Source organism: Miniopterus schreibersii, assembly GCF_964146895.1.
Source record: "Miniopterus schreibersii genome assembly, chromosome: 20".
Taxonomy (NCBI): Eukaryota; Metazoa; Chordata; class Mammalia; order Chiroptera; family Miniopteridae; genus Miniopterus; species Miniopterus schreibersii.
The window spans coordinates 18,875,110-19,159,116 of record NC_138122.1 but is presented as its reverse complement, the minus strand read 5'-3'; the positions used below and the strand labels follow the sequence as shown (position 1 = coordinate 19,159,116).

The 284,007-nt window shown below is 51.9% G+C and overlaps 4 protein-coding genes across 7 annotated transcripts; 3 read left to right on the top strand and 1 right to left on the bottom strand.

Moving 5' to 3' along the window:
• The first annotated feature begins 54,584 nt into the window (after window positions 1–54,584).
• SGSM1 (small G protein signaling modulator 1) lies at window positions 54,585–106,092 on the top strand. 2 transcript variants are annotated; one of them, XM_081123489.1, is made up of 26 exons: window positions 54,585–54,673; window positions 54,787–54,830; window positions 71,841–71,916; window positions 73,154–73,316; window positions 74,144–74,296; window positions 75,032–75,099; window positions 75,371–75,516; window positions 75,632–75,763; window positions 77,964–78,088; window positions 79,406–79,473; window positions 80,576–80,739; window positions 80,910–81,042; window positions 81,986–82,150; window positions 84,031–84,169; window positions 86,142–86,206; window positions 88,016–88,161; window positions 91,017–91,145; window positions 91,543–91,725; window positions 92,980–93,048; window positions 94,649–95,239; window positions 96,163–96,287; window positions 97,574–97,656; window positions 99,663–99,772; window positions 101,087–101,183; window positions 102,205–102,372; window positions 104,002–106,092. In XM_081123489.1, exons 1-26 carry the CDS (start codon window positions 54,655–54,657, stop codon window positions 104,088–104,090), a joined length of 3,450 nt encoding a protein of 1,149 aa, XP_080979615.1. In that variant the 5' UTR covers window positions 54,585–54,654; the 3' UTR covers window positions 104,091–106,092. The 2 variants fall into 2 exon arrangements, with proteins under 2 accessions (XP_080979615.1, XP_080979614.1); XM_081123488.1 differs by lacking the exon at window positions 81,986–82,150.
• Window positions 106,093–106,347: 255 nt separating this feature from the next.
• Window positions 106,348–107,666, bottom strand: LHFPL7 (LHFPL tetraspan subfamily member 7). Its single transcript, XM_081123490.1, is given in 3 exon segments — window positions 106,348–106,563; window positions 106,566–106,577; window positions 107,385–107,666. Coding segments are annotated over 3 exon segments (372 nt in total). The 5' UTR covers window positions 107,590–107,666; the 3' UTR covers window positions 106,348–106,408.
• Window positions 107,667–116,576: 8,910 nt separating this feature from the next.
• On the top strand, window positions 116,577–243,934 carry KIAA1671. Of its 3 annotated transcripts, XM_081122670.1 has the most exons (12): window positions 116,577–116,621; window positions 156,481–158,124; window positions 160,003–160,090; window positions 161,569–164,118; window positions 169,742–169,876; window positions 230,665–230,783; window positions 232,326–232,581; window positions 233,743–233,917; window positions 235,644–235,762; window positions 236,040–236,173; window positions 237,623–237,705; window positions 238,932–243,934. In XM_081122670.1, the coding sequence occupies exons 2-11, from the start codon at window positions 156,536–156,538 to the stop codon at window positions 237,699–237,701; spliced, it is 5,244 nt and encodes a 1,747-aa protein (XP_080978796.1). In that variant the 5' UTR covers window positions 116,577–116,621; window positions 156,481–156,535; the 3' UTR covers window positions 237,702–237,705; window positions 238,932–243,934. The 3 variants fall into 3 exon arrangements, with proteins under 3 accessions (XP_080978796.1, XP_080978798.1, XP_080978797.1); XM_081122672.1 differs by lacking the exons at window positions 116,577–116,621; window positions 156,481–158,124; window positions 160,003–160,090; window positions 161,569–164,118; window positions 169,742–169,876 and adding an exon at window positions 179,195–179,428; XM_081122671.1 differs by lacking the exons at window positions 116,577–116,621; window positions 156,481–158,124; window positions 160,003–160,090; window positions 161,569–164,118; window positions 169,742–169,876 and adding an exon at window positions 203,225–203,591.
• On the top strand, window positions 238,194–257,430 carry LOC308549785 (beta-crystallin B2-like; the record flags this gene model as incomplete). The annotated part of the gene is given in 7 exon segments (XM_081122780.1): window positions 238,194–238,296; window positions 238,932–239,042; window positions 245,155–245,241; window positions 245,244–245,289; window positions 254,251–254,383; window positions 255,349–255,491; window positions 257,173–257,430. Coding segments are annotated over 7 exon segments (792 nt in total). The 3' UTR covers window positions 257,342–257,430.
• Window positions 257,431–284,007: the final 26,577 nt, after the last annotated feature.

Genomic DNA, 284,007 nt, shown 5'->3' with positions numbered 1-284,007 from the left:
CCAACAGCAGACAAAGCCAAAAGCCTCATTGGTAATTCACCCGGGCCCAGAGAGAGGACCACACCACAGTCAAAACAGCAGGGGTCATGGTTAACAAGGTGCCTTGTCATTGGAGGTACCAGGAAAGGACAAGAGGATGCTGGGCATCTGTCAAAGGGTGAAGGGTGGAGAACCAGTAACTATCCTGAAGTTTATCTGCTCCCTTTTTATGGTATAAAAATTAACTTGACTTCTTGATGGCAGTTCAGTGCCCAACACACCAAACTATCTTTAGCATAGAGCTTGACCCATAGTAGCTGTGAGCTAAATTATTGCTATAAGACACTAGATGTTAGCGTTGGTTTGTTTGTTTTTTCACAGCAAAAGCTGATATACAAGCAACTAACTGTGTTACACACATAATATCATTTGACCCTTACAATGACCCTCCAAAGTAGGTGTGATGGATACAGTTATCTGCCTTCCAAAATGTGTTCTTTCTTTACCCCAAAGCAAGAGTTTTAACTGGGGTAGAGCCGCCTAGCTATGGAATAACTCCTCAGCTCCCTTTGCAGTTATGCATGGCAATGGCAACGAGTTCTTGCCCAGAATCAGAGGAGTGGAAACGATGCTGCAACTTCTGTCTCAATTGCTTAAGACAAAATCCCTAGCCTTGGGATCCTGCTGTGTTCCCCTTCCTGCCGACTAAGCTGGGACGACTGGATTGTCTTTGTGTTGGAGGTCGCAGAGCCCTTCATCCTGAATGTTCCTGGGAAGAGACATGCGGTAGACTCCTAAGTAGGCAAGAAATAAACTTCTGACTTGGTGTCATTGTGCGGTGGGGCCTGTTTGTTATAGCAGCTAGTGTTGACCCAATACAATAGAGAATATTCTGTTTTACAGGGGAGGAAGTAGCGGCTCAGAGAGGTGACATGACTGGCCTCTACAATTACACCACCCAGGACAGCAGCCACTAGCCCCATCTCACTATTGTAGATTTAAATTAATTAAATTTAATTAAAAATCTAGTTCCTCAGTTACACTAACCACATTTCAAATGCTTAATAGCCACGTGTGGCTGGTGGCTGCCATACTGGAATGCACAGAGATGGACCCTTCCCATCGTGACAGAATGCTCTAGCAGAAGGCAATGGCCTAGAGCAATGATTTTTTTAAAAGATGCAAGGATTTTTTAAAAGATGCAATACTTGACTCTTTAGTCAGGGCTACTAACCTCTTTTCCCTTAGATTGTAAAAAAAAAAAAAAAAAAAATTTAAAAATGACAACAGCCATCCAGTATAAAAGAATCAAAATTATACCTATTTTTTTGTCAGATTGGCAAAAAATATATATGTATATTTTGGTGTGCCGCAGAGTTTTCGTTATTCGTTTCCGTGAGCCGTGAGATGCAGAAGGCGGGAGGCGCTGGCCTGGGAAGCGCGGAGCCACGATTCTAACGGGGGTCGGAGCGACCGCACTGCTTTGCCCGCCTGCCAGCCTCCTGCCGGGCACCGTTCTCCAGCGCTGCTCCCCCAGTGCCCGTATGTGTCTGTTTACGGATCATTATTATCTATTTGTCAGAGAGGCTGGGAGCGGGGAGGGAAGTGGGGACTTATAATTAAAGTATGACAGAGGCTGGCAAGAGGATCAATGAAAACGAGAAAAGGAAGTCGTCTCTGAAGTGTTCACACAAAGTCATTAAGAAAATATCACTTGCTTTGCCAACGCGCGACACAAAACAATACAGATGTCCTCGCCTCCACCCTAACCTTTAAAGCAGGGTCACCCGTCCTGAACAAGATGAACTGCTCCTTTCCTTGCAGCTGCTGAGAAAGGCCGCATTGATCCGTGCAGGCCGAGTGGGGCTGCGGGAAGCCTGGCGGCTCCCAGCGGCGGGGTTGGCAGGCACTGCTGGAGAGGTGCCCCGCACTGGTCTGGTGGGTGAGACAGTCGGATGAGGCGGGCAGGGTGACCAGCCAAAGAGAGGGGAACCTACGGGCGATGTACCGAAGGGGAGACATGCTGGGTGGCGCGGGCATGCACCAACATCCCTCCCTCTCCGGCTGCAGGCCAGCCTCGAGCTGGGTATAAAAGTGGGTTGGTCTTTTCCCCCCTCATTTCATCCTAAGGATGGCCAGGATGGCAAATACATTCACGTGCTTTATAAAGATTTGTCAAGTCCTATTTGTGTAGCAGGCAGTGTCCTAAGCACTGTGGGGATACAGCAGTGAAAACCACCCGATTCCCGCACCCACAGGCAGACAGCCTGGGCAGGGGAAAGAGAAGTTACACAGGCCCCACGGGAGAGAGTGATCATTTCTGAGTTAGAGGAAGGTGTGGGATAAAAGGGCTGTGAGAGCAAAGAGAAAGGCAACCGTTGTGGGCTAAACTGTGTCCCCCTCAAAATTCATACAGTGAATTCCTACAGAATGTGACTGCATTTGGAGATAGGCCTTTAAAGGGGTGATTAAGTAGATGGCCACGGGACAGGATGATGTTGTCCAGAGGGAAGCCACAGCATGAAAATATCTGAGACTCCAGGATGGAGCCCTGAAGAGCACCCACCCCGTGTCCCCAAATGCTAGCCGCTGGTCCCATGCAGCTGGCTGCTGAGGCCATCCATTAAATGAGCCGCAGATAAATTCTCAGGGCAGCACCAGGGAAAGTGATTACTAAGAAGAAGTATCTGAATTAAAGAAATAATTCTCTAGCATTTTTTAATTAAAACCTCCAACCCGAGGAGCTTGTTAATTTTAGCTTCGGCAAGTGGTTCTGCGCCGCTCGGCACTCCCGCTGCTGCGCACTGACTGGAGAGGCCGCCTCTGATGTCCCTCATTTGCGAGGTGCTCGGGCTCTGGGTGGCAGGCGGGTGATGACAGCCAGATGGGAAGCCAGCCCCTCCGCAAGCAGGTTCCTGTTGGATTTTTGCAGCCAGCTGCAGGCTGGAGGGAATCCTGGGGACTTTCTCATCTCCTCCCTCCACTCCTCAGATCAGATGCATTTGAAGAGCAAAGGGGAGAAATCCCGATTGCTGGGTGGGTGACAAAGAAACTATCAAGACCAGCTGGGTGAGCACTCCCCACTGTGTGAACAAAAGATGCCAATTCCTGATTAGTTCCATGGACAGAAAATAAGAGTAGCTAAATATTTATTGAGTTCTTTCCATGTGCCAAGCATTGGGCTCTTTGCCTGTACTATCTCATGTAATCCTTACGATAAGTCTGTAAATGAGATAGCATCCCCATTTTACAGATAACAAAACTGAGGCTCAGAGAGCTGTAGTGACTTTCTTAAGGTCACACAGCTGGCGAGTGGCAAAGCTAGCAACCCAGGTTCCATCCAGGTAGTGGATCAAAGAAGCATGACCGCTGAAAACAAGCAAAAGCGTGGGATCTGGAGAGAGAAGCTAGTTTGGCATCACTTGACTGCCTCTGACATGCTCACGTTAGCTGTTACTATTATGATGATGATCCCCTATTTTAAATGGGACTGAGAAGACTACCATCCCACACATGCAGATGTGGGCCAAGATTCACGTTCAGTGGTATTTATCCAGCATTATTCATATAACTGTGAAAAGTTGGAACCAATGCAGATGTCTGAAGATGGTGGGTCCATACAGTGTGATAGTTTGTATGTGTTAAAAGTCACATGTAGGTAAATGGTAAGTGACATGGAAAGACATTCAGAATATATCGTTAGGTTTGGCAGTTCTTTCAAAGCAAGTTACCAACAGTATAATACCTTTTGTATAAAAATTATTTGAGAAATAGTGTATGTAATAATATGTATATATTCACACATATATACACATATACTTAAAAACTGAAAAGAAAAACACTAAAGTGAAAATTCCCAAATCACCCAGACCTAGCTAGGTTCAAATCCTGAGTCTACCACTTACCAGCCGAGAGCTCAGGATGCCTGGTAGGAGCCCTAAACCATTAACTATTAGCTTGTTCATTCATTAAATAAGCAAATATGTACTGACCCTCTATTAGATGTCAGTCAGCGTTCTAGGCGCAGGGGACATATTCGAGAACAAAAGAGAAAAGTCCTTGTTCTCTGCAGCTTCGATTCTGGAGGAGAGACTGACACAAAACAAATAAACAAGAAATAGCAGCCAGGGAGAACTGCTCTGAGAAGAATTAATACAGGACAGTGTGAAAAAAGCTGAGAATTGGCAACTATCAGTGAGGGTCAGAGAGGGCTGCTCTGAGGAGAGGCCTTAGGGCTGGAAGGGAAAGAAGGAGCCAACAAAGAGGAAGTCAGGAGAGCATCCCAGGCAGGGGGAAAGGCTATGCAAAGGCCCTGGGGTACAAACTGTAGAGGGACTGGGGACCATGGGGCTGTCGTAGCTGGAGCAGAGTGGGTGACAGAAAAAGTAGGCTTCGGTGAGGTCCAAGAGAGGTGGGTGGGGCCCGATCTCAGGTTTTACGAGCCTTGGTCAGGAGATCAAATTTTATTCTAAGGCATCAGGAAGCCTTTGTAGGATTCCCAGAGGGAGCTGATGTGATGTGACCTCCCCCCAGGTTTCATCACAGTATCAGGAATTCTGTTTACTGGTCAACTGTCCACGGCCTCCCGTGTCCTGTAAACTGAGCGGAGGACCCACCCCCGATTCACCTCCACAGTCCCCTTCCTCCGGGTCCTAGGAAGCTGCCCGGGGCCCCAGCAAATATTTGTTGAATGACTAAAGAAACAAAGGAAAGATGGATGGACCTGTTTTCTTCGCATTTGTCTTAAACCTCCAGCTTCTGCCAATTGTCTCCTGGGGGAAGTGGTGTCAGCTCGGCACTTGTTCTCTGATCTTTGCGGGAGAAGGCCCCGGGCCCGTGCGGGGAGCGTGTTCCCTCCATGGGCGGGAGATGGATGAGCTGGCTCCAAACACTCCCGTGCGTAACCCTCGGCGACCCGGGGCTGAGCGAGAGCAATGATCGGGAAACTGGGCGCTTGGCGGAATGGCCGGCCATTCATTACCAGCTGGCGGCTCCCCACAAGACAGATGGGGCCCCTGGAGCTCTAAATGAGCCTGCCTCCCTGGCTGAAATGGCCGGGGTTCAACCCGGCACAGGCACAGCTGGGGGGCATTCCAGAGAGACTGCGGCTTCCCAGGCTCCAGCAAGCGCAGGGTTCAGGGGGGGCTGTGCAGGCTCATTCGCCAGGTTTCCAAGACTAAAGAGACACCCAGAGAGGAGAAGTCCCATCTCTGATCTGTCACTTTATACCCCGCTAAAACCACTTCTTGCTCTTGTGCTCTGTTTCTCTGTCTGTCTCTTTTCTGTCATTTGTAGTAGGAGTTCTGACCCTACTGGGGCTCTGACATCTGCCTTCCATCGCGTGGTGCTAAGGATCTGGGGACGGATGGCGCATGGGTTTCCTCTGCTTGTCGGTTCAGACTGATGGGAGGTGACTGCCTGTGTTGACAAGGCTCCTGAGGTTTCACCGGGGCTCGGATGATCAGAAGCTGTGATTGATTAACGGCATCTGTCAGAACATGTGATGGCGGATAAGGGTCTAGGACCACAAAGTCTCCACCCTTGTTCTACCGCCCCGTGGGGACCAGCCCAATGGCCTGGGGACAGCTCACCCAGCCTGGATGTCCATCATATCCAGGGAGCCAGCCTTGCCCTCTGCTGCCCACTGCCCACTAGGGTGGCCGTCCCAGGGAAGCCGCAGGAGCGTTCAGGTCTCGGGCCTCAGCCTCTTCCCCCTGCCCTGGTGCTGGGTCCCGCCTTCTCCATCTTTAAGCTCATACTCAAAATTCTTTTATGCCACAATATTGAATGGCATAGCAGAAAGCATTGCAAAGGGACCCATGCCTTTAGCAAGCTGTGACATGCCAGGGAGGGCCCAGCGACTGGAACACGAAAGCCCTGCCCTGAAGGGGAGGAGTATTTTTTTTCCACCTGGAAGGTCACCCTCCACCCAAGGATTAGCTAAAAGCCTGATTCTAATGCCTTCTAATGGGTGAATGGGTTGGTGCTGATGGGTTACTTGTTTCTTACAACACTCCAACCTTTAATTATAAGGTGGCCCAACATGCAGGGACCACCCAGGGCCGCTATCCTGGTTACCCACATGCATCTCTTCTAGAAGACTGTGTGCCCCCGGAGGGTAGAGATCTGCGTTTACCCAACACTGAGTTTCATTCATGGCATAGTCACGGGAATCTTCTGCACTGGACTAGGGCTAGATTTCGACGATCTCAAACCAGAATAGAACATTCTTTCCTACCCCTCCACCTCTCCATGTCCAACCCCCTTCGCCATTTAAGCCAATATCCTTGCAACACGAAGTTATAATATATTACCTCCGCATCACTAGAGGACTGAATATACGTAGTGTATTTAGTGTAAGCCCTGAGAGTTGTTTTTTTCCCCTTTTTGTGATGCAAGTGCCTGATTTAAGCTTCGATTGCCAAGGCATCTAATTCAGTCTCTAGCCACACGCTAGATACAGAGCCCGTTGCCTCCCCGCAGTGAGGCTCCTCTGTCTTAGGGTCTTGGTTGATTCCAACAACTGACCACATGGGCACTTGTTTTTTCTTTCCTCACGCTTTAAATTCCCACTCTTGTGTTTTAAACTAATAAAGAGTGATTATTGCTGATGGGCTTCTTAACAATCATAAGAACCTCACGAGCCGGTCCAACTACACTAGTTATTGATAGACTGAGACGGGCACAAGCCAGTATGTCAAATCCAGAAATTCAGACAGGCCCAGAGGAGAAGTGGCAATTTGTTACTAACAATTACTGAGCCCTTGCATGGGCTAGGGACTGGGCTAGATGTTTCACGTGGGTTCTGTCACTTGTTCTTCACAATGTTCCAAGGTGGTGATGATTATAATCCCCGTTTTACAGTTAGGTAAAACTGAGGGTCAGAAAGGTTAGATACATGGTCCAGAGTCACACAGGTAGCTAATGCCAGAGCGAGGGTTCAATCCCAGGGAGCCTGACTCCAGAGCCTGCCCAGTCAACCTGTACTCCACACTGGGCAGGGCCGAGCAACTGCCCCCTTGGGGAGTGTGGCCTGGGGGTCACTGCGAGCTAAGCTGAGGAAGGCGGGAGTTTCTTTCTCTTGGAAAACTACATTATGCACTATGTTTCTTGGCTGAGCCTCCAAGAGAGAATTCTGCTGCAACTAAAAATGATGCTGGTTTCCTTCAGGGGAAGCCGATATTTTTGATCCCATCAGAAAAGATGCTCAGCGTGATTCTCTGTTCTATTCTGAACTCCTTCTATTCTGGTCCTGTCCTTACTAAACACACAGAATCTGCTCTCCCCCCCTTGGCTATTTACTCCCAGGCCGAACTCCTTTCAGCCACACCTACCATCCTGTCCCATCCATCCACTCACAGATCATAACTGAGGACCGATGGCAAGTCAGGGGCTGTGCCAGGCACCGTGTCAGGCACCAGCAACACCCCAGCCAAGGTCAGGGCTACAGTTCCCCCCTCTGGAGTTGACAATGTAGGGGTGGCTGCTCTACTTTCAGCTCCCTTCACAAAGCAGCCCTTTTTAAAAATCACCTTGGGGGCTGTGCTGAGGGAGGAGACATAGGGGTGGGGAGGAATAACCTGGGTGTAACCCTCAGAGTGGGGGTGGGTTAAATGCAACGGACAGAGAGCTGCAGGGGTCAGCCAGTCCTGCAGCCAGAGCTGCCCTCCTACCTCCCCTGGCGGTGGCTGACACAGCTGATTGGACAGGGACTGGCACGTGATCTCAGGGCAACCAATCCCGAAGCTGCTGGGGAACAACCTGTGGGGCTTTGAAAGGATGAGTGAGTCTAGCGCCTCCTGCTGGATGGGATGACCACAGCTGGCCCTACGGGAAATGGCCTTAGTTGACACACATGATTTTTAAAAATTTTTTAAATTCTTAATGCTTTTACTTTAATGTATATGAGGAAAATGCTAGGTCCCCATTTATGGTACTGATAAAAAGTTCCCTTTATGATATGTACTATTAAAATTTGTGAGTGTTTTTTTGTTTTTTTTTTAATGATAGAAGTCTATGGCAAATACTACAAGAATGGAAGGGGAGTGATTGACACATGGCAAGTCCCAAGGCCACCTTCCTCCCTCAGGAATTGGAAATGAGGGAAATGGATGGCTGGGGGGCTGAAAGTGATGGGCTTGGGTGGGGTTGAGTTGGAACCATGGCAAACTAAAGCCATGTGTGGGCTGCAGCTGTGAGGGAGAGGAAGGAATTGAGAGGGTGGGAAAACTGGTTGGTGGTGGATAAGACTGGAAAAAATATACATAACGGAGGAGAGAAAGAAAGAATGGAGACCAAGGTAGAGGTGGGGAGACAGAAAGGAAAGACAGCAAGACAGAGGGAAACCGAGACAGGCAGGAATGGCTTGAGTTACCTACCGCCATGGACTCCCTGGTCTACCTCCACCCCACGTGTGTCCTTACAGTGAATCCTGCTTGTTTCCTGTTCAGAATACCCTGAGTAGGTCTCTGTTCACCTCAGAAAGCCTAACAGAAATGGGCGGATAGGAAGTTGTATTTTGAGGATTTGGGGTCACCAACCAGCACATTTAAACCTACAATAGCAAGCAATGGGGAGCCACTGAGGGTTCTTGACAAAGAAACAGGGAGAGACTAAGCTGAGGAAGGTAAGGAGCATAGGGGAAAATTTGAGGAGATACTTGCAAGCTCAGATATCAAACACCAGCAGATGGCTGATTTCTACAGCTCTTCTTGAAACATCATGAATTTATTGATCATAAAGAGCAAGTTCTGTGAGTCCCTTCTCTACTCAAACCCTGGGTGCCCCTCTCTAGAACTTTGCCTCTATGAAAGCAAATAGAAAGAACCAGTTGGCATATAACTTAAATTCTACTAATGTGTATTTACTATCTGCACCCAATTATCACCAATCAATATAACTGTTATTGCTTAATGGGCAAAAATTGCAATCCCAGTGCCCCGGATCGTCAAGGGGCGTTGCAGCTAATTGGGACAGAACTTATTTAGGAGCGTAATGAAAATGTAAATTTCCACACATTAATCAGACAATTATTTCTATAACTGCAAGACAGCTGATCCTAAACCCAATTAGGAAATAAACCAAGTTAATCAGTGAGAAGACAACATTTACTAATCACATATGTGTCACAAGAAAAGAAATATTAGTCAATGATTCATCAAAACACCCCAAACGTCAACTATTCCACAATCCCTAATAATACAGCCTCGCAGCTTTGCGAAAGCAATATGAGAATTTTTATTAAAGCCTATTTTTTCCCCTGTTTTAGGGTCTAGGAGGCAATAAAGAACAAAGACATACAGTGCCGTGTACTGTGAGTAATTGCACCGCTTTAAAGAACAGAACCTGGAACTGGAAATGCACTCATGTGGCGTGGTGGACACCGCCTGGCTCACTTGGAGCTTAATTATCAGAGTTTAGTCCTGTTCAAGTGACAGAGAGGGAGGAAAGAAGCTGATTCCAGCGCAGGCATAAAAATTGTAAGGCAACATAGGCCAAAGCCAACTGTGTTTCTCTCTACAACGAGCATCCTTGTGTTCTTGTCAAAACTGCTGCCTGGTAACATTTTCAGGCCGAACACGGATTCTTCTCAACTTGCCGCATCTTCTGATTGGTCCCCGAGGCTTTTACTGTCCTTGATGGCTCTGTGAGGCTCTGTCTGACTGTCATGCAGACCTGAGGATGGTGCTTTCTCCCCCTGGATGCGGCAAATGCACCGAGTGAAGGCGTCTGGGAGGCCGAAGGGAGAGGACTCCCTGCTACAAAAAATTTTCCTAAAAGGAACCTGGATTTGGGCAAGATGCAACTGCATGGCTGGATGCAGCGAGAGCTGACGCGTGCAGAGCATCGCCGGTGAGTTATACCAATGCTTGCTTTACACATTGCCAATGGCCGAATGCTTGCGTCTCCCCAAAGCTTCATATTTTGATTTTTTAATTCCCAGAGGTGATGGTATTAGGAGGTGGGTCCCTTGGGAGGTGATTAGGTTATGCGGGTGGGACCTTCAAGCATAGAATTATTATTAGTGCTCTTATAACAGAGACTCCAGAGAGATCTCTAGCCCTTCCCACCCCTCGAGGACACATCAAGAAATCTGCAGTCCTTCCTTTCTCAAGGCTTTGCATCTTGTGCTTCCAAGGGCGCAGCCGGCTGAGGGGCTGGATGGAGTTTGGCTTCCTCCCTGCTCGCCCTGAACAGATCGCCTTAGGCTGTCTGTGTGGATCTCCTGGGATCTCTGCCAGGCCAGCAGACCCGTGGGAGTCGAGTCCCACGCCCAGAGCCAAAGCGGCTCCATTGCTAGGACAGCAAGCGAAACCACATTCACTTTTCCAGTGTAAGTCTATAACCTATATTTCTTATGGCAAGTTCAGAAAATACCAAGAAACAAATAGGAGAAAGTCAGAGTCACCCAGGCCCTCATACAGGGATGACCGTCCTTAACACTTCGGTCAATAATATCGTCTTTTTTTCTATCCAGAGAGTCTTTTCTCATCACAAAAACGGCACCCTATTGTGCAAACTTTTGTGACCCGCTCTTTTCCCGGCTTGATGTCTTATGAGAGTCATTGTCTATCTTTAGAAGAGCCTTCCATTATTTTTAATCATGTTTCCCTCTCACGTCGATGTTTCCTTCTCTCTCTCTCATCCTTCCTCTCTCTAAAAAAAATCAATAAACATCGATCCTCGGGTGAGTATTAAAAAAAAAAAAAATTAAGAGGAGCTTGGCCTAACCATCTGCATTCAGGACAAAGCTAATTCACAGCTTTCCCGGAACAACTGGCATCTACTTGCTTTGCTAAAGGGCCAATTCAGGTGTTGTTGGGTTTTTTTGTGTTTATTTTTTCAAAACAAAAGAACAGCTTACCCCAAAGGGCATTTCAATTCCCCACCACTTACCAGGCTGAAGGCTTCTTCCAGTTATGAAATGAGAGTTTTTCCAGCCTCTGCTAGTCTCCGTGAGGTTTTTATACCTTTGTAAGTATCAGACAGGGCCCCTGCTATATCCATTAAATAGAGTGCTGCAAGCCACCACTTTTTGATCAATAGATCTTCCTAGTGCATTTAAAATAAGGTTTTAAATGGTCTACAAAAAGCAAAAGTTTTATCTAATATGGTATGATAAACTCCAGGAGACCAGGAGATAGATTTATTCATCTCTCGTTCACATGAAATATTTTCCCAGTACCTTAATAATAATAGATACCCAATGAATATGTTTGGATTGAGTGAATGAAGGCAAATTCTCAAGAGTGTTACAAGTTAAGATAAACATTTGGAGACCAGGTACTCAAGAATCCATGCTGTGAGCATGTATTTGTGGAAGGAGAGAGGATGAGAGGGAGAGAGAGGGAGGTAGAAGGATAGATGGGTGGATGGATAGATCTTTAAAGTAAACCCTGATCTAGTTAATCCACAAGCTGAATGTTCAGAGAGAGTAGACTAAAGAGAGATCAATTCAGGCATGAGAACAGAGAGAAGGGTGGGGGCCTTTCCATTGCTGTGTGTCCTTAGACAAGTGAGTTCACCTTTCTGATCTTGGTTTTCTCATCAGCACAGTGAGAATCACTTCATAGAGTCTTTCTGATGAGCTCATCCAGGTAAAGCACTAATCACAGAACTTAGCACAGAGTAAATCTATATAAATATGAGCTGTATTATAAAAGATTATATTTCACCAAATCTAGGATGCTGTGGGTTGTAAGGTACATATTATTTCATGAACCGCTGGACGTGAGAAAACGGCGCCTTATGACACAACCCTTTCATGTTAGTTGATGGTAAGGGACATCCTGGCTTCAGCGATGTTAAAATGCGGTGGGATATGTGCGTCTTTGAATCAATGAGCTATAGTATAAAGATAAAATTCATCTTTTTCTCAATGACTCCCTCTGGAAAGAGAGAACCTCATAATCTGCTCACTTTAGAGAAGGTCAAGGTCACCTGGGCCAGGTGAGTGGGGAGCAGTGGAATAGATGCGCCTCCACCAGCAGTGGGATAGATGCGCCTCCACCAGCGGTGGAATAGATGCGCCTCCACCAGCAGTGGGATAGATGCGCCTCCACCAGCGGTGGGATAGATGCGCCTCCACCAGCGGTGGGATAGATGCGCCTCCACCAGCAGTGGGATAGATGCGCCTCCACCAGCGGTGGAATAGATGCGCCTCTCCTCTGGCCCAGGCTGATGTTATCCTCTAGCTACCCGGTGTGTGTGTTTACAACCAGGCTGGCTGGCTGGGCTTTTGAGATTCATCCTTACAGGGTTCAGACTTGTCACAGTAAAGAAAGAATCCAGCTTTACAAGGCACTCAGAACCCGATCCCCTTTTCTGGGATCTTTGACAACTGCCCAGGGTGTGGGTTTGAACCTCCCAGGAAAGCCATAATTCATGCCCTCCTTCTCAGTGCTTGACATCAACCTCCCAGAACATGCTGAGGCCTCTCCAACGGGAAATCAGAGCGTGTGGGCATTTCAGAACTGTGCCCTCCTGCTGTCCAGAAGCAGGGCTGAAGGTGCAGGCCAGGCTCACCAGCAAGGAGACATGAATTGAGACATCCTAGCCCCCAAGTCTGAATGAATCCTGAGTAAAACCCAACAGGAATGGGCCTAGAGTAATAAGTTCCAACCACACACAAAAATTATCAACTACTACTTGTTGAAAATGTATTATGTGCCAGCTAATGTTCAACTTATTACCTTAAAAAAATTTTTTTATTGATTGATTTGAGAGAGAGAGAGAGAGAAACATTGATGTGTTTTTCCACTTATTTATGCATTCGCTGGTTGATTCTTGTATGTACCTTGCAACCTTGGCCTATTGGGATGACTCGCTAACCAATTGAACTATCCGACTGGGGCCTGTTCAACTTATTACTTAAATGTTCAACTGAATATTTTTCAAGCATTACCTCATTTAAAACTCATACCTCTTTGAGATAATCATAAGTACCATTTTATAGATGAGGAAACTGAGGCTCAAAGTCACAAAGCTAGAAAGAGTTGAAATGAGGATTTTTAAGTCAGGCAGCACTGATTCTTAACCAAGACCCCTGGGGAGAGGGAAGTGATGTGAGATGGAGATGGAGAGATGTCTCCTAGAGCCCAGTGTGGCTGTCTGGGGGACGCTCTTCATGCTTAGCAACCAGAATGGGCTTTGAGGGGGTTCCAAGCATTTGCGGCTTGAAGATGGTGACACTCTCCGTCTGCCACCTAAGCATCCGTTTCTCACTCACACGTCTGTGAGTCAGCTGGGGTTTGGCTGATCTCGGCGGGGCCCTGCTGGGTCTGGCTCAGGTCAAGTTGGATCCACATCTGCTCCACGTGTCCCTTGTCCTCTTTGGACTGGAGGGGGGGATCTGACTCGAGAAATATGTTCTACTCACACCAAAGGCAGGATCAGGAGAGGGCAAACCCAACTGCACAAATGCATTTCAAGTTCTTTTCCTGCCGTGTCCTCTAATATCCTGTTGGCCAAAGCAAGTCACATGGCCACACCCAGGCCTGGGGGCAGGATGTGTGGCTGGCCTGCAGGCGGGGAAGGGGTGATTATCTGCTGAATGGTGAGCTAACACTCTACACCCTCTTTGTGAGAGTTCCTCCTTGGGATCCCCTGGCCATTTATAAGGCAGAAACCTTTTCCCTGGCACGGACTGGGTCAGGGCGCCCAAATTATTGCTGCATGGTTTCATTTTCACTCATAAACTTTGATCTGTCGCCTCTAACCATACACGAAGTTCCTCCTCTGAATCCTACACCCCTAGCCCCCCACATCTGAGTGGGAAACCCCTTTCCTTAAGGAGTCCCCATTCCTGGGGAAGCAGTGCTCCCTCCAGGCGGCTCACCAGGTGGAGTCACCTGAGAGCCAGGTACCAGCCACTGTCCCTGACACGTAAGCAATAGCCTCTCACGCCTGGAGCCCATTCACCAGTGACCCCTTTGGGCCGGTCTCTCTCTCATTGTGGGACGTCCCCCAGGAGGGCCATCGATTCCTCGCCGGGCCTCAACTTGCGGGCTTCAGCAAATCCCCCGTAACTGGCCGCTCCCTGCAGGTGAGCGTTGTCTCCTTGGCCTCTCTCCCGCCCTTTCATGTGCTTCTCTCCGGCTACCCCTGTGGTCCCAGGACTTTGAGCGACCCGCCCTGTCCCCTGATCTGCAAGACATGCTTTCTTTTCAAAGAGCTGCTTCATCTTTCTTTCTTCTGCACCCCTGGGCTTAGTTCAAACAGCCAGGCCACTGGGCCTTCACAGAGCCCCTCTCAGCAATGGAGGGTGACTGTGTGGGATACCAGGACCCCCGTTTCCCTTCAGGCATGGCACTTTCCCACGTGGCTCCGCCGGGCAGAGGGGAGACCAGGCACGAGTTCCCTCTTCCACCTCCTCTCTCGCTGCCCCACCAGGAGCCACTACAGGGGCCGAGCTTCCCTGTGCCCACATTCACTGCCCCGCGGGCCGGGATGAAGGGTGTCCCCCGTATCAGAAGGGCTGCTGCTTGGGCATCGGCTCCTTCTCTGGAAGCTGCTCCTTTGCTCCTTCCTCTATGGCCCGTGAATCTAGATCACAGGCTTGGGGATGAATTTGAGCAGAAGTCGCAACGCCATAATCTTCCCACTCAGAGTCCTCACCCCCATGAAAACTCAGCCTTGGCTGTTAGAAGAGTGTCGTTGTGCCAGGTCACCTCTTCCCGTGGGGTGACTTCTTTCCCTGGGGGTCCCCTGAGTGACAGCAGGGGTCACATTCTAGGCTCAAGACCAATCCGTACTTGTCAATCAAATGAAGATCCACCTTTTCATGAAGTCATTTTGTTTACAGGAAAATACGTTACAAATCCATCCAAAGCATGATCACGGGGCGGGGAGGTCAGGGAACTGCACCTGGAAAGAGAAACACTTTTGCCCAAGCCAGACCCCTAGCGCATCCCCAAAGGCGCCGAAAAGCCAATCTTTCGACGTCTCCTGATTAGATTCCCATTGGGTGTGAACATCTTTCCAACCGCTGAGCTCTAAAAAGGCCTCCGGCCCAGGCAGCAGGAGGACAAGGGAGCAATCAGCACCATTATTAGTATCCTGTATGTCGCCTCAAGAGAAAATGGTCAGAAATTGGGGGTGAGGAAGGGGGGACCACACAAACCATCCATTCCAAGTGGCTGTGGTCGGTTGAGTTATGACCCTGCTTTGAAAGTGGCCTGAGCGCACCCCTCTCTAGTGCGACCAATAGCCTTCCGGCCTGCAGGAGCCCAGGGGGCACATTAACAGGAAACCGAGGTGATTAGCACAAAATTGAAATATCCCTTCTGGGACAAGAGCAAAAATTGCAATTCAGCCACACTTGACTGAGTCCGGCCTGAGCACCATTGACTTTTCAGTCACCACTACGTCCCATTATAGATTGTCCCAGCCCCATCTGATTGCTGAGCCATAAATACTCATCTCTAGCACCTGACCAGACACCCTGGGGAATGCACAGAGGTCCAGATGGAGAGCTCGGATGATGGACAGACTGTGTCCTTTCCAGGGCCCTGGGAATTAGCCATGTACAAGGGAGCCACTTGCAAAAGTGCAGAGCTCACAGCTAGGGGGCTCAGGAGCGGGACAGAGCCAGTGTCAATCAGCACCAGCAACGGAGGCAAGGAAGCTGAAGGAAGAGAGCAAGAGGGGCCGAGGCCCGCAGATGTGGGCTGGCGGCCTTCAGAGCCTATCGAGGACATATGGATAGTGACACCAATGATGGCAATGACAGTAACAGCAAGAGCTATGGCTCTATAGTTCTCCCAGCATGCCAGGCTCCGTCTGCAGTGGGTCAGGTACCTTTTCTCATTTAGTCCTGGGAGGTAGGTAGTATGAGACCCATCCTGCAGAGAAGGAAAACAGCTCAGAGAGGTGGGGTGGCTTTCCTGAGGACACAGAGCTCTCCAATTGAGAAGACAGGATTTCCACTCAAGGCTATAGCTGTAAGTCCTCTAATATACCAGGGGAATTTCTCGGACCTTCAGACCCTATCCCTCCACTCCAGTTGGCCTGACTCAATGCTCTCACAAGTCATTGCACCGGGTGAGAGAGGCACAGGCACTCCCTTAGAAGCCCCCTCCCCCACCTCCACCCCTGGCTGTGGTGATCCAGCAGGACCATGTATACTGGGTCCATAGCTCTCCCCCCATCTCTCAGTGCAGCCAAGAAGAGCATCTGTTGAATGAATGGGTGAATGCACGTGCCCAGCTTTGCACTAGGCACCCTAGGGAATGAAAACTTGGTGTGACATCCTTTGCCTGCCTTCAAGGACGTTACATTGAGTGCCAAGCTCTAGGGTGGTAAAAATACTAGAATTGGGGTTGGAAGGTTAAGTCGTGAATCCTGCTTCCAATGCCTACAGCTCTGAGGCTCTACCAATGCTGTGAGCTGCAGCAGGCCAGTGACCATGTCAACCTCCGTGTCGCCATCTGTAAAAGGGAAATGGTGCTTCTTGGCTCGGTTCTTGTGGGGCCCAATAAGATTGCATATGGAAGCATTTAATACAAGTTGAGGAATGAATGAATGTGTGAGTGAATGAATGAACATATCCAGCACCACCTATATGCCAGCCATTGGGAAGGGGCTGCAGTCAGGGGCTAAGGCCTTGAGCCTTGGAGTCAGACTGTCTGGTCTGAATCCTAGCTCTGCTGCTCACTTGCTACATGAGCCTCCCCAGGTCTCAGTTTCCTCATCTGTTAATGGAAACAATAAGGGCATTGTCTGGCCAGCTCGCAGTGTGCGAGACCAGAAAGTTCTGCACGGGGCAGTGGGGACACAGCCCTGAGCCCGTTTTCCTGCCTCCCAGGATGCTGGCCTCCAGACGCTGTGAACTCCAGCTGTCTTGGCAGCTACTAATTCTGGACAGTCTCCGAGTGACACTCAGACCCAGCAGAGGGAATCTGCAAATGAGGCCTCCCGAAAATCACAGCTGACCGCTCTTAATCAGTTGCCCTGTGCCATTTTCAGTTCCAATAAAGCCAGGCCTCGTCGCCTGACGCATTACTCCATCCCCTCACTATGATCAGCGAGCCTGGAAGGGAGATGGCTCCAGGGCTAATGTTCGGAGACCTGTGTCCCCGCCGTCTCCGTCTCCATAAATGGGTTGTGAAGAACTCACAGGTCTCCACGTGCTGTGGTTCTACCCTCCACCTCCCCAGTCCATTTAGGCCTTTTGACCCATCTCTCCGATTTAATAGAAACAGCCTCCTCCCGGGCTCCCGCCAAGGCCAGAGACAGGCAGGAGCCCTCCAAAGTTTAAAGCAGGCCAGCCCTTACTTAATTAGTCGGCAACATCAATATCACTTTCCCCCCGATTAGCATTTCAAAGTAAGTTCCACATCCTGGGCCGTCAGCATCCAGGAGCCTGGCAGGAATTGATTGCGTGCGGCACAAAAAATCACAGCGTGGGCGCCTGGGGTTTCAGTAACTCAGCAACTTTGCCGAGGCCTCTTCCTCCCAACTGCTGACTTCATGCCAAGGCCCCTGACTGGCTCCATTTCCCCCATTCTGTCTGTGGTGCTGATCTTCACACTCTGAGGCCTGGGTCAACAGTGGGTAGGGGAGACCACTACAAGCTAAAACCTGAGGGTCAACTCCCCCAGCAGATGTGTAAATAGGAAACTGGATACAAAAATCTCCATTTCTGGCTTCCCCTAAAAAATGCAAGGCTGACCACCTCAAACTCACCCTTTCTCCTGTAGCTGCCCCTTTTAGACAGGCGTGGACTCTCCAGTTTGCCACAGCCCCCACCATTCTCTACTGTGCTGCACCAGGCTCTCTCATTTGTTATGGTCCCACTGCACTTAGAAATAAGAACATTTATCACGATGTTCAGCGACTGTTTCATCTCCTTAAGAGGAAGGGTGGGCATCTCTTCTTCCCTTGCATGACCTAGATCAGCATGGATTCTCTTGAGTTGCAAGTGATACAGACCCACTCCAAACTAGCTTTAGAAAACATGAAGTATCCTGGCTCATGAAATACAAAATCACACAGTGAGTTTGGGATTCAGACATAGGTGGATCCAGGAGTTCAAATGGAACTCTGTCAGGGAATCCTCTTTACCTCTCTTCTGTTTGACTCTCGTAATGTGATGGGGAAACACAGCCATTAGCAGCCGTGGACTCCCATTGTCCTGCTGAGGTGTCTCAGCAAGCAAACTATCTTTCCCAAGAAAAATCCTAGGGAGGCTCTGGTTGGTGAGCTTGGTTCATGAGCCCACCATCGAACCAGCTGCTGGGACCGGAAGGAAGAGATATTCTGATGAACTGCATGTGGCCAGGTGGCCATAGTTTTGACCGGCCAAAGTGGGGGTGGGCCCAACCAAGCTGCACGAAATGGACCCCTGGGGAAAGAGGGGTTTGGACTCTACGAGGAAAGGGCTGGGACATTTCCGGCAGAAACGTAACTCAAAACTTCATTTTTCAAACCTTCCCCAGACAGATGTGGGTGACACTCCCTTTTTCAGCAACCGCTTGAAATATAAATTCCACCTCTCCTAGAGCTTGCCGGGTCCATCTGTCTTTGGCCACGTCCCTCTGTCCAGGAATGTCAATACCGGGTCAGATTGTCTCTGAACAGGGACAAGATTATGGAGCCCCTCTCTCCGGAAGCAGGTGCCAAAGGAAAATGATTTATTTTCATTCATCTAGAGGCCAAACCAGGAAAGTACTTCTAGTCCAATTCTTCAGAGGTGGGAGCAGCAGCCAGGGGCATGGCTCTCTCTGGCCTCTCTGGATTGAGGATGCTTTGGCGACCTCAGCAATGGCCGGGCTGCTACTGGAGGTGACATTTTCTTCCCTCCTTTCAGGCTCCAGGCACTTTGTTGAGAACATTGGCTTTGGCGTGCGCAGGAAGCTGCCATGTGGGAGCGGGTCAGGAGGCTGCGGGAGCAAGATCGACAGGCAGCTGCCTTCCAAGCGAGCCCAGCTCCTTGCTGCCAGCCCAGAGCCTCCCGAGGGGGCTCCTCTCGCTCTCTCCCCGGGTCTCCCCACCCTGCCCCTCCTCCCTCATCTCTGACCTCTCACCTCCCTGCTCTCCCTCTCCTGTTCCCTTTCATCCTTCCATCTCGCTCTCACCTCACATCCTCTCAGGTGGCACCCTGGGACTAACAGTCCGAGAGGCCTCCAGATGGGGGAGCCCCCACCCTAGCATGCTGGGGAAGCCCCGTGGCTGAAGGGTACAGTGTCGGTGCACTGTGTCCTTGGAGAATCATGAGTGGATTTAGGGATCTGTGGATCCCACCCCCCCACTGTCTGTGCATTTTCCCGGGGAAACGTCCATTACATCTGTCAAATGATCGAAGGGGACTGTGTGAGAGTCCTGGAGTTGGTCAGCCTCAGTTTCCTCTTCCATAAAATGGACATGAATGACTTTCAAGCTATACTCTTTGGAGCCCCCAGGTTCTTGGGGATCTGCTCAGATGAGAAGGTGGTTCTGGGGTCAAGGGCCTAGATGCCCACCTCCAGTTCCACCTCGGGGCCCTGCGTCCACCTGAGCCACGCCCATGGGGCTGCCACCACAGGTTTCAGTGGCACCAATGACTCTGAAGCTTTATAAACATGAAGGATTTAGTACTAATGTCTGCAGTTTACTTCGAAATACAGCCTAGGTGAGAGACGTGATCACTCAAGTGCCGTAAAATACCCATGGTAGATCCTAAGCGGTGGGTTTGCAGTCAGTTGTCCATTGATTCCTCCTCTCCTTAGACTTCTGATTGGAAGAGAGGCAATGACCAGACGGGAATGAATGGACGTGTCTGGCTCCTGACGCACTGAGGGGGCCAGTGTGGCCGGAATGAAAACAAACAAGATAACTGAGATGGTTGCAGAAAAACCAGCGTCTCCACCAACTCACTTTTTAAGATCAAGAGACAGTGTCTGATGTTCACTCCCTGGGACGTCAGCCCGTATCCGGACCAGGGTGGACAGTTCTGGGGTCTACAATATGCACTGACTCGCATTCTTCCACCTGGATAGCAGTGCTGTCCCGTGCTCCCGGGCTCCCACGTCACCTCCACGGATGACAACCACATAAGAATGACAGTAACAATAGTAGCTGCTTATAACAACAGTAAGTGGTGCATGGACTAGATAACAGCCACGCTAAACTCTCTAGAGCCCTCAGCTGATTCATCCTCTGAACAGTCCAGCAACCAGGTATTACTGTTCTAGCCAATTCATGGCACTTACTCGCTGGGTGATCTGGCCTATTTAGTTACCCTCTCCCAGCCTCAGTTTCCCCACCTGTAAAATGAAAATAACGACACCTGCCTCGTGGAGCTATCGGAATTTTTCTGCACCTGCAAAGCCTGGCTCATAGAGGTGGAAACGGAACTCTTCAGAGAGGTTAGGTGATGTGTCCAGGGACACACAGCCAGCCCTGGGGCCCGGCTTTCCCTGCCCCTAAAACAAGTGCTCTCAGCCGGCAAGCTCTGCTGAAACACTAGAGCTTTCTGCAGCTGAGAGCGCCAGGGGGAAAGCTCTGCCTCCCCTTAATTAGATTAAATGATCCATCATGAGCCTGTAAGCCAGCAAGCCCTAATCCACAGCCGCCACTGCATGTTAAGCAGAAACCCAGAGCGAGCGGCGCGGCCCGGACTGAGCAGCTGGTGGCTGCCGATGGCACGCACCGGGCCGGTCCCCGGGAAGTCATTCCTCCCTTTGAGGGTGGGCTGGAGGCCTTGGAGGGCTGCCTTCCAAGCAGGCGGCCCCTATGGAGATGTGTGCGCCCCATGTCTCCATGCTCACTCTGCCTTTGAAGGCAGGAAAGAAACCGTGACTGTCGTGGCGTCTGGCTGCCCAAAGCTGCCTGGGCATCCCAGCACCTGGGAAACAGACCAAAATACACATTGTTTGACCCCATCATTCGACCTGGTGATTCAGACTCCTCAGCATGGGGCCTGAAGGTCTGCATTTCAATGGCATCGTCACAATTTTTAAAAATCCTCACCTGAGGATATGTTTATTGATTTTAGAGAGAGAGAGAGGCATCGATGTAAGAGAAAAACATCAATCGGTTGTCCCACACATGCCCCGACTGGGGTTCGAACCCACAACCTGGGGACTGCTCCATCCAACTGAGCCACCCAGCCAGGGCCCAAAATGTTTTTGAGGCAGCAGAAAAGCTCTACACTGTCCCTTTAAATCCTCACAACATTTCTGAGGGGTTGGCATTTTTTTAACTTATTTTGTGAATGAGGTTAAGGAGGCTCAGAGAGATGAAAAAAATTTGCTCAAGGCCACAAATTAATTAATATATAATTAATATACGATTTAATTCTACTCTGAGGAGAAAACTCAAAATTTAAAGATGGCTTAAACAAGATGGTCATTTATTTCTCTCTCACCGAATCAAAACCTACAGTTAAGGAATTCGGGGGCCCAGGCTCCCTCAAGCTTGTTGCTTTGCCACCTCAATACAAGTGCTTCTCCTCATGGTTCAAAATGGGTGCTCCAGCTCCGGCCATCACGCCCACCTTCTGGCTTCCAGGAAGTAGGAAAAAGAAGGTGCTTCCTGGATGGTTTAGACACCGCTCCCTTTGCATCCGATGGGCCATGACATGCTGACATGGCCAGGCCCAGCTGCAAGGGAGCTTATACCTTATGCCTAATTTCAAAATCGAGAGCAGGAATTTAAACTACCAAGTGGCTCATGTTTCCTATTTCTCACTTTCATCTTAACACCCAAGAAGACAGGGCCATTATTATAAATAGCAGAGCACTCTGCAGCGGAGAGCACCAGGGGAAATCTTCGCCTTCCCTTAATTAGATTAAGGGGATGCAAACATGAGGGCAGAAGTCTGCTGCTGTTATGATCCCTGCATTGCAGATGAAACTGAGACTCGGAACTGAGTTCAGCAGCTTGCTCAGATCAGCCGGTTAGTCCATGGCAGAGACAGGATTTAAACCCAGGTGGGCTTACCCAGAATTGTAGGATTTTCCCTTCCCTGCGCGGTGCTGGAATGCCAGCAGAAGGCAGGAGGGAGAACCCCCTGTTCAGCAAGGCTTCCCCGTGGCAAAGATGCCTTCCAGCCAGTTTTGAATTGGTGCATTTTGGGGAAAACATAACAGCTTTCCTCCCACCCAGACTCAGGGAGTAGAAGAGGTGGGCCGGCCTGTAACGTGAACCAACCCCTGACAGTAATTGGGGAAATGCCACAAAGCCATGTGTGGCCTGCACACTGCTGCGACACACAGGCCTGGTTGCTGTGGATGAAGACACCCTCTGGCTTTCTCAAGCCACGTGCTGTTTATCAGCTGGTGTGATCTAAAGTGGCTGTCCCTGTATTATCTGTGACAGAGATAATCCCAGCGGCTGAAGAATCGAATGCTTCTCCCTGGATGTCAATACCTTCTGCCCCCTTGAAAAGATGCTCCTTCCCTCAAACAGCCATCTGTTCACCTCTGAAAGAAGTTTTCAGAGATTTTTTTTTCTTCTGGGATCCACACAATGGGTTAGATGACACATTTCCCAGGGGCCCTGTGATGGTCATCTGCTCCCACAAAGGCCACGGAGAGAGAAGACAGATGCCCTTGACCAGTGTAGGGTGGTGTAAATTACCTGTAAAAGGTCAGATAGAAAATATTTTAGGTTTTCCAGACCATGAGATTCTTATAAAGACTACTCACCTCTGCCAATGTAGCAGGAAGCCATAGCCAACAAGTCAACAAATGTCTGTGTTCTGATAAAACTTTATTTACAAAAACAGGGAAAGGCCTTGTTTGACCCACAGTTTGCTACCCTCTGGCCTAGTGGTTACATGTAGGGACTGGCATCCAACAACACTTCCTACAAATCCCATCTTCTAGGGTATATGGGAATCACCTACCTAATGTCCTTGGGCCTCAGTTTTCTCACCTCTTAAGTGGGCATAAATATACCTACCCCACCATGGTTAGGTTAATAAAGTCTCTGTTCCCTAAACAGGTCAAGCTGGCTCAGACCTCAGTACCTTTGCACATGTCTTGCGACCCTTTCTATGAGTAAACGCTTTTCCCTTCGGCTCCAGCACGCTGGCTGCATCTCAGTGTTCAGTCTCTTAAGTCACCTCAGAGGCTCCCCTGGCACCCTTGCCCAAGGCAGTAAACCCCCCAGACCGGCACGGAGCAGATATAGAAGCCGACTTGTTTTCAAAGGAGACTGATCCTTTTCCAGATGAGGAGAGAGATGATTTCTGTGGCCCAGGGACTCCCCACCCTGGGAATGCTGCCGTCTCCATTTGGCCAGAAGTTTCAGAGCAGGTCACGTGTGGGATCTAAAACTCAAGGCTAATCACACATTTTCTGGCCTGTGCTCTTCAATCTGGGTACCTCCCTCAATCTGAGCAACTTTCTGGGCTGGCAGATAAAGGAAAACAAAGGAGAGGAGACGTTGAAGGCCCTTCAACCAAACCAAGAGGGTAGAGCTTCACTGTCCGGTGACCCATCCCCACGCTGCTGCTGACGGGCCTTCCATGAGTCACCCAGAATTTCCCACCTAGATTTATGAAATCCATTTTCCCTGAGACAGACTAAGCAGTTTATAGAGAACCAATATCATTAGGTTAATGATTCCCCATAAATTATTACCCGCATGGACCAGTTAATCCCACAAATGGAGCATTTAATGGTAGAAAGTCGATTGCTGGCTGTCCACAGTTCCCTGGAATGACCTTGGCTCAGGCAGACGGTGCCCCCTATTAAGCGCTTGCATATCGGGGTTGCACCCCCACTCCACAGTAATCCCCCTTCAGCCAGTTGGGGGCTCCTGCTGCAGCGTGGGTGTAATGCCCCAGACGATCATCGCGGCTGGGAATGATTTTCTGTCTCATTTCATTCTTGGCTGTGACTTTTCATTTCCCATTGACGCCTGATTTATTTATCTGTTTATGAAGCGACCCATTTGGCTTGAAGCGTCTGCGATAGGCATTTGATCAAATAGAGCCACAAACCTCATCTTCCGCCATCCTGAATTTGTATTCCATCATTACTTAACAAAATAGAATTAAGCGGGGGAGACAGCAGGCCCTTGCATTATGCATGGGCCTCATTTCACTGGTCTCGATGCTTTCTCGTGAGGTGGCAGGTTTCCCAAGGTCCCGGGTGTCCCCAGAGGAAAGCAGTCCCGTCTCGAACACCCGAAGAATTTTGCTCTTCGCTCGGATTTGCCTGGGTTTAGAAAATTGGCAGAACTGTCCAAGGGACATGGATTTCACGAGCATCGTATTGTCTTTAGCCAAGCCGATTCCCCTGGGGCAACATTCTAGAAGGGTTTCCCACAGAGTGGCAGAGCTCCCCAAATGCTCACCTCCTTAGAACCAGACCTGGGTGTTCAGTTCATCCTGTAAGTCCTGCTGTTTCTCACCCAAGCAGGCGAGGAGTGGCAGAGAGCGGACGGTGTTAGTAGCACCAGTTAGACAAGGGGAAGGCAGAAGTGAATGAATCATTGATTGACTGAGTGAAGGAATGACACTGTAAGAAAAAACATCCTAATAAGAGGCAGTGCCAGCTTTGTGAGGTCCCACCCAGTAAGGCCTTTGAGACCGTCGAGAGGACCCTGTGGGTTGTAGTGCCTGTTATACGTGCGCTACTGACTGTGTGACTTCGGAGTAATTGCAGGGAGAGAAAGTCCAGGGAATCGCCTTCAGCAGGGGCAATAAGTCGGAAACCCCTGACAGACACGGGCCTTTCTGGGTGCGAACTATCTCAGGAAATCTGAGAATCGGGCAGGATGGAGGCTGCCTCTGAGAGTGGTGGAAAGATGAACCTTCCCTCCAGTCTTGGGTCTTTCCAAAACGTTAACTCTTTGGCGGCCAGTCCTCTCCCTGGCTACGGGGGAGATTTGGGAGCTCTGATAAAGCAAATGGGAGCTAGAGGAGAGAGGTGGCCAGTCCCCTCGGGGAGCATCCCCGGTGCCATGCCTCCCTGGGAACCTGGAAATGCATCGCCACGGTGGCCTGACTGGGAGCCCTTCTCGCCTGAAATATTCTGTTACCTTTTTTTTTCTGAAAATGATAAGCGACTGTCTTCGATGATTAAAACACAGGCTCACCTGGAGGCAAAGGGATGGACAGTTTGGCCTCTTAAACCCTTCAGTCTGCTTTATATTGCAGGAGACGTCACGGCAGAGGGAATGTGAGATAATAAAGAATCTATGTCGCCCCAGGTTCCTGAGGGTACTTCAAAAACCCTTGGCGTTTCCTGAGCGAGGGAGTGTCTTCGGTTGTTCATAATGAGCCCCTTTGGGGTGGGGGGTGGGTAGAAGCGAGAGAAGGCCAGATAGCTTCGGGATGGGGCGTTGCTTGCCAGCAGAGCAATGATTAAAGGGTTGGACCCTGCAGCCCCACGCCCCACCTCTGCGGGGTGAAGGGGGCTGAAGATTGAGTTCAACCACATGCTTTGCATTAAATCAATAGCTGAGTCAATCGTGCCTACATTACGAAACCTCAGTGAGAACTCTTGGACAGCAAGGCCTGGGGGAGCTCCCGGGTCGGTGCTCAATGGTGTGTGCCGGGGAGGTGAGCGCCCTGACCGAGCCACCCTGACTCCACAGGGACATCCAGCCAGGGTTAGGGAATTGTTGGAATTGTCAGGATGATCGTGGCTGATATTTATTGAGCACTTATTATGTGCCATGGGCATACAAAATATTTCCTGTGCATTTGCTCACATAAGACCCCAGATCCCGCCCTGCTCCCAGCATCGATGGCTGCAGATGTGCCTCTCTTGACATCATGCGTAGATTCCTCCATATGTGCGGTTTTAAATCACATCACACATTCCTTAGTGTGGCCTTCAACCGGCTTTTGTTTTAAGTTTCCCTCCGCATCTGCAGCCCTCCCAGCGAGCAGCTACGGAGCTGTAAACACTCCAAGGATGCTATTTAAAGACAGCCCTTTGTAAATCAAAGCGTGCTTCTTAAACACAAATGGATGTAATCACCCCTAATTTGGTTTGTGGGTTTGGATTAGGCTTGCTCGCTTTACTTAGCCGGTTGTGCATCCTGCTGTAGGCCGAGCGTGAACAGACTCACCCGTAAGTGCGCGGCTTCTATTATTTTGTTTTGTTCTGTGGCATCGCCGGGTGTGATGCTGAATGAATGATGTTATCCCCCCCATGCTGTAAGTTATACATCAAAGTGAGTGCTGTCCTTCAGATTCTCACCTTTCAAGGTAAATGCTTTTTCGACCTCTCTGCCTTGAGTGTCTGGAGCACCCTGCAGCACCCTTCCTCCCATTCCCTTCCCTGAGAGCCTGAGGGTTCTTCCAGGTCAGGGATTGTGCTTTTTGATTTTATATGTAAATGTAGCACATGAGTTGGCCCTACCCATGCTATGAGTCCCCCATGTCAGCTGATGGGTAAGAACAGAAACAGAAGAGGCTTGCAGGGTGTGAGGTGACCGGGCTTGGACTAGGGTGGTGGCCGTGGGACTCTGGAGAGGTGCTGTTTTGGAGTCTACCATCCATTGGATATGTGGAATGTGACAGTGAAAAAAAAACAGGTCCCTTCTTAAAATTTGTCACCAAAACTCTTCGTGACCCTTCAGAGCTCTTGTCAGACTGTGTAATTGGAGTTACTTGTGATTGTTCTTCCATTGTCTAACCTCCTAGACTGCGAACTCCAAGAGGACAGTGGGTGGCAGAGGGCCTAGCACGCGGGAGGACTCAATAAATATTTGTGGGATGAATAAACGGACATGTCCCCCTGGTAGAAGCCACACACGAACACAGACTTGCTGCATCCGGTGGCTGACCCCCTAATTTGGCTCTTAAGTTTGAAAGATGGAAGCACTGAGCAGTCCAGGCGCAGAAACGTAACTCTTCAGACTCACAGAGACACCGCGGCCTGATTTAAAACTGCACCGAGATCCAGCAGCTGTCTCATCCAGGGGTTTCCAGCTTTGGGGGGTCATGGACGCTTTTGAGAATCCGATGGAAGTTATGAAGCCTCCCCCTTCCCCAAATGCACATACGAACCGAATTTTGCACAGTGTTGTAGAATACGCTCTCCGCCTCTTGGTCGCCTGACAGCCCCCCGGGTTATCAGGTGGACTGACTGCCTTGGCATTGCAGCGTCCATGGTCAACTAACCCTTACTGTATTTCATAAGGGCCCCAAAGCCTTTCACGTAGCTTTGAATTCCGTGTGTTGTTATAATTTTCTATTTTATTGTTAGTTTTGGTTGTTCATCTCTTACTGTGCCTAATTTATACATGAAACTTTATCATGGGCATGTATGGATAGGAAAGAACAGAGTATACATCGGGTTTGGTGCTATCCACTGTTTCATCTCTACTCCAAGGCTCTGGTTTTACAAATGTGCCCAGAAAAAGGAAGTGACTTTCCCAAGATCACACACCTGGACCGAAAGAAGGGGAAAGAAATCCTTCTTTGAGCGGTGGGTGGTCAGGATAATCTCATTTTTCCAGATCCCATTCTGGGCAGAGACGGCCAGCACATTCATCCAGAGCTGGCCTCCTCCGCTTAAAATTCTTGGTTTGCAAAGTCATCTCTAGACATTTCTTTTGGACCCAAATCTCCCCAGATTGGATTTGAGGCTGCACACTGCTGTGTGTGCTGGGAGACTGTGGGGCGAGCGCTTCTCTTGTTAGTTGGGAGAAGTGTTTTTCTTTTTATAAAATTCTCTTTTTACGGTGTTCCCGAGGGTTTTCGGGCTCGGAGGTGAACCGTAGCTCCTCTCCGCTCCGCTCCGTAGGCTTAGTTAACAACCTTCGACAGGGCTGCCTTCTCAGTGGGAGCCGGAACTCCTGCAAAACACTGAATTATTCACACCAAACAGGTTGCGTTTGCCGATGGAGAAAGGAGAATTTTGTGTGTCAAGAAAAGACGCGTTAAACTGAGCGCTGCCTAATGCAGGCGCCGCTGGGGCTGATCGATGGGAGCTGCCTGCCATCTGCCCCTCAGAGGGCTGGGGGCCACCTCTGCGACAGTCGGGCTGGTCACTCGCAGAGAGCGGGCCCACTTCCGGCTGTGGCCAAGACACCCGTGTCATGGGGCCTGCCCCAGGCTCTGTCCTTCATCCGTGCTAGCGGCAGTTAGGTCTCGGAGGCTGCCGTGCCCAAAGCTTGTGGGGGGCAGAACCACAGGGCTGGTCACTTTTTGGATGAGGGCCCTTCCTCCAACGGTGTCGACTTTATTAGGAATCGCTTGGTGGCGATGAACTGAAACCTTTTTAGAGGGACTCGGGTAAAAGGAGGTTGGTTGAATGGCTAACGGGGAATCTTGTAGGTCTCAGTGGTGGGGAAAGCCACTGTCCCCTTTGAGAATCGGAAGCCATCAGGTCACTGTTTCCCATCCTTCCCTCTCTCTATCTGGAGCCATGTGAGAGAACGAACGAGTAAATGAATGAATGCAGTGAGCGGGTGTATGTATGTAGGGTACATGCAGCACCTCACTTATGGCAGGTGGCCCCCAAACCTCTGCTTTAATGTGGCCCCTGACAACCTGGACTGCGCCTGACCTCAGGTGCCTGGAAGATGTGCATGCACGTTGCTGTCCGTGGTCCTGAACTACCATGGAGCACTTTTTTTTTAGCACACTTTTCCCCCTCACTAGCATTGGGAAACCCTGGTGACTTCATCCAAACTGGCCCAAGACATCTTACTCCGATTTAGAAAGAGCTGTGAGGGTAGAGAATTTTTTAAAAGAAAGAGAAAGAAGAAGGCCATGCGAGGCGGGCTTGCAGGGCCTCAGGCCACTGGAGATGACAGGACGTGAGCATGACCGTAGGACAGGTGATACCAAGGCGCCTGTAGGCTGTTTTGTTGTTATGGTTGTTTCCCTTCTATATTGATGAGTATTGATGAGCAATTTGGTATTCTTTCCGTAGCTGGAGGACAGATAGAATCACCAGTCCTGTTCCATTCTGATGCCATTCTTAGCAGGGTCAGGGGCTCACCACTTTACAATATCATCTAATCCCATCAGCATAAGAATCTTGGGTTTTTAAAATGTTTCTTGTGTCAGACTCAATCTGCTCTCCTGTAACCAGCACCCTCTACTCTCAGTTTTGCTGCCTCTTGAACATGACAGCCCTTCAGACTATTAAAGGCCCCCCCCCCCGAGCCACCCCTCCTGCAGCAGCTCGCTCAGCCACTCCTCACTTGACCGTGGGACTCCCCCTACGCTGCACCAGCACATTCTGATGGCCCATGGATGAAACTGCTGAGGTGGGATCCTGGGCTAACGACAGCAGCTGGATGTTCAGTTCCAAGCGGTTCCAAGTCCTGCCCAGTTAGAGTCTGCAAGCAGGTGCCCTGAACAGGCCCGAGGGATCCAATAACCCGATGAACCTGCTTTCATCCGGGTGCAATTTGCTGGTTTTTATGACCGCGCACGTGCGTGCACTCAGCGCCTGGGTGTTCCGAGGGCAGCCTGCTGCTCCTGTCGGCTTGTCTGCAGGCAGAATGCTCCCGCTTTCTGCGGGGACTGCAACCCAAGTTACAAAGAAAAAACTGACAATATTTGAAATCCAGTGTGTGCATCTCCCTTCACAAGCCTCCCTGCTGTGACCAGAATCCTGTGGCCCTGGTTAGCCCCTCAGCTGGGTTTAAGAAGGGTCGTGTCCAGTTGCACCATTGCTATTCTAGAATGGATGCTGCAATATCCAGGGTGAAGCCTTGCTTTTCCCGATAAACTATAGTAAATACTTAGCGAGCATTTCCCCCACCTATCTCCAGCCCCTCTTCTGAGAACTGCAGCCGTTGTTTGTCCTGTAATTCTGCACCAAGCTCCTCCCTCTGCCGCTGGCGATTGGGCCGGGCCTATAAATCTGATATCAGATGAACCAATAAGACTGTCCTTCCCAGAAGGTTGCAGTTGGGATTGAGAGCTGCCGGCCAGTCTGTGCTGTGGGTTGGCAATGGTGTAAGCTGGGCAGCCAAGGCTGCAGTGGAGAAAAGGCGTGTCTTCCTCCGGAAAGCCAGTCTGCAGACAGATGGAGAGAGAGAATGAAACAGAAAACATGTGGCAGAGATAGAGATAAAGACACAGAGGACCTCCCCCTGCCCTTAGACCTTGGGTAGCAGGGCCCCTGCCCACGCTCCACACCTCAGGAGAGTTTGCACTTTGGAATGCCTTCTTGCTTTCCTGGAAACTGTCCCCTCTCTAGAGCCTGGAACCTGGCAGTGCCACATGGGCAAGACACCCTAAGCCCAGGCCAGGGCCCATATGAGCTCCAGTCTCTGTTCCTCCCCTGCAGGGATCCTTCATCCCATGTGTCAGGTCAACCAGATGCCCCAAAGATTGGGGTGGTGCTGGGCCCTGGGGCCCCATGAGCTCATGGTTCCCACTAGCCAATGTGGTATTTCTTTAATGATGTTGCAGGCAACTGGTGTTGACACACTGATTTAGATCAAATCACATTCTTGACATAGACGGGAAATCCCTAGGAAACATTTGCCCTGGCACCACACACCCTGGCAACAGCTGTGCCCTGCAGGTCCTGATAGCCTTCCCTTTCCTTCTGCTGGCCCTTCTGGAGGCCCTGGGCTCCATCAGATATGCAGTGCCTGAGAATTAAGCTGTTTGCTTCAGCCATCTGGAAGAACTGTCTTCTACGGTCCTGCAGCCCAGTATCCTCTTGACGGACACAGCACCATCCTGATGGAACAGGCAGGAGGGGCAGCTTCAGAACAGGGAGATGGGGTTTGGGTGTGGGAGCGAGAGAGTGGCCTATGGGGTCTGAATCTGAAACAGGATTCTAGCTGCAACGTGAACAGGGTGGACAGGCAAGACGGGGGCAGGGGGCCCAGTGTAGGCCACCACTGCGGTCCTTTTATGAGCAATAATGGTGCCCTGGATGGTGGTGGCAGTGGGGATGGAGAGAAGAGCATGAATGTAAGAACTCTTGGGGGATTCATTTTGGCAAGCGTGGTGACCTGCTGGGACTGGGCAGAGAGGGCTGCTAGGATGACACCTGTGTCTGACTTAAGTGAGAGAATGCTGGTGGCATGTAGACCTGGGTTGTGAAGTCACATAGGCAGTGGCCAGCCAGAAGTCTCAGAATTGTCCCCAAATTTCACTGAAGAGAGAAAAAAAATCTCAAGTCAGGAGGGCACAGCCTGTAGCTGGCAGAAAAATGCCCCAAATCGGCTACTTCATGCATTACACTGTGCAAAGCCCCTGCCGCAGACACTTCTTAGAATGTCCTCTCCGGGGACATTACGACCCAGCTACAAATGAGTTCCATCATTCCCTTAAAACCTAATAAGGTTCTCTCTTTACAAGCCATGATTTCTTTGGCTCTTCTGACATAAGGGACTAAATTGACTTGGTTGAACAGTTTTACTGAACTAAGGAGCTATCTGGCTGACCAGTACAATTGACAAATATGTGCTATGTGCTTGGGGGCTTATCAATTCCATTTTCATTGCCCTTCCTTAACTGAGGCCTGTGTTGAGTCTCAGAAGGCTCCAGTCATTCTGCCCTTCAATCCGTCCAGCCCACGGCAGGCGGATTACCCAATATTCTAAGCCCAGAGGGTCATTGTGAGGATTAAATGCCATGATGGGTATAAAAGATTTAGCACAGTTTTGGGTACCAAGGAAGAGCTCCCTATTATGGCACCAGTGTCACTGATGTCAGTAATATAATCACTGTTATTATAAATGTAGTAGGGGGCTGGTCATACCACTCCCCTGCTCAAAAGCCTTCCATGGCTCCCCAGTGCACATAGGAGAGAGTCCACACTCAGCCTGGCCATCGGTACATGGCATCGTCACGCCTGTGCAGGTTTAATTGCTTCAGCTCTCTCATGTGTGCCCTATATTTTAACCATACGATCATAGGTATTTACAGCATGTTGCCAACGAATAGGGAAGGGAATTAGACATGCATTAGACATTCTCTGCTTTCGTGAAACTAATGCTCTATTTGTAGATCGAGACAACCCTAGTGAGAGTTGAGAGAGAGTTAAATGCTGGGCAAGGGACTACTTTATAACTAACTAGGGGTTTGATTTCTCACCGAGATGGTTCCTGTAAGCAGGAGAGAAGTCTGTAGGAAAAAACCTCCTTTCCTAGACCCAGGGCAGGGCATTCTACTGGGCATTTTACAGCAGCATCAGTCAGTTTGGGGGCGAGGCACTGTTCTAGGCATTTGGCGTCTATTATCTAATTTAATGAACCCCAACGCTATGAGGTGTGTACTTTTGTACTTATTTTATAGAACAGAAACCCAAGGCTCAGGGAAGCTCAGTAACTAGCCTAACGTTACCCAGGGAATAAATGTCAACGGATCCCATACAGTGGAATCTCCCACAGGGGTCAGAAGTGCAGGGATTCCCCAGATCCTGACCTGCCCCCATGGGCCCCCCTTTGGGTGGGAACACTCATTCCCCCCCCAACGCACCCTGGGAAATGGTGCCACCGCCTTCTCATCTGCACGAGCCTCCTGGTCCCTCTCCTCCCAGATTTGGAGCTTTTTTTGGGGGGGGGCTCCCATCAGTCTGCTCCCAGCTTCCCAGAGCCCCATCTGCAACACAGCAGACACCAGTAGTGCACTTTCCCAGGGGACAGGGCCATGGACCTCACTTTGCATTACGTAGGCCGGGCCTGGCTGCTGTTGAGCACATCAGCCCGAAGAAGTGATTTGCAAAGGATACGAGCACAAAAGAAATGCAAGTACCCCCCCCCATAAACGTTCTTGGGTTTCATCTATCAAGAAGCCTTTGAACAGATACCATAAACATTAAAAAAATGTTTACGACGGTGAACAGTGCACTTCAGCATCTCCCGAATAATTTGTGTCGTCGGGAGCACCCATTGCGATATTTTCTCATTTTGGGCCTCATTGCTGGCTGCTGACCACTCCGAAAGAAATGAGCTTCCAAGAGCATTAATAGCTTTTTCATCTCCCTGCCACTGCTCCCTCGAAATAGCCGGCCGTCCTCTATTTGTGAAATAAATAGCTGCTGCCTTTCCCGCCTCCCAAGCCCTTCTTGTGCCTGGCGGGACGCGAGAAACCCAATCTCTCCGAGGGGCTCTCCAAATTCCCGCGTTGCAGAGAAACTCGGAAAGCCTGGCCCTGTGGGAAGCGAATGGACACCAGGGAAGCCTGGACAGCTTTTTGCCGCAGGGGAGCTTCCACAGGGCCTCAGTGGAAGGTGCTTCAGTTTGCAGGCTTTCCGAGGCTGGGCGAAGCCTTCGCTGGGTTTGTAATCCTTTCTGCCAATTCCCCGGGAGCTTTATAACCACCCTCTCTGTGGGAAGCCATGGCACATGGCCGGGAACCGAGAGTCTAATAGATGTGGGTTTGAATCCAGCTCTGCCATCTACTAGCTGTGTGACCGCAGGCAAGTCTCTTTGCCTCTCTGAGCCTCGGTCTCTTCCCAAACATTTTTGTTATTGAACAGTAATTTCATTTTCCCCGCTTCACATTTGAGCAGATGGATCCGGAGAAGTTCAGGAGTTTGTTCATATTTACTCCTGAGTGTGAGTGGCAAGGGCAGGAGTTTAATCCAGGTTTGTCTGAGGCGAAAATTTGCGCTCATGCCAGCTAGATGGTCAGCACCAGGAGGGCCAGGCCCTGTCTGTCCATGTCTGCTGTGTCCCTGACGACCAGAAGAGCACAGGGGTGCCCAAGTCTAAGTCTCAATGAGCTTTCACAGCGTGGCAGTCACTGCTTTAATTTATTTAATCTTTACAAGAACCACATAAGCTGGGTACTGGGGTTATCTTCATTTTAAAGATGAGGGGATGGATGGATGGATGGATGGATGGATGGATGGATGGATGGATGGATAAATCCCATTACTCGGTGTCCCAGATTAGCCTGATCATAGAAATCACCTGGGTTCTTATCAGAAATTCGGTACCTGAATTCCCCACAACTTCCTCCAACCCTGAGGTTCCTCTTTCGGTAGGTTTTGGTGGGCTCCAACCCCGGAATATGTATGCAGTAGGGCCCAGTCAAGAGATCTGATGAGTTTTTTGAGTTAAGCAAGGGTCTGGTTCTCAAAAATGTGGGTCCTAGGCTGATGACCATGCAGAGCTGCTGAGAATGAAGCCAGGCCTTGTCATCTGAGACGCGCTGGGGGAGGAGAGCAGGCCTCGGAGGGCAGCTGACCTAGATAGGGGTCCCCTTCGCAGCCGCCTGATGGGCTCAAGGGACACAACCTTGCTGAGTGTGGGTTCCCTCAACTGCAAAGCCTGGGTGATCAACCATCCTTTCCATGGTAGGCTGTGGTCGAGTTGAGCATCACTATATTTATGATGCCTCCACGATGCGTAGAACATGGTAGGCGTTTAACAAACGACAGCTCTGATTATAAAACATTTAGGGCACAGTATGGTACAGAAAAGAAACTTTAGGGCAAGGTAGACTTCATGCGTTCCTTCAGCAAACATTTCCTGAGCGCTTACTATTTCTTGTGCTCAGGCCAGTGAAGGCAGTAGCTAACAAATAAAATACTTGTAGACAAGTAAGAGCGAGGCAAGCAACAAACTATATGCAGAGTAAATCAATAAATTATATAGTAAGGTAGTGTGTTAGAAAGCAAAAGGTGCTTTGGAGAGAAGAGCAAAGCAGGGTAAGGGGCACAGACACTAAGGGAGAGGTTGAAATTTTAAAAGGACGGTCATGCTACATCTCAGTGAGACAGAGATATCTAAGGAAGGCTTTAAGGAAGCGAGGGCCTGTGCCTTCCACGTGTGGCATTTGAATTGTAGCTTTTCTATTTATTTTCTAGACGATGCTGGGAAAGCCATCCTTTTTTTTTTTTTTTAAATTCTCACCCAAGGGTATTTTTTCCATTGCTTTTCAGAGAGAGTGGAAGGGATAGAGAGAGAGAAACATCGATGTGCGAGACACATTGAATGGTCGCCTCCAGCACACGCCTCGACCAGGGGTCGAGCCTGCAGCCGAGGTGCGTGCCCTCGGCTGGATTTGAACCCAGGACCCTTCAGTCCGCAAGCCAATGTTCTAACCACTGAGCCAAACAGGCTAGGGCCTGAGTTGATTTTTAAAAATTGTATCTCAGAGTTTACCTTGCTTTAAGAAGCCAGTAGCAGCAGCAGGGTGGAAGGAAACCAAACTGTGGTGAACTCTTTGCCGCCTGATATGCCACATGCGCGGGGCTGAGAATGGCCTAACCATCGGCCCCTCTCCCTCCCTCAAACATCCCATTTTCCCCTCTGCTCCCAAAGCAACCGAGATTACTCAAAAGGTTTCTAAAATGTACATGTCTCTTTCTCGGTGCTCTGAAGTTCAAATCCTAAGAAAAAGCAAAGCTCCTATATCAGCATTAATTAACCTGCCAGCCAGCAACAGTCCCATTACTCCACCAAATAAATCTAATTCCTATCTGTTCGGCAGGAATCCCTGAGCCACATAAACCCAGGCTGGAGTTTTATGGAACCTTAAAGGACTGTTGATAGCTTCTGGAGTCTTCCCTCTCCCCACCCATCTTGCAATATCACGAAGGTCCTCTCTGCGAGTTAATGGGAGAAATAGCTTCCCTCAGCGCTTTCCCCCATCTGTCTTAATTTTTAAAATTATACTTTTATTAAACCCTTAAGGGAAATGGACTTGCAGAGTCCTCATTAAGCAGGGAACTATGCACTGCATAAAACAGAGAGATGAAATTTTTTTTTAAGCAACCCTCCCAATTTGCCTTAATGAATTCTCCCTCCGCTGCCGTATTACAGAGCGTGCGAGTCAATAGAGCACTTTGTGAGCGGTGGCGGGGCAAATGGGTGTTTAAGCAGCTGGTAATAGTCCCTGCAGCCTCCAGTTGGGACCTTCCTTCCTAGCAGCTCGAAGTACTTGGTGCATTAGGGCCCAGTGCTTTCTCCCTGGGGACTGGCTGAAGGCCGGGCGGGAAGTCAGCTCGGCCCGGGAACCCAGACACTGAGGGCCAGTGGCTCCCCCACAACCGCCTCCGAGGGAGCCTGCTCTCCGGGGGACTACGCGGTGTTTATTGAGCACCTACTCTTACCAGGCATTTTCTAAGCTTTTCCCCCATTGTATCAGTGGCTATCAGCTGCGGTACATTGGACTCTTGTTCCCATTCTCCGTCATCTCTCCGCAGAATTACAGATCCGTGCTCTTTGGCTCGTGGGTGGGGCCCGCTTCCCTTGCCCCGTTGGCGCCCAGCTTGGTCGCGTCACTTGGCTTTGGCCAATGCCATGTGGAAGTGACAGTGACGCACAGTTAAGCGTAGGAGGCATCCCATTGTTCTGATCGCTTCGAAATGGGCCAAGCCTTTGCCCATCTGCAGACACAGAAGTGAGAAAGAGAACTGTGTTATTGTAAATCACTGAGGTTTGGAAGTTGTTTCGCAGCATTATTACCGCAGTAGCTGCGGGTTCGATGCCCGGTCAGGCCACGTACCTCAGTTGCGGGTTCAGTCCCCGGTCGGGGCGAGTATGGGATGCAGCCAGTCGATGTTTCTCTCTCTCTCTCTCCCCGCCTTCCCTTTTCTCTTAAATCAGTAAGCATAGCCTCGGGTGAAGATTTACAAAAAAACAAAAACACAAAAAAATATCCTCCAGTGAAGATTAAAAAAAGAAAAAAAACACCAAACCACCCACTTATCACCTACTAGAATGGCTATAATTTTTTATGTAAAACAGAAAATAACAAGAGTTGGTGAGATGTAGAGAAACCGGAACCTCTGTGCGCTGCTGATGGGACCCTTCGGTCCCCAGGCCAACCTTCTAACCGCTGAGCCAAACCACCTAGGGCGGCAGCTCTTATTTTGCAAACCCAGGTGATGGCTTTGTTATAAGGCATTTAGGGTGGATAATAATAGAAAGCCAAGATTAAGGCCAAAGGATCGATCCCATGACCCTGGAGCTGAGTTATGCCAACAGGCTTAACCCAGGGCTTAAACCTGCAACCTTGGATTTTGGGGGCAGACAGACCCCCCCCTGCCGCCCACAGGCCACCAAGCCTGTTTCCCTCTGCAGAGCCCTGGCAGCCACAGGCACCAGTCCTCAATTCATTCCCGTATCATTCCCCCTAATATCTCCCTGGGGGCTGATTGATAGCGACAGGCGACAACCTATAGCTGTGTGACAGAATGTTTACTACCAGCCCTCTAGGAAATGATTACTTTGAGGTAATTTTGAACCTCCAGACTATGATGCAGTGTCTCATATATTAAACTGCAGCAAACAGTGTATAACAGTCTTACAAGGAGACCTTGTATTTCACAGCTTACCGGGGAAGGAGCACATAGGGCCAAATTGGTTTCAGGGGAAGGCAACCATGGAGGATTCGAACTCTTTGCATCCGGTCTTATGGAATGAACAGATAATTAAGCTTTGAGTCTATATGACCAAGGGCGATGCCCATTTTATGCCCCTGGACTTCCCTGGGGGGGACCCTACAGCCAATGCCAAGGAGACTCCAGACGCTATAATTCATACGACCAAGGCTCCATCCAGGACTCAGGCACAGCTGCCTCCAGAAACTGGATGAATTTCTTCTTTTCTGTCCTACAATTATTGCCAAAACTTCTTTACCAATCTCTTTCATATGAAAGTTTCCTAAAGGTTAGACATATAGACCAATTGAATAAAATAAAGAGCCTAGAAATAGACTTAACACACATATAATCACCTGACTTATAGCAAAGGTTCACTGGGAGCAGAGGGGAAAAGATTTGTTTTCAAATACTGGTGCTCGGCCAATTTGATATCCATATGGGGCAAAAATTCATCTTGAACCCTACCTCACACCATACACAAAAATCAATTCCAGATAGATTGTACGCCTGAATGGGAAAGGTAAACCAATAAAATATTTAGGCAGAATATGGGAGACTGTCATCATGACCTTGGGATAGGCAAAGATTTCTTAAATAGGTCAAAAAAGTCAGGTCACCTTTGACTCATCAATTCTACTCAAAAACAAATACGTACGTATGTTCACCAATAAACATGTACGAGAATATTCACAGCAGCCCTACTTGCATTAGCTAAAAACTGGAAACAGCCCAATGTTCATCAACGGTTGAATGCATAAAGTAACTATGGTATAGTCACACGCTGGGATACTTCACTAAAATGAGAATGAATGAACCACAACTACCTGCAGCAACATGGATGCACCTCACAAAATGTTGCATAAAAGAAGCCAGATGCAAAAGAATACATACTTTATACATTCTTTATGTAATTCCATTTCATTCTATTTGTGTTCCATTTATATTTGCATTAATTCTATTAATGGAATATATATATATATATATATATATATATATATATAACTTTATATAATTGTATTTATATAAAAGTTTAAAAATTAGCAAACCCAGCCTGTGCTTTAGAAGTCAAGATACCTGGGAAATGGTGACGGGAAGGGGCTCAATGGGATCTTCCGGGGAGCTCCAATGCTCTGTCATGTTTTGGGTACAGTTACAAGAGTGTGTTCAGTTTGTAAACATTTAACAAGCGGTTAAATGCCTTGTGTGATTTTCTATATTATGTCAATCTTTAACAAAAGGCTTTCCAAAAAAATTCCAAGTCTTCCAGGATTGGGTCCCAGGATTGGGCAACATGCTCACAAGTCAATTTTTTGGGGCTTTTTCTGGGGTTGGGGGGATTCTGAACAAGAAAAAATCCACCCAATGAGGTAGAACATTATAGTGATGCTGGATGGCCTAAAGAACAAAAAAATAGCCACTAGAGCAGGGGGAGGGGGAGAGGAAAAGAGCTGCCTTTCGTAAGTGCTGAGCCCTGGGCTGGGCACCTTTGCACACCCCCTTCTTTGAAGCCTCAACTCAATGCTGAACCATCCCATGAGGTAAGCACCGCTGAGGCAACTGAGGCACAGATAGGGGCCAGAACACATGCCCAGGTCCCAATGGCTCTCAGCCCACGTTCCCAGGCTCCAGCGGTGGCCCACAGCATGTGGAAGCTGCCCCCCTGCGTGGGAGCAGCTGTGGTTCTAGGGCCGTCGATCTTGGTGGCCTCCCAGAGAAAGGTGGGGGCCACAGCTGGCGGGAGAAGCTGGGCTTCCCCAGCGGTGCCCACGGTGCCCTCCTGCTCAGCATCTGCGCCTGTAGCTCGGCCGGCCTGCCTCCCAGCAAGGGAAACGCTCGCAGTGTTAACAAGGCAGGCTGTTAATTAAGACAGCCGTGCCTTCAGGGGGTTTTAATTGGGGTGGGCACCAATCGGGATAAAGAAGACATTCGAGCCATTGAGACGGTGCTGTTTCCACCATGCAGAATTTAATAACAATGACTCCTGCTTTGTAATTCTGACCTCCAAATGCCGGCACACAAGGCCTTCGCGGCCTCAGAAGGGGCCAGAGCCTGTACTTTGGATGCTAATAGCAAGAAAGGGAGGATACATGCGGCGAGGAAGGGGGTGGGGAAGAGGTAAGCCTCCCTGGTTCAAATCCTGGCTCCACCACTTACTCACCGTGATGTTACCCAGCCTTTCTGAGTCTTAATTTCTTCAGCTAAAAAATAAAGACAATGGGTTTTTTGAGATTATTAAATTAGAATAGAATAATAATTATTTAAATTATTAAATTAGAGGCTGGGTCCCAACTGTACTTTTACGATTATTTTTGTTTTAATTATTGAATCTTTTCAGCAACTCTATTACTGCTTTTTGGTGGTTGTTTTTGTTGTTGTTGTTTTTTTAGGGGATAAAACTGAGGCCCTGGGACTTTAAGTTCATCATTCAAGGTCACACTGCTCATAAATGATAGAGCAGGATCCAAACCCAAGGCCTAGTCTAAGTCCAAGGCCTGTGTCCTTAGCTCAGAGATTAATAATAATTTGATGCGTGTAAATCACAGAGCCTGGTTCAGGGCATGCAGTCTGTGCTCACTCGATTCCAGAAGTTTCTCCGAGCCAGGCTTGGACATCTGCCTCTTTCCTGTAGGTAACAGGGATTTTCTTTTTTTTCCCCAGAGGGATTGGATCAGAGGTCTACACGGTCACTTGTGTGATTCAGGGAGATAATCCTATTGCCAATGCAGGGCCAGAACCAGGCTGAGAGGCACCCACCTCGGGCACACAATTTGGAAGCAAAAAGCTCATCAATCAAGACAAATAAAAACAGGTCGGTATTACTGATATTTCCCTTTCCTTAGGCTTCAATGCAGCTCAGCAAAAGCCCTGTTAAATACAGCAAATCCTGTATTTATTTAAAATTTTGCAAGCTTGTTCACAGGTTTTTTGCAGCGATTAAAAAATACATATGGCATTAAAATATGATTGCTCTCGATTGCTGAGCTTTTTGGTGCCCCCTTAACTTTGGGCCCAGGTGTCGGCCCTTCTGCAGGGACTTACTTATTCATACGTCTTCAGGGCAGAGCTTGTGCAAGCCTCAGGCTGCGGGGACTTACTTATTCATACGTCTTCAGGGCAGAGCTTGTGCAAGCCTCAGGCTTTGCATTTGTGAAATGGAAATTACTGCCTGCCTCTCAGGGCTGCAGCGAGCCAGCAGAGACCCTGCAGGTGAAAGCCTGGCTTTGGGATTGATGCCTCATGTGACTCACAGGACGCCGACTGTTCTCACGCAACAAGGTCACCCGCGATGCCCTTGGTGGATCTAGGGCTCATTCAGGATTTGCCTTCTAAACCTGAATCGTTGTCCATCCTGTTCTCTCCTCCACTACCTTCTGACCCCACTGCCTACCCGTAAAGACAATCATAGGGGGGCTTATTCCTAAAGAAGTCTCAGGGCCATAAAATCCTCCAAGAATTCACTATAAAAACGGTCTTTTGGCCCGGCCAGTGTGGCTCAGTGGTTGAGTGTCGACCTAGGATCCAGAAGATCAAGGTTCGATTCCCTGTCAGGGCACAGGCCCAGGTTTCAGGCTCCATCCCCAGCAGGGGGCCTGCAGGAGGCAGCTGATCAATGACTCATCATTGCTGTTTCTCTTTCTCTCTCCCTCTCCCTTCCTCTCTCTGAAATCAATAAAGACATATTTAAAAATAAAAATAAAAATGTTTTGGCAAAATCCATTCTGAACCGGATACTCGAAAACAAACACTGCTTCTCCCTCTGGTGTTGGAAAACCGTGCCTTGTGTCTGGAGGCCTCCTGGAGAGGCCTGAAATATTTTTTTTCTCGGGGGAAATGAAACCCAGCCTCATCCACAGCCATTGGGACTGTTTCCAACCCTAAAGTCAGGACATTTGCTATTCTGATTGTATAAGCCCGAGTCAGGCACACACGCTGGGGCTTCTGAATATATTTACAAGGAAATCAGCATAATGCACAGTTAATATTCAGAATGTGATTAATCTAGAAGCCCCACTCCGTATTCCAATTACATCCACTGCCCCCCTCCGTGGGCTGGGTTTTGCTTAAATGCATGTGGAGTCAATTGGAGCACCAGATTTATGGAGGCTGCCAAAAGTCTGGGCTCCAACGGTAATAAGTTGTATTCCTATTATGTAGTCAGCAATAAAAAATCTGATATTTATTCTGCTGGATTTTGAGAAACTCTTGGAAACATTCTAGGCTGCTGGAACACAGAGACATTTCACAAACAAATGTCCCCAGTTCGGTTGGACTATATAGAGGAGCTGAAGCTGCCTTAGAAAGCCTGTACCCAGGTACTTAAGGTCAACCAGTGTCTTATCATGGCTGGTGGTTTCTTGTTACCCTAAGCTGGGTACCTGGTCCTGTCCTTCTGAAAAGACATAGGCTGTGTGACTTTGGGCAAGACCCTGAGATCTCTTTGAGTTTCTTTTTCTCCATCTGGAAAATGGAAAGAGCAATAGCAACCGCAGAGGTTTGTTGCAAAAATTAAATGAGCCCTGGCAGGTGTGGCTCAGTTGGTTGGGTGTCGTCCTGTGCACCGAAGAGTTGCCAGTTTGATTCCCGGTCGGGGCACATGCCCAGGTTGATGCCCAGTGGGGAGCATGCAAAAGGCAGCCGATCGATGTTATAGCCTCACATTGATGTTTCTCTCTCTCTTCCTCTCCCTGCCTCTCTTTAAAAATCACTAGAAAAAAAAAAAATCTTTTAAGAAAAGATAAAAAAGAATTAAATGAAATAATGAGCATGCATGTGCCCAGGCCAGTGTCTGGCACATAGTAGGCATGTAACAGATGATTTGAAAAGAGGAAATAGAATTTAAAATGAACAATTCATCAAAGTTCATTTTTTCAGCTCCTAACAGCATTATTAGAATGGTGTGTTCTCAAGACATGGTAATGATACCACTGAGGGGGTGTCAGGAATGATTTTTGATGTTACATGGACAGTGTTCTTTATTTTTAAAGTTGTGAACTTGCTTTAATGTGTCTTGAGGGGAAATAACAAACACATCAGCCCCTTGATTTCATGAATAATATTGCCTGGGCCACAGCTATAGAGGCTGGCTATTAGAACAAATCTTTTTAAAAAATAATGTTATAGGGTAAACATTTTGAAAGTGATATTAAAATAACTGGGGTTTGGGAAACATTGTTCTAGAAAGAGAAAAATGGGGACATAAAAAATCTCAGGGTTAGCCAAGGCCTTTCTAAACATTAAAAAAAATAAAAAAATTCAGGAGCCATGAAGGCTAAGGTTGAGTCATCCAGGGTTATTCGGAATTTTCTGCAGCTTCCCACTGAGGACATCCGTACACAAGGCATTGAAAACAGCATCATTATAGAGAGAAATGTGAGGGTTCTCGAATTTATTTCTTAAGCAAATAATTTGTCTCACCAAGAGTTCTAATTCTTTTCCGGCGTCCCTGCTGGCTGAGGGCCATCGGGCATTAACACTGCAGTGGTGGGGACCTGCGGGCCTCCAGAACCATGAAATGTGGTTGAATGAAAGCATCCTGGGTATTGGGGACCTGAACCCAGAGTCAAAAAACACCACACAGGAGAGTTGGCTCCAGCTCTTTCCAGCAGCATCCAACAGCTACAGAGCTGCGAAGGCCACTGTCATCTGCTGTCTTAACTCCAGAGGCCCCCGCGCCCTGGAAGAGAGCCATTGCAGGCTGGAAACTGCAGAAAGACTAGCTTCCGAAGCAGCAGGCCTGGGGTTCGGTTGGTCGGGGTGCATCTACTTTTACGTAAATTTCTGAAGTTTTCTCATGCACATGGAAAGAGGAGGAGCTCTTTTTTTTTTTTTGGCGGGTGCTGAGGAACTGAAGGCTTTTTCAGATTGCCGGTGGCTGGGGTTCTCGCTCGGAGACTGCTAGTGAGAGTCAAGAGGCCTGTGGGCAACCTGAAATGATAGGCGGAGCGGTGACACCAGTGTGTGTGTGTGTGTGTGTGTGTGTGTGTGTGTGTGTGTGTGTGTGTTTGCACGCACATGCACTCGAACGTTTCTCTGGGAGAAAGGCCATGGCTTTTAGTAGATGGTCGAAGGGGCTGGTTTGGGTTTTGCCAGCTGTTTGGAGCTTCAGGGATGTGGAATCTTAATGCAAAAGTCAAGAGGAGGCGGGAAAGAGGTGCACTAGCTAAGAGTGGAGAAGGTGGTTGGGGTTGGGGTTGGGGTTGGGGTTGGGGTTGGGATAGAAAGAGAGGTTTAAGAAATATTTGTGTGGCCCTGGCTGGTGTGGCTCTGTTGGTTGGGCGTTGTCTCATGTGCTGAAAGGTGGCCAGTTCGATCCCGGTCAGGGCACATACCCAGATTGTGGCTTGATCCCTGGCAGGGAGCTTGCAGGATGTTTTGCTCTTGCATCAATGTTTCTTTCTCTCTCTCTCTCCCCTTCTCCATTCCTCTCTCTCAAAAAATCAATTAAAAATATATTTTTAGAAAAGGAATATTTGTGTGGACTATGAGTCCCCTTCACAGTGTTGGTAAATCCCAGTAAGTGAATGTGCATTGGACGGTGTTCTTTCGATCGCAACAGTTTTCCAGGCTGAGCCACATGGATCCCCGCATAATAGCATTACCTAGACCCTTCTCTCCAGATCTCATCTCTTCTACCAGATGCTGATCCCCTAGAAGGGAGGGACTCTGGCTAATGACATATCACACCCTCCTCCACCTCCCAGGCTGACGTTTGGTAAATCCTTGCTGAAGATAACTGTTCCTCTGTTTTCAGAAGTCACTGGTCACAACAGCATGAGTTGCAACAAGGTGATTGGGGACGTGAATTGGCCTCTCATCACATAGTCATAAGGTTTTCTTGGGCAACTTACTTAACCACCCCCATCCTCAGTTTACCAACTGAAAAATGGGGGCGAACATTCCTTGTTTATCTGGTTGTTGGATCATCAGATGAGTTGGGGATTTCAGAGGCTTGACAATTCCTAGCACATACAGGGCATGCGGCCAATCAAGGTCATTGCTCCAAAACCCATTTGTTTGAAAGACTGACCCTACTTAATTGTTTAAAAATCATTTAGTGTTAGCAACATAAATATCAGACGCCAATAACTTTAATATCATTTCGTCAAATAAAGGTTTGATGAGAGTCTTCCACATGCATTCTGTGCTGGCTGCGGTGGTGCATTTCTTGCCTTCATAGGTCTCGTGGAGGTGAAGGGAAGGGTCAGGGGACTTTACAAGCTCAGTGGGTTTGCTAAGAGGAAGAGGTAGGTGCCGTGAGCGCTCGCCTGGACAGAGAAGGCTTCCAGATGAAAAGACAGGGGAGGAGAGGGCCTAAAAAAGAGCTGGAGAGGTAGCTAGAGAAAGGCTGAAAGGGGGTTGTAGGGGAGGGAATGGCATGTGAGAAACCCCAGGCCCTAACCTGAGCAGCTATTGTTATTTCGGTGGTGGTGGTAGCTATTTAATTGGTAGACCGCCCCCCCCCCCCACCAACGAGTCAATCTCTTTCTTTGTTTTTTTAAAAATATATTTTATTGATTCCAGAGAGAGGAAGGGAGAGGGAGAGAGAGAGAGAAACATCAATGATGAGAGTCCTTGATCGGCTGCCTCCTGCACGCCCCAGACTGGGGATGGAGCCCCCAACCCGGGCCTGTGCCCTGACCGGGAATCGAACCGCAATCTCCTGGATCCTAGGTCGATGTTCAGCAGCTGACCCACGCAGGCCAGGCGCAATCTCTTTCTTTAAAAGGAATAGATCATACATCCAGAGATGTAATTTTTCAGCGCATGGGGCCCAGTGGGGAGAAATAGAGCAGAGGCATAAATCAGGGGCTGCTGTTCAATGAGCCGATGTCGTCCCTTCTCACAGTGGAGGCGCCTGGCTGCCTGGATCGGACCTGCTCCTAACACGCTGAGTCGACTCCTTTCCCCACCTCTACAGTCACTGAGTTTCTCCAGCAGCATCAGGCATCCACGGTATTTGCCCCGATTGCCATGGAAAACTTGATTTCAAATCCAGAAAATCCCTGACTAATCATAAGGCCCAGGAATTAGAGGTTCTGATTAATTGAATTTTCCAGGCAATTGAGTGCTAATCAGAAAATCACTTGCATTTTAACCCCTCTGGCCGGCTATTTCTCAACAAGTTCGCTCTTCTCCTGAACCCTGGCTCTGTCAATGAGGAGCTTTGGAGCCTTGGGCTAGGTACTTAATATCTTAGTTCCCTGTTACCATATCACAAATCACCTCAAATTTAGAGGCTTAAAATAACACCCAGTATCTCCCAGTTTCTATGGGTTCAGTAGTCTGGGCACAGCTTAGCTGGGTCTTCTCAATGCTGCGTCAGGGTGTCGGCAGGCTCTTTTCTGGAGCTCTGAGGATCCTTCCAAGTTCAAATCGTTGGCAGAATTCAGTTCCTCGCACTTTCGGCTGAGGTTCCCATCGTCTTGGTGGTTGTCAGCTGGGGCTGCTCTCAGTCCCTAGAGGACGTCTGCTGTCTTCGCTATGTGACCCTCTCACGACATGTTAACTTAATTAACATTAACTCGTTTAGTGCTCACCATGACCCTCTGAAGTACATGCAATTATCGTTCCTGCCGGACAGATGAAGAAACAGAGGCTTAATGAAGTGTTGTGGTTGGTACAAAGACACCCATCTAGCAAGTGGCAGAGCCCAGATCAAAGTCAAGTTGGTCTGGCTTCAAAGCCTGTGCGTATAACCCCTACAAAATGCGGCCTTCTGTCGTCCACATCTTATTAAAATTTAGTTGAGGTTTATTTTGTCATTTCTATTTTGGAGTACATCTCTTGCACACTTAACAGAACTTGACAGCTTCGCATTGTAGAAAAACACGTGTTTTGCAAATATAGACTCATTCCGTCCTCCTCTGAGCAATAGGTTCAGTTGATTGCTCATTTTACAGATGAAAAAAACCAAGTATCAGGGAATGGAGTCCGATTCCCCATCGGTAGGAAATTGCACAGTGGAAATACAAATCCAATCCTACCCATCTCCAAAACCCCTTCTCTCTCTAATACTCCTCACTGCCAATCACAGCTCCTCTCTCAACAGGCCTCTGTCCTGAGCTGGTCCCAGTGGGAACTCTGGCCAGCTCTGACCACAGCCCACTGAACAGAGGTCGGCCTCTTGCACTTTCTACTTCGTCTCTCCCCTAATAACCTGGCCCCTCTCCAGGCCCCTGCAAATTTTCCACTCCCATGTCAACTGCTTTTCGGGGCCGTCTGTCACCCACGCTTTACAGCCCACTCGATGAAGAGGAAATCTGTATTGATTTCAGAGTAACTCAGCTGTAAATTACAGGTCACAATCGGCGTGGTCACCCCGAGATGAAAATCCATTGACTGTTCCAGGGTCTAAACCTAATTATCATCTCAGGGAACCCAAAGGCAGGGTGGCCCGATGCTTATGTAAAAATACATGCCACATAATTTCGAGCTGGCCCTGGGCTTTGTCTGACAGGTCAAAGCCTACTGGCTTACTTTGACCTCCAAATTAAGTACGAGAACTGACCTTGCATACATGTGTTCATTGTAATAAAAGCAATGACACAATAGCTAATATTCACTGACCACTTTGGATGCATGATTTCATTCTAAAGCCTCACAATAGCCCTGCCACTTACTAGCTGTGGGATTCTGGGCAAGTTACTTTGCTCCTCTGTACCTCTGTTTTCTCATCTGATAAATGACAGATACTAGTAACACCTCCCTTGTCATGTTGAGGGGAAGGTTAAACGAAGTAATTTATAGAAATTGCTAAGGTCAGGAGCTAGGTGTATCCTTACCCTCATTATCCATGAAGAAACAGAAGCCCGGAGATGTTAAGAGTTTGCCCAAGGTCACACAGCTAACACAGGGTTTTGTCTGGACCATGAGGCATTGTTTTTAAAATGTTTAATTGCCAGCATTGGAAAATGGAGCCGATTGCTTGTTTCTCTTGAACCTTTGAAAAAACTGGCAGCATTGGGCCTGCAGTTCTTTCTGCCACACTTCGCTGCTAGCCAAATATATCCTCTCAGGTCAGCTAAGCCCAGCAGTGCCAAAGGCCAGTCAGAGACTCTTGAACACCCCAGCCCCCAAATTCTGAGATTTTGAGGTTGTCTGTAATGCCCCGGATCAAGTGCCTGAGTGCCCTGGATGAGATGATGCTGACCAGCAGCTGTCCCTGTTATTTGAGATCTCTGCTCCTGGTTAACCACAGTCCCCACCACTCCCTGTTGCCCTGCACTTGACCCATTTCTCTCATTCACCATGCCTGTCTGGCCTCTGTAGGTACCTGAGATTGTGAGGTAGATTAGCACACTCAAGTCTCAAATCAAATCCCTGAGGGTTATACTATTATCATTCCCAGTTTGCAGACACAAAAACAAGTTCAAGGAGACAGTGACTAGCCCAAGGTCACACAATCAGCAAGTGTCAGAACAAGGTTTCAAACACAAGCTTCCCTACTCCCAGAGCCACCTTCTTTGTCCTTTGCTGAGATTCCTTCCCAGGCTCACAGGCTAAATGGAAATGTGCAAGCAGAGACAAGAAAGGAAAATCAGTGTCAGTCTCTCGCACTGGGGAAGAAATATAAAAAGAGAGAGTGCTCGAGTCGGCTTTCAGATCTCAGACTTTCCTTTTCTGAGGACAAAGGGCTGTTTCCAGCGGCTGAAGGCTCCGACAGTGCAAGACCCTTATCGATGAGAGCACAGAACTGAACATTTGTCCCTGTTTTGTGAACGTAAAGCGGCGTCTACATTCAGTGTGCTGGTTCCTTTTCACACTTCAGACCTCACAGGAAAGCAAGAGGCAGGAGGGCCGCGGCTGATGGTGACCCCACACCCAGTGGGTGACAGTGCCAAGGCCCACTGTCCTGTCAGCCCCGGTGAAGAGACAGCTCCCCTTACCCCAAATAAAGTAGCTCCCATTGTTGGGGGGACCAGGGGGAGAGAGTTCATTTTCTCTCCTCTTGTGGAGCTGACAGCTTGGACAGTAGCTTCCAAGGAACAAAGTTTATTCTCAGGAAGACAGGCCCGAGCCTTGAATGATTTATGAATATTTATGGCTTTTCTCCCTGCTTGGGCCTGAGCCTGGCTGCCTGTGGAGGCCTCCCGGTCGCTCTGCAGAAGCTGCTCGTCTGTGCTCTGGGACAAAGAGCCACCAGGTGGCGCTGCTGTCCAGTGAGTGACGCAGATGCCACCTCTCCACCAGCCTACGCAGTGCATGGAGCCTGCTAAGGCTTCCTGTAGGTTAAACCATCTAAGCCTCACTACGACCCCAAGAAGGAGGCGCTGAGGAACAGAGAGGCGAAGCTGCTTACCCAAGGTCACACAGCTAGGGAGCCCTGGAGACCAGATGCAAATCCAGACGCCGGTGGCAGTTTTCTGTAGCAAAATGTCAGTGGAAAGACACTGGGAAGGGCTATGATTATCTTCTGAAGTTAAGGCCTTCCTCTCATTTAGGTGTTAAGATGCTCTTTCTTTTATGAAATGATAGGGCAATGGATATGTAGTATGTTGTTGTTGTTTGCCTTTCGTCAAAATTTTAAAATTTCGCTATCTCATGCCTTTCTTTCCTCCCCACCTCCCACCAATCTCCAGCCCCCCCAAATTCCAAGATCTAGGACCATGTCTTCTGAAGACCAAGCTATTGTGCTGAGCTAGGAGGAAATCTGAGCTGCTCCTGGTTCAAGAAGAATTATGTTGGTAACGTTACAGACCTAGCAATGTTTTGCCCCATTCCAAAAAAAAAAAAATCTCAAATATATATTGAACATTTACTATTCATCATTTATTCAATAACAAGTACTTATTGAACACCTACTAGGGCCGGCGGTAGTGCTGGAAATACAATGGCAATTGAAAGAGGCATAGTCGCTCCCTTAAGGAGCTGATGGAGGAGATGAGAGTGGATTAGATACGAGCAACCATGCACGTGTGAATTTGTGAGCCATGAAGGAGGGGTACTCGGGTCCTGCGAGGGAGGGGGCTGTTATGTGGACTGTGAGGTCAGGGAAAGCTTCCCAAGGAAGCCAATCATGAGCAGAGATCTCAAGGATGAACAAGCACCAGTTGGTAGGGTAGAGGCCTGGAGAATATTCCAGGCAGAGGGAAGAGCATGAGCAAAGGCCCTGTGGCCCAGGAGAGAATGATGGCATGAGGCCAGGAGGCCAGCGAGTGAGGCTGGAGCAGAATGAGTGGAGAGAACATGGCGTAAGATTTGGGCAGGAAGTAGTCAGAGGCCAAGCCTTGTCTTGAGCGTCTTCCCAGGGATCTTCTCTCTATCCCAAAGCTTTATTCCTGATACTTTATGTAAGAACCGATTCTTTTCCATTCCATATGATCTTTCTCTTGCCAGGACCTTGAACAATTTGGCTCACGGTTCAAATATTGGTCCTAGTCGATGCGACTGTCTAGTTGGTACCATTCCATGGACAGTTAAAATGGGACACTGGGGAATTGTGGCAGGATTTCCAGCTCCAGACACTGGAGGAGACGGTCTTGACATCATTTTTTATTTGAAAGATCCCTTGGCCATCGTGTGGGTAAGAGGCCAGAGGGGCTTGAGTGAGTCGGGGGAGGCAGATGAGTCCATGGGACGGCGCCAAGCAGACGATCACATCAACCAGGACCAACATTTGCACCAAGGGTGAGTGACACAGGGTCCCGACAAGAGGAAGATGGCCCGGAACAGAGAAGAATCAGTGCTCACGTGCAGGGTCAGGGGAGCCGGTGGGCAGGCTCTACCCATTGGCAAGGGCCTGACCAGCCTGTACCATTTTAAGGAGGAAGATCGCAGTCTGCCTAGGACTTTAGCACTGAGAGTCTCAAGTCAGGGGGCTCCTCCGTCACAGGCAGGCTGAGGACTCGGCGAGTCGTAGCTGCTGGAGTTAATGTCACCATGACGTCAGGGAAGCCTGGGAAGCGCTGGGGTCTCCATCCGCCTTCCGAACAAGGAGTACTGAGGGCATCACCCGCGTGTCTCCCCCACACTGCGACCCAGGAATCAGGGACCGTGGTTGTCTTAGGCGGGTGTAGAGCAGCATCTAGTGGAGGAGAAGTGACAGTGTCATGAGGACATTTGGAAGAGATTAGCTTCAAAGGCTGGGACAAAAGTTGGCAGACAAGCCAGGAAGGGGACTCACATGTACTGGTGTCCCCAGCAGGGGACAACACCCCCTTGCTCTGAAGTCTACCAAATATTGACGGTGGAAATAACGTCAGCCTTGAACACATATCTGCAGAGAACAGATACAGAGGGACACACCCACCCTGCTTTCACTGGATCAGGGGACTCCTGACACCACCCCAGCAGCAGGCAGGGGACTCGCAGGTCAGCTCTTCTGAATGTTAGCGGCAAAAAACCTGGTGCCAATTTTTAGCAACCTAGACTCGGAGGGCGTAGAGAGAAAGGATTTCCTGGACGGATTTCCATGGGCTGATGTGGACAGGATCGCCGGTGGGAAGGGACAGTGCCACCGGGTAGGTGGAATGGACATTTGGTGACAGAGGTTGGGAGGGTCTGGTGATCCTCAGGAAGCATCCTGGGGTGGGGTCTCCAGGCTACGGGTGATATTCTTGTAGAGCGGGTATGGAGAGGCCCCTCTGTGAGGACGCGAGTGTCTGTTCCCTGCCACTGAGGAATCTGCAGGGACTGGATTTGGGTGAGGAGGGAAGGCGCACCCGCAGAGCCGGCGTAGCCGCTGCCGGCTCGCACCCAGGCCTTCGCCCAGGCCGCTCAGACGGTTGCTCACGTCAACAGTGAGTGAGACATCGAGGGTCACCGAAGCCCCAGCCCAAATTCCCTAGTTTCGCTCCCCGCTCCCATTCAGAACCCACCACCTCCTACTTTCTCATCTCAACTCGGATCTCCTATGTACCCCCCTACTTTCCTCCCAGCAGCCAGCTCAGCCAAGGGTCTCGTTTCACACGTCACCGAGGCGTCTGAAAAGCCAGGCGGGAATCCAGCGACACCGCAGCAGGCCGCGTGTCCCCTGCGTCCCTGAAGTTGGGGTGAGAATCCACAGCTCATGTAGACGGGCTGACCTTCCTCCCCAGCAGGACATGCTCCCTTTCTCTCACGTTCTGTTTTTTCAGTTTCTCCCTCTATTGGATGATTTCCACCGACATAAAAGCATACTATTGTCTAAGTTTAAAAAATCTTCCTCCATCTACTATACCATTTTCTTTTCTCTTTTTTTTTTGGTAGCAAATATTGCTACATTTTCTTCAGTCCCTCCCACTTGGACTTTAATTCCCAACATTATTCCCAACAATTTGCTCTTGGGGATAAATTCCACACTATGAAACCCAACAGGCTCTTTACTGTGTGTCTCTCCCACCCACCCCAGCTTTGCTGAGGTACAGCTGGTGTACAAAACTCTGCGTGTAACTAATGAATACAACTTGGTGAGCCTGGACACGTATACACTCTCACCTAACCTCTTCTTAACATCTCCTTCCTCCCCCCCCCCCTTTTTTTTTTACCTGGAGACCGAGATGTTCTTTCTGCTCCACTTGGTTGTTCAGACTCAGCCACTTGGCTTTCCACTTGCGGTGCCTGGAGTTCAGGCTGGATCTGACCAGGTGGCTGAGTCCGCAGGTTTTTAAGAGACAGAAATAAAGGGTAGTGTTATCTTATGTTCATTCATCATCCAAAAATTATCGTATGCCTGCCACGTGCCAGATGCTATCGGGGCATAAAGCAAAGGGCCTCCCCTTGAAAAGCTCACATTGCAGTGACATAAAATAAAAATAACAAATAATGTATATAGCCATAGTACGGTAATTGCTAGGGAAACGCAGAAAAATAGCAAAGGAAAATTGGGAGTTACTGGGAAGGTGGGATGTGAAGGGGCTGGCTGCGTTAATTAATAGGGGACACAGCAGAGTCTCGGTGAGAATCAAAGACTTGAAGGAAGGGAAGTGGGTGAGTTAATCAGGTTAGAGGAGCTCATAGGTGGAGGCAAGAGAGAGCAAAGTTCCTCAGGTAGAAATGTCCAAGGAAACCCAAGGTGGCCAGTGCAGCTGGGGCAAAGCAGACCAGGGGGAGACAAGCAGAGAGGTAGTGTGTGTGTGTGTGTGTGTGGGGGCATCTGAAGGAATTTGCTCTGAGAAAATGGAAACTCACATGGGGTGGTGGGAAAAGGAGCCGCATGGACCCATTTACCTGGTTCTGTGTTGAGAACAGACAGAGGGGAAGACCCTGGCAAAAGCAAGACGGGCTAGGCGGCCACTCGCGGTGCCCAGCAGGGGGCGCTGGCGGTTTGGACCAGAGGTGGTAAGAAGGTGACAAACCCTCAGGGGCTGGCTGGCCTTGGGAGTCGGAGGCCACATTTCCTGGCTGGCTCTGCGAGGGGTTTGAGGTAAGAGGAGGCTGGGTTGAATCTAAAGGCTTTGGCCTGGGCAGCTGGAACAACGGGACCTCTTCAAATGAGGTGGGACGTGTCTAGGAGGGCAAAGCAGGAATGTGAGACGTCTGTACGTTTTCAAGTATTTGAGGTCATTTTTGAAAAAGGGTGTTTTTGGTGTTAGTCTTTTTGTTGACTGCTTCCAGGTTTCTTTGGCTTTGCACTTAATTTTTTTTTTTTTTAAATCACAAGTTCTTTCTCTTAATATTTGTATAATTGCCTTGTTTGGCATTTAAATCTCTGCTCCACACCCTGAATACCCATTTTAATTAAGAGGGAGAGAGTTATCTGACACATTTTTTTGAGTAATCCTAACCTTACCCGCCGCTTTGAAATTCCACTGTTATCTCATAGAAACCTGCGTGCACCCTCAGCTCTGATTTTAAATTCAATTCTGCACTGTCCATGGTGCTCTGGTAACGTAATGTTCAGTTTGCTATATCTAGAAAAAAACTATAAGGACTAAAAAAAAAAACCTAAATCTGCTAAGCCCTGGAAAATTCCTGGCGAGTCTTTCAAATGAACTTTAGAGTCATTGCATTAGGTTCCAGAATATAATAAATTCTGACTTATGGGCAAAGACCCCAGACACTGACAAATGGAAAAGAGGAGGCTCTGGATTCACCTCTGCAAGGAGAGGGCACTCTCTGAGCTGTTCTCAGTCCTTCTGAAAGGAGCACTGAAGACAGGGGGCGAGGAGGGGTTCTGGGGGCAGGATGGCAAATCCTTAAAGTGGACTTGCTCATGCCACTCCGGCCACACTGGCCTCCTTGCTGTTTGGCACATTCAGTGGGCACCTCCCACCCCAGGGCCTTTGCACTTGCTGCTCCCTTTGCCTGGACTGCTCTTCCTCCCAAAACCTCCACAGCCTACTCCTATTTCTCTTTGCTCAAATGTCACTTTCTCAGCGGGGCCTGGTCTCAGCCACCCTACCTCAAAATACAAACCCCACCCATCTGGGCCTGCCCTGTCTCCCCTGCCTAGTTTGTTTTCCTCCAGAATCTTCCAACCTACTATATCACTCATTTATTTCGCTGTCTGCCTCCTAAGCTCCACAGGGCAGGGTTTTTTTTTGTCTGTCTTGCTCACTTCAGTATCCCTGGCACAGTAGCCTGGCACATAGTAGGTTCTCAGTAAATACTTGTTGTCCTGAATTGCATTGTGGATGGGTGCAGTCAGAAACTTGGTGGAACAAGCCTGGGTCCCAGAGAGCCCATAGCCTGCACAGCCCTGGAGATCCTGGTTGACAGCTGCGCCCCACTGGGGACAGGCTCCTGGGAGGACTCCACTCTTTGAAAGACATGCATGTGGTGGGGGAAGGGGCCACTTCAGGCCTGTCCTGTCCTGGATGCAGAGCCAGCACACCCGTCACCGTCTCAGCCATAATGGTGTTAACAGTTGGGAATGGTAAGGAGAGCAGCTGCAGTGGCCTTTGTAGGTGCAGCCCCCCCCCCCCCGGGTGTGTGTAAAGCGTTTTTTACATTCACTGTCTCACCGAAGTCTCACGCCATTCCCACGACGTAATCCCGTTGTACCCGTTTCAGAGATGAGAACACTGAGGTCGGGGCGAGGGCCCAGCTTCTCCCGCCGCGGCCCCGCCCGGCGCGCAGCTGCCGCCCGTCCCTGCCCCGCCCGGGGGTAAGGGGGGCGCGCAGGGAGGTCGGGGCGACGGAGGCGCAAAGGCTGCCGCCCGTCCCTGCCCCGCCCGCAAGGGGGGGCACGGGGGGCGCAGGGAGATCGGGGCGACAGAGGCGCAAAGGCTGCCGCCCGTCCCTGCCCCGCCCGGGGGGGGCACGGGGGGCACAGGGAGGTCGGGGCGACAGAGGCGCAAAGGCTGCCGCCCGTCCCTGCCCCGCCCGGGGGGGGGGGCGCGCAGGGAGGTCGGGGCGACGAAGGCGCAGGGGGGGCGGGTGCATCTGGCCGGGGCAGCGGGCGGCCCGCGCTGTTTCCGGGGGGCGGGGCCACGTGTGTGACGGCTCCTGACGTCACGCGGCGCCCGCCCCGCCCCTCCGCGGGCGCAGCCTCGGAGCCCAGCGACCCGGAGCCGCCGCCGCCCGGGACTCGGGACGTCGCGCAGCCATGGCTTCGGGGCCCGCGGGTGAGGGGCGCGGGGGCGGCGCGCGGGGGGCGCGTGGACGGAGGGGGCGCGGGGGGCGCGGGGGTGCAGCCCTGGCCCCGGCTGACCCGCCGCCCTCCCGTCTGGTCCCACAGGGGCGGAGACCCGGCAGAGGCTGCTGCGCACCGTCAAGAAGGAGGTGGGTGGTGGTGGTGCTGGCGGGGGGGGGGGGGGGGCCGCAGCCCCTGGGGGACGGGGCGGTCGTAGCCCCTCCCCCCAGGAAAGTCTCAAAGGTGGGGTGGCCGCTGGCGGAAGGGGGCGGCCACCCCGGTTGTGGGCTCCCCTGGGTGGGTATTTCACCTCCCGTAGGAGGGAGGCAGGCGAGTTTGGGGGTGGGGGCTTCAGGTATGGGGGAGCTCTGGATGTTTTTCTCTGCGGTGTCCTGGGGTGGGTGCAGTGGGAGGGCTCTCCAGCCTTGGGGGCACCCCTGCATTTGCCTGGGGAGGACCCACTCGAGTGGAGAAGCTGGTGGGTGGGTCTCACCCCAAGGAGACAAGCACCTGGGGGCGCCTAGGGTGTGTGGGGGGGTCTGGATGGGGCTGCAGAAGGAGGGCCAGACTTCAGGAAAAGGGAAAGATAACCCTTTGGGAAAATAAAACCTGCCCCCACACGTCCCGATGCCCCCCTTTCTGAATTCTCAGTCCTTGGAGCCACCCCCAGGAGCCAGGGGGCTCCCTCCCTGAGTGCCCCTGGGCAGTGGGCTGCTCCCTTTGTGAGCATGTGCCCGCTCTCTCCTGGCAGCAGGGGCCTCTCACCCCCACGCACCAAGGAGGGTGAGAATCAGACAGGGTTCAGCTGCCCCTCTGCCCCTCTGCCCCTCTGCCCCCTCTCCCCCCTCTCCCTCTCCCTGGGGCCAGCAGGGTGCCCAGCCTAGCCTTTAGAGTTGGTAGCCCATGACCCCCTGCAGAGAGGGGAGATTCTGTAGTGATGGGTGTCTGGGGGAACACTGAGACGCCTGGATTCTGTGTGCATGCATGTATGTGCACGTATGTATACCCCTGTGTGGGTATGGACGTGCAGCTGTGAGTGTGCATCTGAATATGTCTGTGCACCTGTCTGGAGATATCTCAGTGTGATCTCTGTGCATTGTGTGTACATGTATCTGAGTGTCTATCTGTATTTTTTAGTATGATGTATATATGTGTGATGTAAGAATCTGTGTGAATGAGTGAGGCTGTGACTGTTTACGTATATCCGTGTGTGTGTATCCATGTGTGTGTGATGTGTGATGCGTGAGTCTGTGTGTGACTGAGTGAGGTGGTGACTGTGTATGCATATCCATGTGTGTGTATCCATGTGACGTGTGATGGCGAGCCTGCATGTGAACGAGTGAGGCTGTGAGTGGGTGTGTATTGCCCTCCTTAGGTCACCCACACCCCTCAGCCGGGGACCTCATTGCTGCTGAGCCGGTGTCACTGGCGCATCTGGAATCCTTAGCCTGCAGACCTTGGGGGCTGGCCTGAGCCCTGTGCCTCTGTGTGTGTTTGGGGTGTCACATCTGGTGTCCTCGCTGAGCAGCAAGAAGCCCCTCCCGCTTGGTGGCAGACATCGACCTGTTGCTGCCCCTCCCTCCTCAGGGAGTGTGTGTGTGTGTGTGTGTGTGTGTGTGTGTGGCATGCCCATGTTCTTTCAAGAATCAGCTCCAGGGCTGGTTGCACATTCTGGCCGTTCTGAACAAGTAGACAGACAGGATACGTGGAATCCTCCAGAAAGGCCAGAGCTTTTCAGCTCAGCCCTCGTAGAGACCCCTGTGGGGACCTGAAGAAAGCTCCGTCTAGACCCTCTTTCCAACAAAACCTACAGGCCCACACATTCTCATGGCTGTTTTCGGGGAGAGTGTAAAAAACCTGAGGTCTTTTTGTTCACTCTTTAGCCAAACCTAGATGTAATAGGTGCTCTCCAGATGTTTTCACCTGGAATGGCTGTGTTTGTAAGGAAATGGTGGGCTGGTTCCATGGGGGGGGGGGGGGGAGCACAGGCAGAAGGCATCTGGGGAAGGCAGTGCTTTCTGCATCTGGGTAGGGCTCCAGTTGAGGCCCTGGTCCCAGCTCTGCCACCAGCTCCCTTGGTGCCATGGACAAGTCCCCTTCCCTCTCAAGGACTCGGTTTCCCCATCTGGAGAAGGGAGCATTGGTCCTGTGCCCTTGGAGGTCCCATCATATCAGTCTAGTTTGGGTTATTGGCCAGGCTGGGGGGAGCACTTTGTCCCTGGTGGTCAGTGTCCTGGACCTGCGTCCTCTCTCCTGGGAGGGGCTGGGTTTGGGACACGAAATGAGCTTTCTGCCTGGTTCTGGGGGGAGATCATCTGATCAGAGGGACCTCCTGGCATCCTGCTTGGTACCTGAGAGGGGCAGGGGCAGAACCCTGCAAGTTTAGACAAAGGGACTCAAGTACCTGTTGACTCCGGATCTGTACTCAGAAGGCAGAAACTAACAGTCACAAATTGGTGGCTGTTTCTAAATTCTGCATTTCTTGGGGCACTTGGTTTTAGTAATCAGAGCTTCCACTTACCCTGAGTGCACAGTAACTTTGTGAGATGAGTGAGGTTGTCCCCACTTTATAGACAAGGAAACAGGCTCGGAGAGGTAGAGTGAGGTGCTCGAGAGCACATAGCTAAGAAGGGACAGAGTTGAGGACCCCCAGGTCTGCCTGAGCCAGGCTCTCCCTCCTTAATCATAGTTTCGGCATGTGTGGGTGGCAAGATGTCCATTGTACAGATGAGAAAACAGTAACTGATGCTTCAAGGGACAGCCGAGTGAAGAGGGACAAGTTGAAGTCTTCTGTCTGTGAGCCCCCGTTCAGCATGGGTGCCCCTAATGGCATGGTGACAGGTTTGTTCCCCCCAAAGCAGACCTCTCTCCTTTCCTTCCTCTTTGGGGAACACGTCCCCCTAATATCAGAGAGTCAGTGGAATGCGTAAAAATCTGAGAGTCAAGTCAGATGTTCCTTCTCACCGTGGGGTTCAAGCAGCCACATCCCTGCTTGTCACAGTCTCCCCAGGGCTCCTCATCTCCTTCGTTCTGGAAGGGGCAGCTTCACAGTCAGTTTCTGTGGCTAAGCCAGGCAGGCCATCAGCTTTGCCTGAGCCGCTGAAGCCACGAAGGCCAGCAGGGGTTGCAGGGCTGGGAGCTCTGTCCAGTGCTGACTCCGGGAGCCACTGTGCCCCAGCCCCAGGAAGGGGTCAAGAAGGACCTCTGGGATGAGCCTGAGCTGGGTTCAAATGCCGGTGCATTTATTGCCAGGGGGGCATCTGTGTGCCAGAGGCTGGGCTGGATTCTGTGGGTGTAGCAGTGAACTCGATAAGCCCTGCCCTTTTGGGGCTGGCATTCCAGGACAGTGGACAGACCCCAGCAGACATTCCAAGTGTAATTAAGGAGATCATTAGAGGCTGTGCACCAGGGTCTGAAGAAGAGGTGTTTTGTGCCACAAGAACACATAACGGAGAAGTAACCCCGTGCAGTTACAGATCTTAAACCTATCTTATGTTTAAGAAGATATGTGAAGGCTATGCAAATTTATTTCTTTATTGTTTTTTTTTTAGAGAAGAGAGAGTGGTTGCTTCTTTTATGTGCCATGACCGGAGATCGAACCTGTAACCCTGGTGTATGGGGCCAGCACTCTAACCAACTGAGCTCCCCGACCAGAGCAATAAGTAGGTCTCCAGGTGTAAGGTGGGAAGAGACAGAGGAAAGCCATTCCTGGCACAGGGAACCGCATCTGTAAAAACTTTGTGGCTGGAGGGAGCACTGTGAACATGAGGAATCCCGAGGTCTCGGAGTAGGGGGAGTTCCAGGAGAAAGAACAGTGCTACAGTGTGGACAGAGCACCTGGTCCTATCATAAAAGCAAGAGGGAAGGAGTGGGGAGGAGCCGAGGAAGAGGAAAGGGGACAGAGGAGCTGAAATTGATTGCTCGTAGATTGTAGATTGCAGTCTTGGATGAGGTCCCTCTTTACATTCACAAGTGTCTGGGGTTCAGTTTATTCTCAGTGGGGATGAAAATTACTCAACTGTCAGGATAAACAGTGTGAAAACACCCACCACCGTAGCCTGAGCCTCACCAGGGCAGGCATATTCTTTTTTTCTGTCTCCCCAGTGCCACCAAGGGAAGGCCAGAGACAGGGTGGCCCCAGCGGCCTGATTTCCTCCAGTTAAATCCAACCAGCTCTATGCTGGCTCCTTCCTGGCTCCCTTCACCATCCCCTCCTTACCCCTCCCCATCTCCACCACTTAATTTTGTTTTGGTTCCCAGAGAGAACAGGCACAGGGCTTCCCGTCGCCATGACGACTGCCATTAAAGGAGCCAGCCATGTGACTCAGAGTTGATAACGGAAGCAAAGTGACTAACTGCCTTGTTTTCCTGCCTCCAGGCTTGGCCTGGGAGGCCACTTAGTTGGAGGAAGAAGCAGGGGCTTGCTGGCAGGAGGGCAGACCCCAGGAAGGGTGCTGGGGGTGAAGGGGATGCTGGAGAGGAAGCTACTTTAGGTCTGCAGACTAGAGCTGATGGAAGGGCTGCCATCGGGAGCCATCAACGCAGGGCTGAGCTGGGCTTGTGTGGGGAGCTGAGCCACCCGTCCTCTGGGTGGTAAGCGATGAGCTGGGGGAGGTGGGGTGGACATTCTAAGAAGGTTGGAGGAAGGTGAGAGAAGCAACTGATGTTACTACCGGGACCTCATGGTGGTTCCACTTCAACCCAGCGATTCTTAACGAAGGTTCTTAATTTTGCCCCCAGGTAGGGTCACCAAAATGGCACGCAGGCCACACAATTAAATTTTGAATTTCAGATAAGGAGTAGTTTTTAGTATAAGTAAATATTGCTAAATCTGGCAGCCCTACCTAGAGGACATTTGGCAACGTCTAGAAACATTTTTGGTGGTCACAACTGTGGTTGCTACTGGCATCTAGTAGGTAGAGGCCAGGGATGCTGCTCGGCTTCCTGCAGTGACAAGATGCCCCCCCCCCCCCCCCGACCGAGAAGTGTCCAGCCCGTAGGACACTGCTGTTGAGACTGAGAAGCCTCTGTGCTGGGCCCTGTTCAAATGCTCCCCTGGGCATCTCCTCCTGCGTTCTCAAGACAGCCCTGAGAGGGAGCCTAATTGTCCGGAGACCTTAAACAGCTTGCTCTGAGGTCACACAGGCAGTCCGCGGAGACACCAGGAAACTAAAGCTGGAAAGGGCTGGGGAGGAGGGTGGGAAGGGCTCTCCAGAGGAGGGTCAGGGTCGCCCCTCTGATGGGGTGACATTTGAGCAGAGCCCTGAAGGAAAGGAGGGAGCCTTGCCGACGGCCGCAGGAAGGGTGTTCCGGCCAGAGGGAACAGCATGTACAAAGCCTTGAGCCGGGAGCGGTGAAGGGTGAGGAGGCCAGTGGGGCTGGAGGGACCTGAGCGAACGGAGGAGGGGATGTCGTCAGAGAAGGAGCAGGAGGCTGGTCGTCCCTTGGAAGCTTTGGCTTTTACTCTGAGTGACGTGGGGGCCGTGAGAGGGTTTTGAACAAGGGGGAAACATGAACACACCTATGCTGTAACTGCTCGGGCCGCAGGGAGAGCAATAAATGCGGGTGGCAGATGGAGGGGCACAAAGTCATTAGGCAAGACAGGAAACTATATTGTCCTCTGAGCCTTCAGTTCTCAGGCTGGAAATGACAGCTCCCCCTTTACTCCCCTGCTGGGCCAAGCGGGGGTTCCAAAAATGCTTGCAGAAGGAATCTTGACATCTGGGTGGGATATTTTGGGGCTCTTGGATGCCGGCAGGGTTGACTCAAACCATTTCTGTGTGTCACGCTTTTGGGCTTAAGACGCAGAACTTCTCTCTCTGAATAATGCAGCCGTATCTGTCGGTGCGTGTTTGTGCCTTTTTCCAGGTCTCTGACAATGCCGCTTCCGGAGCTTCTGATAGCGGTGGCTTGGGCTTCAGAGCACCCGCTCGATGTGACAGCAGGGGCCCTGCTTAGTCCCGTCTCCCGTGCGCTCTGGCTGGGTCTCCGCTGCAGTGACCTCGGGAGGGGCTCCGGGAGAGGGTGGGAGCATTTGTTGCTGGTTGGCAGGTAGGAAGGGTACTTTTGTCATCATCGTGGGAAACAAGGTCACCCAAGGCCTTGTGCTAGCTGTGCCCCTACCTCCCTGTGGCCTCCTAGCAGGTCCCCTCTTCCTGTCTCATTCCTCTGCTTTCTAAGTGGACGAGATTGGACAAGCTCCAGGATTCTAAGAACCTCGAGTCATCTAATTTGGTTGACGTCACTCTCTGAGAGCCAAGTCTTGCTGATATTTTCTGTCTTCTGAATTTGCCAAGTCCGTATTTAAGACTTATTAAAACTCAACAGCTGATAAGACTTTTTGGGAGCCTTTAAACCAAGGGCTCAACTAAAGCCATTCTAATGGGATACAGGTTTTTTTGAAGACAGCATGTACTGAACATTTTATCTGGATGGCCTCATTTAATTGTTTCAACACCCCTTGAGGTGACAACCACTCTCCTAGATAAGGAGATGGCAAGTAACTTACCTAAAGGCACGGAGATTGTCAGTGCTACAGCCTGGGAGTCTGGCTCTGGAACCCTGCTTTGCATTACTCTGGAGCCCAAATCAGTGACCCGCGTGTGGTTATGAGCTTTGCCGAGAGTGTGGAGTCGGGGAAAGGGTCCCCCTTTGGAACTGGACAGCCCCGAGGTTAGGTCGAGGCCCTGCCATTCAGGCTGGCTTCAGTTTCCTCGTGTATCTGACGGCGGGGGCATCACCTGCCGCGCAGCAGTGCTGTGTGCCATCCCTGCCCGCCAGGCATCCAACGGTATTTGTGGGTGAGCCAGGTACTGTGCTTGGCTCACCCAGTTAGGAGTCAGATTGGCTGAGTTCCATAAGGACATTTTGCTGCTCCTTCTGGTCCCATCTGAAGTTGCAGCATCAGGTACAGCTGAATCCAGGGGTTCTGGTGGTGCCATTAGGACCCCCCCGACCCCGTCTCTCTCAGTGTGGGATCTCATCCTCTCTGACTAAACCCTGGGCTGGGGGTGCTGTGGCCACAGGAGCAGTGCTGTAGACTGGGAAGGGGTATTTATGAGCTCCAAAGGGACAAGCCCTTGAGTGGGAATCAGGAGGACTGGGCCTTGACTGGCTGTATGGCCATCTGGGGGGGCAGCTGGAGCTTCCCTCTGAGTTCCGTGGCTCTGGGCCCCTTGGAGGTAACCCCTCAGCCCGAGGAGGTTGGAACCCCTCATGAGCCTTAGCTGCCGGGAGCCCCTGGGCGAGGCGGCTGAGAGTGCTGAACTTCAGTGGGAAGACGGTATTGTCTCTTTTGGTAGTCCCAGAACACAGGAGATGGATAGATTTTTGTGCCTCTTCTTTGCAACATCTTGAAGGAACTCAGATCGTGGGTGTTTATAAAGGACAGGAACAGGTCCTTTTACAGTAAGGCCCCATTTAAAAATCAGATAACTGAAGTCCTAAGACTTCAAGAGATGGTGATACTTGGGCACTGAGTGAATTCTTTAATTATTATTATTTAGTAAATTATGTTTAGTTGTTAAGCTAGGATTATAGCTGCTGCCATTTATTAAACACTGCTGTAAATGCTTTACGTTATCTCATTTAATCCACAAAGCAGCCTTCCTGTAGAGTAGGCACAGCCAGCAACTCCTCTTTACTGATGAGGAAAGTGAAGCTCAGAGAGGTTAAGAAACTGGACCAAGGTCACATAGCTGAGAAGCAGCAGAACAGGACCATCCATTTCAAGTTGGATAATAACTTGCTCATAAAACCAGCTAGAATAAGTAAGTAGATCAACAAAGTGAAAAGGAAAAGAGTCTAAAAAAATGGATTTATTGGCTTAGGGGTTTGGGGAGTTTGGAGTGAGTCCAGCTTCAGGTACAGCTGTATCCAGGCTTTCCAATGATGTCATTAGGACCCCCGTCTCTCTCTGTGCTGCCTTTCTCTGTGGTGCTTTATGCTCTGCTTCTCTCTGTGGGGAGGTAGAATGTTGCCCAGCAGCTCTCAGGGCACAATCTGCCAGGTTGGCATCACAACAGAAACAGAGCTGCCCCTTCCCATGGTTCAAGCAGAAGTCTTCAGTCTCCTTGCACCAGCCTGGGTCATGTGCTGCTTTTGTGCCAATCACTGTGGGACAGAGCGCTCTGATTCGTCCAGCGTGAGAGTCAAAGTGCCCAGTCGGCTCTCTGAGAGCAAGGGAGGGGTCCCAGAGGAGAGTCAAGGTGAAAGGACCAGACAGGGAGATGGAAACCAGGCAGAGAAGCCACAAAAGTCCATCTCAGAGGCGTGAGGGTGCCTGCCTTTGGAGCTCAGCCTCCAGCAGTGGAAGTGTCCACCCTGTGTTCTGTGCCTGGCTGTGAGCCCAGGTGCTGCCCGGGTATCTATTGGGTGCCAGGTGTCTGCCGGATGAGAGACTTCTGCTTGGGGGAGGGGTGTAAAAGCCCTGAAATTGTACCAGCACTTTGTACTTATGTGGAGAGGGTGTCCTCAGCTATCATCAGTATCTCTAAGTGGTCCACAACCCAAATACCCAAATACGGTTCAGAACCACCCTGCGAGATGCCAGGACGCACAGGTCAGTGCAGTATAGGGCCATGCTCAGAAATGACATGGCGCCTCCTGATTTCTAACCCAGTGAGCCCCCTAATGATAACAACCCCTCATAATGCTCATAACTACCATTTATTGGGCACCTGCTATATCCCAGACCTGCACTGTCTAATATGAGCCACGAGCCACATGTGCCTACTTATATTTAAATTACATATAATTAAATAAAAAATGTCTAGCACACCAAAAAGGTTGCAGGTTCGATTCCTGGTCAGGGCACATACCTAAGTTGTGGGTTCAATCCCTGGTCAGAGTGTGTACGAAAGGCAGCCCATCAATGTTTCTCACATCGATGTTTCTCTCTCTCCCCCTTCTTCTCTCTCTAAAAATCAATAAAAACATATCTTCCAGTGAGGGAGGGGTAAAAAAAAACCTTTCTCAGTCGCACTAGCCGTGTTTTCAAGTACTCAGTAGCCATGTGTGGTTAGTGATACTGTTGGACAACACAGGGTTAGAGCATTTCCAGAAGGTCCTATCATGTTCTAGACATTGTGCTAAGTGCTTTACATCCATTAACATATTTAATCTTTAAAAAAACAACCTCGGGGGGTAGATTGTGTTTATTATCTCGTTTTACAGGTGAGTAAAGCAAAGCACAGGGCAGTGAAGTCGGGTTACACGGCCCGTAAGAGGCAGAGCCGGGATGCTGATCCAGCCTTCAGACGACATTCAGCTGCTTCCCCTCCCAGGCTCGGGTGGGCTGTTTTCTGGTTCACGCTGTGTGTGTTTTAAGTAACCATCTGCGAATTTTCATTTCTTGCCTTCCTGCAGCTGCCCGACCCCCACGGTCTGGGCAGCCTTCCAGAGAACCTGGGTGCGCTTGGGAGTCCGCACGAGGCCCGTGGGTCTGGGAGTGGGGCGCGTTGCCAGGGGAGCTGCCACCCGCAGTGGGCAGAGCCCCCGGAGGAAGCTGGCTGGTGGCCAGGGTGTGGGCTGGGAACGTGAAGCACACAGGCCGTTTCCCCTGGGCGCAGGGGCGGCCAGGGCATTGTCTTCAGGGCCTGTCACCTCCAGCCATGACCGTGCGCAGGAGGTTGGCCAGAAGGACCTTTGCCAAGGTGGCCCCAGGTGAATGCTCCAGAATCAGGCCCGGGGGGAGCCTCCTTGTCAAGGGGTGTCCGAGGCACCTCTGCAGGGTGGCAGTGGGAGGCCCAGAACACCCTTCCATCCAGGTCGTGGCAGGTTGGCCAATTCATGCACTGCTAGGGCACAGTGCCTGGCGCCTGTTTACAGCGTGCCAGTGAATGATTAACTGGGGCCAGGCTGGCAGCAGCTGAGTGAGAGATTCCTGCCTCCTGCCAGCCCGCAGCCACGTTGAGGACAGGTTAGGAGGAAGAGCTGGAGGGAGGGGCTTTCTAACACCGAAGAGCCACAGGCCACTGCTTTATGGTTGCTGTCCCCTCCCCTCCTGCTCACTCCCATCATGGGGATACAACTGCTGGACACTCATGTGGCTTTGCTTTCAGTGTCTAGGATGTCAGGGTAGGATGGACATGTGTGGGCCAGAGGGGTGAAACAAGGCTGTCCTGGAACTGAGTGAGAGAGCCCAGAAAAGGGAGCTGTGCACCAGGTACCTCAGGCACCCCTCTGTGAAGGCCCCAATGGCCCTGGCAGGCTGGCAGACTGAGGACATGGAGGTGGCCATCTGGAAGGAGGCCCTTAGCCTGTCTAAGGACATATATTTTTTTAGAGCAGTTTTAGGTTCACATTAAAAAGAGTGGTAAGTACAGAGATTTCTCATACACCCCCTGTCTCCGCACCCACAGCCTCCCCCACCATCAACATCTGGCACCAGAGTAGGTCCTTTGTTACAATGATGAACCTCCACCGACGCCTCATTGTCACCCAAAGTCCACGGTGGCACCTGGGTTCACTCTCAGTGGTGGCCATTCTGTGGGTTTGGACAAATGCATAATCACATGTCCCCCACTGTAATACCTTAGGGGACAGTCTTACTGCCCCCAGGTCCTCTCTGCTCTGCCAGTTCATCTCTCCTTCCCCACCAGCCCCTGGCAGCCGCTGATCTTTCAGCTGTCTCCATAGTCTTGCCTTTTCTAGAATGTCGTACTTGGAACCACACAGTATATAGCCTTTTCAGAGGGGCCTCTTTCCCTTTGTAATAAGCACTTCAGGTTGGACGTTTCTTTTTGTTACCGCAGTTCTCTTTTAGGAACTGACGTGTGACAGAGAGAGGGAGCTGGGAGGCGCTGGGTGTCCTGGGAGAGATGATGAAAGATGCAGAAAGAGGGTGGCTGGGGCAGAGGTGGAGCTGGCAGGTGCTGCTGGACCTGGCTCTGCGAGCAGGGAGTTGACTGAGACTGTGACAGTCGCCTGAATTGGCCTAAGGGAGCAGGTGCATTGGCCACCTGGCTGCTTGGGTCCCCACCTTGACATGGGACGGTGGAGCAGGAGACCTAGATTCGAACCCCAGCCCCTTCACAGCCAGGTGATCTTTGCCCCTCCCTCCCAGATCAGCTGCCTCATTGGGAAAATGGGAATCATGGCAAGGACACCCATGCGGCACGGTGGTTTTGATTCTTTGGGCTCGTGTATGGAAAGCTCCCACTCAGCTTGTGAGAAGCACCTGTTGGTATCGGTTGAGTGGATGAGTGAACCTGCTATGTGCCAGGCTCCGTGCAGGGCAGACAGTCTGGGTTGAATCTCCACCCTGCCATTTGCAAGCTGTGTGCTCTTGGGCAAGTCATTTAACCTCACCAAGACTCCATTTCCTTGTCTGTAAAATGGGGAGGGTAATTACCCATCTTACCTAATTACCTCGAGGATTAGGTGAAATAATGCCCCTAAGCGTGGTGCCAGCACACAGCGAACACTTTATAAATCAATGCTGGTTGTCATGACCTAAAACAAATGTGTAAAGCACTTACTACGGGGCTGCTATTGAGTTTAATGCTTTTGATATATTACCTTATGGCTGGGAGGCAACTACTAATGTCACCCATTTTACTGATGGGAATGCTGAGGCCCAGAGAAGGGATATGATTTGCCCAAGATCATGAGCACAAGAGCTGGGATTTGAATTTTGGAAGTTAGACTCCAGAATCCAATGTTCATAGCTATACAGTGGGTGTTACTCTAGGAGCTCTGAAGAGGGGGGATCATGTCAACTTTGGAGATTTAAGGAGGGAATGAAAAGAAGAGCACCAGGTCCAAGAGGATTGAGTGGTTTTTCCAGAGCTGGAGATGGAAGTAGGAATGGGCGAGAATATCAGGTGGAGGGGACTGTGGGGGAATCATGTGGCTCACACAGACGGAATGGCACCTTCGACCGGAGCTTGGGATGTGGGAAGGGGAAGGGACAGGATTTGGCAGGAAAGGAAGATTGGGCCACACCGTGGAAACAGTCACAGCTTGCCAGGTGGCACCATCTTCCCCCGTCCCTCCCACCATGTCTGTTTGTGTCTAGGCTTTGGAGCTTCCTAAAATATTCCCGTTTCCCCCACCCACCACCAGCCCTGTTCCATCCCCTATCATCTCTCACCTCCTGTATGCCTCGCCCATATCAAATTAAAAAATAAAAAACCGCCAGCTATTTCCACGCAGTGCTTTTCCCTGCCACGTGGTCCATACATCTGTTCTTCCTCTGAGCTCCAAGGCGGCCTGTGGGGGCAGTTGCAGGAGAGAGTTTTTTCCCTCTGCTTTAGAGTTGAGGCCAACAGAGTTCATTTCTACTTGTACTTCAGATCTGGAGCCTCACCTCCTCCAGGAAGCCCTCCATGACCTCCCTACCTACCCAGTTTCAGTTATTTGTTTAATAGAACCAAGTTCTTTTGCTGCGGAAAACTGGTCTCACTTTGTAAATATTACCCATTTGCATGATTTACTTAATGACTACATTTTGCTGGATTGTCATTTCCATGAGGACAGGGACTCTGATTGCCATGTCGCCCCAGACACATAGGAGGCACTGATAAATGTTGAGTTAATGAGCAACAGTTGCGGTTCATGTGATAAATGCTGGGAAGGCAAGTGTTAGTGGAATGTGGAAGAAGCACACTTATTCCCACTTGGGGTATGGAAAGTCCAGGAAGGCTCTTAGGAAGAGGTGACACCCAGGCTGTAGCCTGAGCTGCAGTTTGCCAGCTGGAGCACACATGGAGGGGCACCCGGCAGAAGGCACTACGTGAGCAAAGGCAGGGAGATGAGCCCGTGGCACTGCCTTCAGGGACCTGTGTTCAAGGGTCAGTGCTTTGAACCAGGGCCGGAGGTGCTGGCCTGCTAAGGTATGTGCATTTTTAAATATATATATTGATTTGAGAGAAAGAAAGAGAAACATTCTTTAGTTATTCCACTTAGTTATGCATTCATTGGTTGATTCTTATATGTCCTAACCAGGGATCGAACCCGCAGCCTTGTTGTATCGGGACGATGCTGTAACCAACTGAACTACCTGCCAGGGCTAGGTGGGTGCATTTTGTTCCGAGCAGCTGGGGTGCCTGCAGAGCAGCACAGCCCCGGTGGTTGGTGGCTGTCGAGGGGCCTTTGAGTCATCCCCTTCTTTTCCCCACATGCTGAGAGTTATTTTTAAAGCCTCCCCAAGGCCCCCCAGGCATCCTACTTAACTGTTCTCTCCACCTGCCAGTTTCTTACAAATGTAAGAGTCAGGGTGCCTGCCTGCGGGCCTCCCTCTCATAGGCCAGCGCTGGCTCAGCATTACTCACCCCCCTGCAGGGCCAGCCACCCACCACCTGAGTCAGGACCGAGGCAGCAGGCCTCTGAGGAGCAGGTGACACTTGGTGATGTTTATTTAGGTCTGTTGTGCGCCACAGGCACTGTGCTGGGTGCTTTCAACGGGGCCCTGTGGGCCAACCCAGCCTGTTTGTGTACTGCTCCTGAGCCAAAAACAGTTTTTACGTTCTCAAAGGGTTGTAAAAATGAGACTATTCGACATAGACTATTGTGGCCTGAAGATAGGTTTGCCAGATTCAGCAAATAAAATTTCAGAATGACTTGAATTTCAGAACAACAAGTTATCTATTCCTGTGTGTTCCATGCAATATTCGGTACATACACTAAAAAAAATTCCTTTTTTATCTGAAATTCAAGTTTCACTGGGCATCCTGTGGTTTATCTGGCAGCCGTAGCTTAAAGCCTGAAATAGCTGTTGTCTGTCTCTTTCCAGAAAAAGTTTGCCAACCCCAGCCTTACACACATAACAAACAAGTGAGTGGGTGTCCAAGGGGCTTAGGTCACTGCGAGGAACGGAACTCAGTAAGCATTGGCTGCTGGTACTAGTGTGATTAATATAATCAGAGTGATTACCAGACAGATACTGAGCACCTTCCACGTGCCCTGGCACCGTCCTAGGGGCTCCAGATCTATGCACGAGAGACAGACACGAAATGGATAAACCCACAGGTATATAGTGAAAGTCAGGCTGTGGCAAGTTCTAAGGACAGGCATAAAGCAAGGTGCTCTGTTTTAGACAGGGTGGTCTGAGCTCGTGCCTCTTGGTGAGCTCTGCGCATGTTTTGTTTTTTTTGTTTTTTTAAGTTTTTAGAGCCAGAATTTATTTATATTTTAAAATGCTCAAGAGATTTGAGGCGTCCAGGTTTAATATAAGATCACACTGAGGTGGTGTCTTTCGGTTTCTCCATTACTAAGGCTTCAATTTGATTCTTGTTAATGAAACACCCCGATAATTCTTCTAGTTGGGTCATGCTGATTTCCTCGGCCTCCCGGTATCTTTCATAAATGGCCATCAGCTCAGGAATGATGAAAAATGTAATACTGGAAATAATCACGAAATGTCTGCAGATTCTTCCTGAATTCCGTTCCGCATTGTTCTTTGAAACCAGGTCCAGAGATTATCAGTTTGAGTAGTGGAGACCGTGATGAGTGTCATCTGCAAAGACTGGTATCAAATGCAGCTCTTTTAGGACAGAAAGCAGCAAACACCCTTTGGGACAGAACACCAAGAGCTCTGCGCGTGTTTTTATGGGATTCTCACATAGCAGCCCTGGGAGGTGGTGCGGGTATCGTGCCCATTTCACAGATGAGGAAACTGAGGCCTGAAGTCACTCAGCTAATGGCAGAGCTGGAGTTTGACCTGGGTCTGGTGGCTCTCAGGCTCATGTTCTTAGTGCTCTGTGCCTCCCTTTATATGGTGCCAGCTGTGCTCTGGGTCCTGTTTGAGGCCCTCTGCCTGCGTTTTCCGTAATCCTTACGATAGCTCTGGACACGGGGCCGTGCTGTTTCCTTTTGGAGTTTCGAGAGTGTGAACACGGCAGTGTGGGGAGGTAGAGAGGAGTAGCAAGTGCATTTGGAACGTGGCAGGGTTCAAGGTGGGCAGCGTGAGGGAACCTGGGTGTGGGCGGGTGGCAGATGTCAGGAGGGGAGTAGACAGGGCAGGCCTGGGAGCCCCAGGAGCTCCCCTTCCTGCTTTGCAGATTGGCCAGGGTTTCTCTGCCTGCCTGCCTCCCTCCTGAGATAAAGCCTCCTTTTATGCTGTTTAAATATTTGCAGGTGGAGGGAGGGATGGCTGGAGGGCCGGGCTGGTTTCACAGGGTTTGCAGGGTGGGGCCAGAGATGGGCAGGTGCTCGGAGGTCTGACGTGGAGGGGCGGGGCCAGGCCAGGCCCAGAGGCCAGTGTGGCCCTGGTTTGGAACATCCGCTGCGGGCCAGTGAGCCCCAGCGTCACAAAACTCCAACTATTTACTGGCCCAGCCTGCCTTTTCACACTTAACAGCACGTCTCATCTTCATCACAGCCCCGCAGGGCGATAGGTTCCTCTTTGCAGAAGAGGGAGCTGAGGCACCAGCAGGGTGCACAACTTGGCTGAGCTCACCTGGGACACGGTGGCCGAGCTGGGATGTAAGTGTGGGTCCGTGTGACTCCGAAGTCACACCAACCACACCACTGCCTCTGTGCTTCCTTGGTGAGGCAGGTTTCTGGGCCAAAGCTTAGAAAATCGCACAGATTGCCAGGAGCCAGGCTGCCACATTGCTGCTGCCCTGCTCCCAGACGAGCCCGAGGTCCCTTCAAAGTGGACCAAGTTCAAGTCCATGTCTGGGAGGCTGAGGGTGGGGAGGTGGTTGGGCTGAATTTCAGAGGCCTTTAGTGGCTGCCCGGCCCTCTCCCCTTCCCACAGTTCTGGGGTGTCCCCCGGGCAGCAGCTTCTTTCTTCCTACAGTGAGACGATGCCGTCTTCTGGAAAGCTCTCCATGACCTTCTGGGGGAGGCTCCCATCCACATTGCCTTCTTAATTTCTTCTCCTGGCCTGGGAATGTCAGCCTGTTATTAACTTCGAGGGAGAGGTTCTAGCCCACATCTGGGAACCAGGGGAGGTGGGGGGAGGTCCTCACTTGCAGTCCCACCTCCACCACCCATCCATCCCCAGGACAAGAGGCCTGGAGCCAGACAGCCACGGTCCCCTTCCTGCAGTCACTTTCCTGGCTGTGTGTCCTGAGAGAGGGGTCACCCTTTCTGAGTTTCAGGATCCACAACTGTAAACGGAGCCATCACTGCTCTGCATTGTGGACTTGAGACAGTGTGTGTACAGTCAGGGTGCCAATAGGAAACAGATGGCTCCCCAAACTGAGTATATTAGGGCGAATTTAATAAAGCGGCTGTTGACTGAGGCGGGGGATGCTGGGAGACAAGGGAGGGTGCAGCACCCTGTGACTGGGGTGAGGAGGGCCAGGACCCGTCACTTCCCCCAGCCTGATGGGGCCGGGAGGGAGGCCAGGAGAAGGGCCTGCCTGTCCCTGGACAGGAGCCGGGACTGCTTGGGCTCTTCCTTAAGGATTGTGGGGCTTCACTTAGACCCTCCCCTCTCCTGCTCCTTCCCCTCCAGTTCTCTAGTGCGGTCTGAGTGTGCTTGAGAATCACCTGGAAGGCTTGATAAACACCCCCGAGTCCCATTCAGTAGGTCAGGTACTGGAAAAATTCAGCCCTGGGCTAGCTCCACCGCTCCGGGCGAGTTGCTTCGCTTCCCTGAACCTCTGTTTCCCCAAAATGGGATCACAAATCCAGCTGGTAAGTGCAGAGCAGGGATTTGAACCCAGGTCTGCCCAATTCCAGGGCTGAATTTTTACATGGCGCCTTCCTGGTTCTTTTATAAGCCTGCTTCACTCATTCGTTCGTTCATTCATTCATCCGCTCACTTAGAAAACATTTATTGAGCGCTTACTATGCACCAGGCACTGCTCTTACTAAGCACTAGGCTCCATGGATATAGCAGTGTGTTCTAGGCAGACACTAAACACACACGGGACAGGAATAGTGTAAGTATTCCAGAACAAGGTCCCTGTAAGAGGGATGGGTGGAGGCAGGGGAGGGCTGCCTTAGATAACATGGCCAGGGAAGGAGATGACATTCTGTGTGACCCCGAGAAGCCCGCCGTGCAAAGAGCCTGAACGAATAATGCAGTAAAATGTGGAGTGTGCAGCTGTCCCGGGCCACAGGCCGTGGACCTACAGGAAACCTGGCGAATGGGGCGTAGGGGGAAAGCAGTCATCGCAGTGTCCCAGACAGCCTGGGAAGGCCGGGGGGTCTGCACCCCAAATCGCGTCGGGGGCTCCCCTCCAGCTGCCTCTGCCTTCCAGGTGAAGCAGATCATGGAGGAGGCCGTCACACGGAAGTTCGTCCACGAGGACAGCAGCCACATCATTTCCTTCTGTGGTGAGTCCGTGGCCCGTGGCCTTGAACAGTGGCTTCTTCCCGTGCGGGCTGCCCCGGGGAGGTGGCGTGTTCGAGCGGGGGTTCTCACGTCATTTTCTGCTTTGTAACTCTGAGGTTATTTTTGGATTCCAAAGGGGCTCGGTTAGGGAACTGGGAAGTACAGAAAAGCCTAGAGAAGAAATTGAGCTTGACTCTGAACCCCACGCAGGCATTTGAGGCACAGGCTCCATGTCCCTTCCTCGCTCTGCCTGAGGCTGTTGCCAACCAAAGGGAGAGGATGGATGGGGCCTTAAAAAAAATAGGGAATTAAGAGCCGTTCACACATCCTGAGGGATGGTGTCTAGCGTGCTCAGCAGAGGAGGAAGGACCAGAGCTCGGAGTGTGACCCAGACCTCTCTCCATGTGCCAGCTACGCTCACAAGGCTCCAGAAATAACCGCTGCCAGGTCCTTACTGTACATTCCTAAGGGCTAGAGAGACGCGTTTCGCGTGTCCCTGAAGTCAGGATTCAGCTCATAATCAGTGTGTCCATACAGGTGGACGCGTGTCATTTTTTCCCCCCAAGAGGCTATTTATTTCACAATCAGAGTGTCTCGTCATGCAGGACAGGCTATAGTTTCCCTCTTGTGATCTTGGCCCCATGGAGAAGCCCGTAAGCTTCTGTTCAGATGACTGGGGACACCACCCAGGAGCCTGTTATAGTGTCAGATGTTCCTGGAGTCACAATAGTGATGATGATGTGACTTTTTAACTTAGATGACTCTCAACAGTCCCGTAGTCCAGTCTGCCCTCCCCCATCAAGGGGAGGGATAGGTAACAGTGGGAAAGCGCTCACGAAGCCCCCGGCTCTGTGCTAAGTGTTTTCCATGCATTTTTTCCACCTCATTCTAACTGCAACCTAAGGAGGTTAATGTTCATCCCGTCCCCATTTTACAGATGAGGAAATGGGCTCAGGGAGGGGAAGTCATTGCCCCAGTCACACCGCTGGAGGGGCTGGGAGAAGTTGCAGCCAGGTGGTGTCACCTTGGGCCGAGTGTGGGTGAGCCACTGCCCTCTCTCCCCCTCTAGGGGGCTGGGAGGTGGAGAGGCCTACATGCTTTTCCCTGTGATGTTGTCACAGATCTGTGATTCTGGGGGCCCCCAGCTCTCCAAGAGGCCCGTGTGGCTGAAACTCCAGCCGAGCCGGGGGCTGGGGAGCATGGGCAGGGCAGGGCCTGCTGACCATTGTGTCCCCGCAGCGGCCGTGGAGGCCTGCGTCCTGCATGGACTGCGGCGGCGGGCGGCCGGCTTCCTGCGCAGCAACAAGATCGCGGCTCTCTTCATGAAGGTGGGCAAGAGCTTCCCACCAGCTGACGAGCTGAGCCGCAAGGTCCAGGACCTGGAGCAGCTGATCGAGAACGCGTGAGTGCCGAGCATGGGGCGCAGGCTGGAGCAGTCCCCCAGTCCGACAGGCCATGCTCCCCCAGGGCTCTGTGAGAGCTCCTGCCTCCCAGCACTCTCTCCGCTCCCCTTTCTGCTCCTCAGACCTGCCGGACTCTTTTCCACCCCAGGGCCTTTGCTTATGCTGTGTCGTGCACCCCGGTCACATCCCTCATCTTCCGTGGCTGGTTCCTCATCTTCACTCAGGCCTCCCCCTAGCTAAGGGTAAACCCCATCCCTCACTCCATTTCTCTTTCGTACCACTTTGTGTATTTTCTTCCCAGTGGTTATCACCACCTGAAATTACTCATTTAGTTGTTTATTTACTATTTACTCGATTGATGTCTGTCTCCCCTTTTCCCTGAAGTCATGAGGACAGGTGACTCCACCTGTGTTGTTCCCATTATGTCCCCAGCCTCTGGGAAAGTCTAGCACCTGGTAAATGCCCAAGAAACAAGCTCTTGTCATGTTAAGCTTGCTTCTCAAGGGCAGTCAGGAGCCACTGAAGAATCTATAATCCAGGACTCTCCTTTCCAGCAGAGATAGACAGATAGATTGATAGATAGATGTTGAGAGAGATACCAGTTTGGGATTCTCGCTTACCCATCAGCAGTGTATGAAATTGCCTGTTTTAGGACATCTTCACGCTCACTGGGTATTATTATTATTTTTCAACTCTCTACCCATTTACCAGGAGCAATATGGTTTTAGCTGCCATTTCCTCATTTCCTAGAGAGGTGGAACCTGTTCCCATTTGCATGCTGGTCTCTCTGTGAATATCTTTTTCCCCTTTCTTACTGGCCTCCAAGGCGAAACCAGATGCAGGGCCTCCAGGAGAATGTGCGGAAGCTGCCGAAGCTGCCCAACCTGTCCCCGCTTGCCATCAAGCACCTGTGGATCCGCACGGCCTTGTTTGAGAAGGTCCTGGACAAAATCGTGCATTACCTTGTGGAAAACAGCAGGTGAGCGGGCGGGACCCAGCCGCCTGGGCGCGCTCGGCCCCCGCCTGCTGGCAGCCTTGGGAACTGTCCCCTCCTGCGCAAAGCTTTCTCTCTTTCCCCTCCGTCTGCATTGACTGGATGTTTGAATCCGAGCCAGCCTCGCTTAGGACCTTGGGGAGAGGCGGGTCTTCAGTAGCAATGCAGGGTCTTCGCATTTGGGGTGGGGCATAAGGATCCTGAGATCTTGGTGATCTTTCTTCTCTGGTGGATTAAGCCCATAGTCTGCTCCCAATCATGTGGCCACGGGGGGAATCGCTTAGTGTCTCTGAGAAGCATTTTATCGCCTCTATAATATCAGAAGCGTAGGTATTGTCCGTGCCTCTAAATGACTTCCTGTCTGAAGTGGGAGATGCGGTAGAAGCAGACAGAGCCAGCCAGGCCTCAGCAGCCCTCTAACTGTTATTCCCTTTGCCTCATCAAGGGTTTTATTTCAGCCGTGTATTAAGCACTTACATGCCCGCGCCGTGCTAAAATCAGCGCCTTACATCTGTTTTCTCTCTCGAAAGTCCTTCCAGCATCCCCATGAGATACGTTATTGTCTTCATTTCGCAGATGGGGCGGCTGCTTGCAGACGTAACCACGTGACAAGAGGGGGATTGAACCCAGTCTCTCTGCCCTTAACCACCAGACCATGGTGGATTGTGCACCCCCTGCTGGTCACCACCCAAACCTGCATGTTCTTTCCTCTCTTGCTAGTAAATACTACGAAAAGGAAGCGCTCCTGATGGACCCTGTAGATGGCCCCATCCTTGCGTCTTTGTTGGGTAAGTGGTCTGGTGCACAGAGCTTCATCTGACTGTCTCGGCTCACAGGGCACCTCCTAAGGGCCTCTCTCACCTTCCCCGAGCCTCCCCCATCAAAACTTACCCGTACCCTGTCTCTCGCTCCCAGGGTCTTGTGCATTGCTTTAGCAGGACCCTGGGGCATCCCAGCTGGCTGGAGGAGAGGGGCAGTGCAATGGGTGGCCTAGCTGGTGGTAGACGGGAGGGCGGAGTTTTCAGAGCCAAGGGTTGCCAGCTCCCATCTGCTCGGCAGTGGGGCCCTGTGCGCTCGAATACACCAAGATGAAGACTGCGGATCACTTCTGGACCGACCCCTCTGCCGACGAGCTCGTCCAGAGGCACCGCATCCACAGTTCGCATCTGCGACAGGACTCGCCCACCAAGCGCCCAGCCCTCTGCGTGAGTGGGATGGGCAGTGGGAGCCTGTGGGGGAGTTAGGCTGAGTTCCTGACTCGGCGTGAGGGCCTTGAAGGTCACTCCTGGCCTCTTCCTCTACCTCCGCTCGCACCACCAGATCCAGAAGAGGCATTCGAGTGGCAGCATGGATGACCGCCCATCCCTCTCCGCCCGAGACTATGTGGAGTCCCTGCACCAGAACTCCCGGGCCACCCTGCTCTACGGCAAAAACAACGTTCTCGTTCAGCCGGTGAGAGCTCATCTTGGGCCCAGATCTTCCACGGGGGCTCTCGCTCCATGTTATAGAGAAACTCCCTTTGGCTCCAGGTTGCTCATTCATTCATCCACCCATCTACCTCTCACCCATCTATTTATTCGTTTGCTAATACTTCTTCTCTCCATTCATTCATCCATATGCTAATATTTCCTTCATTCATTCATCTACATGCCCCAATATTTCCTTCTATCGAATCCATCCATGCATCCATCCATCAATCCGTATCTCCAGCCAGCCAGCCAGCTCGTCACTTCTCTTCCAGTCTCTGAATCTACCATCCCTCTGTTCTTGCATTTCCCACCATTCCTTCACCCATCTGCCCGTATTTATATTCTTCCACCCATCTATCCGTTTGTCCATTTATTTTCCAGTCCCTCTGTCCATCTACCCGTGCACTCAGCCATCTATCTATTCATTCCCTCTTGTTATTACTCAACAAACATTTATATGGAACCTGCAAAGCGTTAGATGCTTAGGATATCAAGGTCAACATCTTGTATGTGTCAGGCACTGTGCTAAGTGCTTTTAATTGTATCAACTCCTTTCAGCCTCACAACAACTGATTTGAAGCAGGGGCTGTTATAAGGCCCATATGGACGGAGTAAGGGACAGTTCTTATTTGAATTCAGGCTGACTGGTGCCAGAGTCTGCCACTTACCAGTGACCTTCTGTATCCCTGCACTGGGACAGGCCCAGTAAGGTGTATGAAGCCCCTGTGCTCATTGGACATCTCCTTTGCTGTCCCCTCCTCGGGAGCATTAGGGTCAGTGTGGTATTTGGGCTCAGCTGAGAGAAGCAGAGGGAGAGCCATTGGCCACTCCAGCTCTGTGGTCACAGTTACGATCACGGGGTGACCCTGAGCAAGTCACTTCTGCATCTGAGCCTCAGTATCTCCATCATAATAGGTACAACACCCTATTTCCTGAGACCAAAGAAGCCGTGCATTTAAGATGCACCATTTTTAAAACATAACCATCAGGACATTAAAAATGCTATTATATACAGTGTTTTCCTCTCTACTTGAAAATTTTATATTTTTTGAAAGAGCTTTTTGAGATTTATTTGGATATAATTTAAAAAAAATAATATATTACTCTCTTAAGAATACATAAGAGAAAATAAAATTGAAATACATAGTCCTAAAATGGACTTACATTTCAGGGTCTAATTTTCTGTGTCACTTTTGGACTTTAGAGTCATCTGATCTCCTTATTTTTCCACCAAGTATCATTTTCTGTTCCATCAAGAGAAAGGATCAACAAACTATATAGCCCGTGGGTCAAATTCAGCCCTCCACCTGTTTTTATACAGTTTTATTGGAGCACAGCCACATCCACTAGTTTACTTACTGTGTATGGCTGCTTTCGTGCTACAGTGGCAGGATTGAGTGGCTGCACCTGAGCCTGTATAGCTCAAAGCCAAAAATATTCCCTATGTGGCCCTTTACAGAAAAAGTTTGCTGACCTCTGATCCAGAGCACGGGAGGTGCAGCATTTCTTGCAAGCATTGCACTTGGTTGTTGATTTGCAAAAAGGTCTCAAACTGTGGGCATTCCCAGGCTTTCTACATACACAGTAGCTTTTCGATTCAAAGCTGAATGGCAGTGTAATCTTTTGGAAGACATTGAAAATAGCACCTGTGCTCCACACGTGCAGTAACCACCATGCACAAAACTTAATTGAAGTGACAATATGAGCAGCTGTGACCGAGGTTGCGTGAGATCAGGCAATGACAGCCACATCCCAGTGGTGAAATGCTGTTGACTCTAAGATGCAGCCTCATTTCAGGTATGTTAAAATGTGAAAGACAGATGCGCACCTTAGAGTGATGGAAGCCTGCAACCATGCTCCCTGGTGGGGTTGCAGGCTTGGGTGGTTAAGTCGAGACAGTGTGCGTGACCCTGGGCCATGCTCAGTGCATTCCAGATGCTCAGTAAATGTTAGTGGTCAGTCTCCAAATGTTGTTAAGGTGAATTCGGTGGAGGGGCTGTCGCCTCTATGGGTGAGGCTTGGAGACAGCCCTCTCTACCCCCCTAGCTGCAACTTGAGATACAGTAGAGCAGGTGGGAAGCTCTGCAGGCATATGGGGAAGACCAAGGCTCTTGAGTTAAATGGACCATGTTCACTGTTGACTTTGGCACTACGAGCAGGCCTGAGTCCTTCTTTATCCGCAGAGAGATGACATGGAAGCTGTCCCGGGGTACTTGTCCCTGCACCAGACGGCTGACATCATGACCTTGAAGTGGACGCCCAACCAGCTAATGAACGGGTCCGTGGGAGACCTGGACTATGAGAAGAGGTAGGGCTCCAGGTCCTGCCCCTCCCCTTGGCACAGGGAAGATTGTGCCCTGACCCTACCCATTGCTCCATCTGGCTGTTATAGCTGCTTGGCCCAACCTCCCTGCAGCGGTGGCCTCATGGGTAACTCAAGGACTTGAGAGGATCTGGGAACTGACTGGAAGAATCTTAGGGTGTGGGAGTTAGGCAGAGCCCTGGCCAAAACACCACCCAGAAGTATCTTAACAAAGATGTCATAAGCCTACAAATGGCAACTATTCCCCCGCCTGCTGCCAACTTTCCCATCACTCAATGAAAAAGGAAGCAGAAAGCGTCAGTGGGTGGGCATCTGGTCCACGGCTGTGTCTCCTCTGATATCCTGGCATTTATAAGACTCAGCAAAAGCTTTGGCGTCATGCTGTAAAGAAACACGGGACTGGGGATTCCCTGCTGCAATGCCCTGTGTTCCCACACAACCAGGGACAATTTTAGGGAGAACCAAACTGTGCAAGGTGCGGGGGCCTGATCAGCTTGGGGGGTCTTGGCAGCTGGTGAGGAGGAGAAGCCATAGTCTTTGCTACTCTGAGTCCACGTCTGATCCTTACTGTGCTCTTACATCGTCTTGCTTTCTTAAAAACATTTGATTGTGAGAATTTCCAACATAATAATAGGTAGGACTTGCCCAGCTGGCGTAGCTCAGCGGTTGAGCATGGACCTAGGATCTAGGAGATCGCGGTTTGATTCCCAGTCAGGGCACATGCCCGGGTTGCGGGCTCGATCCCCAGTAGGGGGCGTGCAGGAGGCAGCTGATCAGTGACTCTCTCTCATCATTGTTGTTTCTATCTCTCTCTCCCTCTCCCTTCCTCTCTCTGAAATCAATACAAATAATAAATAAATAAATAAAAAGATAGGACTTGAGTACCCAGCCCTAATAGCCATCCACCCATCCCCTCTTTCCAGGTAATTCTAAAATAAATCCAGTAATTGAATCTCATTGGTTCTGCTTGTGTCACGGGGTCATCCGTGGCCAATCACTGTGGCCAGAACAGTGAAATATGCTGATTGGTCCCGCCTCCATCAGGAATGGGTGGCCATTCCTGGAGTTCTGGGGTGGAGTGTGGGTGAGGTCAGCCTCAGCCACATGGACTTGGGGCAAAGGAGGAGGGGTCCTTAGGAAATTGGACCCCGAGAGGAGGAAATAGAGTCTGGGAAGACTGATACAGATGCTAGGGATAGGTGGGTCCTGGAGCCCATGGGTGTGGTCTTCTGGCCTCCTGGTCCCTTCCCCACGATGAGGGGGGTAGATATCCTGCAAGTCTAACCTTCCCTCCTCTTCCAGCGTCTACTGGGACTATGCCATGACCATCCGCCTGGAGGAGATTGTCTACCTGCACTGCCATCAGCAAGGTAGGGACTGCAATGGGGAGCACAGGACTGGGGTACTCCACTTGGATGCCCCCCATCCTCACCCTCTTCTTGCCTGTGCAACCTCAGACAAGTGACTTCATCTCTCTGAGCCTCAGTTTCCCCTCATTGGGGGGTCATACCAGCACCTACTCATGGGGTTATTGTGAGGATTAGTGACATATGTTAAGGGCTCAGCATCAAACCCATGGTGTTAGTTGCCAGTACTTACTGAGTGCTTGTGATGTGCCAGGCATGGTCCTGAGTATCCACATGCCTGTTATTTAATCATCACAGCCACCCAGTGATAGGTACTGTGCCATTCCAAGTTCACAGGTGAGGAAGCAGGTGGCACAAAGACATGCTCCAGAGCCTTTGCCACTCCAAAGTCAGTGCTCCACAGATCTGGGATTGATAACTAGAGTTCCTCTCTAAAGCTCAAAGAAGGTATATTCATAATAAGCAGAGAGTTATCTGCTTTGGAAAGCAAGGGATCTGTGGCCCTCCAAGGTGCAGAAACATTTAAGCTTATTTAATGACGTAGACCTGGGTTCAAATCCAGGCCCTGCCACTTACTAGCTGTGTGACCTTTGACAAGTTACATAACCTCTCTGAGCCTCAGTTTTATATTTGTAAAATAGTTAATAATAGACATGTCTTCTGTTTTGAGTACTACAACTAGATGACTCTAACGTAATGTGCTTACATACAGTTAGTGCTCAATCCATGCTAGCAACAGTTAAGTACTGCCCTGAGAGGGGTGGACCTGAAAGCCTCCATACAAAAATAGGTCAGGGGATTTGTAGGGTGCTCGAGGGGCATGGGGTGTTTGGGGCTACCTTTTCCTTTGGTGGGTGGCTGAAGGGAGGCCGCCCACACTCTTCTTGACCACGTCCTACAATTTCCAGTCAATGACCATGGTAGGTAGGATGAAAGGGACTTAGGGGAGGTAAAACTGCCCCTGACCTTCTGTCCAGGCCTGTCCCAGAGCCTCAGAGCGGGTCCGTGTGTCTGGGCCTGGGAGGATGTGTTGTCCGGGAGGGCCCCGTCACCATGCCTCTTAGTGACTTCCTGCTGGGTCTTCTGTGGCCGGGTCACATGGCAGTGGACAGCGGCGGGACGGTGGTGCTGGTGAGCCAGGACGGGATCCAGAGGCCGCCCTTCCACTTCCCCAAGGGAGGGCACCTCCTGCAGTTCCTCTCGTGCCTGGAGAACGGGCTGCTCCCACACGGGCAGCTGGACCCACCACTCTGGTCTCAGCGGGGGAAGGTGAGTGATGTGGGGGCCCGGGGAGGCTGGGGATGGGGTCAGCCATGGGGCGTGGCCCTTCTTGCCCATGTGGCTTTGCGGGCTCATACGCACCCCGTCAAGACCCACAGGCCATGCAGTTCGGGGGCAGGTGTGTCCCAGGGACTGTGCACTGGAACATGTCCTTTCAGGGCAAAGTATTTCCCAAACTGCGCAAGCGAAGCCCCCAGGGTTCCGCCGAGTCCACGTCCTCAGACAAAGAAGAAGACGAAGCCACGGACTACGTCTTCAGGATTGTCTACCCCCGCCTGCAGTCCGAGTTCGGTAAGCTGTCCTGCCCCGGGCCCGGGCTGCCACCCGTAGCAGATCCTGAAAATGGCCTAGGCGTTTGGAAAGAGAGAACAAGAGGTCTGATCCTGGGACCAACAAAGGGACCTGGAATCAGGAAGTTTATATCTTGGTGGCCTCGGTTTGGCACCCCCCAAATGAGAATAATTAAGATGCCACTGGCCGGCAGGTGGCATGGGGTAGTGTCAGTGACAAGGGCTCTACAATCCTGGTTGAACTCAGGCAAGCCATTTTAACACTCTGTGCCTTAGTTTCATCATCTGTAAAATGGGGATGTTGACAGCACATATTTCATAGGGCTTTGGGAAGGATTAAATGAGATAAGGCACTTGACACAGAGAGAGCACTCAAACATTACCTGCTATTATGCTGTTGTTATACTTCAACATGATGTAAGGATTCAATGAAACCATGTGGTGATCAATGTAAAGCCCATAGAATAAAGCCTTGCACACAGTAGGCCCTCAATAAATGGTAGTCAAAGCAGCAGAGAGAAAGCGAAGTGCTTGGCGCCAGCACAGGAGATGATAACATATGTGCCAGCGTTTTGCCTGGTTGACTGCGGCAGGACAGATGCTTAGTGAATGAGGACCGTTGCTGCTCAGATCATCATTACCATGGGCTGTTGGGATTAAGTGAATTACTATTTGAAAAGTTCTTGGAAGGAGGCCTGGCATTTATTAAGCACTATATGGATGTCTGTTTAACAAATCAGTATTAAGTTACAGGTTCTTTCTGTTAGCATCCGCACCACTGCCAGCTCCCAGACTCAGGGTCTGTCTGCCCTGAGGGGTTTCTCTGGCCACTTGAGGGCGGGGGGAAGGTTCAAGCCTCGAGGAACTGGCTCTTCTGGTTGGTTCAGTGTGCTGCCCACCTCAGACCTTCCATTTCACCGGCGCTTTTTGTTTTGTGTCTCAAGTTGTTCCCGACCCCTTGGGCGGCACGTCCCCCGTCTCCGTGGGCCCTGCCTGGACGGTGGTTCCTGCAGGCCGCTCCGTGCTGGTGGTGGCCAGGGGCAGTCACTGGGCACAAGCCAGATGGGATGCCACCCTCCCCACGCCCGGCTCGAAGCAGCAGCCCCCCAGTAATGTCTGGGTCCCCACACCCCTGGGACTGGGTGCCAGCCGCCTCTGCCATGTTGTCATTTGAGTCTTGGTCCCAGTGGAGATGGAGGCGAAAGGCAAAGCGATGCCCTGATGCTGTCCAGCCTGTACCCTGCAGGCTGCAGCTCGGAGTGCTGTAGGTTCAGGAGCAAAGGGATCCATTGGTGACGTCTACAGGGTGGGAGGAGCTGGGGACAGAGGCAGGTTTGCCACACCTGGACACTACCGATCAACGCTTCCCTGAGACTAAGACTGGGACCATTTTTCTAGGACATCTTATAGGGGCTTACTGGTCACTCTTGGCCAGCTCATTGGTGAGTCTGCTTGGGAAGGAGTAGTGTAACTTTTGGTGGCCCCCCAAACCTCATTCTGGAGGCAGGTTTCTCCTGAGTCATTGGGTAGGGTCCGACCCTGTCAGCCACTGAGCTCTGATGACAAGTGGGGCTACATCCACAACTCCCCCTGCCTTGGAGCCCAAGGGAAGAGGCCAGGTATTAGCAGTCATCCTTAAAGACACATGACACAGGGGCAGAGATGCACCCCTCTTAATTTCCTAGGATAGGCCTTGGCAAACCATGGCCTGCAGGCCAAATCAGCCTCATTCTGCACAGCCCAGGGGCTGAGAATGGTCTTTACATTTTTTGAATAACTGAAAATAAAATCAAAAGCAGAATAATATTTTGTGACAGGTGGAAATGATATGAAACTCACACTTCAGTGCCCATAAAGTTTTATTAGAACACGCCCATGCTCACTTGTTTGCATTTTGTTTATGGCTACTTTTGCACCACACAGCAGAGTTGAGTGGTTACCATAGCACCCAAATGGCTCACACATCCAAAAATATTTTCTACGTGGCTCTTTACAGAAAATATTTATTGAGCCCTGTCCTAGAGAACATAATTTTTCTTGCACCTGTCTCAAACTGCCAAGAGGCCAGGAAGTTAACTGTAGAAGTTGTGATTTTTAGGTCACTGGTATGTTGCTCTGCAGCATTATAGATACTGTGGTTTCCATGACGCTGGGAAGGAAAGCAATAAGGGAAACTTAAATGCTGTGTCTTGGGAGCAGTTGTTCAGGAATCACCAGTGTCCAGGAGTTAGGAGATCAGTCATGCCTTCTTGGCTCTCAAACATGGCTACTATGTCAAAACTGTTTTTGAAATATAGACTGAAGGGCTGTATGACCAGAAGGTTTTAATTCCTTAGGTCAGGGGTGGGATACAGGCTTACGACTTTTTAACAGGCCCCCACATGATTGTGGGGGTCGCCAGCTTGTTCGAGACCCGGTTGGTGGGGCTGCTGTATGACTCAGCACCATGGACAGTGCGGTGCCCTCATGTTCATCAGTGGGCGCTCGCTGGGCTCCTGCCCTTGTGTGCCCTGCCGCGTCAGATGAGTCAGGCTCCCTCTGCCTCACCACCCAGAGAGTCTGTCCCTCAAGACTGGAGACCATCTGCCTTCCCCAGAAGACCCCCAGCAGGCTCCCCTTCCTTTCACGTCAGCCCCGTGAGGACAGCTGAATGACAACATGGTGTGAGGCTTGGCCTCCTGCTCTGGGATTGGGCCTGTTTTCTTGGCTCTAGTCTCTCTCTCTGTTCTTTTTCTCTCTCTCCTCATTGGCATCAGCTCTACCCATTTGCTGGGGGGCCCCAAATCTTGGTTGTGGCTTTCATTGGATCACATGGGCTCAAGGACTTGGGTCAGACAGTGATTGGGGTTGCTGTTTCCTACTGTGACATTGAGGGGCTTTTCCTATCCCTGTGCTGGCCCTCGGAGTGAGCTGCTTGTTTTGGGTGAGGTTTCTGTAACCCACATAGACTCAACCAGGGCTCTTCCTCTGCCCCTTCTGCCCGCCACAGTGCCCCAGGACCTGATGGATGTCTCCATGAGCAACCTGCCGTCCCTGTGGCAACCCAGTACCCACAAATCTTCTTGCTCATCCTGTTTGCAGAGTGACTCGGTTGATGGTGGCTCAACCAATGGCTGCAAACATGAGAGGTATGAGGGGCTTGAGCTGTGGATGGAAGGAACTGGAAGGATTTACCAGAGATTTGGACACACCTGTTACTTGCCTTGCATTGACTTCAGAGGCTCTGGAATAATCCTAGTCTAGGTTAAATCCTACCCTTGTGAAGTCCTAGCTGTTGGAGCTTCCTTACATGTATAAGTCAGGATAAGCAAGGTATGTTGCAGTAACAAACAGCCCCAAGAACTCGCTGTTACAACAAAGGTTTACTTGTCATGCATGTCATGGGTCTACTATGGGTCAGTTGGAGACTCTGCTTTCTCCACATCAAAGGCCCTGCTGATGGAGCCACCACCATCTTGAATATTGCCAATCACAGTGACCTAGGGAAAGGTGGCGTGGGTGGACTTGAACTAGCAATTAAATGCTCCATCCTGAACGAGGCACCTGTTTCTACTCATTCCTCATTGGCCCTGTCCACAAGGAGCCAGAAAGTGCAGTCCTCCCATGCCCCTGGAAGGCAGAAACCAGAAGCATGCCTCAGAATGCTCCTTTACCAAATGGGGACACTAATGCTTACTTTATAAAGCTCTTGTAAGGACAAAGCAAATAATGGTTTAAAGTGGCTGACATGTGGTACCTGGTGCATGGCAATGTTCAATAAATGACACTATTTTATTGTATAAAATTAAATCCCAAGACCGAGTCTTTCCTTGCACGTAGAGCTTTGGCCTCTTTGGAAGAACCATTCAGCCCATTCATGGGAATGGTCTTGTTTCCCACTGACCTGGCCTGGCCTGGCCTGGGAGGATGGTATCCTTTTTTCCTGCTGGGGCTCTGTCCCAATGGGTGGTCAGTCTTTAGCAGTAGGAATATAAAGGGTGGGGCTGGATTCAGTTTTTTTAAGTCTCCTAAGCTCTGTGGACCAGAAACATCATCACCTGAGCAGATTCTCAGTTCCTCATCCCAGATCAACTGACAGCTGTCAGTGAGATGCTGTTCTCATGTAATCTGAGCAAGTCTGAGCCTCACCAACCTGAGGGCACAGAAGGGTGACTTTAAAATTTAATACCTCCATGTACAGCTGGAGGACTTCAGCCATGCCTCCACCTCGGTCTCCCTGGATTTTCCTGGGTGTCCCCTGGAATGATTTTCCTCTACGCTGTTTTTTGCAAGAATGCACAACATTCCCTTCAGCAATCCTTGTTTTCTCCAACAATGCTGGGGCCTTATTCCTCTCTCCTCTTTCATCCAAAAAAGCCTCCCCAAATTCCCATGCCAGGAGAATCTCTGAGGCATCATCTACTTTGCAATCAGCCCGACTCTGTGTCCTGGTTGGGCTCAGTTTGGCTCAGCTAGGTCACTTAAGAAGTCAGAACTCTTTCTGAAAGTGTCAGAAACCCACTTCAAGCTGCTTCAAGTAAAAAGGAAAATCTGCTTATAGAATTGAAAAGTCCACAGGTGCAGTGGCTTCAGGTATGGCTGGATCCAGATGCTCAAAACAGGAATCTCTCTGTTTCTTTGGCGCTTGCCTCTGTTTGCCACTGTGATGGTTTCATTCTCAGGCAGGCCCTTCTCTGCAGTAGTAAAAACGGATCCCCAGCTGCCACTGCCCCTGCCCTGCCCCATATCCCTTTGGCTCAGGAACTTAATCAGGGGAAAGTGCCTGTTTCCCAGTTGTTCCAATGGAAACCCCAGGGCTGATTCTCATAGACCCAGGTTGGATCACATGACCACCTCTGACCCAATCACTGTGACTCTGGCCTAAGTCACGTACTGATTAGAATCAGCTCCGCCCAAACCACAGGGACATAGCTGGGGAGTGACTCCCACTCTGACAGCAGAAGGGGCAGTGATGCTGTATTAGGAGAAATAATACCCCCAACAGCCCCCTTGACTGGCTGACTTTAATCTTCTCCTAGAGATAATCAGTTGTCTCCTCTCCAGGAAACCTGGGCTGTGTGTGGACCTGCTCTAAGTGTCTCCTTTTTCCTCCACCTGCAGGGCTCCCCTGAAGCTTCTCTGTGACAATATGAAGTACCAGATCCTTTCCAGAGCCTTCTATGGATGTGCGTATTGACCTTCTTTCCATTGTAATCTCCAGGGAGCATTCATTGTATGCCTACTGCATGCCATGAATTTCAGGGGGAGGAGCCTGGCTCTGGAGTTTAGACCTGTGCTCCTGCTTCCTAGATGCCTGGTTTTGGTGAAGTTACATTAACTTCTCTGGGCCTCAATTTCCTCATCTACAGATTGGGTATAAATATTATACTTTGGTCCAAGAGAGGGCAGTGAACAGTGAGGTTTCCTTGGTGGCCAGGGTTTGGTTTAATCACCGTTGCATTCCTAGTGCCCACCTTAGAGTGTTCGTCTTCAAGATTGAATGAAAAGCATATATAAGGACCCTAGAACCTAGCATCACACGTCATAGGTGCTCAGTAACTGTCAGTACCCTTCTCCTATGGGCAGAAACAGAAGAGAAAGGTGGCCTGATCCCTTCCCAAGAACTTAAAGATTAAATTCATAAGTACTCTGAGTATTTCATTTTAACAGATGAGGAAACTAAGGCACAGAGAAGCAAAGTGACTTGCCCAGGGTCATACAGCTAATAAGCAGCAAGGCTGGGACTCAAACCCAGGCCTGCCTGACTGCAGAGGCACTGTTTTTTCCACTCTGCTATATCGATTTTTAGCAGGTTTTAGTCCTCCCGCCTCTCAGCCCAGGTGGGGGAGAGAAAAACGTATATATTTTCACAATGCTAGAAAAGTGTTAACACATCCTGCATGGGCCTGCGAAATAGCAGTGCAGGCCATATCCCTGAGTGCCTGGAGAGGCAGCGAGAGCGTGAGCTCTCCAGGATCAAGGTTTTTGCCTGTTCTGTTATGACCTATCCTCAGTGCCCAGTGCAGGGCCTGGCACAGAGAGCTTCCTGGATGGAGGGGAGGGGGTTTAGCGGGGTTTTGAATGACGTCGTCACACAATGTGGCTCAATGATGGCAGTTGAGAGCCCAGGTTCTGGAACCAGGCAGTTTGGGTTTAAATCCCAACTCCACACTTCTAGCCGTGTGACCTGGGCAAGTGGTGAAACCGGTCTGTGCTTCAGTTTCTCCGTCTATATCATGGTGAGAATTAAATGAGTTAAGTTATGTAAACTCAGGGGACCGCTCCCTGGCACATAGTGTGTGCTGGGTAAGTGTTAGCTATTACGTCATCATCACCGTAGGCAGAGGCGAGTCCTCGGGCTCTGGAAGGTTCAGGGTCCTCGCTGGGAGTTCAGGATGAGATGGTGGGGAAGAGCCAGAAGAAAGGTGCACAGTCAAAGCAAACACAAGCCAGTATTTGCTGAGTGCCTCTCGTGTGCCGGGCACCGTGCCCTCCAGGTGCCCAGGATGGATTGGGAGAAGGTTGGCAGGCATTCTTTGAAGAGAACCGGTGCCCTCAGTATCTTCTCGGCTATGCCTTGCCAGGCCCGTGTTTGTCCAGCTCCACCTCTCCCATCGTCTTCCTCTCTCGGTGTGGATGGGGGGCACCCAGAGGCGCAGGGAGCCTGCAGAGTCACTAGGCCCTTCCTGCCTGCTCCTTCCCTGCCTCCAGCCTGTGAATTAAAAACCTTGGATTCCAGCAGAGGAGGTGGCGGCACCCTGACCAAGGTTGAGAAAGGTGGTAGGACCTCCCCAGGGTCACAGAGCTACTAGCAATCGAGCCAGCATGTGCCTTCCCCCTCTGAGCCTAACCTTCCTTACCTGGAAAAAGGGGGTGACGAGAACACGTTGGGTCACGAGGGCTCAGGAGGATTGTGGACAGCACTTGGGAGACTCTGAAACTAGGCAAGGAGGATTGGATGGTGGATGGTGACCCTTCCCCTCTCCCCCCCACAGGGCTTGCCTACTGCAGACACCTGTCCACCGTGAGGACCCACCTGTCAGCCCTGGTCAATCACATGATTGTGTCTCCAGACGTGCCCTGCGATGCTGGACACGGGCTGACGGCCGGGATCTGGGAGCAGTACCTTCAGGACAGCACAGTAAGGCTCGGCCTGGCTCTGCCTGCGGTGGGACAGAGACTGCAGGGGGTGGGGGGCATCTTGTCATCTAAGGAACAGACCCGTCTGCTTGTGGGGACTCGCATAGCCAAACTGAAGGCCCCCCCTCTTCTGAGAGTTCCAGGAGCCATCGCCTGCTTCTGCCCCTTGGGGTGAGAGTCAGGGAGGCTGAGAAAAACAGAGCGGCCCTCAAATCCAGACAAGCAGAGGGGTTGTTTGACATGCTTGCCAAAAACGATTGTTTTTCTGAATTACAGGAGGAATGCCCACTTACCGTAGCAGTTCAACGATGGAAAAATGCAAATTTTATATATAGAATACAAATTTTAAAATTTTATCTTCATTTTGACATTTTGGCTGTGAAGGCAGATTTTATTCAGTACTATTGCAAAAGAGGCATCAGAATAGAACTTAGCTCCATTCCAGATGCAGCGGAGACAGCTGTTGATTTATGGCCAGTGAGCAGAGTGAGGGGCCACTGGATGGAAAGTTACTAAGAGGAGCCATCAAGGGTAGGGGAGTCTTGCTAAAGACAGGCCAGAGATCTGTACGTCAAGGGTGGGGGATGAGGGATTTGATCAGATGTCAAGGTGGAGATTTTCACTAAACTAATAGGATTTTTGCTACAACTGGGCTAAGCAGGTGGAGGGCAGGACGCAGAGATGAAGCCTCGTCAGAAAGGGCTCAGAGGAGCTGGTCTGAAGTTTGACTTTGAAGGAGAGACGCTTTTACAATACCATTTTTTAAAAATACCATCTTTCTGCTACATTCCTCTAGTTCTGATCCCCTGAATTAGTTGAGTAGGATTAGTTTGGTGTGACCCTATCATACATTTTCTATGCTGATACATCCATAGATGTATCTATAAAAATGTATCTGTAACTCGTATTTTTTTTAAATGACATGACATTATATTTGTATTTTAAGTGACCAACTTTTATATTCAGGATGTATTTTAATATCTCAAGGTGAAATATTGAATGTTAGAACCATAATACCGCCTATATGGGTGGGCCATAATTAATTCAAATCTTTCCCTAATGATATAGATATCTGGCCTCTTTTTTAAAAAAAATACTTCAAATAGTGCTATAGTTGACATCTTTATAAGCACATTTATTTCTGTACTGGTGCTTTCATTTTGAGAGCAGATTCCTAGAAATAAGATAGATTGATGTGCATTTAAAATTTAAATAGATATGCCAGTTACTTTCTCAAAAGGTCCTGGTGTTCAGAATCCCGGCAGCCTATGGAGTGCACATTTCCTGAGGAGTTTAAAAGATTTATGGGCTTCTGGGCTCCACTCCAGCTTTACTGACTTAGCATCTCTGGGAGTGGAGCCCAAGAATTTATATTTTTTCAAAGTTCCCCAAATGCTTCTAGTGATCTCCTGAATTTGGGAGGCACTAGTCTGGGGATAGGTTGGTTGAAACATTAGTTGAAAACAAATATTTTTCATATAACATTTTTGCAAACCTTTCACAACCTGTTGGCTATGTTTTCACCATTCTTGGTTGCACTTTGCGTTAGGGATTAGGGTAGACCGAACTGTATTAATAAATAGTCCCAGCTATTCCAGTTGATCGCCACTACAGGGGTATATTTCTTGCTCACTTAACAGTCCTGAGTGGGCATTCCTGCTGAGTGGGCATCTCGCTGCCCTCCAGGGGGTTCTGTCAGTCTTGTGGCCCCACCATCCTTCAGGGACTCGTGGTCACCTGCCTCCAGGCAGCAGAGGGGAAGTGGAGCGTGTGAAGGGAATACACCTGTTTCTTCAAAGCCCTGGCCTGGAAAGGCCTTATGTCACTTCCTCTCTCACATCCCATTGATCAGAAGTCTGTCACTTGGCCACACCTAACTGCAAGGGAGGCTGGGGAATGGAGTCCAGCTGTGGACTCTGGGAGTAAAGCACGTGGATTTTTGAGGCAGGGTTCACAGCCTCAGCCACAAGTTAGTTCTCTGGTTTTTAAACAGCTTTGACAAGGCCGTCCTACGAAATACGAACCAAAATTCCCAACAGGGACAAAAGAATGGCGGGTTTTGCTGTTGTGGCTGGATACATCTAAGACTAGCATTAAGATGAGAAATAAGCTTTTAATTTTGGAATGTGAAATAAAGAGGTGAGAGGAAACAGGATCCCAGTGCCCTACAGAGCCATTGGCACTCTCCACACACGAGCACACACACACAGGACATGCTGGTCCCCCAGCTTGACTCACTATAACTGCAGAGCCTCTGCCTAAAAGTGAATTTTGAAAGAGAAAAAATCTACTCCCCAATAGACCAAACTGTTGTTAAAGTCATCCTGGCGTGCCTCAAAATTATCAGTGTATGCAGAACCAGCGGCAAGTGTTCACTGTGGATTCATTTGCTTTAAAACAATTTTCTTAGCACTTGGTCAAGATAAAAAACCCCTAGGTAATATTCCCAAATAAGCACAGCATGCAAAATTGACTGGAAATTAAGTAGAAGTTCATTATACACTCACCTTTCCTTTTTAACAAAAATGGGCTCACGCTAGACATGATCTGCATCTTGGTTTTTCCCCACTTATCAACACACAGTGAACATCTTTTTGTGTAGGTTCTCCTAGGTGCACACCCTGCCCTTGCTGCTCGCGTGTGGTGCTCCCACACCACGCGTAATGTTCTCCTGTTGGTGGGCAGGTGAGGGCTTCCCAGGGTTTTGCTCTTGCAGTGGTATTGGGTCCTTACGGCTTTGCCCAGTCATGCCAGGATCTCTAAGGGGAGGCCTGGGGAGCAGAGCTGCTGGGCCCGAGGCTGCCCCTGGATTTCTGTTGACCGAACCCTTTGCTCTCCCTCCTCTCCCCCCCACAGAGCTATGAGGAGCAGGAGCTGCTGCGCCTCATCTACTACGGGGGCATCCAGCCTGAGATCCGCAAGGCCGTGTGGCCCTTCCTGCTGGGCCACTACCAGTTCGGGATGACAGAAACGGAAAGGAAGGAGGTTGGTTACTCCGATGGGCAGTGGGGTCCTTGGCAACAAAAGGAGCCTGCTACTGTGGGGCTGGGGGAGCCCTGGTCCCATTTGGGCCCAAGCTGGGGCAGGGAGCTGGGGGGCAGCCGGGAAGCTCCAGGGCAGCGCTGTCCAATAGAAACACAGCACAAGCCACAGATGTCATTGTTTTTAAACAAACTTTATTTTGAGATAATTGTAGATTCGCACCTTCTTTATTACCTTCCTTCCCTCTTCCTGGCACATAGTTGGTGCTCAGTTAATGTTGGTTGGATGTTATGCCATGAATGTTGGATGGGTGTTTCCAGAGCCCAGGATCCCAGGTCAGAGCCACCTGGTCTTCCCAGGGCTCCCAGCACTTGGGGTGACCTTGCATCTGCCCTGGCAGGTGGACGAGCAGATTCATGCCTGCTACGCACAGACCATGTCCGAATGGCTGGGCTGTGAGGCAATCGTGCGGCAGAGAGAGCGGGAGTCCCACGCGGCTGCCCTGGCCAAGTGCTCCTCAGGGGCCAGCCTGGATGGTCACCTGCACCGGATGATGCACCGGGACTCCACCATCAGCAATGAGGTGATGGCGGGGCACCTCAGGGAGTGGAGGGTGGGGTGTGAAGGCCAGGATCCGCTCTGTCAGGCTGTGGTAGGCCTGGGTGTCTGGGGCCTAGACTCTGTCCCACCCCTAGTTTTTGGGTGGAAGGCGACTTTGGAGTCTGACAGACCTGAGTTTGAACTCCAGCCCCAGCATTTCCTAGCTCAGGGACCTCAGGCAAGCACCCGTACTTCTGGGCCTCAGTTTCCTCATCTGTCAAATGGGAATAATCATTTAGAGGGGAGGTTTGTGTGTAGCTTAAATAAAATAGTGTCTGTAAAGCAGCTGCCACAGTGCTAGATGTTCATTTATTCAACAAATGCTGACTGAGTACCTGCCATATGCCAGGTACCATCAGGAATGTCCTGGAAGATCAGGAATACTTCAGTGACCAAGTCAGACATAGCTGGTCTCACAGAATCTCTAGTTTAGGGGCCCAAAGCAGGAGCTGAGAAGAAAGTTAATTCTCTAGTGATGTATCAGCCATTCATCGCCACACTAATACTGCATAACAAACAACCTCCAAATGTCAGTGGCTTCCGACAACACGCATTTTCTTTTACTCGTGAGTCTGTGGGCCAGCAGAGCAGTTCTGAGCTCTGATGTTCAACTGAAAGTTTTGTTGACCTTCAGGGGCTCTCTCACATACCCCGATGACTCAACTCTGCTCCACATCTCATCCACCAGCAGGTTAACCTGGGTATGTTATCACAGTGAATGCAGATCGTAAAGAGAGACACACACAAGCTCTCTATCCAGGCTCTGTCCTGGCCACTTTGCTAATATCCCACTGGCTAAAGCAGGGCACGTGGCCAAGCGTAGCATCAGAGCAGGCAGGAGGTAGAAGTTACAGGGCAAAAAGCACATATACAGAGAGGGAGTAAAAAATCAGGCCATTCATACAACAGGTCACTCTGTGTCTAACTAAAATGTTAGCCAGAGTCAAGCACAGAGCAGTAAAGATGGGGCTTCCTGCTTGCAGGGGTGGGAGGTGGAGGCCCGGAGGGTGGTGTGGCCTCTGGGGAGGCTCCAGGGAGCAGAAAGTGAGACTCCCACCCCTTCGATTTTACAGATGGGAACCTGAGGCCTTGAGAGGGGACTTGCTCAAGTCAGGAGTAGAGATAAAACTAGGCTGCCTCACTCCCAGCCCAGCAGCCCCTCCTGAGCTCAGGGCAGGGACCCTGAGCCGGGAAGATGCAGCCTCACGATGCTCCCTCCTGCCTCTTTTTCTCTTAGTCTTCCCAGAGCTGCAGTTCTGGCCACCAGAACATCCGCCTGCAGAGCGACTCCAGCAGCAGCACACAGGTGACCTTCCCAAGGCCCCGCGTCCTCCCTGCCCACCACCCTCCCTGCAGCCTGGAGTAATGGACTTGGATGCCCATCCTCTCCGGGTCACATGGTTTATTTGTTTTAACTTTTATATTAGCATTAAAGATTGTGTTTTTAATTACGTAAGTAATATATGAATCTATTTTCCCTATAAAAAACATGTAAATACTGCAAAGAAAGCTAAATTTGGCTTGGGCCATCCTTAACCCCCACTTGCCCTCCCTAGAAATAGCACTGCCACCCGTTGGCTGTGTATCCTTCCAGACCCTCTGTGAGACTTCACACACGCGGAAATATGTAGACACCATGTTGCAATGTCTAGTAGTCTTAAAATTTCTACATCAACACCATTATATGTATTTACTGTTCAACAACTTTCCATTTCACTCAATGAAAAAGAATATTAATTCAGTCTTACTCAAAATTAAAAAAAAAAGCCGAGCACGAAAAGTATGCATGAGACTTGTTGTATAAAAAGAAAAAATATTAATATGTGCATGTATTTGCACCTGTTTTCAAAAACAGTGGAAAGACAAACCAGAAAATAATCCAATGGGAGGTGGAGGCAGGGAAAGAAGCTACCTTTCCCTGAATATACCATGTTTTCTAGTTTTAACTTTGGAGTTAGGTAAATTTTTTTTTTTTACATAATTTAAAGTAATTTAATCAAAAGAAATTAAAAAACGGATACATTTGAAATTAACAGTGAACCAACTTGGTGACATAACCACACAGAGAAGAAATATTTGAAGTGACAGGGTCTTGTACGGTCTATCCTTGACAGGATATAGCCTAAGGACACCAAGAACCACAACTAAATCTTTGAGATGTATTCTGGAGATTTTTCCATAGTATTTGATGTGTAGTTGACCCTTGAACAGCACGGGTTTGAATTGTGCAGGTCCAGTTATATGCAGATTTTTTTTTATAAATATGTACAATACCATAAATATATATATTTTTTCTAGCTTACTTTATTGTAAGAACACAGTATCTAATACATATAAAAATATGTTAACTTTATGTTATCGGTCAGGCTTCAGGTCAACAGCAGGCTATTAGTAATGAAGTTTGGGGGGAGTCAAATGTTATATGTGGATGTTTGACTATGTGGGTGGTCGGTGCCCCTAACCCCAACATTGGTCAAGGGTCATCTGTGCATCTAACTACTTTTGAAAATGGATCCATAATAGTCAGCCACATGGATAGAATATGCTTTGTTTAGCCTGTTCCTTATGTTGTTAACTAATATTTTACTTAAATTATGTGCACATAAGTTTGTATGATGAAACCTATTCTCCTTCCATTTAAATTCCTAAGTGATCCCTCTGCAGTGCTTCCGTGTTGCTTTCTGGATTGTTCTGTGCATGTTCATGCACGCAGGTCGCCTTTTTATTCTTCACAAATGGGAGCATGTATTACATCCTGTTCTCTCTCTTTTTACTGACTGTGTAGTATTCCACCGATGCATGTTCCGTGGCTGAACCAATCCCCTGTTGATGGATATTCAGGTTACTGCTGGAAGCAGCACCAGTGTCCATCCTAGTCCCTCTGTCTTTGTGCACCTCGTCTTCAGGTGTTCGAGTCTGTGGACGAAGTGGAGCAGGTGGAGGCGGAAGGCAGGCTGGAGGAGAAACAGCCCAAGATCCCCAACGGGAACCTGGCGAATGGCCCGTGTTCCCCTGATTCCGGCCATCCTTCCTCCCACAACTTCTCCTCCGGCCTCTCGGAGCACTCGGAGCCCAGCCTGAGCACGGAGGACAGTGTCATGGACGCCCAGCGCAGCGCCTCCCTGAGGCTCCGACCCGGCGACAGCAGCGTGGATGAAGGGCAGAGCAGCGAGGCCACCACCTCCAGGGACGAGGCTCCCCGGGAGGAGCTGGCCGTGCAGGACAGCCTGGAGAGTGACCTCCTCGCCAATGAGAGCCTGGACGAGTTCATGTCCATCCCGGGCAGCATGGACGTGGCTCTGCCCGAGAAGGAGGCGGCCCCGCTGGAGGGCTGGGGGCGCAGCGAGGGGGAGAAGTGTAGCCGGGGGGACAGTGAGGACAACCTCTCAGAGGAGCCGGAGATGGAGAGTCTCTTCCCTGCCTTGGTGTCTCTGGCCGTGAGCACTTCTGCCAACAATGAGGCGTCCCCTGTGTCATCCAGCGGCGTCACCTACTCCGTGAGTGTCTAGAATCGTCCCCTCGGTTTTCTACAGCCCCAGGAGGGAGGGAGTGGAGCCCAGACCTCAGTTACCGAGACGACTCTGGCTCATTGCATTTTCCCCATCGCGGGGGAGGCGATGATAAAATACTTAAAGAACACAGGCTGTGCTGCCAAACAGTCCTGGGTTCAAAGTGACCAGCTTAGACGGGTCGCTCAGTTTCCCTGTCTTCCTGAGTTGTTTTCAAAGTGACTGAGTCAGGCCCTCTGTGCCTGGCAGACAGTGAGCGCTCGGTCCATAGCAGCCTTGATGGCAACTATCTCGACTTACACTCAGGTCCAGCATCGTGTGAATATTTTAGTTTGGCTCTTTGGGGTCCTGCCTTAATGCGAAAGCCTCACTAGATTCCTTACCACCGTTAAATCCAAGCTTAAATCCTCCCCGTTGGCAGCTTCCCTCAAGGCAAAAGCCAGCTTTGGTACTTTCTTGCCTTTTTGGATTAATGTTGGCCTTTAGATGTTCTTTTTTCCCCTTGTCACATCATTGAGCTGTTTCATCAGGACTGTTGGGTCAAGGCCTCAGGTCCAGCGTAATTCAGAACTGGACTTCCGTTCAGTTCTTCCGTTATTATCACCCGGTTTTCAGCAGAGAAGGACCTATTTCCAGCTACAGTTATAACTCTCTTAGTTTCATCTGTGAAATGGGAGCAGTAAGTCCATGCCCCTCATAGGATTGTTTTGTTTTATCAAAGAAAAATTTTTTTAAAATATCCCTCATACAAAGTGACAGGTTTTCTTAGAAAAGGACAACAGAAACCAAATGACATACCCGCCTGGTCCAGGTAGAGGGTGCTCTTCCAGCAGGACAGGAGGGGGCGGGAGCGGGACCCTCTAGAAGGGGAGCTGGGCTGTGACTGTCCTGTGCTTCCCTCCTGCGGGCAGCCGGAGCTGCTGGACCTGTACACAGTGAACCTGCACCGCATCGAGAAGGACGTGCAGAGGTGCGACCGCAACTACTGGTACTTCACGCCCGCCAACCTGGAGAAGCTGCGCAACATCATGTGCAGGTGGCTGGAGCGGGGGCAGGGCCGCGCCTGCAGGGGATCGGACGCAGTGATGATGATAATAGAGGACACTTATTAGGCACTTCCTGTATACCAGGCTCGATCCCGAGCCCTTGACTGACATCGTCTCGCTTAATCCTCACAGCAGGCCTAGGAGATAAGCATTATGTCCCTTTGTAGGAGAGGAAGCGGGGGCTCAGCGGGTACCGCATTGCTGCAGGTGCCCCGGCTGGCAGCCACTTGGCTGGAGCTCATCCACACACCTCTCGGGCTCTGGAACCTGTGCTTTATTTCATTAAGCCAAGATCTGGGGCTACTTACTACTTTCCATTAAAAATTACTTTTATTTCTAAAAGTATGGAAGTAATCCATGCTTATTAAAATCCTAAATCAACCAAGGAAAGGAGAAGCTCATAGGTGTAAAGAGAAATTCTTTCCATCAATACTACTCACCCAGAAGAAGCAACTGCTGCTCATATATCTGGAATTATTCCTCCAAAGATATATATATATATATAATATGGCATAATAGTATATGATATATAATAGCATACATATTTTAAAGTTTAAAAAACTTCTTACCTACATGGGATTATACTATAAACTCTTTTTCTACAACTTGCTTTTTATGCTCAGTAATACACTCTGGACTTCTTTCCCTGCTACTCTAACTTGGGTTTGCAAACTACTATTATAGCCCACGGGCCAATTCCAGCCCATCACTTGTTTCTGTAAAGAAGCTATTAGAACCCAGCCATGCCCATTTGTTTGCATCGTGTCTGTGATTGTTCCTGTAGAGCTGAGTGGTTGAGACAGAAGATACGGCCCACAGAGCTGAAAATAGTTGTTACCTGGACCTCTCAGAAAAGGTTTCCTAAGCCCTGCTCTGACTCATTAATAAGCACCCCCTCTTAACTATTCCACCTCCGTGTGGCCAGAGAGGAGGAAGTATTGAGACGTGATGGGTGAGGCTGTGAACCTGGGTTGGGAGGAGACTATAGATGCATTGTCCCCCAGTTAAGGAGTTTGGACACTGTGCTGTCACACAGTGGAAGCCTGCGGAGGTTTTTGAGAATGTAGTGACCTCCTTGAGCTGGACTTTAGGAAGGCCATCCTGTGGCTGAGCCTGCAGTGTTTGAAGAGCGTGACACTGGGGATGGAGATGCAGGCAGGAGGTTGAGGGCATGGTCCGGGTGAGGGATGGGGTCCGAACCACAGAGGAGGAGAGGAAGCGTGGGTGGGAGAGGCAGGCTGTGGGTGTCTGCGCTGAGCCCCTGTGTCTTTCTCAGCTACATCTGGCAGCACATTGAGATTGGCTATGTCCAGGGCATGTGTGACCTCCTGGCCCCACTGCTGGTCATTCTGGACGATGGTGAGTGTTCTTCCCGCCCAAGGGCTGGGGGCAGTTTCCTTCCTATGGCAGAGGACGGGGCTGAACTTCACTTTGTGTCAGCGCAGGTGCTCAGAACACCTGTCTGCTGAATGCATCAAGGTCCCCATAGAATAGAAAGACCTCTTGTTCTGTGATGGCCAGGACTTATTGCCACCCAGCCAGGCCTTTGCTAGCCACTGCTTGTACAGACATGAATGAGATACAAAGGAAGACCCAGGCCCTGCTGGCTTCCCTGGTGAATTCTACCAAACACCTGAAGAAGAATTAATAACAGTTCTGCACAAACTCATCCCCCAAATGGAATAGGGGGGATACTTCTCAACTCATTCTCAGGCCAGTTCTCACATGAGGACCCATTGGTGCCCTGGTGCCAATACCAGATAAAGACGTCACAAGAAAAGATAAGTACAGGCTAATGTCCTTTATGTATATAAAAGCAAAAATCTTCAACAAAGTACTGGCAGACAGTCCAGATTCCAGGAGAGAGACATTCTGTAGCATACCAGACAAGTCTCTTCAAAACCGTCAAGGCCATCAAAAACAGGGAAAGCCCGAGAAACTCCCATTGCGGAGTGGAACCCAAGGAGACGTGGCAACTGTGTGTCATGTGTTACCCTAGATGGCTTCTTGGAACAGAAAAAAGGGCATCAGATTAAAAAAACAACAAAAAAACCCCACACAACTATGGACTTCAGTTAATATATTATCAGTGGGCCATCAGTTATAACAAATGCACCATACTTTCGTAAGATGTTCGTGACGGGAAACTGGGGTGTGGGGTATATGGAAATTCTCTCTACTCTCTTCTCAATTGTTCTGTAAATCTAAACTGTTCTAAAAAATAGTCTTTTAAAAGATGAGTGAGATCCTGCTGTGCCTTGGGAAACCTCATAACTTACTCCAACATTACTAGGTGTTAAGAAGAAGAAAAATACCCTTTTCCAATAAATTTTTTAAACACTGGGTTAAACTGTATGAAACAGATTTCTTTATTGCGGGACTTCTCAGAGCTGTTTCTTAATGTATGTAGAGACTCTCACAGCAGCTTTTCTCGATGTTACTTTACCATTTCTTTGCATAACGTCCTTCCAATACTGACGTTTGCTGTTTTAATCCAAAAGTTTCCCAGACTTGAGAATCTCATGAACCCTGTACAATTTCAAAGAAGAAAAAAAAATGTTTGGGATCAACAAAACATCATTAAGTTTTTATTACAGCAAATAGAGATCTTTAAAACAGAGCACTTTGTTGTCGCCATCATTTTCTAAAAGAAAAAAATGTTTCATTACTTCCAAGGTAGGGGGTAGGTAATCAAGATTGGAGAGCAGCTCTCTCTCTGACTCGGACCGCTGCAGCGAGGAGCTGCCACCATGTCTGCCCACCTGCAATGGATGGTGGCACAGAGCTGCCGAGCTTCTTGGTCACGAGGGACAAGCAGACATACAGCACTGAGTCCAATAATTTGAAAGCCCTCAGATCCTTCTGCTACAATAGGCTGGTTCAGCACAAGGCGGTAGGCATGGAGCTGGCGACCGATAGCACAGGTGTAGGGGTCATCATGAAGTGGAGATCCAGCCAGCCGAAGCCGGCCACCTCCTACATGCAGACCACCATCAACAAGAACACTCGGACCACCCTGAGCAGCATCCAGCGGAGGATCTGCAAGAACAAGTACCACCCAGACCTGCGCCTGGCCGCCATCCGCAGGGCCAGCCCCATCCTGCGCAGCCAGACACCTGAGGAGGTGGAGAGGAGGTGGCCGCCTCACCCAGAGTGCCTCAGCAGCACCTCCACCCGAAGCAGTAAAGGTGTCAGCTGGCTTTCCTCCAAAAAAAGATTGGAGAGCATGCCTTGAAATGGAATAACTAGTTTCTCACTGTCTCTGGGCCCTGTGACCCAGCTCAGGGCCCGAGACCATCGCTTTGGGACCTCCTGTTCCTTGGGCCGTGGCAAAGCTGACGGTTTCTCCTGTGCTCTTTCCCTAGAGGCCCTCGCCTTCAGCTGCTTCACGGAGCTCATGAAGAGAATGAACCAGAACTTCCCCCATGGAGGCGCCATGGACACACACTTTGCCAACATGAGGTCACTAATCCAGGTACGAGTCAGTTCTCTTCAATAATATAACTTGCTCCAGCTCAACCCAGGGGACCTGAGGTCAACTTAATAGCCACACCTAGTTTAACTCAACTCAGTAACTCGGTCCTACCTGACTCACTTCAGTTCAACTCAGCCCAGCCCAGCCGAGTTGAACTCAGAAACTCAGTTCAACTTAACCTCTTATTTGAACTAAAAACCTCAGTTCAGCTCAGTCTTCCACAACTCAAATCAGTTCTACCAGATTCATTCTCACCGAACATTGACTCAGTCCAGGCACCGCGAACACGCAATGAACAAGTCATGGCCCAGCCTTAAAAGGATGTGTGACTGTACTGGCCCTTTTCCTTGGGTCTGTTTTGTGCATGCATGTGAGCACACACGCGTGTGCACACACAGCTTTATTGAGATGTACAGCACATACCATAAAATGTACCGTTTTACAATGTACAATTCAGTGGTTTTTAGAATAGTCACACTTCCGAAAGTCATCATCACTGTCTAATTTCTGAACACTTTCATCGCCCCCAAAAGAAACTCCATACCCAGGAGCCTCAGCCCCTCCCTGCAGCCCCCCGCAACTACAAGTCCGCTCTCTGTCTCACAGGCCTATCTATTCTGGACGCTTCTTATAAATGGAATCGTGCGATATGTTGCTTCTGTGTCTGCTGCTTTCACTTAGTGTTTTCATGGTCCCTCCACGTTGTAGCATGTAGCGGTACCTCACTCACTTTTATTGCCAGATACTAGCCCAGCGAGCGGATATACCGTGTTTTGTTTATCCATTCATCTGTCGTTGGACGTCTGGGTGGTTCCCACTTTTGGGCTGTTATGGATAATGTTGTGCATTCGTGTTCAGGTTTGTCTGTGGGCATATTTTTTCCTTTCTCTTGGGGATGCATCTAGGAGTAGAATTGCAGCCACACCATTTTACATTCCTACCGGGAGCATACGAGGGTTCCAGGTTCTCTACGTCCTTGCCAGCGCTTTGCTGTCTGTCGTTTTTATTACAGCCACCCCAGTGGATGTGAATGGCATCTCCTTATGATTTTGATTTGCGTTTTCCTAATGGCTTAGGACACTGAGAATTTCTCACGTGCTCGTTGGCCGTTTGCATATCTGTTTTGGAGAAACAGCTGGGTTAGGTTGAGCTAGGTTAATGTCCACTTTAAATCCTTTGCCCGTTTTTAACTCCACTTGGTTGTTAAGGGCTGTCAGGTGTCTGGTAGGGGGATGAACCGTCATTTATTCAGCTGTCCCCTCTGGTCTGGCCTTGTCCCAGGAGACCGATGCCCACCTTTCCTTACTTTGACAGATCCTGGACTCAGAGCTCTTTGAGCTGATGCATCAGAATGGGGACTACACTCACTTCTACTTCTGCTACCGCTGGTTCCTGCTGGATTTCAAGCGAGGTACAGACTTCAGACTGGGGCCCTGTTCCCAGGCTCTTTGTGGCAGAGCCTCAGGGGAAAAGAGACCACAGGGCAAAAGCTAGTGGAGGAGAGTAGCAGCCATTTACTGAGTTTTAATGATCGGTTCACCTCCCTTATCTTATAGTGACACCATGCAGTAGGTATTGGTATAGTCCCCATTGTACAGATGAGGAAACTGAGTCTGAGAAAAACTGAATTCAGAGCTAGGAGGAAAAGAGCCAGGATCTGAGCCCCACTCTGTCGACCTTCTAAGGCCAGTCCCCTTCCATTCTGTTATGCTGCTTATCAGAGACCAAGAATTGGAAGCCCTTGGAGCATGTTTCACATGGGACTTAGAAATGATGTATAACACAGTGCATTGCTATGGCGCAAATTTGGGGTGATGCTAAGAATAATATCTAATACGTATGGAGGTGTTCACTAAGTGCCAGGCACTGTGCTGAGCCATTTCTACGTATTATCCTGTTAGCCTTTTACTACTGTGAGCATCACCCCAGGTAGAGATGAGGAGAGAGAGTAGCCCAGGGTCACCTTGCTAGTAAGCGATGGAGCTAGGATGCAGACTGAGTTTATTGGACACAGAAAGCCTATCTCTTCACTAGACCCAGATGCTGCAGCCAGCTCTGTATGCAGGGGGAAGGGGAGATACCCCCATGGGTGCAAAAGGAGATGGAGAGAGGGGGACACTGGTCAAGGGGCAGAACAGGGACATGTCAGTGTCAGTCAAACCTGCACATGCTCAGTTCCTCCACTTGCAGAAGGTCAGAACTGGAAACTTAGACAACCCACCTTATTTGCTTGGCCTATTCTACAGATGGGGAAAACTGAGGCTTCTGATAGTCAAACGACAGAGTTCAGGTCTCCTAGCGCCTGGCCGGAGCTCTGTCCGCTGCACCAGGACAGAAGCTCAGCGCAGCTGGCCTGGGATTTTCCCAGAGGGCGGGCAGGACCGTGAGCTCTGTGGCTGACTCTGTCCGCGTTGGGGTTGGTGTCTCGGCAGAGCTCATCTATGATGACGTCTTCTCCGTCTGGGAGACCATCTGGGCAGCCAAACACGTCTCGTCCACCCACTACGTCCTGTTCATCGCGCTGGCTCTCGTGGAGGTCTACCGCGACATCATCTTGGAGAACAACATGGATTTCACAGACATCATCAAATTCTTTAACGGTACCCACGTGGCCAGGGGCTCATCTGGGGGCTGGGGGCTTCTAGAGGGCCCCTTCCTGGGGCTCGGGAGGGGTGGAGAGTTACTGAGATTGGCACAGTGAAGGGGATGGAGGGGGCTTCTGCCCATTTCCTTTGTCTCTTCCCTGTGGACGAGCTGACGTCTTGTAATGCTGAGGATATGTTTTCTCCGGGATCTGGCAGGAGCATGGGTGTTGATATCAAGCTCGGGGCAAACCCTGGCTCTGCCACTAGCCATCTGCGCCCATGGACAAGCCATTTAGTCTCTCTCTAAACATCAGCTTTCTCATCTGTGAAATGGGGTAACAGGGTCTGCTTCGGAGGGTGGATGTGTGTAAGAAAGGCAGGGAAAGAAAGGCGGTGGAGGTGACATGAAAAAGGCATGGCCTTGGAAGTCAGATAAGATGTGGATTCCGATCCCAGCTCTGCCGCTCAGGGACCTTGGGCGAGTCACTTCATGTCTCTGGGATGCAGGTCCCAGGGGATAATATTGGTGCTAAGACCTCAATCACAGAGCTGCCAGGAGAATTAAACGGGATGTAAATAAAGCCCGTCACGTGACACCTGGCCCTTATGAGGGGACCCATAGCAGGACGCTGTTGTTACTATTATTACTATTTATAATGTTTGTGGGGTTTTTTTAACTAAAGGAGGTTTTGGAAAAGGCAAAACAAGAAAAACGCCATCCGTGACCTTCCCCTGGAAACGTTATTTTTTAAAATAAGATTTTATTTTAGACTAATTGCAGACTTAAAGAGAAGTTGCAGAGATAGTACAGAGTGCCCCTGGTCCCCCTCACCAGCTACCCCGATGTCAGTAAGTCCAGTTACTAATGGGAGGTGTGCACCGCTGGACTCTGCCCAGCTTCTCGAGCCTTGGAATGAGGGGGGACACCCCCACCTCCACTTCCTGTCCACGCGATTTTCACGTGGCACTTGCTTTCTGTCGCAGCAAGCGCTTGCTGAAAACCTAGCTGCGCAAGGCTATGAAGTGATTGGCAGGAGTGAAATGTAGTTTGTGAACTCACGCACGCCGGTGTTCAACAGAGGTGGAGCATCGCACTGTCCCCCCTCCCAGTTTTCCTGAGTGCACAGGGCACTCGGAGGTACCTCGGCACCCAGTTTGGGAACCGTGGTCTTACTGCGTTTTTCCCTCCGGTAAATGACTTCTCCGTGATTTTGGTCTAAGTTTAGGATTTTTCTGCCTTTGATCATTTTGTGAGGCTCTCAATAGAATGATTATTTTTGCTTTCTTTCCTCCCCTTCTGTCGTTTCCCTCCCTTCGTGCTCTAAGCACCTACTGTGTGCCTGGCGTTGCTTTCTTAGAAAGTTCCGGGACATTGTATTTGTAGGAAGGGACTGAGAAGACCTAACATTTTTTAAGCATACACTGAACCGACATCATCACAGTAACCTTGTGAAGTAGGTACTGTTACAATCCCCACTTTACAGATGAAGAAACTGAGGTCCAGAGGTGCCGGCCTTCCCCGAGGTCTCTGCTTCGAGAGCCCCTCTGGGGATGAAGCCACCCGACAATGATGGGGACTCCCCAGAGACCCCTCTAGGTGCTGGAAGTGTGTCCCGAGGGTGAAAGAGTCTTCTGCTCTTTCAGAAATGGCCGAGCGACACAACACCAAGCAGATCCTGAAGCTGGCCCGGGACCTCGTGTACAAGGTGCAGACTCTGATCGAGAACAAGTGAGGGCCGCCTCACCCAGGCAGCCAGCCGAGCCGCCACCCGCCTGTCCTGCCCACTTTCCTCCCGGCCGCCCGGGAGCGGGGCCCCGGTGTCTGTGTGAGCATGGACTTCTGAGCAAAGAGAAACTGCCCGACTCTGGCAGTGGGGTCGAGGGGTTGCCCCTTGCGTTCAGCCTTACGTTTTCCTGTTTGACCAAAGATCGCCCGTGCCTGGGATTTCTCCTCTGCGGGAGTTGGCGGTGGATGGAGGGAACATCTTTGTTCGAGGCCTCCGGACGGTCTCCTCTCTCTTCTTCCCTCCCCCATCCCTCCGGACTGTCTTGTCGGATGAGACTTGGGAAGGGTCTTGTTTTGGAAATGGGTGTAGGAGAGTCTGTGGGGCTCCCTCTGCACTCTGAAAGGGGCCTTTGGAGATGTGGCAGACAGGCTGGGAGACGCTTGGCGCAGGGTTTCTGCACTGGGCACTGTTGACATTTGGGGTCATTCTTTTTGGGGGTGGCGTCCTGTGCATTGTAGGATGTCGAGCAGCTCGCTGGCCTCTACCCGTCAGATGCCAGCAGTACCCTCCTCCCCACCCCGGTTGTGACTACCCAGAATGTCCCCAGATATTGCCAAATGCCCCCATTTGAGACCCACTGGCTTAGAGGAGAGGCTACCAATGTCTCTCCCACCCCGCTGCCTGTCTCCCTAAGCCGCCTGCGTCCCGGGGCTCCCTCCCATTTAGACAAGGCACACGGGAGGCCTGCACTCCCCTCCCCTTGACGTCTGGGGTCCCATGTGTTGTATTCTCTCATCTCCCTCCTCTACGTGACTCCGGGAGAGATGTCTTCTCAAGAAGGGCGTCTTCCTGCAGGGCAGTGGGATCCGAGACGTGTCTGCAGGCTCGCGACAGTCCCAGGCTCTTCTGAGTTTCGCCCTCGAGCCCCCCGGGCAGGGCAGAGTCCTGTCCCCTTCCCCTCCCCCTAGGAAAGACTTTGCCTCTCCGCCCGCACATTGGGCCTGGTGCTCCGGCAGCTTGGCGCGTGTGTGGGTGCAGCCGCGTGGCCGGGGAGGCCAGCTTTGCCCCAAGTGCCCTTGCTCACTCAGGACGAAGGAAGAGGAAGACGGAGGTCAGCCAGGGTAGGTGCGTGTGCTCTCCACGGCGGCTCGGTCCGGAAACGGTCCCCGCCGTGTCTTTTCCCAAAGGGTCGCCAGTCCACCAACAGATCCTGGGCTAGGTGGTTCAGCTGCCCCCCTGTCCTCCAGGAAAGCAGTCCTGCCAACTGGGCTCTGAGAGTGCACCAGGATTGGGGACACAGAGAGTGGCAGGTAGGGTTTGGGAGACGGGAGGAGACACATCAAGCACATTGAAGCGTTCGCACAGGGGATGCGTGAGTCCTCCCGCCCTGAGCAAACCAGGACCGGAGAAGTCCCTGTCTTGCGTGCTGGGGAAGGCTCCTCCCTCGGTCACAGCTCCTTCAGCTGCATCTGGACCCCCACCTTCCCCGTGCAGGGCCTTTGGGGCAGGATGGACAAGGCCCAGGTGGCCCTTGCTTCCCAGGAGCATACATCTCCTCGCCCTGATCCCCCAGCTTCCCAAGATGGGAAAAAAATGTGCGAAAGGCCCATCCAGAGAAAAGTGCGTTCTGCCGCATAGCTGCTCATCACAGGGGACGCTGTGTTAGCAAGACCCAGGTCCCAGGCCCTCTGATCCGTATTTATTTTATGACAGACTAGTCACACAGCACAGCACAAGATTTCCTCTCTGCCTTCTCTCGCGGTGTTCCGGAGACATGTCCGTGGCCGTGGTTTGGAATAACCGCCTATTTATTCAGCTCTCTGTGCTGCTCCAGGTCTCTCTGTATGTCGTGTGTGTCCTCGTGTCCTGGCATCGAGTGCGTGGGAGTCGTTCTGTCTGTGGAGTGCTCTCCTTTTCTCAGTGTTACCAGCATCTCTTGTAACTGTTTACTGAAGAGTTGTGTCTATATAGAGAGAAAATATATATACGCGGAGAAATGTGTGAATCTGGGTTATTTTCGCTTTTGTGTTTGGGGGATTTTTTTTTTAATTAGAAAGAAAAAAAGGTTTCTGAAGGACCTGTCCTCCCACCGCAGTGACTCACACGCAGATGGGGACAGATTCTCACAACAGCTGCCTGGTCTCTCCCCAGAAAGTTCAAGGCAGGTGGATCACTTCACATCCCCTGTATCTTTGCGGTTCCCAGGAGTAACACTGCAGAACAAACCACCCCACATCTTAGTGGCTTAAAAGAGACACTTATTTAGCTTGGGATTCAGTGGGTCAGCAATATGGGCTGTGTTCAGCTGGGAGGTTCTTCTGGTCTCAGCTGGATTTCTTCATGTGTCTGACAGTGGGTTTCCCTGCAGCTGCTTGCACCCCTGGCGTTTGCCCACTGTCCCTCTTTGGACGCAGCTCTTGGGGGGCCAGGACCCAGGACAGGAGGAGAATTGCATTAAAGGCCAACTGGAGCCAGCCTCAAGGAGAAGCGCAGCTGAGACATGCCGGGAAGAGAGAGGAGAGAGGGTGTTGACCGGGCTGGGGGCAGGAGGATCCTCCCTTTGCTTGTTGACCAGCTGCTGAGGCTGGAAACCCCATGAGGTCTGTGCTGTTATTTTCCCCATTTCACATGTAAACAAACTGAGGCCCAAGGAGGTAGAGTCATTTGCCTCAGGGTATCCTGCTAATTAAGTGTTAGAGCCAGGATTAAGATCTAGATCTGCAACCACCATACCCTGCCTGTATCGACTCCCTGCATGGAGGGTCCCCAGGAGAGGCTACCTTCGTAATTACCAGTCTTTGGAAGGTACGGGTAATTAGAGGTGCTGGACTGGGCGTCCTGACCCACTGTCCCCACTGTTGAATTCGGTAATGTGCATGGTAACAGAGGCGCCCAACACCTTGGTGGTGGTTTTCCCACCTGGTAGTGCATAGAGGGTGGGCAGGGAGGTGTGTGCAGGTTCTACACTGCACGCCTCTTCGGAGATGCCTTGGGATCATCACAGATTTGCATATTGATCACAGTAACTCCAGCAGGTGGCAGTATAGTGTCCCGAAGAAGGGGCACCTTTCCTCAGTGTGTGCCAAGGTGCTATGTGGGTTTTAGAATCCTCCCGGGGGGTCCGCTAAAATGCAAATAGGCAGACCCCACCCCACCCCTACATAGTCAGAGGCTCAGATCGGGGTGGGGTGGGGGGTGTTCAGAGCTTGTCTTTGTTTTGCTCTTGTGGGTTTGATAGTCTACCCCGCTCCCCCCCCCCCCCCCCCCCCCGAGGTCCCAGTGAGTTGATGAGTTGAGGACTCACCTTCCACGCAAAGTCAGGAATATCATCCAGGGACCTGAAGGCTGCACAGCTCTGGCTCCAGCTGTCACCCTGAGGCCAGGAGCAGTAGGAGAAGACACCAAAGAAGGTAGGGGTCTGGAGCCAGGCAGGGGAGATGAGGCTGAAGGCCGAGATGCAGGTCAGGGAGAGCCCCAGAGCTGCCCACACGCTGCCCACCAGCATGGAGTGTCAGTAACCCGGGGGTCAGTGAGCAAGATTAGTGGTGGAGACAGCGGGGCAAGGAGAGAAACGGGCTTCAAAGGTGCTCCCGCCCCCGGCCAGGGATATGGTCCTGTGTTCACACCCCAGGTCATCAGTTCCCTGCGACCTTGTGATGCAATGGGAGATGCTAACAACCAGTGTGGAGAAGGGATTCGCCCTAACAAGTTCTGGAAGTCGAACCCCCAAATCTCGGAATAAATGTTAGTGTTTAGAACTTTGAGTAATCCCACTCTGCCCTGCATGTCGTCACTGCTTCAAGCAGGCCCCTCGCAGTTCCCTCCCTCCCTCCCTCCCTCGCTCCCCCCTCCCTCCTCATTCATTCATTCATTCATTCATTCATTCATTCATTCATTCATTCATTCTCTCTGCCCATCAAGCCCTGCACTATCCAAAAGGGCTGCTTCTACCCAGAGGGGGCGCCTTTTCTAAATCACACTGAGATCCTGCATTTCTAGCAACCACCCTGCCCACGAACTCCTGCCAGTCAGTGACCCTTTTAATTATGCAATGCGTATCTTTTTGTTTGGAGGCATTTTTGCGAAACTGATATTGATCGGTACACATGTATTTTTCATTTAAGTAAATGGCATTATTTTATATGTGAAAACCAAATGGACACCCAGAGAGATTATGTGACTTGCCCAAGATCCCCCTGGCAAATGAGGGGGAAACTGGAATAGAAGCCTATACTCCTGTCCCCCCCTCCCCCGGTTTATAGAAAGAAACACCCCTTCCACCCCCAGCCATATCCCTTCAACTCCTCTTCCCCAAGCTCCTGTCCCCCGTGGCTTGCTCCTAGAGAGAGAGGGGAGGAGCGGAGGGGAAGGACTCCAGCGATGGATGGAGAACTGAGAATGAACCAAGAGGACAGGAAGGGTGAGACCGTGGGGTGCCAACTGCTCCAAAGGGAAGGCGAGACCCCACTTCAACCACTAACCAGCAGACACCCATGGCTACCCCCGCAGAGTCCTTCAATCTCCCCCTGACGGGGTGGGCATGACACCGCTCCCTCCGACACACACATCCACAAATACGGAGAGGCTGGGACATAACCTCGCACTGCAAGGGCCTCGATGGCCTACCTGCTCTAGAGTCTTCCAAATGAGGAATGTGGACGCCGTGGTGCCTCCGGGGGTCCCTGGGGGAGATGTTCAGGTGGCACCTGGACCCAGCCTTAAATGTCAGCCGCAATGCCAGAATTACTTAGTTCTCACTTCTCCTTTCTTTACATCAAAGGCAAAGTCCCTTTTGAAGCTGATGGGTCTTAAACGCCTCTCAGGTGTCATTCTTTCCCTTTCAAAGACAGGGAGCCCTGAGCAGGTGACGGAGACACGTGGGAATCCGGGGATGCAGCTGGATTTTCCTTGTATTTGTTGTGGTGGCTCTGTTTTATTTTTTGGCATGATCCTGGTTGCCCATTTGCAATTAAAATTTATTTCAATGAAAAGGTGAGTCCATGTAAAGTCTTACCTACATCATAATAGCCAGAAGTGAGCCCAGAGGGTTGACCTACCCAAGGGCACCCAAGGTCAAAAGCAGCTGAGCTGCCAGCCAAGCCAAGGGCACCTACGTGGACTTCCCAGGGCCAGTCCTTTTCAACCTTGGTTTCACTTTGGGACGCTAAGCCTGCCCGGCACTATAAATATGGCAGGAATCCTGGGCATGGAGGCTGGCCAGTCACCCTACCATTTCCCAGCTGTGTGACTGGGGCAAGTTGCCCCTTCCTCTGGGCCTCAGTTTCTCCATTTGTGAGAGCAGATTAGAAATCCCAAGGGGCAGGTGCCACTGGGTTCAGTCACTGAGCGAAGCGATGTTGTAGAAAGAAGCAGACAGACCACGCCCTCCCCTTCCCAGTGCTGTGACCTTGGGGATGTCGCCTCACCTCTGGGAAATGGGGGTGGGGCTTGTTGTGAAGGTCAGAGGGGATAAAATCACGTGTGTGTTGCCGGGGGAGGGAGAGGGAAGCCTGGGCAGTAGGTAGGTCAGGGTCACGTTGCATAGACTGTTTATTCCCGGGATTACAATAACCGCATGGCTGCCATCCAGCAAGTGAGATGTGGCCCTTTGAATGAGGGAAGATGGGTTTTTTTTTTTTTCCTTCCTCCACCCAAATCAGCCTCTCCTTGGGGTTTGGCAGGATCCCAAGGGGTGTAATTCCAGCCAGGAAGCCGGGGAGCCCAGAGCCGGCCGAGGCCCGCGATTCTGCCTCTCTCTGGCCGCCCCAGTGGCTTTCCGGGCGTTTCTGACCTTGAAAGGAGTTTTGTTCTTATAATGCGCTCAATGTCACCTGGGAAAATCACGCTGACTGTCCAGGTGCCCGGAAAGCTAAATGAGGCATTATAACCCCAAACCACGTCCGGCCAGGCGCCCATTAGCTGGAACCCGGCAAGGGAAGCTCGCAGGGCCTGAGCGAGTCCTCCTCGGGCTCGGCATTGGCTGTGAGCGGGGGGGTGATCCCCGAGCGCTCCCCGAGCCCCATGCTAAACACGGGGCGGGCCTTGTCTCAGGTAAGCCTCACGGCTGCTGGATGGTAAGTCCTCTTGTCATAGTTCCCATCTTACAGACGACAGAAGGAAGGCTAAATTTACACCTGCCGAAGTGAGCGCTGGGCCAGGGACTCCAACCCAGGGAATCAGGCTCCCGGCTCTGGGCCCTAAGCCCAAAGTGATACTGAGGGGTTAGGTTAAAAGTCAGACTCCCCAGTGGTTTCTGGGGCTTCCTGGTGGTATCCCCTCCCACTGCTGCAGCCAGGGAGCATGGATAGCCCCCGGGGAGCCCTAGTCAGCCAGAGCAGGACTGGGATCTGGAGTTCAGACGTGGCTGCTAGTGTCTTTGTATGTCCCACAGCCTAGTCTCTCTTATCCTGGCTTCCATGTCCTCATGGGTCAACTGAAGGGGTTCATCATTTATTCAACTTACACGTGCCCAGCCCTGTGTGACCCTCATGGATACAGTGTGAACAGAACATAAATCCCTGCTCTCAAGGAGCTTAGGGTTTTGTGGGCAAGACAGAAAAACAGGATAGGACAAATATGGTCCATCTGCCCTCCCACCCATCCATCCTTTCAAAAACTATTTATTGAGCATCTACTACGTCCCAGGAACTGTTCTAGGTGCTGGGGATTTAACAGTGAAGAAAACAGACAAAATTACTGTCCTCATGGAGCTTACACTTTTGTGGGGAAGACAGAAAAGAAATAGGTCCATAAATAAGGTGCCAGATGATGATAAGTGCCGGAGAAAACTGGAGCAGGGAAGGGGGATGGTGAGTGATTGGGGGATGGACACAGAAAGCCTCAAGGAAGCTGACCTTTCGGCAAGAGCTGAGGGAGGCAGCCATGTGGGTGTGCGTGGGAGGAATATTCCAGGTAGAGGGAGGAGCAAGTGCAAAGGTCCTGAGGTGAGCATGTGCTTGGCATGTTTGAGGAAGCAGAGGCCCAGGTGATATCCAGGCTGAGATCTGAAGATGGGCAAGACAGGACAGGGGAGAACTTGAACCTGCATCCTTTGTCTCCTCTCCGCAGTGGCACAGCCAGCTAAGCTGGATTTCAGGTTCTGTTCCAGGCTCTGTTCCAAGTTGGCTGTGTGAGCTGTGTCTAATTATGTAATGCAATGGCTCTGAGCCTCAGTTTCCCCATTGCAATGGAATGAGTCTTTGTGTGCCCCCCAAATTCATATGGTAAAATTCTAAACCCCCAAGCTGATGGTATTAGGAGGTGAGGGCCTTTGGGAGTGATGAGGTCTTGAGAGTGGAGCCCTCGTGAATGGGATTAGTCCCTTATCTAAGAGACCTCAGAGAGCTCCCTTGGTCCTTTGTCTGTGTGAGAACATGGCAAGAGAATGGCCATTATGAACCAGGAACCGGGCTCTCGCCAGACACCAAATCTGCCTACAGCTCATCTTGGACTGACTTCCCAGCCTCCAGAACTATGAGAAATGAATTTCTGTTGTTTACAAGCCACTCTGTGTGTGGTACTGTGCTAACAGCAGCCTGAACCGACTAAGACGCCCGTCTGCTAAAGGATGGCAGAGTCCTACGCCAGTGCCACTGACCATTTTGGAGGTGACAGATTTATTTGAAAATATGATTTAAAACTGTGGATGCATTTCCCCATGCAGGGTCGCACACGCACACACACATACGCAATAGTGTATGTAATTGCAGGGGCTCATGGACCCCTGAAGCCCATCACAGCTCCTGGTTAATCCCTTCCTGTCCCACCTCCTGACCTCAGAACACCTCCTTCCAGACTCACGCTTTGGGGCCAGACCCTCTATTGCTCGGGCTCCAGTGTTAGGCATAAGTCTGTGACCTCATAAGATGTCTCCTTGCCTTTGAAGGAAACACTCAGGTTGGTGAACAAAGCCCAGGTGTGTGTGTGTCTGTGTGTGTATTTCTTCCCAATTCCTTAAGTCAACAGCCTTTCACTCTGGGCTGCCGGGTGGGCTGGGCAGAGGGGAAAGCCAGCCCCAAATCAGGATGGGGTGAGGGCGTGGCATTTCCCGGGTGGGAGAAGGCTGAACAGGGGTCAGCCGTCCACAGCTGACCCTCAGGTTGGCCTTCCTGCCCCTGAGCCTGCTACCTTTCTCCCTGGTCATTCTGGTTCTGGGAAGAGCTTTGCATATTTCTCTGGGTCAGGAGGATCTTGCCTGCAGGCTGTGAACTGCCAGGAAGCCGCGGGCGCTGCATCTGAGAAAAAGCTTTACCCCAGCCCCCAGCGTGAGACTTGCGCAGAGAGGGTGCTTGTCTTGTCTTCTGCTGCATGTGATGCGAGGGCAACTCCGACCGGCTCAAGTAGAAGTGAGAAGTGTCTGGGGTCACGGACTGAAATTGTTAGGGTGCAGGTGCAGCTTTTGGCACAGGTGACCCCCAGTGTCCTCAGGACACCCCCCCACCTCTCAGCTGTTTTCTGTCGGGTTGGCGTCACTCTCAGGCATATTCTCTCTTACAGTGTTGGCTTCTGGTGGCTCTTGTGAGGCTTAGTAGCCCCAGAGGGGAAATAAAAAAAATTCTCCTCTGCACCGAGTAGCAGCAGATATTGTGATGAACTCTCATTGGGCAAACTTGGGTCACCAGCCCATACATGAGCCAGTCACTGTGGCCTGGGAAGTGGGAAGTTCCGATTGGCCAGACTTAGGCCCTGCGCCCTATAGGACTGGTGTTGAGGGCTGGAGATTGGGGACAGGGTAGGGGTGTCAGGAGGCTCACCCCACTGGAAAGATACAGAGTGAAGTAGGGGGGTGGGGTGGTTTCTAGGAGGAAAACCGAGGTGCTGTTGGCAGAAGATGGGGGATGGATGGCTGGGCAGGCGAGAACTGGAGGTGTCACTGTAATGCTGTAAATGCTGGCATGACAGAGGAGCACATACCCCTTGGAGGGTCCATTGTGCTTATTTTATAGGTGGAGAAACTGAGGCCCAGAGAGGCAGAGGTGCCCTCACCTAGGTCACCCTGAGCATAGTGGCAGAGCTGGGGCTTCAGCCTCTGTCTCAAGCTTCAGTGGACCCTCCAAGGGGCATGAAGTTCTTTCCCTTCACCCCTGCAATGTTCCCCGTGGCTTCTGCGGAGACACCCTGAATGACAGAACTCCCAGATGTGTTGTTTTGAGATGCTGTGGCCAATTCAGCAAGGCATGCCCTGTATTTGTCTTTCCTCCTTCCCTGCCTCCAAGTCCCTCTCCTTCATTTTTGTTGGGCCCGGATTACATCCCCAATAAAGCATTAGCATCAGAGTTTTGCCTCAGGCTCTGCTTTCTGGGGGAACCCAGACAGAGATACTGGCTGTGTGACCTTGAGCAATTTACTTAACCTCTCTGAGCTTCACATTCCCTCATCTATAAAAGGGAGATAACAGATCACCTACTTAGGACTGTTGTGGCATTTAATGAGACATAGCAGGCAAAGTACTTGGCTCAGTAAACTATCACTTTCATTAGTATCATTACCACGAACCAGGCACTGGGTTGTATCATGTGAAAACATTTATTTGATGTTGAAGTCCATGAATATTTATTGAATGTCAGCTATTTCTGTGCTAATCTCTGTTCCCAAGCTGCTCACAGTCTAGAAAGTGAGGGAGAGAAGTAATTGGGCAATTATGCTCCAGCGTTATCCGTGCGTGAGAAGATCCGGAGGCTGCAGCATGGTGGTCAGGGAGGGTAGGGATGGCTTCTCAGAGGAGTTGACATTAAAGCTAAGATCTGAAGGATTGGAGGGAAAATGTTGCAAAGATGATCTTCGCTCTCATGATCAAGAAGCGAGTAAATTATAGGAGAAAAAAATGGATAAATACGCACTGACCAAAATGCACGAATATGGTCTTTGTCAAGGAGTGTGTGGGTGACTGTTCAATATGGTAACCGTAGCCACATATGGCTATTGAGATTTAAATTAATTAAAATTAAATGAAATTTAAAATTCAGTTCCTCAGTTGCATTGGCCGCATTTCAAATGCTCAGTAGTCATCTGTGGCTAATGTTACAGCGCAGACATAACACATCGCCATCATTGCACCAAGTGCTATTGGACAGGGCTGCCAGAGTTGAGAACAGGCAGCCAAATCAGGTCAGACTTCCTGGAGGAGGGGGTAGAGGAGAGCGGAGAAGGGGTTCTGAGAAAGTCCTTGGGTGGCCTTGTCCTCTATCCTTAGGAAGAGAAAAGCCAGGGCTGGGAATGGAGGTGGAGTGTTGGCTCTGGAAAGAATGAACAACCGGAGGCCTCTTTGGTCAGAGTATCATCTCTGGGTGTGTGCTGACTGGCAGCCTCAGGCCTGGGAGGGAGGGCACAGGAATGTAGGTGGTGGTGGGACTGAGCCAGGAAGTCCCGCCTCTTCTGGGGCCAGGAGGATTCTGGGAGTTGTAGTTTGGCACCCCTCAGAGCTTGCTGGGTGAAAGAGTTGACACAGGTCTGGGCATCTTTTGGGGAGTAGAGCTGCGGGGGCGGGGCTGGTCAGGGCTGGGGGCACATCTGGGTTTGGGGTTTCTGCAGGGAATGGCAGGAGGGAGGCTATCTTCTCCCCTCCCGTGTTTAAATTCTGGGATGGAGAGGAGATGCCAAGGTGGACTAAGTTGGATGTGGAGCTGAGAGACACGGAACATGCAGTTAAAAGGATTGCTTAGCTCCCACATTCTGGCTGATTGAGATTTGCCCAGGAAAGACAGGAAGTTCCCATAAGGTTTGGGAGGAGAGGGAGCAGGTGGCACTCGCTCAGCTGTTGGTCATTCATTCATTTAACCTGCTATTTTCTAAGCTCGGTATTTATTGAGTGTTTACTATGTGCCAGGCACTGGGAATCCAGGAGCTCTGGAGAGGACAGTGAACAATAAACAATACTGGCCTTTGCTTGAATAACATACTCATGTTGTGTAAGAGCCCGACTTAAAGGTGGATTTTGAGGGATTCTAACTTTCAACCTGACCATTCTCTGTGTCCTGCCACATGGGAGTGGAAGTCGTATTTAAAAGCCACTGAAGTCCTAGCCAGTTCGGCTCAGCGGTTAGAGTGTCGGCCGGCGGACTGAAAAGTCCCCGGTTTGATTTCGGCCAAGGGCACATAACTCGGTTGTAGGCTCGATCCCTGGCCCCGGGAGTCAGGTCACATGCGGGAGGCGACCAATCGATGTGTCTCTCTCACATCTACGTTTCTCTCTCTCCCTTCCGCTCTCTGAAAAGCAATGGAAAAAATATCCTCGTGTGATTAAAAAAAAAAAAAAAAAATTAAAGCCACTGAGCTCAAGACATCCAGATGATAAAGAATATCCAGACATGGAGCCTCAAGCTCACCATTTATGGCAAGTCTCTCAGGGAGACTCAGGCTGCTCCTTGGTAAAAGGGGGTAGTGATTTTAACTTCAAAAGGATTGCTGTGCAGATTCAATGAAACAATGGATATGGTGTGTATCTCCTATAACAGGAGTTCCCTTCCTACACACACACACAAGGTAAGAGAGCTCCCTGCCAGTTCTCTTGAAGCCGCACAGTGTGGTGTTCTTTTCCCCCCTTCTCTAACTTTACTGAGGTCTGACTTACTAAATGCACATATGATTTTAGGACCTTTGGTTATCCACGCTCCCTGTTTCCCTAGGAACACCCGTCACAAATACAATTAAATTGATCTGTGCAGTTATTGCTCACAATGTCTGTAAACTCCACCAGAGCCTGGATCTTGCAGGCTGCTTCGCCACTGTGTCTCCAGACACCCAGCATAGGGTAGGTGCTTAATAAAAATCTATGGGATGAGATCCGGAATGGATAGCAAAACCGGTATTTTCCGTTCAAGAGCGACTTCCTCCCATTCTCTCAACTTGTCCAAAAGTCTACACGCCTCACCACCCCGCAGCCCCCCAACCTCAACACAATGACAGACACTGGCATAGAGCGGGCGCCCCAGTCTGGGGAACTCGGTCGGGCCAGACCCCCGGCCCTGCGTGCAGCCCCTCCGCTCGCCGCGAGGGGGCGCCAGTGCACCGCGCAGACCCCGCTCGCTCCCGGCCAGCGCCCGCAGCCCCGGGGATTCCAAGGGTGAGCCCTTACGGGGCGCCTCGCGCGGTCCCCGGCTGCATTAGGCTCTCGGGGGCGCAGGCTCGGCGGCGGGGCGGTGTCCGTTGTCGGGGAATCCGGGCCGGAGTCTGGGCATCGCCCAGGGAACGCGGGTGGGGACCATGAACAATATCCCAAGTCGCGCACCGCAAGTTCGGGGTTCTGCGGTCCCGGCGCTTCCGGGAGGAGTGTCCTGGGCGCACTCGCGACCTCTGACCCTCCGGACCGTCCTAAGGCCCCTGCTCCCGGAGCGCGCGCGGGTCGGACCAGCCGCGCTCCGCCCCGGGACCCTCCGCGCAGGCGCCGTGGGCAGCGGTTCCCATGGCGACGGGGGCGCGTCCCCCCCGAGGCCCCGCCCCCAGCAGGCTAGGCTGCGCGGGCCGCGGCGGCGAGGCAGGTGCTGCGGGCGGCGCGCAGGTGGCGGCGCGGCGCGGGCCGGCGCGGACTGCGGCTCCGGGGTAGGTTGCGCGGCGGCCGCGGGGGTGGGAACCCGCCTCAGGCCCCCAGGCTTCGGCCCTCCGGGGGGCTGGGGGTGCGGCGGCCGGCGATGGCCGCCAAGTTTCTGCTCGGCTGAGGCCCCGGGAGAAAAGTTGGCAAAGTTGGCGAGGCGGAGACCCAGCGGATCTCCCCGGGCTCGGGGTCTGCGGGGAGGGGGGGGGAATCCCGATTTGGGAGCTAGGAGAGCTGTTTCCCGAGACTGTGGAGTGGATCCCGCGGAAAGATCCCGCGCCACTCGGCTGAAGATTTCTGGAGGGGATCGGGCGCCGGCGGCCTGGGGGTCCCACTCGGTCCCAGCCTGGGGGTGACGGTGGCCGGTGATTGGAGACGAGGAGCTAGTCTCCTTCTCTGTCCCCACGCTGGTCTCACAGGAAGTCTGGTGGTCGGGAGCTGGGGGGGTCGCTGGAGGTCCGGGGTACCCAGCCTGGAGCTGCTAGGATCTGGACCTCGCTGCGGGTTGGAGGCCCCGGAGGTGGACACCGGGGAGCGGGGTGCCCAGCGAAGCGGAGCCCGGGTGCAGGGATTCCGTGGGCAGCCGGGCTGTGGAGGGAACCGCGCGCCTGGCCCGGGGCGCCGGCGCTCCGGACGCGCCCTCCCCGCCCGGCCTGCGCGCGCTCCGGGCGCCTTCGCCGGGCAGAGGCAGCCTGACGGTCCCGAGCCCCGGCGCCCCGGCTCCCCGGCGGGCTCCGTTCGTCCCCACCCGTCTGGTGGCGCCGCCAGAGGCTACAGGAGGGGCCCTTGGGGAGGGAAGCGGCGTATTGACCCCCACCCAGGCCTGACCTTTCCACACCCTCCTGGCACACACCCGCCCCGGAGCCGGGGCGCCGCGCCCTGAGGCGCCGCTCCGAGCCCGAGCGGAGCGTGTGACCTCCGCGACCCGCCTTGGTGGCCCAGGCTTCCTGCCGCAGGACTGAACTTTCTCGCCGGGAGCGGCCATTACCTTTTGGAAAGGAAAGGGCTGTACCTGTTGCACAAAGAAAGAGCTTTCTCTCTGCAGCTTCTTTGTGACCTTGGGCAAAGCACTTAACCTCTCTGAGCTCGGGTCTCCCCTCTGAGCAAAATCGGGTGAGGGTGGGGGTCACAACCCTCCCTGTTTGGCTGGCAGGATTGGTGGGCAGGATAGGTATGGAACAGGTAGGGGCTCTGCAGAGACCAGTGGGCCCTCATTTGTGGCCCCTCCTTTCTCACATCCCATCCCCTGTGCATCCTCTACAATATCTGAGGGAAGACTCCAGGAACCCAACTCGTTGCGGTTTTAAACTGCAGGATTAGAGAGGTGTCTAACTTGGTCTTTCTTCCAAAGGGGTTAAATTGCGCTTCCCCCCCCCTCCTCTCCCCTTGCCCAGAGAAGCTCTGGGGTTTGGCTAATCAGTAACCAGGGCGTTTGGACAAGGCTTCTCCCTTGGCCCAGCTTTCCCTTTGCTGATCCATCAAGGCTCCTGGACAGACCTGCGTTCACCCCCAGACACTGGCACCTCAACCCTGGGACAGTTCCTGAGGGAGCTGTGCAGACACTGGCTCTGGTCTTGGTGGTTTTCAGGGGAATCCTTTTTAAAGGATTTGCATGTTTGACAAGGGTGCAATTACCCGAGAGAAGTGCCGGGTTTCAGTACGGTTTCTGGGCACATGTTTCAGCTGGGCACGTGAGCTGAGCTGGCTCATTTAGTCACCCCGATGTGTGTGTATGTGTGTGGTGTGTGTGTGTGCGTGTGTAGCACCTACTATGTGGCAAACACTGTAGAAATGGCAATGTAGGATCTGCCCTCCTGTCATTACATTCTTGCTGTGGAGCAATCAGTGTGCCTTACAGTCCAGGGAGGCAGCTGTGCTGGCTCTTGATGTTGGGGGTGCAGCCCTCACCCCAGATTCTGAGGCTGTAGAGGCCTCGTTCCCCTTGGAGGTCCTGGGGGCCTGCTTTTGTTCAAGGCTGACCTTGGCAGGAGACTGGAGCAGCCCACTGTCTGGCCCTGAGCATTTCTCCCCTGTCAGCATCACCTGAATACATCTCTTACCGACAGGAAAAGAGCCCCAGAAGAATATTTTAAATATTCATTCATTCATTCATTCATTCATTCATTCATTCAACAAATATTTCAAGGCTCTGACAATCACATCCTTAAGGGAGGGGTAAAGCCTTTGTGAAAAGAGGCAGTTGTCTAGAAGGGGAGAGCTGTGCTAATGGGAGAATGGGCTGATGCCTTTAGACTCAGGGAGGGGAGAGGTCTGGGGTTTAGGATCTTGGAGAGCTTGCAGGGAAGAGGTTGGTGGTAGGGGCTGGGAAGAGAAACACAACGGCCTGGACGTGGGAAGGGGCGTGGAGTGTTGGCAGGAGATGCTGACGGGGGCCAGGTCAACCATTCTCGGGTTTGGACTTTGATCCAGGGCAGTGGGTGGGTGTTGTAGAAGTTTCTCTGCAGGCGGGGAATGGGGTCAGATTTGTATTTGGGGAACCTTGCCCTGCACTCGTGGGAGGCTGGATAGGATCGGATTTGCACGGAATACCAGAGGCCAGTGAGGAGACTGCTAGAAAAATCCGGGTGAGAGGTGATGGTGGCCTGAATTTGGATAGAGACCCAGGTCAGTGTTATGGTTAGAGAGCCACTCACTTGAAGAGCCCTTGGAGGCCTAGCCTTTTATCTGGGGAAGGAAACCTCCCCGGGGGAGGCGGCTTAATTGTTGTGTCAGTATTTTCTCTTCACAAACTTTCCTAGGTCTAAACCTCCAGGTCCTCAAGGACTTCACACCCTAACCCTCACCCCTTTCCTGTGTGAGGGGGTGGGGCTCGGCCCAGTTCACAGATTGGGGCTCAGTGGTGTGGGACTTCTTTGCCAGCCAGCAGTGGCAGAGAAGGGGTCTGAACTCCCTGCCAATATGCAACTTGTGGATATTTGGAGTCAGCGAGGTTGAGTCGAGAAGCCACAAAGGGTGGGGAGGTTGAGTCCCAGAGCTGCAGGGATAAACCCCAGGAGGCTTCCAGGAGAAAGCAACGATGGAAAGGAGGGAGCCAGCCAGGGAGATTTAGGGCCAAACTCTGGCCCTGCCCCTTCCTGGCTGTGGTCTTGGGCATGGTACTAGTGTTGAGACTCGGCATTCTCATCTGTAAAATGGGCTCATGATAGGCTATTCCCCTCCCTCAAAGGCTCGTTGTGTGTTATGTGAGTTCAGTGAACCAGTGCGTGGAAGTGCCAGGCAGTGTCTGCCCCGGCCTGTGCTCACCAAGTGGTGGGTACGATTATCCTTACAGTCTGTCATCAGGATGTGTTTCAGGCAGGTGGTGCTCTCCCAGCCTGGTGTGTGGGGGGTTGAGGGGGTGACAACAGGTGACACCTGAGCTGAGTGTTCAAGGAGGAGGCAAGGAGGGGAGACTGAACAGTCCAGGCAGAGAGCAGCGCAGGCAGAGGGATAGCTCCTTTGGAGAATTCCGTGCTATTTGCTGCACCCAGGATGCAGGATGTGTTGAATGAATATAAGTTAGACTATCTGCAACAAAACTTCTCTTTCTACGTCCCTGCCCCTCCCTAAATACCCAAACAGGAAGGCTTCTTTAAAAAATTCCTCCCAACAAACCCAGGTGGTGCCTGCTTTTGGCACCCTTGATTTTGTGGCTTATGAAACAGGCTTCAAGTGGTCCTCCTGCCCCTCCCACTACTCCCACTGCTGTCATTTATAAGGGAGCTAGCAGCCTTTGAATTGAGGGATACACACATACACGTGCCCTTTTTCCTTCAGCGTGATGAATAGTTGATTGAGGATCTTTCCTGGGCAATTCCAAAGAGCCCCTGTCCTCAGGAATCCACTCCTCTGGAATCTGTTCAGTTGGATAGGAGGGAGGGAGGGGGGAGGCAAAGTGAGACAGGTATGCAAATGATTACACGTGAATTCTGGGAGGTAGTTATCACGTCCACCTTTGTTAATTGCTTGGCTAAACGACCTGTGAAATGATCTATGGCCTTATCTCCATTAAGAATATGAAATACAGCCCGGCCAGGCGTGGCTCAGCGGTTGAACGTCGACCTAGGATCCAGGCGATCAGGGTTCGCTTCCCGGTCAGGGCACATGCCCGGGTTGTGGGCTCGATCAATGACTCTCTCATCATTGATGTTTCTATCTCTCTCTCTCCCTCTCCTTTCCTCTCTCTGAAATAATAAAGATATATTTAAGAAAAAAAAGAATATGAAATACATCCCCAAAGTGTGATCTGTGGGTATTTACATGACTGAGTCAGATGTGATACACACAATATCTATCTATCTATCTATCTATCTATCTATCTATCTATCTATCTATCTATCATCTATCAATCATCATCTCTATCATCTATCTATCACCTATCTATCTAGTATTATGAAAATAACATGTAATATGTCCCCAAAGCGTGAAATTTGGATGTTAACATCACCGAGTCAGAAGTGATAGACACACACACTGTGAAAATAACAACTAACACACTAAACACTTCAAAGATGGCAAAGTGATATTGTATTAAGTGAAACATGAGTTTCCCACCCCAGCCCTTACCACACTCTGCTGATTATCTAAATTATTTTTGTGTCCACTCTGGAGCCAGAAGGAAATGAATCTTGGTTCTACCACTTACCGGCTGTGTGACTTTGTGCAGGTGGCTTAACCTCTCTGAGCTCAAGTCTCCTTGGTAGTAAATGGAGTTAATAAGGGATCCCACCTCTGAGGGATGCTGTGAGGAGTAAATGAGAAAGGCCCGGTACATGGTCAGTGCTCAGTCCATGCGCACTGCTGTTATTACCCTTGTTACTTGTGGTGGTCTTAAGTGGAGTTCTTGTTGCCTCTCTCCCCTCTAGACTTGACACTCCAAGAAGGCAGAAACCCTGTCTGTCTTCACTGCTGTTTTTTTAGTAGATAGTCGTGGAGTAAACAAATGAATCAACATATGCAGACATAGCCTTTGAACAGCAATCGTAAAACAATAAATTTGACACATAAGTTAAAAGTGGAGCTGGACACCTTCCCATTTCAGAGTGTGTTGATTTAGCCCACCCTTTTCAAAGGCGGAACAACACTCCAAAGCATGAGGTTAGTTATTGAACAGATCCCCTTGGCTGACATTGACTTGTTTTTTTGCTGTGACACACAGTTCTGCAATGAACACCCCCATCCGCGTCTTTGCACACACATTGCTGTGGATTGGAAGACAGATTTCAGGATGGGGAACTTGATCCCCAGTTGGGATAAAGCCTGTTTAGAATGTTGGTCTGGTCTGCCCAGTTTCCCTCCAGAGTGGCTGGACCTTTTACACTGCCACCAAGGCAGAGAGAGAGCGAGAGCCCGTTTGTGCATTTCAGAGAGAGGGACAGTGGTTGACTGTCTCACCAGTGGCCATGGGATATAGCCTCTGGCGGAGCAGTGGGGAAGAGAATAGTTCCTCCAGGCGGCACATTTTGTGGCTCTTGGTTTTTAATCCAACCTGCTGGGGACTGTGTCTTGGAAGATATTTGCCCATGTATACACAAGTCCACATGCTTCCTTCTGGAGATACGTGGTCCTTGTATTAGTCAGGGTTTCCTATGGTAATAGTGTGTAACAAACATCCCCCAAATCGCAGTGGCCTTCAAGAGCAAACATTGCATTCATGTGGGTCTGCAGATGGCTCAGCTGATTGTGGCTGGGCTTGGCCTGCAGGCTGGACTCCAGACTTTGGGTTGGATTCATGTCTGCCCCATGTAGCTTCATCTTGATACCCAGGCTGACAGGCAGCAGCTGGCCAGGGAGCCCAGTGGTGGAGAGAATCGTAGCTCGTAATTTGTGTGCAATACATCATAGCAGGGCTCCGGGTAAGAAGACCTGGTTTGAGTTTATGGCCTGGAATAGGTGGTTCGCCTCTCTGAGGCTTAGTTTCCTCATCTGGAAAATGGGAATAATGTCCTCTCTGGCAGAGCCGCTATTATTGGACAAAGAGGTGCTTTGTGCCTGTGATGTGAGATGTGAAGGGAAGGGATGATTGTCTCAATGGTGATTTTTGCTCTGGACGTGGTTTACAATTCCTCAAGCTCTGGTACCTGTAGCCGGTGGAGTGGGAGAACACGGTGAGGCCAAGGGAGACTGTAGAGGAGACAGATCTGGGTTCAAATCCCAGCTCTGCCCCTATGGGTCATGTGACCTTCAACCAGTCTCATAACCTCTCTCAGCCTCAGTGAGTTCGCCTGTTTATAAAGTGGACACGGGGCTTGTGACCATTAACAGAAAGGACTGTGAAACACTTGGCATGAACTGGATGATAAATGATGCCTGTGACCATGGAGCTAAGTGGGTCCTGGTTGGGGTGGAATGAAGATTTCTACAAAAATTGGATATTACTTCTACAGAATTGGTTGCAGAATTAGCTATCACCGAGAACCATTGGGAATATTACAGGGAATCCGGATCCAGACTGCCTGGGTTCAAATCCCAGCTCCACTTTTTTCTAGCTGTGTGACTTCGGGCTGGGCAGTGAACCTCTCTGTGCCTTAGTTTCCTCATCTGCAAAATAAGAGTAATAATAGTGCCTGCCTCACGAGGTTGATGTGAATTAAATGAGTTAATACATGGTGCCTGCTAATGAATGGATGTGTGTTAGCTATTTGTGTCATTACTAGTACTATTCTTAGTCTGTGAAGGCCCAGGGAAGTTGCTTCTGGTCCTGGGAACCACCAGGCCTGTGGGGACTTTGGGGGAAGGAGTGAGAAGGCAGATGCTTTTATTTATTGATTGATTTTCGAGGGAGAGAGGGAGATAGAGAAAGAGAGAGAGAAACGTCGATTTGTGTTCCACTTACTTATGCATTGGTTGGTTCTTGTATGTGCCTTCTTGTATGTGCCCTGACTGGAGATTGAACCCACAACCTTAATGTATCAGGGTGATGCTCCAACCCACTGAGCTACCCGGCCAGGGCCAGGGCCGGGAGGCGGATGCTTTCAGAGCAGGTGCCTTTTGCCTCCTGCTGCAGCTGGAGGGCCTCTGTTAATGGGTCACTGTTTACCTGGTTCTCTCCCCAGAGCAAACCTTTCTAGCCAGGGAGGGGCAAAGGGCCTCGACCAACCACTCAGCACCCTTGAACCTGAAGGAGCTGCAGTCCAGCCAGGAAGAGTCCTGGGAGCTCTGCCTGTAAGGGACAGTCACACTGTTCCCAGGTGGAAGCACCCAGCAGGCTTCAGGGAGCCCAAGATTATGAGACTCTGCAGAAGGCCAGCTGACCCAGGTTCAGGGTTGGAAGTCACCACTCCTTCCTTCCTTCCTTCATTCGATAGCACTTTATCCCGTGTCAGTTATGTGACGAATCCTGTGCGGTTATGGGGAAAATGGGATTCTGCTGGATGTCAGGGTGGTTTCTGAAGGAAGCTGGGTGGGGAGATTGAGAGCTTGGAGTGGCACAGGCGTGGCATTCCTGTGTGACCCTGGGCACATCGCTTCACCTCCCTGAGCGTTTCCTCATCTGTGAAATGAGTCTCAGACGGGCCCAGGCGTCCTAGGAGGCGAGAGGGGGCAGCCTTTGACCTGTGTGGAGCTGGTGGCCTCTGTCCCGGCCCCTGAACCTTCAGAAACTTGAGGGAGAAGACAGGGAGGTCTTTCCTCCATCTACTGAGACCCTGCTTTTGAGAACAGTAAACATTCTTCATAGTAGAATAAAAATAGTAAGTAGAGAGCATTCCTTCTGCCCTAGGTACCGTGTTCATAGACGTTTTACTTGATCCCCATGTCCCCATTTTACAGATGAGGAAACTGAGGCCTGCAGAGGTGAAAGGCATTGCCCAGCTTACCAGCTAGTGGCTGGCAGGGAGCCCTGGGGCCCTTGGGCGTGAGTCCTGCCTGCTGGAGACGCAGCTGTATTTTCAAAGGCTCCAGGTCAGGGCTGCGGCTCCCAGCTGACTCTGTTGGTATTCTTTTCTATTTTTGTTTTGCTTCCTCAGTGACGAAAGCCCTTTCTGGGGACCGTCCTGTTTCCCTGTGGCGTGGTGAGGCCCTGCTGGAGGGGAGGAAACTTGGAGTGTGCGGGGCCTCCCAGCAGAAGGGGAGGCCAGCAGGCGCATTGGGTACACCAAGGTCGCTCTGTGAACTCACGCAGCCCCGCCTGCCCGGACATGGAGCCTGAGCCTCGGTGGGCACTGTGCCCGCCCAGCCCTGCCCAGTGCCCTGGGCTGGGCCAGGGAGTAACTTGGTTGGGGAACTCCCAGGGCCCTTTGGCCTAGGAAGCTGGCCAAGTTTGTCTCTCCCTTTCATTTTAGGCCCTAGCACTGGAAACCTCTTGTCTTTGATCCTAGAACTGATACCTACATGCCAGGGACTGTGCTTGGCATGTGAAGGGTCCTAGGTCACAGGAGAGAATGTAGAGAGTATTAGAACGGTCTGGGCCAGAAGTCCTGACTCCTGAGTGCTAGTGCTGGCTGCTCTGCTGTGTGTCCGTGGGTAAGCCCCTTCCCCTCTCTGGGCCCTTTTCACAGGAGGAGGAAGAACTGGATGAATAGATCCCAGGGCTTCTTATTCGTGCTACCCTTCTGGGAAGAATCAAAGTCAGCCCTTTAAAAGTTGGGGCCTAGAAAACCACCATTCTTCAAGGGCCTACTGTATGCCAAGTCCTTTGCTATGGAGGTACTGTGTATATATCTTGTCAATCAGAATCACTCAGACAGTTGATATTACTAGCCCCCTTTACAGACAAGCAAACTGAGGCTCAGAGACAGGACAGCCCTCCTCATGTCACTCAGCTTGAGGTAAGAAGTTGCAGAGGCTGGATTCGAACTAAGAACTACTGCAAACCTAGGCCTCCCTGTAATAACATCACAGTCAGTTCCCTTCTCCCCAGCTCGCCCTGAAATCCTCTCTCCCTTTGGAACTTCCAGTGCAGCGTGTCCTTTCCCCTCTTGGGTTCGTGGATCATTTTCATTTTTGTTATTTATTAAGCACCTACTGTGTACCAGGGCCTGAGCCAGGCCCTGGGTGTCAGAGCTACCTGGGACACAGCTCCAGCCCTCATGGAGAGAGAGATGGGGGGTTACAGAGCAGCGTGCCCAGGGCAGTGATGGGGGGGCGGGGGGCGCTGGGGTGGGGCCCGTGTTCCCCTGTCCCCACCCCTGCCAGTCTGGAGGCACACCCTCTTCCCTGCCGCACCCAGCAGACCACCTTCTCCCGTCAGCTGGATCCCTGGGATGGAAGTGATAATGCTTCCAAGCGTGGCCTTCATCCAGATGCCTAATCACAGCCCCTCCTGCCTTTCTTTCCTTTAGTTCATTAAAAGGAAGGGGGGCTGTGGAGGAAGCAAAAAGCTTTGGAGGAATTTCTGGAATGCCCAGCATGCTGGCCGGCCTAGCAGAGCAAGTGTGAGCCATCTGCCCCGGCTTTAGTTGGGGTCAGCTGGGTGTCCCCAGGGGCTCTCTGGGTGTCACCCAGTTCCTGTTCTGAGGCCTGAGTCACCCCCAGGAAGGTGGCTCTTCTGTGGACCGCGGCAGCTACCCGCCACTGAAGTCGCTGCCTGGGTTGGAAGCCGCGCAGCCCTGGGGCCGCTCCCTGCCTCTGTTTCCTCACCAGCCGTGGGAGCCACTTCCCCTCTGCCTGGGGTCCACGTCCATAGAATGGGGGTGCTGATGCCTGCCTTTCAGCCTGGCCAGGAGCCCTCGGCGAGGTTACGTGGGTGAATGTTAGGGTGAATGGCAAGGCGATATTGGGTAAAGCCCCCACTGTGTGCACGCATCTCTGGAACACAGTGAGGGTCTCGTACCTTATTGCGTCACTTGGTGGGCCCTTCTGCTTTACTCGGCTGTCACCTCCACGCCTGGCACGTGGTGGCTCATTTCATTTTCTTCATTAATAGTTTTATTCTCTTTTTACCCTATTATGACACATTTGCATGATGACACATTTTCACTGTCGAGCGTTTAGAAATACAGGTGAACGAAGGGAGCTAACCTCTGAGGATCCCCTATTTAAAGAAGCCCGGTGCTGAGTGATGCAGTATGATTTTTGGACCCGTCAGTCACACTGTGCGTCTGATGGAGGGGTGTCCTAACTGCATCTCGGGGTGTGGGCTCTATTCTCAGGTGCTTGGATTCAGATCCTGGCTCTGTCTCTGCCTCGCCGCGTGACCTTGGGCAGGTCACTTCCCCTCTCTGAGCCTCAGTTTCTCCTCTGCCAAATGACGTTGCTGTGAGGGTTGGACGGGTTACTCTCTGTAAAGTGCTCCGACAGATGCCTGGGAGGCGGCAGAGCCCGAGTCCTCTCCAGCGTTTTACACGGGTGCGTCTTCCCTTGTTTGGAGCCAGGAGCCCGTCCTGGGAGCGCTGCGGTTCCCAGCTGGAGGAGCTGGGCTTCAGGCTGGGCGGGCCCGGGCCACCTTCTCCGGCAGGGCCCCCGGCTGCTCGCTTTTATTTCAGAATTGGGGAGCTGCTGGATGGGGCGTTATCGGGCCGTTCAGCTCACACCAGGCACTCTGGGCGCCCACAAGCCGGTCCCGATCTTTATCGCTCAGGGATGCTTCCTGTCCCTGCCCAGGCCTGGGTGTCGTCCAAGTGCAAGCCGCTGGAGGTCCCAGCGGGCTGGAGGTGGCCCCTGTAAGATGAGCTCACTGGGAACCCTTCCTCTTCCTCCCCGGGCTGCGGCAGCGGCTGCAGGAGGCTCAGCCGCACCCCGGAAGAGCGTCCGTAAGCTAGGAAGCCCCCCGGCCACCCCGGGGCACCCGGACTTGCCAGAGAGAGGGAGGGGTTCATGGAGCCTGGTTTTCAGAAGTGAGTGGGGGGTTGGTGACATCCATCAGGGGGGAAGGGATGCTACCCTTCACTAGCTCTGTGACCATGAGTACTTACACAACTTCATCCGTCCTCAGTTCCCTCGTCTGTAAAATGGGCAGGTGATAGGTTTCACCTTATAAGGTGGTTGTGCCACAACATATAAAGGCTCCTAGCACACAGTGCCCCTTCTCCCCCTCCCTCCCCTCCCCTCCCCTCCCCTCCCCTCCCCTCCCCTCCCCTCCCCTCCCCTCCCCTCCCCTCCCCTCCCCTCCCCTCCCCTCCCCACGCCCCTCTCTCCTCCCCCTCCTCCGCCACTCATTTATAAGAATACCGCTGACTGACAGACCGATCCTATGCTAACTCCTTTCTATGCATCATCATGTTGAACACTTGTAATGCGTCACAGTTGCCATTATTAATACGCCTGTCTGGCTTCTTATTTCACGTTGCTCTTGAGTATGTTTAACCAGGACTTCACACTTGAGTGTGTGACGAAATGCTCAGCACACAGTAGGTGATCAAGAAAAGGCAGCCGCAGTGCTCAGTAGGCTTATTTTTGCCGGCGCTACACAGAGCTGTTCGTACCAGAAGCAGCCCCCTCGCCCACCCAACATCTGTAGTTTGGAGCGTCTGCCCCTGTGAGTCTTCTTCTGGGGCTGACCTTGAAGACCACGTCTTGCCCATCACACCTGATGCCATGCCAGGTTGTCCCCCAGGAGGGGTCCCCAGGGCCCTGGTCATCTGTTTCAGATGCTCTGAAGGGTGGCTGCTGAATCTTGGGGTTACTCCTGGGGTCCTCCAGATAGAATGTTGTACCCACAACATGGGGACATCCCAGATGTCTCTCCCAAATGTGGGGGTGATCAGTCTGGCTGATGTTGTGGGATGTGGTACGAAACTGTATTTTGGGGAGTGGATCATAGAGGAAGGAGTTTGGCTTGTGGGCAAGGAATTGGGGGGGTGGGAGAAGTGGGTGAAGGGGGCACAAGATTTTAGTTATAAAATAAATACCTTCAGATATAATGTACAGCATGGTGATGATAATAATACTTTATTGCATATTTGAAAGTTGCTAAGACAGTAAATCTTAAAAGTACTTCAAGAAAATAATTGTTTTGAATTATGTATGGTGACTAATATTAACTAGACAAACTGTGGTGATCATTTTGCAATGTTTACAAATATTGAGTCATTATGTTATACACCTGAAACTGACATAATGTTATATGTCAGCTACACTTCAATAAAAATTTTGTACATTTTTAGAAATGTACAATAAAAAATGTGTTCAATAAAAAAATTATACATTTTTAGGGAAGTGTACAATTTAGTGGTTTTTAGTGTATTCAGAGTCCTACAACTTTCACCAGAATCAGTTTCAGAATATTTTTATGACCACAAAAGGAAATCCTTTTACCCATTAGCAGTCATTCGCATTTCCTCTAATTATGCCCATCCTTGGTAACCACTAATCTACGTTCTGTCTCTGTGGATTTTTCTGGGCATTTTATGTAAATGGAATCATACAGTATGTGGTCTTTTGTGGCTGACTTTTTTACTTAGCATGATGTTTTCAAGGTTCATTCTTGTTGTAATATGTATCAGGACTTCATTCCTTTCCATGGCTGAATAATATTCCATTGTATGGATATACCACTTTGACTCATCTTTTAAAACTTTAAAAAAAAATCTTACAAGATGTGTTCAATGGACAGATTATATTTGATCTAGTACATATGGATGTACTTAAAATACAGCATATTTATTAGTGTATCACCAGTACTTACATACCCCGGTGCTCTGGTGTACTGAGAACCTTACCTTGGAAAGTAACAGGCCACCCACAGGCGAACTGTTTCGTTGTGTGGTTGTTATATTTGGGCATGTGCAACAAGATGCTTCACATTTTTGTCCTGTGAACGAGAAACACATTCTTCTGCCAGAACAAAGGTGGGATTTCAATCCTCTTTGGTTCTGCTCCCGCTGCCTCCTCCTCCGAGCAGTAATTTCACTCAGTTTTGACCAGCATTCATTGCCCTCACACTGGATGCCGCACCCATTTACCTAGGGGGTTGAGACATGGGAAAGTCCTGTCTTTGTAGGTCAGCAATGGTGAAACATTGTACTTTCATCTGGTACCACCTCTGGATGACCCACCAAGTAGGCAGCATCGGTCCTTTTTTCCAGATGAGAACACAGCTTCAGAGAGGGCAGTGAGTCAGGAAAGGCAGGTAGGATGGGCAGAGCTGGGATCCAAAGTCCCTGCTCATTTTATCTGGCCTCCGCTGCCCCTTGGCTCTTGGCAATGACACTGCTGACTCACTGGCGCAGGGTGGGAGCTCTGGCTTATTCAGCAGCGGGGATGGTTTCTCTGCAACATCCACACTCCCCTGAAGTCAGAGTGGGCGCGCTGCATGGCCTGCCCTGTGGGAAGCGGCCAGCATTGGTGAGCAGCTGGCTGGGGCCTGAGCAAGTTCACTAATCCCCGGTCTCTAGGGCCCCTGATAGCCCGCTGCTCCGTCTCCCGAGCCAGCGACTCGAGGCTCTTGGCGCTGCTGCGGCCGGGGATGCTGAGCCGGGTGCGCCCCTGGGGAGGATTGCTTCACGCTCGGCAGTTCCCAGTCTAGGGAGCAGGGCGCAGAATCCCCAGGGGCAGGCATTGGATCCCGGCCCTAACGAGGCTGTCTGGATTTTTGTGCCTATCCTTTGGAAGCTTTCCTTTCCAGGGGAGGGAACAAAAGGCTTGGGGAGGTCGAGTGTTTTGTGCAAGGTCATAGCTGAGCCTGAGCTGGGACAAGACCTCAGGATCCCTGCTCCTAATTCATGCTTCTTCCTACTGGACAGGCTCCCCGCTCCCCTTCCGTGCTCCTCCCCCCTTCCCCCCTTGTTGGAGGGACCTGTCCTTGCTGCACACCCCCCCCCAGCAGATGTGAGCCGGCTAGGGGTACAGGAGCTCCGGAGCGGTCTGGGTGGAGCTCCAGTACCCTCTGGCCGCCTGCCAGGCTCAGGCACTCCCACGAGTGACACAGGGCCCACAGGGCAGGTTGTGACATGAGTATACTTCAGCACCCAGCACCCTGGTGGGTGGAGGAACAGGTCTGGGCCCTTTTTCCGCTTGTCCCCACAGCCTGCTGGAGCCCACTGCCACTCTGCCCCTGGGCCCCCTGCCTGTGGTTGGGCCTGGATCTTCTGGGTTTTGCAGGAGAAATGCCACCCCAGCCTTCCCCTCCCTGGATGGACAAAGCCTTGTGGGGACCTGTCACTCCGAGATGGGGATGGCCGAAGTGGGCCAGCTGGATTCTCTGAAGTTGCAGCCCAGAGAGGATGACCAGGGCTCCACAGAGAGACAGACCCGAGTTCTTACTAGCTCAGGCTGGGCTTGTCTTTGGCAGCTGTTATTATGATTGCTATTAATGAAATAATATTTCCACAGTATCAGCTTCAAGCACATCCATGTGTGTTTATTGGATGACCTTGCAACATTGGGGATGTGTTTATTTATTTTTAATTTTTTAAATTGATTTGAGAGAGAGAGGAAGGGGCGCGAGAGAGAAACATCGATTTGTTGTTCCACTCACTTACGCATTCACTGGTTGATTCTTGTATGTGCCCTGACTGGGGACTGAACCCAAACCTTGGCGTATCGGGATGATGCTCTAACCAACTGAGCTACCCGGCCAGGGTGGGGATGTGTTTCTTTAAAAAATGGGAAACGAACAGGGCAGTGAAGGTAGGGGGATGAACAATGTGACTCCTTAGGAGCCAGCCCTTCCTGTCCTGGGATTCTGGATGAAATGTTTGGTCCAGGGCCAGGGACTCTGTGTTCTGTCCCCTCGGGGCACTTAATGAATGGGGCTGGTGGCCTGGGTGAGGCCAGTTGATGAATGGTAGGCAGGTTCCACCCCCAACTTCCCTGGGGAGCATTTCCCAGGTCTGGCCTTGGGGAGCCAGTGGGTCAGGAGCAGAAAGGCCTGAGTGTGTCTGAGACCCTCTGACCTCGTGGCCCCCTGGGGACACCTGCCTCCCCTCACCCCACCCCTGGGGTTCCGGTGGGGCCCCGGAGCCTAATGTGCTGATAGTTGGGACCGTGGACTGTGCTCACCCTTAGATTCATTGGGGGGTGGGGAGGGAGAGTGGGGGTTGCTGGAGCCCAGAGAGGGCAGGGTCTTGGCCTGCACCAACCAGCCAGCCGAGGGCAGAGGGCTCTTGGCCCTGGCTCTGAGCAGAGACATCTAGTTATTGCTGAATCGGCCTCTGTCCTTAATGGGTTTGATTTCTCCACTTTCCTACATGTGGGAAGTCTTCATTCCTTACTCATCGGTGGCACCTGATATTAAACAAACCACAAGGCCAAAATCTATCCCCATGGGCCCACTTATTGGTGTGGGTGTCGTCCAGAACCTCAGCGTTCCAGCAGGGTGTGGAGGGAATGGTAATGACCACACAGTAACACAGCTGTTAACATGCTGAACACATGTGCGAACCAGGCACCCTGGTAAATAAGCCCGTTATTTCGCTCCTTTAACTCCCTTCATCCTCTTAATGGCCCCAGGAGGCAGGTATTATTAATTTTATATCCATTTTGCAGATGAGGAAACTGAGGTGCAGAGAAGCAGAGTAACTTGCCTAAGGCCACCTAGCTAGCACATGGGAGAATTGGGATTTGAACCCAGGCAGCTGGGTCCAAGCCCTATTTTTTTAAAAAAATTATTTATTTTTAAAATGTGATCATAATATGCATTTATCTTCTTAACTATTTTTAAGTGTAAAAGTGTCACTAAGTCCATTCACATTGTTGGGCTACCATCACCACCGTCCATCTCCAGAAGTTTTTTCATCTTGCAAAACTGAGCCACGGCCAGTGTGGCTCAGTTGGTCGAATGCCATCCTGTGCACTGAAAGGTCTCCAGTTTGATTCCTTGTCAGGGCACTTACCCAGGTTGGGGGTTCAGTCCCTGGTCTGGGTGTATATAGGAGGCGACCGATCCACGTTTCTCACTCACATAAAAAATAAACATAAAAAGCCCTTAAAAAAAGAAATCTCCCCAGGTTATTCTGAGGGGCACCTGGACCAAGAGGCCTGGCCATATAACATATTAGGCCATATAACGTATTACTCAATTCTGGCAAAAACTGAGGAACTTATCACAGAACTACCCGAGGGACGTGGTGTATGACTGCCTCTTAGCTAGAGTAGTGAGTGAGTGAGTGAATGAGTGCAGAGCTCCCCAAGCTTTGTCATTCACACATCTTTCTGATTTTTGCCAGGTCTGTAGACTCACCTAATATTTTAATATAAATCTATGTATCATTACTATAAACTGAAAAACCAGCATCTCTGGCCATAAGTAGAAATTTCCTTGAAAAATACAAACCAGGGAAACCCAACCTTGTCATCAGGTTCCAACCAAATAAATGCTGCCATTCCCTATGGTTTTGAGCCCGAGGCCTCGCTCCCACTTTGTTAAAAAGGGGTGATTAGCGAGCCTTGCAGAGGTGTTAAGGGCAGGCTGGCACCCAGTGGAGACTATTTCTCCTGCCTGGAGTCGCTTGTCTCTCATGAGTCAGTGCGATTAATGCCCAGCCCTTGGACTGTGTGCCTCCATAAATGCTTCATAAACGCAGAGTTAGGCAACGAGGGTGTGAGGGAGGAGCCGGGGGAGGGGTGTGACAGGGACAGTGGGTCCGTGGGCAGGGTCCTCCCTCTTGCACAGCCATGGCTGGATCGGCCCTGCGGGTGTCAGGGTAACCCCAGTCCAGGGCATCCCTCGTCCCACAGCGGCCCCGGGATCTCAGAGGATGGGGAGACTTTATCTCTGGGTTCATTGAGCTGAAATGGGTCTGTGCCAAGGTCAGGCTCTTGGTCTGGCGTAGAGTCCAGAGGGCACGGGCAGGGTCAGCATCTTGGCTCCCCAGATCACCCCTGTGGAAGCCAGTGGTCTGGAGGCTGGAACCTGCCTCTCCTGGCTGTGTGACCTTCCAGGAGTCTCTCAACCCCTCTGAGCTTCCTTTGGCGCATCTGTCAAATTAATTCATTTGGAAACTTCTATTGGATGCCTGCTGTGAGCGGGCTCTAAGCTGGTTGCTGCAGGGAGCCCATAGCGGGGGACCCCTTCTCTCTGGTCATTTGTGCCTGGAGGGGCTGTGGACATTTCAGGGGGGGAAGAGGGGCAGGGGGCTTTGCAGGAAGCCCAGAGGACAGAGGACGCACTTTAGCTGACGGGTGGGCCCGGCTTTTCTGAGTGTGCTGTAACAAGTAACCAGAATCTGGGTGGCACAAAACAGTTTATTCTCTCGCTGTCTGGAGGCTAGAAGTCCACAATCGAGGTGTCTGCAGGCCACGTACCCTTGAAGGTTGCAGGGGAGAGCCCTTCCTGTCTTTCTTCCAGCTTCTGGTTGCACCTGGCAGTCCTCGGGGTTTCTTGGCTTGAATCTGTGTATCTGTGTCTTCTCCTTTTCTTGTAAGGACACCAGTCATTGGATTAGGGCCCACCCTGATCCAGTATGACCTCACCGAGACCTAATTAATTACATCTGCAAAGACCAAATAAGGTCACATTCCAAGAGTCCAGGTGGATGTGACTTTTAGGGGGACATTATACAACCCACTACCCTGAGGAAGGCCGTTAAAGCGGAGACCTAAAGTGTGTGTGTGTGTGTGTGTGTGGTGGGGGGTGTGAAGGGGGATGCTCATTCCAAGCAGAGGGAACAGCATTTGCAAAGGCTCTCTGGTGGGAGTGCAGCAGAGACTAGTGTGACCCGAGCAGGCTAAGCAAGGTAAGCAGTGGGGGCTGAGGGCAGAGAGGATGGGGCCTGGGGCACAGAGCCAGGGGGAGGGGATGGATTTAATTCTAAGCACCTCTGGGGGATTTAAGCAGGAGCACAATGTGATCAGAGTCCCTTTTGCCAAAAGGTCATTTTAACTATAGACTGGAAGGAGGCATGGCAGTGACTAACAGTGCATGTGCTCTTAAGAGGTTTACCCCCAAACACATTTACTTCCCTGGAGTGTTTTAATCTTCATGGCTCTGGCAGGTGGGTCGGGCAGTACTGATATCCCCTGAGGAAATGGAGGCCCAGAGAGGTTAAGCAGTTTTTCCAGGATCACACAGCTACGATAAAGAGCACTCGGGGCCCTTACTAGTGTCTTCTGTCTTGTGAACACTTGATGCACCTGGAGGTGAAGGTCCTTGGGCCTTTAAGGTCCATCTTCAAATATAGCTGAACAGGGAGCATTGATTTTGCACCTGCCCCTGCTGTGTTATTACGGGACAGGCACAAGGGAGCTTCAGCAACCTGGCAAGTGGGGAATTAATTGCCCACTACACTGAGGAAGGCCTCCTCCCCACCCCAGGGAATTAAACCTAAATTAGGTGAGTCTCCCAGGTATTGTAGACGCTAATACCCTCCTAAGAGACCAGCTTATTAGCTGGATCTGAGGTTCCCAGCGTGGCGCGAGGTCCTTATTTCCTGCTCAGGCTCTTGTTTCTTTAGTTCCCTCTTTGTCTCAGTGCGGAGAGGGGGGAGAGAAAGGGAAAGAGGGAGAGGGGGAGGGAGGAGTTTGCTGAAATCCTGCCTTTCTGAGGATTTGCTGTGTTTTGAGAGAGTTGTGGGTGCTGCTTCTGGACAAAGCTGAGCCAGTAACTGCCAATGCCCCCCGCCGCCCGGCTGCGGGGCTGGACCCTGTACCCAGCGAAGTAGAGAGATGTTGTGTGTGTGTGTGTGTGTGTGTGTGTGTGTGTGTGTGCATGCACATGCGTTTGGGGCGGAGGTGCTTGCATGGAGGAGAGGAGTTAAATTTGTCTCCGGATCTGGGGCTGGTTTCCTTCCTCTCCTGGTGAAAGGCCCTGTGGAATGAATCACGTCCTCTCTTTAGAGTTCTGGGCTCACAGACTGAACGTCAAGGGCAGGCTGGTGCTGTTGGAGAGACGCCTGCCCAGGGGATGCCAGACCCTTACTCTGTGGAGGACCCTGGAGGGACCCTAAGGGGTGATGCCTGTGGCTTCCCTTTGAGGTTTGGATAGTCACTCATTCATTCACCCATCGCAAGCCCAGGTGATGCTCAGCCCCTGCTGGGTGCGGGTCCCTGAGTTAATCACCTACCGCCGTTGTTGTTCAAGCGCCTACCTTGGCGGGACTCACCCATGGAAGTGACGGACAAGGTCCTGTGCCCTAGGGTAGGGTAGGGTAGGGTAGGGTAGGGTAGGGTCAGCCATAAAGGGCCCCATAGTAAATATTTTTGGATTTTCTGACCATGTGACCCCATCACGACTGGTGACCTCCTTTCACCACACAGGCAGCCAGAGACTAGGGAACCGAGTGGGCGTGGCTGTGCTCCCATCACACTTTGTTTGTGGACACTGCGCTGTTGCCTTCATAGACCTGGTTGGCTCAGAAACGGCCTTGTCCTTTCATTTGCTGAAAGCTCTGCCTTCCAGAGCAGAGACCCCATCAGTGTGCTTTGTGGCTGTGTCCCCAATGCTTAGGGCAGTGCACATAGTAGTTGCTTAATTAATGCACATTTGTTGAGTGAATGGTCCTGGTGAGGAGGTCCAGGTTCAAGTGTGGACCTTGCCCCTGCTTCCTGGACGTCCCTGGGCAACTCACATCCCCTCTCAGGGCCCAGTTTTCTCGCTGGTGTAACTAGGGAGTTTGGACCGCATGGTTTTTAAGATCGAAGATTCTGGGCTTCCAAGCCCCAGGAATTCAGGGCTGGTCAGGGCTCTGGGGGGAATGCGCTGGCTCAGAGTAAGAGTGTAGGAGGAGGGCTGACCCTGAGCCACAGGAAAGGGAGGGTCTCTGGGTGGGGAAGAAACTATTTGGGATGAGTTCCTGAGGCTTAGCAAGAGCTCCAGAGCCCCCTCCCCATGGCCCCCCGAGAAAACACTTGCTGTTGTCTTAGCTACAGTGTCAGTACCGGGAGGGCGCGTAGGGTGAACATCCCCCCCCACCTGGGACCTCTGCCAAATGGGCTTTTGTTTATTTGAGATTTGAACAAAAAAAAGCCTGTCTTCTTAAAAATACAGCTCCAGAAACCTCATTAGGGTGTGGGGATCTGGACAGAAGATGGCACGGAGCTTTGCTCTTTGTTAAGCTAAAAAAATAAAATAAAAATTCTTGATCGAACATTATAAATGCCCGAATGCGGGAAGAAGAAATACCAACCCGAAGCCCAGCACCGCTGGACAAGCACGGTGAAATGTTGGCGGGGATTTTGTACAAAATTTACCTACAAAGCCCCAGATGTAGGCAGCTTTGCAGTTTCCTCTTTTCGCTTAACATCATGCCATTAACTGTTTCCCATCCCCAGTGTTTGTAAACTTCATTTGGGACAAGAGTATAAAATTGCCAGAGTAGAATCCCGCAGTCTGGGTACCCAATCCCCAGTCATTAGACATTTGCATTGTTTCACATTTCTGGGCCCATCTCTCCAGCCTTGCTGCCTGGTGTCCTCGGCCCCTGGGATGCTGTGCACTTTCAGTTCTCCTGCGGGTCTCCTGCCCCAGGACATTTGCACAGGCTGTTCTACTGCCTCTCTCTCTCTGTGGTACCTTCTTGATGTGCCCCCTTTACTCTCATCACAGTTTGTTTTGAAACCTTTCTTGGGTCTCTCTCTGAGTTCTGCCCCATCTGTCCTTAGTCTAGACTGTGAGCTCCCTGAGGACAGGGGTGTCACCTAACTGCCATTCATTGCTGTAACCTAGGGTCTATTTTGAGGTGTCTGGAGGGTGTCAGGGGACTGTTAAATTTCATGCCTCATAGCCGTTCATTCTTGTGTTGTGAATATGGGGCCTCGGTTTCCTCTGTGCTCTAACTGGTTGAATGGAGAGTGAATACATTTTATGCTGGGGTGGGAAATAAATTTTTATTGTAGTTCCCAAAACATAAGGAAATGACAGATGACCCCTACAGACACACAGCATCCCATCCAGTTCCTCCACTGCTGTGCCGCACAGGTATGGACCCCCATAATGATGCAGTTACCATGGCGACCCACAGATGTCTCTGTCACCATGGTACTAATGAGAGCTACTCCTTACTGAACAGTTACTATATGCCCGGCACTGCGCTGGTGCCTCTCATGCATTTACTTATTTAATCCTCACAGCCAGCCCCTGAGAGAAGCTGTTATTGTCCCTATGAGAAAACTGAGGCTCGGAGAGAATCACAGACTTTAAGTGGCTGAGGCAGGATGTAAACCCAGACAGGGTGGTTCCAGAGTCCAAGCTTTTAACTGCAGTCCTGCCCCAGCGCGCGCGCACACACACACACACACACACACATGCCTCTCTGCACATAACTGCTCAGATCCACAGCTGCACACCTGCTGACAAGCCCCCCACAGCCCCAAATCCTCCCACCCACTGCCTGTCCCTCACAGTTACATGACCGCCTTTCACTGCCACCAGCCTGCCTGCTGAAGTGGAGGTGGGGAGTCTGGGAAGACTTCCTGGAGGAAGAGGCATCTAAGCAGGACACTGTTGCTGCATCAGCACACGCGGGTACTGACATCACTCAGGAAAAAGAGAAGGTCGTTGGCAGGTCCCAGCAGGTCTCTTTCCCATCTGAGGGTGGAATTCTTACAGATCCTGACTCTCTCCATGTTAACTGTTTATGCCGTTCGCCAGTGTCCCTGTGCTTGTCCCCAGGCATCCCACGCCCACCACCAGCACCCCCACATCTACACGCACATCTCCTATCCACCCAAGCACCTGGAAACGTGTTCCCTGGACCTGAGCATATGTGTACAAGCCTCCGTTGCACACACACATGTGCCAGCCATTTGCATATACCAGCTGCAGCCCTGGATTGAGATACTGGGTTTGGGCTGTAGAATATTTCACCTCTAACCCAGCCCCAGTGTGAACAGGCCGCCTCTGGGTGTCAACAGGCATGACACAGCAGATGCCAGCCTGCACCCTGGCCTTGCCCTTCCTCGAAGGGAGGAGTCACGGGCCCGATGGTCCCCAGCCTTGAGGGTGGACAGATTCACGAGTGCTGGCCCTGGACTCCAGCGGTAGCCTGGATGCCTGGTCTTTCCTCATCATCAGTGGGACAGGCCTGGGGTTGGTGGGTGTGCCAGGCACTGTGCTAGGCCCTTTTTGCCCAGCTGGGGAAACTGAAGCTCAGGAAACACAGCTGAAGTCACAGCCAGGGCCGCAGCCTCCCCTTGTCCGCTCCACCGTACCGCCTTGCAGCAGGACCAGCGGGCAGCACCTGTCACTCAGGTCTGCTTTGGGGACTCGCCTCTTGTGTTTTTCAGATTGTCCCCTCTCGTCATTCCTGCCAGCCCAGCAGTGGTTCAGCCTGTTGGCCTCTGGACTTTGACAAGATGAGTGACCTTGGCCAAGGCAGCTAATCTCCTTAAGCCTCAGTTTCCTCCCTTCTCGCCTGGAAACAATAATAATACCTGGCGTGACAGGGTCACTGAAGCATCAGGGAGATCATCTCTGCCCAGAGTTTATTTTCGAGCTGGCGACATGAGTTGAAGCTTTGCGTTTGGGGTTGTTTCCACCGGTGGGGGAGGTCAGGACCTGGGCTTGCCCCGTTCTCCGCCTGTCCCCTTCTTGGCGCGGCCACATCACATCAGCGTTTTCGGACGTGGGTCTGGTGGTCCCCTCCCCGTACTCTACAGAGCAGCAGGACATGATTCATACCTGGGCTGGCGGATGCCGCCCTTGGCATAAGTGACCGGGCCTGCAGCTAATCTCCGGAGAGGCTGCTCAGGTTTAGAGATGTTGCCAGTGGGGGTGAGGGTAGGGGCGGGGCTTGGACCCTGCTAGAGCTGAGTCGCCCCCTAAAGAGCTGAATTCTCTAAGGATGCCATGCTTGGGTCTCTAAGACACCAAAGTCTTAATCTGCAGGGTTTATGTTACAGCTGTAGGCTCTGGCCTTTTGTCAGGGACAGGGTCTCAGCCTGAGGGAACACACCTACCGAATGCTCGTAAAACCTTGGGTTTGGGATTGCTGACTTGAGGTAGCATCGTATGTCTCCCCTGCCACACCCAGCGCTGGCCCTGTCTTTTTCACAGCTGCACCCTGGCTCCCAGTACAGTGCCCGGTGCATAGCAGGAGACCAGTAAAATGGAATCAATTAATAACCAGTGCCAGGCGCTTTTCCATGTACCATATGCTCTTAGCAAATCTCTCAGCTGCTTTTGGAAATAGAAACGATTATTAACCCACTTGACAGGTGAGCATACGGAGGCTGAGGAAGATAAACTTCCTAAGCTCGTAAAGGCAGGAGAGGAATTCGAGTCTAAGTGTGATGAACCGCTACCCAAAGCTCTCTTCCAACCCAGACGCCCACTGGCCAGGTGCTGATCTCCAAGCACCTCCCTCCTTCTCTCCCTCCACCTGCCTGGAAGCCAGCAATTCTCACCTGGACACACCGGATGGAGGATGCTGACATGTGAGACGCCCTCCCCTGGGACTGGGGGACTCGGTGAGGCTCCTGGCAGGCGGGTGGTAACTCCACCCTCTCCCACTCAGAAAAGTGGATCAGAACGCAAGGGAGACAGGGAGAAGAAGGTGGTTCTGGGAGAGCCCCCGGTGCACTCTCACAGGTGGCCTCAGAGCCCTGTGAGATCTGCTCAGCACCCCTTCTCCAGACTCAGCCACCACTTTCCTGCGCCCCATTCCAGCCAGGCTAACAGAAATTTCCACTCCATCAATCCTCTGAGCTCTTTTTTTTTTTTTTTTTTTTAAACTCTAGACCTCATGGTCTCCCCTTGGCTGGCTCCCTCTGATCCTTTAGGTCATGCAGTTGAAATGTCACCTCCTCCAGGAAGCCTTCTGTGATCACCCAATACACAGGGCTCAACTGTGACTCACATCACAGACCAGTTCCCTTCACCTGCCTTGTCACAGGCTACCGTCTTATCCTGGCTGCCTTACCCATCCCCTGTCTTTTCCACTCCCCGACTGAGCTCTATGTAAATAGGGACCCAGACTTTTGAGGTTATCAGTATCTCCCCATCACAAAACACAGGGTCAGACACATAGAGGGTCACTAAATCTTTTGAATAACTTGGTAAAAGGGCAACTTGAAAATTGCAGCCAGCACAAATGTTGGAACCTCACATTGACTTGGTAGTCAGCGTGTTGTGGACCCATTTCACAACGGGGTATGTCTCATGGTTGTGTCAGGACACCCTAGGGGAGAACAGGTGTTCTGATCCAGTCCATCTCTTATGAGTCAGTAGTTCTAGGAAAGGGGGGTGTCTTAGGCTGGGCTCTCCCAGAGGCAGAGGCTGAGCCAAGGGTGCCAGGGCAGTCGGTTTATTTGGGTGATGGTACACCATTGGGGGGTGCTGATGAGCAGGTTCCTCTGGGGGCGGAGCCTGGGGGGACTGTGGAACATACCTCCAAATTGTCCCACCGATAGGAGAAAGGCGTCACCTGTGCCAGGAGGGTTTGGGTGGGCCTCCGCCAGCATCCGCTGTGGCTGGGCAGGCTCTTCCCCGGTGGCTGGCAGGCGGTGAGCTCTGCGGCCTCCCACAGGCAGAGGGCGACTGTGGCTCAGGTGAACCAGGGGTCAGAGGCTGTGACCAGGGAGAGGCGACCTGTTCCTGCTCTTGTCCAAGATCTGGGGCCGTTTGCATGAAATTGCAGCACTGGATATAGAAGGATCTCTGAGACCAGAGGGGTCGTCCTCTTGGGTTCCCTCTCTGAAGAGGAATTTTATTATAAGCAGAGCTCCTGTATACTGAGTGCCTGCTGTATACACGTGTTCTTTGGGATGCCAGACGTCGCCTGTCCCGCCTTCTATTTCACTCCTTTTTCCTGCACTTGGGCAGATGCTGACCAGCAGTCCAATTCCACAGGGTCCCACCTCATCCCAGTCTAAATTATTAATAATAATACTGTCAGTGAGGACAGCAATCGATGCACATGGCGACCACAGGCATTGTGCCAGGCACCTCACATATGTAATCGTTAATCCTCACAAAAGCACATGCCTGTATACCCTTGCAGAGGAGGGAGCCACGGCTCAGAGAGGTGGAGTGACTTGCCCAAAGTCACACAGCTGGTAGAGGTCTAGATGGGATTGGATGCCCCGCTGGTTGACTCTGGAAGCCCATGCTCTGCACAGTCATACAGAGGGGCACAGAGAGGGCAAGGGACCGGGGGGTCCTGGCTGCCAGTCCTGCATGCTCTCCCCAAACACTGTGTCCTCTGAGCTCTTAATAACTGGTGATTATGCCGGGCAAAATTAAGGTCTGGAGACCTGAGAGCAGACGGTGTTTATGTGAATTTAGGAGATTGTATAGTGTTTTCTGGGACCTGGCCGGGTAAGTTGGCTTCAGGGGAGGGGCTCACAGTGACTCATGGGGACCTGACCCTTGTCTGCTCAGGTGGCGACTCTGAGAGCCAATGGTGGGGCAGGATGTCTCTGTGGAGGGTCCTCTCTCTGGACTCAGAGGGACATTTTAGAGCTTCTGTGCTGGTGGCTGAACTCAAAGATGTTTCAATGGATCCTTCCGCGTGTCTTTTAGAGATAAAAGTAAAATGACTTGAAGCTGGGTCGGTTCTCCCCCAACACCCACACACACTTTATGGACCTCACCTCCCCTTCGGGATGGGCTTCTGGCACACCCCAAGTTCATCACTATCATTGTTATTCACTTTATTTTTTTAATGGAAATTATCTTTTTTTTGTGTGTTCACCAAGTTGCTTTATTTATTTTTAAATTTTATTTTCAATTACAGTTTACATTCAGTATCATTTTGTGTTCGTTTCAGGAGCATATTGTCATTTATTTTAGACTTTCATTCCAGAGGCAGTGCATCCACCTGGTGTCCAGGCAGGTGGGCGAGGGCCTTGGATTCTGCCTTAGGCAGGGTCCCCCAGGAGTGGAGCTTGAGATGGGTGTTCAATGGAGGCAGTCGACTGGGGCGCGCTCCCAGGAGTGGGGGGCGGGGAGGAGATGTGATCTCGCTGAGTTTAGCTTCAGCCTGATCTGATGGGGGGAGGAGGAGGGGCTCAGGAGCCTCAGAGTAAATCCTGCCGATGGCATCATGGCAATGGATGCCATAGTTTGGGGGGGTTTACAGAGAGGGATGGGGATCTGGGCCGGCCTATTGGAGGACAGCTGCCCTGGAAAAGGGTGAACCTGTGAACTGTTAGCAGACAGGCCTCACAGCAGCTGGGGGAAGGGTGCAGCTCCAGGACAAGGGGTCTGGACTGGGGGGTCTGCTGCATTTATGCCTAATTGACTGTGTGACCTTAGGCAAGTCACTTGCCCTCTCTGGATGGAAATTTCACCTTCTGTATACCAAGGGAGTGGCATCTGTTGGCACCATCCCATTTTTAGCCTCCTTTAAATGACTCATTTTCTCATTCAAACATTCATGTGTTTCAGTGAATGTTTACTGTGTACCTGCTGTGTGCCAGGCTCTGGTGAGAAGGCAGGGAATAGGACAGAGAGGGTCTCAGCCCTCACAGCACAAGGCAGACAGGTAAACAGGCTTCAAACAGTGAGGCCAATGTCACAAAGAAGCTGAGAGTTGTGGGAACCAGAGCCTACCTAGGGTGGGGCAGGGATTCTAGGAAGACTTCCTGGAAGAAGAGGCATCTCATCAGGGCGCTGTTGCTGCACTAGCACGGGTGGGTACTGACATCACCCAGGGAAAAGGGAAGGTGACTGGCAGTTTCCTGTAGGTCTCTTTCCCGTCTGAGGGTGGAATTGTACAGATCCTGACTCCCTCATGTTGAAGCAAAACTGAGATCTCCAGGGTGAGTGGAGCCAGGGGAAAGGGGGCAGGGCGGAGGATTTGGCAAGAGAAGAGGTCCTGGGGGTGGGCAGGAATGGAATATGCAGGGTCGTGGTGAGGGGTGTTGCTTTATTTCATAAGCACCCGGAGGCCACTGGAAATTTTAGGTTTTGTTTTCTTAGATATAACTGACATAATAAGGTACGCAAACCTTAAGTGTAAACTTTATCCATGTTTACGTATGTACACGGCATGGAACCACCACCCAGATCAACATACAGAACATTTCTAGGCCCCCAGAAAGCTTCCTTGTACCCCTCCTGTCAGTAATCCCCAAATTGATCTGGCCTATATCACCACAGAGTAGCTTTGCCTATCTCCTGGACTTCCTGTAAGTGAAATTTTACATACATGCCCTTTGGGGCCCTCCTTGGTTTGCTCAGCGTAATGTCTGTGATGCTTGGCTATGTTTGTGTGTGTTGCAGTAGTTTGTTTTTTTTTCATTGCTGTCTTAATATTCCACCGTGTGAATATGCCACATTTACCCAGCTCACCGCTGATGGACAGCTGGGTGCTTCCCAGGTTTCGGCTATTGTGAGTGAGGCTGTGATGAACACTCGTGTACACGTACTCATTTCTGTCGGGAAATACTCATAGCTACAGGTCCACTGTAGAAGGTTCTGCCCAACAGCTTTCAAAGTGTTTGTGCCAATTTCACACCAGCTCCATCTCCATGTCCCTGACAGCACTTGCTAATATCAGTCTCTCATTTTAGCCGCTGTGGCAAATGTGGGGTAGTATCTCATTGTGACTTTAATTTGTGTTTTCCTAATGACCAGTGAAGTTGGGCAGCTTTTCATGTGCTTATTGATCATTTGGAGATTTTATTTTGTGTGTGTAAAGTGCCCGTTCAAGTCTTTTGTCCTTAAAAAGCACACCAAAAAACCTCCACAATAAACCAGGTTGTCTTTTTCTTATTGGTTTAGAGTTCTTCATGTATTCGGGATCGAGTCCTTTGTGAACTATGTGTGTGCACATGTGTGTATATATAAAATACGCTACTTTATATAATGTTATAAATTATGTTTATAAATATAATATCCATGTACACTAGGCGTTGTATAATTTATATGTAACTGTTATCTCAGCCCATGTCCTGCCTTTTCATTGCTTAATTGTATCTGCTGATGAACAGAAGTTTTGGCTTCACTTTCTTTAATTTATCCCATGTTTTCTTTTAGAAGTTTTATTGTTTGGCCTCACTGAAAGGTTCTTGTGTAGGGGATGAAATGTTCCAGTTGGCCTTTGGACAAGCCGTGCCCGCTCCATTTGGAGGGAATCAGGAAGGAGGCTGCGGGGGTCCTCCAGGCACGAGAGCAGCAGGGTGGTCTGGCCCGGGAGAGAGAGACTGGCCCCAGGGAAAGGATGAGGGGAGCGGGGGTCTGGGGGGAGATATGAGAGGCAGGTTGAATAGGTTTGGATACGGGTCATGATCTCTCAGCATTCTTTAGGGCACTTTCTGTTTTAAAAAGTGCTGACCCGCGAGTCCCAGGACTGGCCCAACTTGCCAGGCTGGTCAGGCCTTTCTGGAGCTGGGCACAGAGAGTGGCTGATAGTTTTCCGATGACGCCTGCTGTGTGGTCATGTTGGCAGCTCACTTGGGATTCCTGTAGCTGGGAGAACCTGTATTTATGGAAGTCTTGGGCAGAAGCAATCTTCATTTCACATAAATAAATATATGCTATATTTATATCATATAAATAAGTACATATGATCAGTAAGTATTTAATAGCAAGCATTATGTCATATAGATTATATAAAATATACAATACATACAAACATAAGAAATATTTAATAATACCTATAACTACTACGGTGCATCTAGTAATACACTGAATGTTATATATAAAACATGGCATCATGAGTCGGGACCCCGAGGTCTAGTTGTGATCCTGACTGGCTCGCCTCAGCCTCTGCATTAGGAAACATTCTTTTCTCCGACACAGACCCTCTCGGGATCTCCTCCTTCCCAGTGTCCTGCCCTGAAAACCAGGCAGGATGGTCCCATTTCTGGAGTCAGCATTTGTCACAGAGGTGCCCTAGTTTAATGATCCAGGAAGAAAACCACTTGGAGTCTTTTCCCCAACACCTGGGGCGGGCATGCTTGGCACCGTGACTTGAGGGAGGGGGGCTGCTCCTGGTTACTATTGGCAACCACCGGGCACAGGCAGAGATGCTTGAGCACCCAGCCCTGTGCCAGGCAGTGGGGGTGATGACAAAATGGCAAAGCCCCCCGACTCAGGAGACAGCTTGAGCGGAATCCCCCGTCTGCTAACTTTCTAAGCCCTTGACCTCAGCAAATCTCTTTGACTTTTGAAACCTCAGTTTACCTACCTCTAAAATGGAATAATAATATTATCAACCCCAGAAGGTCATTCGTTGAACAGAGTAAAATAAATTAATTTTTAAATGTATTTAAAAGAAACTAATCCCTTCAATGAATTAAATTAAATTGATGTAATTTACTTAATTAAATGTAGAGCCCTCGGCACAGTGCCCAGGCCATGGGTAGCAACGAATGACACAGCAATGGTCGATGCTGCTGGAATTAATAGGATGGGATGGAGAGTGTGGCCGCATGAGTTCAAGTCTAGGCTCCACTCCTTGGGCAAATTGTAAACCTCACCAGGCTTTATCTGCATCCATCAAGTGGGTCTAATCCTACGACCCACCTCCATTTAATGTGCCATTTGGCACAAAATTGGTGCTCAATTAGTGATTTGATGATGGTAATTATTAATACCAGGCTTTCCCAGGGCCCCGCAAAGCAACTGAATAAACTTGGAACGGCTCCCTGGGGTCTCCTTCTGGTAGTGGGGCAGGGTATGTATCTTCAGGCGAGGCCTGGGTTCCGTGCCAGGAGTGGGGCCCGTCTGTTGTGCCCCGAGGCTGGCAGCACCAGGCCCTGACAGATTTATGGGGTGCTAGGAGCTGGTCCAGGAGGAACTGGTTGCCTGGAGGGTGAGGGAGGCACAGTTATCCTCCTGGGAACACCAGGAGAGGACATGTCAGCTGTCCCTGCAGGTTGATTGCCAAGGACAGCCTGCAAACGAGGTTGGCTGGTGGGAGCGGGGAGGGTACTGTGCAGCGGCGGGGATGGACCTTCACAGTCTATGGGACATGGGTTCAGTTTCCATCATCCTCGAGGTTTTTCTTGCACCCTGGTTTGGGGGGTGCTGTTAGGTGTTTACATTCTTTGCACTTCACCCCTATTTTCCTCCAAGATTTGTATAGATAACAGGCTGCCGGTATTGGATCTTAGGCAGCCTTGCAGGCAGTTTCCACTTAGCCAGTTGCCTTTCCTTCCCCTCTCCCCAGCTGTGAAATGGGTACAATTTGAGTGTAGGTAAGGGTGGCCTCTCCTGAATCACTGTCTCTCCCAAATTCCTTCACCAGAGAGCTATTCCTTTAGGTCTTAAAGAATTTGGATCCTGCCCTGGCTGTTGTGGTTCAGTGGTTAGAGCGTTGGCCCGTGCACCGAAGGGTCTTGGGTTCGATTCCTGGGCTCCTATCTCAGTTGCAGGCTCCATCCCTGGCCCCAGTCGGGGCACATGCCGGAGGCAACCAATTGATGTGTCTCTCTCACATCGATGTTTCTCTCTCTCTCTCCCCTCTCTCCTCCCTTCCATTCTTTAAAAATCAATGGGAAAAAATATCCTCGGGCGAAGATTAACAAAAAAATAAAAACAAAGTAAAAATTTAAATGCAATGAAACTAAAATTATGTTTTAAAACCTACTGCTACAGCCGATGGCCTGAGCTTGGGATTCTTTGCGCATTGTTAAATTGGGAGGCTAGCAGGTAATGGAGATGTAGGTGTTGAAGTGGTACCAAGCCGAGACCATCTCAGGGACTTCATGGGAAGGCTCCCAGGGGAATCAGGAAGGAAACCGCTTTCACAGAATGTCATTCACAGAAGCCTAATGCTGTCCCTGGACATCAAAGATCCTAAGTGTTACCTAAAACCACCTTGTGTCCCAGAGGGGCTGCCTCCTGCCTCTGGGGAACCCAGCACTGTCCTTTCTGCCTTCCATGTGCCAGGCATTAAGTAGATTCTAGGAAGGGGAACTCTGAATGATGGGGTCTGTGCCCTGGGTTGGCTGGGGAGGGGGCCTATAAATCTTGCAAGGGGGAGAACCTCAGGTTTATCTCTGTACAAGGCATTATAATCAGGTAAATTGTCAAGGAAGGTTGGAAGTCCCTTTGTCCGAGAAATCAGGATAGGCTTCCTGGAAGAGGTGTCCCTTAAAAGTGCTCTAAGTAGAAATTGTACTGTGGATAAAGGGCTCTCCATGGAGAAGCAATAAGTCAAAAAGACACTCGAGTCATGGGACCCTTCAGGAATCTGGGAGTGTAGGCAAGGCCTGCAGCGTAGACCAGGTTACTTGGTTTGGGGGCGATCTTGACCTTGTCCAAGGCAACAGACAGCGGGAGCCGGGGAGCATCATGACCAGACCTTCCCTGAGTTTGAGCTTTCCGCATAGGCAGCTCTTGGGCAGATTCCTTCAGCAACCTATTTGTACTTGGAGTGGATGCATTTTTCTTTCTGAAATGCAATATGCACTCCTCAGCCTCCCTAAAGAGGGAGTGTGTTGTGCTCCCCTTTTTCTGAGTCCAGCATTGTGCTGTGTTGAATTGAGCTTTGAAGTTGAGTTTCCTCTGCTGTGAACATGAGTTCCGGGCCGGGCTTCCTTCCTGCCCGCTCGTCCAAGGCCAGGCCCGACTTGGCCTCTGGGCTGTCTGCAGAGCTGTTCTCCCTGCCCCTGCAAACCCAGCAGTCAAGTTTGTGATGATTCTGCCATAAACAAGAACCCCTCAAGTTCCCAGTGAGGGCCCGGGCCAGCCAGGGGCCCTGGTTTATGGCTCATTAGACATCTTTATTGGGTCTGCCCTGAGGGAGAGGTTGAGAACCTTGACCTCCAAGCTTTGAATTAAGTCAGCAGGGGAGGTGTTTTCCTTAGGCCTGAAGTCCATTCTGCATCCATCAAAAGCTCTAAAAAAAGGGTGTATACCCTTTGAACCAGCCAGCCCACTTCTAGGCAAAATGTTTCCCGGGAAAGTCATTGCATGTGGGTGTCCATTGCAGGATTTAATGGTTAATGATTGGAGACAACCTAAGGATCGAGGAGTGGGAGATGGATTATCTCATGACGAGCGCTCCCTGGAACAGAGTATAAAAAATTCCCATTTACAGTGGAAATGCACACCATGATGTACATCAGAATGCCAGATGTTGGCTTGTGAAGAACATTTTTGCTCATCTGTATCTTTGAATTTTCTGTAGTTTTCACGTGCAGCACCTGAAGAGATCTAGTGGAGGGGTGGCCACAGCCAGAGCACTGTTAGAGCTTTGGATGTTTTAAAGAGGGGACTGTCACATCCTTGCCCGAGTCCAGTTTCTCGGGGGACTGAGTTTTCCACAGTCTAGAGCAGGTGTCTCCAAACTCCTTCCTTAACACGCTCACTAGTAAATAAATATCATAGGCTTTCTGGGCTAAACAGCGTCTGTGGCAACTACTCAACTCTGTCTTTGTACCTTGCAAGAAGCCATAAATCATATATGTAAATAGATGGACTCTGCTCCAATAAAACTTTATTTACAAAAACAGGCAGTGGGTGGATGTGGCCAGCTGACTAGTTTCCCCTCCCTGATCTCGGTAAAAACAAACAAACACACCACAGCTTGATGAATGGCTTCGGGGAGTGCTTCAGCCAGTTCAGAAATAGCACCAATGGCAAATAGCAGGAAGGAACAGGCCCAGGAAAATTGAAAAGGCGGATGTTTAAGTAGAGGCGGAAAGATCAGTTGTAACCTTCTTCCTGCAGACCTGGCAGGGGGAGGGGTGGAAGCCGTTTGGACGATGCTTTGCAGAATCTAAAATGCAAATCAGCACATCAAAGGCTCTGCAGCCTCTTGCTGGAAGGACACTGTTACCACTGTTGAAGCCAGACTTCCCCAAACCCTTTTAATATTAAACCCACAGAACCCTTTGTGGGCGTGAGTGTGTCCTACCTACACCTGGTGGTCCAGGGAAAGTTGGGGGAAAGGCCCCTCAAACTGCTCCTCGGGATTCCAGAGTCCAGAATGTCCCATGAGCTGAACCTGAATTTGTTTCAGCTCCAAATTGACACAGAAGCCAAGACTATGCTAATTAAGGCAGTTCTTACAGAAATCGGGCACGCTCAGTAAGAATTTTATGTGGTCCCTCCATAAACCTTTATTGAGCACCAGTTGTTTAGAATGGATCATGGGGGACCAGGAGATTTAGAACACGCACCTCAGAATCCAGAAAGCTGGGCTCCGTGGGGACGCAGAGAGCCGTGGGTGACACAAGGCCCGATGAGTCTGGGGTTGAGCCAGATCAGAATCGCAGAATCTTTAAAACCGCAGGGAATTTAGTGACCCCTTGGTTCAACCTCTTGTTTCACCAGTCGGGAAACTGAGGCCCAGAGCAAGGGAGGGACTTATCCAGGCTTTCATTGCAAGTTAGTGGAGGAATTGAGACCAAACCTAGGGTGAGAGACATATTGTGTGAATGCATTTTTATTAAATATCCAGAATGGCAAATCCCTGGAGACAAAAAGCAGATTCGTGGTTGCCAGAGGCTGGGGTGGGGGTGGGGTTAGGGAACGGGGGAGTGACTGCTTCATGGGTACAGGATTTCCTTCAGGGTGTTGAAATGTTTTGGAACTAGATGGTGGTGATGACTGCACAAAATTGTGGTTTTTACTAAATGCTTTGAAATGGTTGAAATGATGAATTTTATGTTAATGGGATTTCTACCACAATAAAAAAAATAGTAGCATGGTGGAATAATTCATTGGCCAAATTTGGACAGTCTTAAGAGTGAAAGGGGCCCGTCCCAGGGAAACCAAGCGTATGGTCACCTGGACTAAAACCATGCAGCTCTTTCTCTCGGGCCAATGTTTTGTGATGGGATTTCGTGTCCCCTGTGACGTTCTGGACGGCCTGGGAACTGGAGGTCTGTCTGCCTGCCAACGTTGCCAGGCAACGTGATGTTTCAGGAGTCCCGGGTGTTTACAAGTAAGGTTATCACCCCAAATCCAGGCTGTGTCCTTGCTGCACTTGGGTAGAGAACGCTGCAGTGGACATCTTTGTGTACCTGGCTTTCTCTTCCTTGATTCCTTCCATAGGATAAGTTTTTAGAAGCGGGATTAGTAAATCAAAAATTAATGCATGGTTTGGGGGTGGGGTATATTGGGGGAAAGCAGGTGATTTGTAGTCAGGAGCGTTGACCCCTCGCTCTGCTCTGCACTGGCGTGCAAGCTGGCTCATTTTCAGAACTGCGTTTTCCTCATCTGTAGTAAGGTAATAATTTGAAAAGCACGAGGTTTTTGAGGGTATTAAGCGGGAGAAAGCAGAGAGTGCACAGAGTCCCTTGGTACGGTGCCTGACTCTTGGTGGCGTTTCAAAAAATATTAGTTGAAAGTGAATATTGCCAAATTGCTTTTATGACTTACATTGGCCCTGGGAGCAGATGAGCATATCAGTTTCTCCACACCCACGCCTGCCTTGGATGTTATTATTTTCTTCTCTCAGGGATACTCTCCCTTCAAATATTTTTTGCACACTGATTTTATGTCCGGTATGATGGTCAGCCCCCTGGGAATACAGCTGTGAACTGGACCCAGGTCTCTCCTGGGCAGGAGCTCCTAGTCTAGTGGAGGAAACAGAGGCAGTTGTCAGGTGTAAGATCAGTGTTGGGCTAGGGGGAAGCACTGGGAGTTAGATACCAGGCTCTCAGGAGACAACTGAACCCGCCCTGGGGCATCAGGGAGGGCTTCCTGGAGGAGGTGGCGCTTGGAACTGAGAATTGAGGGATGGATAGACATCAGCCAGGTAGGTAGTAGGAAATGGCAGTGTAGAGACTCGAAGGTGAAGAAAGGCACACTGTGTCCTGTGGCCTGCCTGGGGTTCTGAAGTAAGTATGTGAGTGCATGTGAGAGACAGACAGACAGACAGACAGACGGATGGGGAGGTGTCAATCTTTCTCCAGCGGTTGATGGGGACACTGATGGGCTCTGCAGGGGGGTGGGTGATGTGGTGCTTGCATATCAGAGAATCACTCTGGCTCCTGGGAGAATAGATCGGAGGAATGTCAGTGAGGAGGCGGGTTGTAAATGTCCCTTCTCAGTGATGATTTCCCTGGCCACTCTCTCCTTTATTGTCATTTATCTAACATTCTGTACCTCTTGCTTATTTATGACCATTGTACATTCCTCTCCTCTTGACTGTCAGCTCCACGGGAACAGGACTTTCTGGACGTCTTGTCCCCAGCACCTGGCATAGTGGGTCCCCAGCAATTGCGTATTGGAATGAGTGAGTGAATGAATGAGCTAAGGACACAGCCTTGGGGACGGAGGAGAGAGGATGCCTGCGTTCCGGCGACAGGAGACACTGGGCCCCTTCCATCTGGAGTCTGCGGGTGAACAAACCAGCCTCATTTTCTGCGTCCCGGCTCCTCTGGGAGGACACGGGCATGCACGTGGCCCTTGCACAGTGCCCCCCACAGATGCAGACCTGGGAGCCCAGGTCACACTCCGGAAGGTGCTGGAGGGTGTCGGGACTGGCCCGTGCCCCTCGCCAGATGGTGGCATTCCCAGGACACGGCACCCAGGGGTGGCCGAGTGAGTGGCTGGTGAGCTCCCGGAGCGCATTTGAGGGTGTCATAGTGAAGAACCGGCAACAGCTGTTGGAGTGAATGAACGCCTCCGAATCCCAGCAAAAAGCTGCCAAACTGTTTGATTTTGAATGGACGCGCTCCCCTGGCCTCCTCCCCGTGTGGTTCTCTGGGATCTCCCGGGAGACTTTGAGCTCCGTGGCTGCACCCCCAGCCCCCAGCCCCCAGCCCCCACCCAGCCCAGGGCCCGGGGTGTGGAAGGAAGGTCAGAAGGATGGATGAAAAAAATTAATGCTCTTGAATGATGCCTATCTGATTTCAGCAACTATTGGTCGTGGTGACTCAATTCCCAGGAAAAATTATTTTTCTCTGCATAAAATTACAGGAAGTGGAATTTTAATTTTGCAAATCAATTCAGGGAAATCAAGCCTGTGGACTTGGCAGGTTTAGCAAAAGCAGAGACATACCCATCGCCACCCCCTGCTTCCAGGTGCTTGAGGTCTGACTGACATCCTGTGTCTCCTGGTCTAGTGCAGCCTCCTGGCATCCCAGGTCAGCCTTGCTCCCCGCCTCTCCCCCAGGGTGACCTCCATGAGGATTAAAAGAGAGATGGCTCGCCCTGGCCGGTGTGGCTCAGTTGGTTAGTTGTTATCCGTGCACCAAAGGGTTGCCAGTTCAGTACCCGGTCAGGGCACATGCCCGGGTTGCAGGCTTGATCCCCAGTAGGGGGCGTGCTGGAGGCAGCTGTTCCATGTTTCACTCTCACACGGATGTTTCTCTCCCTCTCCCTCTCAAAAATCAATTAAAAAAATTTTTTTTTTTTTTTTTAAAAAAGAGATGGCTCATACTCAGCGTTCCATCTTTCTTCAGGGAGCTCCTGTGTACCTGGCTTTGGCCGTAGCACTGATAACATTTTAAAAAGCAGGCAAGGCCATTCCAGGAATGCATAGCATGTGGCCACTGTGCAAGTGGGCTTCCAGAATGTTTTAGAAGAGACTAAATTAAGCAGAACATATGCGATGCATATAAAGTAGGGTTTTAAAGCGCGTATTTCACTAAGTTTCTTTGTATTTTATCACGGGTTAAGTGAAAGCCTGAGAATCATGGGCTTCTCTAGGTTTGGGAAAGACTTCAAAATATTATTTAGCCGTTCACTCTGGCGGTTGAAAACCTTTTTCCCCCTTTGCTCGTTGATTTATTAATTAATTCATGGGTTCATTCATGCAACCATATTTATAGACCAGGAACTTGCCAGGCATTTTAAATGGAAACCTGAGAGGAAACCCCAAAATGTTAAGCAGATTCCAGATAACAGAGACACTGCTCTGGTTAAGAGGGGTGTGCACCAAGAGGCTTTTTCTTGTCTTTCCCTTTTTCTGTTTTCTAAAAATTTTTTTATTGATTGGTTTGAGAGACAGAAATCGATTTGCTGTTCCACTTATATATGCATTCATTAGTTGCTTTTTGTATGTGTGCCGACCAGGGATTGAACCCGCAACCTCAGTGTGTCAGGACCCAACTGAGCTACCCAGACAGGTTGACTCTCTTTTTCCTTCCTTGCAATACTGAGATGGGTTCCTTGACCCCAAAGTGGGGTGGACATTTGTGCACCATTGATCCACTAGGTCGGCAGAGGTTGCTCCTGGTGACTCCCTTCCGAGGAAAAGCCACGCAGAGAAGCGTTCATTCCACATTCCGGCAGGGCAGATGAGCTGGTGTGACAGTGTGCAGTTAATGGGGTCGCAGCAGGTGTCAGACAGTGGGTCTCCTTCCTGGGGTCCGGTGAGACTGGAGGCTCCTCTTGGTGAGGCTGAGCTTCCAGCGAACTCTCCACAGCTCTTTGGTTCCAGAGCCAGAGAAACTCATCATATGTCTTAGAATGTTTAGTGTCATGAAATTCATGACATCTACACATATTCAGAACCTTAGAAGGGTAGGGAGCAGGGCCAGGGAAATCTTTCTTCATTTCTTCATTCACTCAGTAATTATGCAGCTGGTGCTATTATATGCCAGGCCCCTGTGCTGACTGCTGGGGATTCAGGGTGCCCCCTGGGGGCTTACCCTGGAATGGTACTGATGTGAACGGAAGTATCATGCACTGTGAAATGTAACTGTAGCTATGATGAGGCCTGCGGAGTATCTGTGGGGCTCCGTGGACATGTAAGAGGGAGATTGTACTAGGTAGGAGGGGGCAGGGATGTCTGAGCTGTGATCTCAGAGGTGGGCCTGTTTCTGAGCGAGAGGGGTATCTCAGAGAGCAGGCACAGCACGTGCAAAGGCCCTGAGGAGGCATTTGAGAGATGCAATGCACAAACACTTCTGAGCAGGAGAACCAGGAGAAGCAGCTCCCACTCAGTCAGCACCTCGCGTGTTCAGGAGTCACCTCCTCTAAGCTGAGGGAGCCTTCTGGGACCACCATTCTCAGTTCTAGGCAGTTAATCCTAGTCCTGTGTTCCCATGTACCCCTTTATAAACTGATGTTTATTGCCCAGTGTTGTAATTGTTTGTGTATGTGCTAGGTTCCCCCAAAGCAGGGGATATTTCTTGTTCATTTCTGTGCACATAGTAGGTGCTCAGTAAACATGCATCAGAGGGTTGGGGGAGATTTTTATCGAGCACCTACTGTGGACTCAGCACTCCTTACGCGCATGTATGTATTAGGCTGCAGTGTTGAAAAGCCGAAAGGAGCGTGAGTTTGACAGGCTGGAGGAGATGCCGGCGGACACAGTTGGAGCTCCGAGCTTTGGCACCGTCTGTGCCCATATCGCTGGGACTCCGGAATCGAGGCTGTCGTCCGTTTCTTCCCAGACCTGCTGAAACTCAGTCTGCAGGGGTGAGCCTTCCCTCCCCCGCTGGCTTCTGCCATGGGAGTGTGGGGACAGCCCTGTTCTCGATGAGATGTGACACCCGTGGCTTTCTCTGGCAGTCACACATCCCCAGCCAGGGCCTGCCAGCTCGGGTGAGTGGGGCTGGAGTGGCCGGGGGTGGAGGGCGCCTCTGAGTTCTGCCGGGGAATGTTCTCTGTCCTTTGAGTCCTCTTATTGCCCTGTGTCTCATGTTCGGGCTACGTCTGTGTCCCTGAGCAGGGTTTCCAGAGGTCACGGGGGCTGGCTCTAAAGGGGAACAGTCCTGATTTTGGGCAGGACCCCCGGTGCCACTGCAGAGAGAATTCTGCCTTTCTCAGATTCCCCGATTCTCCGTATCTGTCCCTCTTTTCTGCGTCTGACATGTCTAGACAGTGTTCTCGGGTTTGGGGAGAAGGAATCTGTTAGCACCATCAAGCGTGTAAGGAAGAAAAAAATATCAAAATCTGTCTGCCTTTCTTTCCTGCAGGCTGCTGGGTGAGTCAGAGCCGGGAGCAGCAGTGCGGGCCCTGGGGAGGGAAGCGGGAAGCTTCCATTGAACTAAAATGCCTCCTGCTGTTAGTCTGTCTAGGTGGGGGCAGGCTGGGGAACACGGGTGTGTAGGTGGGGCAGGTGTGGGAGGAATCAAGAACAGTGACTTGTCTGGCACTTTTTAAGACCAGAAGGGGGTGAAACATAATTTTTTAAAAGGCAGAGTTGAATGGGTTGAGGTCCAATTTCGGCTGTGTGATGTGGGCAAGCGAGATGACCTCTCTGGGCCCTTTCCCTTTATCTCTGTCATGGAGACACCGATAATACCTGCCCCTTGGGGTTGTTGGAGGATTAATGAGAAAGGAAGGCTCCTGCGTTGAGAGAGCAGGTCATACACAGCTGGATGAACAAGGGGCTCTGCCCGAGCCACAAAATGAGGTCTGATGGGCGCCATACCCACCTCACAGGGTGTGAGGAAGATGTGATTTATGAAACACGGGAAGCGTTGGCTTACCTCGAGGCCTCAGTCCGGGTGTGCCCTCACCGTTAGCTGTTACTCTTACTGAGACTGTGAAGGCAGCCAGCGTAAAGCAGGCATTGAAGAGAAAAAACCCAAAGGCAAGTGACCGTAGGTCAGTGAAAATCAGGATGGCTTTTCCTCAGGCATCGGGAAAGGTGGGGGAGGGGAACATAAGGGACGGTCTGCTGGGGGTGGGCCCTGAGGCTTGGGTTCTGTGGCCATTCAGCAACTCTGTGACCTCAGGGACTCTGTGTGAGCTGGGGCTGGTCACTTACCCTCTCTGTGCTTGGTGCTGAGCACAGGGTCCTGCCAAGGATCCCCTGGGATGCCTGAGGCCTGGCGGGCAGGCTCTGAAATGGGAAAACAGGTGGTGGCAGGAGTGAAGGAACTCGAGGGAGCTGTCACTGGGGCTTGTGTTGGGATCGTGCAGTGTGAGTGTGGAGTGCGACTGGGTTCGAATCCCGACTTTGCTTCTTACGTCCTGAGTGACTTCAGGCCTGTCACTTGGCGTCTCTGAGCTGATTTCCTGGTCCGTCCAGCAGAGAGGATCACTGTTTACCCTAGGAGCTGGCCTGTGATGAGCTGGGTCGGGAAGGTCCTGGTGGACGTTGGCGCCTTCCCCCCACCCTTTGATCTGGAAGGAACTTGGGAAACAGCCATTTAGCCCGCTCCCCTGCCCAGGGTGAGAGGGGTGGACAGGCTGGCCCGGGCTCGCCCGGCCACGTCGGTGGGGAGCTGTTGTCCAGAACTCGGGGCTCTGGTCAGCTTCCACCAGGACGCTGACTGAATTTTAAATTTCCTTTTTATTTTTTTTAGCAGTGGCTTCTGCATTTCGGATGTTTTGAATCCCCATGGATCCTCAACCGTAACCATGGCGACGCGGGTCGAAGTCGGCTCCATAGCGTCCCTGACAGGAGTGCCAGGCCTCGGGGAGATCGCCAAGGAGGAGACCCTGAAGCGGACCTACTTCTGCCAGGCCGGTGACGCCTCCGGGGCGCCCTCAGCGCGGCTCCTGGAAGGAAAGAGCCCCCTCGGGAGCCCCGCTCGCCTGCTGCCTCTGCCCAGACTCGCCCCCAAGCCCTTCTTCAAGGGGAAGGCCCCGGACGTGAAGCCCCCCGGGGAGTCCTTGCGGCCCAGCCCCTCCAGGCCTTCGCCTTCCTGTGGGTCGCCCCAGGACGGGGCGGCAAAGGACCTGGGCGACAGGATGCCCAGCTTGGTGGGGCAGGAGGCGGGCGGCGGGGAGGGGCTGAGGAGAAGCTCGTCCCTGTTCCACAAGCCTGCGGCCCTGCGGCCCAGCCCCAGCTCCCTGATTCTCTTTGAAACCACCAAGGCCGGCCCTGCCCTGGGGAAGGGGCTCAGTGAGGGGGCTCCGGAGGCCAAGGCAGGGGTGTCCCTGGAGGCCAAGGCAGGTGTGTCTCAGGAGTCCCCTCCGGGCTCGCGGCCTGAAGTGGCCGCCAAGCCCGCTCTGCCCGCGCGGAAGCCTGGGGGCACCCTTCCCTGGCCGGACTCCCTGTCTCAGGACACAAGGCCAGCTGCCACCCAAGAGGAGACAGGCCTAAAGGAACGTCTGTCAAAGGCCAGCGGCGTGGAGGACGCGGGTGGCCCCGCCGTGGAGCCCAGGCCTCGCCCGAGGAGAAGGCCCGTGTCGGCTATTTTCACGGAATCCATTCAGCCCCAGAAGCCAGGCCCAGGCGGGGTGGCTGCGATGGGGAAGGCACCCCCCACCCCTCCGGAGAAGACGTGGGTGAGGAGGCCCCGGCCTCTGTCCATGGACCTCACGGCCCCATTTGAGAGCAGGGAGGCCTTGCTGAGGAAGGCGGCCGACCAGGCCGCGGCAGGTCCCACGGCCCAGCGTCGGGGGCCCGAGAGGCCCAACCCGGAGCCCAGAGTGGATGGGGAGCGTTTGGTCAAAGCAGAGGCTCCGCTTTCTGAGGCAGATTCCGACTTCCTCGAGGTGACCAAGAGGATCCGAGAACGGAAGGAAAAGGCGATGTCCAAGGCGGATCTGGGCAGCCTCAGAACTGCGGGGGGCTCGGCCAGGGCCACCTCCACAGACGACCAGAAGCCCGGGCAGGAGAAAGCCCAGCTGGACGGGGAGCCACAGAAGGCTCCCGAGTCCCCTTCGCCCAGGCCAGACAAAGGCCAAGAAATCGCCGAGGTCAAGAGCAGAGTGTCCGATGGGGAGATCCGGACCCGGGGAGAGTGGGCCTCCAGGGGCAGTGTCAAGAAGCGCCTCAGCCTGTTTGGGGAGGACAGCACCTGCTCCTTGGCCTTGGCAGTGGGGTCTGAAGCCCCACTGGCCACCCCCGAGTCCCCATTGACTGCTCCAGAGCCGGAGAAAGCAGGGGTGAGCGTCCAGGAGCGGATCAAAGGCTGGGCCTCCGAGAGCTCCAAGGCCAAGCTGGAGGTCAGGAGGAAGGCTTTCCAGGCGCGGCCACTGTCGGCGGATATGACCAAACTGTAAGTGGGAATGTCCCATGGGGTTCACTCTGTCCCTGAGCTGCCTCAAACCGCCCACCAGAGGACCCCCGGGTACTGCGGGCACCAGGCTCCAGGCTGGACACCTTACCCCTCCTCTCTGGGTTCACTCACAGCCTTAAGAGGAAGCGGCCTTAGCTTCCATTTCTCAGATGAGCTGTGTGCCAGCAGTGAGGCCAGGAGCTCGGCTTTCTTGTCCCTTCTCATCTTTGCACTTGGGAGATATTGTGCCCATTTCACAGACTGGGATAGGAAAGGTGAAGCACCATGAGGAAGTTGGGGGGAGTCTGCTGTATTCCATAGCTAAGCTTTCCTTTCCTAAAGTCTATGGACACTTAATATATGGCTGAAACCTCCACGAGGGGCCTGCAAAATAAAACTAGATGGGTCAAGATAACTTGGGCAAGTCGCCTCCCCTCTTGAGCCTCCGTTTCTTCATCTCACGATACTAAGACCTTTCTTAAAGGTAAAGACTCAGAGACAGAATCCCGGGAATCTATTCTCTGCCCATGGGAAGCCTTCAATGCACTGTAGCTTTAAATGATATTAATAACCCTGATAGTTAATAATTATTCTCTAAGCTTGCCTGGCCTCTGACATCTCGTGTTCCTTTGTTTTCCCACAAGTGGCTTCTTGGTTACAACAGGGAGATGCCACTGGGCGTGTCCACTAGCTCAGTAATGACATGCATGCCACTGACATACCTTGTTGGGGATGGAACATCCAGGGGGCAGGACCTCTGGACAAACTCCCCCCCCACAGCCCTGGGAACTAGGGCAGCCAGCCGGGCCAGAATTAGACCAGTGACTCTCAGCATTTAGAATCACCTGGAAAAAATTCCACTGTCTGGGTCCCACCTCCAGAGATTCCAAATCAGTGGGTCTGGGGAGAAGGGCTCCTATCTTGTTTTTTTTTAAAGCTTCCCAGGGGATTCTCATGTGTAGGCCTGAGAGCCCCTGAGTTCATAGAGCAACAGAAAAAGGGGCATCAGTGTCAGGGCCCTCACAAGCCTCCTCTCCCTGCAGTGCCTTGGATTATTCCCATCGGACAGATGGGTAAACTGAGGCTCCAAGTGTGGGTCAAGTTGAAGAGGTTTGATTTCTCTCTCCTTTTTTTTTTTCTCTGCCGCCCCCAGCCCCGAACTAATCTTTAGGCATCCACTCTAGGAACTTTCCAGAGAAGGAAACATTCTAGCTCACAACTCCCCTTCCTCCCTCTTCCCCCTTGCAAGTGGGGACACAGACCCAGAAAGGGGACAATGACTTGGCCAAAGTCACCTGGAGAGGCAGAGACAGGCTCCTCCTGCCCCCACACATTCCACGACAGCCCACTGCCCAGAGTCCCATGGCTCGTCCGCGGTGGGGCTGCTGTTGTGCCCGTGGTTGCCAACAACAACCATTAATTATCCCTCCTGGGGCACCCTCGGTCTTCCCTGAACGCCCTCACGAGGCTGTTAGGGCTTTGAGGAGCCTCTTATCCGCCCTACAAAAGGCGATAGGGAGGTATTAATTATCTCCATTTTATAGATGAAGAGACAGAGGCTCAGGTGAGGAGGTCACAAGCCTGGCCCAAGCTCCAGGCCACCTGGTAGAGCTGGCACTAGCATCCAGGTCTCCTCCCCCAAGCCTGGGGCTCCTGCTCCCCCCACAATGCTGTGTTTAAGGTAGGCCGTCCCTCCGGGCCCTTCTCTCTTGGTTTGGCAACCAGAAAGGACATGTTTTTCTCAAAGCAAATCAGGCTCTGTTGCTTTCATGATCTCGACGCTGATCTCACCCGTGGGTCCCTGAGCTAGTTATGGGGTGTGGGACGGAGGGAGCCACAGCTGCTGGTCCAGCCAAGTAACCTGGATCTCTATACCAGGTTTTCAAGTTCAGCATCAAGCAATGAAGTCAAGTATGAGAGGTGCTCGGAGCCGAGTGGTGAGCTTGCTAAGGAGCCGAGAGAAAAGGTAAGGAGCTGTTGTGTTTGGCTATGGGTGGTTTGGCTATGGGTAGTTTGGCTATGGGTAGCTCTTCTTATTAGAAGAGCTTTTATGATCTACAAGACCCAGAAAGAATCAGAGGCCTCTCATGAGCAATAAGACAGTTTTCCCTTTAATGCCGGGACTTTTAAAGTCCCTTCTGGCCTGCTGGGCGTGATTCCCTGTTCCTTTGTGTTAAATGCTTTTTTACAAATTCATTCGCCAGGTATTTATTTTTTCCGTGCAAAGAGGAAAAGAGACATGGCTTTCCTCTGTAGGAATGCCTGCTTTATGAAGAAATTAATAAAGATTAAAGAATGTTAATAGTAAAGAAACCCCTTCTATTTCCCTGCTCCCTTCCTAACTCTGACTTTCACCTAAGCAGCCTCAGGAGGAAAATTACCAGCAATTAAATTGCTCAAAAAGTACCTTTATTTAGTTCATTTCATAAGAAAAAGCTCATAAAGTAACTCCTAGGTGTAATTGGTTTGTGGTTAGTGCTTCAGGCAGACTTCTAATTTTTAAAAGCAGCTTTATTGAGGTATAATTGACATACAGTGAACTGCACAGATTTAAAGTGTATACAGGTTGATTAGTTTGACATATGTATGTATGTGCCTGTGAAACTATCATCACACTCAAGATAATGAACATCCAGCGCATGCATGTTTCCTCTTCGTGATCCCTCCCCTCTCCTCCTCCTCAGAACAACCGCTGACCTGCTTTCTGTTACAGTAGATTAGTTTGCATTTTTCTAGATTGTTCTGTAAATAGAACTGGGTTTTTTTTGTTTTTTTTTTTTTAGTCTTCTTTCACACACAATAATTATTTCAAGATTCATCACATTGTAGCATGTATTAATAATTCATTCCTTTTCATTGCTGAGTAGTATTCCATTGCATGGTCCTACCACAGTGTATCCATTCACCCTTTGTTTGGGCTCATTGTAAATAAAACTTCTATGAGCATTTGTGGGCAAGGCTTTGTAGGGACATTTATTTTTTTTTCTGTTGGGTAAATCCTTAAGAGTGGAGTGGCTGGATCACATGGTAGGTGTAGGTTTCATTGTTTAAAGACACTTATGCAGAGTTTTAAACACCAGAGGTTGGCTCCAAGCCCATCTGTACCCCATCCCATCCTAAATCCTTAACAAAGGTGAGCCGGCTCTGAATGGCAGTGCTCACGTAGACTTGTGCTCAGGAGCAAAGAAGGAATCCTGAGAGGAAACTGGCTGGATTAAAGGAGATGAGAATTGTAAAATCATAACAGATACTGTCCAAAAGTCGTACCCATTTACGTTCTCTCCAACAATGTCCGAGGGTGTCCATGTCCCCATGTCCCCACCCACGCTGGATGGGTTCCATCTCTAAATTGTTATAGTATCTCACTGTTGGGGTTTTAACTTCTTCCTTCCCATTTTGAATCCTTTAACTTAAGGTGGACTGTTTCTTTTTTATTTTTTTCAGCAAAAGGAAGGGTCTGGTTTGGATGGACCGTCTGCTCCGAGAAGCTCCTGGAAGCCTGGGATGCCCCGGGAGAAGTCCAGGCAGGCATCGCAGAAGGACAGTTCTAACCAAGTCCCCAACAGCTGTCGCGGTGCAGGCTTGGCTGGGGCCCTGAGCTCTTCAGACAGCACTCCAGAAGATGACGGAGGCTTCCAGACTGTGAGGGCCACAGTGTTTGAGCATCATGTGGAGAGACACACTGTGGCTGACCAGTCGGGACGCTGTCCCTCAGCTGCACCCCCTGGGGCTGTGACCCACGTCTTGGAGCCCAGATCCAGGCCCGAGAGAGGCTCATGGCTGGGGAAGGACCCTCCAGAAAAGCCGATCCTCAGGAAAGAGAACTCCAGGTGGTTTGAAAACCCCGACACAGACAAATTGGGACGGACTCCCCTCTTGAATGGTGACCCCAAACAGTATCATGTGCCTCTCCTGGAAAAGCACCCTCTGGGCGAAAAACACAGTAATAACCCTTTACTTAAGGGCTTGGAAAACCCTCCCAGGTCACAGAGGGTTGAGCCCAAGTATGATGTCCTGCACGCGGTGGGGGAGCGGGCGCACAGTGAGGCTGTCCCCTCGGCGCCCGAGGAAAAAGCTGTGACGCTCCGGAGTGGCAGGTCCCGGCTCTCGCTAAAGGGGAGGCAGCTGTCCTCTGAGGTCACCTCTGCTGACCCAGAGTGCCGGCTGGACAGTCAGACGGGGTCCGTCCAAAGGGCCAGTCTGATTTGGGAAGCTCGAGGGACACAGGAGGCCAGCGGGCCCAACCCTGACTCCCGAGAGCCAAAGGACACGTTCGGGGGCAATTGCCTGTCGCCCAAGTGGAAAGGTGGGGTGGCCGGGAACTGGCATAAAGCCACTCTGGTGGTCAGTGATGAGAAAGGCTCGGAAGGGAGTGTGCCGAAGGGGTCCCTCGTGGCGGCTGCTGGCGAGGGCGACCGGAGGCCGGCCCAGGAGCCTGAAGTCAGGATGCGGAGGGGGAGCCCCACGGACCAGAGATTCGAGAGGTGGAGACGGCGGACGTTACCCCACGACGTGAAGTTTGATGAGTTCAGCTTCCTGCCCCCAGAACGCCCTTCGGAGGTGGAGCAGAGACGCCCAGATTATCTGAGCCCCACCGCCGGTGCCTTAAGGAAACCTCAACCATCCCACAGTAGGGTGGAGGCCCAGGACGGGGACCCAGGTATTTCACGGGACCCAGCTCTCCCAGTGAAGCAGGGGTCCTCTGGGGAACCCAAGGCGACATTTTTTGCAGTGACCTATCAGATACCCGATACTCAAAAGACAAAGAGCATTGTTAAGTCAGCGCCTGAAAAGTTGACGGAACATTCTAGAAAAACGGCTCCACCTCCATCACCTCAAGCTTTAACTTCTACCTTGGTTTCTCTCAACCCTGAAGAGCCCCCGGAGACCAGGGGCAGTAAAAACTGGGCTCAGGGCAGAGAACGTGACAATACGAGCTTTTCAAAAACTCCAAAGCCAACAAGCGTTTCATCGCCTCTTGGGGACAGGATTCTGGATCTTTCTACTGAAAGAATCATCAATGCCGACACTGTGTGTGTTCATCGGCGACCAGAAGACCAGAGGGACAGTGGGAACAAGGCGTCCCCCAGTAGCGCTCCCCAAATGACCCCGGCTTTCAAAAGTCGCCCGAAAGCTGGCGATCTCCTTGTCAGAAGGACCGAGGCGGTCACCGAGACGTCCCCGGGCAAAATCAAAGGCGGCTACAGATCCAGCGTCCTTGACATCGACGCCCTGATGGCCGAGTACAGGAGGCAGGAGGCTCAGGAGCAGGTGGAGGGGCTGCCCGCGGAGCCCAGCGGCGGGCCCCAGGAGCGGCCTGGCCAGCGAGGCGGGGTGGACCGGAGGCGGAGGAGCCTGAAGGAATGGCCCGAAGCTGAGGGTCCCTGGAAACAGGCCACTTTGGCTGAAACAAACCACCCTTCTAGTCCTGGCCCTGGCAAGCAGCTGGCCGAGAGCCCGGGGGCCCCCGCAAACACCAAGCTCAGCTCTCCTCTGTGGGCTCTGCCGCACACGGCTCCTGAAAAACAGCCGGGGGCCTCTCCTGGCCCCGCGGGCCCCGGGAAGATCTCGGGAATCCCCGAGGATGAAAGAAAGGCCTTTGCTAACAAACATCACGGTGCAAAGCGTCAGGATCACCCAGCCGCCTGGGAGGACCCTGGCGGGGGAGCCGGTGTGTTGCCTAAATCGTCCCCAGCTGACCAGAAGAAAGGGACCCCGAGGAGATCCTCTGGGAGGGGAGAGGAGAGCCACGTGGCCCAGTGGGGCGACCGCCCACAATACTATGGAAGGTCACCCCTGGACGTCAAAAGGGCCTATTCGGAGAAGGGCGCCCCTGCCAAGATCCGAGAGGGCCTGTGCATCATGCAGGAAGCCAGAGAGAGGAGGCGAGAGCAGCCCAAAGGGAGGCCCAGCCTGCCTGGGGAGAGTTCCGAGGCCAAGGAGACCAAAATGGGGCCCTGTCGGCGGGACTCGGGGACTCGAGACAGTCAGAAGGTGAGTAGGAAGGCTGTTTCTGTGTTGTCAAATATTAGTTAAAGATGTTGCCTGGGGGTATCAAACTCAGAACCTATGTGGGCCAGGTGGGTAAGTAAATGAGGAGTCAGGCTGGGTGTGAGACCCTAGGGAGTGGCGGGAATTGTGGCAAATGGAAAGCTCATGCCTTATCTCAAGGGGTAATTGCTGCTCAGTTCCTTCTGGTTCTTGACGAGTGAGAATGGTGGTCCCGAGATGGTAGATCTGATTTATCAAGAGAATCTAAAAAAAAAAAAATCCAGGTTTTTATATGTAATTTCCCCATTGTGAAATGAGGACAGCTTATTAAAAAATTCTGTTCAGCTCCCCCTATACCCCCCAAAAACTGTGTCTGCTGGTTCCATTTAGCCACCAGTTTGAAACCTCGGCCTAGAATGATGATTATAACAGGTAACATTTATTGAGCACCTGCTGTATTCCAGTATGTTGTATCCAGTTCATTACTGTACCCCAGTAGTCAGCACCCTGCTTGACATTTTGTGAACATTCAAGAAATATTTGTCGAATGTGTGAATGAGCCATCTTATGGGAGCCTTATGGCCATCCCTCCTTTGTGGTCTGGGTTTCCACAGAGCAGGTTCTTGCAAGTAGTTGTTTTAGGAGGTGGTGCCCGGAGGAGCTGTTGGAGGAGGGGACGACTGAGGTGGAGAAGGGAAGGCAGGTCATCAAGGCTCCACTCTGGGCAGCTAAGCCTCATTCTCACTGGAGACCTCTGTGGAGCAGCACAGATCACTTCTGAGTTGCCTGGTCCCAGGGGCAAGGAACCTGGAGTATTTATTTTCCGGTTCGCTTCTGTCTTTGCCTGAGGCTGTCTCTGGGGCTGTTAACATTTAGACTCTTCCATCCTGCCTGGCACCACGCTCAGGGGTGGAAGGAAAAACCTTCACGCAGCAGGACACCACTGCCACTGCTGTGTACTTGAGTGTGGGGCTGGTATGGTTGTCTTGTACAGATGGGAAAAAAACTGAGGTTCAGAGAGGTTAAGTAACTTGTCCCAGGTCACACAGCACCGAGTGGCAAAGCTAGTATCTTCAGGAAGCTTTTAATCTTGGTGGGGAGAAGGGACACAGTGATCCACAGCCAGGAAATGATACGGCTCAGAGTGAGGCACTGGAGAAGAGACCCAGGAAGGCATCCTGGAGGAGGTGCTGGCTTGAGCCCATATGCCTGAGGGCTGGATATGAATTTGGATGAGCTGATTAGGGGAGGTGAGGGCATTCTTGGCAGGAGCACAGTGTGTGCAAAGGCTTGGAGGTGGGAAAAAAACACGGCGTGCTCTGGGGGCAGTGTGGAAACCAATTTAGTGCCCACAACCTCAGTTTCCTCATCTGTAAAAAGAGAGGGGTCCAACCTGGAAAGGGATGTTGTGGAAATGAGACAATAGAATTATATCAATAGAGATCATGAGAGGAAGGTTCACCAAAGGTGAGGGCTGGACTCTGGCTTTGAACCCACATCTCTTCCAATGACCACATTCAGACGACTGGGCACGCAGTGGGCATGAGCCCCGGGCCTGGCCTCTGGCTCTGGCCTCTGTACAGGTGCTTCTCCAGAAGGGACCCACCTGTCCCCTCCTCCAGGCTGTTATTGTGGGAACTCTGGGAGACGGAGGAGACCGGGGAAATGCGACACTGAGGCTGTTTGCGGTGCCTCCTCAGGGGCCCTGCTGGCAGCGGGGAGTCAGCGAGCTGTGGAGGGCCCAGCCTGGCCTTGGACGCCCGCCCGCGGTGTGCGGGGCCCCAGCAACGCTGTTGTCAGGGGATCCGTTTCCTCACTAAGGACTGGGAGGCCTTGGACCAGCTCCCTGTTTCTCTTCTCTCCTGCCCAAAGATGTTTTGTTCTCCCTCTTTAAAAAATAAAAATCGATACAAGCCATACAGAAGTGCGAAATGATGGTTGAAAATTCAAACCTTACAAGGGTGCCTAAAAAAGTGTCCCCCTGGGGCCCCTTCCCTTTTCTGTCTCCCAGATGCAGCCAGCCCCTGGGACAGTTTTTGATGTCCTCTGGGACTCTACTGTACTTCAGAGTTGCTTATCAATCATATATATGTTTATTTATAATTGTATTTTCCTTATTGCAGAAGGTAGTGCATGCTGGCGTAAAATTTAAAATGTTATAGAAACATGGTTTAGAAAGAAAATCTCCCCCCAAAGGAGGAGTCTGGCCCAGGAACTGGGACACACCCCTCCAGGCCCATTTACTGTTCTCCTTCTAAGTCTTGCACAGTTTGCCCCCAGGGCCCGTTTCGCTAAGTTTGAGACCTTTTTTATTGTGACAACTGGGGAGGATTTTTCTCCTGGCGTCGACTGGCTGGAGACCAGGGATCTGCTGCTCAACCCCCTCCAGTGCCCAGGACAGGCCCACCGCAGACAGTCATCCAGCCTCCCGTGGATACAGCCCCAAGGCTGGGGATCCCTGGTCTAGACCCAGGTAGAGACAGATCGAGGTGTAGTGACGTACATACTGCCTTCTGAAGCACGGCGACATCCTTCAGAAAACCTTACCACTTGCTTTTTTAACCTTAACAGTAAAAAAACAGTGAATCACCTCATTATTTTGAATGGTTGCAAAGTACTTTATTTTATTGGTCGAGCCCCAACTTTTTTATCCAGACTCTTGTTGATGGACATTTGGGTTGGTTTCAGTTTGGGAGTTAGAAGCAGAATGTCAGTGTTTTTATTGATTTTAGAGAGAGAGGAAGGGAGAGGGAGCCAGAGAGAGAGAGAGAGAGAGAGAGAGAGAGAAAGAGAGAGAGAGAAACACGGATGAGAAATATCAGTTGCCTGCCTCCTGCACGCCACCTGCTGGGGATCGAGCCCGAAACGCCGGCTTGTGCCCTGACCAGGAATCGAACTGGTGACCTCTCGATGCTCAACCCACTGAGCCACACCGGCCAGGGCTCATTGAGCATTTTGATGCACATTTTTGCTTCCTCGGGTGAGGGTTTCTTGATTCACAGCCAGTTCTGCTCAACTCTACATGGGTGTGACTGTAATTAAAGTGCTCGCTCCCTCCCTCCCTCCTACCCTTCCTTTCTCTTTTTTTTTTCCACTTAAACATTTATCGAAACTTTGCCCCATACCAGATTATTGTATTTCATGTAATTAAATTACTTATTTTTGTTTCAAAAGAGGGAATATTTTCACACAGCTCTAAAAATATTTAAAGATATGGAGTAAAAATTGCCCCATACCTCTAGTTCCACTTCCTTCCATTCCCCCCCACCCAGTAATCACTTCCATTCTCCTTGGTCCAAATTCCTTTAGAGTTTCTGAAAATACAAGCAAGTAGGAATGCATAGTCTTATTTTTGCTTTCTTTTTTCACCAAAAGAGAATTCTGTGCAACTGGTTGGAACTTTGGTTGCCTATGGGAGTAACCCCGGGAATCCTAAAAGAAAGCAATGCAGGGGCCTCGCCCCAGGCCAGTTCCATAGGGATCTCCTGGGTGCGGTCCGCCTTGGTTAGTTTTAAAAGCTCCCCAGGGATTCTTGGGTTGAGGTTTTCTGCTGAACCCACAGATCTGCCGCTTGCCTTTTTTTTTTCATAAATGCATCGTGGAGAGTTTTGGGATTCAGGCCACAGAGGGAGAGGGCTCATTCTTTCTGACTGCTGCACGGATGGGGAAATGGAGGCTCAGAGAGGTCTGGCGGGGCGCCCTGAGTCACACAGCTAGTACGTACGTACCTTGTGTGTACCTGCGTCATTTTGCACATGCACAGGTCCGGCAGGTCCTGGAAAGATGTCATTTCATTCAACGTTGTTTTGTGATGATGTTAACGAGAGAAAAATGGCTTTGCTGCCGGGCCACTGTCTGTGTGGAGGTTGCACGCTCTCCCCGTGTCTGCGAGGGTTTTCTCCAGGGACCCTGGTTTCCTCCCCACTACAGAGGTGTGCACTTGGTTACTGGTGTGTCTACATTGTCCCGTCTTAAGTTTGAGCGGCCCTGTGATGGACCCGGTGTCCTGTCCCGGGTGGGTGCCCGCCCTGTGCCTTTTGCTGTGGGGAGAGGCTTTGGCCACCCACAAACTGGAATAATGGGTTAGAAAATCATCATCTTACTTGTGTTTATTTGTCTTTCTTAAGCGTAGCTCACATTTGTGTCTGTGTTGAACATTAGATGTGTTCGGGGTCTTGACTTAGAAGTTTGGTGATGGTTTTGTGACCAGATATATGGCGTAGGGACTGTTGTTTCTGTCAGTGAGCCTGAGGTCCAGGTGGTTTTGCTATCTGTCGTTTTGCTCAAAGTCACAGTTTCCAAGGCCCTGTGGACGACTTTCACTGAGGACTTAGTGCATATCCGGGGGCTCAGGATGGCGATCGCCTGTCCAGGGGTGAACAAGGCTGTCATTTTGCAGGACCTGCTGGTTTGCCCTGCGGCGGGGCTGTCTCAGTGCACATCCTCACCGGCAACGACAGACAGGGCCCGTTTCCCTCGGCCCTGCCAGCCAGGTGTGTCCCAGACCCTGGAGCTCGTATCTCTGATGAGTGTCCCTCGTCTCGTCCCCAAGGGTGAGGCCGTTTGTGTTTCCCTCCTGTAATCCGCTTGCTTACCTGGAACATCGGTCCCTTTCTCCTGGAGCTCTTGGAGTTTTTTTTATTAGGAAGATGAACCCTTTGTACTTTTCTGATTTGATTTCTCCCTGGACTGCAAATTGGGCACTAACCCCAGGCCAGGCCCTGTTCTGTGGCTGGCTCGGGATGCACCTGCCTTTAAACCTTCTGCTGAGATGTGAGGAGGCTGAGAAGGACCAGCCAGGGAGGGAAGAGGCGACCCAGAGGGTCTCATCAAAGAGAAACACTGTGAGGCAAGAGCTCGGGAATCCAGCCTTGCTCTCTACTGGTGCTGTGTGTCCTTAAGCAGGTGCCGCCCCTCTCTGGGCTTTCCTTTCCTTATCTGTGTGGGGAAAGTGTGAGACACGTAAAATACATTCTGGAGCCTTGTATTTACTGGCCTGTGGATGTATCCCCTGTAGATAACCGCGTGGAAAAAAATGACAGGATTCAGACTAGCGTATGCAGTATTGTGCTATCTATATACCGTTTCTGTATATGTGCACATGTGTTCTGTATATGGAGAGATGTCTAAAATGAGGTCACCAGAAGTTACCAGTGGCAGTAAGAAAGCTGGCTAACATTTCTGGGCTCCCTGCTGACAGGCAGGGAGGGGGTGACTAGTGTGAGGCAAGCCAGGTGCCCGGGACCCGTGCATGTCCGCCCCCTGGGGCGACACTAATGTCATATACTTTCTGTGTGCCGTTCCCCGCTTGGCTCTCCCAGGAACCTAGAAGCTGAGCGCTGTTATTATATTGGTCTTTTCCCACATGGTCAAGGATCAGAGAGGTTAAGGCACTCACGTGAGCTCCACACAGTTATTAAATGGCTGGGGCCGAACTGAACCCAGATTGCTGATCCTGCATATTACCTCTCGTCATTGAGGCTGTGGGGTGGGGTGGAGGGGGAGAGTTTCTGGAGCTTTAATTTTCTTTTTGCCCTTTTAGGTACAGAGTGGACTCTCGTGGTGTGGCATATTCTTCCCGTATACGACAAAACCCCAGTAAAGTCCTTTTCTTGTGTCGTCTCAGGTGCCATCACGAGACCTGGGGAGGGAGGATGCCCTCGAGGACAGTGAGCCACCACTCCGGCAGGTGTCCCCTGTGGCCTTGGGCCCCCGGAGAAGCCACAGCTTCTGCAAGGACAAGAGGAGCGGGGCCTTCGTGGTGAGTGACACTGGCGTGGCCGGAGTGAAATTTCAGGTGGTGTCAGTCGCCGGACGCCACCAGGAATGTGGCTGTGTGGACCCTGAGAGGGTCAGGGCCAGGCAGGCACCTGTCGGGGAATCTGGTGTTGTCTGACTGGCTCTGCTGCGCTTCTCGACGTGGAGGGGATTTGGTGGCTCTGCCGAGAAAGCCTTCCTCCCTCTCAGGTTTCAGGCCCAACGCAGAGGGTAACCCCAGCTGCCTGGCATGCGGCCGTTAAGGGAACATATGCCCGGGTCTGAAAGTCCTGGGTTTGAATCCCAACACCATCTCCTCTTAGCCTGTTGGAACAATTTACTTAATTTCTCTGCACTTCGGTTTCTTCACCTGGAAAATAGGATCGTGATTCTTAATTCTCCTGCGCCACTGGGAGGGCGGAGTAAGACTGTGTGTAGCGCCCAGCACACAGCACAATCCCTGATAGTGGTGGTCACCACGGGAGGCAGTGTTTTTATTGATTTTAGAGAGAGAGAGGGAGAGAGAGAGAGATGGAAACATTGATGAAAGAGAAACATCAATTGACTGCCTCTTGCATGCCCCCTCCTGGAGATCATGCCTGCAACCTGGGCATGTGCCCGGACCAGGAATCGAACCGTGATTGATGGTCACGGTTCATGGGTTGACACTCAACCACTGAGCCACAGGCCGGGCTGCTCACAGGCCCTTTTGGCTCGCATAGTGTCCTGCGTGTCAGTAATATCTGTGCCTGGTCTCATGTCTCTGACACATGGGATCCCCCAGCATTTAAATCCTAGGTTCATTCCTTCCAGTTTTGTGACTGTGAGCAAGAAACTTCACTCCCCGGAACCTCAGCTTCCTCCTCTGTAAAATGGGGTGGAGGGGACGCCCCTGGCAGGGTTTGTGCAGGGATCTGATGGGCTAATAGCTCCAACAGAGTGAAAAGCCTGACTGTGGGGCTGGGGCTGCAGAGCCGGAGGAACTCAGAGCTCTGGGAGACGGGAGACGTCTGCTGAGCAGCCCCGGAAAGTTTGCCCAAGCGTTGGGATCTCAGCCCCAGGCTTACAGACTTGCACACATTTGAAACCTGCCTGGTTTTTTCATTGAATGCTCCCTTCCATTGATTTCTTTCTTACCTTTCCTCCATTCACTCTCAGGTGGCACCAACTCAGCTTATCTGATTGTACTTGAACTTTTGTGTGTGTGTGTGTAGACAAAGGTTACAGAGAGAAAAGCACTTAAAACCGGTCTTTTTATAGTCTCTGCTCGCTGGCACCCTCCCTGGTCGCCGGGCTCCTCCTCTTCCACTCGCTGGCTGTCATTGAGGAGCCTTTGTCCTTGGAGTCCTTGCATGGCTTGCGTAGGCTCCCTCCTTCAGGCCCTGAGGCCCCTGCCTGCTTGATTTCCTCTCCTCCAGAGGTGGATGGGTGGGGCCTGAACCCCAAGGGGCTGGGGGGGAGACCTAACTTCTCTGCTTTCAGGACTCATGTCTGCAATGCTGGGGAGTGGCCACCAGGAGGTGCTGACGTTCGGCTCACTTCCTAATGGCTTCAAAGCCTGACTCGGACCTTAGCTTTGGGCTCTGGAGGCTGAAAGAAGTGGGTTCACGTTCCAGTTCTGTCACTGTGTGACCTTGGGCAAGTGACTCCGATGGGCCTGCTTGAACCTTGGTTTTTCTTCTCTAAAATGAGGATGTTCCTTTCTGGCCGCAAGAGTATTTTTGTGAGCAGTAGATGAACTCACTCAGCCTCAGAATTTCCGGCGAGCAATTGCCTCCCCACAGCGTGTTGTTGGCATCCCGCATATGATGTTAGGCCGTGTTCATGTCGTGCAGAATTGAACGTGCATTAGGAACGTCGCTCGCTGGCTCCATTGAAAGGCTGATTTGCCTCACACAGCAAGATGCCCAGAGGTGGGAGACTGAGGAAGAGGGTGGTTGGGGGCTACTTCATATTAGGGGTCAGGGAGGGCTTCTCTGAAGAGGTGACATTTGAGCTGGGACCTGAAAGAGGAGGATCCAGCTATTTAGAAGAATCAGAGGGAGAACATCAGGCAGAGGGAACAGCAAGTGCAAAGTAGGACCAGCAAGTGCAAAGGCCCTGGGGCTTGTGTCTAGTAGTACGACTAATAATGGTAATGATGATGATGATGATATCACTGGAGTTAGAGTGGAGAGAACAAGGGGTGAGGGAGTTGGCAGGGTCAGATCTCACCAGGCCTTGCTGGCCACTGTAAAGAGCCCTGTTTTGGGTAAGTGCAAAGGAGGAGGGAGGTATTGTGGCATCTGGAGGAGTCCAGAGCAACATCAGAGCTAGACTCAGTGGAAGAAGGCATTAGCCCATGTGGGGGGAATGGCATGCACATACTTAAAGAAGCAGAGGATGTGGGTTTCCAGGAGCTCCAGGGGGTTACCTGGGCAGTGATGGAGGTGAGGCAGGAGAAGGGAGACCTGGATGAGAGGGGCCCTCAGGGTCAGAATAAGGGGCACCTAGGAGCCAGGAAAGGTATGACAGGGACACTGTCAGAGGTGTGACTCGGCCCGCCCTCTGGTGGACAGTGTAGAGAAGTGTCGAGGACCATAAGCTGGAAGCAGGAGGCTGTTGCAGTAATCTGGGCAGTATCATTAAAATATATACATATATTGTAGTTAAATATACATAACATAAAACTTACCATTTTTACAATTTTTAAGCATACTCTTTAGCATGCTTAAAAAATATAGTCACTAAGTATATTCTCTTTGTGCAGCCATAAGCTCCATCCAACTCCAGAACTCTGTCGTCCCAAACAGAAACTGTGCTCATTAAACACTAGCTCCCTGTCCCCTCCCTGATAACTCCTATTCTACTTTCTGTCTTTGTGAATTTTCCTGTTCTAGATACTTCATATCAGTGGAATCATACATTACTTGTTCTTCTGTTTCTGGTTTGCTTCCTTAAATAATGTCTTCAAGGCCCATCCGCATTGTAGCCTGTGTCAGCATGCCGTTCCTTTTCGAGGCTGAATAATATTCCATTGTACGTAGACACCATATGTCGTTTATCTGGTCATTTGTCAATGGACACTTGGGTTGTTCCACCTTTTGATTTTTGTGACTAGTGCTACTAGGAACTTTGGTGTACAAGTATCTGTTTGAGTTCCTGCTGTCAGTTATTTTGAGTATATACCAGGGAGTGGAAATGCTCAAAAGACATATGGTGATTCTATGTTTAACTTTTCGAGGGACCATCACGTTGTTTTCCACAGTGGCTTCACTATTTTATATTTTCACCAGCAATGCATCAGTGTTCTAATTTCTCCATATCCTGGCCAATACTTGTTATTCTCTGCTTTTTAAAAAAAAAACATAACAGCCATCCTAATGGGTGTGAACCCACATTTGCAGGTGCTTTCCTTTGAGGTCCTGTGTCAGGAGCTCCACGCAGAAGCCAGGCCAGGCAGGGATGGGACTTTGTGGCAGATGGGGAGGGGTTGGACCATCCAGCGTTTCAAGCAAAACCGAGGGCCTTGATCTTAATGTGAAATCTCACCATTTGTATATGTAGGAGCATATATATATATGTGTGTGTGTGTGTATATATATATATATATATTTAGACACACCCAGCTGTCTTCAACTAACACATAGGGTATTGGCAGCTTTTTGTCACACACGTTATCTCTCTGAATCCTCGCCACAAGTTATGGGGAAACTGAGGCTTGGGGAAGCGAAGTAACTTGGCTTAGGCTCATACAGGGGAAGCCTCCACATTCCGGGGACATCAGAAATGACCCGAGCGCCCACCAGGGGGCGCTCTCGCTGCAGTTTCTCCATCCTACCTTCCAAATTCAAGAAGGCTCAGTGTTCAAAGTGACCACCAGGGGGCAGGGTGGAGGCGATCTAGCTTCAACTTCGCATTTTATTATTCGTCTTTAACCCCTCCGCATTAGGGCCTTCGCCCTAAATGTGAAAAAGCCACGTTTTTCATGACCATTTAGAATTTTTTAAAAAAATGCACGCCCCCGATTTAGGTACACGTGTCAGTCAGCTCTGTTACCCATCTGGTGTCCTGGCAGTTTCCATTTACAAGGGGACATCAGAGCTGCTGGGCCGAGGCGGGGACATTCGCCTGCAGCCTGCACAGCCCTGACCACCCTCCCCCGTTTGTCTTCACTGATGTCTCTCTCTCCTCCCCCTCCAATTCCCTCTCTTTCTTCTTTCTGCTCCCCTCCAAAAGCTTGTAGAGGTATAACGTACATACTATAATATTCACTCACTTTAGGTGTACAATTTAATAATTTCCAGTAAATTTGCAAATTTGCACAACCATCACCCCTATCTAATTCCAGAAACGTTTCATCACTCCATCAGCAGTGGCTCCGCACTCCCCCTGCCCCCAGCCCCTGTTCACCTCTGATCTACTTGCCATCTCTAACGATTTGCCTTTTCTGGATGTTTCCTGTCACTGGAATCGCAAGGCACGTGGTCTTCACTTCTGGCTTCTTTCCCTGAGCACATGCTTTTGGTGCCACCAAGTTGTAGCTTGTCGGTCCCCTGGGCTGGGCTGGCTCCTTCTTGTCCTTGGGTCACTTTCCTGCCCGGCCTCCCTCGTGTGCCCCTCTGCAGGGTCCAGAGAACCAGCCCGGCTGGGCAAGAGGGGATGAAGAATGTTTGCCCCCTTTTTCCCCCAGTTGCGTGTTTTAAGTGATTTCTAACATCCTGCAGCCTGGGTTGGCTCTGCCCTCCCGGGATGAGCTCAGAGGTGCCTTGATTGGGTAGATAACCCCCGGTCCTGATGGGCTGACCCCAGCTTGGGACCCTCCCTATTACCCTGCCAGCCAGCGTGGCTGAGCTGACAGGACAGCAGGAAGCCGTGGCTGAGATGTGTTGAGTGCTTATCAAGATCTGGGCTCTGAGCACTTAATGCGAATGACCTCATTTCCCCTCCCAGTGACCCTGCAGGCACTATCGTCACCCCTAATTTCTTGAGGGAACTGGGGCACAGAGAGGTTAACCAACCCAATATCATGCAGCCAGCCAGTGCCGGGGGAAGGGTTTGAACCCAGGCAGCCTGCCTTCGGCGTCCACACCCTCTCTAGTGCCCTGAGCTGCCTCTATGAGACATGCTATCCTCTCCCTAGGTCTCAGTTTCCCCCTTGGACAGCCTTCTGCTCTGTCCGTGTCCTGATTCCTTGGGGGATTGTCAACTGCTAGAGGACAGGGTCATGTGAGTGGCTTCTTTGGGCCCCTTTTGGTGGCCGAGGCTTGGTGTACCATGCACACAGTAGGTCTGTCCTCAGTTTGTTATGGATGCACAGATTCAAATGTGGTTTCCTTGTCGGCAGGACTGCTGCTGGGAGGACTGGGAGCTCTCTGTCCCTCAGGAAACTGTCACAGAGCACCTACTAAGCGCTGGGCCGTGTGCCAGGGCCTGGGACCTCCAAGGTGATCCAGGCCCTGCCTGAGCGGAGCTCACAGCCTTGTGGGGAAGACGGGCTCCGTGACTCATGCTCGTTCAGAGGGCTTTCTGGGAACGTGCTGTTTGCGTTGGGCCTGAACGATGGTTGAATTTCCACAGATGGAAAGGGCATTCCTGGCAGAGGGCCCTGCCCGAGAAAAGGCTGGGAGCCTGAGGGTCCACATATGGCTGAGGAATGGATGTGGCAGGGACCTTATATAGAGGCTGTATGACAAAGGGCATTGAATGCCGAGCCAGGAGGCAAAGTGCACCCTGATGGAAGATGGGCACATGGGGTGGGGCAGACCCCTCTAGCGTTCTTGGGTGGGGGCTACGTCAGCACCATCTCTGTCCAGCTCCTGGTGCAGGGCCTGGGCCCTGGAGTGTGTGACCAATGAGGGGGCTGCCTGGGTTCCTACAGGGTCCTAAATTCAGATGCCTGGGAGGGCCGGCACGTGGTCTGGGCCAGTGCTGTGGGGAGGAATGTGACAGATCCAGTCCCCAGACAGCTCAGTGCAGTTCCTGCCTTGTCCCCACACTGGAATGCAGACCACGGACAGGCCATCCAGCCGCCTTCCTAGAGAAGCCAGGGCTCTGCATTGCTACGTGCAATTCTTCTGATGCTTAAATGTTGGCAACTAATTAAAAAAGCAAAGCAGTGCACCCTCCTTCCCTCCCCTCCCCCCCTCAAACCAACACCCAAACAAAATCACTCCTGGGAAGGGGGTGCCAGTTTTCTATCTGTTTTTGTTTTGTGAATGCTGATGTCCGTTTTAATAACCTCCCATCTTTTTTACGGGTGGCAGTTTCTGCTCAAAGCTGAGCACGCTGAGTGGACTTACACGATTCTTTGGACCGTCCGTCTTTTTTGGAATGAATGAATGAATGAGTGAGTGATGTTAATAAGAATTGTCCAGGACCTGCTGTGGCCAGGTGTTGTGTTAGGATGGGGGGAGCTGTCCTGCGAGGGGAGATTACAGAGAGGAAGACCGTTCCCCTAGAAGAGGTGCCGTGGGGCCCCGCGGCTGGGGCTGCCTGTAGCCGGGGCCGGAGGCAGGACGGTTAGATCTTAAGCTGGAGACCCCGACAGGAACAGGAGTGGGCGGGGTGAAGAGGAGGGGGGTGCGCCTTGTTTCGGGGCTGCCATAACAAATGACCACACCCCTGTCAGCTTAGCACAATAGAGATTTGTTCTGTCACAGTTCTGGAGCCGGAAGTCTGAAATTGAGGTGTTGGCAAGAGCTGTGCCCCCCCCAGGGACTCTAGGGGACGACCCTTCCCGCCTCTTCTGGGGGCTCCAGGCGCTCTTCGGCTCCTGTCCTGACGTGCTCCAGCGCCCGCCTGTCCTCAGGTGGCATTCTCTGTGTTCAAGCCTTCCCTTCGGCCTCTGACAAGGATGCTTACTGGATTAGGGCCCATGCCAGGAAATCCTGGATGATCTCATTTCAAGATCCTTAACTCAGTTACATCTGCAAAGACCTCTTTCCAAATAAGGCGTGACCTTTGTAGGTGCTGGGTGGACATACCTCCTGGGCCGGCAGTGACATTCCTTCTGGGCCGGCATTCAAGGAAGCGCCTGAGCAAGAGCCCCGGGGGTGGGCACCTGGCTCACAGGGTGGGGGTGGGGGTAGGGCTGGAGTGGGGTCCGTGGCGAAGGTGGGCAAGGTTTGTGGGGGGAGGGAGCAGTTTGCTGGGGAGCCAGGGAAGGCTTCCAATGTGTGTGGGGGAACCTTTGTCGCATTTGTGTGCTGTGGTTCCCCAGGCCAGGTGGAGGAGGGCCCCATGGGTCAGGGTGGGGCCAGGCAGCCAGAGTGAGATAACCCAGACTAGGCAGGGGTCACCTCTGGCCTGGGGTGGGGGGTGTGGTAGGGGGGCCTCCGCTCCAGGGGGCATGGGAGAGTGGGGTTCGATGCCTGCCCACCCTCACCCGGTGGCCTCATCCTGGGCTGGCTCTGTCTCCATCCTGTAGGTGCCAGGGTGCCTCTCCACCTCCGCAGCCCTCTTCCCTGCTCCCCAGCTCTGTGCCCTCTCGGACCCTGACTGCTTCCCAGGCCATCTGTCTCCTTGCTTCCTCCTCTGTCTGTCTCCCTGCCTCTGTCTCTCTCCTTCTTGGCTTTTCCACCAGGTAGGTTTCTCTCTCAGGGACCATGCTCCCCTCTCTCCTGTCCCCGGTCTCTGCCCCTGCCAGCCCATCTCCCTCCCAGTCCTCCGTGTCAGATGCTGGGACAACTCGCGTGGCATTGGACAGCTATTCCGTCTGTCAGCCAGTGAGGGCCACCTTTGTCGCTATCCCGTTAGCCCCTCAGTTAACAGGGCCCAACTCTCAGATTTACTGTTATTTAGTAAACACCCCCCCCCACACACACACACACTCAAACACCCCAGCTACACAGCCAGCCTGCGGGGATCAGCCAGTCCCTCAGCAAACAGCGCCCGGCCCTCTGGCTGTGCCACAGCCGAGACTGCCCTCTGACTGCACGGCAGGAGTCAGCCAGTCGGGCAGTGAGCGGGGCCCAGCCTTCCGACGGTGCCCCCAGCCAGTCCGCAAGCAGGGCCGGGCCTCCCGACGGTGGTGCCCGCGGGCAGTGAGCGCCGGGCCCGTGGCCTGCCGGATGCGGGCGCTGGGAAGGGAGGAAGCCCAGGCCTCCTTGGGACGAGCTTTGCGGTTCGCCCGTGGTTTCCTCGCTGCTGAGCTCAGCTTTTCCCTCCGCTCCGGGGCTTTCCTGCCAGCTGGGCTGCGGGGCTGGGCTGTGGCGCTGGAGTGTGCGGCCCAAAGGGCCCAGGCGCCTGCTGGGCCGGAGCTGGCCCCTCTGCCCGTGGCTACACCCCTCCCTCTTCTTCCTCCCGGAAAGGGGGCTCTGACGGGGGCTCTGGGGCCGACCCACCGCCTAGTCCCCACACCCCCCCTGCCGTTCTGAGCTGCAGCTGCCTCGCCCGCCCTAAGCAGGGTAACGCCTGCCGGTGGGAGTGCTGTGGGGACTAGACTAGGTGTGTTATTGTCCCCCGGCCGCTCCTCCGCAAAGCCTGAGCCACAGGGGTGCGCCCTTCCACTGTGCAGAAGAGGCCGCTGAGGCTCAGAGCGGTGGGGTGACTTGGCAAGGTCACGCTCTTACGAAGGAAGCATCCACGAAGGGTCGTCTTGGGTCGGCCTTGGGAGCATAATTTGCATCCTTAGTCCCTGAAAATGGATGCTCCCCTCAGCACCCTGCAGCGGGCAGCTGGGGACTCTGAGCTGGTGTTTCCCTTCCTCAGCCCCCCCAACCCCACAGGAGTGGACAGAGGCCAGGACTTAGGGTCGGGAGGCCTGCATTCTAGCCTTGGCTCAGTTTCTAACTCACTGTGTGGCCGTGACCAGCCTAGGCCTCTCTGGGCCTCGGTTTTCCCCTTCTGTGTAATGGGGACAATCAGGAGCTCCCACCAGGGCTGCTCAGCAGCTGAGCAGGAACCTGGATGAGGCCAGAAGGGATTGTGTGACCCAACAAGATCCCGAGTTGATTTATTTCCTTTCTGTGTAAGAAGCTGGGGGCCCTCCCCTTCCACATGTGGTTTTGGGGGAGGAACCACGCGATCACTCACTCACACTATGTTGCACACTTATACCAGCACCCGCAAACACACACCAGCGCAAACACACCCTTGCATAAAACACACATTCACACACTGACACACACACACAATCCCACGGACACACACGCATCTTAGCCCTTGCTGCTACACAGCTGGAAGCCCAGCCCCAGCCCCAGCACCTCCAGGAGGGCGGAAGGTCCAGGCTACTCCCCTGGCTTTAGGAGGAGCCGGCCCTGGACCCGCCCCGCTGGACAGGCCCCCAGAGATGCTGCAGGCGGGGCTCACGGGACCTGAGCAGCGGCTTCCCAGCCCCGGAGGCGGCCGTGGCCATTAGCAGGGCGCAGGGTGTCTGGCTGGTCCCCTGGCTGCCAGCCGGCCTCTGAATGATTCATGCCGCCTTGAACTTGATTCCTGCGTGACAAGCCCAGCGGGAAGAGCCTCCCCCTCCCGAGAAGAACTGGAAGCTGGGGATGCTCTGCCATAACCCCGGGGCACGGAGATGGAGTACTACTATTGCCCCGGCGTCCTGAAGCTCCTGCGCCGCCTCTGGGTGAGTGGCCGGCCAGGCTGCCGTCTCTCTTCCCTCCTGCCTCCTGCCAAGTTCGCTTCTGGGCCCTGCCTGCCAGCAGCGTCTCTGTTTTCTTTAACAAACGGTGGTTGTTTCAAGCCGGAGGGGTGTTGGGGGAAGGGAGGGGGCTTGTGGAAGAGCAGGGAGTCCTGACCGTCCTGGGATCAGAGCCCGTCTCAAATGGCCTGGGGGCCGGGGTGGGGGTGGGGGGGACAAGAAACACGAGGACGGCGTTAGCGAGTTTTCCCAAGAGCGACATTTCTTTGATTTAAAGGGCTATTCTTTATTCTGAAATGATATCCCTCCTCCTCCTGTGTGCGTGTGAAAACGCCCGGTCTTTTATGAGATAAAAAGAAGAGATTTCGTTGTTTTTTCCCCCCCCAATGAACTTCATAAGCAAAAGTAGGAAGTTGAAGCCCCCCCGGTGTGTTCTGTCCTCCGTATAACAGGAAAAAACCTGAAACTTTCTCTGGCGCAACGCCCAAGGCAGGCAGCCCTTGCGGAAGTGCTTTTTGGGGTATGAAGTGCTTTTCAGATCTTGTTTTGACTCTTGGACTGACCTGCTCTGTGTCCCTGGGCAAGTCGCTCCCCCTCTCTGGGCCGCCGTTTCCTGATCTGCGAAACTACAGGGTGGGCAGTAGGCGATGGTGGTTTAGATGACGTTCACCGGGGCTCCGTGAGCAGAGGGGCTTAACGAGGAACCGTGCCCGGGGGGCGGGGGGGGTGTCTCAGAGTTTTCTAGAACATTCTCCACTGGGTTGAGAGCGCCCCAAAGGGGAAAAACTTGCAAAATATTGTTTTTCCTCCTGCCGAATGTTTGCAAATACTTCAGATGCCTTCTCACCCAGGGAATTTCCCCGAGGCCCTAAAGATGCAATTTTAGGAGACAACGGTCCTGGAGTTGACCCTCCCTCCCGGACCCCCTGTAGCAGTCAGAAAACCAGGAACCCCTCCTGGTCTGTGTCCTTGGATTATTGACCTTTAGACATTGTCATATTATACCTGTAGGGTGACCTATGTTGACTTAGTTTTGTTTCTTATTATAAAAACAACCTTTGGACACGGTAGAAAACTTGGAAAACCCCACAGAGCATGAGGAAGAATATAAGTTGCCCGTAACCATCTGTGTTTTCAGATTCTGCCATCCACAGGTCCTCGTGGCCTTGATGGACCCCGCCATGGGTCAGGCTCTGGGCTTGGTGTTAGGGAGGCTGCGATATTGTGATATATAATAAGAAATATAGCCCTGGCTGGTGTGGCTCAGTTGGTTGGGCTGCATCCTGTGGGGTTTTGAGTTCGATTCCCGGTCAGGGCACATGCCCAGGTTTCATGCTCGACCCCCGGTAGGGGTGTGCAGGAGGCAGCCGATTGTTGTTTCACTCTCACATCAGTGTTTCTCTCTCTCTCAAAAAAAAATCAATAAACTATTCCTTTTATTTTTAAATATATCTTTATTGATTTCAGAGAGCGGAAAGGAGAGGGAGAGAGGGAGATAGGAACATCAGTGACGAGAGAGTCGTCATTGATGGGCTGCCTCCTGCACGTCCCCGACTGGGGATGGAGCCCGCAACCCGGGCATGTGCCCTGACCAGGAATCGAACTGCAATCTCCTGGATCCTAGTTCGATGCTCAACCGCTGAGCCACGCCCGGCCAGGCAATAAACAAACAAACAAAAAAAAGAAATATATATTTGGTATTTGCCCCCTTTCAGGCACGGACCTCTTTGTGCCTGACATCAAAGTGGGAGCCACTAAAACCCTTGGCATTTCCTAAGTGATCGGAGCAATAACTATGTTGTGACATACGTAACAACCCCCTTTCAGCCACACTTGAGTTAAGGATGGGAGCATCTAAGGGTGGGTGCTCGTTGCCAGGGAAACCAACCAGTGATTAGAGGGTGGGAACTTTTAGTCCCACCCCTGCCCCGCAGGGAGTGGAGAGGGGCTGGAGGTTGAATCAGTCGCCAATGGTCAGTGATTTAATCAATCATGCCTATAAAATGAAGCCCCCTTAAAAACCCAAAAGAACGGGGTCCTGGGAGCTTCTGGGCTGGTGAACACCTAGAGGTTCAGGGAGAGGTAGGCACTCAGAGAGCATGGAAGGTCCACCCTTTCCCACATACCCTGCCCTGGGCACCTCTTCCATCTGGCTGCTCCTGAGTTATATACGCTTATTATAAACCCATCATCTAGTAAGGAACATGTTTCTCTGAGTTCTGTGAGCCACTCTGGCAAATTAATTGAACCCAAGCACGGAGGGGTCATGGGAACCTCCGATTTTATAGCCTATTGGTCAGAAATACAGGTGACAAGCCGGAGTTGCCACTGGTGTCTGAGTGTGTGTGTGTGTGTGGGGGGCAGTCTTTTAGGACTGAGCCCTTAACCTGTGGGACCTGGTGCTGACTTCACATGGAGAGTGTTAAAATCGAGTTAAATCATAGGACACCCTGCTGGTGTCTGAGAGTTGCTTGGTGGTGTTGGAAAAAACACACACACATCGGAATTGGTGTGAGATTTGGGGATCCGGAGATCACCGAGGTGCAGGCTGCCATCCCCAGGAATGGGGAGCTCGGTGTGGGCGCTGGGAGCTTCAACAGATGACTACCATCACATAGTCATTCAACACACACTTAGCAGCAGCAGTTTGGAGCCAGGGTCACTTACTTGGAACGCGGCGGTGAGCAAGACAGACATGGTCCCCGACCTGTGGATCTTACAATCTGGTGTCGACACGGACCCTACACAAGACCTTGGAACAAAGGCCATGAGTATGTGAGGATGGGGTCATGCCCAGAGCTGTGGGGACGTGGTCTCATCCGTGGTGGGGTTCGAGGAGAGCCTCCCCGAAGCCGAGCACTGGAAGGTACATGGGAGCGGGAAGTGATGCTATGGCCGGGCAGGGGAAGGGCGCGGTGGGCAGAGGGAGTGGCAAAGGGCCGGCGCGGGTGTGAGAAAGGGCATCTTGTGACCAAGGTGTCACCGTGGGCGCGATACAATGAGCCAAATTCCCGACTTTATTCTGGTGGCTCTCATCTAGGGGCGACTTTCAGGGGACAGTTGGCAGTGTCTGGTGACATTTTAATTGTCACAACCGGGCTGGGGGGAATGCCACTGGCATCTAGCGGCTGGAGGCTGGGGATGCCGCTGAACATCTTACAATGCACAGGGCAGCCCCCCGCCCCCCAGCACCACCCCAAAGAATGACCTGGCCCCAAATGTCAGAGCACCGAGGCTGAGAGACGCTGTGCGATCCCCACTCCACCAGATTTCTGCCAGTGTCCTTTTCTGATTCGGGATCCAGCGTGGATCCCACGTTATGTTTGCCTCCGAGTTTCACCCACAGGACCGGCTCCCAAGCTGCTGGCGAGTGAATGAACCGTGCCGGGCACCCCGTCCCTGTGCCCACGGAGAGCAGGACTGGCGCCCACGCTGTTTAAAAACCGCTTTGTGAACGAGCCGTCTGATGTCGGCCTGGATGTGTGAGCCGTCCCCTGGGGTGGCGCCCGGGCTGCTCCCAGGCCATCCCTGCGTAGTGATGACTCTGCTCAGCCTCGGGTCTCTGTTCACCGTTCACGTCACTCCCCAAGTCCCCTCCTCAGAAGTGGGCCAGGCGTGGGCTGCAGCGGGCTCCTGCCAACCTGTCACTTCTCGGTGGGATGTCAGCGGCTTCCTGTGGGCGGCTCGAGTCGGCCCTGTGGCTGCAGTTCTGCTCTGGGGGGGAAGCGCCTGCCCCCGCTGTCAGGCCCTGTCACTGGCCTCGCATCAGCTGGGAAGTGGGGGAGGGAGATTAAGTTTCTTTTTTAAATCATTAGTAATTGTAGCTGGTGGCGACCGCTGCCACGGCTGTTTTGAGTCACTTAATCTCCTCTGTTGCTGAGATAACCTAGCCAGGCGGTCCCAACGCCCGGTGGCCTTGTTGGGACACTGGCATCGAGCTGGCTGCTTGTGGTTGTCAATTATGGCAGTAGTGGTAGAAATAATAATAACGGCCACTGTCGCCACCACCATTCCCACTGAGCACATGCAACGTCCTGGGCCCTCTCATGGCTGCCTCATCCCATCCTCACGAGGACCCTCCGGGGTGACCCCCTGATTACCCCCCTGTTGCATTCAGAGAACCAGAGAGGTTAAGCAGCTCACCTAAGATCCCCAGCCAGGAAGTGTCGGAGGCTGATTGGACACGGGTCTCCCTCTGCGTCGTTTTAACTCTGTCATTGAGTCTGATCTGGTTTCTCAGGTGGGGTCCCCGAGGCCCATGGGGCCGAGGCAGCTGGCCAGCCCGCAGGAAAGCTCTTTGGTCATGTCCAGCTTTGCGGGGGGCAGGGTTACAGAGGGAGAGAGCCCTGGCCGAGAACCCCAGCGTCGTGGAAAGCCAGTCACATCGCCGCTCTGAGCCTCAGTTTCCCGTCTGGGAGTGGGGTGGTCAGCCCCACCTCGCAGGACTGTGCTGGGGATTAGTTTAGACAAGGGCGTTATATCCGGACGTAGGCTGGACTCAGTGGCTGCTCAGTATCTAGATGTGGGTGTTCTTTTTATGTGGGTGGCAGGATAAAGGCAGAGGCCCCTTTCTCCCCCGACTCCCCAGGTGCGGTGAGCCTGGAGGCCGGCTTGTGGCTGGCCACCTCCCTCTACTCCGCGTCACCACAAGTGTCCCTTCCGGCAGCGTCTTCAGAAGGACGCCATGTGCCCTGGAGACCGAGGCCACGGACGGTCCCCTGTGCTGTTGGCGGTGGGTCCCTCCCCCGCCCCTCTCCGACGCCCCTTTGCCAGGGCCCGTGGCTCGCCAGCCCGCCCCCACGGATGCGGGAGAACCGCTGCGCTCTCCACTGAGCTTGGTGAGCCCGTCTCCCGTGCTCGGCTCCAGGACCAGATTGTTTTCCATGGAAAAATGTCCCCATGCCTAAGTATGGTTAAGTTGGCTGTTCTGGGCCCCAGGCTTTCTTGCTATTTGTTTACTTAGCTTTATCCCTTCCCCCCTCTCCCCGGCTGTCATCACCTCCAGGAACAACAATAATAATAATAGTCCTGAGGCAACAGCATGTCTGGTTCCCTTTCCCTCCGAGCAGGTCGGCCTGTGGCATCCCGATGAACCCTCACGGCTCCCCCGAGAGGTGGGCAGTGTTACTATTTCACAGGTGAGAAAACCAAACCTCCGAGAGGATGAGCACCCCGATATTTAACAGCCACAAGGGGTGGGGCTGGGGGTTGAACTTGGGAATCGGGCACCGAAGCTAATGTGCTTGGTTACAGCAAGGTTGTCTGTCCCGTTTACCGCCGAGTCCCCAGCCCCGGCCGCAGTGCCTGGCACATAGTAGGTGCTCAGTAGACGTGGGCCGATGGAACGCCCAAAGGACCCAGCCTGTGGAAGGTGTTGTGGGGATTAGAATGGCTGTGAACTTGATCACGACGCGATGCTATTGTTGTTATTTTTATCACTAGGTCCTGAATCCCCGGGCTCGGTGCCTTTGGTTTGTGCTGAGGGCCTACTTTGGCTTTGCAGTGTGTGGTTAGAATAGAAAAACTGGCTATTTTTGTGCTGTTTCGTTGGGCCTGAGGTTTGGGTCACAGGACAGCTTGCGTCATGAGACTTTCTCATCTGACTCAAATTGTGGGTGCCTTTTAAACCTGGTCGCAGAGTGGAGGACAGGCTCTGGAAGCCAGGCTCCCTGGTTTCTAATCCCCACCGAGCCACTTATGAATGGGGCTGGTGCCTCAGGCAGAGCTCTCAACCTCTCAGAAAGTCAGTTTGCCATCTGTAGAATGGGCGCGAAGGCAGCATCTCCATCGCGGGGCGTCCTGAGAACTCAACGAGGCAGTGCAAACAAAGCCGACACAGAGTAGGTCCCAAGTAAGTGTTAGAGTTGATGCCAGTGTGGACATGTAATGGCCCCTGATGTGGTTCAGTGAAACAGGTGTGCCAGGCGCTATTCTAAGTGCTTAGGACACAGCAGTCAACAGGGTGGTCAAAGATCTCTGCCTCAGGGACTGACCTTCTGGGGGGTTCAGCAGTCAAGGATGGACTTGGTACATACGAACACTGTCTAGTGTGTCAGGAGGCTGGGGAAGGGAATCCCTGCCCTGCCCGTATCTAGAGGTTGTTGAGATGCTTGGGCAGGGATTTCAAACGACCTCCCATGAGGATTAAAACGCCAAGCCCACGTCATGAGACTCTTTACCCCTTTAGATATTTCCTGGCTTTTCTGAGCCACCGGGGAGAGGCGCGCAGAGTCTTTTACGCCTGGGCAGGCCCCACTCACTCCCACTGTGGGGTTTATGAGAATTCAGCCGCACCCAGGCCAGCTCCCCTTGGCATGTCCTTCACAGTGACCATTTCCAACTCTTTTTCCACCTGTTAGGGCCCTTTCCAGCAGGACCACTACCCCTGTGAGTCCGCAGGATCCTTGACAGAAAAGGAAAAGAGAACCCTGTGATGCTGATGGCTCCCAGGCTGGAGAGGCCCCTCCCCGGTCCTCAGTGGGCCTTGGCCGCCCTCCATGCCGTTGGGAACTTCATGCTGATGGGCTGAAATGAACCCCACTTGTGGATGGAGTCTTTCAGGCCGGTAGCCCTTGCTGTCCCAGAGGATCCGTTGCTGAGTTTCAGACATTCTGGGGCTTAGAGAAGAGAGAAGGGACATGCCAATCCTGTGACCACGGAAAGGAATGGTCAACGCAGGGTGGAGGCTCCAGAGGGGTGGGCATGTGGGCAAAACACTTCTGGGAGCCAGGAGTCTGGGGTGTAATTGCTATGTGACCCTGAGGCAGTTGCTTGTTTTCTCTGTGCCTCAGTCTCTCTGTTGGCACAATGACATACTGGACTGGATTCTCCTTAATGTTTTTACGGTGCACAATCTCCCAATTCTAAGGCTCCAGTAAAGAATGGAGCTTTAGGGTCATACAGACCTGGGTTCAAATCCAGCCTTCCGTGCTGTGTGACCTTGAGCAAGTGGCTTCATGTCTCTGAGCCTCGGTTTTCTCATCTGGGAATGAGAAATTCCCCTTTCTTTTCGAATGGGGATTATGGGGACATCCTATTGTGGAGAACAGTAGGGCGAGTTCAGGGCACACAGTAGGCACTAAATAAATGGGAGCTGTTATCTTTTTACATTTCTTCCCAAGGGTATTTGTTATCTTGGTACTAGGTGTTGGCTGGGTGCCTCACGGGCAGAGTGACTTCCAGATCCAGGCGCTAGAGGGCGCTCCTGTCCTAACAAATGGACTTGATCAGAGGCTCCCTTTTCAGAGCGGGAGCAAGGCTACACCCCTTACACGCTTGAGCTTGTGTGTGTAACCCTCTCCCTCGAGGCAGGCGCTCTGGTTACCCCTATTTTACAGATGGGAACACTGAGGGAAACCTGACTCGCCCAAGGTCGCACAGCCGGGAGGTATCAGAACTGGGTCTGTGGGGCGGAGCTTTTATGCTGGAGCCCATGGTCTCCCTGTCACCCAGGTTTCCTGCCGCCTGTAAAGGCCAGTGAAGGCTGTGTCGCCACCAAGATTAGTCTTGGTGGCAAAGCCAGGCCCGCTCCTGGCCTCTGGTTATTTCTGCTGGAAATCCAAAATCAGAAGGGGTATGTCGTGGGGGTAAATGATGGGGAGGGAGTTTTGCTAAATCCTAGGATGTTTGTGCTTGGAGAGAAGCTGCACCCCCCCCCTTTTTTTTTTTTGGCAGCAAATCTGGCTTCAGACCATTCTCAATGGATGAATGAAAAGTTTGATGTAGGCCAATGCCTGTTCTGCCACTTAGTTTTGTTACTGGTGGCCAAAGGGATTTTCCAGAGCTGAACAGGGACTTGGATTTGGGAGTTTCAAGCTGATTGAACACATGGTTTTCATGTTTGAGGCAGAACTGATGAGCAGAGTGGCCTCCTGGGATAGCAGGAGAGCGTTACTGAATTGGGAGCCAGGATACCGGCGTCTGGTCTTGGCTGTGTGACCTTGGGCCTGTGACTGCCCCTCTGTGGGCCCAGCATCTTTAGTTTTGAAATGCACTCGTTGGCTTGTCCCAGAGTTGGCTTGCTGTGCATGTATATTGAGTGCCTGCTCTGGGCTGGGGCTGGGGCTGGGGCTGGGGCTGGGCCAGGGCAGGGGAGGCGGGCATTCAGGTGGCAGGACCAACATGGGCAGAGGCCTGGCAGTTCTGCAGGAGGTGGGAGAATTGAGAGTGTCTTTGTTTGGACCCCAAAGGCACAGTGTAAATATTTCCTCCATGAATGTGAAGTAATACACGGATGAGAAAGTTGTCAAGGAATTTGAGCTGAATTGTTTAAGAAAACTCTTTACCATGTCAACTTTAATTGAAAAGTTAATTTTAAAAAATTGAAAAAAACCCTCTTTACTTTCTTTTTAAGAACAGGTGATGTTTTATGTAGAAATTCTTAGGTAAAGAGGGACAATTGCTATTAGGTGTATTCTGTTTAGTGCTATATTGATATTTCGTATTCAACATATGTATATTAATAAAATATAAGCACATTCATGTTAGCATAATATTATTTCACAGTTATAAATGTGAAGCGTAGTCTAGTAATACGCTATTTATTTGCCTCTCCCTACATGCTAGTGTACGCACTTGCTAGGGCTGCCATAGCAAAATACCACAGATGGAGTGGTTTAAACAACAAAGTCGTTTGCTCGCAGTTCTGGAAGCTTGAGGTCCAAGATCAAGGTGTCGGCCGGCGGGCTTGGTTTCTCCTGAGCCTCTCCGTGGCTTGCAGAGGCCGCCTTCTCGCTGCCTCCTCACATGGCCACGCCTCTGTGCGCGCACCCAGTGTCTCCGTGCCCAAATTTCCTCTTCGTGTAAGGACACCAGGCAGACTGGATAAGGGCCCACCCTAATGGCCTCATTTTACCTTCACCGTCTCTTTAAAGGGCCTCTCTCCAAATACAGCCTCATTCTGCGGTGCCCGGGGTAGGGCTTCAAGATGCATATTTTGGGGAAACACAGTTTGGCCCACAGCAGCCAGGCCCTGGGCCAAGCGCCTCTATTGCTTCATTTTATCCTTACCGAGGTCCTAGGGGAGAGGTGCTGTCATTACCCCCATTTTACAGATGGTGAAACTGAGGCTCAGAGAGGTTGACTTGCTTGCGGAAGATCACATAGCTGGCTGGTCAGCGGTGGAGCTGGGGTTTGCTCCCAGGCTGTCTCGCCTTGGAGCCCACTCTGTGCTGACTTATGTTTACCATTTGACTTTAATCCTGGGGATGCCTTTTTTTAAACCATTCAGGTTCGATTGAGTTGATTATTTCCCCATTTCCTCTCTGGACTCTGCCCTGTCCTTGCTTTAGGTGTGATTGGAAAAGGCGTGGAGCGGAGAGGGAAGGCCCTTGCTAGACCTCAGTGCCGCCCAGCTTGCCTGGCCCCACCCTGCCTGTTGGCCACCTTCTGGGGGAGGGTAGTGCTGGGGGCCGCCTGCTGCCTGCTCTGCCCCAGACCGCCTGCCAGTGTTTGCCTGCCCGGAGCAGCCCAGTGAAAGCAGCCTTTGTCCTGCAGTCCATTCTCCAGAGGGATGACCTAAGTCCCGTCTTGGGAACAAAGGGGCGACCTGCCACGTGAGTCCAGGTCAGCCCCAGGATCTGGCAGTCTCCCAGGCTAAGGAGGGAGGGGGACGGCCTTGGTTACAGGACTGCAGAGTTAGGTGGGATCCTGTGTCCTGCGTGATGATGCCTGGGGCTCCTGTGTGCACAGACTTTACAGTTTATAAAATTGTCCCATGCTTTCCAGTTGAGCAGATCCTCCCAGATTTTACAGGGTATGTAGGCCAAGGGCGCAGGGAGGCAGGTGTCAGTTGTCACAAGGAACCACTCCAAAACATATGGGTGTAAACCAATCACTTTTCTTTTTTTTCTTTTTTTAATTGATTTTTTTAATTAAATGTGAGGAAGGGAGAGGGAGAGATAGAAACATCAGTGATGAGAGGGTCATTGATTGGCTGCCTCCTGCACGCCCTCTACCGGGGATGGAGCCCACAACCCGGGCATGTGCCCTGACCAGGAATCAAACCGTGATCTCCTGGTTCATGGGTCAGAGCTCAACCACTGACCCATACCAGCCGGGCCCAACCACTTTTATTACGCTATAATATTCAGTGGGTCAGGAAATCAGGCAGGGCTCAGTGGGGACGCTGCTCCCTGGTATTTGGGGTGTCAGCTGGGAGCCCTGAATGACTGGGGGCTGGAATTATCTGGAGGCTTCTTTACTCACCTGTCGGGCACCTGTAATGACTCGGAGGCCAGGCTTCTCTGGGACTGTTGACCTTGCACTTACCTGTGGCCACTCTGTCACTTGGGCTTCCCCACATCATGGTGGCTCAGGGCTCCCAGAGCGAGTGTTGTGCTGGAGATGGCAGACGCTGCGTCTCCCTTTATGATGGACGCGGCCTTGGAAGTCACAGTGTCACTTCCGCTGTCGTCTGTTGATCGATGCAGCCACAAGCCACCCAGATTCAAGGGGAGGGGACATGGAGTCCCATCTCTCAGTGGAAATAGTGTCAAAAAATATGCAGCCGTATTTGAAAACCACTACAGCCAGAAGTAAAAGACAATGATACTAGGTACCATTTATTGAGTACCTACTATGTGCCAGGCACTGTGCCAAGGGCTTCACGTGGATGAACCTGTGCAACCCTCCCCACAGTGCCATGAGATGATGGATTCAAAGCCTGTTTTTTTTCTGACAAGCATTTTGGCCCAAAAGACTGGAGGAACCTAGCAAAATCCACTAGGCTGCTGGTAGTTTGGTGTTGAACGTGCCATAGTCGGAAGTTGTGGGCTGATTTTTTCCCCCTCCCTCTGCTAAACTTAGACTGTTCCTTGAGATCTTGAACACTCTCACTTGGATGCCCGATTCCTCTCCTCCTCACCCCCGGTTCTTCCCTCGGTGTTTATGCTGAGCAGTCTCTCTCCCTGTGTGGCAGGGGTCCTCCCCACCCTCACAACGCTGCAGTTTCCTGGGAAGGGCCCGTTGCAAATTTCCCAACCGCCTGCCTCTCTCCGAGCTTTTGAGAAACCATCGGTCGGGCCTCACGGTCCTGACAGAGCCATCACTCACCCCTGGGTGTGCTGGGTTTTCTGTTCCTCCAGGGCCAGGTTTGGGGTTTACTCTGTTTCCCCAGAGGCTGCCATACAGTAGGTGCCTCATATATGTTTGGTGAGCCGAGCCCATAAATGATGAAGGAAGGCTGGCTATTCAAGGGCAGAGATTCTCTCTTAGGCACATCTGTGTCCTTGACATACAGTAGGTACTCAATAAGTGTTCATTGTACCAAATGAATGGATGGGTGAGACTGAGAGCAGCAACTGTGCCATATATTTGCATCTTTGTCACATAACACGGTGCCTGACACCCATTCGTTCCATCAGTGGATGTCACGCTGAATGAGTGGAGGAGCCACTAAAATCAGCTCCCGACCAGCTGTATCTTACTTTGCATCTGGGCCCACAGTGCTTAGCAGAGGGCCCGGCACACAGCAAGCGCTCAATAATTGTCCATAGAACTGAATGAAAGAGTGAATGGAAAGAACGACTGAGTAAATGAAACTCCTTACCATCAGGGACCTTGCCCTGTTCACCCGTCTCTTCAATTCCTAGGAGAAAGTCTTGCGCACATTAAGTGCTCATTAAATGTTACATTGAATGAATGAATGAGTGAATGAAAGGTGAAATTTTTTGAGGGTAGATGTCTTATTTGTGTCCACATTTCCTAGAACAGGGCTTGGCGTATAGTAGGTGCTCAATAAATGTATATTGAACTGAATACATGAATGAATGAACGAATGAAACTTTTCGAAGGTAGGGCCTGTATCTTGCTTATTTCTTTACTCGGGTTCTAATACAGGGCCAGGCATACAGCTGGTACTTAGCACTTGCTTCTTGCACTGCCTGAGAATGGACTGAGGGGGGAAGCCGGGCTGGGAGGGCCTCGCCCATCTTGATTTGCTCCCTGCCTGCTGGGCCCCACTGCAGACTTTTCCTGTTGTTCAGTCTGCACAGGTGGACAGGAAACCCCCAAAGACCTGCCCAGAGCTGCTTCCCATGTTTCTTTCATGCTGGGCTGGCCTTGAGTGGGATCAAGGCGCCACACCGAGCCCCAGCGCTGTCCGGCCATGGAGCGGTACCCCCCAGGGACCCCTCTTCCTGACCATGTTAGCGGTTCTATTTTAGAATGGGCTGAGTGGCCTGTGGGGGAAGCCTGGGTGAACGCTCTACTCAAAGCCAGCTCCTGAAGTCACCTGCTAAGACCGGCCAGGCCTGCTAACCCCCTAACAGCTGAACGGCAGGCCCAGAGCAGAGTCAAGGCTTTGGGGTCGGAGAGAGCAGGGTTCAAATCTCCCTGGATGACTTTAAATGGAGCCTCAATGTCTCTCACCTGTAAAATGGGTGTAACAAACCTTTTTTTTTCTTCCTGGATCCTATTTCCCAATCTTGGCTGCACGTCTGTTACTTTTGCAAACGCCCCTGCTCGCGCCGCCCACTCTCAGAGGTGTGATTTCAGGAGATTCTCAGCCACTTTGTTTACAGAGATGTACGCACCAGTTAATTTGAGAGGCAGTGTCCCGAGCCAGAGCCCCTAGATGCAGAGCCTGAGACATATGCACGTGAGTTAGTGACAGAGAACTTGAATCAGCCGGATCCTGGAAAAGTTCGGAGGGTAAACCACAAAATAAATCCACCGTGGAGCCGCTGGGCAGCTTTCCCTCCACTGGCCAGGGTCTGTTATTGGAGATGAAGGGGCTGTGAGCCATAGCAACCAGCACCCCAGAACCCAGGGGAGGGTGCCCCAGCCAGGGCAGGGGACCTGAGCAGGGCACCAGTAGCCTCTACTATGGTCAGCCAGGGTGTAAACTGTCTGGCATGGAGCATCGGCGGTTAATAAATAGTAACTTGGTAAAAATGGAATGCTCTTAAGAAGATGGAAGTAGATATATGGGTGTTAAAGGTGTCATTTGTTCCTCTAGCACTTACTCAGCAGATGGCCTGGCACACAGTAGGCATTCAGTGAATGTTTGTTGAATGACTAAGTGAACTAGTGAAGGTTAAAGCAATGGTTCCTTTCATTACAAACAAAACTTGTGTTTGCTTTTAATAGTATTTATTGTTACGATGATTTGGTTTCTACGCAGAATTAGACTCACATTTCTAAAAGTGAAACTCATTTGCAAACCAGTTTATCTCATAGGAATCTGACGTTTTGCCTTTTTCCCCCCTCTGGGAAGCAAACGAAGATATTCATTCTGTAGAATATCACCGGAGAAAGAAATCTGAACATTTTCTTTAGAAATCTCTGCGTCAGAAGTGAAAGCGAGACGGAACTGTGCTTGAAAATTTCAGTTGCCATGGCTACTGGGTAATACGGAATCGTGTCCTTACATATGGTCTCCACTCTACTTCCACTGCTGCGCGTGGCTCAGTTACAGAGTTTTTGCTTCTGAGTGTTTTATGCAGTGAAGGGTTGAGAAGAGATTCCTTCTTCCATCTCTGCTGGCTGAGGTGCTTTAAGCAGCAAATATTTGTTAAGCATCTCCTGGGCCCAGGTCCATCAGGGTTCACCTCCATCACCATCCCGTCACCCCCATTTTAGAGATGAGCAAACTAAGCCCCGTTGAGTTTGAGTTGTGCATTTGTGTATTCATTTCACTCTTTTTCATTTGTTCACTCATTTATTTCTTTGTTTATCTACTCAACAAGTATTTACTGAGCCCCTTCTCTATGCCAGACACTGTCCTAGGCACTGGGCATTCATGCAGAATTAGAAAAGTACAGTCTCTACCCTGGCAGAGTGTGCATTCCAGTGGGAGAGACATAATATATATGAGCAATACATACTGATAAATGGATGACTGACGGCACTGAAACAGAATGGTGTGGCAGAGAGAGACCTGGAGGGGGTGTGACCTGAAAGGCCTCTGAGAGGATGTGGCATTTGAGCAGAGATCTGAAAAAGAGCCCACCCTGTGGGGATCTGGGGGAAGAATGTTTCAAGCAATGGGAACAGCATGTGCAAAGGCCCTGAGGTGGGAACCAGCTTGGAGGGGGTAAAGCCAATATGATTGGCCCAATAGTGAGCAAGGCAGGGGTAGAAGGCGAGGGCCTTGAGCACCAGGGCAAAGCATTTGGGGTTTATTTTGGTTGCAGTAGAGAGCGGAGAGAGCACTTTTGGTGGAGGCTAACAGGGTGGGAGGGGGGATCATAAAGCTCATCTCTGCTGCTGTGCGGGGGTGGGGAGGAGGGGGTGGACCAGAGGGCCAGGAGGTAAAGTGGGGAGGCCAGAGGTGATGGGGGCTTGGATCTGGTGCTGAGTGGTGCTCAGTGAAGCAGTGAAGGTAAAAGGACTGGTCCCTTCCGTCACAAACAAAACTTTGCTTCTAATAGTATTTGTGATGATTTATGATGTGGTTCCCATTCTCAGAATTAGACTAACATTTTTTTAAAATGAGGGAAGAGACTATGTGGTTCAGGCTGTAGTGTTGGGGGGGGTGAGGGGAGACAAGGAGCTAAGGGAGGGTCCAGGCTGCTGGCCAGGACGGCGGGGCAGGTGGTGGTACTTTTGCTGGAACAGAGAAGAGAGTGGAGGAAGCAGATTCGGGGCCCAGATTGCTCAGCTTTCCAGAGATGGGACCTCGGGGTGCGGGTGGGGTTTCTTTGGTGGAACATCAGTGACACAAAAGGTACGGTGGCACCTGAGGTGTATCCGACTGCGCTCAGCCCGCGGTGGGCGCCTGAGTGACAGCCGTCTCCTCCCCTGACCTGTTTCCGCTCCTCACTTGGTTTCCCTGAGTGACACTTGCTGTGGCATCTCATTACTGCACAGTCTTCAATTGCTTCGGGAAGTTCTCCCTCCGAGGGAGCTCATTAAGTCCATTGGAAATGGGAGCGCTTGGCGGGGGCGGGGAGGCAGTTGCGTAGTTATATTTATACTCTGCAAATGACTTGTTTGGGTAAGAAGGGAGAGGCTCGGGGATCTTTCCTGACACTCTCACCTCCCCACACACCCACGCACACTCCCGCTGTCGCCGCCCCTTTCTGCTTCCGCAGGGACGCTCATTGGCCCCTGCCTCGTCCCCCCCAGTAGTCTTCACTTTGGGCCACCCCGAGGACCCAAGTGGGCTTTTACAGTGGAGCGTGGTGGCCGCTTCCTTGTATAACCTCCGTCCCATTTTTGAGGAAAGCAAACTGTCAGCTCAGACCTTCTCGAGAAAGGAGTGGTTCTGTCAAAACACATGAATGGATGGTTTATGTTGCCCCCGGGGGGTGACAGATGGAGCTGGTTATAAATGGACCAGAAGTGTCCACCGCTGGCAGACCCCAAGGATGGTTTTATGGCGTAAATGCGGGGTTTATTGACCTGAGGGCTCTTACAGGTTGGCATTGGCATCCCCTGGGCTGGGAGGCCAGAGGCCAGCACGACCTGGGCATGCCCAAGGCCACAGGTTGGTGGTGGAGCCGGGCCAGCCCTGCCCTCCTGCCTTAAGCACAGAGGTGGGAGGTGAAAAGTGAGGATGGGCCTCGGGATGCCTTCGAGTCCAGGCCAGTGCAGGCCCCAGGACCCCGAGGTGCCCACAAGCTGAGCTTTTGGGGGACCTGTGCAGACACGCACCTTTGTGCCAAGGCTGCCTGGCTGCCCCCCTCCCTGCCCTCCCTGCCCAGCGCAGCATGGAGCCCACACAGAGTGGGTGGCACAGAGGAGGGCTCTCTGCGCGCCGAGAAGCGAGGCTCAAGACAATAGACCTCCAGTGGGGTCGGGAGAAAGCGCTCCTGCGTGGAGGCGTTGGTGAGGGGACTTTTGCTCACAGCAGCTTTGAGATGAGAGGATGTCTGAGGGCTGATGAGATGAGGGATGGGAATGACAGGGCGGGTGTGGGAGGCCAGAGGCACTGGCTCCCAAGTGCCCACTGTCCCCTTGCCTGCTGAGCCGTAGCTGCTGAGAGAGCTGTCGGGAACACAGGCCTCCAAGCCAGACTTTGCCATTGAGTCACTGTGCATCCTTCAGCCTTTACTCGCCCTGCCTCAGTTTCCTCACCTGTATAATGGGGATAGTTGCTCTGTCCTTATGAGATGGTCAGAACATACATGGTGTAACCTTCAGGAGCACCTGGGAAGGAGGGTTCCATTTTCATTCCATTTTGAAGACCCCAGGAAGGAGAGGCTCAGAGAAGGCAAGCCACTTGCCCCGGGTCACACAGCGAGGAATCAGTCTTGAGAGCCTTGCCCTTAACTGTGTTTTTCCCTACGTGAGACAGTGTAGGACCTGGGACATCATCGGTGCTTAGGAAATATTAACCCTGTCCTAGCTGCATTTGATTAGATGTCGATTTCGCCTTTGGGAAGGCACTTTTTCTTCGTACATTCGTTTTCAAAATGTGAGCACTCCACACCTGGGTATCGCCTGTCAGAATCTGACACCATCTCACCTACCTTTACCAGGGGCCTGCTGTGTGCACACCACTTACACTTGACCTGGAGGGCAGGCAAGTGAGAATTATTGCAAAACCCAAATAACAGAGATCCCAGTGGTCCCCCTTTCCTTCCCTGGATGCTCGAGCAGAGGGTGGCAGCGTCCGGTGGCTCACTGTCCCCAGGGCCGGTGGACAGCCGAGTGGGATGAATTGGGCAGTGCCGTCAGCCCAGCCCCGGGCACCCAGCTTTGTTGGGTACCCAGCTCTGTGGAGAGGGGCTGTAATTACAGACTGGCCTCGCCACGCCAAGCAGGGTCACCAGCCAGCTCTCCCCGGCATGGAAAATGTCACTTTCCACTTGAACTCAGGGTGGGGCCTGATGAAGAAGAGAGATGAGTTCCTGGCTGTTTCTAGAAAGATTTCTTTTCCAGATGATTTTTTTCCTCCCCTCCCAAGGTTAATTAAGGGCACCTTGGGCCATTAAAATGACCATTTGAATGAGAATGTGATAAGTGAGTACAAGGAAATAGTCTTGGGCTTGGTTTATGAATAATCTGGGATTGACTTGTAAGATCAAGCCATTTCTGTTTTTTATATGTATATACTTTTCCATATCAGAATTCTTTTCTCTGTTGTCTTGGAAACAAGCCTAGCGAGAGGAATGTTGGGAGTTGCGTGACTCAGGTTCAAGCCTCAGTGGTTCCTTCATTTTACCCAGTAGGCATGGCGGGCGCCTGCTGAACGCTGCGTCTGAGACTGAAGGGGGAACAAGTCACGTTCCTGCCACCCAGGGGCCCAGAGTCCAGTGGGGAGACTGATGGGTAAATCATGTTTCAGCCCGGTGTGCTAATGATGCTGTGGGGGTAACATGGCAGGGTGGGAGCCCAGAGGCGACCCTCCATGGGCACGAAGAATCAGGGTGGGCTTCTTGGAGGAGGGTGTACCCAAGCTGAGCTATGAAGGACAATAGATAACAACCAGGTAAGGAAGGGTGGAACTGTGTCCCGGCCAGAGGGAACAGCGTGTACAAAGGGCTGAACAGGAGGCACCCTGGTGCATCTCAGGGTGGCAATTTGTCCAGTTTGGCTGGGGTGGAGAGAAGATGACGGAATAGGTGAGACATGATGTCAGGGACCCTACAAAGTCCAGATCATGAGTGACTCCTGTGGGAAATCAGAGGGTGCCTGCCACAGATTTTCCACCGGCCCCCAGCCAGTCATCCACCTGGCCCTGTTTCCTCAGTGAAATGACAAGGGTGGCCAAGCCTCTCCGCTGGCTCTTCCAGTTCGGACCATGTAGGATCCTAAGATTTGAACAATGAGATGATATGAGTTAGAACAGAATAATTATCATCCCTTGTGGCTGCCATTTATTGAGCGTTTACTGCCTTCTGGGAAAGGATGATCTTAGTTATTTCTTTACCACACCTTTTGAAGTGGGTGGGCTTTCTGATCTCCTATTTATGATAAGAAAACCATGACTCAGGGTCTAAAGGATGCTGGCCTTGCAGGGACACCCTGAGCCATCAACCGGCCCTCTGAAAGCGTTGCTCTCCATGCAAGGGGGAGAGAGAACAGGTTTAAGCTGAGTCCACGAGTCAGCCCTTCCCACACAGGGTCCCAGGAATTAGTCTTCAGGCCAGCTGGCAAGAAAGGAAACTGGTTTACATCCAGACAAGTCCTTCTGCAGGCATTTCCCGACCCCAGGAGCTCTGGGGACCACCCAGAGGAGTTTGTAGAATAGTCACCCCCTATGCAGGGGGTGTGGGGCAGAATTGGCCATTCTAAGGGGTCTTAAAGGTGTGGGTAGAGTCTGGGTTCTGCCCTGGAAAGGGGAGGGCTTGGAATCAGATAGGCCTGGGTTCAAGTCCTGGAGCCCCACTTGCTAGCTCGGTGACCTTGAACAAGTCCCTTCAGCTCTTTAAACCTCACTTCTCTTCTGTGTATAATGGGGATGATTGTTAATAGGACTCGCCCTATAGGGTTGTGGAGAGGGTTAAATGAGGAGAGATGTGTGGGTAACCAGTTCCTGGCACACAGTAAATCCTCAGTTAATGGTTGATATTATTTTTATGGCAGCACCTTCCTTATAATGTAATATTAGTATATTTCTAGGCCCAGGATGCACACTCCTGGAATGTCGAATATTTGGGGAAGAAGGATGTGAAGAGGGTCATATAAGTGAGACCTCATGGGAGAGATTTAGGAAAGTTGCTGAAGGTAGTCTTGGGGTGATGGGAGGTCCAGGAGAGATGGGAAAATAGGGAAAGGCAGCCTCAGGTAGGGATAGATTATGTGCAGAAGCCAAAAGGCAAGACTGAACTTGGCCATGCCCCCTGGCCTTTGCACATGCTATTCTTGTTCATCCTTCTTGGAGTACTCCTAATCATCCTTCAAAACGCCATCCAGATACTTCTCTTCCAATTGCATATCTTCAATAAATGATTATCTTCCCTTTGTTCTTCTTTCCTCAACTTCCCACTTTCTTGGTTGGGTTTCACCTCCCATATATCCTCATAGCATGTTATTCACTTGTCCATCATAGCCCTTCGCACATGCATTACAGTTGTTCATTCTCTTCTGGCTTTTTCCTCCATTTGACCAGGAATTCTCTAGAGTGTGCATGTTTTTATCGGATTTTTTGGAGAAAGTGGTAACCTCGGGTCCGAAGTGGTCCATTGGGACACCCTTCCTGCTTAATGACTGAGGATCAGAGAGCCTCTCTGAGCTCTTCAGGGACTACAGATCCCCTCAGGGCTAGCACACAAAGTAATGCACTGGGAATGTTTGTTGAATGAATGAGTGACCAATGTTCTGATTTTTGTAATTGCGCATGCTTGTCTGGAAATGGTGCTGTCTGGGCCCCGCCTCACATTGTGGATCAAATTCCCATTTGTTTCCTGGATCTCAGCAGCCCCTCCAGCATTTTTTGGATTAATTATGTAAGGAGATGGCTTTCTTTCCTTTTTGGTGCCCAGCAACATCCTAAGAGTTTCCTGGAGAGAACAGAAGAGTCTGCAGAAAAAGTCCCCTGGAGGAGAAAGTGCTTGCACTGCCCCAGTTTTCAGAGGGATACTTTTTATAGTCACACTCCCAGAGCACATTGTACCTAAAGGGAGGCTGGAGGGAACAAACAGGCAAGCTGGCTTTTCAGCTCCCTTCTGCACCCTCTCCCTGCTTGTGGAAGGAGGTGGAGCTGTGTGATCCTGCCCAACACGTGGTCTCCTCCGCTTTTCCCCACACTCACCTTCCATCCACACTGATCTGGCAAGGGCCAGGACATGCTCTGTCTTGTCCAAGGTGTGAGGCTGGGGGTAGCAAACTCTGCCACATAATTGCTGCGTGCCTTGGACTGGTCACTGAACTCCCCTTTGCATCAGTTTTTCCATCTATAAAATGGGGGTAATAATCACAGCACAAACTTCATTTCATTGTTGAGATGAGCAGATGGTATAATGTTGATGTAATAACAATGCCTGGCAGACAGTAAGTGCTACTGACAGCATCCAGGACAGTGATGAGTTGGATGATTTCATCTCTGAAAATCAGAGAGGTTAAGTAACTCACTCAGGGTCACACAGTTACTAAGAGAAAGAGGCAGGTCTCCAGCCCCTGGATCATGATACTGTATTGATTTAGCAAACCCAGGGCTGGGACTAAAATGAGGTGACCGAGGCATTCACCTAGGATGCAGAATTTAAAGGGGTACCCCCAAAAAGTTAATAATGAAGGTAAATAATATTATAATGCAGCATTTCAAAAAATCAAAATTAATGCAAAACTCCATGATGAACAAACTATCAACATTATAACAACAGGATCAGTATTACTGATTGGTTTCCTTTTGACTCTGATGTCATTATGGCTCAGTGCTGTGCTGAGCAAGTTTCTCTTTCTTGGACAATTAGGTTCTGACTAATTTTCCACAAACATTTTTATACATATGAGTAAGATAAATATCCTTGTAGCGAAATGTTTGAATAGATCATTTTCATTTCCAAAGGCAGATTACGGGATGTGGAACTGGATCTTGAACTTCAGGGTTGATAGGCAGGCACATCCCCCCACCTCCTGCCTTTTATTATGAAAATTTTCAAAATACAGAAAAATTGTACAGGGAACATACGTACACCCACCAGCTAGATTCTGTAATTGCCAACGTTTGCTATATTTGCTTTATAGAAATCTAGCCATCCATCCATTCCTTAGTATGTCTTTTTTTCCTGCATTTCTAAATAAGTTACAGACATCATTAGTACACTTCAGCCCTACACTTCAGCCTGTATGTCATTAACTGGCAGGCCATTATTTTTAAGACTTTTGATATGGGGTGTTAAATTCCTTCAGGAGTATATACTGATTTTCCATCTGCTGTGGACATATGGGTCTCTCCCACAGCCTGGCCAACACTGAGTATTATCATTTTAAAGGTATTTTACTTACTGCTTTGATTTAATGTTTTTCCGAATTCTGAAGGTTCCCAGTAGATTACCCACCTGTGTGTCCAGACTATCTGTTCAAAAGCTACGATCCTATCCAGCTCTTTAGTTGTTTCTGGTGTGGGAAGGACTCAGCTCTTTCTCATGTCTGCTTCTATCTGGAAGTTCCTGCCCACGGGGTGAGGGAGCAGGGCCGTGAAGCCGCCTGCCTGCTGCAGGAGACTGGCTGTGCACACTCTGTGAGCAAAATGAACAAACCTTGGAGCCCAGGAGGCCTGGGGCCTGGAGGCTCTAGAGGTGGTGGGCGGGACCCTGTGCATGTTTCCTCATCTGCTGATGGGTGATGTCCCAGCATATAAGACCTGCTGGCTGATGGCAGAGCCCCTTGTCGCCCTCCCTCCCTCCCGTTTCTCCCCATCCTGCTCCAGCCCTTGGTTTTCTGATGGGCCAGGCACTGTCTTGCCTCTGGGCATTTGTGTCTCCTGTGGGTCAGGAATTTGGGAGCAGCTTGGCTGGGTGGCTTTGGCTCAGGGTCTCTCATGAAGTTGCAGGCAAGGTGTCTGCCAGGGCGACAGTCACCTGAGAGTTCGAGCTGGGGTGCAGGGTTTACTTCTGGAGTGGTTCACTCACCTGGCTGGCCCGTTAGTGCTGTGTGTTCGCTGGGGACCTCCGATTCTCTCCATGTGGGTCTGTCTATAAGGCCGTTGAGCATCCTCACAACATGGTGACTGGCTGCCCCCAGTGTGATCTCAGAGAGCCAGGTGGAAACTCTGATGCCTTTTATGACTTAGCTATGGATGCCACACACTGTCACTCTGCCTTCTTTTGGGCACACAGACTAACCCTGTTGTTGCAGGGGACCACCCTGGGGTGCGGATATGGGGCAACGGTCACTGCGGGTGGGGGTGCATCTCGGAGGCTGCCTGCCGCCTTGTGTGACCTTGGCAGATGACTTCAGCTCTCAGGGTCTCAGTGTCTTCCTCTGTCAAGTGGGTTCACGCAACGATTCATAAATAAATTCCTGGGAGCACTTGGAATGGTATCAGGGAGTTACACCCCCATAAGTATTTGCCACCACTGTAGTGTCCTGCTGGACTGCAAGCCCTTGGTGGCAGGGACCATTCTTAGTTTCTGTACCAGTACTTGGCCCTGAGTAAGCACTCTGGGTGTTTAGGTGGGTGAGTGTAAGAGTGAATGATTGAATGAACAGCCATAAGGACACAGAGTCTAGAGAGGGAAGAACTCTGTCATCTGATGCCACCGTGAAAAACTCTCTCCAGCGAGGCCCTTTGATCAGTGTCTAGGGAGCAAACATTTGTTTAAAACCGAGGTGACTCAGGTGGGAGGAAGCACCCAGATGCAGCCAGCCTGGTCAAAGTATCAGTGTTGGACGTGTTGTTCGAACAATATTTACTGAGCTGCAGCTCTGGCCCAGGCGCCCTCTGAACCTGGAAAACGGCGGGGAGGGAACAGCCTCTGTCCATGCCCTGGTGGTTCCCTTGCTGTGTGCCCTTGGGCAAGCGAATCTATGTCTCTGAGTCTGCATTTCCTCCTCTGTAACATGGGGCATCCGGAGAAAGCAACAGGTGTGCCTCCCCTCTGGGCTCCAGCTGCTGCCGACCCTCCCGACAACCCTCTCCACTCTCAGATGCTGCTGGCCTGTCCCCCGCACCCCATTCCAACTCCTCCAGCTCCACAAGGGTTAAAACCCAGGAGCTCATGTGACCCAGTGTAAACTGTGAATCATTCCGGTGCTCCCGGTGCTGAGAGCCTGCCCGCCCAGGATGGGGCAGATGCTGTGCCCCCGGGTTGCCATGGCAACCCTGCCTGTACTGAGATACAGCCCAGCCCAGTTCCTTCCTCGGGGACCTCCAGGGCTGTTTCACACCTTCTAGGGAGGCGGGGGTGAGAGGGCTGGAAAGCCATAGATGATTGGGAGATGATACAGATAGATAGATGGATATATAGATGATAGATAGATAGATAGATATGGAAATTGAGACTCAGGGAGAGGGAGGAGAGAGACCTGATAGAGAAACAGACCGCCAGAGGGAGACAGACAGCCGGCCAGAGTTCCGGAGAAGCCGGCCTGTCACCCTAGAGGCAGTTTCTCAACTGTTCCAGCCTTGGGGGGCTGCCAGGCCTCCCACCTAGGAGCGCACTGGCCGCGCGCAGCGCCCGCAGCTGCATCTCCCGCTGCGCCTGCGGCCAGGGCTGGGGGCCCGCAGGCAGCCGGGCGCGCAAAGTCCCCGGCCACCCCGCCGGACCCGGAGCGAGTTGAGACTTGGGGAAAAAAAAAATAAAAAAAAAATGGGGGCGGACGTCAGCTCCCTGGGCGGCTGCCTCCCTGAGGCCCCTCCTGCATTCCTGGGCAGCGAAGCCCCTCGCTAAGACAGGGACTGATGTCATCCCGGGCTGCTGTGCCAGGGGACCCGGGGGCCCTGGTGGCCGCCTCCCCGGAAGCGAGCTAGCCGCCTGCCGGCAGACAGGTTTGCAGCCTCTGGCCGGAGGACAGACAACCTGCATGGGTCAGGTGAGCGGGGCCCAGTTGTGGGCAGCTGGGCAGGGGGCAGTGGCCGGCGGCAGCCTGCGCACCGCGTCCTTCCCGTGTGTTCCGGGGAGGGGCCGCCTACCTGGGGGAAAGTGAGGACGACGGTGCCCAGGGCCACTGCCTCTTTCCGCCCCCACCTCGAGGGACTGTCACGCCTGGAGCCAGTGCCGCCGCGGGTTCCTTGGAGCGCCGGGGCGCAGCCAGTTCAGTGGGGCGCTCGCCAGGGACGGGCTGCTGTAGGACCTCCCAGCGTGTTGACTTTCCGTGGCCAGTGGGTGGACTCCCTGCCCGACCCTGAACCCTCTCCTGTTCCCGAGCGAGACCCGCGGGCGCAGCCGGCTGCGGGCTGGGCGATGCCGCTGCGCCCTTGGTGCGCCTGAGCCGGGCCGCCGGCGTTTGTCTCCGAGCGAGCCCCGAACTTCCAGGAGCAGGAACTGGGGAGACGACCCCGGCGTTCTGATCGCTGTCTCCCGGCCCCATGGATTACCTGGGAGACAAACTCAGCGTGGCGCAGACCCACATGACCCAGTGGATGGGCACCGTGAGGAGGTCCTTCCAGGATGCCCTCAACTTGGTGACCACCACGGTGAGCCACGAGCGCGCGGGCGGGGAGCCCGCCGGCCGGCCCCCCTTCAAGCGCACCTCGTCCTTCCGCCACCTAGCCTCCCGCAGCCGGGAATCGTTCCGCCGCTTCTCCGCGCGCAGCCAGCAGAGGTTTTCCTCCCTGAGAAAAAGGCACCCGGATTCGGAGCCGCCAGATTTTGTAAGCTGATTATGTTGTTTTTTAAAAATATATATTAAAATAGCAGTCAAAACTCCTCCCCTCCCACGCACCCCCCCCCGTGGTGGTGGTGGTGGTGGGGGGGGTCCCATAGATCCAACCAGGGAAGCTGCCTCTTCCAGAATAATTGTCCCTGAGGCCCCACCGCTTCCTGTCCCCCCGCCTGGGGGACGCAGGTGGCGGTGATCCCCCTGATTGTGGAGCTGCTCCCCGCCCCGAAGTGGTGGGGAATTTATCCTGGATCCAGCCTGCGTGTGGCCCGGCCAGCTCGGGAGCCGGGCTAGCTTTCCAGTTGATTTATCTTGTAAGTGCCCACACTCCAGCCCCTGACACAAATGCTCGGCCTCCCCTATTTTTAGGGAGGATTAGTTGGCACCTGCTCCGTCTCCTCTCACCCTCCCAGGATGACTGAGTGTCCATGTCTTGTGCATGTTGAGTTGTGGCTTTTATGTCTTGTCATGAAGCCAAGTCTGGAGATGGCCTGTGATTACCTAAGGAGACCCCAGGGGGTGGGTGCGTGGGTTTGCCCACAGGCCCGGGAACTTGGGGCTTGGTGCCAGTGGGCCAGGCTGGGTCCCGGGGCTCCACCATCTCTCACTCAGACAAGCTTGATGGGGCTTGGAAGACAGGCTGGAATGTCAGCTAATGATTAAAAACTTGGCCTGCTAGGCAATGGTGCAGAATCAGTCTCAAGGACCTTACTGATGATTTGGAGAGGTGGGCCCAGAGAGGGAAAGACACCTGCCTGGGGTAGCACAGTGAGTGAATGGCAGAGCTAGAGCTCGAACCCCAGACTCTGACCCCTAACTTGGGGCTCTCTCTAGCCAAGCTTCTGGCATAAGGATTTCTCCAGGACTTCCTGAAAACTTCAGGGCAGCCCACTTCAGTGACCAGGACTGAACTCAGAGGCCTGGCATTTTCACACCTGACTGATTTGACCCGGTTCTCAGGAGGCTGAAGACGGGCGAAGGGCTAAGTCAGCTCCTTCCCTGGGTCCTGCCTTGCAATGAGTCCTGATGGTCATTATGGGACCCAACATTTAGGGACGGAGCGCTGGGGTGCACCAGGTGTCAAGCCAGCCATCTGCACAATTGAGGTCGCAAACACTCACACCTGCCCCCAATGTGCAGGGACTGACCCGTCATTCCCTTGGCTGGTCCAGAGAGGTGCAGCGACTTTTTGGGGGCCACACAGCAACCAGAGCAGTCAGGTACAAACAGGTGTCTCATGAATATGACATCTGTAGTGGGTCTGTGCTGCTTTGTGGCCCTGGACAAATCAGTGGGGCCCCAATTTATGAGACACATCCCCCAACCCAACTTCTGGAAAGCAGAGAAGACCTCTTGGTCATTCTTTCTGCCCTCTGTCTCTTGTCTCTTTTCTGTCTCTATGTGCAGGTCTCTGTCTCTCTCTCTCACTCTTGGTTCCTCTCTGGCGATGCGGTTAAGTGGGTGCGGGTTGGTAACGTTCAGCTCTCCCACCCTGGGAGCTGTGTGACCCCGAGTCTCTTGCCTGGCCTAACATGTGGCTACTGCTATAGGAATGAATGGCGTTAGGCCATGCAGGCTGCTGCCTCCTCTGTTCACTGTTCTTACAGTGCCTCCAACAAAGTGGGTACATGCTAAATAAATCTGGGCTCCGGGGTCCTGCCCGTTTAGCGTTTGGCATCTACTGAGTGGTGGGCTCCAGCTGGCACTGGGTCGAGAGCAGCTTGAAACAGACTCCGCCGCGTCCATGCTGAGGGAACTTGATCTGTTCTCAAGCCTCAGTTTCTCCCTCTGTCAAATGGGAGAACTAAGGGTCATTGTGAGGTTGAGATGAGCACCCGTCACGAGGCTGAGCACGTAGCTCGCACGTAAATGCCTTCTGTGTTGGGCGCCGCGACGTTCAGGCTCAGCAGGATGAGGGCAGAGTTGGACGGGAACCACATGCTCTGTTGCAGAGGCCCAGGTTCAAGTCCCGGCTCTGCCACTTCCCAGCTATGTGACCTTGGGTGGACTCCTCCCCTCCTGTGCCTCAGCCTCCTTATCTGTGAAATGGGGATTGTCATCATTTCATGCTCACATTTCCTGTTGTTATCATTTTGGGGCAGTGTTGTGCCTGGAACCGTGGGATGCCACATAGGTACGTGTGCCTTAAAAGTCAGCTATTGCGACAACCAAACCTTTTCTCCCAGACCATTTTTTCAAAGATCCCCAGTGAACTGGAAAATCCATACACATCCCTTTTACCTGGGGATTTGGCTTAAATATTTGTTTTATGGGAGGAAATGTTTAAAGCCACAGACAATTACTTAAGAGTTTAGGGACAGCGGCAATATCCACAGGTGGTGTTAAGAGGGGGGCAGGGTTTCACTCTTGACGACTTGGACTTGTACATGATTTATCTAAATAATCAGTTCAGTTCCAATCCTGCCGGAGGCTGGTATTTACTCCGAGCAGTGTAGAAGAATCTATGGCAGGCGTATCAGGGTAGGTAACCCTCAAAGGCGTGTCCTGAAATGTTTTCCAAAGCCGGCCTTGAAATAATCTACTAATGGCCTGCCTCTGCTGCAGAGAAAGAAAAGGGGGTTAAAGGAAATCAAGCTCATTGTCTCGGAGCTGCAAAGGCAGGAAGAGGCACGTTTTGCGAAGCCCAGCAGACTAGGTGGACTCCACGCAGAGGCCAGACAGAACATTCCAGAACCCTGGAACAATGGGAATGCCACGGAGGCCGTGGCTGGAATAAAAGTGGGAAGGGGGGGTTTCCAGGGCTGAGGGGTGTTCTACAAAGAGGGCTTTGGAATCAGACAGACTTGGGCTTGGGTTTCAGCTCCACCGTGTGCTGGCCGAGTGACCCTAGGCAAGTTAAACCACCCATTTCAGCCTCAGTGTCCTCATCTGTGAAATGGGGATGCTCCTGGGACTTCAGTGGGGGGTCCAGTGGGTTGGAGTAAGAACCAGCACAGCCCTGGCACCTGCTTAGCACTTGACATACAGGAAGTGCTTAATGAGTATGCTTTTCGCACCCCTTTCAGGGTTGGGGGGATGGGGTGCAGGCCCTGTGGATGAGTCCCACCTGCCTGGATGGCCAGACAGACGGGTCTATGCCTTAGGAAAGAGGGTCGGAACCTCTGCCTGGAATGTTCTTCTCTCTCTCTTCAGCTGCACAGAGAGGCTGCCTGACAGCTGAGGGAGACGCAGTAGACCAATACAGTGAATGAATGAACAGGGTATTCTTGGAGAATTGTTAGGGCTCTGAAGGAAAATGTCACGGCACAGGGTCTGGTGGGAGTGCACTTTAGCCAGAGTCAGCAGGGAAGTCTTCTCAGGAGAGACCTGAATGACACGAGGGAATGAACCTTGAGGTTTGGAGGAAGAACATCCTGGCAGCGGGAAAGCAAGTGCAAAGGCCCTGAGGCAGACTTTGCTCCGCACGTCTGAGGAACAGCAGGGAGGCCAGGGTGGCTGCAGCAAAGTGAGTCAAGTGGGAGAGGGAAGAAGGTGAGTTTGGGGAGGCCGATGGGGTCAAGGGTGTATAGGGCCTGGGGCTCTGGTAAGGATGTTAGGTTTTAGTGCTGTAAGGTTTTGAGCACGGGAGTGGTATCAAGGGTGGAATTAACAACTGCAGCTACCACTTACTGAGCACTTCTGTGTGCCAGGCAGGGGTTGTCATACTTTTCCCGGAGACCTGGGCTTCGGGAGTGTTCAGCCGCCGTGACCCCCTCCCTCATCTCTTGCTCTCTGTGCCCAAAGCTCCCCGCCACTGTACGTCCAGAGCCCCGCCAGGTGCTCTGGCCTCAGGCTGCCCCTTAGAGTGTGGAGCTGGGGTGCTGGACTTAACTGGTTGCAGTCCCCAAGGACAGTGTGAGGTGACAGCGCCCTCACTATGGTGTGGACAGGCAGGCAGGATGGGCCGCTTTCTTTCGGGCTGCCGCACCCAATTTCAGGTCTCCTTTTCACCCTCCAGGCAACAGGATGATGTCACCCTTAAAACAATGGTCCCTTCATGAATCCAGCCAGGGCCAAAGGCTGGGCCCAGACTTGGTGCCTCTGGGAGAGACCTGGAGTGAGGGGCAGGGCAGGACAAAGGGCTTGGCCGCCCCACGGGGCTCTGCTTGTCTAACTAACGTAGATCACTCTCCCCTCCCTCCGACTAAAAACATGGGGTGTGCTCATTTCATATTTGGAAAGTATAGAAGAACTGAACAAAAACAAAGTCCACCCATTATTCTGACATCCGTGAACACCAGTCTTGGCATTCAACTCATTTCCTTCCTGTCTTTTTTCCTCCCTCTTTCGAACAAAATCGCCAACCTTCTGTCTTTTTCCATCCTTTAAAAAAAAAAAGTGAGTTTTATAGGTCTTGGGTAAAGATCATTTTTATTGCCCATGCAACATGGTGCTGCGTGCGTGCCCCATCATTTATTAACCCCTCTGGCTGGATGCTGGGGTTGGGGTTGGTCCCATTTTGGGCTTTCAGGAATGCCTGTGGCAGTGGGTGGGGGGGCTGGGTGTGCACTCCTTTGTCGGGGTTTCTGAGAGGTCCATGAGGTTTAAACAAACTCCTTTCAGTCTTTGAGGCCCCAAGGCCCCTCTGTTACTCTCACTTTCCCTCCCTCCAGTGTTTTCAAACCTCAGATGTTTTGTTCAGACAAATGCCTCTTGCTTCCTCACCAGGAAGTCAAAAACTTCAGGAAGGAAATCTGGATTGATCAATATCACGGGGAATGCTATATTTTTGGATTTCATGAAGAATGAGCTCTTTAGCAAGGAGTCATCAAGATAATTCCTTATTAGAGAAAATGATAGACTGGGTCAGTTACTGTGGTCTGCTGGTAAATGCTTAACAACGGGGTTTTGGGGAACAAAATGCCCTGATTTATAGTGTTTGTCTATTCCTGTGGTGTAAATACTCCCCCCAGTTTTAAGCTACCAGTTAGCACACGGAGCTATGTCACTATTATACAGTATTTGCACCATACGGGTTCAGTATACGTAGATGACCTCAAGGCCGTAGATAATAGTGAGATGTAATTAGGAAGTGGTACACTGGATATTTTTTTACCTTTGCTTTTAATATGATTTATTTCAGTTTAAATTTTAGTAATGGTTTCTAACAAGTAGCTCACAACTGGCTCCTGAAAATTCTACCATTGCCTCTGGGGAGCCAGGACCGGCCCGCTCTGGCGTACCAGTGTTGCTTGAGAAAGCGAGTTGTGGAGTCCAAGAGCTATGGGTTTGAGTCCTGGTTCTGCCTCTCACTTGCTATGTGACTGTGAGTAGGCTACTTGGTCTCTTTATGTGTCCATTTCTTCTGTAATGGAGCCATTCATATTACACTACTCCATGGCTGTGATGGAGATAATGTTGAGGTAATGCACATGGTACACTTCACATGGTGCTTGGCGTATAGTAGGATCTCAATAAATGGTGTCTATCATCATTATCATTATTTGTTTAGCGCTTAATCATTGGCAAGGCGCATTCAGACACTGGTAGGCAGCCTCCAGGTTGGCACCCAAGGATTCTCACTTTTTGATACAACATTATGAAATCCTCTCCTGTACCAGGTTGGTCTGTTTGACCAATAGAATACAGCAGGAGTGATGAGATCTGGTTACAGAAGATACTGTGACTTCCCTCCTGGTCACTCCCTTTTTTGGAGCACTTACTATGGGGGAAACCAGCTGCCATGTCTTGAGGACACTCGGGCAGCCCTGTAGAGAGGCCCACATGGAGAGGAACTGAAGTCTCCAGTCCGTTGCCAGCCAGAAAGTGAAACCTGCCAACAACCATTAAGTGAGCTTGAACCACGTAGCCAAGCCCCTCCTGGATCCCTGACTTCCAGACGCTGTGAGAAATAATGTTTGTTGTTTCGGGCCACTGAGCTCGGGGGCTGTTTGTTATGCAGCAGTAGATAACTGATACAAGTCCCTTCTCGTTTCTACCTATCACAACAGTCAGGATGGCCAGGGAGTGTTACTTAATCCCGCATTTCACAGGTGAGTAAATTGAGGTGAGACAAACCCAGGTGACCTGCCCAAGGTGTCTAATGTGGGAACCCTTGGTGCTCCCAGTGGGTGCTTTTCTGTCTCGGGGCTTCTTACTCATAAACGAGGCTGCTCGGCCAGCCTGGGTTCAGGGTCCCAGGGGGTTTTTGAGCAACTCAGCCTTTTAGGAGTTGGCATGAATCTCCTGGCATGGGCCGGAATCCATTTCTTGGATCCTAAGTACTCATCACCCCATTTAACTCATCAAACATTCATCGTAAGGGCTGGGCCATAGATAGCAGTAAATGTTAGCTGCTAGTGGTTCCCCTGTAACCTTTATCTATTAGCCAGATTAGGGGATGTTGGGTTGCCGTAGCGCATTGCCCGCTCTCAGCTGCTTAACACAAACTATTTTTTTCTTTCCAATCTGTATTTTTTGAAGTATTGCCCCCTCTGCAGTGTTATTAAGCTATGAGTTACATATAACCTTGTATTAGTTTAAAGTATACAACATGATGATTTGACTTATGTATAAACTGGGAAATGACCACCACAGTAAGTCTAGTTAACATCTATCATCTCACATAGTTATACACTTTTTTTTTCTTGAGATGAAAACTTTTAGGATCTCTCTTAGCAACTTTCAGATATACAATACAGCATTGTTAACTACAGTCACCATGCAGTACATTAAATCCCCAGGATTTACCTTATAACTGGAAGTTTGTACCTTTTCACCGCCTTTGCCCATTGCCCCCACCCTCCACCCCCCAAACTTCATTTCTCACCCACGAAAAGCCCGCCGCTAGCCCAGTGGCCTACGCCTCTGCTTCTCCAGGCTGTTTGCACCTTCTAGCGAGACCATCTGGGAGAACGTGGCTCCTGCACAGCAGTGTCAGAGGGAGAAAGCTCGAAGGGCACACCAAGACAGAGGCTAGTGTCCCATTTCACAGGTGGGGACACTAAGACTTAAAGAGTAACAAGTTTTGAGCACTCGCCGTGTGCCAGCCACTGAGCCAAATACATCATCTCATCCCATCCTTGCAGGGACCCCATGGGATATAAATATTATTTTTGTCACCCCTGGTTTACAAATGATAAAAGCTGTGACTTGCTCAGTGTCACCTCCTTCATAACCTGGACTCCAGCCCAGGTCTGCTGATGCCTCATTTCTCGTCCCTTCCAATCAGGGCAATAGACCAAGGGACCTGGTGTGCCTTTCCTGAGAGGCACCACGGTGTAAAGGAGGGTGTCACACCACGGCAACATTGTCACTGGGGGCACATTATTATTTGTTGTGGGGACTGTCCTGTGCATTGTAAGATGTTCAGACCATCCCCTTGCTCCTATTGTTTCCAGAATTTGCCAAATGCCCCCAGGGCAAAATTGCCCTCGATTGAGAACCACTGATGTGGATGGCAAGAGTCTGACGTGTGAGCCAAGAGGTGTGAGTTGAGGCCCTGCCGGGCCCCGGGAAACCATGTGGCCTTAGCTGGCAGACCCAGAGTGAAGTCAGAACATTAGCATAGGGCTTTGGGAGCCCCTAGCATTCAGATAAAATGACCTGTGATTCCTGGTGTCATTTTAGGCCAGTCTTTCCACTCTGATAAAGCATTTTTTTTTTCAGCTATAAAACGGAGCAAATAATGTCCCCTGAGTTATGAGCGTTGACGTGATGCCCATGAGGTGCCCTGGCGCAGCCCATGGGCAGTGCTTGATGGTCATTCTAGTTGTGCTCTGTCAGGTGGGAGGGGCAGGGCATGTTCCCTCAAATTCCAAATCCTGTGGTGTCAGGTTCTGCATCCAAATAAGCCAGAAATGGCCCAGCAGCCTACCTTCCTGTCACCCGCCACCTTGATTTCTAGAAACGGCCCTTGCTCGGGCACACCGTAACTGAGCATCTGTAAGTCCTCAGCTAGTAGCTGGGAGTCTTTTCTCTTGTTCTTGGTCCTTGCCTTCTGCTCCGGGTCAGAGTGAGAGGTGGAGGTCAGACATGCAGTCAGCTGTGTGAGGCATTGAAAATAATGAGATGAGCTCCCTCCTTTGGGCAGTTTTCAGAAAAATGACCCCAGCTGTGCAGCCTTGGGCCACCCTCTTCTCTATAGCACGGGCTGTGGGCCTCAGTTTCCCTCTCTGTAGATGGAGGCTCTGGTGTGACCTTTTAGGGTCTTCCCAATGGAACCAGCCTGCGTTCAAATCCCTGCTTCCCTGTCTGTTAGCTGTGTGACTTTCGGCAAGACTTTAAGCCTCAGTTTCCCCGTCTTTAAATAGGGAATCCTGATACTGACGGTGGCGAGAACCCCGCATGGTAACGGGGAGCGCCTGGCGTGTGCCGAGCGCACCATAGCTGCAGTTAATGATCACGACGGCTTCGCTCTGCGTGGCCTTCCCTGCCCACCGCCGGGCCGCTCGCAGCTCTGGGGTGACAGCCCGTTCTCACCGCCTTTGCATGCGCCGCTCCTGCCGTCTGGAACAATGGGACAGGGACACAGGCCCCCTCAGAGTTTTAGGAAGGTTACGCCTCTCCTTATCACTGTGCTGTTTTGTCGCCAGAATGACCCCCACCTGCACATATGTCAGTTGTCCTAGGGCCTGGCCTACATGACAGAGCCAGCGGCTCCCAGCCTCCGGGCCTCCACCGGGCTTCCCCACCCTCCTTGCAGGACACCCCGAGCCCTCTCCCCTCCCTCCTGCTCCCAGTGGCTGCTTGATGTGAAAACATATTGGGGTCATTAACAACCCTGGCTAATTAGGAGGGAGGCAGAGGGCAGGCAGAGGTAAAGAAGGGGCGTTCTGATCACGCCGAGGCCACAGCAGCGGAGGTTGCCCGTGGCCCGCCTTGGATGCTTGTTTTCTGCTCTCGTGCATGAATACAGGCGCTTTGGGGGCAGGGATAAAAAAAGAACGGAGGCTGTCATGGCTCTGCTTAATGAGCTTCCTAATCGCCTCATAGAATGTGGAGCCCTGTGGATTTTCAACAACTCGGTGCCGTGGGTGGGATGGAACCCGTCCAGGCGTCCCAGCTGAGCTGTGGGGAAGCGTCATGCCACTTCGGTGTTTTCTGATCTCCCAGGTGGTGGGGGGGACAGCAGGAGTTGTAGAGTCCGGGGGTCCTGGGTTTGAATTCCAGCACTGCTCCTTCCTGTGTCTGGGACCTCGGCCAAGGGTCTTGACTGCTTTGAGCTGTTGTGTCCTTGGGTACAAAAGGGGGCTTAAAGCTTGAGGATTGAACTCAAACTTTGGTGGGCACCTTGGATACTGGTTTGGAGTCTTTTTGGGGTCCCAGCCAGTGTTGTCCAGCCCTGGAGAGTGAATCCAGGGGGCCTTCCTGCAGCTCAGTCCATGGGATGCCCATTTCAGGACCTCAGATGCACAGGGTGCCTGGCATGTACCTGGTACCCTGTCAGCCCACAGGTGGTGCCCGATCCCTGGGCCTGAGCAGGTCCCTGCTGCTTCTCAGGGGACCTGCTGTGGTTTGGGTCTTTGGCTCAGCTCCTTTCCTTCCAGGCCCTGGCAGGCCGCTGGGAGCTGCCTGTTCCCTCTTGGAGGTGCTGGTGAAGTCACCCTCCAGGCCACTGGGCATGCGGCTGGTCAGGTGAAGGGGCCATTTGCACTGGCTCAGGCTGATGTCATCCCGGGAAACCATTTGGCTGTGGGGGCCTCCTTCAGCCCTGGCCGCCTGCCCGCCTGTCGCCTGTGTCCTGTTTCCTTTGTTATGTGGGGCGGGCTCAAGGGAGGGCCTCAAGGTTTGCGGGGACAAGGTCTTCTCTCTGACTTCTGAGAACGGGGTGATGGTGACACCATCCCTTTTCTCACTGAGGGACCTCAGGTGCGGGGCAGACTGGCTCTGGGTTCAGTTCCCACCTCTGCCACCTCTGCGCTGGGTGGCTGTGGGCAGGTCACTGTGCCCGTCTGTGCCTCAGGTTCTTCCTTTCCAAAAAGGGGCGACAGGACATCACCCCCTAGTGTTGTTTAAGGGGGACTGAGGTGATGCTGGTAAAACTGCTGGGTGCAGCGACTGCCCTCAGGAATGCCCGTGGCCACTGTTGTGATTATGGTGACTGTTATCATTATTAATTTTTTTTCTGCATTATTCCCAGAATTTGTCGAGCTTAGGAAAAAACACACAGAACAACACACTTGCTCCCTCCCAGATCCCCATGTGTTTTTAAATCAATGCGATTTAACCAGACTCAGAATCTGTAAGCAGGACTTGGGTCATGCCCAAAACCTTTGCTCTGGCAAAGCTCTCAGCCTTTCCCTTTGCAAACCATTGTTAGGGAGCAGAGCTTCTAAAAAATGCAGGTGCCTGGGCCCCACCTCTCAAGTCACTGACATCATTGGTCTGGGCTGTAGTCCAGAAAACTGGAGTTTTCACTGCTCCCCAGATGACTCCAAGGTGCCGCCGGGGCTGGGCACCGCTGGGTCAGGCGGCAGAACAGAAAGAACTCGGCTTGAGTAAGGCAGACCCAGGGTCAGATCTCAGACCGGGCAGTGTCCTCCACCTCTCAGACCCTCGGTTTCCTCATCTGTAAGGTGTTTCAAGAGGCTCCTGGGAGGGACCTGAGGGACGTGAATGAGTTGATGAGTTAGATGGTGGACGTGTCACAGATGTACTCCCTGGACACCAGGGTGGGGCAGGGACCTTAAGACACTTGTTCGGCCAGCCTTCCCCAGCATCCACTGAGGATCCTGATTACAGCTTTCCCCCCTCACTTTTCTAGCCTGGGAGTTCCCCAGAATTCTTTTTTGCTACACTCGATATGTGGATAGGTGTTCCTTGAATAAAGAGTACCAGACAATACAGTGAAAAATCACTTGGTTAAACAATGTTTTTAATGCAGGACTTTTCAGAGCCTTTTGTTATGCAAGTATACATTAGGAACATCCAGAGAGGGTCCTTGGCATCTTGGATGTCTGAGATCTCAATCCAGAGAAGTGCTGGAGATTCGCTGGCCTGAATGGGGATGTGAATGGGGGTGTCTCATTGCAGCGAAGCACCTGCCAGATGCTAAATCGGGGGGTGGGACCTGTGCCTCCCAAGGGAGGAATTCAGTAGCAGTCATTGACTACAGAATTGGTATCTGCATAACACACTCTTAAATGGGCCCAGTCATGTTTTCCCCTTTAGAATTAATTATATACATCGGCTTCCAAAAAAAGACTCCGTTCTCCAAGCTGCCTTATGAAGTCAACATTAGTTTATTCCCTCCTCTATTTGTGTTGGGCGGAGAGGAAGGTACCTGCATAGCTGTGTAAATCTCCCCATCGGGCACTGACGGGCCGGGCCTCGCGGGGCCCCGAGATTCCAGAAGAGGAGCTCTCCATGGGGCCTAGGCGCCCCCCTCCTGTTCAGAGGAGGGGGCTGAGGCTCAGAGATAGAAGAGGCTGGGCCGAGGTCACGCAGCCCCCTTTGGGGCAGGCCTGGAATCCAAGCCTCGCCCCAGCCCTGGGTTTTTTGCTGTAGTCCACCTTGGCTGAGTAGCTTGCAAGCTGTTTTCACAGCCTGAGCCTGGTTGGCCTCCAGTTATTACTGAAATGAGTGGAGGTTTCCGGGAACAGAGCAGATCCATAGAGTTTAATTAATGAATGCCCCAGAGGGCTTGGCAGCTGGATTCCCGTGTTTACCACAGGCTTGGCTGGCACGCAGTTCAGGAACTGCGGGGAGGGTGGTGCCCATCTCCCCCCCCCCCCCGCCCTCCTGGGGTGTGTGTGTGTGTGTGTGTGTGTGTGTGTGTGAGTGAGAGAGAGAGAGCCTGGAATCTCCCCCACCCCCTTTACAGCCCTGCGGCTGCATGAGACTTTCTTAATTATTTTGAAAAGTGCTAGCGTTTTGTTTTTCGAATTCCTTATCAATTTGTTGAAAGGAAGTGTCCCTGACACAGGCAGACCTAAGTGGAAGTGCTGTCGTCCCGTCCGTCATCCAGCACAGTCAGCCAGGCTGGGGCCCTGAGGCCACAGAAAAGCCGAGGTCACCTCGGTGAGCTGCACCCTGAGAAAGGAGGCGGCTGAGCCGAGGCGAGCGCTTCGCAGCTCTGCCAGGCAGGACCGCGTAGTGGTTCCGAGGCTCAGAGGCAGGCAGACCCAGGTTCAAATCCCACCTCTGGTGCTCGCCAGCTGTGTGTCCTGGGCAAACGCCTGTCACCGCTGAACCTCAGTTCCTTCTTAGGGAAGACGGGGATCATCATTGTATCTACGAAGAGCTAATGCAGGTGGAGCACGTAGCAGAACGTCTCAAAGCAAACTCCCTGTGCGTGTTAGCAACGGTTGTAATCATTATAATATACATTCCATTCTGTAGGTGTGACACTGCGTCAGGAAGCCATTCGCCGACTTGCCCAAGGGTTGCCGTAACATTCCAGTTAGACCTTTGTCTATGGCCATCCCCCGGCCCCCACTGTTTCCTTCATACTGACCCAGACTCGGGGGACCCTGGGCCCTTTGGGCTGTTCATCCGCTTGCCTCTCGTTGCATGGGGTCCGTGTGTAGCTTCCAGTAGCAGTGGCTGCTGGGTTCTCCCTCTGCATTCACACTTTTGCAATTTCCTTCCCACTCCCGAAGTCTCAAGAATCGAAGCCAGACGTGTGACTAATTAACACCTCTTAAGTGGGGAAATAGGACCTTTTAGATGCCATTAAAGAGGCAGCCACCAAAAGAAGGTGCTTCCGTGGCTGTCTGGTGGGTGTCAGCTCCGGAAATGGACAGTGAGACCATTTTCTTCTTAGCTGTCCCCTTGGGTCCTACCTACATCTTCCAGGTCCCTGGGGAGGGCTACCCAGCGGCCACACAGCAGTAACGGTGACGACGGACATGTATCGAGTGCTTGCTGCGTGCCTGGCTGCTCCAAGTGCTTCTCATGCTTTGATGACTTTAATCCTTGCGAACAACTTGTGAGGGAGGTATTATTATCTCCCTTTACAGTTTTGGGAACTGGGGCTCAGGGAGGGGGAGTGACCTGCTCAAGGTCACGTGCCCGGGAGGCTACAGAGCTGGCATTTGACACACGGCTTTGGACTTGAGCCTGTGAGCACAACCATAATGCCACCCCGAGCTGCAAACGCTGCCGCTAACTGGCGCTCTGAGTTGGAAACTGCCCTGGCCCTATTTAGAGGAGGAAGGGGGGACGGAGCTGGTATTCCTTTTGTAGCTACTCTGGGCTTTATGTGCCAGATGGTATGAGCCCTTTACATGTAGCTCCCATTTCACTTTTTTTATATACTCCCTCCTCTCTTTTTCTCTCTCCCTCTCTCTCTGTCTCTCACACACACACCCCATTAGCATTATGATCCTCAATTTTGGGGTGAAGAAATCAAGCCTCAGAGACATCAAGGAACTTATCCCGATCACACACAGCATTACTGTTGTGTGGCCACTAAACATCAGAATTCACACCCAGGTCTAGATGATTCTGAGCTCATGTTTTTTTTTCCACACTGAGCCAGATGGTGGCATTTCTGGTCCTGTCCCCACAGAAGAGAGGGATGATGTGAATCTGGAGCTTGGCATCAGGGAAATAGGCCAAGGCCTGCAGACATTAGGGAATGTGAAGTGGGGAGCATCTTGTCTCCGGTGGAGAGCAAGCAGAGGCTGGATGCTCTGGATGCGAGGCAGAGCTAGAATGGCCTCTCAGATACCTCTCAGCTCCATAATCCCATGATTCTGATAAGGGATACCAGCTGGTGAGCCAACAGCAGGGCACTAAATAATCCAGCCACCTGCTAACTCTAAATGACTGGCAGTGGCTGCCTGGGGTTGTTGGGCTCAGTTCTGTGATTGATTATTGATGTCTGCCATGGGCAAGCAACGGGGTGTTGTTACTTTCTACATTTTGCTGTTTTCTAAAGAGTAATGCATTGTGTTTCCAATGTGAAATTATTAGTGTAGTTTTTAAAATCTGGGCACAGGATGGCTTGGATGTCAGCAGCCATAGTAGCAGCAGCCACCAACTCCCACACCCGCAGTTCTCTGTCCAATATTACCAGGCCCGCACGGCCTGTCTGTAAAAGCCACAGGACTTGGGAAAGTGTTATGGGGTTGTGGACTGGTCGTCAATCACCTTGGTTGTCTGCAGTCTGGCAGAATTTGGCAACAGCCAGTAATTGAGGTTAACAGAAGCAGGTAACAAACAAGAACATTTGAGATTAATCTCTTCTGTTTTTTCTGGGGCACCATGGTATTATCTAAGTTTCAGAGCTTACTGCTTATTAATAGGTGAATTGGACATGTGCTGGAGAAAGCAAGATGGGTGTAGTTTACCAACTTGTCTAAGGCTATGTTTCTCTTTCTGTGCATTGACAGTTACTAGGCATCATCGTCTCATCAGAGATGTTCTTTCAAAGCAAAATAAAAGCCACTTATCCCTTCCTGGGAGAGTTCATCCTTCTGCCAGGACCTGCACATATCAGGGAAGGTTTCCAGCAGGTTTACAGTTGGGGATACTGAGACCCAGAGAGGTTAAGCCACTGATGCCTGAGGCCACACAGACAAAAAGCAGAGAGCTGGGCCTGTCTGCCCCCAAAGCTCTTGTTCTTAACTATGTCAAGTGAATGGCCGTCCTGCAGTAGATCTTCAATACGTAACGGCTCATTTTTCTTTACTTGTCTCAAAGATCGTTTGCCTTTGTATCTGTCAGGGTAAACTAAGCTATGCTGCAGTAACAAACAACCCCCCAAACTTCAGTGGTTATAAACAGAAAAATAGGTTTCTTTCTTGAGTGCTCTACCGCTCCACTGACATTAGCTATGTCTTATTTCATGTCATGGTTAGTCCGGGGCCCAGGTTGATGGAGCTACTTGCCTGGGGCATGGCCAGTGAGGTGGCTGAGAGAAAGTGAACGGGGGCAGCCCTACATTGGCTCTTAAAGTTTTTGCCTGGAAAGAAATGATGTCACTTCCACTCACGTTTCATTGACTAGGGTGAGTCCCATGACCCCACCTGCATTTAAGAGGGAGAGGCAGTAAATATGTAAGCCTCATAATACAGTCTGCCTGCCATAGTCTCAGCATGAACTTCGTGGATTCATTTGTAGAAATGAGTTTGCACAGGACCTCCCCTATAGCATGAGCCACCTTTGGAGTAGCTCTGTTCTTGGTTCTTGGATTTATCAAAGAGCCCAAGTTGAGCATATACCCATTATGAAGTACAGCACAATTTCTGATTCTGACATTTCCATTTATTAATTCATTTGTTGGTTCATCCTCAAGGTGGACTGCCAACCTGCATTGGTGAAACAAAACCTTTAAATAGCAGAGTTCTTCAAAGGAATTTAGAGTTCCCTAGAGAAATGCAGGCCTCTGTCTCTCCAGCCCACTGAAGCGCTGCTGAGCGGACCTCAGAGCCTGAGCTACTCCAGGTGGGCCACATTTGTCAAGCACCTGCTGCAAACCAGATGCTTATGTGCCAGGATCAGGATGGCCTGTGGTCACAGGCCACCCCAGGAGGGTCCCAGAGAGCTCAGGGAGGATGTTCTGCCCTCGGCGGTTTGGGAATTCCACCTCCTGCCCGGTTTTCCCTCTGAGGGAAAGGAAAACCCGGCTTCAGCAGTAGAGCAGAGAGAAGCGCCAGCCACCCCTCCCCAACCCCTGCACCAGTTCCTGACAGAAGCAGTGGAGGAACAATTAATAAGGGGTCTAGGCATAGTCTTAAGGGGCCTCCTGAGCATTTGTGCTCATCTCTTCTTGTTTGGAAATTCTAGGGTTGCTGCTCTGAAAACAATTATAAAAGAAACACTTATTGCCTGGGATGCTCAGAGAGGCAATTACATAGTAAGAGGGGGGGAGCCAAAGCCCCCTTGAGATGGCTCGCCTGGGAGGGCCGTGGGACGCTGTAGGCTTGGCGGGCTGTGGCCTCCAGCCCTGCTCCCGTGAGGAGGAGCCTGACAGAAGCAGGCCTCCCTGCTTACAGGGAGGCGCTGGGAGATGAGAGATGGGAGGAGAAGCTGTTTGGTGTATAGATGGGGCCTGACAGACTCGGTCTTGGATCCTGACACTGCCACCTCCTTGCTGTGTGATCTCAAGTCAGTCACATTGCCTCTCTGAGCCTTAGTTTCCTCTTCTCCTTAAAAAACGACATGAACACTATCCAGTTGTCAAAAATGTTGTAGTAGCTCCTCAGCTTACCCAGGAGAGTCAGACGTTAAACAGATCATCACACTGGCAAATTGCCCCTAAAGCCTGATCCCAGCTTTATAAAATAACGATCAGAACGCTCTGGGCGGGTAGGTCAGTCGATTAAAGCATCATCTCCGATACGCTGGCTTTGATCCCCGGTCAGGGCACATACAAGAATCAACCAATGGATTCATAACTAAGCGGAACAACAAATCGATGTCTCTCTCTCTCTCCCCCTCTTCCTTGCTCTTTCTAAAAATCAATAAATAAAATAAAATACTCATCAGAAATCTGACAGGGAGTAAATTTACCCACATTTAACAGTGATTCTCTTCAATGGTGGGATTATGGATGGTTTTTATTTTCTTATAACATTTTATTGTTAATATATATGTTAATGTCTAGGTCTGTATTTATATTTTACAGGGAAAATGTGTAACTTTTATAATCAGAAAAAACTGACCATCAGGGCTTCGGGGTTGGCATATCCCTTTTTTACCCCACCCGCACCCCACCATGCTCTGTACAGGGGTACAGCCAATCGGGGCCACGCATCTCCCCATATTTATTTTATTTAAAAAGATGGCCCGTCCAGGTGGATTTGCATTTCTCAACTTCTGAAGCTGAGCTCCCGTGGCTTTGATTTACACCGTGAGCTCGTGGGTGTGCCTGGCATCTTCCAGAGTCTGGAGGTCCGCAGATGGGAGCTTGAATTTGAACCCTGGCCCTGCTGTGTATGAGCTCTGTGACCTTGGACAAGCCCCCTCCTCCATCTCCTAGCCTCAGTCCCCCTGGCTTTAAGTGGGGACAACCATAGCCCTTGCTTCACAGGGACGGATGGAAGGAAAACGCAATGGGGCGAATCCCTCGGAGGCACCTCACAATCTATGAACCACCACAAAAATGGCCCTTTGTTCAGGATTAGGAGTTAATGAGCCGCACGTCATCTTCATCAGCGTTTCTGCAGGGGACCTTTAACGTCTGCAGTGCCCCTAATTGCAGTCCCGGGCCCGAGAAGGGGCCGGGGCGGGATGTGCTCCGTAGCCGCAGCCTCTGGTTGCCTAGCGACGGGAAACCCATCCAGGTAGATATTCTAATTTGTCACCGTGTTTTACCCGCCGAGATGGTGCCGATATCCAGTTACCCGAGAAGGAAAAAAAATCAGCCGTGTGCACAAGCCTGTCCACAAGCTGCAGAATCCGATCCCTTCCCAGAGCCTTCTCACGCCACCGGAGAGATTTTAGAGGCCGCGGAAGAGTCGAGAAACTGGTTCTTTCACCGCAGGGAGCGCGTGATCCCCATGAATTTTCAGCCCTGTCCCCACTGACCCCGGCACCAGCTGCCACCTTGGCCCGTGGGTCTGGCTTTGAGATGGTGTTTTGGGCCGAGGCGAGCGGGATATTGTTGCTGTCGACCCATCTGGGCTCCCTTTAACCAGGCGGGTGAAATTCAAGGTGCTCTCACGCCTCCCTCGCCTGGACATTGCACGGGGCCTGCCGGCCGCTCCCGGTCTCAAACTCGGAAGCCAAGGGCAGTCACTGCTGCAGGCGTCCCTACGGTCCCTGTAAGCGCTGCCAGACCCTCCGAGGGAGTGTTGCCTAGGGTGGTGGCACTGCAGTGAGGTCATTCTGACTTCTGAGCATCACGGCTGTGGCATTCATTCCCTGATGTGCCAGACACCATGCTCAGCCTGTGCAGTGTTGGCATCAGCCCTGGGGTCGGAGTGGTTCTCTGTTCTCACTGAGGCTCAGAGAGGTGGAGTGACTTACCCAAGGCCACACAGCTTCTACATGACAGGGAGCCAGGATTGGAGCTGGGGTCCTTTTGACCCCGAGGCGCCTGCCAACCTGACATCTCTTTTCCTTCAATCCCTGTGACCTGCACGGTCTGCGGCTAATATCCCAGCCCCTAGAGGTGAGGCACCAAACCCTCTGCCTTTTCACTCCCTTAGGAATTCCCTGGAGGTGCAGACAGGCATCAGGGAGGAAGCAAGTTGCACATTGATTTTCTGGGGTGCTGGTCACCATCTCTGCCTAAAACCCTGTTGCCCCTCCTTCCCAAACTCCCCTTCTCACCCTGTCCCTGCCCGGGCCCTTCCTTAGCATCTTGCGTCCCCCAGCACCTTGGAGGCCCTGCGTGTGGTGCTTAAATCCCTCCTGCTGTCAGGCAGACCTCGGCGTGCGCACACATGCACACACACGTGCATGCACACACAGACGCAAACACGGGCAAGTTGCATAATTCCTCTGAGTGTCTGTTTTCTCTGTATGAAATGGAACACCATTTTGCAATCCCTTATCCACCATTCCAAAATCCACTCAGCTCTCATTTGAGGCAAAATTGCCCCGTACCAATTGCGCTAATGTGAAGTAATTAATAGTATTTATTTATCCCACACGGTGTGACGGTTCATACATGTTCCTACAGAAATATTAACACGACTGCCTGTGGGATGTTGCCCTATGCCCATACTTATCCACTTTTTTGTGGGTTTTTTTAAATTATTGCCCCCTAAAGGGCCTTTTTAAATATTTTTTTCTTAATTGCCTTTCCATGAAGTTTTAATATCATGGCTACATTGTATATCTGTATATGAACTGTATGCTTTAAAAATTAGATTTTTTTTCTCCCTGCCTGGGTGGCTCAGTTGGTTGGAGTGTTTTCCTGTGCACAAAACAGTTGCGGGTTTGATCCCCGGTCAGGGCTCCATCCCAGGTTGGGGCTTGTACGGGAGGCAACTGATTGATGTTTCTCTCTCTCTCTCTTTCCCTTCCTCTCTCTCTAAAATCAATAAAAACATATCCTTGGGTGAGGATTGAAAAATAAATAAGATTTTTCAGCCCCTCCCAGGAGCCAATTTTTACTCCCTTGGGGACTGTATCACTCCACAGTGGACTTTGCCCGCCAGGGGACAGGTCGCTATGTATAGAGACATTTTCTTTGTCAGGACTGGGGGGCGGTGTTGCTACTGGCATTGGTGGGTACAGACGGGGATGCTGCTAAACATCCTACGTTTTGCAGAACAGCCCCACCAGGTGCCATTGTGCCGAGGTTGGGAGACCCTGCCTAGACCCCACTGGGGGCATCTCCCAATCCACAGTGTGCCTGCTCGCTGCCTTCCAAAACCCGAAAGTTCCCAAGTTGAACATGCACCTTGCGCCTGGGTCTGGGATTGGGACTAGCGGAGCTGTGACACTGGAACCTACTTCACGGATTGTTGAGAGGGCCCTTTGGGGGCTGGCACAGTCAAGCGTGTTGCTGGGTACCCGGCCAGGGTGCGGGCTCACCCAAGATAAACCAAAATGCCCAAGTGCTAAGTTCCTTGTGTCCCCGGTGCCTGGATGGTGTCCCCAAACTGAGAAACGTTTCCTTGGGTAGCTGACATCTCGCTGCACATTTCTGCAGCCGCCTTTGAGAGCCTGTCACACTCACTAGGTCTGACTTCCAAGTCCTTCCAAGCGAGTGCTGGCCCCCAGGATGCCCGGGCCTCTGCAGCTGCCTGGAAGCCTGCGCGGGCCCCAGCTCCTTCCAGATGGGGCCATTGTTGCTTTGTTTGTGGGCTTCACCAAAGCGCAGTGTCTGCCCGAACAGGTCCCGGGCTCTGCCTGTGTGCCAGACTTTGTAGCGCGCTGATAAGCTGGCTCTGCATGGTGCTGGAGCTCTGGCCCTGCGCCCTGGACCCACGGCCTAGGCTCCCAGAGCGTTCTCACCAACCTGGGACCCGATGGGCCCCGTGATGAGCGGGCAGAACCCCTGTAAGGCACAGTTCTGCCCCAACGTGGGCACCAGGAAGTTCACCAAAGAGATGGCCTCCACGCGGCATTTTCCAGGGCCTCTGGCTTGCCGAGGGCTGGGTCGTGAGTTACAACAGGTGGCGCCCTGGGCCCTGGGCAGGGTCTTTGAACAAAGCCACAATCTGGGCTGGGTACCAGAATGAAAGGGAGCCCTTGGCTCTGTCCCGGGTGATGGAATGTCAGCCCAACTGGTTCTGTCCCTCCACTGGGGCTGGGTGTTCCTTACCAAGCTGCCACCATGCCCGTGGAGGGAAGCGAGCACCCAGGCTCGGCCCCTGCCTCTGCCTGGCCCCCACTCCAAGGGCAGAGATGCCCCATTTATGCTGCGGGCTCTGGGCTCTCCTCTCCTCACCCAGCCCGGCAGCCTGGAGGCCCCAGCTCTGCACACCAGCCCCTTATCTGTAAGGCGGGGCCCTGCAGGGCTGCTTCTCAGGGGGATGGGACAGGGGCTGTCCAGCCCACCCCATAGCAGAGTCTCAAGAAAGACAGCGTTTCCCCTCCCCCGCCTCGCCTCCTCCCAGCCTCTCACTCACCCTCGCTGCCTCTGCCGCCTCTGTTCTCCCACACCTGTCCCGATCTGACCCACTTACCAGGGCCCGGGACGTGCCACATGCCCTTCACGAAGCTGTCTGTCGCCTACCGCTCGTCCCCTGTGCCTGCTCCCCTCCCTCTCTGAGGCCCAGGAGTACCTGAGGTACCTGGGATTGGAAACCTCTGTTCATCCCGGGGCCCAGGACGGCCAGGGGGGTAGTTTTAAGGCAGAGTTTTTGTGAACTTATCTGTAATGCCTTTGACATCCCTCCATATCAGCGCCTGAAGTTCCCCTGCATTGTTTCTAATAGCGCCGTGTTCCCTCGAAGGGATAAACCAGGGTTCATACAACAGATGCCCTATGGAAGGGCCTCTGTTACCCCAAACCGGTGCTATTTGTTTGTATTTATGCCTACGTCTGTGTGTTTTATATTTTTGTATACATTTGTGTATGTGTATTGGTGTGTATTGTGTATATGCGTGTATGTGTTTGTGTATTTTTGTGTATATGTTTGCATGTGTGTATTTGTGTGTGTGCATCTGTGTTTGGGTGCCTATCTCTGGTAGATGAGTCACCAGAAGCGGGGCTGGAGAAGCAGTGTTGTGACACTGGAGTGTGATCGCTGCCACTGATCACTGTGGAGGTGGCGGCTTCGTCCTGCCCCGGGGGAGACCCTGGAGGCTTGGGGTCCTCAGGCAGTGAGGGACGCCCAGCTCGAGGCTGCAGTTCTGTCTCCCGATAAGTTGAGCCCTTGCTTGAAATAAGCATGAGAGATGTTTTGACGTGCGATGTTTTTAAAAAAGGCAGCCAAATTTGGCTTAGGCTGTTTTAAGAATCTCTCCAGGAGGAGCCAAGTCAGGCTGGGTGGGAGCCGATTCCATGAACGGGAGAAGCTGGGAAACAAAAGAATTATATGTTTATGCAGAATTGTACCTTTTAACATTTTTTAAAAATTACTAACCGTATTACAAAATACAAAGAGAGGTAGGATAAAGACTGCGTCTGCCTCTTTCCCTTCCGCCGTCACTCAGTCCCCCTCCCAGAGACAAGTGTCTCACAGTGTCCCGTGGCCTCTGACGGTCTGTACTTTTTCAGATGTTTACGTACTTTGCTTCCTCCCGGACACGTGGCAGCACAGGCCACCTATGTTTCTCTTGCCTTACACACTTGACAGTGTATCTGGGAGGCCATCCTCAGTACACTCCCATCTGCGCATCCCTTTAACAGCTCTTTTTAACGAGTAAGTAGTATTCCACACTATGGCTGTCCTGTCATTTGGGTTAAGTACATTTTTTAAAACCCCCAATTCTCTCTTCCCTTGGCTCATCCTAACCTTAGAACTGTAGGCCTTTAATTAATAGGACTTTGGACTTAAAAGGGAAATTGAATTTGTCTCTTTTCATGTGAGAGTCTCTCAGTACTTCTAGAAGGTTCTTTACCCCATTCCTTCCCCTGCAAAAAGGTTCTTGATATTTAGGGGATGCCTGAGCTGTGTTTTAGGGACACGTTTCAAGCAGATCTGAGGCCAGCATTGGCCGGTGGCTGACAGACTGTACCGGGAAGTCTCCCAGAGGGGCATTTCCTGGGTGAAATTGCTAACGGGAGTTGGTAGAGTGGGGGGGGGGGTGTGACAGGCTGTAGACCCAGCGCCAGGTGCCTGGGTTTGAATCGGGCTCTTTCCCTCGCTCGTGAGGTCCTTGGCAAGTCCCTTCACCTCTGTGTCTCAGTCTTCTTATCTGGGAAATGGGTAATAACAGTAGCCTCTACTTAGGGTTGCTGGGTGGACTATACTCTGCAACTTGGCGCACAGTAAGCGCATGTGAGTGTCTGTTGTTGGTGCTGTTTCATTTCTCAGAGCCTCAGCTACCTAATCTGTGAAATGGGGACATTAATAGTATCTACTATGGGAATTAAACTAGATGGTCCGCATAAGGAATTTGATGTGGCGCCAGGCACAGTCTGTGCTGCTTAAGTGTTCAGGGCTTTTGCTATTCTTGCCACCTCCTCGCTCACCTCTGACATCCAGAGCTCAGGCCCCAGGCTGCCCGCTGCTGGGCTCTGGAGGCTGGGGGACTCTGCGTCGGAGGCTGGCGGGAGCCGGGGCCCCCTGGCCCAGCTGTCATTTCTGTTTATAGCCTCAAGGCTGTCGGGGTAGCAAGGAAACCCTTGCTCTGAAGCCTTGTCGTGCACTCCCAACCAAAACCAAACATGCCTCCTCAGGGCCAGCTGCAAGCGAGTGCCCCTGTCACTTTAGGTGGCACACTTGTCCCATGGAGACAGTGAGTCACTGCCAGAGCCGTCCTTTTGCAGCCTGTATGTGCCGGCAATGGCTCGGCCCTGGAGGGTGACAGGACTGTGGGGCAGAGCTGGGGTCCAGTTCATTTTGTGACATGACCTTCCCGTGGGTGTCCTTTGGAGGGGAGCAGCTGACAAATGTCCAGGTTGAGGGAGAGACTCGGGGATCAGGTTAGGTTGCCCCTTTGTTCTCAGCTGAAAGGCGCGACTGTTAGGCTCATTCAGGTCTGTTAGTGCATTGTTTAGAGTGTTTGTTAAAATCGTGTGTTTTGGGAACTAAACAGTAGACATGATCATCGTCAGGTCAGCGGGCATCTACTGGGCACTTACCAGGTGCCTTGCATTGCAGCTCTCACCAGACACTTTACAGATTCCTCCACCACCTGTCTGCATCCTGCTCACCCCATTTCACAGATGGGGAAATTGAGGTTTAGCAGGGTTCGGTCACAGTTAGCAAAAAGTAGAGCTGGATTTGCCGAGGTGGGTCAGGAGGTGGAGTCCAGGAGCAGGTGTGTTCCTGTGGACAGAGCCACAGTCCAGGTGGGCCCGTCCCGTCCCGTCCCGTCCAGCCCCTCCTGGGGCCCAGGCGCCCCTCCTGGCCCACCTCTCCGTCGCTGTCGCCCGTGTGTCTCTCTGTGCTCTCGCTGTGTGTTCCTCAGTCGTGGTCGTGTTCTCTCAGTTTCTGTCTTGCTCTCTCCTTGCCGCTTCTCTCCGCCTCCATTTGCCTCTGTCTCTCCTTCACTTTTCTACTCTCCTCCTTCCACTCCAAGTTTGCCACCAAGCTCAGAGGTGACCCCAAGACCTTCCTTCCCCACTGACTGATGCCCATGATGTGTCCTGAGTCCATGGGCAGGTGACCAGCCTAGACCCTGAGCTATACCCCTATCCAAGCCAGCACAGCCAGCCACACCTGGCCACACCTGGGCCACATCTGACTGTTCCTGCACTGTTGTTCTTAGATCCCATTAAGAGGGATCAGCAACTGCTGTCCCGTGGACTTTCCCTGGGAACCCCTCCTCCCCACCATTGGGCAAGGACAGGGCAAGGCCTGGCTTGTGCTATGGCCTGAGGGGACATCATGGGCTACCCAGAAGTCCATCGACAGCCCTGACTGCTACTAGCTGGGACCCAAGTTCCCAGGAAAGGCTCCTAGGGGAGTGTTTGCTGGCAGCTTGGGGAGAGGGTTCTGAGAGCTCTGCCCAGTCCCCTTCCCCTCCAAGTCCATTTCCTTCTGGTCTGGCACCTTCCCCCCCTCCCCTCCCCTCTTTCATTCCTTCCCTCCCTCCCCTCTTCCTTCCCTTCCCTCCCATTTACTAAGCACTCACTAAGCACCAGGTACTGTACACACTGAGAATCCAGTGGCGACAGAGCTCAGCTCGCCCCTCTTGGACCTTGATATGTCCTGGGAGGGACAGGCACCCAATGAATCATACAAGTGACTTAGAACCACCACCTGAGGTCAGGGCTCTTGGGAACAGGACTCCGGCCTAGACTCGGGGTAGAGAAGCCCCTTGGAGGGGCTGCACTCACTGTGGGCTCTGAAGGATGCGGCACTTGGCCAGGTGGAGAGCGGGTGTGGACCTGGGGCCCTGCAGGCTGCAGTATCTTATCTGAAGATAAGAGCCTGGGCTGAGAGGTCTAGGGTGGGTGTAACAAGCTGGGGGAGTCGGCCCATCCTTGGCCTGCCCCCCTCCCCTTCTTCCCTTCCTGGGTCTGAGACCCCATCAGTGGGCGCATCTAGGGATGGACTGTGGCACAGGCCAAGGAGTCAGGACACCTGGATTCTATGCCTGGGCAGGCACCCGTTCCCCTGCCTGGCCCTCTGATTTTCTGTCTGTAAAATGGTCATTGAGGACCCAACAAAGCTCTTCATGTCAAGCCCGAGCCAGGAGAATGCAGTGGCTTTGGGGAGCTCAGACCTGGACATCAGGCAAACCGGGTTCAAATCCCAGGTCCCCCACTTTCTAACTGTGTAACCTTGGGCATGTCAGGTTGCCTCGCGGGGCCTTAGTCTCCTCCCCTGTAAAATGGGTCCATGACAGTTCTGCTGCATAGGGCTGTTGAGAATATTAGATGGCAGAGTAAATGGCACATCATCAGTGCCCACTAGTTAGCCTTCAATGTTATCGTTACTATTACCGCTCAGTCCTCGAATGGGTCTGACCTGGACACAGGACAGGAGGGTGCAACGGGGCCTCAGAGGCACTGAGACAGAGCTGGGCCACCACACCAGCCTGGGCCCCACAACTGCAGAGCTCCCTGCCCAGCTGGGGGTGTAAAGTTGCATAGGGGGGAGGGGACACACGTCTTGAATTGCTCGGAATTGCGCTGTCAGCTGTGGGTCACCAAGCTCGGCCCTGACTCAGGGCACTTTCTTAGTCGGATGTGTCAGATACCCCAAAATACATGCAGACATAATATTCTCTCCTTTCCCTGCCCCCTCGCTGACTGCATTCTCTTTTCTGGTTAAGAATCTCACACCTACTCATACAAAAAAAGTTATTTTCAGAAACATATTCTTCCAACAAATACTTATGCAGCAATTGCTCCGGGCCAGGCATGGTTCTAGGTGCGGGGACACAGCCCTGGAGGAGCCAGCCGACAGTCTACAGGCTATAGATCAGGGATCAGCAAACTGCCCATGGGCCAAATGCAGCCGGCCACCTATTTGTCAATAAAGTTTTATTGGAACAACCACACACACTCACATATTGTCTGGGCTGCTTTCTCGGTAACAGTGGCAGAGTGGAGTAGCTGGGACGGAGACCACGTATTTACTGTCTGGCCCTTTACAGAAAAAGCTTACTGGGCTCTGATACAGATGAGCAAATAAAGAGCCCCTTCTGGTTTGTTCTCAATTCACGACGTGTACAGTGTAGCAGCATCGGAGGTATGATGCCATTAATTTCATTTGATTTTATCATCAGGTTATATTGAGATGTAAAATTACAGGGGTGGATACTAACTAAAACCAGAGTCAGTAATCAAAAGACAGCCTGTTATCTCACCCCAGGCAGCGCCATGGGAACAGTGTGTTGTGGAGCCTTCCAGAGGTTTTCCTTTGCTTACACTCACGTACGTATATGTGTTTATTTTTACAAAATTGATAACATAGCACACATGTTTTGGTACCTTTTTTTTTTGACGTTTGCTAGTATAAGGCAGGCGTCCTCCTGGGACAGTAAATATTCTTTCTGAACGCCACCTCGGTGGGCCGTGGTGGATCCACCGCGTGGGTTCACCACCTTGCATCTCACCAGTTCCCGCCTTACTGGACATTGAGGTCACGGCCAGTATTTTGCAGTGATCACCAACCCTGGAGGGAGTGTCCACGTCCGTAGATCTCGGCAAGGGTGTCTATTGATTTTCTTGAGATAAGTTTCTGGAAGTAAAATTGCTGAGTCGAGGGGATGCGCGTTTTAAATTTCGGATGTGCCGTGGCTTGTTCGGACTCAGCCCCTGAAGGCATCTGTCCCCCTGGCTCCCAGCTGGGTGTTGCAAAACTGTCCCTTATGGGCCCCGGGCTGAGGCTGCGTCTGCCTGCGAGACGAGGGCCCAGAGTTGCCTCCACCCGTGTGCGGTCTGGGGAGCACGTCCCAGCAAGTGGGTTTTAAACCTGCCAAGTTCTTGGGGCCCTGCAGAGCATTTTAATGTGCATTTCCCCATCAGAGCCTCCTGCAGCTTCCTGAATAAGGTGGGGGCAGGTGGGTGCTGGGAGTCGGGGAGCAGCACTGGGATAGGAGCCCAGAAACCTGGGTTCCAGCCCCTCCTCCCCGTCTCACTCACTGCGAGAACCAAGCCTCACAGCACTTGCTGTCTGTGCCTCAGTTTCTCATCTGAAAAGGGAGGGCTCCAGGGTCCTTGTAGATCGAACTGATAAGGTTTGATGACCCTCATTTGACAGTGACAACTGGCGTATAGGTTGGGGATGGTTGATAGCCGTCGAAAGTGCATGTCAAAAAAGTCCAGCTCGGGGCCCAAGTGGGGGGAAACATGGCAGCCATGGGAAGGCGGGGTGGGGTGCCCCTGAGGGGGTGCCCTAACCAGACTGATACGTCCTGGGAGCATTGAAGGTGGAGAGAGGTTTGGCCCAGCTGCAGTGCGGGCGGAGATGGCACTGAGGAGGGTCGGGGGCGCCCAGCAGGGCCCAGCACGTCCGCCGGCTTTAGCACCAACAGCCCTGCGTCCGGCCGTGTCCTGGGCAAACCCGGACGGTGGGTCACGCTGGCGCCCGGCCGAGACATCGGGGCCCACCTCTGCGAGCAGTAGGGAGCTGGGGCGATTCGTGCCGCCTGGGACCGCGTTCTGAGCATTTTTCCCGGATAGTAACCGCTTGTCTGGCCTTCCTTTGTAGGATCAGCTGAAACAGTGTTTTTCCAGGCGGCCGCCTGAGGCCAAGGACACCGACACCCTCGTACAGGAAGCCGACAGCCAGTATGGGACCTGGACGGACCAGCACCAGAGCGGGGAGAGGTAGGCGGGGCGTGCGGGGATGCGGGCTCCTGGCTGCGGGGTGGGACTCCGGGGCGGGGATCAGCGCTCTGTATTATTGGAACATGCTTTGTCTGTAATGATAAGAGTAAACCCTTCTTGTAAAATAAAAATTTAGAAAGTATTAAGAGGTAATAATAAATGAAATGTAAAATGTCCAGAATAGGCAAATCCGTAGAGATAGAAAGCAGATTCGTGGTTGCCGGGGGCCGGAAGGGAGGGCAGTGGGGAATGACAGCTGAACCGGCACGAGTTTCCTTTTGGGGTGAGGAAAATGTTCTAGAACTACGTGGCGGTGATGGTTGCACATTGTAAAGGCACTGTACCCCACTAGTGGCAAATTTTACGTTATCTATATTTTACCACAATTAAAAAAATTATAAAGAAAATGAAAACCAACAGTAATCTCAGCACACAGATATCACCTTCATTAATGTTTTTTTCCTTTCTAGACTTTTTTCAGTATATCTGTGTGTGTGTTTACATATTGTACATATTGCTTTATAAACTGCCTGCATTTAATATGACCACTGTTAACGGCTTGTAAGACTCTCAGATGCCAGCCTGGCTGGGGGGAGACTAGGACTACGGCAGAAGCCTGAAGGTTATCCAGTGCAGCCAGGATTCAGGGGGCAGGCGGGCCTGCACCCCAGCTCCGCCCTAGCTGGCTGTTCTCTCCCTGGGTCTCCAGTGGGTGGGCAGCCCCTTCTGTCTCCAGGAGGCACTGCAGCGCCCCCTCCCGGAGGGCCCCAGGGGCAGCTGTGCTCCCAGCCCTAGGTAGCAGCGCCCTCTGCTGCCACCTCGATGCTATTTCTCCTTATTTTTTTGTGGATTTGGCTCAAGCCCACCCCACACCCCGAAGTCCTGCCTATTTCAAGCAAAAAGTCATCCCAGAGCTGACAAAAAGCATGGCTGTGCGCCCAGTACACCTGGGTTGAAGGGTCTGTGTAAGGATGCAGCTGGGAGGGGTTGTCTTTCAGGATAGACCCCCTGTCAGGGCGCTGGGGCCTGGCCTGCCCACACCCTTCCTTGGGGTGAGGCTTCCCTGTGCTCTTGACCTTGGTGTCTTTTTTATGGGCAGGGAGAGCCTTTTTAGTGTAATGACTTGACTTATTTATAAATTGTCTATTGTATGCGATTCCTGTGATCCAGGTGGTACTTGAATATATTGTCATGCGAAGAAATCCCAGAAGTAGAAGAGAGTCAAGGACGTGGATTCTGGAGTCAGTTCTGCCCCTTTGGGCAGCTACCTCCCATCCCTGTGCCTCAGTTTCCTCCCCTTAGCGAGGCTGATATTTAATTTCATGAGGTTAGCCCCCCCCATCCGCACCGGTCCAGGTGTTCTAGCGGCACCAGGAGCAGCACCTGTCGTGTGCCCAAAGTGGCTCTCCTCCTGGGACGTCTGTCTGCTGTTCCTGGTGTAGGGAGCACCCCCGCACCCCACTTTCTGCCGCCTCCTTTATTTGATGTTCAGTTCTCAGAAGCGGCCTGCGTGATGTGTCTCCCTTCCTTCTTTTCTCGTAGCTTGGCCCCCGAGTCCCCCTCCCCAGACAGCAGTGCGGCGTCGGCCCGGAAACAGCCCTCCAGCAGCCGTCTGTCCTCGCTGTCATCCCCGACGGAGGCCACCTCGGCCGGGGACCAGCATGACTGCTCCAGGGACCAGCGGAGCACCAGCGTGGACCGCTCCAGCACCGACCTAGAGTCCACCGATGGGACGGAGGGGCTGCCCCCACCGGACACTGGCTCTACGAAGAAAGTGGACGACTTCTCCTTCATCGATGTAAGTCGGTAACCGGGAGCGTGTGCCCGAAACAGTCATGTCCTTGTAAAGGGACGCTCTAGCATCTCCTGGCGAGTTGCCCCTTTCTGAGGTAGAATCTGTGTGCCAGGCACCCCTCTGGTGGGTGCAGCGGGCACAATCTAAGATGGGACTGATGTCTGCCTGTGGCTTGGACCTGCCATCCACCAGCTGTGTGTCTTGGGGCAAATGCCTTCCCATCCCTGAGCCTCGGGTTCCTTACCACTTGTAACCAGCGTAATGGACTCTGCAGCCTTAGATATAATTACATGTGTTCAAATTAACACTGATCCCAGCCCACACCTGTTAGGTGAGCTCTGACCTCACAGCCCTGCCGGGTGTTCTCACCAAGGTCTTGCTTTAGTGGGATGTGTCCCTAGTACCAGGGGATCCAAATCTCTCTGTAAATGGGTGGTAGTGGTTCCAAGAAGGTGAGACCCCCTGAGGCATGGGTAGCCCTTGTGTGGGTCCCCAGGGGCAGCCCCGAGAACTCAGCTTTTCCAGGTGCCAAGCAGGAGCCTCCAGGATGCCGGCTGCCCAGGTCCAACTGCCTCCTGCTCCCGCCCCTTCCAGGACGCTGCCCAGATTGCCCCCAGAAAAAGAGCACCACTGCTTTGGGAGCGGGGCTTCCTCTAGGGCCTCAAAGGGGATTCCCCTCCTTAAGTATGGTCAGCTGGCACCTCTGGATAAAGACAGGGAAAGACACAAGCTCAGTCTCCACGGGGGCACCCACTATACAAACATGGACACGGTGTGGATTATAAGGACTTAATTAGGTGATGTGTTCAGTCATTCATTCAACAAACCTTTGTCCAGCTCCTGCTATGTATTGAACCTTGCTCTAGCTTGTATGCTCATGTGATGTCACCAGGAGGGGAAAGGCATTTCCATTGTGTGCCCACTATGTGCCAGGCACAGTGCCAGGGCAATCAAGCATCATTTGATTCTTATAATCAATGTATGTGGTATGTTTCATGGAGAAATTTTGACTTCGGGTGTTAAGGTATTATTAAAATATAGAATTGCTACCACCTAAATAGGATCTTGTGCATCAGTGAAATTACACACACACCTCTCTTGGGTGATGCCCTCAATGAATGGTTCCTTTGTTTTTCCCCCTTTTCTTCCCTGCTGCTCCCAAAGCAAACCTCAGTCCTCGACTCAAGTGCCCTCAAGACCCGGGTGCAGCTTAGCAAGAGAAGCCGCCGCCGGGCTCCCATCTCCCACTCCCTCCGACGCAGTCGACTCAGCGAGTCAGAGAGCAGGTCTCCCCTGGAGGAGGAAGACGACAGCACATGGATGTTCAAGGACTCAACGGGTACACCCCTCGCCTCCACAGATACCTCACTGAACAGCAGGAAGGATGGAGGTTAAACACTAGAAAGAACTTCCTGACTGAAGGCTGTAGGATATTAGAACATAATTACATAGGAAACTGTGATTTTTAAAAAAATTCTTCACAGTTTATTAGAAACTAAGTAAAAAAAAAATTCTTTTTGAGGGATGATATATCAATTGGGACTCTCTTCATTGTATACTCTCTTCAGGTTTGTTTGCTGGTCTTTTTTCTAGATTCTTCAGTTTATTATCAGTCTTATTTGGTTTCTAATGAGTTATTTAAGGCTATGCATTTTCCTCTGAGAATTTCTTTGGCTGCATTTTATATCAAATGCTGAGCCAAATTTTAGAGGGCAGGTAGGAATTAGCCAGGGAAGGATATTCCAGACAGAATATTAACAGGATCAAAGGAACAGAGGTGTGGAAAGAACATCCGGCATGTGTGGCAGGGTCTAAGTGGTTCAAGCCGGGGGTAGCAGGAATTACGCTGGAAAAGTAAGCAGGGGTCAAGTCTTGGAAAGTCTTGATTCCTTGCCAAGGAGTTAGGCTTTATCTGTAGATAGAGAAACATGGAAGAGTTTTAAGAAGCAAAATCTTTTCTTGTTTTGGAAACCATAGTAGGTGACCCCTCTTACTCTACACATAAACAGTCTTAGTCCCCCTGAAGATGCTGTAGGGACTTTTGTTCACTTTGGACTTGCTCAAGGCAAACAGTAGGATGCAGGCCAGGCTCAGAGCTGAGTGAGGGGCACAGCTTCTGACTGGATACCTTAAGTGCTTGGAGGGCTATCTCTCCCTCTCCCATCTCATGTCTTTTATTCAAAGAAATGTTTAAGTGCCTTGAATAAGACTCCTCTCTGCACACTTTCCTGGTTTTCTGAGCCAAATTTCACAGAGCTGTTTGGAGCAAGTAAAGACTAAAGTGGTGACAAAAAGCACGCAATTACCCCTAAAAGCACATAATTACCCCCCCATCCCCCCACCCCCCCCACCCGTTGGAACACTGCAGCAGCCTCCTGATTCCTAGCAGCCTTGAGGAGCCAGCCAGGGGTTGGGGAAGGCCTGGGAGTACAATTTCTGAACATGCCCCAGTTTCCTGCTTGGCCCAGGGCCCCAGAGGACCAGACCTTGCCTCCTGCCCCTACTCCTCCCTGTTTGAAACTCCAGACCCTCACACCTGGAAGAGTGGGGACAAGCAGTCTATCTCCCAGAAGTCCCACCTACGAGGCTGGAGCTCTATTATGGGATTAAGTCCCAGAAAGGGGGGCTTGGGGTGAAGGAGGGTGACTTCTTGGTCCAGCTCCAGGCAGCCCTTCCACAGACACAGGAGTCTCTCCCCCTCTCTTCTGAGAGCATGACCCCAGTGTGTCATGAGCTGAAAGCACTTCTGGCTCCTCTCCTGCCTCCGCCCAAGGGTTCCTTCTATTTCCCCGACTAGAAATGAGCCAGGAGCCAGCCTGTCTATGCCCAGTCCCAGGAGGAGACCCGTCCTGCCTTACTGTCAACATCCTTTGGCAAGAGTTGTAGAGAAGAAAGATCATGAAAGCAAGCCCCTGAGTCTGTCCTCATCTGTAAAATGGGCCAGTAACGCCTTCTGTCAGGGTTGGTGTGAAGATGGCATGAGGGTCTATGCGCAAAGATTCTGGAACACAGGCCTCGGTACATGGGGGCTGCCGATGACGTCAGCTCCCTTTTCTTTGCAACAGATGAGAAATCCCCCAGGAGAGAGGAGTCAGATGAGGAGGAGAAGCGGACCGAGAGGACCCCCGTCGGCCATCCCCAGAGGATGCCCGTGTTTCCAGGCGTAGACCCGGCTGTGCTAAAGGTACCAAACCTCACGTCCAGAGCCACTCTCGACTTGGCAGCAAAAGACCCAGAAAGAACAGGCCCCATGATTCCCCCCCTTCCTCCCTCCCTCCCTCCCCCCCTCCCTCCCTCCCCCCTCCCTCTCTCCCCCCTCCCTTCCTTCCTTCCCTCCTTCCTTCCCTCCCCTGCATTTCCTGCTTGTGGAGGCCCTGTCCTCACTGTGCAATGACAGTGCCTTGGGATGGGACCCTTCCCCAGACCACAGGTAGTTACAGACTTGGCTCTTCTCTCCCCAGGCTCAGCTGCACAAGAGGCCAGAGGCGGACAGTCCCAGCGAGACCGCCGGCTGGACCCCCCAGCCCAAGACCCCCAAGTCCCCCTTCCAGCTGGGCAGTCGTGTGCTGCCCACGAGCATTGAGAAGGACGAGAGGTGAGGGGTCTTGGGGATGAGGTGACATCCTGCACGGACATCCAGGGCCCCATGGTTGCAAAACTGCCGATGGGGTCCAGCCCTCTTCAGACTAATGGGGAAACTGAGGCATTTGCCCTCCAAGGATGTGCCTTTGTCTCAGCAGAATAGGGGAGACCTGGGAAAATGGAGCAAAGGGCACAGCCATGTTGAATGAAACAAACTTAATTCCATTCAGCCGCCCTTCGTGGAGCAGCTGTCCCATTCCTGGGCCAGGCCTGCTCCCCACAGACGTGGGCCTGGCACAGCGCCTGCCCCTGGGGCTCCCAGGTCGGGCACTGCAGCAGCTGGGGGTGGAGGTGCAGAGCACAGTTTAAGTCACACCGTCAGGACTTCCTCCCAGCTGTGTTGCTTAGGAGCTGCATCCCCTGGGAAAAGTCACTCTGCTCCCTGGGCCTCACTTCCCTCATCTGTAAAATGGGTTGACTAATCACCCCGCCTTCCAGGGTGGTCATGAGAATGAAAAGAGAAAGAATAGGTAAAGCCCTCTGCACTGGCTTGTAGACACACTCAATAAAGGATAGTAGAATTCTTTTTTTTAAAATGTGGAATTCTTATGAGTCCTGTTAACATGTAAAAGTTAGGGGTTATTCATGATGTTGGCCTTGTCATATAATAAGTGCTGTGGTAGAGTAACGGTTGTCAAACTATGGCCCACAGGCCAAATTCAGCCCATTATCTTTTTTTTAAATAAAGTTTTACTGTCACACAGCCACACCCATTCATTTATGGGTTGTCTGCGGCTGCTTTCCTGATACAACTGGCAGAGCTGACTGGTTGTAACAGACACCTTATGACCCTCCAAAGAGACTTCCAATCTGGCTCTTTGACTCCTGTCATAGAGGAAGGATTCGTAAAGGGTGTGGAAAAGGGTTTCCAAGAGGAGACCCCTGAGCTGAGTCATGGTGCACACAGAGGGTCAGCGTGAGGGGTCCCGGGCTGAAGTCACAGCATGTGCAAAGGCCTGGAGACCCGATATTGCCAGGAGCTGCAAGGAGTGGGTATTAACAGAGCACAGAGTGGGCTGTGGGAAACAGAAGGACCAGAGGCTGAGAGGGACAAGACCACGCTGAGATAGTCCCTTCTAGCTCTGGGGATGCCAGAATTGCAGGCCTGGCTCCAGAGTCAGCATCCCGGCTGGAGGAGACCAGGGCTCCGAGGTACCACTGGAGACCTGGTTGGTACCTGGTCTTGTGCCGCCACCATCAGGCAAGGCTTGCTTGGGGTGCCCCAGACCCCTATCTGTGCAGGGAGCCTCTTCTTCCCCGCAGACCCCCTCCCCACTCCCAGCCAGGTCAGCAACTTCCTGAGCCCTCCAGGATCCACGGGGTCAGGGGCTTTCTCTGAGGTCAGCTGCAGTCAGGTCTTACGTGTACGTGTGTTTGACTCTCACTGGCTCTGTGGTTTCAGATCAGAAGAGCCCTCACCCCAGTGGCTAAAGGAGCTAAAATCTAAGAAGAGGCAAAGCCTGTATGAGAACCAAGCTTGACCAGGTATGGAGGGTCTCTGGTGGGGAGACCTGGGCGGAGCCTGCAATCCGGGGGTCAGGGAACTTGGGTGGGAAGGCAAAGGTTCGGAGATTTGGGATGTTGCACCCTAAGAAAGAGAAGGAACACCGTGGGTGTGGGTGTTCTGGGTTCCTGTAAAGGGCGTGGAATCATCTGTCTCCTCTTGGGGATAAAGTCACAGCTGGACCAGCTGGGGTGGTGGGGCAGGGAGTCAGATGACAGGGGCTCTGGCCTCTCTTCTCCCTGCGTCTCAGTCCCATTTTATAAAATGAGAGGGCAGGACGTCAAGATCAGCTTAATTGGAAAAGTTATCAACCTTTACATTTATATACTCCCTGTATAATTAAAAATTGATTAAAAAGAAGAGATTAAAAAAAAACCAAATGATTCGAAATGCCCTGGTGTAGGTCCCAAGCAGCCAAACATCTTGGACTTCAGTTTCCCCATCCGTAAAACGGGGTGACAGCGTCCACATGGCCGAGTGGTCCCAAGGGCTCCCTGTGGATGCACCCAAGTGCTTCCCGTATGTCCCAGGGATGGGAGCACGGTCCACGTCCTGTAAAAGTCAGCTCCGATGTGAGCAGCACGGGAGACCTGCTCCTGTCCACAGACTGAAACCCAGGATGCTCGGACAGCAAGGCGTCCCGTCGCTCCCCCAGAGACAAACCTGCCCTGCATGGATTTAGTGCTGTTAGGCTCCGTTTCCCCACCTCCTAGGGACATGCAGACAGGACACTGCAGGCATACTGTGTGCCTGGTTATGGGGTGTTGCACGATATGTCACATAATGTTCATATATGTGTCCATATGCAGGTATGTGTGTATATTTGTGAATCATAAACTGCCCCCCAAAATCTAAATTCTGCAGTGAGTCTGCGCTCCGGGGTTCGGGATCAGGGACTGAGCCTGTGTTAGTGGTGCCCAGGTGATACCGTAGCTAAGCCTCCAGAGATCCAGGTGAGGTTGCCGAGGCTGGAACCCTGACCTGACTCTCGGTGTCACATTCATCCCACTGTATCTGGCCTTCCTCCTCCTCCCCCATCCCACCCCTTAAAAAAACCCAAACAACCACAACGAAACAGCCACTTCATCTCTCCAGGCCTGTGGCTCGCGGAGCCGTCGGGGGAAAGCCAGGAAGAGTTCTAGGGCCGGATGGCGGAGAGAAATCAGGCCACGGCTCCCCCGCTGACAGGACTCTCCTTCCTTTCCAGACGGGACACTGCCACGTCCAATGATCAGAAGCCTTAACTGTCAGAACCCCCACGACGAGGCCACTCTGCTGCCGTCCCTCCCGCACAGCGGCACCTGCCTGGGCCCCTCCGGTCAGTGCAGAGCGCTCCCCGCGCCCCCGCCCGCAGGCGCTCCCTGGATCGGATCGGGCAGAGGGGCCCCCTCCTCGAGCACCTGCACGTCTCCCCGACAGCAGCTCAGGCTGGGAAAGAAGCCAGGCTGCCCAGAAATGTCCATGCTGGCGGTTTGGTTGTGGTTTTTTTGTTGTTGTTGTTGTTTAATGTAAAAATGCGCATTTCTGCCCACTTCAGCCGCAGCTCCGGGAACACGGGGCCAGGCTGGATCGCCTCCCCCGGTTCTAGAAAACGCCTGGGCTGTGGAAGTCCCTCCTCCGCCCACCCCAGGCAGGCCTCTTTCACGAGGACATTTCCAGGGAGGAAGAAACCGTTTGTGTCCCGCTCTCTTCGCGTCCCAGGCAGCACCACGGGGCTGGGGATCTGGATTCTCTGTTCGGCCAGTTCTGTCTCCCTCTCGAAGGATCAGCAGTTCCGATTCTTACGTGCCCCCGTCCTGGTATTTATCGTTTCGGCGGGGCTGTGTGCATCGCTGACCTCTCTTCTTGGGAGTCATTTTTGTTTGCTTTAGAAGGTGATAAAGCAATAATTCAGCCAATTTTTCCCTGAAATTTGACACGTACCTATGTTTCTCCACGGAGGACCCCGAGGGGAGGGGTGTGGCTGCGTTGCCCGAAGTATCTGATCATCTCAGGTTATCTTACCCCTACCCGAGCTTTTTAAAAACTCTGATTGCCGCCCTTGTATATATTTTCCTGGCCTCTTCTCATTCTGAGCTCTGATTTCTGTGGAGTGACCTTTGTCCCTTGGCCTCCAGGGTTCACAAACTGCAGCCCCCATGGCAGTGCCTTTCCCACCCAGACATCAGACACCCCCCCCCTCCCCCCCGGGAATCTTTTTCTCCTGAGTCGTTTCCTAACACGGCCTGAGCTGCAGGCAGGGAGGAGCCGGGCCCACTGGCCTCCGAACAAACGCAGGACCGAGGGGCTCTTGTGTTTCTTCTTTCCACCCTCCCCCTGAACTCCATCCGACCAAGTGCTCTTTTCAGGTCCACATGAAGGGAGGGAGGGTCTTGCTGAAATCGCTGCTCTGGAGGGGAGCCCCCCGGGCCAGGGACTCTGGACAGAGGTGGCGGGTGCCGGGTGGCGGAGCGTAGGTTTCCCTTGCCTCCCTTTTTCTTGCCATTTCTACTCTTTTCTTCTCTTTGGAGATTCTCAACACCAGCCTCCTCCCCCCGTGAAGCCCAAGGCCCCAGAAATGCCTGGCTGGCCACCTGCCACGCCTGGAGTTGCCATAAACTTTGTGCCAACCTTACCTGGAGATGCCCTTTGGTGAGGGAGATGCGTGGGAAGCTCATGGGGCACCCGTGGTTGCCGAGGGGCTCAGTTTCCTCGTGGATCCATGCGCAGCGCTGGCCAGATCGGAAGTGGGGGGCACTTGCATGCCCCACCCCTCAGCAACTTCCCAAAAGGCGAAAAATCTTTCTTCACAAATCCATTGCTTGCAAATGGTGTCAAAACATACCTCCCTTCTGCCCGGCCACCTCTCCAGGAGTCTCTGTTTGCCCACCTGTCATGCTTTTTCCATCGTCTCCCTTTTCCCTCCGCCCCCCTCTCTCGGGGGTGGGGAGTGGTTCCCTTCAGCAGCCTGGACAGTGACTGGGGCCCCCCTCCTGGCGCCCCGCTGGCTGAGCGTTGGCTGCCCACTGCTGGGCGGTTGTAGGATCCTTGGCCCACCCCCCTGGCGCTTCTGGGAGCCTCCTGCACTGCGTCCGGAGGTTGGGCTCTGCTTGATAACAGCTGCAAAGTGGTTGATCAGTTCTCAGTGGCCCATTTGGAGATTTAATTCCTCCAGGAGCTGCTTCGGTTGACTTCTGTTGCTCACGTTTCATAGCCACGTTGATGTAGGGGCTTTCTTGTGTGTTCGGGCCCCGACTTCCTTTCTTGGTTGCTGCTTTCTCTGTCTTTCTGAAGGTGGGAAGGCCCCTGGGTACCATCTCGGGCAGTAGGACACGACCCATTCTGTTGAGGGAGTGTATCGGGACTCACCACGCACAACTCTCGGCTCTGAATTAGTCCCGGCTTAGCCCAAGTTTACCCAACAGGGAAGAAAAGCACTTGAAAACAAGATTGACCTGGAGACCTTTTACCTAACCCGCCTCCCCCACCTCGATTGGAAAGAAAAGTCCTGTTAATTCCTTGGTGACTAAGACATACAAAGCCCACCCCTTTAAACGGCCTGGAGGAAGCCCCGCACATCACATCCTGCTTGGCCTTTTATTTCCTTCGGCCCCATCTCTCCACCGCAGAGCAGACAGTCACAGCGGGTCAGGAGCGACCCCCGCAGAGCAGGCTCCCCCTCCCGCCCCCAGCCTGGGTCCCGCTGGGGTCAGTGCAGGGAGGGGAGAGAGACTGGGGCTCAGCCTGTGCAGGTGGCTGGGCCTGTGGGTTATGTGCTCTTTCTAAACCAGGGTTGCTCCTTGGGGGAAAGCAGGGGTTTGTATGCTAGTTTCTCGAGTGAGCGAGTTTCTCTGGAAATCTGTCTCCTTTTAGACCAACGGAATATGCCTTAACCATCTGTATGCAATCAAGTCACCTACTCTCCTCTCACCTTCCTCCCCTGGCCCTCGGCTCTCCTTAAATGAGAGTCTCGCACAGAAAGCAAATTGCAATGGATCCACAATCCCCCCCACGTTTTTCCCTCCCTCCTTCCCCTCCTTCTGTCCCCCCCTTCCTCCCTCCCTCCCTCTCTCCACACACGCCCTGTGCACGTCAGCGTTTTGACATGATCTCTTGATGAGTCTGTAGCTTCCCCTCCAGTGGAGCCCCTGCCTCATGGTCTCTTGCCTAAGGAAGCAGAGGCCTCTGGCCTGTGAACTTCCCAGCGCAGCCTCAGACGTCAGCATTGTGGAGAAATGACTCGGTGCCACCAGAGAAATCCTGGTGTGGGGGAGACCTTGGTGTTTGCGAAGCTGGGGGTTTTGAGTCATGCTGACCTGACACTGACAGCCTCTGGTTGTCTAGGATTTGAGGAAAGGACAGTCAGATGGGGATGTTTTCCAGGGAACAAACCAAGTCATATGCTCTCGGACAGATGTGTTTCCTTTTGTGCACCCGGGAATTGAGGCCAACTCCGGGTATCGCGAAGGAGCGGGAACCGAAATAGGCACAGGCCTGAGATCCTAAACCTTAGAGGCTGTGCGTGGGATTTAGAAAAAGCCTCAGCGTGGTTTCCTAAAGGAGACCCCAGCGGCGCCCACCCGGTGCTGACAGCTGCCTGGTCCATTTGCGATTTTACATTTTCCACCAGGGCGCCCAGGTTGCCCCCGGAGCTGGGTGTAACTGCAAAGCTAAACCCCACAGGTGTGCGGTCAGATCTCCTGCCGAACTAAACGTTTCCCTAAAGCGACTCGGGCCCCTGTGGAAGACGGTGTCCATCCCAGGAGAGGGCTCTCAGGCCTGCCTCTCCCTCACCAGTGTCTGTGTCTTCCCCTCAGTCCCTGTGGCCCCTCCCACAAAGCCCTGTCCCTTAATGCAGGAAGCTAGAGACTGTTGCCTTTCTGTCAGCTAGCATTTCGGGGTGAGCCTGAGGGGAGATGGGGAGGCAGGAGGAAAGCTCTCCAATGGGAAATACCATCCCCCCACATTGACGCAGTGGCCAGTTGCTTTGGTGATGGAGAACCTCTCTCCCTCTGTGCCTTTCCTCTCCCACCACATGTTCAAATGAGAAAGCAGAAGTCCCAGGGCACCTCGATCAGTAACTAGGCAGAGGGAGCCACTTGAAGCAGGCAGGACCCGCTCGCTGGACACCGGGAAGAAGATCCACCTTGGGCTCCATCCCCTCAGGGAGTGATGCATTCAGGCTCCGTGTTGGGAAGCTGCTCGGAGTCTGCTTGTTGGAACTGTGGGCAGGCCGAGGCTCCGGACATGGAGAGCCAGTGGGGATGAGTGTGCCCAGTCTTAGCCAGTCTGTATCTCCGTTTGCCCCCATCACCCCTCTAGAAATGTCTTTCTTTTGCCTGGGTTGGTCCCTGCAGGGAGTGGGGCAGAAAGCCAGGTCCAGAAGGTCAGCCTGAGGTGTCTGGCAAGGTCACCCCTGAACCTCTGTCCCCTGCCCTCCCAGAATCTCCTTAAATAGCTACCCTTGTAGCTGGTGCCGCTAACATCTTCCTCAAATCCGATGGGCACTTTTCTGACAATCTCTGCTGGCATCACGCCCGCTCAGAAATATTACGCCATTGTCTAAAGAAGAATTGGAGCTTTTTAACAATCTCATTCCACATAGCCTTATGGATCCTGTAAATAGGGGCTCACAAAAGTAATATATTGTGTTACGGGAGATATTTTGTACTGTGCTGTTTCCTAAATCCTACCAATCCTCTAGAGGTCACGTACTTCCCACATGATGTTGACCCTCAAAATGCTTTGTAAGATGGGGGAGTGGAAACATATATACATAGACTATATATTTTCCTAGCCTTTCTTCCGGGTCCCTTCGTCAGAGAGCTGAGTCACAACAGAGAAGGAACCTGGGTCCGGTGTGTAGGGAAGTTAAGCCTCCTGCCTGCTGGCATTCTTGCAATTGCCTTAGAATTCACAAGCCCTGGGAGTTCTGCACGAAGGCGGACGAGAGGCACTTTACCCAAGCCCAGAGAGAACCTCGGATCATGTGACTGAGAATTCACCTAGAAAAAAGCCTATATTTTTAACGTCGAAACCGCGGGCCTCCCTGGACCTCACCGAGTATTGGATGTTGACAAATGCTTTTATATTTTGTAACTGTAAAGAGGTTTCCTACGCACATCAGGAGCAGTTGGGAATCTAGCCAACTGCCCTAAAACTGGATGACCTTTGCATGTACAGAGATATTGCGTTCAGACTATGAAAACAGCAAATAAAGCTTTGATGCAAGTTGCACTGGAGAAGTTGGTGTGTCGGTGCGCGAATGAATGGCCGCTCCCTTGCACGCCCGCCACCCGCTTCGTCAGTCTCTCATCTGTGCCGAGCTGGGGGCCAGGCGGGGAGGGGTGGCTGGGTCCTGGAGAGGGGGCCTGTGGACACAAAGCAGGCTTTCCATTCAGCCCGGAGCTGATCTTCCTCCCACCTCCTGGCTGTGGGACAACCCTGAGCCTCGGCTCTCTAAACTGGGGGTGGTGTTGGCAACATCAGTGGGCCGGAGTTTAAGGCAGTGGTTCTCCTGGGGGGCATGGTGCCAGACGACATCTAGCATTGACGGAGACATTTCTGGTTATCAGAAGGAGGGGAGGGAAAGCTACCGGCACCTAGTGGGTGGAGGCCAGGGGTGCTGCTCAGTGTGCTGCGGTGCACAGGACAGCCCCCCCGCAAAGAATGATCCCGCCCCAAATGTCAATAGTGCTGAGGCTGAGAACTCCAGGTTAAGGAAATGTGGCAGGTGACAGTTCCAGGCGTGTAGTAGGTCCTCGGGATCCTGAAGGATCTGATGGGAGGGAGTCATGTCCCCACCTCTGTCTGCCCCTTACATCCCTAGCAGATGGTGACTGCATCCCAAGTTCAGGGGTAGAAACCAACTCTGCTTTCCATGTATAGATATCTGTGAAAAAGCCAGAGCAGATGTTCCCCAAGGACCTCCTGTAGAGACGGTTTGTGCCGCTCGGCTGGCGGCGGGGAGGCGGCCGCACCTTCCTTTGCCTTTACAGCTCCCTCCTCTCTGGACCCGGGCAGGCGAAGGTCAACCCAAGGTCGCAAGCTGCCGATGCGTCTGTCCTGCACAGGCTTTTAAAAGTGGGGATATTTCCCATGAAGGGACATACAGATTTCTGGCCCCAACTGAGCAGGGTAGGACGCGGCCCACATTCTCTCCTGGCTGCCGGCGGCTTCACTTCCCTGCGCTTCCTGCCAGCAGGCGGGTCTCCCACCGGCTCCTGCAGAGCAGCCGTCCGGGTTTAACTGAGGTTTCTGCGGGCGGTGCCCACCGTGGCCGCCAGGGGGCAGCGCAAGCCCGCGCGGTGCTGGCTCCAGGCTGGTAGGAGGCAGAGCTGCTGGAGCTGAGGACAGGACCTCCCTCCCTGGCCCCGCGGAGGACAGCACGGGACAGGGGCTGGGCCTGGGAGTCCCCCACCCCTCTCCTGCCCCAGTGTGACGCTGCTCAGGACACTACCCTTTCCAGGTGACCGTGTACGAAATGGAGAACTTCCAGCGCAAGCGGTGCGAGCTCTGGGCCGAGTGCCCCGACCTGACCTACGCCTGCTGGAGAAGGTGGGCTCCATCCAGGTGGAGTCGGGGCCGTGAGTACCTGGACCCCCAGCCCCTCCTCACAGCCCTGGGCCTTCTGGGGTTCGAGTTCTAGTTCTAGACCCGCTGTGCGGCCTCAGGTAACTCCCTTCCGCTCCCTGGCCTCAGTTTTCCCATCTGTAAAACGGGGGAGTGGACCTGTGATCCCCTTAGAACCCTCTAGGCCTCCATCCCTGCGGTAAACAGCAGGGTGCAGTGGAAAGAGAACGCAGGACGCGGCCCAGCACCGAGCGCAGTGCCCGAGCGGTGGGATTTAATCAGTATAATTTCAATAATAATTACACCACCTAAAATTTAACATGCATTCTATCGCCGAATCCTTACAACTGCCCTAGGAGATTGGTGCCATGCTAATCCCCACTGGACAGGTGGAGAAACTGAGGCCACAGAGGTTAAGCGGCAGGTCCATGTCCACACGGCAAGCAGGTTCTCGCCTCGGATTGAAAGTCCAGGCTCTGGCAGCGGGTTCGGGGGTGAAGGCATGCCCGACACCCCCCTCAGGCAGGGGCGTGGGGCGGGCACCATCGGCGGCACTTCACTCTCCCGTCCCCGGGGCCTGCCGACCCCTGTCCCGGGCCGGGAGCAGCGGGCTTACGCCACGGCCTTGTCCCCAGGACAGGCCGGATCACAAGCTCCACCTGTTTGAGAGCCCGGCTTTCGGTGGCCGCAGGATGGAGATGATATGGGCGACGACTTGCCGAGCCTCTGGGCTCACGGCTTCCAGGACCGGGTGGCCAGCGTCCGGGCCATCAGCGGGACGTAAGGGACCAGCCCCCACTCTCGCCCTGCCCCATCTGTCCTCCGGCCAGTCGCGCCTCTGGCCCGGCGGATCCCTGTCCCCTGTTTCCGGGGCAGCGACGTTTCCTGCTCCCCCGTCTGGAGGCCCTTCGCTCCAGCCCTCATGCTGCGGGTGTCCAGTTGCTTGCACTCTCGGGCCACTGGATTTCCAGGGAGCCTTAACTCATAGACAGTGTTATCTTTTTAAAACACCAAGTGAAGTCTGTTTCCCCTACTGCCCCCATCACTCATTTTCTGAACATCCCTAAGCCCTTGGACTGATGCTCAGATTTTTTCCCCTCCACACAATCCTGTCCTTGCCTGGGGAAGAGGTGACATAGTGGTTCTCTAGGTGTGGCCTGAGTAATACTTGGGGAGCAGCTCATCACCTCCCTCCTTCTAGGCCCTATATCTCTGTTAATGCAATCTTAGGTTCACCTTCCTTTTGTTGGTGACTGTAGCTCACTTGTGGGCTTGTCATCGGGGGGATGAGCCTTGAAAGGTGCCACCTCTCCCTGATAATAATTTAACACTTTTTACTGAGCGTCTACTCTGTGGGGATAACAAGAATGACACGGCCTCTGCCTTCAGTCTGAGGGAGACGGACAAGGAAATGGCTTTACAATTCACCGTGCACAGGGGCTCTGGGCGTCCCAACGAGGCACTTGCCCAGTGCTGGCCAGCGGGGGCTCTTGTCCACATCGTCAGTCACAGAACCAGGCCGACGGAGGCTCTGCCACTTGCAGCACTGCAATGGAAGGGCAATGGAAGAGAGAGCCCTGGGAAGTCTGGCACCTGCAATAAAACGATTAGGCCTGGAAATTATATCTGTCAAGTCTGCTCAGAACCCACAGGCCAGGAGGAATCACATGACCCCCCTTCATATCAAGAAGACCCAGCGGTAACCTGCTCGCTGATACACCTGTCGGCTGCCTTCCCTTCTTGCCTCCCTGCCTCTCTCCCTGCAGAACTTCCTGGGATCACTTCCCAACAAACTCCCGGAACCTGAACGCTTTTATCACAGAATCTGCTTTTGGGGAAGCCCAAACCAAGACCCCTTCACTCATCTCTTCCTCTTGTATCCATTCATTAATTTAGACAGTCAACAAACATTTTCTGAGCATCTACAATGTGCTGGTCCCGGGAAGGCCCTGGGAATGCAAACATGACCGAGACTTGACTCAAGGAGCTGTGTGAGCTTGGACAGGTTGCTCAACCTCTCTAAGCCTCAGCTTCCTATCTGTAATAGGAGAGAGAAATAATATCTATTTCAAAGACGGTCGTGAGGATTGAATTTATTTAATGAGATAGCAGACAGAGGGTCCTCCAGCAAGCTTAGTAGAGCTCAATCCACAAAGGCCAACTCTGCTACTCTGACTGTGCAACCTTGGGCAAGCTGCTTAACCTCTCTGAGCCTCGACTTCCTCTTCTATAAAATGGAATGACTGATAAATGCAACACTTACCTCTTGGATTTGTAGGACTGAAAGAGCTAAGTATGAACAGCGTCTGTCTTATGATAAGATCTCAGTGTTAGCAATTCTTTCTTATTTATTGAGGCACAGCCAGGTCTGAATCCATCCATTTATTTGGCAAATATTAATTGGCATCTGTTAGGAGTTGAATTGGGTACCAAAAACGTTATGTCGAAGTCCTAACCCCCAGTGCTTGGAATGTGACCGTATTTGGACATAGGGTCTTTACAGAGGTACTTAAGTTAAAATGAGGGCATTTTAAAACGGGGAAATTTGGACACAGAGCAGACATGCGCGGAGGAAAGACAATGTGAAGACGCAGGGAGAAGACGCAGGGAGAAGGCGGCCCGGTGACTAAGCGAAGACTCTACAAACCGAGGGGTGCAGGCAACTCCAGGAGGTAGAGGAGGCGAGGAAGGCTCCCCTGGAGCTGCGGGGACAGCGTGTGGCTCGGCTAGCACCCTGATGCCAGACGCCCAGCCTCCAGAGCAGGGAGACCATACACTTCAGGGGGTGGGAGCTGACACTATTTTCACTGTGGTAAAATATTCATAACATACAAGTGACCATTTAAATCATTTTAAGTGTACAGCCGGGTGGCGTTAAGCACACGTGCATTGTTCAACCATCATGACCCTCCATCTCCAGGCCTTTTTCATTTTGCAAAACTGAAACTCGGCACCCATTCAACACTAGCTCCCCTCTCCTCCCTCCCTCCGGCCCCTGGCACCCTCCGTTCCACTTTCTGTCTCTGTAAATCTAACTACTCTGGGAACCTCCTGTAAGGGGAATTACATGGCCTTTGGCTCCTTGTATCTGGTTTATTTCATTTAGCATCACGTCTTCAAGTTTCACGTGTCAGGACCTCCTTTCATTTTCAGGCTGAATAATATTTCATTGTATGGATAGAGCACATTTTGTTTAGGCAGGTATTCAGCCATGAGCCCTTCTAATTGGAAATCCAGCTAATAAATGAGAAATGTAATGTCAGGTGCTGGGAAGCGGTGTAGAGAGAAAGAGCCTTCGAACGGTTTTCCGAAGCCTGGCACCGTCCCCTCTCCTGCCTGATCTTTGGGCAGACCAGACGCAGGCTGCTGCCACGAGGGAACATGAGTTAAGGCCAAGCGCCCACCCGGCCGTGGGGGGTCTGGCAGCAGGGATCCCAGAGGTTTCTCCCAACCTCAGGGCCCTGGGGTCCTGAGAGCATCCCCCTTAAGAACAGCAGGTGCTGTGACAGCCCAGGGGCCTGCAGAATGCAGCTCACTGTCCTCACCCTATAGGCCCTGCCCCTGCCCACCTTGGCCGCCTGGCCCGGGCCCTGCCCTCGTTGGAACTGTCGTCCCAACCTGGTTTCCCAGGCTAATTTCTCCCGATCCCTGAGGACTTCATCTCTTCCCGTGAGCTGTCCTGGATGGTCCAGGCTGGGGCAGGTCCCCTCCCTGACACCACCCCCTAGGACAGAGCTTGGCACCAAGTAGGTGTCTGGTAAATATTTGTTGACTGGGTAGATGGATGAGTGATGCTGGATCCTGCCAGATCACCCTCTTTTACTTGCTTTTTTTACCAGGGCCACTGGGTTTAGCCCCTGTCTGTCTACCCCCAGGGCTCGACTGACCATCCGGTGAACCCAGCCTGCCCCCTGCCCTGGCAGCCGGACGGCTGATGCATGCAAAGCGAGTATCCCCTTGCCCGGCCGCCTGACCCCCCGGCGCGGCCAAATCTGAAAGCTAATGACATTATTGTGTGGGGACACAATGCCTGCGGACATTTGCTGACCTGGGCTTTGGTGCGGGCTTAATCCTCCATTCTCGCCCTGCTTTCCCCGGGGCCGCAGCGGTCACCCGTCTTGGCAACGGCACTCCTGGGGAAGGTATAAAGGCCACCTCCCGCCGGCCGGGCCTCACAGGCACTCTCGGGGGCCAGTGTCACTGGTAAGAATGCTTCTCTCGCTCGCCTTGCCTTTTTCTCTCAGGCTCACCCCTGAGGGAAAGTGTGGGAGACCTGGGTTCGAATCCAGATGCCACTACTTTCTGACAAGGTGACCTTGGGCAAAGCCTTGGACTCTCTAAGCCTCGGTTTTCTCTTCTGTTAAATGGGGAGAGGGGTCCTGGATGCCCTTTGTTGCGGGGCTTGGATAAGGTAGGGGGATGGTCCGGCACTGCCTGGCTCGGGGGGGGGGGGGGAGCTTGGGGAACGCTCTTTGCTAACATTAAACACCCATCAGCATCGCGGTTTGCCAGCGGCCGGGGAAGGGAATCTGAGTTTGCAGGAGCAAAGACAAACCAGTGAAGGTTCAGCTTTGCCCCACGCTGCTCTCCTTCAGTCCAGAAATCCCTGCATCGTGTCGATGCGTCTGCATTCTGCGTGGCATCAGCTGTTTGGAGCTGAGTGACAGGGACCCCCTGGAGACCCCGCTTAAGCTCTAACTTGCCACGTTATTTTTAGAAGATTTCGTTTTTCCCCCTGGAGCTGGTCTGGACGCAAAGAAGTGAAGCTGAGGATGAAGCAGCTGCCTGCTGACCCCGCAGCTCTAGGGCCACCTGCAGCCAGGGAGACAGAGGCAGGGGGTGGGCCTACAGGGGTGGGGCCCCGAGGTCCCCCGATGAGAAAGCCCAGGGCCCAGAGGGCCCTCACTGCCGCTTCCCCATGTCTTCCAGGTCATTCTTGCAGGGGACACCATGGCCTCGGACCACCAGACCCAAGCGGGCAAGCCACAGCCCCTCAACCCCAAGGTGGGTACCATGACGGAGGGGGCAGGGGGGCAGCAGAGCGCCTCTACCAGACTCAGTTTCCCTTCCGTAGAGTGGGGTTGGCATCGCCTTTCTAGGTCCCCTCTCTCTGCTCCTGCCCCTCCCTGGGCCTCAGTGTCCCCCACTTGCACGCTGGGGGCTGATTCCAAGGCTCCTCCCTGACCCACGACTGGCAGGCCAGGATTCCCAGCACCGGCTTCCGGCTTTGGAGACAAATTTCTTGGCCTTACCACCCCTCTCCCCATATCCTATTGTCCATGGGCTCCCCCAGGGCTGAGGTGGATCCCCAGTCCTGGCTAAGAAAGGCCCTGTGCAGGGGAGATGGGGTGTCAGTCCTGGCTCCACAGTGCTGTGTGACCCGGGCCAGCCACTTGACCTCTCTGAGCCTCAGTTCCCTCATTCATGAAACGAAGAGAATCGAATTCATGATATAGGGTGATTGCGAAGAGGCAAAGGACACAGACTCAGCCCGACGCCTGGCTGTGGCATGTCCACCCCATGCCAGCTACTAATGGTGCCCCTTTGCTTCCCCGCCCTCCCCAGGGTGGTGGGATCGTATCCCAGTGTAAGCTCGTCACACCCAATCTGCCCCAAACCTCTACCCCCAGGCTGCCCTCTGCTCCTCTGCATCTGGGGCCCTGGGCAGGGCGTCCATCCTGGAACTGCCCTTTGTCACCCCATCCTGTCCCTTGAGAGGCTTGCTTCCTGGAGGAAAGGCAGGCAAGAAACAAGCCAATAAATATATGACTTCAAGGAGTGAGAAGTGTTGCAAAGAAACAGAGTGAGGGTTCCTGAGAGTTGGGGTGGACGCGAATGGTGTGTTAGCTAAAGGAATTAGGGAGGGCCTCCCTGAGGAGGTGGCATTGGAGCAGAGGCCCGGGTCAAGTCAGGGGCAGCCATGTAGAAATCAGGGAGCAGGGGCAGGGCGAGCATTCGAGGCAGAGGGCACAGCAAATGCAGAGGCGCAGGGGTGGGAAGGAGCGGGGTGACTCTGAGGCACCGCGCAAAGGCCAGTGTGATATGATTTAGAGCAGCTCTGTCCAATGGCCATAAAACTGGGGCCCCGTATATATCATCGAACATTTCCTAGCAGCCACCTGCAGAAAGTACAAAGAAACAGATGCGGGGAATTTTCATACCATATGTTATTAAACCCAATATGTTCTGATGTGTGATCAATAGAAAAATTATTAGGGAGCTATATTACATTATTTTATTCCTATTAAGTCTTCAAACTCATGTGTATTTTATACTGATAACACATCTTAATTCAGACTAGTTGCCCCTGTTCGATAGACTATGTAGCTAATGGACAGCAGGTTTAAAGGGTTGGAAACGTGTAAAATGTTGCATCCATTTGTCAATAAGCAAGCACAATACTAATAATACCAAGCTCCCGGGCTCTCTGAGGACTTTCAGGTGAGAGGAAAGGCTGGCGGCCCCCGCGCTCCTCGGCCCTCGCCTCCCAGGCCAGGGGATAATAAACCGGCCTCTCGCTTCCATGCTCTTGGTTCTTCCTGGTAACCCTGCAGAACAGGTGAGATCCCCCATTTCACAGATGGGAAAGCCGAGGCTCAGAGAGCCAAGCTGCTTCCTAGGGTGGCACAGCTGGATGCAGCAGAGGCGACGTCAGTGCCCGTGTCTCCTGACCATCTGTTGTCGAGTCAGTGACCGTAAAGGCTGAACTGAGCCCCTGGAATTTGTCTCTGAGCCCTGATGGGCCTCCCTTCCTGGCTTTATGTGGCTAATCCCTGGCCTGGGAGAGAGGGGCATGTTTACACAGCCGGCGCTGACCACGCGGATTGCACGGCTGCCCTCCTGGGAGCCCGCTGCACCCCGAGGCAGCCCCTCCCTCCCGCGTGCCTTCTGGAATGATAAAAGGTGGCAGCTGGCCTGCTGTTAGCGCTTGGCTTTGAGGCCTGGGGCTGATGAGGACCAGGTGAGGCCAGGGAAGCGCAGGCGCCTGAAGCAGCATCCCCGGGGGAGGCCCGAGGGAGACCTGCGCGGCTCTGAGGCTTACAGAAAGGGCGCGGGTATGTGTGGTTTTACCGGTGATGTGGGGTGAAGGGGGTGCCTGGCGGTGGCCCTGGGCCAGCTCCAGCGGGAGGACACACCCTGGCAGTGTGGCCGGGCGTCTCGCTGTTCCTCCTGCGCGCTGCAGACCGGCGGGCCGGCCTCCCCTGGGAGCTCGCTGCAAAGGCGACTCTGGGGCCGCATCCCAGGCCTGCTGACTTGGAACTGCCTCTGACCGAGATCCCAGGGGCTCTCTGTACGCGTTAGAGCTTCCCAAGTGCTGCTCTGGTGGACGCAGTGTCAGACAGGCTCAGGCTCCAAGCTCGGCTCTGCTACTTACCTACTCCGGTGCCTTAATTAACGTCATTAGGCCCCCCTCCCCCCGCCAGTATTGCCGACATTCCACTTCCCTGAATCCTTCCATCTGTCTTTACTTCCCATTTTATAGATGGGAAAACTGAGACTGAAGGTCTCACAGCTGGTAACTGGTTAAGCCAGGACTATCTGACCTGATATTTGGTTTGTGACTCCCCAGGTGGAACCCTCAGCGTCCTTTAAGGCTCCCTGAGTGCCCTCCCCACCCCCACTGCCCGGCCCTCCCTCCTCCCCATCCTGACGGGGCCTGACTTTCTCCTGCTCTTACAGATCATCATCTTCGAGCAGGAGAACTTCCAAGGCCACTCGCATGAGCTCAGTGGGCCCTGCCCCAACCTGAAGGAGGCGGGCGTGGAGAAAACTGGCTCCGTCCTGGTGCAGGCTGGACCGTAGGTACCGGGGAGGCCTTGCCTGGTGGGGGGCCGGGCTGGGAAGCTGGAAGGATTGCCCTCACCGTGCTCCTAGGCTGTGCAATCGGGGGACCAGGATTCAGGGCCCGGCAGCCTGCTGGGAGAATGTGTTCTTTGGAGCCAGTTAGAGCTGGGTTCGAATCCTACCTCCACCAATTCTGGGCTGGGTGGCTTCCCTCTCTGAGCCCCAGTTTCCTTCTCTGTAGGATCAGGACAACCATGTCCTGAGGATGAAGGGACAGCTTGTGGGGAAAGCCTGGCCCTGAGGTCAGCCACTTCCTGGAGGCAGGGAGATGGTCACGGTGACTCTCATGGGCCTTTTCAGAACTGCCAACCTCTGGCTCCAGGAATGTCCTCTCTCCTGGGAGGCTTAAAGCTGGCTGTTCCCGCTCTGTACCCACCCCCTTCCCGAATCCTGGCCGTACTCGGTCTTAGCAGAGTCACTGATACATTCGGGGGTCAGCAGGCCTGGGGGATTAGTAGGATGTGGCTGCTCTGTCATGTCATATAGCTGAGCCCAGCCTGCCGGGCCTCTCTTCGTGGTCCCCTGGCCACTCTTTCTCTGAAAGAGCCTCAGGGGCCACCTGTGACCCCCACCCCACAGATCAGTGAGTCTGTGTGGCTGGAGGTAGGTCCGGGGCGACCTGCCCACACCTCCAGGTTCTCAGGGACTTTTGCAGAGTCCAACGTCCCTACTGTAATCAGAGTCTGCTGATGGGGACGACACAGCCAAGGAGCGGCCCTGCCATGCTCAGGGTGTCTAGGGAGCCTGAGAGCCGGCCTCCTGGCCGTTTAAGTGCTGCATCCGATGACCTGCAGTTGTCTGTTTTCGGTACTTGGATGGAAGAATTTCTCAAAGGGATTTTATGCTTCTCTGCTTTCTTTTTAAAAGCATAGTTTTTTATTTTTTTAAATTAATTCTTGTTTATTGTTTAAAATTAAGAAGAAATGGCTTAGGGGAAAAAAAACCTCATATGAGTCTAATCTTACAACTCAGAAGTAACCATTGTTAAGATTTTGATAGACGTCTAGATATTTCTGCCCGGCAGGAACAGTCCTGCTCTTGGATTTGCTCTACTTGGGTTTAGGCGGGGCTGCTGTTCCTTGATGAGCTGAGCAAGCGTGAGCTTCTCTCTCGCCCTGTCTCCGCTGCAGCTGGGTGGGCTATGAGCAAGCCAACTGCAAGGGTGAACAGTTTGTGTTCGAGAAGGGCGAGTACCCCCGCTGGGACTCATGGACCAGCAGCCGGAGGACCGACTCCCTCAGCTCCCTGAGGCCCGTCAAAGTGGTGAGCCCCCGGCCCCTCATCCTTCCTCTCTGTCACCTTGGAGTTAGGGGGTCTGGGGACCAGAAAGAAGCCTTCACCTCCAGCAGTGTGCCCCTTCTGATTGGCAGGGGACTCCCCTCCCCGGGCCTCAGCGTTCTCCTCTGTAAAATGGGAATATGCATATCTGCTGTCCTGAGATCCCACCACGCTTGGCCTGAGAGCTGCCACATTGCACAACCCCACCGGGCTCCATTCACAAGATTTCAAAATGGTCTGGGCGGGGCGGTGCTGTTCACGTTCTATTCTGTGTGGACAGTATTTCCAGGGTGGTACAGCTCTTGCCACAGAGCAATTGCTCAATCCATTGTGGCCACTGTAACTATTAAAAGGACTTCTGGGATGGGTTGTGGTGGAGAGGGGCCTTCGCCTTCTACAGACCTGGGCTCCTATGTTGGCTCTGGCACTCCCCGCTGTGTGACCTCGGGCAAGTCACTTTACCTCTCTGAGCCTCAGTTTCCTCATCGGCCAAATGGCATAAGAGTGGTTTAAAGGATTAAAGGGGATAACTAAGAAAAATGTCCGGAAACAGAAGGTTGGGGAGAGGCGTGGAGATGAAGGAAAGGCAAAATATGTCAATGTCTCCTAGAAGCACCATAAAGCTGCGTGTGTGTGTGTGTGTGTGTAGATTGTGGCTGTCATTTATTTTTAAAAGAAAGTCGAGGCTGTGGGAGGGAAAATGACATTTCAGAATCAAATATTCCCCAAAGTGGAGAATTTGGAGAGTCCGTTACATGCTATTAGCCCCAGTTGGATCTCAACAAACAGCTACTGTTCAATGGCAGTTGTCATAGACACTCACGTGGGGGGGTACCGGGCAGAGGCCTGTGGTCGTAGCAGCTGATGCCAACTCCAGGTGTGAGGATGGGTGGGAGGGCTCACCCTGGTTCCCCCCTCCTGCACTGATTGCCCCCACTCCCCACCAACAGGACAGCCAGGAGCACAAGATCACCCTCTACGAGAACCCCAACTTCACAGGGAGGAAGATGGAGGTTATAGATGACGATGTACCCAGCTTCCACGCCCACGGCTACCACGAAAAGGTGTCCTCCGTGCGGGTGCAGAGTGGCACGTGAGTACAGACCCGTACCTGGCTCGCCCGCCCCAGGAGCCTGGACCTGGGGTCCTAAGCCCCGCTCCGCCCTGAACGCTGGTGTCCCGCAAACTCCCAACCTCAGTCTTCACGCGGGGAACTGGGTGTGGATGCCATCCGCTCACGCGTGGTGGCTGCCGGCCCTGAAGTTCCATCCAGACCCGCCTTTGGGGCAGTAACCTACCTTTGGAGGGACAGGCCTTGGCCTTAACCTCAGCCCCAAGGTTCCTGTTGATGGGGAGGCAGGTGAGGCAGAGACGGGGGGAGCAGAAGAGCTGGGGTGAGTTGAGTGGTCTTACAAAGCTGTGAGAGGCAGGAAGTCCAGCCCTTGATGGCCTTTTAAAACTTATTTTAGAGAGAGAGAGGGGCATCGATTTGTCGTTCCACATATTTACGCATTCATTGGTTGATTCTTAGATGTGCCCAGACTGGGGATTGAACCTGCAACCTTGGTGTATTGGGACAACGCTCTAACCAACTGAGCTACCTGGCCAGAGCAGACTGTGCTGGCCTTTTAATGCATGAATTCCTGAGTTGGGTAAAACATGTCATTTCCCACCAAGTTAAACATCTTTGGCACATAAACCTTCGTCATCAGCATTTGGGAGTTTTTCCACAGTGACAAGTTTGGATTTCATGGGGGTCCCCAGATGGGCTTCCGGCAGTGGCGTGCTGTGGCCAGCTTGCGCCAGCTGGCAAGAGCTGACTCTTAACTTTTCAGAATTTTCATAAGCAGGTGGTTGAGTCATTGGTACTTGTAATCAGCCATTGTGGGAGAATTTACACCAGGGAAATTGGAAAATGCTACAAATCAAGACTTTGTTCCTCCAAGGGGGGTAGTTTACCAACACAGAGCATGCAAAGTTCTGTGTTCATGGTTCCCTTCACTCACTCGTGGATTCATTCACTGATTCAATGTGCCGAGTGTCCTATTGTGTTAGAGGCCTGGCTTCTCCTTGCGTAGCTGACAGTCTACTTGGGGATAACTGTAAATCGTTTAAGAATCACACCCATCTAGACTTCTTCCCTGAGGAAGGGACTCGAGCTGAGAACCTCAAACAAGAACAGGAATTGTGGGGGTCAAGAGGGACCCCTGGTGAGTGCGAGGGGCTCTGCAGAGGCCAGAGCAGCAAGAGGGCAGGCTTGTGGGGACCTGAGGCTGAGCAGCAGAGCTCAGAGGCCAGCAAGGCAGGTCCATGCGGGCCAGGGCTGTGTGGCATTTTCTGGGGAGAAGACTGACTTTCATCAGGTACTGAAGAGAGTGAGTGACCCCTTAACAGTGACAGCTTCAGGTGGCGGGCAAAGGGAGTACAGAAGGCTCCTGGGACCTTTCCAGACCTATCTAGTTCTCTCTCAGCCTTGCAGCTGGGCTTGGGATTGGGATAAGAGGCCTGTCTTGTTCTAAGATTAAGTGAACTTGAGATCACCCCTTCCTCTGATCCCAGTATGAGGCCTTCAGTCAAAAGTTGCTTCATGAGGTAGTGAGCTTCCCGTCAGGAGAAGGAAGAAAGCAAAGGCTGGTTTCTAAAGGGTGAGGACTGGGAGGCTCCACCCTTCCTAGTGGCTTAAGGATATTCTCTCTCTCCCCCTCTCTCCCTCTGTTCCCCTTTTCATCTGTTTCCCCTTCTGTCTCCCCATGCCCCCCCCTCTGGCCCTGCAGGTGGGTCGGCTACCAGTACCCTGGCTACCGTGGGCTGCAGTACCTGTTGGAGAAGGGAGATTATAAGGAAAGCAGTGACTTTGGGGCTCCCCACCCCCAGGTGCAGTCTGTGCGCCGCATCCGTGACATGCAGTGGCACCAACGGGGCGCCTTCCACCCCTCCAACTAATGCCCCCCGTTTCCTCCCTGGGGGCCTGGTCTGCTGCCCAGGATCCCCCCCAGACCTCTTGGCGAGTGAATAAAGTGTGACTTGCAACTGGTCCGCTGCAGTAACTTTTATCCCCAGTGGGAGCTGGGGTGCTTCCTGTGTGTGTGTGAGAGAGAGACAGAGAGACAGAGTGACAGAGAGACAGAGACAGAGAGACAGAGACAGAGAGAACCAGAAGGTATGGGCAATGGGTAGGACAACTGAGGCCTCACTGAATGTTAAGGGCTCTGCAGCTGCTTAGCTGTGTGACCTTGGGCACACGGCCCAACCTCTCTGAGTCTGTTTCTTGCCTGAATTACAACCCCTTTCCCCCCGAGTGGCTGGTTTGGCTGACCACCCGGGCTCCCTCTCACGCGGCTGCTCCCAGGGGCGCGTGGGGGAGCCCCGCATAGTAATTACTTTAACTGTTTTCACTCATTCCGCAGTGTTTTTCTTTTAGACCATGAGTAGCCACTTTATAGTCATCATTATTGCCATCGACTCGGTCCATCTTCGTAGAGTTCGTCTCCCCATCAGGCCCCCCGTGGACCCCTCACCTTCCTTGCACATGTATTGTAACAGGTCACAATTTGTCCGCCCTCCTTCCCAACAAACTTCACGAGGACGGGGCTGGGGTCTGCTCGAGTCACCACCCAGTTCCCGTTCCTGTTCCCCGAGGCCATCCCGAGCTGTGTGCGTGCTCGAGTCACTGCCCTTCCCCCCCCCCCCCCCGAGAAGCTGTCCCCCCCCAACCCCTCCCCCTCCGAGGTGGTCCTCGAGGCCCCAGGAGCCCCTGGCTCGGGAAGGAGACGTCTGCTGAGCCCAACCTGCCCTCGTGGCCGTGATCCTGTGCTGACCTTTCCATCTTCTGAGGTCCACCCATGGCTCAGCCCCGGCAGAAGTGCCGCCTCCTTGAGGAGGGGGCCATCCCCGTGGGGCCCCTCCGGGGCGGGCTCGGGACCCCGCCTTAGGGTGAGACAGAAACCCCAACTCTTCCCGGGGGGCGCCTTCACCAGCTGCCCGCGGTGCTCTCGGAGCGCAGGGCACCCGGGCGCGTGGAGCAGGAGCCCACCTGGAGGCGAAGTGCGGGGTCCAGAGCCAGGCGCCTGGCTGCCGCGGGACAAACGCGACTCCTCTCTTTTCGACCTGCGGTGCTCCCTCCTCTCTTCCAGCCGCCTCGGTCTAGAGCATGTTAAAAAAATAAAATAAAAAGCATCTAGCAGCCACCTTGGCTCTAAGGCAGTGCCGAGAGAATCTGAGCAGCACCCGGCCTCTGACCACTAGATGTCAGCATCACCCCCAAGCTGCGAGGCCGAGGGTGCCGGGGCCAGGTGAGGAACCTGTCGCAGGCGAGGGGAACGCGGGGAGTCTGCGGGATGGGAGGAGGCGAGGCGGCCCGGTCGGGAGCCGGGGTGGGAGGGTCAACATGAACAGAAAGGAGGCAGGGCTCGCTCCTCAGGGCCCCGGGGTGCCAAGGGGGGTTCTGAGCGAGGGCGGGACGTGGTCGGTCCGATGGGCACTGGATGACACTCCCTCTGGGTACCGTGTGGAACTGGGGGGAAGGGGAGAGGCCTGAGCTGTTTGCATTGAGTGACTGTTGGGGTGCGGGTATGCTAAGGCATGGGGTGGGACTTCTCCGGTGCACCCACTCTTCGTAAGGGACGCTTGAGAGCCTTGTGTCCACTTAAGGTGCTCAATGTGATTCTGTTTTTTTATACTTTTTGTCAATGAAGGACATTCACACCGGTAGCAGGTTTTTATGAGCCTGTCTGTGCCAAACTGAGGACATATGGGGGGGGGGGGGCAAGCTCTCAAACGCTCTGTTGAGAATGGCAGTTTTGCCGCTGATTTTATACATTAGAGTCAAAGAGAAGACGCCAGGAGGGTGCAGGAAAGCCACTGCTGGTGGGCGAAGGAGGCGGGAGAGAGCAAAGCGGGGAGACCTGTGGCCTGGGTGAAAAGCAACATGGGGAAGCATACTTCTTTCACATTGGTGGGTACAGGGTCGTTCAGAAGGAACATTTACAGCGTGTAGAGATGGTGTGGCGGGTACAAGGCAACACTGAGGGGTCTGTGGTCTTGTGCTCTGGTGCCTGCGGTTGTGCCCTGAGGGGTCTAGAAAAGAAAATTACTCTGACGTTGCAAAGGGATGTTCCCCTAGCTGCCTACGAGCCACGGGCAGGGCGCACTTATGGTAAAGACGGGCTCTGCTAAGGAAGCTCTGGGCCTGGGCCGTGACGACCGGCCCAGCTAGGGATTTGTGATCGGACCATCCGGTGTGGCTACTTTGGGTCACTGAGCTTGTCAGGCCTGCCATGCGTCTCCCATGAGCTTGTCAGGTTTATGACACAGCCTTCTTTTCATTCACATTTTCAAAGCACGCTTGTTCTGTCGCAAAACCTAATTAAGCCCAGTAAATCTGAAGATCTTATTGGCTTTAAAAGTGATTCATAAAAATAAAATAAAAAAGCAATTCATGAATCTGGCAGCATCCCATGCAGCAACTAGAAGGACGCTCCCCTGAGGGCTGTACAAAGTGGAAGTTTTTATAGGGCGAAGGGTGGAGCAAGGGAGCTATTAACAGAAGAGAAGATTATTTGGGGGCTGGGACATTTTTTGGGGGAGGGAAGAGAAGGGGAAGGGTTTATATCATGGAGATGACCTCTTCCTTCTAGGGTGGAGGTGGGGGAGGGATGGAGAGGGCCCACATGACAGATGACCTCATTGGTGTTGACCAGAAAATTCCAGACTGGGTGATTAAGATTCTGTTCCTGGGAGAGGCAGAAACTGCAATTAGATCAGGTATTAAATCTAGGTTTGGTACTGTGGGCTTTTGGCACGAGTAACGCCGTTTGGGGCCTGTGATTTTCCCTTTAACAGTTTGTTTCTGGCTTCAGGCCTTTCTTTTAGAGGAAATAAACTGTTACAGATACGGTGCTGTGAACCCCGACCCCCAGCCCCCAAACCCTTCCCTTTCCTTCCCCTGCCGTGCATCTTTTATCTTTTTACTTTTACGACATTTGTGAATATCCGTAAATGTTACCTAGCCTTGTTTCTACACTTTGCCTAGACGCGATTACCCTAGGTAGTGACTGTTCTTTCCTCTCAACGTTATGTTTCCAAGACTTATTCATGTGGTAACGTGTGGTAGGTTTAGATCATCCGTCTCCGTAGGTGCGGAGTGGTTCATGGTGTGGACACAACGTGAGATTAACCCAGGCCCGCGCTCATGGCCTGTGCCCCGGGCTGTCTCCAACCTCTCTGAGCGCTGACAGCGGGGGGACTGGCTTCCAGTCTCAGCTGCCCTGTCCCTTATGGGCTGGGAAACAAGCAAGTTCCCTGAGGAGCCCTAGTCTTCTCGTTCATAAAAGTGGGGGTAATAGCAGCGCTTACCTTACAGGGTGGTGGCGGGGATTCGCGTGCTCCTGTGGGTGAGTCGCTTAGGGTAGAGCCGTGCATCGCAAGTGCTTGGTGTAAGTGTAATGCTGCAAGGAACAGCCTCGGAGAGGGCGAATGGAGTGTGTGACGGCCGCCTCTCCCAGGCCGTGACTGTGGACTAGTCACTGCACTTCCGTGGGTGTCACCTTCCTCATGGCGTTGGAAAGGTGACCGCGGGTGCCGTTTAGCAGATACTCAGGGAAGAGGCATTTTTCTCGCCTCACTTCCGTTTTCTCACTGCTGCGAGGTTGTTCGGACACATGTTATAGAATCTTCTTGGACAGGTAAGGAGCCTGAGGCTCAGAGAGGTGGGGAAACCTTCTGCAGAGCACACAGCATGTTGTGATGTTGTGTGAATGGGCTTTCTCCAGGCAACGTCCCTGGGTTGGGTCCCTGTGGCCACTGTTGTAGATCCCCAGTGCCAGCCCCCTTCCTCCTGTAGACAGACCCCCCCCCCCCCCCCCCCCCCCCCCCCGCCCAAGGCCTGGCCCCGAAGCCCGGCCACCCGCTGCGTTCTTGTGGTGAAGTGGAAATGATACAAACAGTCTCCCCATGCCTCTCCGAAACAGCCACCAAATGCTCCTGTAGCGTGGCAACCGCAGAATCCAAACAAGCTCTTAATAAAAGATCAAAAGGGACAGGGAGGGAGGAAGCCCACCCCCCAGCCAGACGCCCCTCCAGTGAGCCCTGCTGCTGAGCTTTCGGTTTATGGAAGCGATTTGGTTGGCGATGTATCGTCACGTTTGAAGAAATTTCTCCCCCCAAGTTGTTTTCCTCTAGCTGCCCGCGGCTGGGAGCCAAGCAGAGGGTTTAAAATATACAAAAGGAAACAGAGCATGGCGAGGTCTGGAGGAGCAGGCCCATTAGGGAGCGGGTGTTGGGGGGTGGCAGAGCGGAGCGGGCGCTGTGCCATGTCTGGAGCCGGAGAGTGGCTTCGCCTTGGCCCTTGAAGTCACTAGGGGTCTGAATGGCAGCACTGTGACCTCTCGTGCCCACTGCTCAGCCCTGAGTCAGCTCTTTGCGGTGAAATCCCAAAACATAAAGCCAGGAAGGCCCGGAGACCATCTGATCCATGGTCTCCAATATTTTTTTGAGGCCAAGAAATTGTTTTCTGGATAATCTAGCCTAAGGAACCCTGATACGTGAAGCAGATAAGAGAGTGTCAGGGTGGAAGTGGGGGGCCTGGAGTCCTGCCCAGGGGGTTCTCTACCTTATCTACCCACCCATGGGAGACATTAGCATCTACTTCCAGACTGTTGGTGCCCTATGGGACTGCAGGACAAATCCAGTCCCTTCAGTCACAGGTAGAGGAACAATTATTATAAATAGTAAGTTAGCTGACCACTATTATTATAGTTTAAACATGCCAGGTGTAGAGATATGACTTTCCATGGCTGATAGGACCGAACCCCCCAGATTACCTGATAAGTGGTCTAATGATCCCCACTCCAAAAGTCACCCAGCTGGTAGATGGTGAAGCCAGAATTATGAGCCCAATGTGGTTGATTCTAGAACCTGTGCCATTAACCACTAAGTAGCCAAGGTTCTTTAAAGTCAACCCGGGAAGCGCACAGACGTGCAGGGCTGGAGCTCTTGGTCCCACATATGCACTTGTCCTGGCTCTTTGGTAAAAGAGAGAGGGTGAGTGGCCAGTGAGCATGAGAGGAGGAGGAAAGAAGCGCTGAGATCACACTGGGGAACTTGGAACTAGGGAGCTACAGTGGATGCTTGAGCTAGAGAGTCAAATCCTACCCTTGGCTGCATATCAGTGTCAGAACAATAAGCTCAGGGCATTTTGTCAGTAATAATCACCACAGTGCCAGACGCTGCTCTAAGCACTTTATAGGCATGATCTTATCACAAAAATTCCAGGAGAGAGGTGCTATGATCATCCCATTTTACAGATAAGGTCCCTCAGGATCAGAAAAGTGAAGTGATTTGCCCAGGGCACACACCTAGGGAGTGATACATCTGATATTTGGACTCAGGACTGGCTGATTCCTAAGCCTACATACGTGTATCAGTTAGGTATGGCCACCATCACGCTGCGTAACAAACAATCAGAAAATCTCCATGCCATAGAACAAGTGTTTAGCTAACTCCCCCTCTACTGTGTGTTGGCTGAGGCAGGCTGGCCTCAGCGGGGCCGCTCTGTTCTGCTTCATGTGTCTCACATCCTCTCCTGGGGTCAGGAGGCTGCCTTGGACATGGTCCTCTCCCGGAGATGTCGGTGCAAGAAGGCAAACAGAGACACGCAAAGCCTCTTGGGGCATAGGTGCAGAACCAGCACAGGGTCATTCCTGCCTCATTCTGTCCACTCAAGCAAGTCACAGGACCAAGCCCACATCCAGTGGTGGGGAGCTATACTCCATCCCTTTAACAGGAGAAACTGCAAGGTCACTCGGTAAGAGTGGGAATACAGGGAGGAGAGGGTAATTGGGGCAAATATTGGGTTCTACAGTAGTGCCTATGACTTATAAAATTATATCCATACGTCCTTTGGTACTCCTTTCAAAGGATGGAGCCCTTGAGCATGGGCTTGGCTTCTTGACTCCCTTCTAATGAACAGAACAAGACAGAAGTGATGGTGTGTAACTTCCAAGGCTAGGCCACTGGGACTCCTTCCTTGCCCTCTTGCGGATCATTTTTCTGGGGAACCCAGCCGCCATGTTATCAGGACACTCAAGTAGCCTTGTGGAGAGACCCAAGTGGTGAGGACCCAAGGACTCAGGCCAGCCACTGCACGAAGGACCCTTTTTGGAAGCAGGTCCCCCACCCTCAGTCAGACCTTCAGATGACTGCAGCCTGCTGACATCTGGGTGGCAACCTCATGAGAGACCCTGAGTTAGAACCACCCAGCTAAGGTGCTTCTGAATCCCTGACCCACAGAAGCCGTGAAACAACAAACGTTTCTTGTTCAAGCTGCCAAGTTCTGGGACAAGCCGATATGCACTTGTAGCTAACTAATTACGATGCCAACTCACTGGGACCACTCTAAGACTTGAAGACGTTTTATCTGCTCCTTGGAGAACCAACAGAATCCCAACAATTTACTGAGATTAGGGGACCAAAAATACTCATGAAAAACTGGTCGTTAAGAAACATCTGTTCCTGAGCTGCCCAAATTGGGCAGTTCTCAAAGGGGATAAAAATGCATCAGAGGATGGGGACAGCTGTGTGGGGACTGATGCCAACCCCCCGGGCAGACTCAGCTTGTCACTCAGGTCCCTCGTTGCAGCTGGGGTGGGGACAAGAATCTGATAAAGGTTCTGATGGGGTTTGCTAAAAGGAACTACTTAAAGTAAGGCACTAAGGGCTCCGTCTAGGGTCAGGGGGGTTACTCTACACTTACCACACCGCTACCATGTGCCAGGTACCAGGTAGGCACTTAGAACCCTGCATATGAGGACCAAGGGTTGGGGTGGTAGGAGACTTGGGCTTGGCGAAGACTAGCAGGTGAGAGGCAGTGTGGAGTAGTAGTTAAGAGCCCATGGACAGAGCTGGGTCTGAATACTGGCGATGCTCCTGCTCACTCTGAGGCTTAAAAGTGGCCAGTCACTTGTACATCTGAGCCAGTTTTCTCATCTGTAAAGTGGGCACAGTAGCAGTGCCTGCTTGACCTGTCATTGTGGCCTGCCCAACTTTGCTTTTTGCCCCAAAATGCAGACTTTGGAGTCAGGAGACTGGGATATGAGCCCAAGATCCTGACCCTCTGAGCCTTAGTTTCCTCCTCTGTGAACTGCAGATAATAGTACCTACCTCCTCGGGCAAGAAGAGGATTAAATAAGATGATGGTTGCCGGACATGCGAGTCCTCGCCTGGCCAGAAGAAGTGCCCCTTCGCCGGCGCTGGGTAGCCCCGATCCTCAAGGATCCCAGCCTGTGGCTCCCTCCCCTGCCTGACCCAGTTTTTCATCCAAATTTGGCCACTGGCCCAGGCACTGGCCTATTTTAGGTATACCTCTTTTTGTTGCAGGAAAAAGAGACCCATGCACATTACCTTAAAACAGGGGGTTTATTGTGAGGACGAATGGGGACAGGACTGGACAGGGGGTGGAGACAGGAAAACCCCTGGGACTGGAGCTGTTGTGATGTGGTCTCTCTCTTCTTTGCTCCTTAAAAAGGAATCACTCCGCTTGTCTTTGTGGGAAGGACCCCTTCCCGAGCCTGGATATTCTCCAGCCCGGGAAGGTTTGGGCACCATCGTTGTCGAAAGCTAAGACTTGCGGGGAAGAAATGCATTTTTTTTGGCTGCTAAGAATCTGAATGCAGGTTTTCACAGTTCTCAGGATGGTCAGGGCTACTGTGAGAAAGGAAGTGGGCAGGGATTTGGGGATGGAGGGATGCATCCATGACGCTAATTTCTCATCCAAACCAAGGACTCGTTGAGATTGAAAGGGGCCCCCTGAATAATTACACAGGGGCAAGAGGCACACACGAAGACTGTGCGGGCAAGCCAGGGCCCTGTGGTCACCCTGGGAGCGCAGGGGAGTCTGGGAGGGGAGGGGTGAGGCAAGCAGGGGCCCCAGTCAGCGCAGCCCATCTCCCTGACCACTGCATGGTCTAGTCACGGGCCAGCCAGAGTTTGTTGCGTGGCCTGAGGTCCTGGGGAGAGCCTGGGCCTCTTTCCTGATGCTCCTGGAGGGATGAAGAACCGAGTGCAGAGCTGCCATTTTTGATGAAAGATCTACACGTGGGGCCAACCCCAAGGACATACAGCTGAGACGTGCGGGGACAGAAACTGGATGCTGGTGACATCATCAGAGCCCCTAGATCAAGCCACACCTGAAGGTCTACCTCTGGGCTATTCAAACACAGGAGCCAATAAATGCTCTTTTCCCTGCTACCTGCAGTTGCCAGAGCTCTGACTGCAGGTTGGACCCCAGGGCCCAGAGGATGCTCTAACCAGTGGGAAAGTGTAGATGAATTACACAGTTGCTCATACAAGCTCTGAGCCTGCCCTCGTGTCATGAGAATTTTCCAGCTCCGCTCAAAGCTACTATTCTGTCCTTCTGTCCACTGACTGTGCTCCTGGCAATCGCTCAAGGTTGTTTCTGAAGCCCCCAATGTTCCACCTGCCCTCCCTCTGTGTGTCTCACACAGCCTGTGTGCGGACCCCCCGGAACTCAGTGGTCCCCCATCTCCCTCTGCTCAAGGTCTCCACTCCCAGCGTTATCTCCAGGGCCCTGTGCTTTTCCTGCACTGTCCTCCCCTCACCCTGGGATCCAGCCGGGATTCTGGCAGCTCCCCAGCGTGTGGACGTTTCCCACATCGGGAGCTGTGCAGATCCCGATTCCTCTGCCTGGAAGTCCCTCTTCTGTCCCTTTACCTGGCCATCCTTTCGTCATCCTTTGAGCCTCAGCTGAAATGTCACTTTCCCAGGGAGTCCGCGGCCTTTAATCTAGGTCAGGCCGGCCGTTTCACATTCCCATGGCACCCTGTGCTTTTCCTCTGGTAACTGGAACTCCAGGCCGACTTACTCCCCAGGGCCTATGGTGAAACCTAGTACACGGTCAGTTCTCAAAAACATCTGGGTGAGTGAATGCACCGGGTGCCGAGCCCATCAGCAAAGGGGCGCAGAGGGCCAGAGAGAGGCAGAACTTGCTCAGGGCCACACAGCAAGCCTGTGGCAGTGTGGACACTTGAAGCATGACTGTTGTCAGATGCTCTTAAGGGGCCCCGGTGGTGGCCGTCCTTCCCTTTGTCTGCTGGTGACGTCTGTGTTTATGTCCTCAAAGACCTTTGTAGAGACTGTGGCTGCCAGCCGAGTGCTGATGTCCATGCAGAGGCCAAGCTGGTGGCTGGTGACTCCCTGGGAGGCAGGATATGAGCCCTGCAGGAGATGTGGCTGTCATGGGGCCTGGCGGAGGCAAGCTGGGTTAATGTTTATCTCATTCCCAGGGACTTGTCATCAGACCAAGGTCAGGCGCAAAGAGGGTGACTGTGTGGGAGACCCCATGTGCGTGGGCCCTGACAAGGCTACAGGGCTCAGGACAGATGGAGGCAGAAGGCCCTGGGTGCAATGATTTTTCAATGATTTTTCCTCCTGATGCTCTGCCGTGACCCATGGGCACATCTGAGGCCCAATCTGAGCTCTGTTACCTGCCAGCCGTGACCTTGGGCAAGTCACCTCACCGTTAGTCTCCACTGGCCATTCTGTGAAACGGAAGTATTAACAGGAACAAGCTCATAAAGTAGTAATGGGAATTAAATTATAAAATAATCACGTGCTTATAGCAATGCCTGACCCAGAGAGGTGCCCAGATTGCGTCCACTGGGCAGCGGCTAAATGTGCTCACCCAGAAAGCAATCCTAATGTTTATTGCTTTGTTTACTTTGTTATTGTCTGAATCCCCCTCTGGACTGTGAGCTCCATGAGGGAAGATTCTTAATGGATCTTGTTCACCAATGAATTCTTGGTGTGGTGCTGAGCACATAGAGGGCACTCAATAAATGTTGGATGGATGGATGGATGGATGGATGGATGGATGGATGGATGGATGGATGGATGGGATGGTGGGTGGATGGATGGATGGGATGGTGGATGGATGGATGGATGGATGGATGGGATGGTGGGTGGGTGGATGGATGGATGGATGGATGGATGGATGGATGGATGGATGGATGGATGGATGGGATGGTGGGTGGGTGGATGGATGGATGGATGGATGGATGGATGGATGGATGGATGGATGGATGGATGGTGGGTGGGTGGATGGGTGGGTGGATGGATGGATAGATGGATGGATGGATGGGTAAATGAGTGGATGAGTAAATGGTGGATGGGTAGAGGAGTGGATAGAAGGATGGGTAGGTGGATGAGTGGGTGGGTGGGGAGGTATAGATGGGTGGGTTCATAGGAGGAATGTAAGCTTTGGTTTCTGAAGACCTATGACCCTTCTACTCATGTCCAGTGTCCTCTCCCTCATCTGGGCGTCCATGGCACAGGTCTCTCTGAGTGTTAGGAACAATAGGATAAGCATATAGCACTCTCCCTCCCTATGGGTATTATTTTTAGTTTCCATGCTGCAGAGATCAGAATATCAAACAACGAAGAGAAATCTTTTCTCTCTCAAGGAAAGAATCGGTCACATCTGCATGGGCGGCGATGGAAGTGGGTGTTTGTTTGGTTTAACAGCTATTTGACTCAGACCTCCTACCAGCAGGAGTGGGTGACCTTTCCTCCGAGCTCCAGGCCCCGAGCCAAGCCAGGGAGGGCCGTTCCCTTTGCTCACAAGCTCCGTCAATGCAGCTATGTCCTGCTGAGATTCAATTCCCGCTGACCTCCCTGCTGCTGCCAAATGTGTGCTGAGGAGATCTCTGCAGAAATGAGAGTTACATGGGGCTGGGACAAGAACAGGCGTGGGGAGATGAAAAATGCCAGCTACACTTACTGTGTTAGGTTAACTCCTTGGGGTAACCAGTGCGCTAATGATCCTCGTAAAGGTCCCTTCGCTCTGGGGCCACACTCCTTTGCAAATGTGCTTTTGTCGCTCTTCCAAACAACATGTGGCGTCTACTTCTTCACCCTCTGGAATCAGTGACTTGCTTTGTGGCACAAGCCTCAGTGCCTTTGAGGCTAAGTCTTACGAAGCACTGACATTGCTCTCGCCCTCTGGGAGCTCTGGGACCACTAGGCTGTGCAGAGGCCCAGTCTCGCCTACTCGTGGATGAGAGGCCACATGGATTACACGCATGCACGCAAGAGCCAGGATCTGCCATTCAAATCCTATGTGTATATTGTGCCACCACCGTGAATCACTCCATGTAACTCCCTCAGCCCACCATCCCTATGCTTCCTCCAAATTGTAGAGTCTGCAGGCATCACCCCAACTTGCCCAATCCAAGGAATTTCCCCCTGAGTCGACCATGACCCCTTAGACCGAGTAACCACAGACTACAGAGCTCAGAATGAGACCCCCCAGAGGTCAGCAGAGTTAGATTTGTGTAGCTCACAGGAGATGCTGATTTAATTCCTCTAATGTGTGCGGGACACACAAAAAATCCCAGCGTCTACTCATCTCCAGACCTTGCCTGTGCTGTTCCTTCAACCAAAAATAATCCTCCCCCAGCTTTCTGCATGACTAGGCTTCTTTCTTAGCCTTCAGATTCCAGGTTCAACATCATCTCTTTAAGAAATAAAAACACGTCCACACAAAAACTCTACAGGGATGTTCTCAGCAGCATTGTTCATAATAGCCAGAAAGTAGCAGCAATCAAATGTCCATCCACTGACGAATGGATAGACAAAATGTGCTGTATCCATTCCATACAATGGAATATTATTTGGCGATGAAAAGTAGTGACGTACTGATACCTGCTACAGTGTGACTGAGCCCTGGAAACATTATGCTGAGGGAAAGAAGCCATTCACAGGTCACATATTGTATAATCCCATTCATAATAAATGTCCAGACTAGACAAATCCGAAGAGACAGAGCAGGTTAGTGGTTGCCAGTGGGGAAGGGGAGGGGAAAGGGGAAGGAAGGAATAGGAAGTGGTTTCTTTTTGGGGTGAAGAAATGTTCCAAAATTGGATTGTGATGGTGATTGCACAACTTTGCAAATATATTAAAAACCACTGACTTGTATACTTTAAAAAAGGTGACTGCTATGGTATGTGAACTATATCTCTATAAACCTGTTTAACAAAAAGACACCTCCTCAAAGAGGTCCTCCGTGATGCCTCTCTCTGAAGGTGGTGCCCCTGATGTTTTTTGACACTCCTCCCCCGCCTGACTCAGCCCCTCACCCCGTAGGCCACCGCCTGTGACTATTTTGGTCTGTTTGTGTGTACATGGCGTGTGTGTGAGCCCATGCATGTATGGTTCTCCCTCTCTGGGAGCATGCTCCGTGAGAACAGGGGCCGTGCCTGCCCCATCAGAGCTGTGTCCCTAGCACTTAGCACAGGCCTGGTTGTTGATTGAATATTTGTTGGTTGGTTGAAGGAATCTTGGCGCACCTGAGCCGGAAAGGAACTGAGTGCTCATGGAGTCCTCCTGTTTACAGATGTGGAGGTAAACACTGGGCGGGGGGCTCACTCACCCCCCCAGCTTTGCATGACTGTGTTTAACGCCCCCCTCTCAGCTGTTTTCCAAAGACTTGGAAGTCCAACAAACCACAGCCCTAGCGGAATAGACAGACTTTCTCGACAAAGATGAATGACATCGGGGGTCCCGGTTGAACTAACAGACACGCAGCCCCTTTTATAAAAGGCAATAGGTGGTATGTGTCCTTGTTGTCTATAAATGCCACCCGTGTCACTGCAAGGGTCCTGCTGCCGCCAAGCTGCTGTCAGATGCGGCCAAAGGGAACGGGGGCTTCGGCCGTGGAGCTGGGTGACAGGGTACAGTAGCCAGGCCATGCCCCATCGTGGCAAATTGCCCCTCGGTGAGCCAGCTGGCTCCCAGCCTGCGGAGCAGTAGGGTCCTTTGTGCCTTGAAGCAATTAATTATGCCACATGGCAAGGAAACACAACAAGATTTATAGCAGAGTCAGCGACAGATGGCCCTGAGAGAAAAACAGAGATCTATCCGCGCGGAGATGTCGAAACGCCGGCACCCAGACGGCGAGAGATGGTGCGCGGTGCGCGTCAGGGGAACCAGGAGGGAAAGAGCCCTTGGCTGGGGGCAGAGGTCCTGCCCCTTTTTAAAGACGGTCCGTCAGAAAGCAGATACTGTTTTCCCCCCTGTGGAATTTTGTTATTTGCCCCCTCCCAGTGCAGGGGAAGGCTTGGGCTCCCACTTTCAGGACGCCTGTGTGGGAGCAGGGAGAGGTGCCAAGGGAGAGATGCACAAGAGGGTGGGGAAACCCTGGAGAGGATGGGATAGCTTTTCCACGGCCCCCGAGGCTCCTGCGTTTTGATCTGATGAGCGATCCACCCCCAGCAGGCTCCCCATCAGCGTGGGAAGCTCAGCAGAGCTCTTCCTCCCTCCCTCACCCGCTCTGACTCCAGCGCCTCCTCCGCCCAGCATCCCAAGTCCTTCTAGAATGCAAACCTGGCCGGGTCATCATCTGCCCTGGCTTCATGCGCTCCCAGCCTCATCCCAGGGCCTGCAGGAAAAGTTGCACATCTCTGCAGGGCACCCGAGTCCCTCTGCAACCCCTAGCTCCTAGGTTCATCTCTCACCACCCCTGGCTCCCGCCTGCACCCCACCTGCTGTGCCCTGAACTCGATACGCCAGCTCAAGCCTCCATGCCTTTGCAGCTGCTGTTCCCTCACCTCGGAATGCCTTTCCTCACCTTGCTTGCCTGAGAAAGGCCCTCATTCATCCCGGCGCACGTGCCCCTTCTTCTGTGGCCCCTTCTGGGGGGACTTGAACGGAGTTGCCAGTGTCTGCTCTGGGCTGCCACCAAGTCAGAGCGCTGCTCATTCATGGTGCTTCTCGTTGGCGTTGACGTGTGTGACTGTCCCGCTGGACTCGAGGGAGGCGTCTCTGCTTATATTTCCTTGTCGCCGAGCATAATGCATGTCTGGCGCACAGTAGGCGCCCTCAGACGTCTCAGTTGTGGGTCTTGCATAATAAATATTTGCACGTGAGAAAGAGAAAAGAGTGGAGAATGCTCTGAGGCTGGGGCCAGGGTTGGCAGTTGACAGAAGAACCTAACGGACTGTCTCCCGTGATGTCGGCTATGGGCTGACTCTGTCCCCTGTCCCCTCCGTTCTGCTGGTCGGGGACCCACTGGGCTTTTTATTTCAGTTATATTTTTTTAGGTCTACCGTTTGCACCTGTCCCCTTTTCGAGCGTCTGTGTCTTCGGCGAGATGTCCTATTCCTTTGCCGAGCCTCCTATTTTTCCGCTGGGTTCGAGCATGTTCGCAATTGCTCATTGAAGCGTCTTTATTGTGGTCTCTGAAATCACTGTGAGGTCATTTTAACGTCTCTGCGATCTCAGTGTTGACATCTATTAATTGTCTTTTTTCATTCAGTTTGAGATCTTTCTGGCTCTTGCTATGTATAACAAGTGATTTATTTTGCTGAAACCTGGCCATTTTTTGCATTCTGAGACTGAATGTTACTTACACCTTTGGTTTTAGCTCGCTTTCTCCGTGACAGGGCGAGTGGTGGGAATGTCACCTGGTCGCTGTCAGGAGATAGAAGCCCAGGGCTTCCTCCATCGATACCCAAAGGGGTGCCGCTCTTATTGCCGCTGGCTGGGCAGTTCCTGCTCCCCACACGGTCCCCGCTGACCCTGAGGCGGGGTGGCCTCATCAGCCCTGGGCAATGGTGACATTTCTGACTCTTCATGGGCTTCCTCTAGCATCTCACCAGTGGGGAGCAGGAGGGACGCCGCATTACCAGCCAACTGGCGGCCAAAGTCCAGGGGGGCTCCTTCCTGCTTGGTGGGGATGGAAGTCCTGGCTCCTTGCTTGGACCTCCCTGGCACCATCCCGATAGGGGTATCGAGTCACCGAGTCACCCAGTTACAGCTTCAGGAAGGCAGGAGTCTAGGCTCCCTCCTCTGTCTTGCCCGGTGCAGGGGGGTGTGTGGGGCTATGAATTGTCCTATGTTTGGATGCAATGGACTGTTTATTACCTGAAAGTCTTCTGTCCTAGTAGCTGCCTCTTTCCTGGTTCTTTGCCTAGAAAGAGCAGGTTTTTGTTGTTGTGATTGCAGTTTTTTTCCTTTTTGCTGCACCTGTTGTTGTTTCTGGGTCACCAGCCTCACAGTTCCAACTCTAGGTCACAGGAGGCCACGGGAAATGGCAGACGGCTCCCTCATGTGTCCTTCCCAAGTCCTGAGGTCCTGACCTGTGTCCCTCCTTCTCTCTGCCTTTCAGAGTCTTCGTGTGTGTGTGTGTGTGTGTGTGTGTGTGTGTGTGTGTTCCAGGGCTCCTGGCTGTACTTGGTGGAAGGAACAGGCAAAAGTACATCCATTTCACCTTCCCAGGATGGGAATCTCTGTTTCCATGCCTCTCTTCACTTCGCCCAGTGCCTGGACCGCTTACCCATCCCGGCTGCCTGTCTCCTGGCCCCATCCTCCAGGGAGGTCCAGCTGGAGTCTGAGGAGTGAAACCCCGCTGAAGAAAGTCTCACTGGCTTGCAGGAGGCGAGGCCGCAGGAGGGTGAATAGACTTGGTCAGCGGGCATCCCGCGAGTTTAACACGAGGAAGTGAGTGTAACGAGAACCGAAGTCTAAACAACAGTAGAGGCCAGGGCCGGGCTTCATCATCTCTGCATGGGCGAGTGAGAAAGAAAACCACCATGAGGGCTGGGGCCATGGAAGGTGAGTACACGTTCGCCAGTGGACAGAGTGAGAGTGGTTTCTCCAGGCAGAAGGAACGGCATGTGCAAAGGCACAGAGGCATGAAGCACCATCTCCTGGGTCCGTGTATGGGCCCACGAAATCATAAAGTTTTCAAGGGGCATTTCAGAGACCATCCAGTCTAATCACTCCGTTTTATAGATGCAGAAACGGAGGCTCAGAGGAGAGAAGTCAGTTATCCAAGGATGCACAGGACATTTTCTCATAGAGATGCCCTGCTCCCCCACCTCCTTGCGCAAGAACCACCTGGAAGCTTATTATAAACCCCTAAGGTCTAGGCTGAGGCCCAGTGGTGCTGATAGTATTAACTCATCAGGACGAGACTCCAAGGTGAGAACCGTTATCATGTTCATTTCATATATGAGGAAACTGAAGCACAGAGAGGTTATGTAATTTCCCCTAGGCTGCACAGCAAGTGAGTGGTAGAGCTGGATTCAAACCCAGCCAGAAGCTCCACAAGCCACGTTCTCAACCTCTGCACTGCGCTTCCCATCTTACCAACTCATCGAACTTTCAAGGCATGTTGTCTTCATTGTGCAGTAAGGTTGCAGAAGCACAGAGAAGTTAAGTAACGCCCTTATAATGCACAGCAAATGTGGGATCCCAACCTAGGCTGACTACTTTGACAAACAAAAGATGCACCGAAACACGAAAGGACAGAGAGCATGGCCATTACTGGGGGGAGGAGGCAGAGGGGAGAAGAAGCCCTTCCAATTCCTCCCATAGTAGCCAGGATACCCCTCCCCTGGTCCTGGTGTGGCCCCAGGTTCTGGCTGCCCTTTCCCACTCTCCTCCCTATCACCTCACTAATCACCATTTCAGTTGTGCTCTCCTTGAAAGCAACAGGTCATCTTGGCAACCAGAACCGCTGCCAGCTGGACTGCGTTCAAGTTCACTTGCGTCTCTCTGACCGGGCAGAGCCCATCCATCCGTGATGAAATACTCCACCGATAACAGCCGAGGGGCTGCGGCCGGCACGGGAAAATAGATTGCTAACAGATTGGCTGCTCGGCCTCCAGCTTGGATAATATATGAGCAGTGACGTAAAACAAATGGAATCTTGGCCGGGTCATTTCACATCCTCCCGGGGGCCTTGCCCCTTCCACCAAGGGTCCTTGAGGCTGTTCCTGCACAACCTGCAGGCCAAAAAGACAAAACAACACACAACAGAAACCACACCGTTGGTATATTCACAAATTTCTAGAAATATTGCCCAGTTGTCTTGAAAATATGAATGTCCTGTGTCATGTCAACATAATTTTCATGATTGAGGTGTTGGATGAAGGTTCTCTACCTCTTTATTTATATAGAAGCCAACCCAGCCTAATATTTGGAATTTTTCATGTTTCTGGCAAAACATGGACCGAGCTGTTTATGTTTATTTCAGAGGCACAGATAAATTTCCTTCCACTGGAGCGATAGATGGGCAAGGTATATGGTTCAAGAGGAGGAAAATCTTATGAAATATCTCCGGACTTCAATAATTCCTCTTCTCATTTCTTTCTTTGCTTTGCCTTTTTTCTTGTATCTTGTGATCATTTGAAGAGTTTAAAGATTTGAAAATGGGTCCTAAGACCATCATTCAGACTCTGCTTTTCATAGAGATTTAGATTGTTAGCGCTGGAAGGGTTTTAGAGATCACCTAGTCCAGAGGTTGAAAATCGGCCATGCGTTTCCAGGTCTTACCCATGGAGAATTTTGTTTTTCGCTCATCAGCTGTGTGACTCTGGGCAAGTTACTGAACATCTCTGTGCTTCAGTGTTCTTCATTTGTAAAGTAGAGCTAGAATCCACGTCATAGGAGCTTTATGAGAAACGCATGAGTTAATATCTGTACGGTGTTTAAGATAGGGCCTGGGATACATGCTCGATCGTGTTAACTGGTATCACTATTATTCGCATCATCATTGATAGTGTCGCCAGTTTTCTTTTAGGTGGGACGTGCGCTCTCCGGCTTCCTTACATTCTTAGGCCTGTGCTCTGAACTCATTTGCTTTACCTGCCTCGCCTCTGAGGTCACTCGATTCTCCCACCCTGGCTACGCCCCTCCCGCATATCTCACAGAAATGGGAGGTGACTCTCGTCCGGGATCAGGATGAGAGTGACTTGGCTGGATCCCCACAGCCCATCACGGACAGAACTCATTTCGATTCCTGGTATTTCCTTCCTAAGTGTAGGGTGCACACGGCTCTTCTCGGCCACGAGCCACCCTCTCTCAGGCTCAGATCCGCCCCGTGTGTTTCCACGCCGGTTACCAAGGAGCCGGAGACGACTTCTCTCTAAGACACTCGGAGCCAAAGGCTGAAGGCTGCAAACGAGGCTCCAGCCACGGTGCGGGGGAGGCCCAGGCGCTGTGCATTTCTACCCCCATGCACTTAACCGGGCTCGCTGAGCTTAATGGAATAGATTTGAGATGTGGAAAGTCGGACTGCAAGGAAAATTCATGTTGCTCAGTTGTGTGAGCAGTGGAGGGTCCAGAGAGATCCTCTGGGAGCGAGCCTGGCTTAGTACTGAACTGTTTCCACCAGAAAGTCACTGAACGTCTGCCATCGATTAAAAGTCCATCATGGCCCTGGCTGGTGTGGCTCAGTTGGCGGAGTATCGTCCAGTACACCAAAGGGCTGCGAGTTTGATCCCTGGTCCGGGCACATACCTGGGTTGTGGGTTCGATCCTCGGTCAGGGTGTGTAGGAGAGACAAATCGATGTCTCTCTGTCTCTGTCTCTCTCTGTCTCTCTCTGTCTCTCTCTCTCCCCCTTCCTCTCAGTTGTGTGTGGTGTGAGAAGGGCATCCTTGTGGTCCCAGGAAAACCAATAAGCTCAGCTTGGTTCCGTTTTGAGGCAGGAGTTGTCTTAACATTATAGCGACCATTAAAAAAATAAATCACTTTTCTGGGCGCTCAATTTATCTCAATGAGGGCATGTGGCTTTTATTCGAAATGGACCTTACCGTTTGTTTCGGGGGGTTGTTTTTACAAACCCGGTTGAGAGCTATTGCCTCTTAGGGAGAAGGAGAGAGAAGGAAGGTGTCTGGAGAGAGAAGCCATTAATGAGCCGAGGAGGCGGTGCGCTTGCAGTGAATTGCGTGCGCGGCCCGAGTTAGCTCCATCAACAGCAGTGTCCACACTGGAGCCACGGGGCCTAACCAGCTGTCAAGCAGCGAGAAGGCCCTCCGACTGGCTCCTGCCCCGTGCGTCCAGCAGCTCAGCACAGTAGGGAAGTCATGATACTGACCTTGCACACCCGAAGCAACCCCGTAAATTGATATTTGGCAAAGGCGCCAATAATGGGGTTGTAAGTTCATGCCATGCGGAGCAACCAGGAGAGAGGCCACCGCAGTATGAGCTGGGTTCGCTGCCGCTTGCAGTGAAAGCATGTTTTAACACAGCAAAGCGACAGTGAAAAATGCAGGTGCTTAAAGGTTCTGAAGTGCCCTGGGTACAGAGCTGGGGAATTAGAGCTCATGGGGGAGTTTTCAAAACGGGGGTGGATGATTAGGTTCTTATATAGTTAAGATATATACGAATGTAGTAAATAGAAACAGCTCAGTCGGTGTTTTTACCAGCCCCGGAATGGAGGCTGGATGACGTAAGGCAATAGTGAAAACAGGGGGACAGCCTGGCCGGTGTGGCTCAGTGGTTGAGTGTCAACCTATGAACCAGGAGATCGCGGTTCGATTCCCGGTCAGGGCACAGGCCTGGGTTGTGGGCTCGACCCCCAGTGGGGGGCGTGCAGGAGGCAGCTGGCCAATGACTCTCATCACTGATGTTTCTATCTCTCTCTCTCCCTCTCCCTCCTCTCTCTGAAATCAATAAAAAGACATATTTTTAAAAAAACAACAAACAAACAGGGACAGTGACAGAGTGAGAGTTGTTACAATTGTCCAGGTGCGAAGTGGTGACAGCTAAGACAGGATAGGAATTTTGAGGGGACATAACCATTCAGTCCATAACCCACACCCTGTCGTGTACCCCCCAAAATAAATATATAGAGTGTCTGCTGTGTGCGCCTTCAAGTGTCACGGTCCAAACCCTGAGCTTCCAGGCCGGCCCCGAACGATCGAAACCATCCCCGCTTCAGTCATCCAAGAAGCCAGTGCAAATGCGGGCTCCCAGGCCCCACCCCAGGGTCTGCGGGATTGGGCCTAAAAATCGGCATTGTAAACGAGTTTGTCTCACCTCCGCCTGCCTGCCCAGAGGATTCCAGCAGCTTCCACATCTTGAGCATCGCTGCTCTAAGCTTGTGCATCATCTGGAGACTGTGGGGACCCGATTTCTCTCCCAAAGCTGATGTTTCTGTAATGACAGGAGCACTGGAGCTGAGGCATCTAACAAAGGCTGAGCGGAGTGTGGGACGTGCCATCTTTTTTGTTTCTTTTCAGCTTTATTGAGGTATAATTGACAAGTAAAATTGCAAGATATTTAAAGTGTACATCATGATGATTTGACATATGTATACATTGTGAAAGATTCCTCCCACCAGGTAAATGAACACATCCATCACCTCGCGTATATATAGATATATAGAGAGATAGAGATATATTTGGTGAGAACATTTAAGTTCTCTTAGCAAATGTCAATTACACAATACAGTGTTATTGACAATAGTCACTATGTTTTCCATCAGATCCTCAGACCTGATTCATCCCACAGCTGAAAATTGCTACCCTTTCACCAGCCTCGCCCTGGTTCCCCCACCATCCCACAACCTTGGCATATCTGGGTGACCCTCTAACAAACTGAGCTACCCAGCCAGGCCCGGAAATGTAATTTTTAAAGTTACCGACTCTACCCCCAATGCCTGGTAGTCGTGTAATTTAGGGGATAGCGACTCCATTCCCAGTTCCAGAGGTAAGCCCCTCTCCCTAACTGGCCTGAACCAATTCCTAGTCTCTAGAATGATGGTTGCCAGGGAGTGGGGGGGGGGGCTGGAAATGGGAGATGAGGGCCAATTGGGACAAACTTTCAGTTATAAGGTGAACAAGTTCCAGGGATCTAAGGGACAGCATGGTGACGATAGTTAACAATACTGTATTTTACACTTGAAATTAAGAGAGCAGAATTTTAATGTTCTCACCATAACAACAACAAAACAGTAATTATGTGAGGTGAAGGGTGTGTTATCTGATTGTGATGAACATTTCACAATATATCCATGTATCAAATCATCATTTTGTATACTTTAAACTTACACAATGTTCTATGTCAACTATATCTCCATAAAGCCGGGGGGGAAAAGAAAATTCCCTTGCACACAATTGTTTCAGAGACGGGCACCCAACCCCGTGTTAAATGTGTGAGAACATGGCAGTCCTCTTGGCCACGATGATTGGTTCGGATGTGGGTGTGCGACCCAAGTTGGTTCAATTAGAAACTCAAAATTTTGTTGGGTGGTTGAGATAAAGAAACCTTCTCTTTTCCTCCTGAAGACGTGATGCACGGAACAGTCCCAGCCATTTTGTCACCGTGATAAGAGCGAGTCTGAAAACTGAAGAGCCATGTGGAAAGAGACAGAATCAAGACAATTGCAGAGAAATGGAATCAGCACCCTGATCAAGCTGTCCCTGAAACTGGACGGACCAATTTTCATTCATATGAATCAACATATTCCTCTTATTCGCCACATCATTGAAAGCTGGGGTTCTGTTTCTGGCAATGAAAAGCATTCTAACTGGTACATTGATCATTACGCTTACAGTTTAAATGTGAACAGGTCCTAATGGAGACCCCTGTTCTCACTGGGAGCCCACCTTAAAGCCAACCCAGCACTCAGGTTCAGTCAGAAACGAACCAACCAAGGGCTCATGGCACACTGCGTTAACGGGAAATGAGTCCCTTACTGAAATTGTTACGGGAACCCTGGGGAGGGAATTTGCATAGAGTAAGAAAAAGCACACACAGAAGGATACGCATCACTCATCACCCTACGACCTCGGTGCTGACCCGCATCTCGTTTTTCTTCTTCTTCTTCTCCCTGCAGCTTCTAACATTTATTTAGTCATTCCACTCTCATCCTACAGTGTGCTGTTCTGTACTCGGCAAAAAACAAACACAGAAAACAAGAAAAACAAAAAACAGTCACCATCTGTCCCTCCATGTGCTTCCAACCCCAGCCCAAGGAACTCACTGATGTATCTGCCTGATGAAACCAAGGCTCTTCCTAACAGATAATTCGGCTGCTGAGAAACCATACTTCTTCCATGTTGTTATCTGCTGTGTTCTAGAAACACACAAGGAATGCTCGGGTGCTCGCCTCTCATCTTGGCAGCCACTGCCGCAAGAAAGAGGACAAGTCGTTACCTGCTTAAGCGAGCTGTGCTAAGCTCCAACTCCTTCCGTGGGGGAGTTTGGAGGAGAGAAACCGGTGATGTCTGAACATGACACTTACCTTCTGAGGGACGTAAGAATAATGATCCAGTGGTGCTGCCTTTCAGAACTATTTTTCTAAAACTTCAGCCAGTGAAAAGCAGCTCTTTTGCAGGCCAGGACCTGGAATCAGAGCTCCAAAGATGCCCCCTGTGTGTGCAAATCTGTGGACATGAGTATCGCTGTATTTCTGATGAAACCCTGATACATTTGTGATCAGCCTGCTGAGGAAGCTCTGCAGCACTTCTTTTCTCCTAGCAGCTGGAGAGATAAAACATTCTTGACACAATTGGAAATCACAGGATGTGTCAGGGATAAATGTCACAGCAGGGGAGATGTAGAAACCATGTTGTTTTACACCCAACGACCAGTCTATGTTTCTGGAAAAGAATCGCAAAGAACCCAATTCTCCCTTGGAAAAGGATGATATTCGTTACGTGGTTAAATTGTAACAACGATGATCAGTGTGAATTCTGGGCGATTAATACAGGACTTTTATAGCCACAAGGACAAGCTGAGAAACCATGCTTTCCTTCCTCCCAGCTTCTCTTCCCTGTCCCTTAAAAAGATCTTCCCTGATTGATTTTTTATAAACATTTTCAACTATCTCAGGATTCAAACTCTTCGAAATTAGACGTGCTCCTCCTGTCCAGACACATCCGTGTTTATTCTTTAAATGGTTCCCGAACAAAGAAGCTTCTATTGATTCTCGCTATGTGCTAGGCATTGTGACGGGTGGTAAGGGCATAAAGGTGGGTGAGATACAGGCATTCCCATCCTATTGTAAGTGGCTATATAGTTTTCTTTTCTTCTCCTGTCTTTTGTCTGCCTTTGGTCTGGGTAACAATGGCCTCATAGATGAATTAGGAGGTGTTCCCTCCGCTTCTAGTTATTAGAAAAGTTTGGGAAGAGTTGGTGTTCATTCTTCCTTAAATATCCGTAGAATTCACCAGGGAAGGCATTGGGTCCCTGACTTTTTGCTGAGAGGTCTTCGATTGCCGATTTAATCTCTTACCTTATAACTAGGTCTATTTGGATATTCTGTTTCTTCTTGCGTCAGTTTTGGCAGTCTGTCTGTTGCTAGGAATTTGGCTGTATTGGAAGGGGAAGACTGGCGGCAGGGGCCTAGGTGTCGGCTGTCATCCATCGTGAAAGACGCTGGCTGAGGAATGGGGCAAGGCGGAAAGGAGGGTGGGGCTGGATCCCTGAGGCCCTGAGCGGTGGGACCAACAGGACAGAGAAGCCACTGGCACTGAGGTGAGAGAGCGGGCGAGCGCTCAACGGTGGAGTCAAGGCTTCACGCAGGGACCGGGCCAGTCCCCAGGACAAAGAGCAGGTTCGCTCCCTGATGCCTCGTGTATTCTGTGTGTCTGTGGAAGGAAGTTACAGATGTGACAGAGTTTATGTTATTGTCATGTTTCTTATGAAAGTGTTAAGGGAGAAAAAAATCCCAAAGAGAAGAAAGATTTTTCTGAAAAGCATTGTTGTCTCAAGGGAGCTGCATGCAAATGGAAAAACCTTGACCTTTCATTGATTTCTGTAATCGCGCTAACATTGTGTTTTCATTCGGGCTGTGCAGTCAGCGGGGCTTTGCAACTGTGGGAAATTGACAGACAGGCCCTTGTTAGGGGAAATAAAAATACTTCCAAGTTGCAGGGTTGAATATTTTTCTTTCTTTTTTTTTTTTTTTTTAGAAAAAAGAAATATCCCGTCATTTATAATAGTCTGAATGACGCTCAGCATTATTTCTGCCCTTTAGGAGATATAGTCTAAGCTTTTCCAGATAATCAAAAGCAGCCTGAGAAGAGTGGATGACACATTTAAAAATACTGATATCTGAAAATATCTTGTTTTGTAGACTTGACTTTGGGAATCATGAAAAATTCTATTATAATTATAAAAAGCCAAAATGAAAAGGAAAAGTCATTCTTTAAAATCAAAAGCAAAGCCAAACAAAGGAACCTACCTGTGTGTTGACTTGGTGACTTAGCCACACACAAGTGACTTTAAAACTCAGCAAGTGAGTCCTGGCTGGTGGGGCTCAGTGGCTTGGGCAGCTTCCCGTGTTGGGCACCAAAATGTTGTCGCTTTGATTGACCGTCAGGGCACGATCCCCGGGAAGGAGTGTGCAGGAGGCAGCCGTCCATATTTTGCTCACATCGATGTCTCTGCCTCTCCCTCTCCCTTCCTCTCTCTCTAAAAACCAATAAAATATCTTTAAAAAGAAAACAAATTCTTTAAAAAAACTCAGAAAGTTAAAGGGAAATAACCCAAAGACAAAAAAAAAACACTAAAAAACAACCAAGAAAACTTAAACCATTCTCATTAACCATATTATTAGTAATAATACCATTGGTATTGTAATTCCAAAGGTATTTTATGTATATTCTTATACTAATACATTATTATTGCATGAATGTGTGGAGCAAATACATTCTTATATTCCTGTTAGGAACCAAGATTTTTCAGCCTGAGAGAAAAGATGTAAAAATACAAAACCAGCCACATGGATGCAATGAACAAAATCCAGATTGTGAGGAACTCTATAGAGCTCATGACCCAGTTTTTTTTCGATAAACAAATTGCAAAGAAAATAAGAGAGAAAGAGAGAAAAACATCGATTTGTCTCTCCACTTATTGATGCATTCACGGGTTGCTGCTTGTATGTGCCCTGACCGGGGATCGAGCCCACAACCTCGGCGCGCGGGGGTGGCCCTGTAACCACCCGAGCTGCCGGGCCTGGAGTGAAACTGATCTTACCGGGGGTGGTAGGGATTATGCTCATGAAGTGTCTGCCCTATTTAACATATAATGCCCTCTCTATGACTGGCTACACTTTAGACATGAATAACTCTAAGGAAAAAATGAAATAAGTGAGGAACAGAAGAACTCAAAGAAACGACAGTGACAAAAATTCTCGGGCAGCCCAAGGTGCACATTTTCCAGGTAAGATCAGCTTTCCCGCCCCCCCGGTGGTCTGTCTGTGCAGGGGCGCCGTTTGCTTCTCTGTCGAGTCACCGTCAAAAACGAAAGGAGCCACGTGGACGGCCCCCAGATGTCCCTGTGGTGCTCCCGGGAAGCCAGCTGTTGCTGTGACCGTGGTGCATAGCGACCCCCCCAGTCTCAGGGGTTTATGACAAACCTTCCTTCCCTCTCGCCCGCGGGCCTGGGTATTAGCCAAGGTTCACCGGCTGGGACTCGGGGCAGTTCCACGTGTCTCTCACGCTGGGACCAGGATGAAGGCGCAGTGGCCGCCTGGAGCGAGGCCAAGTCACAGCGCACAAGCGTATTTAAAGCCTCTGCTTGCGTCACATCTGCGCACAGGCCAGCGGCCCAAGCAGATCTCAAGGCCACGCCTCGGTGGAGCCGGGGAGCCCGCTCCGTCTGCGGACAAACCATCCAGCACCCCGACGTAGCGCACAGTCACACTTATCTCAAGGGTTATTAAAGTTATTTTGTATTTCCAGCGTGTGCAACCTACTGAGGGCGAAGATTCCCGTATTAATTATTGCTTAGGAAAGTAGAATTTCCCTGATTTGTTTTTCCTACCGAAATTCTTTGCTTCTGGCCAATTTACCATATTAGCGTAAAGGATAATTAGCGTGGCTACGAGGGGAAACTGGGTGGTATGTTGGAACTCTCTGTATTAGCCTCACAATTGGTCTGTAAATCTAAATCTGCTCTTGAATAGAAAGTTTATTTTAGAAAGACTGGAACCTAATTCGAAAAGAGATGTGCACCCCTGTGTTCATGGCAGCGGGACTAGTGATAGGCAAGATACGCCAGGATATGGAAGCAACCCGCATGTCCATCAGCAGATGACTGGGGAAGGAAGATGGAATATTACTCGGCCATAAAAAAGCATAAACTCTTGCCGTTTGGATAACACGGCTGGACCTAGAGGGTGTTATGCCACGTGCTACATGACATGAGTCAAACAGAGGAAGACAGATGCCATGTAATTTTACTTATAGTATGTGGGATTTTAAAAAAAATAATGGAACAGACGAAATAAAATAGAAACAGGCCCATAGGCATAGAGAACAAGCTGACGGGTTGCCAGAGAGAAGGGCGTTGGGGAATGGGAATAAAAAAAAGAAATGAGACAAAAACCAGAAATACCAAAAAAGTTTATTAAAAAAATAATAGAACTAGGGCATCTCTTGAGGATAAAGAAGGAAGTTTAAGCACAGATTTTTGTCACCTTGTTCCACATTTATTAGTTGTGTGACCCTGAGGAAGTCACTTAACTTCCCAGCGTGTCTGCCTCCTCATTTATGAAATACGGTTACCATGGCTTCTCTCTCCAGGGCTGGGGGAAAGGTGTAAAGATCTCATGCCTAAGCCAGGGGACATGTGGCAAACAAGCACAGTGACTGTCATCATTATGTAGTAAGTGATTTATTTCATTACCCACGCCCAAAGTATTCTCAATGGATTCCGCACGATCACTCTTATAATCAAGTAAGAAAATGTAACCAGAAAATGCAAAATGATGAATGATATGGAAATAGATGACCTTCAGACACTACGTCTAGTTCTAAAATGTGGCGCACATGAGGCAAGAGTATGAATTCCTAACAC

What these genes read in the sequence shown, in the direction of transcription:
- SGSM1 (XM_081123489.1), top strand. An exon ending in GACCTGGACTATGAGAAGAG is followed by an intron (nt 78,089 to 79,405) that starts GTAGGGCTCCAG and finishes CTCCTCTTCCAG; the next exon opens with CGTCTACTGGGACTATGCCA. An exon ending in GCTGGTCATTCTGGACGATG is followed by an intron (nt 97,657 to 99,662) that starts GTGAGTGTTCTT and finishes CTCTTTCCCTAG; the next exon opens with AGGCCCTCGCCTTCAGCTGC.
- KIAA1671 (XM_081122670.1), top strand. Translation starts at nt 156,536, where the DNA reads ATGGCGACGCGGGTCGAAGTCGGCTCCATAGCGTCCCTGACAGGAGTG. An exon ending in TCGGCGGATATGACCAAACT is followed by an intron (nt 158,125 to 160,002) that starts GTAAGTGGGAAT and finishes TCTCTATACCAG; the next exon opens with GTTTTCAAGTTCAGCATCAA. An exon ending in AGAGGAGCGGGGCCTTCGTG is followed by an intron (nt 169,877 to 230,664) that starts GTGAGTGACACT and finishes CTTCCTTTGTAG; the next exon opens with GATCAGCTGAAACAGTGTTT.